The sequence below is a fragment of the Ctenopharyngodon idella genome, chromosome 15 (genome assembly GCF_019924925.1).
Source record: "Ctenopharyngodon idella isolate HZGC_01 chromosome 15, HZGC01, whole genome shotgun sequence".
NCBI lineage: Eukaryota > Metazoa > Chordata > Actinopteri > Cypriniformes > Xenocyprididae > Ctenopharyngodon > Ctenopharyngodon idella.
The window spans coordinates 2,344,560-2,632,917 of NC_067234.1; the positions used below are offsets into that span (position 1 = coordinate 2,344,560).

At 37.4% G+C, this 288,358-nt stretch overlaps 2 protein-coding genes across 6 annotated transcripts; one reads left to right on the forward strand and one right to left on the reverse strand.

The window, feature by feature from the left end:
• The first annotated feature begins 14,438 nt into the window (after window positions 1–14,438).
• si:dkey-262k9.2 (uncharacterized) lies at window positions 14,439–54,782 on the forward strand. 3 transcript variants are annotated; one of them, XM_051862626.1, is made up of 9 exons: window positions 14,439–14,629; window positions 20,635–20,693; window positions 42,236–42,287; window positions 43,242–43,283; window positions 43,613–43,648; window positions 44,435–44,524; window positions 44,630–44,695; window positions 45,837–45,879; window positions 52,033–54,782. In XM_051862626.1, exons 1-9 carry the CDS (start codon window positions 14,575–14,577, stop codon window positions 52,076–52,078), a joined length of 489 nt encoding a protein of 162 aa, XP_051718586.1. In that variant the 5' UTR covers window positions 14,439–14,574; the 3' UTR covers window positions 52,079–54,782. The 3 variants fall into 3 exon arrangements, 1 of the variants encoding a protein (XP_051718586.1); XR_007925161.1 differs by lacking the exons at window positions 14,439–14,629; window positions 20,635–20,693 and adding an exon at window positions 26,398–26,544; XR_007925162.1 differs by lacking the exons at window positions 14,439–14,629; window positions 20,635–20,693 and adding an exon at window positions 31,161–31,254.
• A 1,373-nt stretch (window positions 54,783–56,155) lies between these two features.
• Window positions 56,156–204,326, reverse strand: nphs1 (NPHS1 adhesion molecule, nephrin). Of its 3 annotated transcripts, none has more exons than XM_051862610.1 (41): window positions 204,115–204,326; window positions 199,807–200,078; window positions 198,157–198,250; window positions 187,382–187,576; window positions 182,710–182,832; window positions 157,124–157,246; window positions 156,787–156,868; window positions 154,728–154,831; window positions 151,810–151,931; window positions 148,607–148,778; window positions 146,245–146,402; window positions 144,623–144,764; window positions 142,527–142,651; window positions 142,253–142,421; window positions 141,414–141,543; window positions 140,359–140,531; window positions 134,181–134,321; window positions 133,601–133,738; window positions 126,076–126,197; window positions 125,334–125,496; window positions 124,441–124,597; window positions 120,427–120,578; window positions 117,752–117,863; window positions 116,245–116,426; window positions 110,961–111,017; window positions 108,630–108,749; window positions 107,923–107,968; window positions 100,975–101,098; window positions 100,714–100,777; window positions 98,660–98,799; window positions 93,625–98,417; window positions 88,620–88,687; window positions 78,654–78,890; window positions 72,646–72,691; window positions 71,275–71,367; window positions 70,789–70,908; window positions 70,069–70,161; window positions 69,435–69,464; window positions 64,242–64,316; window positions 64,086–64,131; window positions 56,156–56,731 (listed from the first exon to the last, which is right to left on the reverse strand). In XM_051862610.1, exons 3-31 carry the CDS (start codon window positions 198,218–198,220, stop codon window positions 98,301–98,303), a joined length of 3,717 nt encoding a protein of 1,238 aa, XP_051718570.1. In that variant the 5' UTR covers window positions 198,221–198,250; window positions 199,807–200,078; window positions 204,115–204,326; the 3' UTR covers window positions 56,156–56,731; window positions 64,086–64,131; window positions 64,242–64,316; window positions 69,435–69,464; window positions 70,069–70,161; window positions 70,789–70,908; window positions 71,275–71,367; window positions 72,646–72,691; window positions 78,654–78,890; window positions 88,620–88,687; window positions 93,625–98,300. The 3 variants fall into 3 exon arrangements, with proteins under 3 accessions (XP_051718570.1, XP_051718569.1, XP_051718568.1); XM_051862609.1 differs by having other exon boundaries at window positions 100,714–100,780; window positions 199,892–200,078; window positions 204,115–204,324; XM_051862608.1 differs by having other exon boundaries at window positions 100,714–100,780; window positions 204,115–204,324.
• Between the last annotated feature and the right edge of the window lie 84,032 nt (window positions 204,327–288,358).

Genomic DNA, 288,358 nt, shown 5'->3' on the forward strand with positions numbered 1-288,358 from the left:
TTCCAACTCTGGCCAAACACTGTCGCATTGGGAGCCTGGGTGCTCGAAGGCATTATGAAATCATCATTGGGATCACCATTAAAGTTGCCACAGAGGCCACAGACTTTGTTCATGAAGGCAGTGGGCATGGAGACCATGAGATAGTGGTTATAGCCATACTGCACATTCAGCCCAAAAGAAAAAAGGATGGTGACGAAGCTGCCAGACTGGAACATGGATACTCCAACATCATCAAGAATGACAGGAAGGCTCCACACACTCTGGTCAATCTGTACAAATAAAAACATATTATTGCATATTAAATTGCAAAAAAAAAAAAAAAAAAAAAAATCTTAGTCAATAATTTTGCCTTGTTTTACAGTAAAAAAAAGCTCTAGATTTTAAACTTTCTCTCAAAATATGTTTTGGGTTTTTATTTTTATTTAAAGTCATCATGAAATCAAACTGTAAGTATTTTTATGGAATACTGCAGTGTTTAAGCGACAGTTTTATTTAGTGTGTTTAAAGCCACGTTTCCACCGCAGGAACTTTCCCCAGGAACTAGGGACTTTGGGGTAGTACTCAGTGTTTCTCGACCGCAGGGACCAGGGTCTAAATGAAGTTCCAGGCAAAAATTTCCTCCTCAGAAAGTCCTTGCTCATGGGGTAGTACTTTCTTAAAGTTCAGGAACTTTCGGGGGCTAAACATGGGAGCTGAATATGCTGATTGGTTGAGTTCACACAGCATTTTGATTGGTTGACTCCACACAGCATTTTATTTAAACCACCATTTTTAAAAGCCTGTTGTGGTGCATGCAGCTGTTTGAATCAACAATGGAGTTTAAAAAGTACCGATGGACCAACGACAAGGTGCAACGGATCATTACGCTTTGACACCAAGTCAGATTTTCTTTCATTGTATTTAGCTTCAACAAATGAATAAGCAAAATAAATAACACATTTTCAAACCAATTCATTATGATAATTATCTTCAATTATTTATCTGATTGAAAATCACAAAAGAAGATGGCGAAAAAAGGGAGTGGTCTGAAAAAGGAGACAAAAAGAACAGGTAGAGATGAGGAAGTGGAGACAAGTCACGGAAGTGAGAGCCTGGTGGAAATGGTGGAAATGAGTTGCTGAGCGTTTGCATGGAATATTTGTGGTCGTCTTTGGAGTTTAACCGTTATTGCTTGAGTTTCAATCCTCGGGGGATACACCAAGAAGATTGCATTGGAATCTTTGTGTAAGACTGATGCTGGACTGTCTAGACCAAGAGAGGGCTACTCTTTGAAAAAACGAAGGAAATTAACATTTGAACTCTCTTTTGCAAAATTAGCATCCCCATCCGAGACGCAATCACACCGAGTCAATCACACCTCAGCATTGCCTTAATCTACATTTCCCTTCCTTCACCCCCTCTTCCCCCATCTCTTCTCTCTACATGCAGAGATGACCTGAAATTCACCCAAAATCTATATGGTTTAATGTGAACAGTTATCATACAACATTATACATGTTTGGTATCATTTGAAATGTCTCAGTGTGACTGGTACAAAGGTCTCATTCCCACAGAAGTAAACCAGAAGGTAATAAAGGTTTTAAGATTTTAGAGATATTTTGCACTCTGTAATGGGTGTGTCCACCTTCACAGGGTCTTTCATGCAAATGGCCTTCTGTCCCCAAAAGGTGTAAACTACTCAGTCTAGGACCCTGATTAATGCAAATTCCCATTGTGAACTCATGTTTCCATTTGAAAGAAGTTTCTGTCTTGGTCTGAATATTTAAAGAGATGTTGCAGGAGGCTCAGGGCGCGATCCTGTAATCAGATCAGCCCACATTGCTGAATGTCCAGGACATTCATTTTTCTAAAGTCAGGTTTGCATCTTTTACTCTGTTTTTGAGCATCTGATGTTTTGTATTGATCACGTCAATGTCTTTGAATTGATTACGTAATTGGCATGATAAATTTACCTGACTAATAAATTGTTATATTTGACTTTATTGTGACTTACTCAGAAATTATTGACTCTAGTAGATCATAAATCCATAATCTCACAAATCTACGCTCGGGTTAGCATGGACTAAAGTACAGTTTAGGTGAAGCAGTGGGGCACACCAACTGATATTTTAGAGCTCCGACTAACACATTGGCATTAGTTATGTATACTTAGACTGTGTAGGCTAATAATGGTTCAGAACCATTCCGTTCAGAACAACATAGGGTTGTCGGACCAATCTGAATAGGGTGAGCCTCAACCTCTGATTATTGTAATATTATTCTAACTAAGTGTACGGGGGAAACCACGGCATGATTATATAAAGTTACCATTAGAAATGTTAGATTGGTCAGCTTGGTTCTATGGTAATGGTCATGACCGCTGGTTAGATATAGTCTTGCTTTAATTCAGTGCGTTCAGATCTATTGGGACTAAATAACATACTTTTAGAAATAAACAAGCATGGTGCGGCGTCTAAAAGTATTAGTCATCGCCTCTGTCTAATGACCAAGATTGACGAGTTTGTGTATCTGAGATTGTATACCCGGCCGGTGCGAGACTCAAAGCGTTATAGGAATCCGAATGAATGAGTACAATAAGAGTAAAGAGTTAAATAGAATAATCAAATGTGTAGCTAAACTATTATACAAATGACCAATAATCAGTTGACATTCTAAACTAAATTCGAGGTCATAATAAAATGGAGTCAGATAAAAGTTTACTTGGAATTAAACTACTTTGCCACACTGAAAAGACCGAACGCGCAAGAAAACCTTCCCTGTCCTGTGGGAAACCACCGTTACATTAGGATGTATCATACTCTGCACAAGGAAGAGTTGAGGCAATCGAAATGGAATATACCGGAGTTCAATGGCACGCCAAAAGGGTTTGGGGATTTTATTTCTATTCTCCTGTAACTTGACTGTTAGCCTAATTATTCTTGAACAAAATCCCTCTTTGAATCTCAAAAATCTGAGATCAAATGGCACTATTTCCACTCTCTTAAAGCTTCCTTTGATCTTTCATCCCTTCACAAAGATTATAGGCCCTAGCCCCTATACAAAAGAAACAAACAATTTTTTTTCCCTGCCCAACTACATAAATCTGTAAAGCCACAACTGCGGGAACTTCTGCAATTAAACCCTGAGGTATGTACCCACACAACTGGCAGAACAAATGTACTACAACATCAAATATACTCCACAGTCAATGTCCCCATAAAACAAAAACCCTATCGCATGTCTCCAACAAAACAGGCCATAATTAAGGATCGGCTTGAGGAGATGTTATCCTCAGGTATTATTGTACCATCACATTCTGGCTGGCCTTCTCCTGTTGTGTTGGCCAAAAAAGATGGCAGACATAGATTTTGTGTGGACTACAGAAAACTTATTCACTGAAAATTATGCTTACCCTCTTCCTTCAGTTGCAGAGATTTTAGAGTCCCTCGCTGGCTCAGTCATTTTTACAACCATTGACTTAAACAGTGGGTATTGGCAAGCAGCAATGGTCCCAGAGAGCAAGTTTTAGACTGCCTTCATAACCTCATCAGGCCTCTGTCACTTTAATGTGATGCCCTTTGGGCTAAAAAATGCTCCAGCTACTTTCCAGAGGCCAATGGAGTTGGTCTTGGGAGATTTAAGGGGTCAGTGTTGTCTTGTCTACTTGGATAATACAAATTCTGCTTGGAGGAAAGCAAGTTTCTGGGACACATTGTGAGTACCAAAGGTTTCATTGCAGATCTGGAAAAGTGCAGAGCATTCAGTCTTATCCAGTCCCCAAAAACATCAAAGTGGTACAAAGGTTTCTTGGTTTGTCTGAATGATAGCATATGCTAGAAGAACATTAATTAAAGCAGAAACAAACTCTTCTGCTACAGAAAAAGAGTGCCTCACTGTTGTGTGGGCCCTAGAAAAGTGGCAACACTATCTGGAACAAAAATTATTCACTGTGATCACAGATCATTCCACCTTGCAGTGGGTCCTGACTTTCCAGAAAACCACAAATCATCTGTTAAGATGGGCCCTGAGGTTACAGAAATTTGTTTTCTTAATGGAGTACCGAAAGGGTAAGCTCAATGTTATTCCTGACACTCTCTCCCAGATTCCTACCACCACTGGGTGTGTGTCCTGTTCGAAGAAAGAGAAGGATGACCTTCCTTTCACTGCCGACCTCATTTAGGAAGAACAACACAAGGATCCTGAGATTGAGAAATTGTTTAAGGCAGTAGCAGAGGGAGACAAAGAAACGGAGGAGAAATATACGGTCTTGGAGGATAAGTTGTACAGAAAGACACAGGTGACTGATCAACAATTTCACTACCACATAAACATTCCATCCTCACTTACCTTCCAGATGTTCGACGCTTACCACACAAATCCTCTCAGTGGTACAGATATTTATGAGGTCTAAGCTATCTAAGCTATCATTTGGTTTAAATGCTGAGTGGGGTCATTTATTTATTTATTTATTTATTTTTTGCGACAGTTATTTAAACTGTCTGGCGTCCGAGCTAAAACTTTAAATTATGTGGCCACGCTACAAAGGTTTGGGCTTTATTAAGCTTAAATGCGGAGGACGAAATCCAGCGGGAACTGGAAAGTAAAGCGCAGTCCTACGTCACCAAACTAATTTGCTTAATCTTCACGGTACTTTAGACCAAGATGGAAACACACACAACAACAGGTCTGGGGGGAAAAAGTTCCTGGGACAAACTGTCTCAGGTAATTTTGGTGGAAATGCGTCTTAAGTGTGCAAACGACAATGATACAACAATCCAATAAGTCCCACCCTAATTTTTATCTTGTTTGATAAGCCATCTTACTTGGATATATGGCAGTGGGTAAAAGAAAAAACTTAAGATATTCTGAAAACAACTCAATTTTGCTTCTTGAGTTGTTTAGATGTTTACATATTTTTACTATAAAATAAGACAAAATTACTTAATATTTCTTACAACTAATGTTTAAATATTTATGAGTTCTAAGCTATTATTCTCATGTAAGACAATACTGTCAATATTGTTGAGATTTCTAAAAATTTTAGCACTAAAACTATGCAATTACTATTACTTTTTTTCCAGAAAAAAAAAATTACCCTGACTTTTCCGGGATCAGAACCTTCAACTCTGATGGTGATACCACCAATATTCACAATTACAAGTGCCACATAGGAGACTCTCGTGTCACCACGGTTTTCATTTTTAGCCAGGACTTCGAAAGCTGGAAGACTGTCATTTTTCTGACAGTTCCTGGTGACAACATAAGTGCAAGTGCCCATGAAGTTAAAATAACGCTGGTCAAATGTGCTGTAGTGAGGGTCGCCCATAGCCCAACACATTCCAAATGGTTTCTTCACACAGGTGGGTAAGGAACCCATCATCTGGCAGTCCTCATCCGGACTACAGTCGATGCTGAAGCAAGAGCGAGGCACAACTACAACAAATGGAGAAAACAGAAAATATACATGATGCTTAAAGGATTAGTTCACTTCAGAATTCAAATTTCCTGATAATTTACTCACCCACATGCCATCCAAAGTGTTTATGTCTTTCTTTCTTCAGTCGAAAAGAAATTAAGGTTTTTGAGGAAAACATTCCAGGATTTTTCTCCATATAGCGTACCTGTGACTTCAATGGCTACCAATGGGTTGAAAGTCCGAATTGCAGTTTCAGTGCAGCTTCAAAGGGCTCTACACGATCCCAGCCAAGAATAAGGTTCTTATCTAGCAAAATGATCGGTCATTTTCTAAAAAAAAAAAAATATATATATATATATATATACACACACACACTTTACCACAAATACTCGTCTTGCACCAGCTCTGCAATGTGCCACGCATTACATAATCATGTTGGAAAGGTCACACTTGACCATAGGCGTAATTTGCGGGTGGGACGATGCTGTCCCAACCACTTTTTGAAAAATCTCGCGGCACGGCTGTATCTAATACAAAAGAAACATCTCTAGTTGATTAGCAATTCATTCGTTTGTGTTAAATAATAGGCAGTCTGGGGCTGGGATGTGTTGTTTTTGAAATCATGTTGAGTGCTCATTGCCGCTGTTATCAGTGGTGCAACAGTGGTCTCTTGGCACTCGTGCACACTGCGCAGTCTTTACACGGACGAGCAATCTATCGCTTAACGCTGTTGCGGAGACTCTTTATTCGTTCCAGTGAAAACACAACACAAAATACACATAAATGTGTTTCTGCTCTTGATATACAATCACTGATGACCATTTTTGGTTTTAATAAGAAAAAAATAAAATACATTATACAAGGGCGGATTAGAACCCAGAACAAAAATCCTACCACCAGACCATCAGAAAAATCTGACATTAAATGCAGATCCATGTATACTTTCTAAATACTCTCGAGACAATATATTGTATTATAGTAGATGTAAGGATGAAACTATCATATTAAATATGAGGCCTATGTCAATAAAATTTGTGCATTTATTATTGTGATAATTCTATTACAATACACCACCCCACCAAACCATTCCTGTCCCACCCACTTTTTAAAACAAAGTTACGCCACTGCACGTGACATAGGTGGAAGTACCGAGCAAGTGTTTACAAAGCGAACGTGCAAAGACTAGTCAAATGGCCTTTATAAAAAAATTAAAAAAAAGGTAAAACAATGATGTCGGATGATTTTAAAGTTGAGATGGCGTTTTTTGCCCGACTGCGGTACTTCCGCCTACGTCACACGTGACCTTTCCCACGTGATTACGTAATGCGTGGTGCATCGCAGAGCAGTGCAAGATGAGCGTTTGTGGTTAAAAAGTATATACATTTTTATTTTATTTTTTAGAAAATGGCTGATTGTTTCGCTAGATAAGACCCTTATTCCTCATCTGGGATCATGTAGAGCCCTTTGAAGCTGCACTGAAACTGCAGTTTGGAACTTCAAACTGTTGGTAGCCGTCAAAGTCCACTACATGGAGAAAAATCATGGAATATTTTCCTCAAAAAACATAATTTCTTTTCGATTGAAGAAAGGAAGACAAACATCTTGGATGACATAGGGGTGAGTAAATTATCAGGAAATTTTAATTCTTAAGTGAACTAATCTTTAAGTAGCAAAGTGAGTTAATTAAGAGATTACTACTGTTTTAACAAAGTAATTAAGACCGCTGTGTTAGCTATTAAAAATGCATTATTGGACTATACAAGTGAAATTATTTGCTTAAAGGGATAGTTCACTCAAAAATGTTCACCCTCAAGTTGTTCCAAACCTGAGTTTTTCTTCTGTTGAACACAAAAGAAGATATTTTGAGGAATGTTGGTAACCAGACAGTTAATGGTAGCCATAGACTTCCATAGTATTTTTTTTTTTTTCGTACAATGGCTACCGTGAACCGTTTGATTACCAACATTTATCTTCTTGTGTTCAACAGAAGAAAAACTCATACAGGTTTGGAACAACTTTAAGGTGAGTAAATGATGACAGAATTTTCATTTTTTGGTGAACTATCCCTTTAAGACTGGCTATACTGCATTAACAACACACGTAAATGCTTTTTTAAATAAAAGGAGGAAAGTGTTTAATTGTGACATACCTGGATCAATGCATGGGGCTGGGGCTCCGTACCCATTCACTTGGTCTATTCCCACACTATAGACCCCAAAAGAAGCACTTGCATGGGTTACTTTGTGCCCACCTGCCCCAGGTTGGTAAACCAGCTCAGTCCAGGAGTACTCACTGTTTTTGATGACCCTCCACTGAATTTTTCCAGGTAAAGACAAGCTATCAAAAAGAATCCCTGCTTGTTCATTGGTCGGAACAATCAAGAGGGCTCGGTTGTCAAAGCCAGCTATCCCATCAAGTGTGTACGAAGAACAGAAATTGTTGTTGGGCAGAAGATTTACAAGAAACGGGTCGTATAGCACATTATTGGAAGTTCGCACACCATTAAACAGAAAAAACACCTGGATTCCACTGTCAGCAATGATGTTAAGACCATCTGGAAACTGGATTTTGTACTCTATGATCATACCACGCTGAAGTACATCATTTAATGTAGTACGGCCAAACTGAACTGTTACATTCGTTGACTGTGATGCCTGGATATAGACGCTGTCAAACTGGCTCTGGATGCTAAACGGAGCCACCAGGAAGTGAGTTCCCCATCTTTGCACCGGCAGGAGTTGCTCATAAACGTGATTGCACTTAGAGAAGCGCGACGTGCACATGTGGCCCGAGTACACGGCGATGGGAAGTTGCGAGGAAACGCGGGTTCCTGTCAAGTCTCCTTGGCTTTGAATTTGTACATTTTCGAAAGGACCCATCACCACAGCTAGTTTACTGCCAACACCATACAAGCGGCCTTCAAATCGGACCGCCGCTCGAAGGAACACTTCCACCGTGTTCTGCTCTTTACCGTTGACAAGCACAAACTCCTTCAGCATGGATGGAGGGGAGTTAGTGGGGGTGAACACAAAATATTCAGTGCCCCATTCGCTCATAGGGTAGACCAGGGACGTATCCGACGTGTATTGTTTCGAGTTTAGAGAGGAAACCGTTATGTCATTGGATGCTTGAATGAGGGCAGTATTGCGGGACCTCTTGGTACCAGACAGCTCGACTTCTTTGGGAAGGGTCACAGTGATGCTCTGACCTGCAGTCATTTGCACCTCCTGGGTGAAACGAAGACCAGGCACGTTGACCTGTACCAAGCAATCAGAATTCACAGAGGTGATATAAAGCTGAAAGAGCGGCAAATCAAAAGGGGATACATAGTTTTGCATAAATGCAGTGGCAAATTCTTGTCCCGCAGATCGAGCCTGGCAGCCATCTTTAAGAGGTCAAGAGAGAAAGATTGAGAGAATTAATTTCACACTTATAAGATATTTGTAACCAGACATTGTTTAGAAGACAGTGGTATTAAATAAGTTCATTTTTATAATAATATGTAATCAAAAACCTTTCGTGAATCATTTAAATTGAAGTAATTTTACTTCATTTATATATCACGAAATGTGTATTCATAACAGATGTTTTCATATTAAAAAATGTAATATTTCATAAAAAAAAAAAAAAAAATCCAAAAGATAAGAGCCTTACCCCAAAACAGAAATATCACAAAAACCAGTAAAAGTTTTGCTCCCATGATTAGCTGTAAATAAACATGTCAAATTGATAAAGAAGTAGTAAATTTCAAAATGCAAAATATTAAATATGGATGAATGAAAATAATTCTTTAATGCTACTTACCTTCATGGGAATCAAGAAATATTCAGTCTATCTTACGCAGCCTTTTAAATACCTATTATCCCCATCTCAAAACCAATCAGAGTTTAGATCCTGGAACTGGAGACATGACCCATTTAAAAGGATCCATTTTCTCCCCCAGGACATGAATAATAATAATATAACTTCCACATACAACAAGCATACAACCTTTACAAACATTTAAAACCATCTATGTTTGACTTCTAACACACAACAAATTATGTAAATAGTCATACAAACAATTTTAAATGAAATACTCATATTGCAGTGATTGTAATTTTGCAAATAAACAAGTCTGCAAAAAAATGTGAGAACACTTTTCAGACTACGCAAACAAAGCGCTATTTAATCCTGAAACATTGTATGAGCTTGTGATGGTAAATGATGAAAATGATGGTATTCATTACGTGGGTTTGAGGTTTCATCAGCATAACAAACTAGTTCTGATTTGCCAGCTCAGTAAAACACCTTCTACAGCAATCTGTCTCAAGTCTATGATATTCCTGAAGGATCTGTACAGCATTAACATGAATCCTTTCTAACAATTGTTGATCAAAGCATGCAAACAAGTCTGGTTGAGCCAATAAAACATTGGTTAATGACAGAAATGAACAAGCATAAAGTTTTAGCCTTTACTCATAAAACAGTAAAGAAAGTTAAAGGGGAATTTGCGATCTAATATCTTTTTCAAAAAGAGACTAAAAAGTTAGTCTAGCCATATGCGACACGTAGGGCTGGGCGATATGGCAAAAAAATAAAATCTCGATTTTTTCAGAACGATTGACCGATTCACAATTTCGATTATTATTTTTTTTTTTTACTGTTTAACTAGTCAACTTAAAAACTTAACTACAATATGATTTAAATAACATTCTCTTTATTAACAATCTGGTTAAAAAAAAGTTCCATTCCAAGTGCACCACACATGAAGTGATCAACATGGTGTAAATGTAAAACAATTTGTTAAATATCTTTGTAGAAATATGCCTGAAATATGAAGACAAATGTTGTACAAACTTATCTTAAACACATCCTATATACTCAGAAATAATATAAAATAAGAAAATGCTAAATATTTCTTAGCCAAAAAGTAATAGCAATAAATAACACAAGTAATAGGCTATTATTAACAGCAAATGCTTTGTAAAAACAGAAAACAACAGCAGCTTTCAGCTTGCCACCATCATGCAAACATGAAATATCAGACAGGTTTACAGTTTTTTGCATTCCATTGCGCTATTTGTCCAATTGTTTTTATGTTTGGCGGACATGTTTAGGTGTTGCACTTGTGTCTCGCGTCTTTTTTTGTAGCGTCTCGCCCATGAAACGGCATTCTAAAAACACGGCGGTCAAGTTAAAAAAAAAAAAAAAAAAAAAAGCTCAACTCGCATTTAATAACTCTGCTTTTTTTCTCATTCCACTGCTTGCGTCTCATTTAATAAAGCATTTCTGAATGAACAGTCGCTTAAGAATAGTGATGTGTTCTACGTTCATAGAGCGTCACATGAGAGCGGTTAATCATGAGGTCGGGATCATTTTCTTCTCCTAATACGGTTATCATTGCTGTATTGTCAACATTTCCAATTGTAACACTTGCTAACATTTTTATTCAAAATCGCGATTTCTCGATTTAAAAAATAATAAAACATTAAATTCGAATTAATCGAAAAAAATCGGAAAAATCGCCCAGCCCTAGCCACAGTTTATTACAGACTGTCATAAAGTATGGGAAAAGGCAATCCACATGGGTTTTAAGCATCAGAAAAGCCTGCAAACTTCACAAATACTATTATCAGAGCACACAAGAGAGGACGTCAAGATTGTAACCATGAAACTTCCTGCCTGGTTAGATTTTGTGTGAAAAGATATTCCCAGAGCTTCTGCAGAAGAGATGTATGGCAAAAGAGAGAGATTAACAAAACACACCCCGCAACGAAGACAGACAGAAGGAGAGGAAATAAACAGTTAACACTTTAGTTCACAGGTTTCTGTTGATTTACAATGGATTCCCTTGGGTCTAGACATAATGGAATAATGGAATGAACATCACTGTACATCTTACCCTCATTTACAGAAAAAGCATGGTGAAATACATAGTGAATAATGCATTATGCCACTGAGCACGAGGACAGCAGCACCCACCACTAAAACCAATTCAAAATGTACAGATTTAATGATAAAGCATCCTCTGAAGCATCCACTTGCTCTTTTTGCAGTTTTTTTCCCTAACTCACTCACTGCTTTTATTCTGCAGAGGTCAAAGGAGATTCCTATCCATTCACAAAGCAGGTGGCCATTCACTCATGTGCCGCTCTCTGGCTGCTACGCCTTCCTTCAAAGTGATCTGATGAAGAAAAAGTCAGTGGTGTTCTCCTGTAACACTATTCATTAGTTTCAGATCCCATTATATAACAACAAAGAGTGATTATATCTGATGTAGAAAGAAAATACTACAACAATAAACACATTTTGGAGACCTGTGCTGTAGTTGTGATCACTCTTCTGAGCAGGAATGTTCTTGATCATTTTTATTGCCACGGTATTCTTAATTATGCATAGAAACTATTGTTCAAATTTTTTAAAACGTTTTTGAAAGAAGTCTCTTATGCTCACCCATGCTGCTTTTTCCCAATCAAAACTTCAGTAAAAATATTGTAAAATATTTCTACAGTTTAAAACAACTTTTCTATTTTTAATATATTTAAAATGTAATTCATTCCTGTGATGGTATAGCTGAATTTTCAGCATCATTATTCCAGCCTTTAGTGTCACATGATCCTTCAGAAATCATTCTAATATGCTGAATTGTTGCTCAATAAACATTAAATAAACAAAGGTTCTGCTGCTAGATACTTTTGTGAAAATGAAAATTATACATTTTTTTCTGGAATTCTTGGATGAATAGCAAGTCCAAAAGAACAGCATTTATTTGAAATAGAAATCTTTTTAGCATTATAAATGTTATTAGCTGTCACTTTTGATCGATTAATCAAAAGTATTCATTAGTATAGGAACATTAGTTTATAAGCTGGTTCACCTCAGTCTTACGTCCATATTTGATGGACCTGTGATCCTCTGGCAGAACACAGCAAAGCTTCCCTTACGAAAAAGTAGAGCTATACTTTAAGTTTATTTTATGAGGTATACTTAAGTAATGTTCAAGTATATTTTAAGTATACTTTATGTAGTAGGCATACTAATATCAAAGTACTAGTAGTAAACTTGTGTACAACACTGCTTGGGACTAAAATAGTCCAATTTAGAATATAAAAAGTATAAGTTTAAGTGTACTATAAGTGTACAGTAGTAAACTTTAAGTGCACAACTAGTTCATGGTTGTTTCTCATTTGTACTGCATCTGTACTACAAGTGAACATAAGTATACTAGTAGTACATTTTTTTATATTATGAAAGTACACTGAAGTATACTTTCAGTAAACTACTAGTTTAGTAGTTTTATACTGCAAGTATACTTGTAAGTTTTCTTTAAGTGAACATAACATCATATATATATATATTATTTTTGCACTTTGAGTATACTACTATGTTCCTGTTTAGGTAATTTATTTTTTTTAATACTTGAAATATACGTTTAACTGTACTTTACCTATTTAAAAACATTTTATTCTAGCTTCATACTTCCTTTTTATCAACACTTGAATGTGGGTAAGTTTCATTTTTTTTTTTTTTTTTTAAAAGCAACATTTTAAACAAAAAGCTGAGAAAATTGCATTTTTGTCAAAGACTTTGTCACAATGGGATTCAGAACGTTGATCAAACACAGACGGAGTAGATCGAGGTCATCAACACCCCCAAAGCTTCACAGTCCTAAAGCTCGTCCTGGGACGACATTTTATTCATTAACGTTAGGCAGTTTTGATTTACATGCTGTTTAATGTTTGATGATCAAGTTATTTGACAATTTCGTGAGCAATCTTCTATCACTTGTTTCAGCTTCTTCTTGTCCTGTGTTTTTGATCCAGAGATTCTTTACTCTTTTAGAAGATGTGTAATAGTGCCCCCTACCGTAAAACAGTGAAAACACTGATAGCCTGAAAATTCAGTCAATGGAGGGGAAAGAGTAAAGTAGATTTGAAGTGAATTCCTATGTGCACTACCAGTCGACACAAAAATGCAGATACTCAGAATTAGGAACATATCTGTTTTCTTTACAAATCAATATTTTATAACAATGTGAGTATATAAGTCAGTATGTAAAACTATGTGGAAAAAAAGTATTTAAAGGGATAGTTCACCCAAAAATGAAAATTTGATGTTTATCTGCTTACCCCCAGGGCATCCAAGATGTAGGTGACTTTGTTTCTTCAGTAGAACACAAATGATGATTTTTAACTCCATTCAGACCTCACATACCGGATACTCAAGGCAGTTGGACATAGTGGTGTATTAGAGGTAAAAAATGATATAAATACTGCTCGGTTGCTCGCACAAACCGATCGTTTCGTGTCTTAGGACATCAATGTGTCGAGCAGGGTTTAATTTGGATTTGTCTGTGCATGTTTTTTTTGACTCTTATAGATGGTGTTCCCATTGACATGCATTATACAACTGACAGACCGCAACGGTTAGAGTTAAAAATCATCATTTGTGTTCTACTGAAGAAACAAAGTCACCTACATCTTGGATGCCCTGGGGGTTAGCAGATAAACATCACATTTTCATTTTTGGTTGAACTATCCCTTTAATAGGCTACTCAATCAAAAGATTAAACACAACTACAAGCCAAGTATTCTTAAAATACTTAATTATACTTATAGTATAGGCCAAATATACTTAGACTTTTTTGTCAGTAGAAGTCAAGTATAGGCCTACTTAAGTGCAATTTTAAGCATATTTCCGAGAAGTATATAAAAAGTAGACTGAAAGTATACTATATTATTTTTAGTTTAAAAGAAGTATACTAATATAGCACACCTGATTAAACTTCTTTTTCGTAAAGGTTTGCATAAAAAGGAGCATACTACCGGTACTTAAAATGAAGTTAACGCAACACACACAAAACTACATTATTACTTTAGAGTAAAGAATACAGACTTATTAGAGAAAATCCAAAATTGTGTTCTTTTTAGTTTTCTTTAATTAGTATTTGTTATGTTATTTCCTGTAGCTTAAAAAATAAAAGAAAATGTGTTTTAACAGTGCAGAAAGCTGCCATTTCCTTGTGCAAAACCATAAGCAACCTTACCACTTCCTGTAGATGTCCTCTGGGGCTTGACATTTTCACACACACACTGCTATCGGTCTACAGGAAAACCTTCTTTCTCTGACCTTCCTATACACACACACACACACACACACATACACATACACATACATACACAAACAAATTGCATGCAATGGCCAAACAACGGTTCTGGGTTTTCCACAGTATGTCATCGAAAGCATCAGTGGGTGAGTGAGGAAAGCACATTCTTACTAATTAACAATGTTTGTGTTCTTGATGCTACGGTCAATCAGGTTTAAAAGTTCTGATTGCAAGTTGCAACCTTATTGGTCTGAGCGAGGAAATGCTGTTGTATTTCCAGTGAGGATCTGGATAAAGAGAGAGAGAGAAAAAACAATCAAATTTGGATCAACACAAAAGGCAACTTAAAAGAGACAAAGCACAGCAGGGTAAAGTAAACACACCGTTAGGCTATTAAAATGTGTATTTAAAGGCTGTTCAATAAAATCCAACAAATGTAAATGCGGTGCAAATGGATATACATATACATACAGTCAACACTAAATACTTGTAAAGAGTCTAATCCTCCACACAGCTCTAAATACATGGTGTAATACTGCCATCTAGTGGTGATATATATATATATATATATATATATATATATATATATATATATACAACTCCATTTAGACCCTATTGGCTGGTCTGTGCTTAACAAATAGATGCTAAAATAAAATTGCTAATCTAAATACTTGTCGTCAATAATGGCTGTGCATTAAGAATGCATTGCACAAAGCTGCCAAGGCTCACATCTGAATATGAATAGCCCAAACTCACAGCTTACCAGCATTTACTCTGCACTAGTGTCATCAATATCATCTTATAGACTGAGGCTTCCTTTGACGTGGTTTCATATGGCAACAGGCCATGTATAAGTAGTTCAATATTCAGCAATTAATGCATCAAACTTGCAGCAGGTTGCATGAATATGAATGTGAACAGAAAAAAAAAAAAGTCTTGTCACTCAATGAAGAGGGGAATGATCTGCTGCATAGGCCAAAATAAGACCTATTGACTTTTTATCTGCATGGAACTATTAATACATTCACCAGCATTAGTCCAAAACCCAGGACCGCCCGTATAAACATCACTATATGATAAATAGCAGTTCTCAAGTGGATGGTCGTGACCTGAAACTGAGCTGTGTTTAGCTCCAATAAAACATTGCAAAAAAATTTTTAAACGGAAACGGTGGTGCGTTGAACAACCTGTTCTGATGACGCAAGAGTTGCAACAATGGCAGCTGAGAAGGCCATTCTTGGTGTTCTTTTTGAAGAATTGATATGCTATATTTTTACTATAAAACTCTTACGACAAACAAGTCTTCTAATATCTTAAATTGTTGCGTATACCGAGCTGCAGCGGACACATTTGTAAACGACTTTACTTGGACCCATTGTGCGAGCTGTCTCTTTAATACCGCGTGGTTTATATACATGTTGCTGCTGATTGATTTGAGATTTTTGACACACTTTTACCAAACAAGAGAAAACGTGCCTCAAACCCCGTTGCACACCGTTTCCAGGAAACATGTCGTTCAACCAGGAAACCGTAGCAAAACGTTGCGCAGTGGTTTGAGCTTGAACTTGATTTAAATAAGCGTGAAAGGAAGGGAGGGAGGGGGGAATCAATGCTAAATGCAACTAACAAAACATAACCATTTAATAATGCATAGATAGTAAATAAGAAGGCTTATAAAAGAGAAAGCATTAATGTCTTTCACCAAAACACTGTAGTTTTACTGGATGCAAAATCATCTGCCACTTCAGCTTATGTTATTATGGATACAATGAGTGAAAAAAAAAACAAAAAAAACCATGAAGAAATAAAATACAGGTTCACCTGCAACAAGGGAGTTTTGTGCAGATTTATGTGCAAAATCAAGGCACTTTAACCCCTTAAGTCACCCCCATTTTTGATAACAGACATGAAAATGCACTATACAAACTTAAATGATTATTCAAGAATGCTTTGGAGTACAGACCTAAGGTTGGTCTTGTTTTAAAGAAGACACTCAGCAGATTATTGCTGAAAATATTAAAGTAAATATTAAAAATATTAAAGTATGAAATTTAAATTTACTGTAAATCAAATGTACTGTACTAAACATTTTATATAAAATTCATATTTTATCAAATATATTTTACTCTAAAATTACTATCAAATGAAAGCCATATGTCTATCCAAGTTGTGTTCCAAATTTGAAGTTCATATCACAAAAATTGAAGTTACTATGAAATTTTGTTTAGGTGCTGTACCAAAAATAGCCACCGGGCGACACCGACGTCTATTAAATTTGTTTTATGCATTCTCCTGTTACAAACTTATAAATTTCTGTCCAAATATCACTTTTATCATGAAACAGACACCAGATATGGAACCGTGAGACTCAGACCTTTCCGACAATATGTGTTTTGTCAAAATTAGAAAAAGTTTTGACTATAAAGTAGCGAAAATAAATATTGTAATATGAAACCTGACCCAACCCACTAGGGAAGGAGCTTGCTAAAAGAAATTAAAGTACCATTTCCATGGTAACACAACATCCGATTTCAAAACAGTTTTCACAGGCTGAATCTTGAGTTTGTAAGCTTTCGAATGACACCTAACTTATGATGATTACTAAAATATGTAATGGAAAAAAAAGGCAATAAATAAAAAGAACCTGTGGGACAGTGACAGTTAAGGTTAATAAACCAAAAACAAATTATAAAGACAATCCTGCAGTTTTAATAAACGCATCAAAATAAGATATTATGAAGAATGTTGGTGTCCAAACAACATTGGACGTGTGTGTGTGTGTGTGTGTGTGTGTGTGTGTGTGTTCCACAGAAGGAAGTCATCCAGGTTTGGTACATATATAAAAAAGTTAATTTTTAGGTGAAATATCCCTTTAAACTCTACATTAACACTGTAGTGACTAATATGCACATTTTAATACACTGATTTCAAAAGTGAAAATCACAAACAGCTGTTCAGCAATGACTGAAAATGCTCAGGTGTTTCAAGAAGTACTAGTTCAGCCCTTCAGATTCTCTTACATCACAGTTGCAGTTCCCACAGAGGCCACAGGTTGCAGCAAAGTATTTGCTAAAGAGGGCAAGACTGCCGCTTCATCTCAGTCTAAGAAAGCGGAGCTTTTGAGTCACTTTTTGTTGAAATAAAAAGCAGCAAATCTTACATTAAAAAGGCAGTGTTATTTATGTTCAAAATATTAATAGTCTCATACATGTTCAGAATCTGTAAAGAACAAAGACTTTGTATCTCCAGCCTGAAAGTCTACATATAGGGCAAGCTGAATTTTAAAGGTTCAGGCTAGAGATGATTAGAATCGCAAACACACCCTCTAACTCTGATTGATACAATCCTCTTCTGGCCGTTCACCTAGTTAGATCAGGTGTGAGGTCGTGCCATATTTCACTCTATATCGTAACCTCAAATTTACCTGACACAAACACCTGCCTGTTGATTTTCAAATACGAAGTCTACAAATTAGCAAATATTCAGTCCATTTTTTTGTCAAATGTGCTTTCTGCTTCTCAGAGCTCCATTGAAATGCCTCAGGCTGTTTTTCATACTTTTGTCTCTAACCGTGAACTAATTGTTTAATGAAGCGCTTTAATATCTGAATGTCAATGCATCTACCTGTGCAGATCACCTAGGGCTCAGTCAAGGCATCATGGAAAAATGTGACCTGTTTTTCAACTCGGCTTGCAAACTCATTGACCCTGCAAACCTTTGTGTACTTGAACATACAACATGTACTAAAGCACATTTGCGCAGGAACCTGCTAGTTATGATGCAACCCTTGCAACTGGAAACAAGCTGCCCCCATTCTTGACTCACCGTTCCCTCCCCACACCTCCACAGCACACAAACACACAATAGAGCTCGTTTCTGTTTGTAGCTACAGCGGGGACATATCCAGACAACACTCCTCTCTGCCCTCTTGAATGGCTCTGTGGTCTTTGGGCAAAAGAGTGTGAAAAGTTTTCACTGAGGAGACTGTTTCTAGATCCTGATCACTCTCAAAACATCTGTTGTACTCCACTATCAGTGCATCAAAGCTAAAAAAAGTGTGAGCTGCTCGAACTAGCACGTTTATCACAAGCCATCTTCATATTTGTGCATGCAAGTTTTAAGGGTCATGATAGTGTACTTCTAAAAGTAGATAAAATTCACTTTTAACCAAAACAAGCATTTGAAAACTTGTTTCTCTTTCAGGGAGAACAGGGGCCTGTTTCAATAAGGAGGTTCAACCAACTCTGAGTTAAAACTTGAACTGTTGACTTACTCTGAGATGGGAAACTCGTTTTCGGTTTCAGAACAGCTAAATTGAGTTAGTTCAATCAACTCTGAATAGGTTGACTCAGGGTTAAGACGACTATGAAAAGCCATGATCAATGGAGCTCCGATATTACGATTCACCATGGCAACAGCACCCAACAAAAAGACGTCTGCATACTTCAGAGTCAATACAAGTTTAATTCTTATCACTGTGATAATATTAGAGGTGAAAACTGGCAGAAGGGTACGTTATTGAACTAATATTCATTTTCATTGTATCCCAGATGGGGGAAAAAAGCCTAAATAATAATAATAATTTAAGTGCATTTTTCTTATTTTGCAAATGATCTGCCAATGGAGTAAGAAATAACGTACTTTCTTAGTGATAGATGCTATTTACAGGAAGTGAAAATAGCTGTAGACGCTATTTACACTTAGTGAAAATAGTGATATATTCTATTTACCATGTAAAAGTAGCAGTTCTTTTGTAAATAGAAATTAAATGCTATTTAAACTTTATATTGGCAGATACATACTATTTGCACCTCAGTATTGTTGTAAATTAACAGAATGCAATAATAACAGTGTATATGATTTATTAAAATTATAAATAGGTCTACTTTTATCATTATTAAACACTCGTTAGGCACTTTACTTCCACTTTTAGAACATTTTCTTCATTTCTATAGAAAACACATGCCTTTCTGATGTGATATGTGATGGGAAAAGGGAGAAGAGCGAGCTCGGCAAAAGGCAGACTCGAACCCGGATCAGTCGCGTCACAAATTATTTCTACAAGCCTTATGCGCTACTGCCTACACCACTGAAGCCAGTGAATCAAGCATGACATTTTTGATCATTTTTATTTGGACATTGGCTGATAATATTACTTAAGTAAAATGCAATTAATTTAGATTCCTGCCAAGAAACAATACTAAATATCTTATATAATTGTCTTCCATAGAAAATGCATCTTGATTTAAAAATGTTTAGATATTTGTACTTGAAAAAATACAAAAAATACTCACTAAGAAAAGCATTTTTGCAGTGTAAATTAATTAAAGAGTTAGTTCACCCAAAAATGAAAATTCTGTCATTTATTACTCACCCTCATGTCGTTCCACCTGTAAGACTTTCGTTCATCTTCAGAACACAAATGAAGATATTTTTGATGAAACAAACAGTTAATGTGACTACAGTGGTTCAACCTTAATGTTATGAAGTGACGAGAATACTTTTTGTGCGCCTTTATTCAACAATATCTAGTGATGGGCGATTTCAAAACACTGCTTCATGAAGCTTCGAAGCTTTACAAATCATTTGTTTCGAATCAGTAGTTCGGAGCGTGTATCAAACTGCCAAAGTCACGTGATTTCAGTAAACAAGGCTTCGTGTTTCGAAATCTCAATGGTTCACCACTGGGGGGCGTGACTTTGGCAGTTTGACAGACTTTGTGTTGAAGATGAACAAAGGTCTTACAGGTGTAGAATGACATGAGGGTGAGTAATTAATGACAGAATTTAATTAATGACATAATAACTGACTCTGAGTATAAATTACCTCCCTTTCAGAAACGGGCTTGACTTACCCTGCTTTCTCGTGTTTGACATACCTCGCACTCTAAAACGGAAAACCCAGAGATTCCTTCATTGTAGGGTTTACATACTCAGAGTTTCCACTTAACCTCCTTTCTGAAACAGGCCCCAGAGCATAAAGATTCATGACTCATCCTGAATCAAATCAAACATATGACTCATCCTGAATTAATCAAACATATGAGATTGTCCCACCACTTTTACCTACCTGTCTCATACTAGCAATACCAGGAAGCAAATAACTGCTCATGGCTTTAACACAAACTAAAGTCTACTTCCTGTTTCAATAGGAAATATGCAAACACGGGAAAGAAAACTATCCCCAACACAAGACAACTCGTCTTCAAGGGTAAGCATCTCTACAACAGCGTTTAGGGATATATGCTAAAATAAAAAAAAATAAATAAAAAAAGTTGAGAATAAAATTGGTAACATTATGAAGATAATTATGAACATAATTTAATAATAGGCCTTTTAGGAGAATATTGTCACAGTTTCAAATCATGAAAACTCATCAACAATTATTTTTAAATTACATTATGAGATTAATTTTGCAGCATTTTATACTTTTCTGTGTATGTAGGTGTGATTTTAACTAGATTAAATTTATAATAAATTATAATTTAAATAATTCAATTTAAATTATGTTTCAAAGTTTTGAGTCAGTGAGATTTTTTTTCAGCAAGGATGCATTATTGATCAAAAATGACAGTAAAAACATTTACAATGTTACAAAAGATTTATATTACAGATCAATGTTCTTTTAAATGTTCTATTCATCAAATAATCCTGGAAAACTGTATCACCATTTCCACAAAATTATTAATCAGCACAACTTTTTTCAACATTGATAATAAAAAAATATTTCTTGAGCATCAAAACAGCATGTTAGAATGATTTCTGAAGGATCATGTGACACTTAAGACTGGAGTAAGGATGTTGAAAATTCAGGAACAAATTATTACACTTGCATATTAAAATAGAAAATAGTTATTTTAAATTGTAATAATATTTCACAATATTGCAGTTATTACTGTTTTTTGATCAAATAAATGCAGCCTTGGTGAGATGAAGAGACTTAAAAAAAAAAAAAAAAAAAAAACATATCAAAACTTATCAAACTTTTGGAGGTAGTGTATATTTATTTATTTTAACAGCACTAAAACACCATCTGAACTGTTAACAAAATCCGACAAAAGAGACTTTTCTTTAACATTGTCAAATCTGGCAAACTCATGACAAGCAGGAAGTCCAGGAACTAATTCTATAGAAAAAAATCCAGTGTGATTGATTAATTATTTTGAGAATACAGCAGAATACAAGATCTCATATACTGTAGTTCTCATAGTTATTGACTTTATATGCCTCCTTTCTTTGGAAGAGATCAACAGTGCCGTGTAACTTTTCAAACTAACTGTTTATCAGATCACCAGTGACTCAGAGGCTTAAGTCACGTATCCAAGAGTGACAAATAACAATGCATTTCGTAAAGCCAACTTTCAAAACAAGTGTGGGCCTAACATAACTGGTTCTTTAGCTTCTCAACAGCTGTATGAATGCCAGCAGAACCAGTCGTACCTTTGCTGATATCAGCTGAAAAATCCGTTAGAAAGGGCACGGGTGGAGCCCTGCGGGTAAGTGTTATTTTGGCACTGTAAAGTAGCTGAGGAACAACACCTTTGCCTACAGGTCTTCAGCAATCTTTCCTCAGTCAACTAGAAGAAAGAGACATGAGTGAGTCAGATGCATAACCGATACTCAAAACAACATCATATCATGGCGTCAAGGAGTCAAATCAGCCATCTTCAAGGATCACATATTCTCAAAGCATACCATGTAGAAATGGAGATTAAAAAAAAACAAACAAAAAACAAACATTGTTTTAAGGAATAGTTATTTGATATGGAAGCTTGTTTCTACTACAGAATTAAAAAAAGGTTATTGTCTTTTTATCCCACAATTCCAACCTGATCTCACGGCAATTCGTACATATTTTACGAGGTGGCTAATTTGTACGAATTCGTATGAATGACCTACCCCTAACCCCACCCCTAAACCTACCCGTCACTGGGGTTTAGACAAATTGTATGAATTCGTACGAGTGAGGCTGTATGAATTCAAACGAATTAACCACCTCGTAAAATACGTACAAATTGGTCGTGAGATACAACCCGATCTCACAGCAATTCATACGTATTTTACGAGGTGGCTAACGATTTACGATTTGGCAAAAAATGTACTAATTTGTTTGAGTGAGCTTGTACGAATTTGTACGTTTTTTGCTAAATCGTACGTATTTTACGGGTTGCCAAATTCGTATGAATTCGTACAAATGACCTACTCCTAACCCCACCCCTAAACCTACCCGTCACTGGGGTTTAGACAAATCATATGAATTTGTACGAGTGAGGTCGTACAAATTCGTACGAATTAGCCACCTCGTAAAATACGTACGAATTGGTCGTGAGATACAACCCAATCTCACGGCAATTCGTAAGTGCTTTATGAGGTGGCTAACGATTTATGATTTAGCAAAAAATGTACTAATTTGTTCGAGTGAGGCTGTACGAATTTGTAAGTTTTTTGCTAAATCATACGTATTTTACGAGTTGCCAAATTCATATGAATTCGTACGAATGACCTACCCCTAACCCCGCCCCTAAACCTACCCGTCACTGGGATTTAGACAAATCGTATGAATTCGTACGAGTGACTTTTTTCTCCAAATTCTGACTTTTTTTTCCTCATAATTGCGAGATAACTCGCAATTGCAAGTTATAAATTTAGAATTGTGAGATATAAACTCGCAATATTTATGCTTATGAGTTTATATCTCTGACTGTTTCTCAGAACTGCGACTTTATATTTCACAATTCTGACATTTTTTCCGAATTGTGAGATATAAAAGTGCAATTGCGAGTTATAAAGTCCAAAATTTAGAGATATAAACTCACAATTGCGAGGAAGAAAAAGTCAGAACTGTGAGACAAAATCATCCCAATTACCTTTTTTTCCGTGCCGGAAACAAGCTTCCATACTTTCGTCATTTACTCATCCTCATGTGTTTCAATCAAAACGTGTAAGAATTTCTTTCTTCCAAGCAACACAAAAGAAGAGGTTTACAGCACATGTCCAAGCTACTAAAACACCAGAAGCGAGGTTTAGCAGAAGTGTCTGAGCTGTGCTCTTTCATACATTGAAATTGAATTGTTTGTGACCACTGCTGCGTTTCTCAAAAGCATTGTAGAATTAATCGTAAAATTAATTAATTAATTGTTCTACGATGTACTTAGGCTTACAATGCTTTTGGGAAACGCAGCTCACAGCTTTCATGCAAGATTTTTAGTGAATAATGACTTTGTCTGTACGTTCTGTGATAATGAAATGGTCTGTTCCTCACACAAAGCTATTGTATGGCTTTGGAAGCCTTGAGATATACTGTAGTGCACAAGTCATATTATGGACTGCTTTTATGATGCTTTGACAACCTGTGGTCATCATCCACTTTCATTGGATGAAAGAGCACAGCTCAGACATTCTGCTTAACCTCTCCTTTGGTGTTCTACTGAAATAAGAAAATCATCCTTTTGGGTTGAAAAAACTCTTTAATACAGAAGCCTGTCTTCCACTGACAACTTCTGAAGATCTGATTCAGCACAATCATTTACTTAGACATTGTCCGTGATATAATGGGAGTTGGCTGAGCAAGTCAAGGCTTGACTGCAAATTTGAAGGACATGAGTATTGTTCCTTTAGTTTAGATGGATTATATATGATTAATCCAACCCTTAACCTGTTTGTTGATAGCCAAAAGTCATGAAATTAATCAAACACCTGACATTAAAATAAAGCTTTCACAAAATTACTTTCAGTTGTGATCAGTATTTATGCCTGTAAAGCCTGGCATAAAGCCTGGCATTTTTTTTAATGGAACAGTTTTTTGAAACTTCAGACAAAAAAACTGCATAAGGATTCTGTTTCATTTAGATTTTTATGGCTCTTTTATGAGAATATGGAGCTTACACTCAAGAAGGAAGATTTTCAAGAAACCATTTTATTCAGAGGCCCAAATTGAGTAAAAATGTGCAGTTTGGTCCAGTTGCTGTGGTTTATAAGGCCCAAAAGTTTAAGAGATATAAAATGCATATATCACTTTATATCTCCCAATAATATGTCTTAGTAGATTATATTTAAATGCTTAGTTTTATATGGAAGCTTGTTTCTGCCACTAAAAAAAAAAAAAAAAAAAAAAGGTAATTGAACTTTTTATCTCACAATTCTGACTTTTAAAAAATAAAGTCAGAATTACTTGTTATAATGTCAGAATTGTGCAACGCTATCTCACGACCAATTCGTACATATTTTACGAGGTGGCTAATTCGTACAACCTCACTCGTACGAATTCATACGATTTGTCTAAACCCCAGTGACGGGTAGGTTTAGGGGCAGGGTTAGGGGTAGGTCATTCGTACGAATTCAGACAAATTTGACAACTCGTATAATAAGTACGATTTAGCGAAAAATGTAAAATACGTACGAATTGCTGTGAGATCAGGTTGGAATTGTGAGATATAAACAAAAATTTAAGAGGAATAAAGTCAGAACTGCAAGTTATAAACTCAAAATTGTGAGAAATAAAGTCAGAATTGCAAGATATAAACTCGCAATTCTGACTTTTTTCCTCGCAATTACGAGTTTATATCTCTCAATTCTGACTTCTTTTCTCAGAATTGTGAGCTATAAACTCGCAATTGCGAGTTATAAAGTCCAATTCTGAGGAAAAAATACTGACTTTTTTCTCAGAATTATGAGTTTATATCTCACAATTCTGACTTTATAACTCGCAGTTGTGTGTTATAAACTATTTTATAAATTGCGAGATATAAACACAAAATTCTGAGAAAAAAAAAGTCAAAATTGCAAGATTGTGTACTGTTAAATGCTAAACAAATAGGATACATGTACTGCCATTACAGGTAAACATGTTAAGTAAAACCATGAATTAATGCGGACTTGAGTTTGCGTGACAACATCAAAGTCACCATGAAATCAAAATTGACAATTCATTTTTTTTATATACATGGAATATTGCAGTATTTATTATAGATGATTTATCTGTGCACATCATTTTTTTTTTTTTTTTTTAATTCATGTGCTCTCATAATCTTTAATCAAAATAACTTCCCTTCCCTCTTGCAGCTACATCTCTTTTTGCTTGTCTGAGGTTTTCAGCGTGACGGCGGGACAAACTGTCACTCACATGAGATCCACCAATAGCAAATCACAACGATCCAACCATCCAATCATTTCCCCATGGACAAAATCAAGTCTCGCCCTACACTTTATCTTGTTCGAGAAGCATTTTCCCTCAGATATACATCAGAATAGGGAAGAAAAATACTATTGCAACGTCCATTTTATGCCGACTTTAATATTTTAAAAAGCTAAATAAGAATATTATTAAACACACACAATCAATGATCAAAACAGTGAATGGAGAAATATGAGAACGGTGACACTTTCACCAGAGCAGATTTGCTTATTATTATGCAAACTAATGCAATAAAATCAGCAAGATCTGACCTTGCTGGATCTTGTACAGAAGAAAATGTAGAACAATGTGGTAAGGATAGGCTAGCGTACAGGCTGGTTCCCCTGAAATTATGTTGAGCAGATGAAAGATCTATAGAAGTAACTCATTGTGATATTCATCATGATATTCAGCACCTGAGGGGGCCAGGCAAGCCCACTTCTTGTCAAAAATGTAACTCATACAAAAGTACAACACTCCCGAAACATCAATTCATATTCATTTGAGATTCATGGAATCTTTCCCCCCAGCATTTACAACTATCCTATATAAATCATTCATGTGAAAATGCTGACTGCATAAGGGAGAACCAGAATTTGAACTGATATATGATACAGAAAAGGCCCCTCCATAAATGTCAATAATACGCTCTGTACGAATCCGCTCTTTACAGTCAGTATGGTGTAGGTGAAACTTGTGCAGGTGTCAGGTTTCATGAGGAACGTCAGCCAATGAGACATTCACATCACAGCCCTGTCAAACGTGCACAGGGGTTAAGACAGTCAGGAAGTTCCCATTCTGCCAGGAAGGTTGACAAAGGAGCTCATGTAAGAATAGAGGCAGTCATAAGCGCATGTGAACGATACCTTCAGCAGTGGACTAAAATTTGGTGAGTGTGACTTTTTTTTTCACTGCTTCTAAAAGTACTGCAGGAGTGGATGACTCCAAAGTAAGGAGAGGTTTTCATTTCTCTTTAATAAAACATTTAGTTTAGCTACCTCAGGAATACAAAAAAGCAGTATCTCTGAAATGAAAATGATTCTTTTCAAATGCACACTTCTATGATATGCAATACGGAGTAAATAAAATAGCAGCAAGATACAAGAAAAACAATTGTTTGACAGCATGTTTATTCATACTTTGCAGAAACCTGCAGGTGCTTAGAGCACCGCAGAACTCATCACACACCAGGATATATATTAAAGGGTAATCAGGTGGCATGACGGTTCAAATAAAGATGTCTTTGTTTAACTCTCAGTTAAAATTAGTCAGACGTCACATTGCTGACAGTCATCAATTAAGGCAGTGGCCTCTGTGACTGTAAACAGAACATGTTGCCACTTGCATTTCGTGTCCAAACAATTGCATCAAACATGCAGGTCAGTATCAGCTAACTAGTAGTTTTTAACTTGTGTTTCGCATATTGCATGGATTTATGGGTGTCAAAGACTAATAAACAACAACAAGGGGAACTTATGTCATCTACAAAACAGAAACAGTTGCATCCTCTTTTTTTTAAAAAACAAAACAAAACAAAAAATGTATTCCTTGTAGCCTATTTAGGCTATTAGTTTCTACTGGACAGTAATTCTCCAAAACTTCAGTGCGTGTGTGTGGTTGAGATGTAAATTGCGGACTGATCGACTTCACAGCAGAAGCCTTGAGAATCTCTTGTTTAAAGAGGTCAGATCAATGAAACTGTCAACTGTAAGCACACTTTCAGGATTTCAGCGTCTGCGATCTTTTAAAGAAGGTTGCAAGACACTGTCAGCTAGGCGCGAGACGCTTCACACACTTATCAACAAGCCCATCAGTGTTTGCCACAACCATATGCATGTATACTCAGCAATGTCTGATACAGGCATTAATAATAGTGTTCATTATTAAGATCATTTTATATTATGCATGCATCCTTTTGACAGGAGGAGTAATTTCAGGTCAAACTGGGAACAGAATCGGCTCGTGATACTGTGGTCTGCGCTCGGTTTCCAAACTTTTGATGCATAAAACTCTTATGTTGACTTGTTTTCACGTGTCAGTGCATCATCAAAGATGATTTATTTTTGATACAGCGGAACATTTTAAACTTTTATGTTGTCATTTAGCCTAGTTGCTGAACTTTACTCCCCCACATAAGATTCACTTTTATCTTCTGCTGTTGCAGGTAAAGCAAAACTCTGTGCACGTGAGTGAGTGCAGATCTGAAACTAGTGCTTTTCACTTCATGTTGAATTACCGCCTGAAACTAGTGCTTTTTACCCCATGTCGAATTACCGCAATTTCGAGATGACTTCAAGATCACTCACGGTACTTGATGTACATCATCATCGACCAGTCTGCGCAGCGCCGCTTCAAGATGAACACACCTAGGTTCAGACTACACAATTTTAGCCTGATTTTTGGCATGATCTGCTTGACGTAGGGTGTCGTGAGGATTTGTAAATGACAATGGGCGTCAGGACACAATATTCGATCGCTTTGTCTTGTGTAGTGTGTCATTGTAAACGACAACCAATGCCACGCCTGCGACGCTTCACAATGTCATGATGCTGAAATGATCGAATCTTGCGTCCCAACGTCCATTGTCTTTTACGAATCCCAACGAAACCCTAAATCAAGCAGACTGTGGCAAAATCAGGCTAAAATCGTATAGTCTGAACCGGGCATTGTTTTGTTTTTTTCGGTCGTTCACAACGAGTTTCGTCACATCTGTGACACTGGCCAATAGGAGCACAGAAGTGCCTTCGCAAATGCTTTCAAGCATGCCGAAACGAAAGAAAGACAATGGTATCGGTCCTGCTAGGTGGAATTTTACAATGGAGGAGATGTTCGTGGCACTATGGCAACAATACTCCTGTCTTTATGATGTGTTCTCAAGGGACTACCGTGACAGTGAAAAAAGATAAAATAAAAACAATATTTTACCTCAGTTCTCTTTGCAATTCAGATATGTGTCTATTGTCAGGTTTTCTTTCAGTTTTGGGCTTTTCTGACGACAAGAGAGCAAAACATTCAGTAAACAAACAATCGGTAGCCCACATATCCCACAATATATGTCTCACTTCACACCTCAGTGAGTTCCAGTCAATCAGACGTCACGTTCACATGTTGTCACCACAACACAATTAGAGCATATCATGTTTTTGTGTCAATTATGGCAAAAACAGAATAAAAATAACATAAAATTGCTTTGAAAACATCTGATGAAAAGCAAAAACTAAGGTATCATTACATAAACTTAATGTCAAATGTTGACGTTTGTTTTTACGTTTATGCTCATTGGAGGCATGACTTGCCGACATCCTGGAAGTGACGTCAAAAAAAAAAAAAAAAAAAAAAGAAAAAAAAGTCAGGGTTGATCGATGTACCCTGAGTTCACATGGCGCCTAATGTCCAATTTTCCAAGAAGGAGGTGAGGAAAAATCCAAATTGAAGGTGTCTGGAGTGGTCGGGTGGCTCTCAGAAAATCATGAGTTTACACATTGTAATTACAAGTTCTACAAGCACGTGACAGTTCAGAAGTGTTAAGGTAATTATAACATGGCGTGAAAGCACCTCAACGCGTAACGTTCAACACAGGCTGAATCCCAAATGGCACACTTCTATGCACTTTCGGTCTTGTGGACTTACAATGGCTGCCGCGTGCGCATGTCCGTTAAGTCCACGAGATCGTAAGGTGTCCTATTCATCATTTTAGGTTTCAGAAGGGTGCTTGCGAGCGCCCCCTTTGCGGCCGCTATGCACCCTCGATGCGCACTTCAGCTGAGCCCGCAAATCTGCAAACTACGCAGAGGAATTTACCCAGCTGTCAAAGCGACATTACGTCACGAAAGTGCGGACTCAGAGGAAGACCGTGAGGGTTTAGGGTGCCATTTGGGATTCAGTCACTAGCTGCGTTCCATTCGACAGGGTCCCTACGCAGTGTTCACTGCTCCCTACTCCCTGAGCACGGTATATCAGTTGAAGTGAACTTTGCTGAGAATAATCGCTCATTTAGAACGCACTGCAAACATCATCAAAGAAAGTCAACGATGGTGTCGCGCAGATTATGATATAACATAAATAAATAAATAGATATTATAATTTACTTTCGAATTTAAAATGTACTCTTATAGATTTGAAGCTAATTGTCATGCAATAGGAAAATAAATTCACATGGTTAACTGTATAAATGTATTCTTAATCCATGGTCTGGATCTCATCTCGTGCTCTTTCTTTTCCACGCGCAGCCTCATAGTAAACACTCCTGAGGTAAATAAAGTAAAATAAAAAATGACAGAGCCTCAGCTGCTTTTCAACACTTTTACTTTGTCATGCCTATTCATACAATAAAATATGCAAATGAAACACTCATCGCCATAACCATTCATACAAAATTTATGAATACTCAAAACGTAAATTCCTCCATCGCAGAGCCGTTTAAAAACTCTTTCGACGGCTCTGCTCCATCGATCGTAGTTCTGACTGGTGACGCGGTGCGCAATGACAGTTGGGTGATTTTACCTCTCTACTTCCTGTGAAGTGATGTATCAATGTCCCCTTATTCCCTATGGCGTTCGCAGTGCCCTTCGAACTGAACATGTTGGCTCCCTTCGGATTGGAATCTCACTTAAGATGGCGAAATACCCTGTGAAGTCCACTTCGCAGTCCACTTACGGTCGAATGGAACGCACCTACTATCAACTATTCTACAGCGGTCAGGTGGTACAAATAGCTCTCAGAATATTCCCAGCTTACAAATTGTAGACTATTACAAGCTCTATGATGATGTGAACGCTTTTTAAAAGTTAAAATCTCATAATTACAATATATTTCAACATTCGGTGAAGCTCTGTTGCGCTCTAATAGCAAAGCTGGCCGCTTGTTTGGCTCATGGTTATTGAAACTAGGCTAATTAAATTGGTTGATATTTAAAAATTTAAACATGTTTGAAATTTCAAATTGTTATTAATAATATCATTATTGTCAACAATACTTTGTAGAGAAATGCAATGGCAGGCTAAAATAAGTGCTTAGCTATATGCGATGCAGATTATAATGGAAGTGTTTTGGCTTTTTTTGGCGTTTTCTTCAAAACGTACCAAATAAGTTTACAAACGCCTTTTTTATTATTGCGTAGTCGACATACAGTCTTTACCTATCTGTCCAAGTGTATATGGCACAATGCATAATCAAATATCTACGTGATCAAATCCACGTAAAGCATCTAAGGATGACGCGCAAAATGACAAGGGCACTTGTAGCCCGATTAAGGTTCTCCCATATACTGTGTAGTTCTTAAAACCTCTGGAATCACAAAATGAATGACGGATAATTACTTGACATTTCTGGTTTATTCTAATAAAATGTTGAAACCAAACAGGTTTATTATCATTACAGCATAAGTACCAGAGGACATATATGGTGAGCTTCTGAAATGGCTTTGAAAATGGGGGCATTGCAGTCAAAATGGTTGTGAACCACTTGTGTTGACAGTTTGTCTTGCACGTGTAAGATGACACGCATAGCGTACTTTTTAGATTTTGTTCTCTGAAGCAGAGCTCAGCTTCAGTCAGCTTAGCTTCCTGTCCTATTCAGTGTGGCAGGGGCCAAGGAAGTGGTGAGTCTGTAATTAAATTTTGTTTCATTATCAATATTTTATGTGTGAACAGAAGCTTTTATAAGCTTTGTAGTAGTTGCAGTGTTTCATTGGCTGTTGGATGTTTCACTAGTGATGTTTGTTTTAATTTGTATAGTGAAAGCCATATGGTCAGTGCAGATACTGAAAATGACTAAACTAAAAGTCCTGTAGGTGTTTCCTCCTATGTAAAGACAGTTTTTTGGTTTTTTGGCTACTTTTTCCAGGTTATTGGAGATATATGAAAAAAAGCTCATTAATATTATTATTTTTACCACCTACCATACCTTTGCAGATTTCATGAGTACCCATAACCCTTAAAAAGTGTGAACTGCATGGCAACTATAATGCTTAAAGGAGATTTCTGTCTCAAAAGCTCTTCATAGGGTATTTCTGAAACATTAACAGATTCATTCTCAAAATGTGGTAGTTTATTTTTATAAAGGCAACAGTGTGTGTCTGTAAAATAGGCTACCTGTGGTCTAGCGGAGTACGGTGCAGAAGAAAATCTGGTATGCAGGCTTGATTCTTTAGACTTTTTCTCTAAAGTGACCAAATGTTTGACTGTTTGCACAGTCATGTTAGCTTTCTGATACTGAAGGAAGATTGTGCAACATGTCTTGATTGCACTAAAGAACACGTTAACATGTCTTGTTTGTGAACATTGTCAGTTGAGTTTTAAGGGTTTTGAGTTCCCTTTCAACAGGCGACCTAAATGACGTAACACTTAAAGAGAATGTCAAACCAATACTCGCTAGACCGGAGGTTTCGTTTCACGTACTGAATTTTTCAGCAAATTTCCCTTCCACAGTCTCCCCAGTTCCTCAGCCGTCTCATACTCAGACACTTTTGGGGGGTTTTTGTATGCTTGCGTGTCTTGTCACTCTTTTTTACCCAGACCTCTGTCAGCAAATACTGTGTAACACAAACCTTATGTAATCATGACCATATATTAACGATATGAGCGTCTTGTGGTCGGTTGATGTGGTTAAGTTTGCGTATGAGGCTGTGTTTTTATGTGCTGCTTTTTTCTGTAACCCTTTGATGAATGTTTGATGTCCCTATTATTGTACTGTAGGTCCTGTCTATCATCATTGTTGCTTTTTGTCAACCCTGTCAAGGCACACAAAAAAAAAAAAAAAGAAAGAAAAGAAAAGAAAAGACAAAAAGAGTGTATATTCAAAGGAATAGTATGCCCTAATATAAGTATTCTGCTACCATTTACTCACTCTCATGCCATTCCAACTTTCGTTCCTCTGTGAAATGCAAAAGAAAATCGCTTTGAATAATGTGCTGGTTACGCTTTTCCATGCAATTGCTATGAATGAGGACTATGATGATTTTAGAAATCTTATAGCAGAACAATCATATGGATTACTTTTATGATATTTTAATGATGCCTTTGAGTTTTTCCAGTCTTTATTAAAATAACATGGAAAACCAGCACAGTCTTCAGAATTTCTGTTTGTGTCCAGTGTCTATTTACATTAAGTGCAAATAGCGTCCCTTGTTGGCAAACACTATTTACACTAGCTCCACCCACCAATGTCTTGGGCCACTCAAGTATTAAGAAAGACATCTAGGATAAAACGTCTTCAGTGGTGCAGCAGTAGTGAGTAAGGCTCGCAGACTTGGCTTTTAACGCGATCGACGTGGGTTCGAATCCGCCTTTTGCCGAGCTCGCATTTATTTTCAATAAAAATAAAAATAATGTTCTAAAAGTGAAAAAAAAAAAAAAAAAAGCTGCGAACGAGTGTTTAATAATATTAAAAGTGTTTATTGGGTAGGGTTAGGGCAGTGCTTCTCAAACTCAAAATTTATTTTCAATAAAAATAAAAATAATGTTCTAAAAGTGAAAAATAAAAAAAAGCTGCGAACGAGTGTTTAATAATATTAAAAGTGTTTATTGGGTAGGGTTAGGGCAGTGCTTCTCAAACTCAAAATTTATTTTCAATAAAAATAAAAATAATGTTCTAAAAGTGAAAAAAAAAAAAAAAAAAAAAAAAGCTGCGAACGAGTGTTTAATAATATTAAAAGTGTTTATTGGGTAGGGTTAGGGCAGTGCTTCCCCACTTTGGAGGTAGGGAAGGGTTCCGAGCCCCACCTGTCCCCAATCGCCCCAACAAAATGTTAATAAACTAGGCTTTAAGTTTAACTGTTAAAATGTATTAAAATTTATTTTATTAACATCACATTTTAAAAATATAACATCAAATAACAGCATTAAAATCTTTCAAATAGAGAAAATAAAAGTGCAATTATATTATCACTTTGCATTATAATGTATTATATATATCAATTATAAATTAAATATTTTTTTTTTTACGCGACCATTATTATCGTTTCCCCTGTTTGTTTCCATGGCGACGCGTCATGCTCACGTCACGTCACACACCGCAGCCACAATAACACTGTATGACAGATGTAACGCTTTTATTTCGTTTCTCCTTATTTTATTCAAATATTCACAAACTTGCTTACCATGTCATCAACTGATCTGATATTCAGATTCTCAAATATGTGTAAGTGAGTGTGTTTTGTCGTTTAAAAATGTTAATAAATTATCTTGATCTATAACGCGAGATGCATGGGCGCCGCCATGTTTGTTTGCGCAGCTGTTCAGAGAGTCCTGTCAGTCGGATTTACAGCACGTGAATTCATCAATGTCTTCCGAAATCCATGTAAGTAAGTGGCCGGTGATCTGGGAGAAAAATAGAGTAAACCTTACAGTTACTTACACTATGTATCTGATATGAATAAAACACGTCATTAAATTATATTTGAATTGATTGTTATTGCTGCTTCCATAGACATCAGTGTGTACTTTTCAAACTCTAAATGTATTGTTTTACTAGTACTTATGTATATTTAAATGTCTGAAACCTAAAATAAACATGTTTTATGAGATATGACAAACGCTGCTGAGCGCTCAGCGCCAAAGCCAAAGCGCGAAAGCACAGTTTGAATCTGGCAGTTAAGTGGAGACATATCCAGCTGCAGACCCGCAGCACCAGCAGCTTTAGAACCGCAGCCACAGAACGGAAGTAAGGGGCGGGGCTTAATGGGCGCTACCCAGTGTTTTAGGATGATTATTAAGCTGTTTGCTTGTTTTTATTTTATTATGAGCAGTTTAAATATGTTTTTAAACCTGTTATTTTAGAAATGTTTTTTAAATATCCTATTTGTTTTCATACAGAGAAACACACATTTTACTTGTTCAAGGCTTTTTTTAAATGGTTATTTTTTATTTGACATTAAATAGCCTATGTTACATAATCTAAGTATTATTTGTAACAATTTGAACATGAAGGAAATAATACGATCAAATATACAGTCAAATGGGAAACACGTTACATGTTACACATTTATTAATATATGTTTGAATTAATACAAAAAAACTTGTATAGTTGTAGTATCATTGAAGTAAACAATTAACTAAAGTGTTTGTATCCATTAACATTAAATCTTCTCAAACTCTGTGTCGTTAAGTATTATTTGGAACGTGGAGGAAATAATACTATCACATATAGTCAAATGGGAAACACTTTACAACACACATTAATTTTATGCAAATATGACTGTTAAGCCCCGCCCCTCACTTCCGTTCTGTGGCTGCGGTTCTGAAACTGCTGGTGCTGCGGGTCTGCGGATACTATTGGTTAAGTGACGTCACTGAACCTTCTAAATCCCATATGTGGGACCGTACTGCTCAAAAGGTTAATAGAGATGGGCACAAAAATTACCAAATCTGCTCTCGTTGTCATGTCCCACTTGTCATGTCTCTATTCCCCACTAGTGGGGCGCGCCCCACACTTTGAGAAACGCTGGGTTAGGGAAAGGTGTAGGGAGGTTTTTATTTTCTCAATAAGGCAGCATCCATTTAATAATTTTAATAAATATAATAATTTACACTCTATGATATTACTGAATCCTGTTAATGTACAAAAATACTGAGGTGCAAATAGTATCTGCTAATATAACGTATAGCATCTAATTACTATTTACTCTTATTGCAAAGAAGGAACTGATACTTTTACATGGTGTAAATAGAATCTATCGCTATTTTCAACTGGTGTAAATAGCATATAGCTAAGAAAATGCTGCTATTGTCACTCAGTGTAAATAGAATATATTGCTATTTGCACTTAGTGTTGAATAGGGGGTTGAATAAATGAGAGAATTTTTATTTGGGGGTGAATTATTCCTTTAAAATTCATTCTAAATCTAAAACTATCAGACTTCCCATTTATACCTTATTTTAAATTCTGTTGTATGTTGCTATTTTGATCTGTGCTTTCATTGAATGTCTTTCCCATGGACTATTAGTACCAAAGTACCAAAGCAGGAGGATTTCAGCCTTCTGTCTTTCAGCTTCTGCAATCACACCTGTGAAACATTTGTTTGTGTGTCTTATATAAACTATGTTTTTACTATCCCACAAGTCTTTCACTTTCAGTTCAGGTCTAATTTAAACATTTGCCAAAACCATGTCTATTAAGTTTAGATCTGTGTGGCATTATTGAGTTTTTTGGTTTACACAAGGTGATGGCAGTGAAGAACTGTACATCAGAAGACAGTTGTCTATGTTTAGAATCTTTGTTGCAATATATAACAGGTCACATGTGCCACTTAGCCAGATGTGGGAGTGTGAAATATAGAAAAAAGCTGGCAGAACAAGTATTCACACTTTGCGAGCTGGCATAATGGGGAATAAAGCAACAATATGTTCAGCTAAAAATAATTAGATTTTGGCAGCCAATGACTGAAAAAACAAAACAAAAAAATCCGCCTCTTACACAGCCTAATCATTATGCTTTAGAGTTTTGAGTTTATTTCAAAGAAAACTTTTTAAAGCTTTTTAGTGTTCACCTAAACATGTAATAAGAGTTTTTGTCCTACTCGCCCATATCAGCCATAAACTTTTATTGTCAAGTCTGGTTAGGACACTGTGCTAATACTCTTGAACTTGTGCCAAATGTTACGTATAATGCTGACATTATAAATGTACTTACTGATTCAACTGGGAGTTGTTAGTGAGTCTGGCCTAGATATGTTGGAGACATAGACAACTGTTTGTGACTCAGACTAAGTAAACAATCAGACAAGATTAATTTCCATAAGAACAGAGCAAGGTGGTTTCTTAGTCACCAGCTTATTTGTTCCTGTTCTTAATTTTCAGGAAGAAATTATTTTTGGTGCTGCACGGAATAATTTTCATATCTTATTTTTATTCAACAGTTCCCTCATCTGTCTAAAGTCTATATGAAATCAGCTGACCCTGTTAACTTTCTTAATACATGCTCCTTCTCCTTTTGTGAATGGTTCATCTGTACATGTTAAAAAAAAGTTTAGCTTCATAAAAAAGCAAAAAAGTTTAGCTTCACAGTCTTGAATCAGAAATGTGAACTGAAACTTCCTCTACTTCTGTATTGATTTGTAGACTGATTTTCCATTGCTTTAAACACTGACACACCACCATCAGCTCAAGCTGTTTGTGTGAACAATGGTAGATGCAGAACTCACACACTGTAGGACAAGGCAAAAAAGAAAAAGAAAATAATCCTGTTATACTTTGCTGTTGTTGATTTATGATTTTATGAAGTATGAAAGAGGTTTTTTATCGGTGGCTTTGCTGCAGGCTCATGTTGGGCCTCTTTCGCAGGGCTACGTGTATTAATGATAGAGCACAAATTAGGTGGAGGCAAAACAAGTGCAAAAACTGGAGAATAGACTAAATTCAATTTGAATTCAAATACACACAAATATATTAGCCAATTGTTCAGCAACACAAGCTTCAGGAGGACTGTCAACTCGCAGGCGTTGGACTGCACTGATAAATATTTTCAAATTGGTTCAGCTTATTATTTCTCCGAGGCAGCCGGGCGCACCAAATTGGAATTTAGGGAGGGGGTTGGAGGGGGTTTCAGACGGCTGTAGGTTACTGTTGATGGGAGATTTGCTGTCACATTTTTACAAGCTTGGATTGTGCTTGCTCCGACAACCAGTCCCACATCTTCTGATTAACAGCTTAATTGAGAGAATCTCTCTTGCCGTGACGACCTGAATTGAGCGTGGAAATTCCAAATTACGAGACGAGTTAAGCCACCGCAATCTCTCTCTCTTTACGGAGCCAGCCTGTTTTCCTTTTTTCTGGCTGCTGCACAAATACTGCAGTCCCTTAAGGACGAGATTGCCAAGACAGCCTATCATTAAGACAGACATACTGGTATCACTACCATGATGCTTCTTTCATCTTCACTTATTAACAGATTTGGTCACATTTAAGACATGTAAGCCACAGTCGAAGACATGACAATGTAATTAGAACAAAGTGTTCCAGGCTGGTTTCTGCTGCTGTTACTATAATATGATAATTTGCTAATTAGACTAACAAATATAGCCTTCTTAGGGTCAAAGCAACCTCTCCGCTCAGCACAGTTCTAAGTATTCACAGGTTGTTGTGCAAACAAAGGTTATTTGACAGAATCAAAAAAAAATTCTCATTATCTTGCTTTTATTGACATGTTCACACGTCAGCTTCACAGGCCACCACTTATCTCTGTTGGGCAGTAAAGGCCCTGATGTATTTTAAGTGAAGTTGAAGAATTCAAAAGTTCAAAACAGCTTGCCAAAGCAAACTTTCTGTCATTTTGAAAGGAAAGTCTGCAGCACATATTTACTGTATATATTCATGGGTCATTGACAAATAAAAGTGTAAAAAAAAGGAGAAATAATTAATTTTGAAGTTTTATTAAGTGTTTACAAGGAGATTGTGGTTTTTATAATCAATTAACACTGCTTTTGTCATTTTTTACAAGATGGACAAAATTTGTCACCAAAAAAAGTCATTCGGTTTAACCAAAATTTCGGTTTTACTGAATGACACTTTTGGTTATACCGAATGACGATATTTTCAAACAATGCTAACAGGCTGATATCTAGCTAGTTAGCGAAATGACAATCAAACATTTTATATTTAGTACAAGTTTTTTAAAATATTACAACATTTTCCATGTTTTATAGCGGTTGTACCGAATGACCTGATGTTTCAGGACATGCGTATGTGCAAGTGAAAACATGAATTTTGCAAATAGTTAAGAGAGAGTTAGTTACTTTGCTTTACGACCATGTGGTCCTTTGCAGGTGTCTGAATGATGTCACATCCTGTCACATGATATTGACCACATGACTTGATCCAAAATGGTCCCTTTATATTGGTTACTCCGAATGACATCAATGAAATTCATTTTTCCAGACATTCTTTCTCATAACAAAGCAACGACTTCTACACATAATTTTAATACCATTTTGCACTATATTAATATATATGATGTTATAAAATCATGCCAGAATAAAAAATATATACATTTATTACATTTTAAGATATTTTAATCACAAATGAAGTGGCTGTATCGGCCTTTGGACAGTTAAACTGAATGACCTTTTGACACTTCAGAATCTTTAAAATACCTTTATATGTTGCAAAATATAATTAAAACCTTTTGGATTCAATAAAAGAGATCTAGTTGTACTACTTTACATACTTTGGATGCCATATCTTTGTTTTTTATTATTACTAAAGCCTTTGGACAAAAAAATGACCCGTCATGTCATTGACCCTCATATAAACGCCACTCAATATGGCTAGTTTTGGCCATGATTGGGCTAGTTTTGTTGTGCAGACCTGTCAACCCTGATTTCTGCCCCTCCATTGACAGCTACACAACTACCACTTTGTCGCTTCAAAAAGTTCATAAAGAGATTGAAAAATGAATCCATATGAATCGAGCAGTTTAGTCCAAATTGAAGAGACTCGATCACTTTATATGATGAACAGATTTAATTTAGGTTTTCATCAACGGCCACATCAGATATGGTAAACGGAAGCTCAAGTACATGCAAGAACCAATCAGGTTCATTCTTGTGTGTTACGCAGCACGTTTGAGCTTCTGCAAGAAACAGTGGTGTGCTTGAAATGAAATTGCCCTCTCTCCCTCTCATATTTAGTGTCTGAAAATCCGAAGTTCATTTCTGTGAATCAGTTCATCCTAAATGGTTCTTTCTCTCATAGCATTATTTAGCCCAAGTCATTGTAGTGAATTGATTCGTCCTATTTCTACGGAGCCCCGCACATGACATGCAAGAAAAAAAAAAATTAATCGTGTGCACGATTTTCTAATTCATTCCCTCGATTTACTAAATTGTGTGCACGATTCACTATTTCGTTCCCTCGATTTGTAAATCGTACGCATGATTTAGCCTACTATTGTTTCCTGCATGTCATGTCCAGGGCACCGTATTTATCTGATTCATTCAAGTGAACTGATTCAGTTCATTCAGTCCATTTTTATTGTCTTTGTCTAAATTTATCAGTTCTATTTGAGACTGTTCATTCATTCAAAAACACTTACCGTTTTTGTGTCAGCAAAACATACGACTTTAATTATAAATCATAAGCCTATTGTTTATAAAAATACGTAGTTACAGTCTTTACACAGGAAAACTGTCCATAGTGGACATCCAGTTGGGGTAATAAAATGCCAATGGAGAATGCAGGTGTATAAAGTCCTGGTGTCATTTCCCTGCATGGTGGTCCCAGTTATTGTCATAACAGCAATTAGCAGCAGGAAGTGGAAGCCCAACACAATGGGCACCAATAACAATATCTGGAGGAAGAGTAGATGTTTGTGAGATTGATATGCAGGCCACAGATGGGGAATTTGGACCTTGGGCACTATAGCACTTATTTGAATGTATGGCAAAAGCCTTTACTATATTTAACCATTTTTGCTAGGACTCAGGAAAACATCATTCCCGAGCTAGTTCCCATTTCCCAGGCCAGAAGTGGAAACAAAAATAAATAGGTGTAATTGTTAAGGGAACAGCCAGCGGAAGCTGCACTCGGCCAGCTGTGTGTGTCAAACATCAGCGTTAATAGTCTCATGACATGGATTATGATCATCAGGCCACTCTGGGAAAGGTAGCATGCGGAAGTAAAGTCTTGAAAACATAATTGGTTATGTTCCTCCTTCTGTGCATGTGTATTTGTGTTTTAGTTTTATCGATTAAAATCATTTGGCAGCTTGTCAGGTAGTTTCACAATGAAGGCCGTTAAATAAAAAAGGTGTGAGACAGGTTCATAAATCACATGTAAGTCTGAAATGAATCACGTCTTACTGTTACAGGAAATGAGGGAGCAAATTTATTTACATTTTTATTAAAATAACTCAAAGCAGGAAGAGCTTAATAATTTAACACTCAATGAATGATCTGACAAATGCAGTTTTCTTGCATGTGAGGAACTTGAGGAAGTTGACAGGATATATATAGTATAGATATCACAGCTTGGCAGCACGACTAGATAGCTACTTGCAACATTCTAGAGAGCATTTTATTGCAGAAAAACTTGCATACACAAAGACATTTTAAACGCATTTATTTTGTCCACAAGCTTATTTCAAAGGGGACCTATTATGCCTTTTTGCAAAGTCTTGATTTTATTTTTGGTGTCTACTAGGTTTTCTTCCTTGAATATTCAGAAAACACCTTATTTTTCACATATTTTACATTGTTGCAGCACCACTCTTCCAAGGCTGTGTTCCACTCCAGTTTTAGACAAGCACTTGCGAAGCACTGCCCCTTTGGGGAATCCCTGGCGCCATTTTGAAGTGCGTTCCACTTCGTGAAGTGGACAAGAAAAGTTGATATGGACAGACTAAAAATGAAATAATAAATCAACTCCATAGTGGATTCCAAGTGATCAAGGGCTTAGGACGTTTCAATTCAGCCCATTGCAAAGGCTCCGCTAGTAGTGGGCACTTGTGCAACGTAAGCAATGACGTACATCCGAGTCAACGAGACTGAGTGAAGTTAGCGAGGGAAGGGCATAAAAAAACGAAGTGGAACGCAGCCCAAGTCTGTCTGTTACGCTCGGTTTAGTTCCTGTCTCTATGAAGCCCCTCCTTCCGAAAAGCACACTATGCTGATTGGTTGGCTGGATCAGTGTGTTGTGATTGGTCAGCAGCTTTGAACATGTTTCGGAAATGCCATGTCCCTTACCATAACAACGAGTTTCAACTATTAATACTAGGCCTTACCTTTTTCCCCCGCCGTATCCCTTGGGGGAATTATTTAAATGAGGAATATTGTAACACGTACATTCCCAGAAGAAAACTTTAAGACTACAATCAAAGCGTTTCAGGGAGTTCAGTAACAGTGCTATAGCGAATAACTCCCTTTGGAGTGACTTTGTGCTTTGTAACTTTGCAGACTTTTTTCATGCTCAAACAGCGACATTACACAGTTGAGAAAAATCATAATAGGGTCCTTTTTAACTTTTAGATGGACACTAGCATATAGATGGCCTTGAAGCTAATATATGTGAACTAAAAGCCACAAAACTTTTATGATTTCAAGGGAGCAAAAATGATGAATACCCACATTGTGCTGGAATTTACTGTTATGGGAAAATAAACTAAAAGCTAAACTAAAACTGCTTAGCATGACTGGCCTGCATGAGCCTCAAAGGAGCTCATGGCACTCAGCGTCAGTTTCCTGTTAACTATGCTTCGGTAAACAAAAAAAAAGTTGCATTCACAAGTGCACACCAGACCACAAAGTTGACAAACCACGAACCATGAGTCATCCCTCAGTAAATTCATGATAAGATAAAGCCAACAGACTAAATTCTCATGAACATGTACTATTTAGTCTGGGTATTTAGTCAGTTTCATAAAGGTCTGATTATATTCCTAGTTGTTTATTAACACTGACATATTTTCAACTATGCCATGTTATGGTGTAATAGATTACTGTGATCCGTTTGAGATTAGAGACATTTTTTCCATGTGAATTTATCTAGGTTACACATAGGCCGGGTCCACAGGGTTGACTGTCTATCAAAGCTTTTGAGAAATCTAAATGTAGTGTTCTAATGTGTACTGTCCTTTCTCTCTTTTCCTAGAATAAGAAGATGCTGCGTTTACTCATTCTGTTTTTGATTCTTCAAGGTTCAGGTAAGTTCATTCCATCTACGCTTACATTATTCTCTTGTTCTTTGATCAGAAGTTATCTGTCCTATTCAGATGTTTATTTTTGTACTCAATCCATCTTTTTCTTCTCATGTCTGTCTAAAGTATTTGTATCAGTGACAGGCTTGTGAACCAATCCTCCTGTTACTCGCCATTTAGCAGATTCTTTTCATCCAAAACGCTTTAGATTTTAGATTCCATCAAATGATGTCAGTTCTCTATCAGGCACTTAGATGTGTGACAAATAAAATGCTATATATATATATATAAAGTTAAAATAGTCATTTCACAATGGGGCTGTTTCACCTTCACTATCTGGCAGTAGAATAACCTCAGAAGATACTCAGTTGTAACCTTTATAATCAGAGCTTGACAAAGATTTCCAAAGTTACTAGCCACTCATCATTTTCATTGGCCACAATTTTGACATCGATACCATGGGGAAAAACTGCAATATAGATATTTTTATTATTATCTCATAATTTGGCAGCAGGTATATAATTAGGCTGTTTTCTTTCTCAACTGTTTACGTTCACTTAAAGCATAACTGACTGTGTTTGCGTGAATACTCGCCGAGACCGACATTTTGACATTATTTTAGGTGTGGTTGACTGTTTAAGTGCAATAAGCAGCAAAAAAGAATTCAGTTTAGTACTGAGAGGCAGCTTCATGTGCTTTGGCCGTGAGCACAAAATTTGCGAGAATGAGTACAATTATGCTCAATTCGCGCAGTCCCACATCGAAATACAAGCCCTGTAACACCAACAATATTCATCCAGGACAAATTAAATTGGCTAGCAGGAGTGACTGCGTTACATGCCAGTGCTGAAATCCACCCGCATTTGGTGGGTGTTAATGTCAAGCCCTATTTATAATAATAGGTTAGGTTCATGTGAGCTCTAACCTCGTATTTATTTATTCATTCATTCGAATCAACAGCTGCAACATCAGAAGACACAGAAGGATATCCTTCAGGTTTCGGTATGATATCTCTCTTATTTTCTGACAATTAAATACACTTTCTTCCCCAGAAATGTCATTCTTATTTATGTTATGTGATATGATATGACTATGGAAAATAATGGGAAAAAAAATCAGATAGTTGTAACAATGAGTTGTGTGAATGTGCTTGATTGTCATGAAAAGCTAAAAAACAGGTTTCTTCAATGCAAAACAATATTTCCCCCCTTATTTTGGGGGGTAAAATATGACTTGGACATGTTTCATGACGTCCATATAAGTTGGTAAATAACCATTAGAGTATTATTTTTTTAATGTATTTTTCTATCTTCATATTCTCATTTACCCAGGTGACGATGAGGATGGTGATGGCGATAGCAAAAATGGTGGGTATTCCTCTCCAGTCTCACACGTAACATGTAGACAGGCTGTTACTGTAAGACGTGACCAGCTCATCCGCCACATTAATTCCTGAAAGCAATCAATTAGCGTCTCCCAGCAGAGCGCCGCTGATAGCCCCGGCTCCATCCACACTACTGTCCGTCCCCTTAATGGACGTTGGCAGTCTCATTCAGCTCTCCTGTGCGAGGAGCTGTCCATCTTCATCAGCAGAATGATTGCTCTCTGATAGAATTACTGAGCTGTTAAAGCAAGCCCTGCTCACCAGCTCTGGCCAGAGGCAGATGGGAAGGGTGGGAGGTGATGTGGAGGAAAGTAAAACTCTCCAATATGAGCACAATCAGAACGGTGATTCATTCCCAGCTAATTTCCTAGAAAAGGCACAAGAAATGTCAGTGATTAATAAGAAGAATTGGCTTGGAGAATTGGCCTAGATACATCGAGCTATACTGCTCATATGAGTGCAAATCTGGCATGCGTTGTGTCCCACCACCATTAAAACTGTTTAAAATGTTCCTACTATGTGGTAGATATCACTTTGAAAAGGCAAAAACTCTGTAAACAGAAAAAAAGAACTTGGTTGACCAATGACAGATGATGGAGTGTTTGGGAAACCTGCTTAAAAACAATCATTATATTTAGCACTTCCATTTGGTGCCACAAGAGGCGCTGAAAACATTCACACTAGCTTCAATAAAATGGCTAAAAGCCTATCAAAATCATTTCAAAAAGCTGTAATGGGTCCCTGTTTGAACCTTTTTTTTTTTTTTTAGTGAGAACGATTGCACTTAATACTATTGAATCAGAAGGTCCTGAAGCAAGTCCTGGATCAGATAAATCCACAGGAGATGATGACGCTGCAGGTTGGAAAAAAACTTTTTTCTATTTATGGATAAATTAATATTTCAGACTAGCCTTAATGAATATGTGCACAAATTTAATGTATTGTTTTTATTGTGAATTTGTAGGTGGAACCTTGATAATCATCATAGCTGCCGTTAGTGTCGCAGTTCTGGTCATTGGGAGTATTGCAGGTAGGTTTGATCCATTGGAACAGGCATTTACTAGACCACTAATGTGCTGCTAAAGTCATGTAATTAACTTTCAAAAAAAAGTGTGTGTAAAAATCTTCAAACAATTTTAAGATGTAGTTCAAGATGAATTTTGCATGAACTATCCGAGGTGTTTGTTTCTTGTTGATGTATGAGCTGTGCTTCCATTCCAGCAAATGGCAGCTTGATCTCTTTAGTATTCGAAGGTATTTGTATAAAATGTATATGTACATTTTTGGATGTACAGCGAAATGTACAATATGGACATAATGACAGCTTGTATTCAGTAAAGGGTCATAAAATATTAATGTTTTATTTACTTTAAAAATATAAATTGCATAGTACTATTATGTATGTGTATATATATATATATATATATATATATTTTTTTTTTTATAAACCCTGAACCTATTCTGTAAACCTACTTATTAACAATATAAAACACAATGATATATATATTTTTAGTGATAAATTCCACTGAAACATTGGGCAAAACAGAATTAAACTGTTATTCAAATTAGGTAAATGATCATATTTAATGAACATATTTAATTAATTTCATTAAATTAATGCATTGAATTCAATAATATATAATCTCAAAAGGATTCCTAAACATTTGTACATCTCTAAAGTTGTTCGCAAAGAGTAAAAATGCAGTTTTAGATGCTGTCAATTCCATAGTAAAGTACATTTCCGTGCCTATGCAAATGTATGAAAACGTGTGTGCTAGAAACTCACTTTACATACAATACCTACAACTACTAATGAGATCACGTTGCAAATGCAAGCCCAAGAATATATCCTTTTAGTTATAAATCCTATGGGATACATTCTGTAAATGAATAACTAAAAGTTTTGTCTCATTGTAAAAAGTCGTTTAATATGGGTGCGTACTTTACAAGAACTTAACACACACACAGGAGCTAAATCTGTAGGCCAAATTCTTGTCAAGCCAAACAACAAATACAGTGATGTGTGCTGGATGTCCTGACCAAAAAAAGCAACACAATTTTCATACAGTAGGCGTTATGTGGGGTAATTTGGTTTTGAGACTTGTGATGTGACAACTACATCACTTGTAATGCAAAAACTAAAATATTATTATTTTTTTTTATCTTTACAGCTTTTGTCCTCTTCAGACGCTACTTGCAAAGCCGAGAACAGGGGTAAGACTGATTTAGCTTTGCTTGCAAGCAATTTTCAAATGACCTGTGCATCAGACAAACATATATTCAAGAAATGTTATTAAAGACTCATGCCGGGTTGAATATAGCAAAATCCATTTGTCAGAAATGTGTGTGTACACTCCACAATCTATTACCCGCATATCCAGTGTGGATTTGTGCATGCTTTTGTGTGTAGAGGTTTGGAAAGATCTGATCCACTTCACGTGCACTAATAATTTGGAAAATATTGAAGCTGAAGCTATTTGCACTGCTATTGCTTGTTTATTAGTTGCTCCACATGCGCCCTTAATACTGGATCTAAGAAGGATTTGGCAGCACTTACTGGAAAATGGGTGGAAAAAAGTGACTTTTCTCAGCTTTAGCTTACTTGACACTTTATCTTGAGTGACACATCGGTGCTTATATTTACAAGGTGGCTTTTGTGCTCCACCCTGTCAACTTTTGGGGTGGTCCAACCAGTTCGATGGGTAACAGATCTCTGAATCCCTGGTAACCCACTAAACACAAGACGACAGCAGTATGCGAGACAATAGAGGGCCGCATGCAGGAGGGATAGGCCACCATTAGCAGCGGGTTGGTACATGTGCATTGATGACTCCACTTTCCAGCCATCTGTCAAACGCCCCTCAAGCCCTGAGCTGTTAGAAACAAGTCCCTGAAACAAAAAGAAAAAAAGGACAGAAAACAAGCCAGGCGTTGACTAACATGAACAAGATATGACCTGCTAAACTCTGTGTGAGTTTACAGTGTGGGAATATGTCATGGCCACATTTGAAAATGAAAAGTTGCATTTAAAAAAGTAAGAAAACTGACTTTTTCCATGTCTGTTTGTCATGATGTTATCAGACAAAAACAGTCAGGGACAAAACTGCCCAAACCAGTATAATAACGACAGAGAGAGAAGGAACAAGGAAGAAAAAGGTGTTGCATTTTGAATTATTATTGTTCTGTGTGCAAACACAGCCACACTTCCATACCACATGTCCTCACCTGAATCAGTACAGTAAACAATATAACAAATTACATGTCATTGATCTGTACATTGCATTAATAGTGACACCTCAGAATGATTCATTATTTGGTTAAGGGTCAGGCCATTTTAAAGTCTCTAATTTTTAAACACTGCATCTCTAAGTAAGCATGTGCATTTAAAGAAACAACCAATCAAAAAAATAAAAATGATCATTTTCTCACCCTTATGTTTACAAAAATGAAGATTAGCTTTCCTTGGTGCTTTCATCCAATTCATAAATGAAAGTTCAGTTCGCAATATCGGTCTGAGTGATTCTTTCACAAATTGGACTAATCTGATTCTTGAGTCTGAATCACTGACTCAGTGATTCGGTCACAGAGTTTAAAGGGTTAGTTCACCCAAAAATGAAATTTCTGTCATTAATTACTCACCTTTATGTCGTAACCCGTAAGATGTTTGTTAATCTTCGGAACAAAAAATTAAGATATTTTTGATGAAATCTGAGGGTTTCTGAACCACACATAGGCAGCAATGCCATTGCACCTTTTGAGGTCCAGAAAGGTAGTAAAACAATATTAAAAATAGTCCATGTGACTACAGTGGTTCAACCTTAATGTTATGAAGTGACGAGAATACTTTTTGTGCGCAAAAACAAAACAAAAATAACAACATTATATAACTATTTGAGCTGTTGTTATATGCAGTTGACGCAGTTCAGCGCTTCCATGTTCTACGTCAGAACACCGGCTCATTATTGGCCGGCTCCTGCGTCAGCATCACATGCATGCGTCATGCTGCTCACGTGACCAACATCGGCCAATACTGACCCAGTGTTCAGAAGAGAGGATATTGTTGAATAACATTGTTATTTTTTAAAAAAGTATTCTCGTCACTTCATAACATTAAGGTTGAACCACTGTAGTCACGTTTTAACGTGACTATTTTAACTATGTCTTTAGTAGCTTTCTGGACCTTTAAAGTGGTGGTTAAATTGCTGTCTACGGATCTATAAACACTACAGTATGTGAAAACAGTACACCAAAAGAAAAGATTCTGTCAGGCGCTTTATTTATAGAACGTTTTAATTATGGATTCAGTTTTAATTCATTAATTTTGAATTCAATCCAAATGAGGTTCCTACTTGATTATTTTGGACGCAGCTTATGAATCACATGGACTACTTTTATGATGATATTTTAGTGCCTTTGCATCCATTTTGAAGCTTAAAAGCTCTAAATGCAATAAAAAGTCAAACAGGTTTGGAACAGCATCAAGGTGAGTGAATGATGACAGAAAGGCCTTTAAGGAGACAAAATCAATGTGATTAAAATATAAAACTGTTTTCTCTCTCTCTCTCTCTCTCTCTCTCTCTCTCTCTCTGATTGTTTTGCAAAGCAGAGAAAAGGAAAGAACTGCACTTTTCTCTCTTTCTCTCTCACGTCCTGTCCTCTACTTGTGGCCTATCGCTGTCATCCTGATAGGTTGTGTAACTGAATTTGGCTAGTTTTGCAAAGTAATCAGTTTCAGTGAGTTGCTGAGTATGGTGATATGTGAGAGAAGGCTGGGAGGGAGCGGAGTTTGTATGACACCTGCCTCCCAACAGCAAGCTTAAAGATCTTCTGTTTTCTCTCTTTCTCTCTCACTCTCTCTTTCTTTATTGAGGTTAAATTCTTCTGCAGGATTACAGGTTACCTCAGGGGAATGCAGTTAGCTGAGCCACGGCTTTTTTTTTTCGGTGTTGAGTGATAGGGTGGCTGAAAGGGGCTTAATCACACAGCAACCACAGGCTCTGTGGATCAACACTGAACCTTTCTGAGCATGTTCACAGAAAGCACACTCAATAAAAAACGATAAAAGCCCCCCGAAATGCCTTGCGGGGCAAAAATCCTGCCATAGAGTTCATAAAGCCAGGCAAACTGTGAACGAATTCATCACTGAGGTAAATTAAACAGCATTTACCTGAGGAGAGCAAGCATATGTACATGTGTTTGAACAGCATGAATATGTCACAAAGAGCTCCATTCATCCTTTTTCTGAAGTATAAGCTGAATGTCTCTCTATTCAAAACGAAAGTCAGGGTTAAGCTCCTCTCACATATATGTATATATATTGCCTTAAGTAAAATGTGACCCATAGCTGACCCTATTCTTTACAGATGTCAACCTGGCTGTGTAAATTTATACGACCATTGTTGGTGCTACTGCAATGCTTTCTTTCTTAAGACAATGAATAGGTCTTGGAGATGTTTATATTGGTGTGTCTGAACCATGTTTATATGAGTCACTTCAACAGGAATCATTTTTTTTTTTTTTATCTTTTGAGATAACATTTAATTAAACTTCATCCCCAGTTCACAAAGACCATATTTTGATGTTTGAAAATGGATTCAGAATGTCAGAAACACAACATTAGACACTGAAATATGATTGCTTTTGCCACACAAAACCAACATATAAATGGAGAACAAATAAGTCTGTAAATATAGTACATTTCCCCTGGTTTCATAGACAAGGCATAAGCTGGTCCCAGACTAAAATGCATGTTTGAGCTGTTTTAACTGAAAGTAACTTGCATATATCTTAAAATATGTCAGTGCCATTGTCTTGTCTGAAGATGCACACCAGTAATGTTTTTTTTTTTTTTCTTCTATTGAGCGTTTATAAAAGCTACTTAAATGCCCTAATTGAGCTAAGGCCTAATCCTGTCTTAGGCTAAGCCCTGTCTGTGAAACCAGGCCATTATATAATAATCGTATATTATAAGATTAAAAATAAAAATGATTACACTGCACTCTGGATTCACGATTCTGATTGGTCAATCTCATACATTCATTTAAAAAAAAAAAGTCTTTGTTTAAGTATTAGAAGCCACAAACCAAACCAACCAGACTGACCTATGAGGTCAATTACAACATTACAAACTTTGATTTGAAGCAAAAAGACTGGTACTGAACGGCTGTAATGAGGAAAAGAACTACAATTCCATGAAGCTTTGCAAATGATACAATCAATGTAAAATTACAGATTAATTTTACAGATTTTTCTGTAATTTAATAAATTACAGAATAAAAGCTATTGATCTAAAAATGGTAATTATATAAAGAAACAATATATTTTATAGCAAAATATGCATATTTATGCATACAAATATGGCAATCTCTGTAGTCCCATTTAGCCACTTGTTAGCAACTGCAATTTTCAAGACAAATAAAAGCTTTAAAAAAAAACACAAGAGGGTATTACTGATGTATTTCTATTTTTTAAAACGTGAAAATATCTTGTGTTTACCACAAACCTTATTTCAGGCATTTAACCAGAAACCCATTCAAAAACTCATTGACTTCGAAACGATAGAACCAGAAGTGCTAAAATGCTAACTCGCTTCCGGGTTTTGTCCAACAAAAATATAGCATCCCTGCAGTATTCTAAGTATACTTGGCTTGTAGTTGTGTTTACTCTTTTGATTGAGTAGCCTATTAAATCCATAGTTTTTACTGTCTTATAAACTAAAATTGATTGAAAATATTAATTTAGGCCTATAAATAAAATATATGTTCCTAATTCTGAGTATGTGAATTTTTGTGTAGTCCACTGGTAGTGTACATAGGAATTTACTTAAAAATTAATACCTAAATAGAAACGGTAGTATACTTAAAGTGCAAAAATAATATAGTAAACTATTCCCCGGTTTCACAGACAAGGCTTAAGCTAGTTCTAAAATGCATGTTTGAGCTGTTTTAACTGAACGTAACTTGCACTGACATATCTTAAAATGTGTCAGTGTTTTGTCTCAAGATGCACACCAGTAATGTTTTTTTTCTAGTGAACGTTTATAAAAGTACTTAAATGCCCTGTCTGTGAAATCAGGCCTATAAGTATGATGTTAAGTTCACTTAAGCCCTGGGTATACTTTTTTTTTTTTTTTTAGTGTATGTGTAGTGTAACGCACAGCCTTGCAAAGTATACTTCACTTGACTCATAACGTGTACAGACGTTCGATTCATGCACAGTTTTGAGCAATCTCTCGCCACGAGTTACAACCCATGTAAATAGATTTGTATTCTTTCGTGCTAAAGTCATACAAATGAGGGTACTTTCTAACCTCTTCTAACAATGTGTCATCTATATAGGCCTCCGTTGTCGCTGTAGCTTGCATGCGTTCTGGTCTGTTCTGTTTATGCAGGTTTTCTTTGACTACCTTGTAAATTGACGTCCCCAGGGCATGGTTGCCACCTTGTGGACAAACTAATTACTGCCAAAAAAATTAAATGTGAAAAATTAAATACGCAGTACAAAACTGTTACAAAAATCCTCTGTTGTGCGTACAGTACAGAAAAAAGTGAAGTATACTTTGGGCTTTAAAGAACTTACAAGTATACTTGCAGTATAAAACTACTAAACATATAATTTACTGTGAGTATACTTCAAAGTGTACTTTCATAAACTATAAAATGTGCTACAAGTATTTAACTAGTAAACCTATAAGTCAGTATACCTATAAGTTCACTTGTACTGTATTTGCAGTACAAAAAAAAAAGTAGTTGTAAAATAGTTGTGTGCTCAAAGTGTACTACTGTTACACGTAAAGTTTACTTGAAAGTATACTTCTATACTTTTTATTCCCAAGTAGTATTGAAATAGTACACTTACAAGTATGTTACTAGTACATTGATATTAGTATACTTACTACATAAAGTATACTTAAAAATATACTTGAACTTTATGTATACTTAATAAAATGAACTTATACTTATTTTTTTGGAAGGGATAGTTCCCCCAGAAATTTGTCATTTACACATAAAACTTCGCTCCAAACCCATTAGACTTTGGTTAATCTTTTGAAACACAAATTAAGGCCAGATAACCAAAACTTAACCTTTCATTTTGTATTTAAAGTCAGCAAAAAAAATTCTAATTTACCTACAAAAAGTGGGTAACTAATCTCATGACCCGCTCCATTTAAAAATAAAACCTATTTTATTACACTTTTATTTAGTGTGTCATATTAAAAATTTTTGTCATTATTTTCATTATGTGTTTTAATATAGAAAAAAGAAAAAAAAAACTGTTAAGGCAAAGTTAGAAAAAATGAGCTCAAGCAAGTCTTAATCAAAGTTACCATAGTGAACTGACTGTTCTCATCTCTCTATGTTTCTCTAGGGTCTACTCTGTGCCAGCAGAGCAAGGACAGAAAGCTGCTGTCTAACCATCAGGGCCTTTTCATTTCTTCTCTCCGCTGGATCCTTTCAGGGACGTGCTGCAAGCATGTGATTTCTCATCCAAATGTATCTATATCTATAGCGGATTCTATAACGTCAGTAGACGAGAATGTGTTGCTATCCTGAATTTTCTATGAATCGTTTTTAAATGCACAACGTATAGCGTTCATGCACACATGCCAAATGTTGCACTCACAGAGAAAGTCCTTGGACTGTGTAGCACAGCTCACTGGACCTTTTTCCCTCTCCACTTACAATATTTTCTTATTTAAATCAAGCTCAGAACTGTTATTAAAGTGTGTAATATTTTTCAATCTTTAAATACTTTCTCCAAAAAAGGAAGCCATTCATAGTTTTTTCCACACAGAAAAAAAAAGTATAAACAAACACTGTGGCTCTGTTTATTTGAACACCCTGACACAACAACAAAGGCTCAACCAATGGCGTGAGTTTGAGGCGGGACATTCTGTTAGACTAGCCAATGGTAGACAATCATTCTCCTCGTTTTCCCTTCCAATACTCCGATGTTAGCCGTCCCCAGTGTGCTAAAGTGACAAAATCAGGGCGGTTAAAGGGCTCTGTCTCTCTGGTTATTTGACAAACTAGAGAAAGAAGCAGAGAAAGAAAAGCCAGTGGAAAAGTGGCTCTGAACACCCACTTGTCAAGCGGCGAATTAATCAACTGCTTTAAATTATGTTGTTTTCTTTTTCCTTTATTTCATGGCGGACAACTCCTCTGAAGCACTGTAGATTGTAAATAGCTCTGGGATGCTGGGTAGCAGATTAATGGTTCATCCTGCTGGCTTTAATGGGGATGGAGACAATCCAATGGGTGGACGGAGTAAGGATACAGAAAAACACACGACAATCGTATAATGGGGTCCAAAAGTCTACTAGTGAAATGTAGCATTTTCCTTGTCATTACAATTATATTATCAGCATAAAAATATGAGTGAAAAGTTTCATTATAAATGAATTTAATTAGTGAACTAAAAAAGTGAAAGCTGAAATATATGTTCAGGTTTAAATTAGATTTTTGAATCTTCAGCATGGACTCTTTGGACCCCGCATCTACAGCATCATCGATTGAAACTAAGACACTATAGCGAGATATACTTTTATCTTCCTCGTTCTCTCTCTCACCATTCCTTTTTCTTCCATTTTTTAGATTAAAATGGAAATCAATCAAAGCCCTTTTAGTCTGAGTCTGAAGACTCAGAGTGTCTCGGCTCTTTATTCTGAATTTACACAAAGACGGCAAGCTAGCAAACACTTTAAGATGAGAAAGTTTTCTTGCGCTTTCTTACTCTCTTGTTAAATGATTAGTTCACCTAAAAATGTATGTATGACTTTCTTTCTTTCTTCTGCCGAACATAAAAGAAGATATTTGGAAGAACATTTGGCGTCCAAATAACATTGAACTCCATTGACTTTTATTTTATAGGCAAAAATACATTCTTTTTTTGTGTGTGTTCTACATAAGAAAGAAAGTGAGACAAGTTTGGAATTACATGAGGGTAGTAAATAATGACAAAACTTAAAAAATAATTGTCTGCCCACCCGGCTTGTATATAACAGCGGAGGGCTGCTAACCCAGATCTTGATTTAAAAATGTTTCTGTTTCTTTTCTAGCTGGATTTCATGTTTCTTGATTACCTGCTTTTTTTTGTGCTTGCTGGTTTTCTATTTAAATCTAAATCCAAATCCAATCTTGCGCGCATTAGATAGCTTGAGCTTGTTACTTTGACACATGTGGGTGTGTATAAAGGCATTAGTCTGTAATATTAATCAAGATTTGCAATATAGCTATTCTGGTAAATCATTCGCTAAAAGTGTCCTTAGACAATAGCATTTTAGAGAGCCGGAATTGGAAAAACAGACTAAATAAAATAAATTTAAAAAAAAAGGGCAAGAAAAAAACAACATTTCAGCTCCTTTGAGTTATATATATATACATATGTTTCACACACACATATATATATATATATATATATATATATTTTTTTTTTTTTTTTTTTAGAGATTTTTATATTAAAACCGTTGGGATTCATTAACTCCAACAACTTTCTTTTGGGCTCTTTGGGCAGGTTGCTTTGTTCCATGTGAAGGGACTTTATACTTATGTAAAAAAAAAAAAAAAAAAAAAAAAAAAAAAAAGATGTGTTCAATATTTACCCATTCAAGAAATTCCACAAATGAATCAGCAATGCAAGATAACCTTTAGCTCACACAGATTCACATTTCAATTCTGTTAGCAGTTTCTCTTAGTTGATGTAGCCTAAGAATGGAGTGGAAAATGCAGATGTAGATTTTCCTTCTGAAGGTGACTCTCAACAGCCTTTAAAGGGAAAATCATTAGAGATTGTATTGTATTTCCTTTCAACGGAGGCTGTTTACATCAGCGCTTATTTTCTTTTATGTTATGTAAGGTATTCTGTCAGCAAAAAGGTATACGTATGTCTTTCGAAGTACATTTGACCAGTTTTTATTTTTATTTTTATTTTATCATGTAGTAGTATACAACACTCCCAGTGCTTGACCTCTGGTAAACATTACTGTTATTCATGGACATTTGTGTGATTTCTACTGAAGTTTAAACGTTAATGCCTATTGCTGTATATATTTGATAAGACAACCTGTCATCTATTTGTTGTATAAGACTTTTATTTTAAATAAATATTATTGTTCTCAACTGTGCTGGTATGTATTTGATTTAGGTGGAAATGGCATAAATTTCCACCAGGTCTACTATTTGAAAGCTTATTCTAAAATGAAAATTTGATTATTTTATTTCAGCTTTATTTCAATTAACAGATTTTTTAATAGTTTTAGTACACAATAACTGCTTGTCATTCATTCATTATTTTGTTCATAAAAGTACATCTTGGACATTTCTTATAGATCTGCTTGCAATAGGGTGAAAACGCCCACTTGGGGTAAAACGCCCCCTACTGTTTTTCCCAAAATAACCACTAGATTGAGCCAAGATACTTTTTTTGTTGTTGTTATGAACTACGTTGACAAGAGTGATGTATAAATATTAACTGTGAAGCTTTCACTGGCGACGAGAGAAAACGGATTTCACCGTAATTCATCTAATTTTCAGCAGAACGAAAATAAGTGTTTTAAAGCCTGATGTTTTGCAAAACATCACAGTTATATATAATATGAGAATAGTAAGTCCTGTAGTTATGAAGTACATTTAATTTAAGGAAAACATATTAATGTTTTTAGAATGACAATTTATTTTTCAAACTGTCTGTGGGGTAAAACGCCCCAGCGTAAAACACCTCTTCTCACTATCATAATTATTGTAGTTACTCTGTCCTCAACATCAAATCCTTTGTTGTTCCATCAAATGTAATCTAACTAGGTGGTTGAATAAAAATATTTGGACTTTATATCTAAAAATTACCTCAAGTTAGCATCAGCTAGCTAGTTAGCTAGCATCAGCTAACAATTTTCAAATAATCTATTATACTTTTTTGTAATTCATAATTATTGGTTATGGTGAAGATTTCATTGCTGATTTAGTTTATTTTAGTTGTGGTGGTAATAGTAGTACTGCTTGTACTCTGATTTTGCTGGAAATGTATAAAGCAAAAATGCCCCCTTGATACAAATTTATTTCTTGCTAAAAATCTAATAACATGAAAACTCTGGATATTTTTCATACTTGGTTTATAATTTATGTAATTGTCACTAAAACTATGATAACTATTCTGTACATTTAACTTTTGTTTCATAGAAAAAAATTACAAAGTCCTTAAGGGGGGCGTTTTCCCCCACTCTACCCTATCTTTCTAATGACAGAATTTGCATGTTCAGCTATTGAACATTTACATAAACACCTTGCTCTGTTTTTTAGCGCTGATATACTAATGGTAAATGTCACAGAGAGATGGTTTTGATATTTTCATTTCCCCCTGATACCATCATATACACATTTTCCACTGTTGACAGCCCAACTGAGCTCATGCGAGATAAGTAATACGAAACTTATCACTTATTTGGCTGTATTTTTTCACAAGGACAAGATGTAGGTGATAAATTCAGACACATGAATCAGAGTCGAATGGTTTTTATTCTTTCCTCTTGGGAGAATTCATGATAAATGTGTCTGAAGGCCTCTTGAGGGCGCTTGTGAGCTACACAACGCTTCCCTCCAATTCCAAATGATTGACACACCTGAGGATGCACAAATTGAAATAATAATAATAAAACAGAAGTAAAGGCCTGTGTTGTACAAAGTTTGACGCTTAAACAGAGCCGTTTGGTGCAGGAGAGCAGAGGGATGAAGGGATTTTGTGTCTGAGACGCGTGATTACGTTGGGATCTGCCGAAGTCTCAGCCGTTGTGTTACCGCTGGCGTTTAGTGCCGCACGATAGCACACATCTTATTCCCCGGCGCTTCGGTGTGACAAACCCGGAGATCAGTTTGAAATAATGAACACGCTCACACACACAACCTCTCCATCTTGTCCTTATGATGTTGTTCTCACAAGGGGGAAATGTAAGTCTGTAACTGCTGTCGGAACAGGTCTGACTGGCTCCTTTGTGTTCTCCTGCTGTTCTTCTGTTTATTGCCGAGTCGCTGATCAATGCCGAGAAGAGTGTTAACTTCTGGTCACCTGGTATGAACTAGACACCCAGAGAGAGAGAGAGAAAAGAAAAAAGGTTAGAAAGAGGTCAGAAAGAAGGGGGGGGGGACAGAATGGCTATTTGTGTGCTTTATCAATTTTCTCAAGAAAAAAAAAAGTCATTTTGATAATTCATCAAGGCACCTTTTTTTCTATGTTGGAAACAGTAATAAAACAGATAAAAAACCAGTTTGTCAACATTAACATTATGCAAATGAGCAGCAGTACAAAATTAGAAAAATGATTCTTAGTCGATGTAGAATGATGTATTTTTTAATAAATTGTGATCAGATTTTCACCAGTGGGAATGCTATTAACAAATGAAAGATGCTTAATAAAGAAAATAAAGTGAACTAACCCTTAATAAAGTAAAGGGTGAACTAACCCTTTAATCAAGATGCTTTTATTAAAGGGTTAGTTCACCCAAAAATGAAAATTCTCATTAATTACTCACCCTCATGTCGTTCCACACCCGTAAGACCTTCGTTCATCTTTGGATCACAAATTAAGATATTTTTGATAAAATCTGATGGCTCAACCTTAATGTTATGAAGCGACGAGAATACTTTTGGTGCGCCAAAAAAAAACCCAAAATAACTTTATTCAACAATATCTAGTGATGGGCGATTTCAAAACACTGCTTCATGAAGCTTCGAAGCTTTACGAATCTTTTGTTTCAATTCAGTGGTTCGGAGAATGTATCAAACTGCCAAAGTCATGTGATTTCAGTAAATGAGGCTTCATTACATCATAAGTGTTTTGAAATTTCAATGGCTCAGCATTGGGGGACGTGACTTTGGCAGTTTGATACATGCTCTGAACCACTGATTCGAAACAAAAGATTCATAAAGCTTTTAAAGCTTCATGAAGCAGTGTTTTGAAATCACCCATCACTAGATATTGTTGAATAAAGTCGTTATTTTGTTTTTTTGGTGCACAAAAAGTATTCTCGTCACTTCATAACATTAAGGTTGAACCACTGTAGTCACATGAACTGTTTTTAATATATCTTTAGTTGCTGGGCATCTGAAAGTGTTAATTATCTTGCTGGCAATGGAGGCATCACTGAGCCATCGGATTTTATCAAAAATATTTTAATTTGTGTTCTGAAGATGAACAAAGGTCTTACAGGTGTGGAACGACATGAGGGTGAGTAATTAATGACAGAATTTTCTGTGATGTATATGTGAGTGAAACAGCTTCTCGGAAAAGAAAAAATGTAGGGCGGGACTTGATTTTGTCCATTGACTGGATAGAATTGGAATTGACTGGATAGTTGGATCGTTGTGGTTTGCTATTGGTCGATGTCATGAGTGACAGGTTATCCCACCCTTGCGCCATTAAACATATCATTAGAGAAGAGATGTTGATGCAAAAGGGAGGGGAAGCTGTTTTGATTAAAGATTACGAGGGCAGATTGATTAAAAAAAATAATTATGTGTACAGATATATAATTTATAGTAAACTGCAATATTTAAAAAAAAAAAAAAAAGAATGGTCAATTCTGATTTCATGGTGACTTTAAAATTGTGTGCAAAATGACTGCTTGCTTACAAAATTTAACCTTCCCTCCAAAGTCATATAATGTAACTTTATAGCCCATAGGGAATTAAATATTCCACTAAATATAACATAAATCAGCTGTTAAAGCCTTTAGCGGGTTTTCACATCAGCTCTGTGAGAGGTAAAGCCATGTCAACAACTGTTTTTTTTCCAGGTAAAGTGTTAACGTTTGTAACTATTTTGCAAAGAAAGAAAATTGCGCCTTTTTGCCTTAATAGCTAAAACCCTTTGAAGGCTCTTTTCAGAGAGAAGCATGTCATTATTCTTCTCTTATATTACTAAAATTATATACTGTTTTGTTGTCTCTCTTGCACAAGTCAATTCAGTTGACATTCTGCCCATGCAATTGCTGTGTATTTTCATTTTTAAATTTCCATTTTAAAATGGCACAGAGGGTGTATAATAAGCACATTAAAGTTAAACACTTTGCATTCATCATATGTGGCAAGATTGAAGTCATGTGCTTTGGAACAATCTGTATAAAAGCCCTAATGGCGTCTAAACACAATGAAGTCTGTAATGATTATAAAGACACATCATAAAGTTACAAAAGAGGTCAAACGTTATTAGGCACCCAATCATTGAATGCATTCAAGTAGCAAACAATGGCTATGTATGGAATAGCATACTAGCATACTACTTTTATTGTTGATACCGTATATAGCATGTATTCTATGCCCAGTATGCAAATGTTCTATATGCATAGGTAAATTGAACATTTGCCAAAATAATCAGTTTACAGGAGAGCATGGACTACTGTATCACATAATACACCCCATCTATTTCCAGTGTGCCAAAAGTGAAAACATCTTTACACAAAATCTAAATAGCAGAGCAAAATAACCACTCTTATTTAAGAGATGATGCCACTCGCCAAAATAATTATATATATATATATATATATATATATATATAAAAAAAATAATTAAAAGATAACACTTTAGAACAAGGTTTCTTTTCATTAGTTAAAGGTATGTATGTATATGTATATATATATATATATATATTAAAATTAAAACGTGTTTTTGTCTTACTCTAATTCACTATGGTAAGCCTATTATAAGTATTTATATTTTAAACCTGCCGGAATGGATTTCACAGGAAATTGCGTACTTATGAGCAGTAGGATAATTATGTGACCTCACCCATGCTGGCAAAATGAGTTGCAATGAACAAATTATCAAAAATGAGTTATTGTTATTCTCACATTCTCTATTTAAAAACCTTCAAAATGATGTATGATTTTTTTTGTAATCTGACAAAAAATGACTCAGCTACACCAGTTTGAAGTCAATAGAGTCAGCAAAGTCAATTTTGAGAAAAATAGAGTTAAAGTTTTCTGAAGGTTCCAAAACAAAATCACCTAGCAACCATACCTTAAAATCCTTGGTAATACCACCAAATTTGGCACAAACCAAGTCAAAACCCATATCGAAAGGAAAAATATATATATATTCAACTTTTTTTCCTTGATTCCACAATTGTTTGATTAACATTAAAGGCACAGTATGTTTTTTTCACCGCTAGGGGTCGCTAAACTCTTCAAAACAATAACAAAGGCGTAAATTAATGACGCAGTGAATGAGCTTGGAATCATGGAACTTGATGTTAAAGTTGGGGTACTCGAACTCGGAGCCCATGAACACACTTTGGATAATATTTTTTGTAAATAAAGTGGTAAATTAAGTTTTTTGCACAAACAAAGCACTAACGTCGCTTCATAAAATTGAGTTTCAACCACTGGAGTCACATGGATTACTTTAATGTTGACTTTACTACCTTTCTGGGGATTGAAAGTGGTAGTTGCATTGGATCTTAGATTTCATTTCAGTTCAGAAGATGATGAAGGTCTTACGGGTTTGGAACGACATGAGGGTGAGTAATTAATGACAGAAATTTCTTTTCTGGGTGAATTAACCCTTTAAGACATGTTTTGCCTTCTTGAGAATTACCTTGCAGATTCTGCAAGGTGTACAGTAGGTAAACTTATGACTGCAACTGTACATTGCAATCGTTTTGGTTAAAATATTAATTTAAGAGCTCAGTGTTGAGTTTACAATTGACCTTTCACCGGAGTTTGATTGACAGGCGAACTGACCAATCATAATGCAGATATCCTCCATTTTGTCTGACAAACAAACCAAACCAGTTAGTAGATTAACGTCAGTGGACTTGAACTTGAAATATGGTGTGCATTGACATCTTTTTGCAGTTCTGATGTTCATTCATGTTAAATTCGTACTGTAACTAGAAGAGATGATCAGTTCACATGGTGCTTGAACTGAGGTGCTACACATTAAACTGCCACAAAACAGTATTTATTGTTTGAATTTCTTAAAAATGACAAAATTTAAAAGCTAAGACTATTAAGGACTGTTAAGGACTCGGACTAGGGCTGGACGATTAATCGAAAAGTAATCGAAACCGAAATTCAGGACCTCTAACCGACGTAATTTTCCCATGTCGGTTATTTCGTTTTTTAAATCCTGTCAATACTTCCCCCTTAAAAACATACTACGATGTGTGTAGCCACGTGACTCCGCCCCGTCCAGTCAGTGGCATAAAAGCAGTGTTGCCAGACATGCGATAATTATCATATTTCTACGATAATTTTGACCTCTGTACGATGTCAAAAAGTTGTCGGTCTAGATAAATGACTGTATTCAAGTCACCTTTATGTATAGAGCGCTTTTTACAATGCAGATTGTACTTTACGGAGATAGAAGGAATGTAATTTTGCCTGTACAGCAGCTAAAATAGTGTGATTGTCTAGCTTAAGTAAGTTCAGTATTGATTCATTCCGTTGTATAAAATCATTAGTTAATAATTTAGTTAATTTACCTATACTAAAAACTCGTGTACGATAATTTTCTTCCAGATACGATAATTTTGAGCTTCTGTTACGATACTTGGACATGTCCAATCTGGCAACACTGCATAAAAGCAACACGGAGGTGAACGCCGGTTCAACACATAGTAATGGCGTGCGAGCGGTGAGCCTTGCGTCTTCACTAAACTTTGTCAGTTGTATTTGTTTTAAGGTTTACCAATTTGGACATTAAAGCGATTTTAGACGATTGGATGTATATTATTCCGAGCTACCGTGCTTGCGCAGCTGCATCGTGACACGAGCACTCATACAAACAGTAGCTGGGCAAAACGTGAAGATCGCGCGCACAGAGAGGAACGCAGAAACTCGTTGTCAGCGCTGTCCTGTGAAGTAGCTCAGAAACTCAAAACTTATAGCATGTATTTTTCTACTTTTGAAGGAACTATTTACAACCCACAGCTTCACAATTAATAAAGAGACGGTATGGCTAATTTACACACGCAATCGCTCTCATTACTGGTACTGTGCTAATTTATCTGATTTACAACGAGCAGAAATGTTACGAAACATAGATAAAATAACTGCTGAAAGTGAGCTGTTATGTCAGATCACTCTTTCAAAAGAAAAAATATCCCACCTTTAATAGTCAATCATATTTACAGTACATTAACCTTGAACTATGAGGGCCAAAAAAACAAAACAGAAACAAAATTATCGTTCATTAATCGTAATCGAGGCAAAATGTTCAATTAATCTAGGTTTTGATTTTAGGCCATAATCGTCCAGCCCTAACTCGGACTCAAGTCCGACTCGGCACCTTTTGGACTCGGACTTGGACTCGACTCGGACTCAACAAAGGTAGACTCGGACCCAACACTACTTGTCTTCATACTGACGGATCTAATAATGTTTATGGCAAAATAATGTTTATGGATGAGTGAATGCATGTTTTTTTTTTTTAACATGACTGTGGTATGAAGCAGGGCGTGGCCGAGAATCGCAGGCGCGATTGCTAATGAGAGACAGATGTCAGTGTTGCAGGCGAATCCTGGGGGATATAAAGGAATGAGGACATTTCATTCTACCGAACTACTCGCAAGTGCTGAAATACTACTCATACAGGTCAGTTTATTTGATGAATTCAAATTGTCAGGTAACGCAACGCTGTTTCACTTGGTCTAACATTTCACTGTCATACTAAACTGCATGTGTGTTGAAAGTTGCAATGTTATTCTATGTATTAGTTTGTTGGCTGTATGAGACTAACAGTAAGCTAGATCAACATTATAATATCATACTGATGATATTCTAACATTTCATCGTGTTGAGCTATTTGTCTACTAACATGCAAGAGCGGCGTCTCTGTCAAGTCAAAGTTTGTCGCAAAGCTCTCACTATCTCAGAAACGCTACGCTGATATTGATCCTTGTTTTATTTCTCCTTTTGTCCCAAAGTTTGCTGGCCATGGTCCATAATGTTTTAATGAAACAACAACAGCGTGCCGCTAGACGTTACGCAGCTGTCCGCGTCTGTTGCCATGGTTACTATGCAGTACAAGGGGAAACCAGGGATAACGCATATATTACGTCATTGACAGGCGACAAGTGATGAGGGACAGGCACTATTTAAAACTGTGAATTTCTCTGAATTTACAAATTCTTGGAAACATTTAGGATAATGTAAGTACACAGCTGAACGAAATATATAACACTGTGCAAGTGGTTTTTGGATATTTTAATATGAAAATCTTACATATTGTGCCTTTAATGAAACAGACAACCTAAGACCTACTGTACCACACGGATCTAATTCTAATATAATGTTACACATCAGATGTTTTTTCCCAGCAGTTAACCAAACGTTCACTTAAAACTTAACAGATAATGTTTGTATGAGTACTCGCCAAGATACTGTAATATATGTGTATATTGGGATCGCACGCTGTCTGAGGTGTCTTTGTGTGAGCACTTTGGATCTGTCAGTCAGCGTGAGTAAGATAATTTTGTTTACATCAGCATGAGTTTGAAAATCACATTTCATTGGTTCAGCCATCGAGAATTCACTATGAATATTCATAACATGGGAATGCTGCGTTTTACAAAGAGAGCAGACTGGAAGCGCCAGTCGTCGAGAAGCGAGCAGAGAAAAACGCCATTTTTCATGGACAAAGGAAAGGTACTCCTCTCAGAAAACATACAAATAAAGATACTTTTAGATGTTTAATTGCTATTTGGAGCATTGGGATCGCTAGATGAGGGCTTAATTAACTAATTTTTGTGAAAACCTCAAATTAGACCAAAATTGACATTTTTTTTTTTACTTGTTTTGCTTGTAGTGCATTCCAACTAATTTTGCCAGCACAGGTCACATATTCATCTGCACAGTCACACAGAGCTAAAGCACAACCAAAAAAAGTACTTCCGCAAAATGATTGCAGTTTTGTTTTTTAACTGCTAGAGGGCCAAAAGTTACATAGTGTAAATAAAAAAGTAATATAAAAATATTTATTAGTGTTTTACTAGTTATTATATATAAATACTGGTTTAAAATGTTATATACAATTATTAATTACTGAATATATCAAATTATGTTCAGTATATACTGTATGCCACCTACTATTTTAGCCTAATATTCAGAATGGCATACTGTTTATATAAAAATATATTTAAGCAGTCCAAAAGAATGAAAATATTACCCTTTGGGCAGTCCAATAATAATAAAAAAAATGAATCAAGAAAGGTATTAAAAATGGCTGCTTATACTATTTCCAGTTTATTCATCATGCATTGTGTGTATACATTATTCTCCACACTGTGCTCTGTTGTATACATAGTGAACATTTTGTCAAATAAGCATACTGCACAGTCTATACTATACTGAAGAAATAATATGTTTGGTAGTATGCCACTGACTTTAAAAATTACACAAACACACACACTCACACTAGAGAGATTTTGCTTACCTTGCTTTGCCAATTCGACACCGTGGGATTCGTTTAACTTTGCCACCTTTCAGACGGAGGACGAATAAAAAAAAAAAGGGAGGAAAGAGGTTTGAGGATTTTAAACGTGACTGTTCGAAGCAATCATGACTGAAACTTGAAGTTGGGTTAACTTACAACCAAGCACCAAAATTCCCATCACGAAAAGAACAGCAGCAATGGTCAACCCTACTTGACGCAGAGATCTGTAATCTGAAAAAATAAAAAAAATCATGTTATGCATAAATAAAAATGCAATGCGCACACACACACACACACACACACACAAAACAATCTGGTCTAACAGTCTAAAAACATATGTAAGTCACATAAATTTTAATTTCATGTTTGGGTGAGGATGTCACATACGACCTTAAATGTCTCTCTCTCAGCAGAAGAAGCAGCAAAAGTACGTTTTATAAAAAAATCTTAAACTTTATCACATTCAACAATGTAACATACATGAATTAACCCCCGTAGCAGATCTACACAGGTGGAGCTGGGGAAGGAGGAGGGTTCTGAAAGCGTGCTGCAGACTGCTAACAGCAAACAATGCCAAATATTTGAATGTTTGAGCAGCAAGCTCATTGGCCGCTGATGCAACAGCAACCAGTCAGCTGTGCTGTGAGATAATGATGCTACCAAAAGAGTTAAAGACCCATCATCCTGCACCGTCAGAGTTTCATGCCAGAACTAGGTGATAATAGTAATAATAATATAACTTTATAATAAAACGTTTTATGAGCTCTCTAAATTTTACTGTGAATCTCGCAAACATGATCACATCACACCAAGATCAAAGATTTTTTTTAAATTGTATTGCGGTAAAATTGCTTTTTTTTTTTTTTTAATTGCATTTTTATTAAGTAATTATTATAGTATGCCCTTTTCCTAAGGGACTGTTGTCTGGTAGCTGATTCCTGGTTTTACTATCCATGTGGGATCATTTAGTATACACAAAGCAGGCAACCCCCCCAGAAGTAACAGTGAACATCAACCAGCATAAAACACCCTTAACTGATGACTCTGGAACATATTCAGGCACTTATAAACTCAGTTCCCAGGGAATGAATGCAGAACAGAGGCATCTACGGGTCACGGCTAATGAGGCTATTTCTTGAACATCAGATGCCCTGTAGCTGCCCTAACAATAGGAAGTGATTGAAACAGCGACTGTCGCCAGGTCACAAGCTTTAAACTACAGCACTTGAGTTAGTAATAGTTCTCCCATGCTCGGCACCTCTGTGCTTCTTATAAACACAATACTTTCCACTGACAGGGAGATTGAGTTCCTCCGGTCTTTGTGTGCGGACGCACTGTCAGCGGCTTGTATGCCGCTGTACCAGAAAAAACTCCATGCAATTAACATCTGAACAGCACAGTTGTGACGTTAAAAATGAAACTGTCACATTTCTTGATTAGTCATTGTAATATGCCTACTTCCATACTATATAGCAGGCGAAAAACATTATGTGAGCTGAGTAGTATGTAGTGATGGGCTATTTTGAAACACTGCTTCATGAAGCTTCGAAACTTTTATGAAACTTTTGTTTCGAATCAGTGGTTCGCCGTGTGTTTCAAAACTGCCAAAGTCACGTGATTTCAGTAAACGAGGCTTTGTTGCATCATAACTGTTTCGAAATTTCAATGTTTCACCGCTGAGGAGTGATGATCTCTGAGAACCTATAAATCATGCGGATTCGCTGAGATCACTGCCCAGCGGCAAACCATTGAACAAGTGTCAATGGTTTTTACCTGATCTTTGATAAGTTTTATACATTTGTAGATGTTTTAATTAGACATTAGTATAATTAAAAGGCATAATAGTAGTTAATACTCTCTTATTGGTCTGTTTAGCTGAGCCATCCATGGAACAAAGAAAACTGAAAATTGATAAAAGAATACATATTATACAGACACTTGATATTTAATCTTATTAGATGATTAGTTAATTGCATTTGATAGATTTTACTTTCAATAAAACATTTGCAATGGGTTTGTAAAAGGCGTTTCCCTTTCGAATGGGAACTCTCATTGCGCCTGAAGACACTATGGGGAACGCCTCCAGCGAGACAGTGAAACCAAGTGTGTTGGCCCTCTGCGGGCTGCTGTGATGTGTTGTATTTTAGGATGAGTGTAGTTGGCCAACTCATATTCTAGAGAGTTGTTTTGTTTAGGCCTCCTCTCTCCTGAGCTCCAGCTAGACAGTGACATCAAATGTGTCAGACCTCTGTCGGCCGCTGTGGTGAGCTGTCTTTTAGCCTTGAGTGTGGTTTGGCCTCCTCTCAGTCTGAGAATTGTTCGGTTGATACCCCTGCTCTCTTGGGTCCTATCTAGACAGTGTCATTAAGTGTGTCGGCCCTCTGTGCGACGCTGTGGTGAGATGCCTTTAAGATTGAGTGTAGTTTGGCCTCATCTTGATCTTGATCTGATCCACCTTGAAAGACTGTCTTTTAGGTTGAGTGTGTTTGGCCTCCTCTCATTATAGAGAGTCGTTTTACTGAGGCCTCCACTCACTTGAGCTCCAGCTAGACAGTGACATCAAGTGTTTGGCCCCCTGTGAGGCTGTCTTGATAAACTGTTTCTAAGGTTGAGTAGGGCTGGCCTCTTCTCGCTTTTTGAGAGTTTGTTCTGCTGAGGCCGCACCTCACTTGAGCTCCAGCTAGACAGTGACATCAAGTTTTCGGCCCCCTATGAGGCCACCTTGGTAAACTCTCACTAGGGTTGAGAAGGGCTGGCCTCCACTCATTTTTTGGGAGTCATTATGCTGAGGCTGCCACTCACTTGAGCTCCAGTTAGACAGTGACATCAGGTGTTCGGCCCCCAGTGTGGCTGCCTTGGTAAACTGTCTTTTGAAGTTGAGCATGGTTGGGCTCCTGTCCAATAAGACAGTGAAATCAGGTGTTCGGGCCTCGGTTTGGCCCCCTTGATAAAAACAGTTTATGTTGGTTGGGTGGTTGGTTTTAGCTGGTTTGCCTCTTTTCACTATAGTCATTCTTCCGAGGTCACAGCTCACCTGGGCTCAAGTTAGACAGTAACATCAAGTATTCTGCCCTATGTAGGCCGCCATGATAATCTATCTTTGGATCTGAGTATGACTGGCCTCCTCTCGCTATAGAGAGTCTTTCTGCTGAGGCCTCTGCTCACCTGAGCTCCAGTTAGACAGTGCATCAGGTTTTGGCCCTCTGTGAGGCCGCCTTGGTAAACTGTCTCTAAAGTTGAGTAGGGCTGGCCACCTCTCGCTTTTGAGAGTCATTCTGCTGAGGCTTCCGCTCACCTGAGCTCTAGTTAGGCAGTGACATTAAGTGTTCGGCCCTCCGGGAGGCTGCCTTGATAAACTGTCCTAACACTGAAGCTCCGGATGGAAGGTGACATCAAGTGTTGGCCCTCTGTGAGGCCGCCTTGGTAAACTGTCTTTGATTGGACCTGTCCCTGGCCCTATTTTTATTTGGCTCAGAGATGCTGACTTCGAGTCAGGCAGGATTGAGCATGTCTTTTCAGCTCCCCTGGGGTCCTCAGGGGTTGAACCTGATCCCCCTAGTATAGTGACAAGGTGAGGGAACTCACTTTTCTCTTTTCCTGTATTCCCTTAAAGGTAATGCCTGTCAGGGACTGGCATTACCAGAACTTGAGCTCTGCCCTGGGGCAGGCACTCTTTGTCCGGCCCGGTAAGGGTTTTTCCTTGCATAGGGCATGGGCCTAGGTTGTGGCCTTAGGGAATAGTGTCACTGACAGCCCTGTGTTTGACCTGAGTGAGAGATTGGTCTCCAGCATCTAAGTCCATTGAGCCTTCTTTTTGCTTTAGGCAGTTATTCCCTAAGCATAGCGGAGTAGGTACTTCCCCATAGTGCCATAGTGTCTTCGGATGCAGTGTGAGTTCTTATTGGAAAGGGCACGTCTCAGTTTACGCATGTAATCATGGTTCCCTGAGAAGTGGAACGAGACACTGCATCTCGCTGCCATGCTTCGGGTATACCTGCTAATGTCTCCTTCAGACAAAGAAGTTGTTGACATGTGCTACAAGTGCCCTCTTGTACTCACAGTCGCACATGTAGTCACGTCTCGGGCTGTCGCCGGCCAATGACATTGTCGCATTTGAATTATGTGCTTTAGACACAGTCATGCTGGAGGCGTTCCCCATAGTGTCTTCGGACGCAGTGTCTCGTTCCCCTTCTCAGGGAACCATGGTTACATGTGTAACCTGAGACATTTTATTCATGTTTGGCCTGAGTTTTTGTTGCACTTACACTGTTCTGACAAGCAGGCATCACCAGCAAGTGGCGTCTCAAACGTTTTGAAACAGTGAATCATTTTGCAAAGCAATTTGTTCAATTTATTTGTTCAGTTTCTCCCATCACTAGTAGTATGTCCAATTTCATAGTATTCATAAAACAGGAGAAAAGTACCTGGATGACCTCCTTCTTTAAATGAGAGTCTGAAGTGCGCAATCGATGGACTTTTAATATCCTATGAGGCCACAGGAGAGGAGTTGTGAAGTTAAGTGAAGTGAAGTGACACATGGCGTAGGTCACGTGACAGTGACAACATGGCGGATATTGTATGTCCGAATTTAATTCATACAAAATATAGAACATACTGTACATTTTTAACAGTTGCTAAGTAAGTTTCAAACCAAATGTAGTACCTATGCAGTATGCCATTTCGGACACTGCAAAACTATTAAAAACATTTCTTTTAATCAAAATAAAGCTGAAATAAAATAAAATGTAATTATTAGTTGAAAAACTAAATGGAAATTCAAAATGATGCCTTGGCAATAAACTGAAATTTAAGTTTATTATTATTATTATTATTATTATTATTATTTATTATTAACAGGAAATACATAAAAAGTAAGACTAACTAAAGCTGAAATAAAATGAAATTAAACCTAAATAACAATATAAAAAGTAATTAAAATGACAAAAGCACATAATGAATAGAAATTAAACTAGAATTAACACAAAATTAAAACAAATAAAATTAAATCGAAATTGAAATATTTAAAAAAAGAAGAAAAACACATAATCATATTGCTAAAACTATAATAGTATATAAATAATACTAAAATAACCCTGTGATTAGATTACTGTGATGTTTTACCATCCATTAAGTGAGAATCATAAGTGCAATCATTTAGAAACATTCTAGCACAACTCTTCCCCAAAAAACACATGATTTAAAGTATCATCCATGTCTGTAGCACAAACGGTGTGGGACGATTTATAGGCCGACGTTTAATACTTTGGGTTAGGGGTTTGTTCCAGTGGTAATTGTGATGTCTGCATTAGCAAGCAGCATTAATTACTGAATGATTAAATAGATACTTACTGTAATTAAACGGCTCATCCCATCTCTTTTCTGTTGAGGAAAATGTACAGTTTAGAGAGGTTTTGACATATAAACAAGACCTGAAAACAGTCTGTGCCTATAAAATGTAATGGACTTAATAATTTTCTTAATATGCAAAATAAGCTACTATTATATATGTGGGTGTGTGCTGGCATATTTGTGTTCATTGTGATGGATACATGAGCCTGCTGCTTCTAATGGCTCTAATGGGATGACACAATCAGATGACTTTTCCTTTCACCTGTCCACCTTAAATGATCTCCAACATGAATTTTCTATGATCCAATCAGGGTTGAGCCAATGAGATGCTCTTTATGCAAATGACTTAATGACTTGATAGGTAAAAAGTAGTGGAGACTGATATGGGTTTTTCATATTTCATATACGCATTTGGAATTTAAAGGGATATCTTACCCAAAAATGATGCAATGAAAAGTACAATTTTTTTTCTTTTGCATTTCAGTACAATTGACTTTTTAGGTTGACCATTTTTAAATGTACATATTTATATTTTGAATATATTTTTAGACAGTATTTATACACAAGTCACAAAAACTTTGAGTTCTATCATGAGTGAAAATAAGCACCAGATGAGGAAAAAGAGAGAGTTTACCCCACGCTACAGTTGTGGAGGTTTCGGAAGTTCTGGTGCTGGTTTTGGAGGTTCTGGTGCTGTTGGTGGTGGTGGTGCTGGTGACAGCAGTTGCTATGAGAAAATGAGAGGGAGGGGAGGTCAGGGAGAAAGACAAGGAGAGAAACCTAATCTAGCATGTACATTCTTTCCTCAAATTCACAGAATTATGAATAGGAGTGAGCTTTTGAATCCCGTTTTTGTACATAAATTTAGGTTGACAGCAAAGACTTTCGGTGTGAAAAGCAGACGCTTCCCCTTATCTCAATCCTATGGATTTGTCCGTAATTGCTTCTAATTAAATTCCAGCAGCACTCATTCTCTGTCTGGCCCTGTCTTTCAAATTCAATTCTTGCATATTTCAATGGCACGCTCTCCCAGGATATATGGTTGGTTGATTCTTCATAAAGCATATCAGCTCACCACGACAGTGCTCCGCAATCCCGCGGAAATGCAGCATTATCTTTAAGCCTCTCAGCATGGAAAGAGCGTTGAACATTTTCTAATTACCTGCTAATTAGTTTCTAAGTTATGTGTGCCCTTGATATGAATTGCATGAGTAAAGAGGAAGCCTCTCAGCTATTCATGCAATCCCCGGCTCTGTTACCCTCCCCCAATCCCCCAATCCCACACTGAAAGTCCTTCTGTTTGAGTCGGAGGTTTTACCAAAGTTATACTTCAGTCATAGCCATCAAAGCTTACGCTGTATGTCAGATGTCTTGTTGGGGGTCAAAGCGGAGGTCATAGAGGAGTCTGTAGAGATGTTTGTGATCGCCGCAGGTACGGTGGGGGTCATTGTCTCCCCTGTTGCATTCAGGTTAACTGGAAGAACAAGGAGAACACTTTTGTGATTGAATTGTATTTGAGATATGAGATGGTGATACAAGCCAAAACAAATAGCGCTGGTTTATTATGCCACCAGAAATCAATTCCTTCCAAGTCAGATTAAACTTTACAGAGTATGTTATCAAGGTAAGGGAGACCAGGGAATGTTGTTACACATTTTGTACTGGATCTGTAACTCAGTTTAGCTCTATTGGAAACACTTAGATTCAAAACAGCAAACAGAGAAAAGAATAAACAGATAAAACATGAACTAACAATTCTGTAAGCCATAATAGGCAATCTCCGAATGGTTATGCAGGGAAATAAAAATGCTAAAAAAAAAAAAAAAAAAAAAAATCCTACCATGACCCATGGCTCTTGTAGTGTTGGATGGAGGTGTAGAGCTTTCCGGTGGTGTCGTGGTCTCTGTTTTTGTCACATTCTCAGCTGTGTAACCTTTACAGACAGAAAAAGACACACATTTTGGCTTTGGTTTAAAATACATCATCTGCTTCTTTAAAGACAGAAAAAGTTTGAATGAAGAAATCTTGTGTTTCTCTTTTAATATAGAGTAAGCAACTATCTATACGTGATCATGTGGATGCTGATCACACTCTCATATATTTTAGAGTTGCCGTAAAGTAAGTTTTCTGGGATACTGTTCAAGATCTTGGGGTATTGATTTCCCAGGGGAATTTTCAACAATGTGCCTTGGCAAGTTTTCAAATATTATTTTGAAGGCTGATGGGTATCTTATATTATTTATAGTGTATAAAAAAACCAGAAAATGGCATTAGCACCCACCTGCTTAAAATGGACAATATCTATTGCATGGATGAACTGACTTATAATTTAAGGCTTAAAAATATAAATATAAAATATAAAAATATAATATAAAAAATATTTATTTCAAAGTAACAGCGAGAAATGAAGTTTGTATAAATATGAAGACACCATATAAAAAAGATAAAGATAATAAAGAAGAGATTTATTATTATTATTATTAAAACTACAGAAGGAGTGAGTTAGATTGTGATTGGCTGTGTTCAGTGGCACTGTCCAATCACTGATACTCTCATTAAGGCTGTGAAGACAAATATCTGAGATTGTTACAAGACGATCTGAGGAATTTTTATAGAGCATAACCAACATTCTCCTCCTGACACCATTATGACTTAAGAGTGTTTGAAGAACACATTCAGCACAATGATCGTGGCTGGCTTCAGAGTTCAAGATTACACATGCAGCAGATGAATGCAAATGTATTCTGAGTCTGGCATAATAACAGTGTGGCGATGTAGAGTGCAGTGGTTTGTAATGAAGGCAGGCCTCTCATAGACCCTGCCACAGAACAAGGACTAATTGTGGTCTAGCAGAGATGAGTCGCAGCATTTTTGTATGCATTTTCCGGCTACACACAGTTTTTCCAATGAATCTCTTCACAAGATGAATGGCCACATGAGACTGAGCAATTCTACTGGCAAACACTGTGATTATTGCAAAAAGACTATAATCAATCTTTTATTGGAAATATTCATGTGAAAAATCCCACATATTAGACCTGCTGGTCATTTGTGGTTTTTGGTAATGTAGGATTTTATTAAAAATAGGCTTTATTAGATTATGCTGACAAATGTTTATAGTGTATAGCCTATGTGTAACGTAATAAAAGATGGAGTGAGTGTGAGTGTGTGTGTATGAAAGAGAGAAAGGAGCAGAATAGTGATAACTCACATCTGAAGACTAGTAACAGAAAAAAGGACACCTCTCGCAACATGATCTGAAAAAGAGAAAACATCAACAATCACAAATACACAAACAGGTTATACTTAGAAAGAATGTCTCCATGTACAAAATTACTTTGAGATTTTCCCACAAGGTTCTGCTGTTACTTCTGCTGTTATCTTCGGAACACAAATTAAGATATTTTTCATAAAATCCGATGGCTCAGTAAGACCTGCATTGCCAGCAAGACAGTTAACACTTTAAAATGCCCAGAAAGCTACTAAAGACATATTTAAAACCGTTCATGTGACTACAGTGGTTCAACCTTAATGTTATGAAGAAGAATACTTTTTGTGTGCCAAAAAAAAATAAATAAATAAAATAACGACTTTATTCAACAATATCTAGTGATGGATTGTGCGAGTGGTTCGGAGCGTGTATCAGACTGCCAAAGTCACGCCCCCCAGTGGTGAACCATTGAAATTTCGAAACACTTATGACAGAATGAAGCCTCGTTTACTGAAATCATGTGACTTTGGCAGTTTGATACACGTTCTGAACCACTGATTTGTAAAGCTTCGAGGCTTCATGAAGCAGTGTTTTGAAATCACCCATCATTAGATATTGTTGAAAGTAGTCATTTTGTTTTTTTGGCACACAAAAAGTATTCTCGTCGCTTCATAACATTAAGGTTGAACCACTGTAGTCACATGAACTGTTTTAAATATGTCTTTAGTAGCTTTCTGGGCATTTGAAAGTGTTAATTAACTTGCTGTCAATCGAGGCCTCACTGAGCCATCGGATTTTATCAAAAATATCTTAATTTGTGTTATGAAGATGAACGAAGGTCTTACGGGGTGGAACGGCATGAAGGTGAGATGACAGAATTTTCATTTTTGGGTGAACTGACCCTTTAATATTGGAGAAACAAGTTTGGTCACACTTTAGTTTGGGGAACAAATTCACTATTAACTACAAGTTTTGCCTCAGTAAACTCCTAATTGTATTGCTTATTAATAGTTAGTAAGGTAGTTAGTAAGTTGTAGTTGTTAAGTTTAGGTATTGGGTAGGACTGAGGGATGTAGAATAGTCATGCATAATAAGACATTAATATGTGATTTATAAATACTTCTAAACAGCCAATATGCTAGTAATATGCGTTAATAACTAGTTAATAGTGAAAATTAGTCCCTAAAATGTTACCAAATGTTTTATGCTTATTCATTGGTGATTAATTGGATAGTTGGATAGTAGAAAAGTGTGTGTTACGAATTGTGTGTGTAGAAAAGTGTGTTACCAGAATGAGTTTGCCAAGACAATGCCTAAATGCACTACCAGTCAAAAGTTAGATTTTTTTTTTTTATATCACTATATTTCTGTTTTTACTGTATTTTTGATCAAATAAATACAGTCTTCGTGAGCATAAGGATTTTTTAAAAAAAACTTACTTTTGATAGGTAGTAAGTAGGATCATTTTAGAATTAATTTTGAATATTTAGCAACCGTGTATGTGTCATGGTGCTTTACGCTTCTCTCATATTGCTGTAAACATTCTGCCCGTGTAATGAGAGTGTTTGAGATGAAAGGTCTTGACATTTCCCAACGTTACTATTAGCCAATCAATTCTGAGATGGTTGTTTTAGAAATTTGTGCCTTTTGATCCATTAAAGCCAAACAATAGAAGGCTGCCAGTGTTTCTGATGGGAGGGGTTACTTAGCAACAGTGACATGAGCAAGCGCATAATACAAACACTGGATTATGACACATCAGATGACAGGCCGGCATTACAGTCACCAAGCTCTCCATTAGTATAATCAAACAACAGCAGGACCAAAATACTGCAATCCTGTAGGTGTGGAGAACAGACTGCTGCAGCCAAAACCCACGGATTTAAATATGAACCAATGATAGCAGAGTAATAGGGTGTCAGGGAAAGTGGGGTAAGATGTGTCACTGGGTAAACTGTGTCGCCCCTGTGCACATATATTTAGAAAAGATACATTACAAAGATGCACATGAGAATGACGTGACATTTTCCATGTCAGATTTTCTGTATCATGCAAGTTGTTAAAATAAGCAATGAATTAATAAAATTAGCATTTTTTTCCCCCAAAATGATACACTACTGCTCAAAATTTTGGGGTTGGTAAAGTTTTTGTAAGAAGTCTCTTATGCTCACCAAGGCTGCATTATTTGATCAAAAATGCAGTAAAACTGTGAAATATTATTACAATGTAAACATTTTTTTTCTATCTTGATATATATTTAAAATGTAATTTATTCCTGTAAAGCAAAGCTGAATTTTCAGCATCATTACTCCAGTCTTCAGTGTCACATGATCCTTCAGAAATAATTCAAATATGATGATTTGGTGATCAAGAAACATTTCTTATTATTATCAATGTTGAAGACAGTTGTGCTGCTTAATATTTTTATGATACTTTTTTAAGGATTCTTAGATGAATAGAAAGTTCAAAATAACAGCATTAAGCCTCGTGCACACTGGGACGATTATCGTGTGCGCTTATTGCCAGCGTTTTTCGAGATGTTTTTCGACGCGTCTTTGTATTCATACTCAAGCGATTTTCACTGGTGAAGTGCCGAGTGAACTTACAAATTCACTCCCTGACAGTATATGGCGCTCGTGCTTAGTGCAAGTGAACGGTAGTGCAAATAAACATATTTATGATTTAGACATTCAAATTAATATTTCTTGAATGCAAATAAAACAAAAATACAGATATAAAATGGCATATACATGACATGAGGAGATGGTAGTCAGAAACGGTAGTATAAATAACTCAATGACAGTAGTGCAAGTGAACGGTAGTGCAAATAAACATTTATAAAAAAAAATTCTCAACTATATTTCTTGAATGTAAAAAAACCCCAATAAAAATACAGAAATAAAATGGCATATAATACACATCTATAGAGTACCTCAGGGATGACGTGTTTTTGTAGGTCAACCCAGAAGTTAGCGGCGCACGGGTTCCCTCATTTAAAAGCCTATGCATTTTTCCCATAGACTTTAGGAAAATCGCAAAAGATAAGCTCTGTGTTTAACAGAGGGTTATGACACTTACACGTTTTGTCTATCAAGATAATCTTTACAAGTTAATACAACATTTATACATTTAAAAGCTATAAAAGCTAACAGCAGGCTATAAACGGACTACAGCACACCATGGTCGTGGATCACCATCACCAAGCTTCCTCAAACTTTATCTAAAAAACAACTTTATTTAAAAACATGCTCGCTGATTATGATCTGCGCTGTGTATGAATACTTAACCACTTTTTCATGAGAAATGCTGTCCATTCGTTTTGTTCAAAAATATTAGAAAATAATGTCGTTTATGCGTGCCTCTCTGAGATATTTTAATCTTTTGTTAATAATGTTTTATTTATTTGATTATTATTTTGTTAGTTTATATAAACCTTAATATTATTTTCTTTGTGTTTAAAAATTCTTATGTTTGATCATTGTGCCCCAAATAAACTTTAAAGATTATCCTTCACTGTATTATGTTTGATTGTATACTGACTGTATAATGTACTGACTATATAATGTATATACTGTATAATGTATATTAACTGACAGGTAAAACTTCTAAGAACGTGAGACTGAAACTAGGGCTAGTGAGTGTGATTTCCTGTTTGTCATGATGACATCTAAATTCCCTGCCAAAGGAAGTAGTCCCTTTTAGTAACTTGTTAGCAACCGCCGTTTTTAAGACACAATAAAGGTTTTTAAAAAATCACAAGTGGGTTATAACTGGTGTGTTTTATGTCATAGATCAAAACGTGAAAATATTAAAAGGCTTTGTTAACCACAGACCTTATTTCAGGCGATTTAGCAAAAACCCATTCAAAAAACCCATTGACTTTATGGCGATGGAACCAGAAGTCCTAAAATGCTAACTCGCTTCAAGGTTTTGCATACAAAAACACGTCTCTGAGGTACTCTATTGGCGTGGCCAAGAACTGGCAGAGCACCCATAGTTTGTAGGGGTCTTCTTCTTAGGTATCAGTGTGTGCTCGGCAAGACCGTTTTGTGCTTGAGCGCCACCAAGTCGTGTTTTACTGTAACTTCAGCAGCTCCAGGCACGTGAACAAAAGCACCAATCTCATTGGTTGGCCAGTTAACACGGCGCGTCAAACAAAAAAACAAACCCGAGGCGTTTTTTTTTTTTTTTTTTTTTAATGATGCTGTTACACCTGCCGTTTGGCACATTGGTGTGCACACTCACATCGGCGCCCTTTGTTTAGTCACGAGGCGTTAAACGTCGGCGATAAGCGTGCGCGATAATCGCCCCGGTGTGCACAAGCCTTTATGCGAAATAGAAATTTTTTTAACAATGCAAAAGTCTTTACTTTTTAATGCATTCTTTCTAGTAGTATCAATTATCAAGTATAAATTAAAAAAAAAAAAAAAGAAAGAAAAGTACACTTTTGCTTGGTAGTTTAACTGTGATCTAAACTACGCCAGATGGTTCGGGGTAAGTTGTGCCGAGTCAAAACTTATAGTAATACTGAGATTTGTATTCAAATGCAGGAAATACTGGTACATTAATCTTGTTGACAAGTAGGGGTCAATCTTTCTAATAATCTGAGGGAGAAAAAGTGTAAAAACGCTGAGTAAATGTAACATTACTAAATGCACAATGAACTCACCATAATAATATCACAAATAACAGGCAGTTAGCAACAAACAGCACTCATTTGTTTTATTTTTTGAAGGGTTGAAATGCTGTTTGAATAGTTTCATGCTGTCTGGTCTGATTTGGTAACAATATTGCAACACATTGTGCAATGATCTACATGAGAGGAAAAGCTTCCTGTAAGCCGGCAGAAATGTGACCCTATGCTGAAATTGGCACATGGTGAACACAACGCAGCATGAAGCCTTTGTATCCTTATAGTTAAATTGTATCAGATTCAATTAAGTTATAAATTTTAAATAACACAAGTATGACTGTTGACATGTCAAAGATGATTACTGCATCATATCAAAGCTTTAGGCTAAACATTTTCTGAATAAATGAACAAATTGTGATATAATTATCTCCACTTCCCCTACAACAACAAATAAGAAGGGATGTAGTGCCATTTTGTTTTAATTTTACTATGCACTACTTCCTGTAAAGTACTGCTGCCACGTGTGACGTGTTTCATTCAATTTAAGTTAGAGTTGAAAGTTTAGATCAAGCCAATAATTCCCATCGTGTATAACACCATTTAATGCAGAGATGACTCGAGTCATAAAGAAATAGAGTGAATGTCTCAACGGATCTATCCATTAATGTGCAACAACTTTCAAAGTAACATTCCTAACATGGCATTAACTATTAAAATAATGCAAACTCAAACAACTTTATAAGCTGATACTGTATAAAGTGTTTGTGACATTATTTTCATGATAAATCTAACAATGTCATATAGTACAAAATTGTATTATTTTTATATGCACTAAAATATGCCTCGTTTTCTTCATGCAAAATATAATTGTATTTTTTTTTCTTCTGATTTTGGGGTGAAATATGACCTATAACATTTCTACATGAAATACAGCTTTCCCTGACCTTTGTCTTTTCAAACCATTCCAAACATTCATAATAACAATAAATAAATATACTACACATTGATTTGTCCCCTTTCCATAAATTCTAATCTTTTATTTTGTGGCCTCCAAGACCTTTTTCATTAGAAGTAGCCACTTTGATATATGTGAGGGCAAGCCTGTATTGAACTGTGGCTGTGTAACTGCAGGTGAGTGAGTGTGTTTACCTGTTTCTAAAGACAGATCGTCCTCTGGGTCTTACATGATCGATGGATCAGATAAACGAGAAGGCTGGTCCACAGTGACTTCACATGCTTGGAGCACGTGTGCCTTCCCTCTATATCTCTACTTTTCTCTCATTCTCTAATGCTTACCTGGTATGTAATACTCAACAAGCTCAAAATCTCTTAAAATAAGTCTACGTTCAAATATTAACTGTTTTATTTCACTTACCTTGATGCTCATTTTGATCCTGCGTATCACATCCAATCACAGTTGAACAGAGTGCAGCATCTGTCAGTTCTTTGTAACAGAGAGGAAATGTAAGTTGGGCAGATGATTGACCACGCCCTTGTCGAACTTCCTTGTCCTCAGACTTCCTCTGCAGTCTGTCGTTCTCACTGGTGCTGAGGCCCCTCACTCCATCCACATCTGCCAGTCCTCTTTTATGCCCGTCTCATCAGCTATTGTCTACAGTTCAAACTGTGTTAATGCCAGCCTCTCACATTGTGTGTGTATCAGCACTGTAGCTCATTGCCTAAGCAGCTCTTTGTGTCTGTTCATTCAAAATCTACCCTGAGATCAAAATAAAGTCTGTATATATGCAATACACAAATGCGAATTATTGTATTATATTTGTATTGTTATACCAATGTAGAAAAAACAACAACATATTTGCTAATCAAGCAAATTTAATTTGTCGGTCAATAAAATGTGGATAAAATGTGTAAAAACCACAGAATTGCATTTAACTCTCTGGTGCTCTTCGCGTGGCAGTCAAAAATGACAGATTTTTTATTATTATTATTATTATTATTATTATTATTAAGTTGATGTACTATATTTTAGTTTGATAATGATTTTATTTTTTTTATTTTGGGGGGGGGGGGGGGGGTATAGTACTAACATATTTATACAGTAGTTACAATCCATTTATTCACTTTTTGCGCATAGAGCTGAAAATAAAATTTCCAATTTAAACTGAAAATTTTTGAAAATTAGCTTTCATGTAGCGTGTAACATAGCTTTGAGTGAATGAAAACATACAGCAAAGTTTTAAATCTAAAAGTGCACCGTTTATAAAGTTATTTTCTCTCAAAAGTAAGAGTCGACTCTGAGTCAATTAAACGAGTCGTTTGTAAAACGAATCCCAAGCCATTTCGTTGTGACGTCCCAACGAAACATTAGCATATTGCCCGCCCATTTATTGCGCATGCAGACGCCAGGGAAAATTTATTTTTTCAACAATACCACAGCAGTACAATCTTTTGTTGTGTTCCCGTCATTTTACTGACGACTGCTTCTCAAGCCTCGGGGAGTTTAACGCAGGATTCACAAAACGCTTGGTCTTAAAATATGGATCAATGCCCAGATTATTTAGACCAGCTTGCTCCTCTGAATCTCAGCCTCTAAGTATTATTAATAATTGATGTTTATATTTACTAGCGATCGTTCATAATTCGTAGTTTTGTATGTTATGTTGTGTAACGTACACCCTAGTCTGTATGTCTCCTGCTAACCGGCTAACTCACGTTTCTGTAGTTCTGCTATTCAGATGTGGGTCCAATATTGTCTAAAAATGTGTCCATTAATGCAGCTTGTCTGTCTTATTACTTGGAGTATTGATCAAGGATAGAGCACGACTTTTGTTTACAAAGTCTAACGCATTATCAGCTATTCACGTTTGTGCTCGGCTAACTTGGGAGTTTACAACATACAAAACAAACTGTTTTTTTCCTCTGCATTTTTATTATTACAGTAGAGTGGAGCTCTTTCTGTATTGTAATTGGATGTTAAGATGCTAGTCCGCACTAACTAGTTGAAGTATTCTCTCTGTAAACAGTGAACACCCATTGTAATGTCAAACAATGATATAGCCATTTTTCTTTGTTAATAGTTATGGCAAAAAAGTCTGTACACATTTGGCCTAAATGTTTCTCTTATGTTAGAGGTTTTCAGCTTCGCTTGGCATTCTGATACAGTTCCTACAGGCGCACCTACATAAAGTATAACAGTGACGCTGCTATCACGTCTTATAAATAACTAAGGTGACAGTTACCATATAGAAACGTCATACTCCAGTCGTGATTGCGAATCAGTTTCTGGTTGATCGACTACTTCAGACGTTTCATCGTCGGACTCGAATTGATACGGTAAAATTGATGCTATCTTTTCTGTCCATACATTGTATGCAATGTCTTGCGAATTGATAGCTGTCATTCAGTTATAGCAATGGGCACGCAGTAGCCCAATCACAAAGGATTGGGCCATCCGACCAATCAGAGCAGTGTAGGCTCACGGAAAGGAGGGGTTTAGAGAGACTGATTCTCTGAACTGCTTCAAACGAATTGTTTACAAAATATTGAAGACTCAGGTGAAATTAAATGTATATTATGAGAAAACGAAAGTGTTTTTTGACCTTGCATGCATGTAAACCTGTTGTAGGAGACTCCCAAAACAATATTAGGAACCTTCAAAAATGCATAATAGGGACACTTTAAGTTTGGTCTCTTTTTAAAGACGACACTTGACACATTATAGCTGAAAAAAAAAAAAAAAAAAAAAAAAAAAAAAGTGAACTTAACCCTCTACAGCACAGCATTGCACAACGGAAAGTTTTCTTAAGCCTTATGTTTAGTAAATTTTTCTTTAAATGATTACAACCAATTAGAAAGGTTGGGAAAGCCAAAAGAACAGTCCAGTAAGGTGTGGGAGTCACTATCAAGCACCATTTAAAGGCGGGACATCCTGTTATGACACATGGTCACAGGAGCACATGGTGTGAGAAGAAGGCAAGATTATTTGCTTTAGTAATCTTATTTAAAATGACATGAACTGTACATAAAAAATATGTGTGTGTGTGTATGAATGTGTAGAGAAGCCTTTTGTCAGGTTTTATGAAGTTTTTTTTATTTTATTTTGCATGTTCAGAAATTCAGTTTTTCTTTTCGTTGCCTCAGGGCAACGTTGTGCGATTTAAGGGGTACTTTTCGAGGAAGTTTTGGACAATACCTCACATTCGCCATAATGTGTTATAAAAAGGGAAGATGCAGGGTTCCTGGGTGTGCAGGAACACCCAAAGTGATGTGCAAAAATTGTAACATACACCTCTATTCATAGCAGAGAAGAACTGCTTTTTTAAGTTTCGTAGGAAGTGAAATCTTATCACATGAAGTACATTATATGACATGACACACTACATGATACAGACCTATGCATGTATCAAATTCAGTATATCAATATCTTTCAAGTGTTTTTCCCTTTTTACTTAATGATTTCTTGACATTTAAAAAAAAAAAAAAAAAAAAAGGTAGTGATTTTGATGATGCATTTCTCTATGATTCTATATACCATTGTTGAACAATGTTGCCCTGAGGCAACGAAAAAAATTGTATCAATAAAATGTTCCCAAATTAACTGATTTTAAATTATGTGGAATATATTTTTTTTTTTCACGTGCCATCAACATGTGTGCAGTAGAGGGTTAAAGTTATAGAATTTTGTTTATTCTTATGAAAAATGCACAGAAATACTATTTTCAATTTTATATGAAGTATATATTTTACAAAAACCGTTTTACTCTAAAACTGTAAGAAAATCAAAGCCATAAATCTAAACAAGTTGTGTTCCAAATTTGAGCTTGATATCTCAAAAAATTAGCAATGATTTAGTTGTTTAATTGATTGTTTAATTTATATATTGTCCTAACCATCCCCTAGCCCTAAACCTACCCGTTGGTAATGTTATTGATTAAATTTAATTGATATATTGTCCTAACCAGCCCCTAGCCCTAAACCTACCCATTGGTAACCCTGTTTAATTATTTAAACTAGATGGCGCTGTCACAAAAACTAGGGTCCTAGAAATGCAGTCCTGAAACTGCTGTGGTCCTAAAAGTGCAGCCTCCAGTATTGCAAGCAGATAATATTGGCCCCGTTCACACCGCCAGTGACACGCAGCGACAAAGCGACATGATCCCATCCATTTCAATGGAGTGCTTCCAACTTCCGGCGACACGAGCGTCAGTGACCATTGGCGACAGTATGTGGGCGTGTCAAGCGATGGGAGACGCAACAAAAGCTTATGCAAATGAGAAGCGAATTTCGCGAGCAACAACCAATAGGATTGAAGACTCTCTGAAGCTCACAACACCGTTTCAAGTGCAGGCAAGACAGGATTCCAGAGCGATTTCACTGTTTTATATGATCTGACTGTAACTACATACATGGATATAATAAAATGATGCGTGGAAAAGAAACTGTCGGCACTCTTGTGAGTTTGATTCATACATTGATAGTTTGTGTTGTTAATTATATGATGCTGTGAGCAGTTTAGCACTGCTGCAGTTCATATTACAGTTTCCCCTGCATTGTGTTGATTATTAGGGACAAGAAAATTGATTATTTGTCAAATTCGAATGATGTTTTAGTATTTTATGACAGTATGAGTGAGTTTAATTTGTTGATAGATCAACCGTTAATCTAGTTAATGATTTAATGCACTGAGCTCTAACACTATACAACAGCAGAATGTCATTTGTGATTGCATTTTCTATAGATATGATCAGACGTGCAGTCTACCAATGACAAAGAAGTGACAAGTGACTTCACAGTACAGAGACTAGTGACATGTAGCCACAAAGTTGCTGGCGGTGTGAACGGGGCTTCAGTAGCAACCAACCACAACACCCTAGCAACCACCTAACAATGCCTTAGCAACTGCATAGCAAGCATCACTCATATTTATTTTAAGAAATATAAAAATTTACTTCTCAGTTGTTTCTCATCTAATTTCTAATATAAATAATAAACTACATGTAAGATAACACATGAGATAACTGCTGATATAGTAAGAATATAAAGGTCTTAAAATTTAATGTTGAAAACACACCATTCAGATAATTTGGTATTGAAGGAGAATTTGAAAAATGATTTTTCATTCACTGTAAAAATGTAAAGTTGCAAATAAAACATATTATTGTGGTATGTTTTACAAGAAAAAAATTATTTCAGTCTTTCTACTTCAGAATTCCATGTATAATTCAATGTGTTATATGCTGATTCTTTATAATTATTTGTAAAATTTAATAGCAATTTCTGAGTGAATATTATTTGAAAATTTCTTGCATTGAAATCTGACTTGATCACAAACTTTAGTATCTTCATAATTTGAAGAGTTTGTGAAGCAGCAGACTTAAACAAAAGTCTCATTTACTCTGCATTCAGTCACATTGCTGTATAGGTTATATTTGTGAATTTTCTCTCTTAGTTTGCATTCGTCTCATTTAAATGTTGGGATTACCTGAGAGTGACATACAGCAGTACACAAGCTTCTCTGAAATGGAGAGGAAGGAAATATGTAACCACAATCAAATGTGGTAACAGAATAGAACAATATGTTCCAGAGGTTGTCATGACAGCAAGGCCTCCTATGTCTACAATTTGGTCAGATTACAATGACAAAACTATTGAAACTTTTTGTTTCTTTTTAGATGTTTTTAGCCTCCTCAAAAGAGCTGTAATGAACATCACACAATCTCTGGAAAGCCTCCTCCTACACGCTTCAACATTTTTTGAGAAAGAAATTGCACAGTTCTCAAATGATCAACATCCTCATTTGTCCCTCTGATTCAATAGTACGCATATAAGCACGGTTGACTGAACCCACCTGGTATAAATAGACCACTGCGGTTGTATGTCCTCCATACTTAAACACCTACACGTTATATAAATCACACTGTAAACTGTCTGTTCTGCAACAATAAACAATAGAAGATTTCCATAATTCAGACCGCCTCGTCCCCATGTCACGTTCTCAACACTGACCCCCGCAATCCCAGGATTCCTTCCCCTTCCACAGAATGCTGCATATTGTCACAATATTTTCTGTCCCTTTGTCTTGTCAATTTGAAAATACGACTTATTTAAGAAAAAAATGTTTTTTGATTCTCTGCTTGCGTCGTGGTTATGATGCTAGGATGTTATGGGTGGCTTCCAGGGTGTTGCTATGTAGTTGCTAGGGTTCCTTGGGTGGTTTCTAGGGGATTACTTACTGGTCATTATAATATCTGTTTTCTAGATGTGGAACAGGTTAAAGGGATAGTTCACCCAAAAATGAAAATTCTGTCATCATTTACTCACCTTGAAGTTGTTCCAAACCTGTAGAATTCCAAACCATTGACTTCCATAGTATGAAAAAAAAAGAATACTATGGAAGTCAATGAAGTCCATCAACTGTTTGGTTACCGACATTCTTCAAAATATCTTCTTTTGTGTTCAACAGAAGAAAGAAATTCATACAGGTTTAGAACAACTTGTAGGTGAATGAATGAGGAATTTTCATTTTTGAGTGAACTATTCCTTTATGGCACATTCACACCAAAGACAATGACTACACCCCGAATTCCATAAAAGTTAGGAAGTTTAAGTTTTTCTTAAATTTTAATAAAATGAAAACTAAAAAACTTTCAAATCACATGAACCAATATTTTATTCATAATAGAACATAGATAACATAAATGTTTAAACTGAGAAATTTTACAATTTTATGCGCAAAATGAGCTCATTTCAAACTTGATGCCTGCTACAGGTACCTGCTACATGGTGTAGCATCTCCTCTTCTTTTCAAAACAGTTTGAAGACGTCTGGGCATCGAGGTTACGAGTTTCTGGAGTTTTGGTGTTGGAATTTGGTCCCATTCTTACCTGATATAGGTTTCCAGCTGCTGAAGAGTTTGTGGTCGTCTTTAACATATTTTTCATTTAATGATGCACCAAATGTTCTCTAAGGGTGAAAGATCTGGACTGCAGGCAGGCCAATTCAGCATCCAGACTCTTCTACGAGGAAGCCATGCTGTTGTAATAGCTGCAGTATGTGGTTTTGAATTGTCCTGCTAAAATACACAAGGCCTTCCTTGAAATAGACGTCATCTGGAGGGGAGCATATGTTGCTCTAAAACCTTTATATACCTTTCAGCATTCATAGTGCCTTCCAAAACATGCAAGCTGCCTATACCGTATGCACTTATGCACCTCCATACCATCAGAGATGCTGGCTTTTGAACTGAATGCTGATAACACGATGAAAGGTCTCCCTCCTCTTTAGCCCGGAGGACACGGCATCCGTGATTTCCAACAAAAATGTCAAATTTGGACTCGTCTGACCATAAAACACTTTTCCACTTTGAAACAGTCCATTTTAAATGAGCCATGGCCCACAGGACACGACGGCGCTTCTGGACCATGTTCACATATGGCTTCCTTTTTGCATGATAGAGCTTTAGTTGGCATCTGCAGATGGCACAGCGGATTGTGTTTACCGACTGTGGTTTCTGGAAGTATTCCTAGGCCCATTTAGTAATGTCACTGACACAATCATGCTGATGAGTGATATGGTGTCGTCTGAGGGCCCGAAGACCACGGGCATCCAATAAAGGTCTTCGGCCTTGTCCCTTACGCACAGAGATTTCTCCAGTTTCTCTGAATCTTTGATAATGTCATGCACTGTAGATGATGAGATTTGCAAAGCCTTTGCAATTTGACGTTGAGGAACATTGTTTTTAAAGTATTCCATAATCTTTTTATGCACTCTTTCACAGATTCGAGAGCCTCTGCCCATCTTTACTTTTGAGAGACTCTGCCTCTCTAAGACACCATTTTTATAGCTAATCATGTTACAGACCTGATATAAATTAACTTAATTAGTTGTTAGATGTTCTCCCAGCTGAATCTCTTAAAAATTTCTTGCTTTTTCAGCCATTTGTTGCCCCCGTGCCAACTTTTTTGAGACCTGTAGCAGGCATCAAATTTGAAATGAGCTCATTTAGTGGATAAAATTGTAAAATTTCTCCGTTTAAACATTTGTTATGTTATCTATGTTCTATTGTGAATAAAATATTGGCTTATGTGATTTGAAAGTCTTTTAGTTTTCATTTTATTCAAATTTAAAAAACGTCCCAACTTTTCCAGAATTTGTGTTATGTAACGGTAACTATAAAGTTTTAATAATCCCTCTAAAAACTAAAAGAATAGTAGCGACAGATGCCATAACTGCAGCACGCTTAAACAATGTTATCATTCATTGGTGTGGACTCTAAGATAGTTATTGTTATTATCTTTATAGTTAATGTTCTTGGCATGAACAGACCTTTACTCTATGATATTTTTTCAACCGTTTTATCATGCACTATGGAAAATTTGTAAGTATGAAAAGCGCATTAAAAAAAATTTAAAACTATGAAACAAAGTTAAAAAAAAAAAAAAGAAAAAAAGAAAGAAACTAAAAATATAGAAGTTTAGGGTCACCATGAAATAAATTTTTCCCCCCATTTTTTTTAATGGAATAATGCAGTATTTATTATAAATGAATTATCAGTGCACATCATTATTTTTTTTAATTCATGTGTAATTAATTCTTGCAGTGACATCTCTTCTCTGATGACGAGGGCGGGACAACCTGTCACTCACGACATCACAGCTATAGCAAACGACAACACTCCTATCAATTCACTATGGACAGAATCAAGTCGCCCTACATTTTTTCTTGTTCGAGAAGCTGTTTCACTTGGATATACGTCATTAAAGTGAAGAAAAGTCTATCGTAACTTCCGTTTCATGACGAATTTATTTATTAATTAGGGTGCGAATTTTAAAAAGGTTTTTACAAGGACTCAATGGTCTCGTCATGTCAGCCCATTAAAAGTAATTCAGACAGCCTAAAAAAAGAAAAAGTGTTATTTCCCCAAAAGCTTTTTATTAACTGAAGTGGGACAGATCAAGTTAATTTTTTCCCACTCTAGCACTACCTAGCATAATGAAGAGAACAGAGTTTTAACAAGGCTGTTTGAGCACCACTTAGCTTTGAGTGCATGTCCTTGCAGTTGACAGAAAAAGTGGCAGTTAGGGACCAATGTAGCCATAATTTGTCACTGGTCATCAGAGGATGGGACAGACCCATCATTATGAAATGATAAAAAATAACTAGCTATAAAACAACAGAAACCACAAACAAAATGATCTGTTGAGCATGCACATTAGTGTTCGGTCCAGTAAATCTATTCAAGTGCATTAACATTTGGACTGATTCAGGTCCAGATTTTGTGAACTCTTTTTAAACTTCCTTTTTCTCTTTAAAGGAATAGTTCATAATTCTATCAAATGATTCATTCACAAGTCTAACCTCAAAAGAACGTTTTAAAGGGGTCATGAAATGGATTTTTTTTTTTTATTTTTTTATTTTATAATGTTTCCTGAGGTGCACTTATGATTTTTACATCAAATAATTGTCATAATTTAGAAATAAATGGCTATTTTCTACTCTGATTTTAGCCCTCTGATTTGAACGCTCTGTTTGAAGGGGCGTGTCTGCTGTGAGACTTCAGTGTTTTTTAATTTTGTTATCGCAATGTTATCGTAAACAACTAGGCCTTTTTTAGATCCACTCGCTCATTATTGGCTGAACATCAGTGGGCGGGGACAACGATGCGATGATGTAAAAGTAGCCGTTGTTGTCTTGCTCCAAAGGCAGCCATATGCAAATGATTGTGCCCCTGTGACGTCACATGCCACCTCTGTTCCAAACAAAGTTTTTTTTTTTTTTTTTTTTACAGTTTGATTGCATAAATGCTTTTTTATTGATGACGAGGACGTTTTAAGTTATGGAACTTGCAGGATGTAAGAATGATACAAAGGCCTCTTATATGCCAAAAGACCAAGGGAATGTCATGTCATGACCCCTTTAAATAAATAATGACTTAAATTTCAGTCTGTTCCTCAAACAAAGTTATAGTATGACTTCGGAAAACTTCTGGAAAATAGTCCACAAGTCATATGGACCATTTTTATGATGATGCTTTTTGGAAAAAATGTGAGATGTACATAATTCACATCATTCCTTTTGGTGAAATAAATGACAAAATTTCCATTGTTTTCCATTTTTTTTTCCCCTTTGCGGCTACCTGAAAGCTTTGACAGAAGTAACATCTGTGAATCAATATAATCAATAACTCATATATGAGACTTTTTCTTATAAATATAATAAATATAATTAGAGAAAAACATTACAAATGTGTAGAATGCACAAATAAAACTGCTTTTGATGGGAGAAGTGGAAAAGAAAACACCTCTCCAGATGAGTCTTTGATTACACCAATTTGGCTGAAACGCATGCCTGGGTTATTATTGCATGTTTTAGAGGTAATTACCTGATTGAAATCTTTTGAGGTGTTCAGTAAGCGCCTGTGCAGAAACGTCTTTCTGGTTGTCAAGTGTTCTAAAAAAGATATGAAAAAAGAGAGAGAGGAAAAAAAGATGATGGACGTTAAATGGAAAATAAAACTGTCAGAGAGTTTAGTCTGCCATAGTCTGTCAGTTTCAATCACTCTCACTTTCTTTAATGGTACTATTTTAATTACTGGCTCTCGCATTTGTTTTTCCATAAAAATGAATTATACCTTAAATTGTTCAGCTTGTTAAGGAGAGGTGTGCTAGTACTTTTCAAAGTGATATGGTTTTTACCTGGTAGACAACAACTAGAACAACAAAAAAGTAATTTGCATTTTGTTTTGTATATCATGTATATCATATATTATATATCAGTCTGGCATTATGTAATGAACATAGGGCAGCTGTCTAAGAAAACAAGGCTGAAATGCTGCATTTGGAAATGTCACAGTAAACCTGCGCAAAGCCTCCTGGGTAATGTCTGAGAATAACCATATTTGCAGAACTTTATCATCTGTGATTACGGAATAAATTGTGTTTGCTCACTGTTTTGGCCAACTCCACAATGCTCTGATTGCTAATGTACTGCGTTTTGTGTCATTTTCAAACGGTAAATGAGCAGAAACCAGGAACCAAAACATACTGCGGCCACAGAGTAATGGGAGATAGACTGCAAGCCAAATTCAATCAAAATTCTTATTACCTTAGTTCGTGTTTGCTTTATTATTCATGTAATTTTAAAATCTACACTGTGAAAAGGCAATTTTGATAGAAAAGTTCAGCATGCAAATTCCATTATAAAATGCTGCTAGTTTGCGCTGAAGTGCTTATGAGCCGACGGCGAACAGTAAAAGGTTGTTTTCCAGCAACATGCTGCCAGAACAAGAGAGTTACAGCTTGGATTTGAGTTGTGACCAGCAGAAACAAGCTGGACATGTGACTAAAATGAAACATTTGACACTCAAAACAAATCTTTAAGGCAAGAATAAAGCAACATACATTGTAGCCCATAGACAGAACAGTTTATATCAACCCAAAAGTGATAAAGAAACACCATAAATTAGCCGGATTCCCCTGCTTCCCTGTCCCCTGATGAATAACCTGGGATTGTGATTAACGACTAGTCATCTTTTATATACACATATAAAAAATAGATTAATCTGTCCTCTGCAGAGAAAAGTAATTTTTCACTTTTCAAAGTTAGTAAAAAAAAGTGCACAGTCAACCGTTCTGTGGGCCTTTAACAGCGGTGACATAATCTATGTGTGCACAGCTGCAGCTACAGTAAACCTACCGGATGTAGTTTATTACAGCGCTCTACCCAAATTACCTGCGACAGATTTGTGCATGAAAGCTGGTTAGCTGTCGCTGACCATGCAGACAGAGTTAAATTTACTCAGTGCATCGAAATAAACTGCTTTATTGTGTTACGCCAATGCTGATTTGAGGTAATGCTTCAATGGAAATGAGAAAATGACAACATGCCCATATAACACAAGACTAATTGCGGGAAATATTCATTAATTCTCTGTGCCTTTTATATGGAAATTTATCAAAATCTAATTTCCTCAGGTCTCTCAAGACAATAGTCTACTCTTGTTAATTTTTTATACTGTATGATGACCACAAATTAGTATCAATAGGATTTACTTTGGATTAAAAAGACTGCAATTCACAATTAATCTTTTATTCATAAATAATAAAGTAAATAAATAATAAATAATTAACTGAGCTAACTGAAAAATAGTTAAACTTACATTTTCTTAAAGGTCCAGTGTGTAATATTTAGGAGGATCTATTGACAGAAATGCAATATAATATACATACAGTCAAACCAAAAATTATTCAGACACTAGATATAATTTTTTATATTTTTTTTTTTACTAGTGGGTGCAGGACACTATAGTTCATTTATGTAAGTGAGGATAGCAAAATAAAGTAAACTGACATATCATACCCAAAAATTCTTCATACAGTGGACTACCAGTAAAATTGATAAAAATTTGGAACCAAAAATTATTCAGACACTTTGACCTGACCAAGTGTTATATGACATAATTAAGATTGTTTTCTTCTGACACAGTTTAACTCTGAGATCTTGTCATATTTTATTACCATTTTTTTTTTTTTTAAACTATAGTGAATAAACTGTAATAATGAATGAAATGTTCAAGGTGTCTGAATAAATTTTGGTTTGACTGTAACTATGTTTTCAGTGGTGTATAAAGACCTTACATAATGAATTATGTTTTTATATGAGTTTTTATATGAGTCATTTCTATCAACATACACCGCGGGTCCCCTACATTGAAGTCGCCATTTTGCGCCGCCATGTTTCTACAGTAGCCCTAAACGGACAAACTGCTCATTGCTTGACTGGATACTCTCTTCTGTCTCAGACGACGACATCTTTGTCCTGTGCCGGCCACCATAGCTTCATATGTGCTTCGAAAGGGAGGGGTGAGCGGTGGACTGAGCCATTGGTATCGGACTGTTATGAATCTTTTGTGTCGAATCATGATTCGGATCACACGTCAAACCGCCAATCTGCTGAAATCACGTGACTTTGGCGCTCCGAACCGCTGATTCGACACAAAAGATTCGTATGGTCCCAAGCTTCATGAAGCAGTATTTTGAAATCGGCCATCACTATATAAGTCGTTATTTTGTTTTTTTGGCACACAAAAAATATTCTCGTCGCTTTGAACCACTGTACTCACATGAACTGATTTAAATATGTTTTTAGTACATTAATGGATCTTGAGACAGGAAATGTCATTGCTGGCTATGCAGGCCTCACTGAGCCATCTTAATTTGCTTTCCGAAGATTAATGAAGGTGTGGAACGGCATGAAGGTTAGTAATAAATTACATTATTTTCATTTTTGGGTGAACTAACCCTTTAAAGCCATTAAAGTCGGCAAGAAACGGAAGTTGTGATCATCTCTTCTTCCCTATTGTGATGTATATCTGTGTGAAACTGCTTCTCAAACAAGAAAATATGTAGGGCGGGACTTGATTTTGTCCTTCGGAAAGTGATTGGATGGTTGTGGTTTGCTATAGCTGTGATGTCATGTGAGTGACAGGTTGTCCCGCCCTTGCACCACTAAACACATCATCAGAAAAGAGAAGAGATGTCACTGCAAGTTATTTTGATTAAAGATTACAAGGCAAAAAAAAAAGTTGTGCACAGATGAATCATTTATGATAAAAACTGCAATATTCCATAAAAAATAAGAAATGTCAATTTTTATTTCACTGTGACTTTAAGACTATAAATTATTTTACCCACGAGGTAAAAATCCTATCTCTTAAAAAGTAATTTAAAGTTCAATAGCACTAACAAACGAATTAAACTTTACATTTCCCATTTGTTAAGATATAATGAACTGTGACTGCACTGTAAATCTAAAATAACTTCTAAAAGAGTTTTGGCACTTTCACCATCATTAGATGGATAGACAATAGAGATCTGAGATGATCTACCCTACGGCAAAACAGCATTTCACCGCGCTGGGCAGATGATGATCCAAATGAAGGGAGAGGCGGTTCAGATTGTGTTCTTTTCAACTGCCATGAGAACACACACATTGATTGAGTTTGTTTGTGTGCGTGAGCATGTGGGTGTGTTTGTGTACTAGGACTCATTATCATGTGACAGATTACAACATACAGTACAAGCTCAAGTGAGGGCTCTGTTTGGTGTTTTTGTGTGTGCGTGTGTAGAATTTGTGACTTTTCTATGCTCTCACGTATTCAGCTCAAAGGGGGAAATGTGAGCATAACAGGGGAAGTATGGGATTTGTTCTTTTATCGTACAGAACACGGACTGTTATCATATCTCATCTGCCGCAGCCTCCTTATCCGTTATGCTATTGTTTACTTGTAAAGGATCATTTCTCATAAATAAGTAATCTTTCTCAGAATTTCTATCCGATAGTTCATACAAACATTTTTTTTAAAGGGTTAGTTCACCCAAAAATGAAAATTCTCTCATTAATTACTCACCCTCATGCCGTTTTACACCCGTAAAGACCTTTGTTGATCTTCGGAACACAAATTAAGATATTTTTGTTTAAATCCGATGGCTCCGTGAGGCCTACATAGGGAGCAATGACATTTCCTCTCTCAAGATCCATAAAGGTACTAAAAACATATTTAAATCAGTTCATGTGAGTACAGTGGTTCAATATTAATATTATAAAGCGACGAGAATATTTTTGGTGCGCCAAAAAAAACAAAATAACGACTTATTTAGTGATGGCCGATTTCAAAACACTGCTTCAGGAAGCTTCGGAGCGTAATGAATCAGCGTGTCGAATCATGATTCGGATCGCGTGTCAAACCGCCAAACTGCTGAAATCACGTGACTTTGGTGCTCTGAACTGCGGATTCGATACGCTGATTCATAATGCTCCGAAGCTTTCTGAAGCAGTGTTTTGAAATCGGCCATCACTAAATAATTCGTTATTTAGTTTTTTTTGGCGCACCAAAAATATTCTCGTCGCTTTATAATATTAATATTGAACCACTGTACTCACATGAACTGATTTAAATATGTTTTTAGTACCTTTATGGATCTTGAGAGAGGAAATGTCATTGCTCCCTATGTAGGCCTCACGGAGCCATCGGATTTAAACAAAAATATCTCAATTTGCGTTCCGAAGATTAACAAAGGTCTTACGGGTGTGGAACGGCATGAGCGTGAGTAATAAATGACAGAATTTTCATTTTTGGGTGAACTAACCCTTTAACTTGTAGTAATTCTTCAAGGATTACAAAAGAAGAACATAGTGTATAATATAAGAAATATGAGCAAGAGATGGTGTTTCATGTACTATAATATGTTTAGCTAATGCTCTGTTAACCAAACTTACCAGTTAACTCTTTCCCTGTTTTTTTTTTTTTTTTTTTGTATGAATAAATTAAGTATGAATATCTGAACATACAATATATTAAAAGAAAGAACTGCCGGGTGTTCACAGACCTGCGCCGTCTCCGTGGGAGCCCCGCTCTGATGTCGAGCCGCACCACCAGCAGAGTCAGCACGAGAGGATCCTGCAGCTCCGCCTCCGGCCTCGGAACTCTTTGCTCCATCTCGGCCTGTCGACCTGTCTGTTCCGTCTTGGCTCCTCCCACCTTTGGCTCCACCAGAGACCCTCGGACTTGAGGCTCTTCCGGGTCCCCTCGTCCCACCGGCTCCCCCTTGGTCAGTCGTCACACCACTTCCTCCACAGACTTGCGAGCCGTCCACTGCATTCCGGCCCTCCACCCCTACAGCTGCAGCGGGTTCCTCCTTCCCATCTGCATCACCTCTGTCCTCGAGCACACCGGCTCCACCTCAGCCCTCGTGTACTCTGGCTCCACCTTCGATGGTTGTCGCAGCGGCATCGCCTGGGTCTCCAGTACCGCAATGTCGCTCGTTACCATCGGCTCTCCATCTGCGCCTACGGCTCCATCGGCCACGTCTCCGTCAGTCGTCCCTCGGCTGTCGTCAGCCACGTCAACACCTGGACTCCTCCTCCCTTCGCCATGGGCTGTCGGCACTGGGGAGCTCTGGGTCTGTGTCATCTATGTGTTTCCATCATTGCTGCAGGAGCCTCGTCATTCCACCATCACCAGCCACTCACCTCATCCTGCCATCATCCCTCCTCGTCTGCCTCTCACCAACCCTTCTCCTTCACTTCATCCTCCAAAGTCCAAATGGGGTGATATGTCACATTTAGTTTGTTTGTATGGACTTTAAGTTTGTTATTACTGATCATGTTCCTATGTTCTATGTTCCCGCCGCAATCTGTCATCGTGGACACTAATCATCATCATCAGCTGTTCGTCATTTGAGTTAATCTTCTGTTACTACTTAAGTTGTTCCCTGTCCCGTACTCTTCGTCCGGTTACCATATGGTTTAGTGTTAGCACTGCCTGCCTGCCTGTCTTGGATATATATTAAATGTTTTTGAACCTGTACCTCCTCCCTTCGTCTGCCTGCCTGCAAGCACGTTACCATCACATTGAAAACTGAGAGCTAATATTCTGTTTAATATGAAATTAAATTTGGTTACACCGCATATGTCTTTTATCCTATTAATCAAGCATAATCAAGGTAGTTGCATTGTAACTGTTGCCTCTTACACACTTTACCTACGAACAGCTACGGTACATACAAACAGTACCTGTGATTAATTTACACCTGAATTTATGAACCTTTGGATATACAGGCTTACACTGTATGTCGATATACAGTTGTATACATGGAGAAACCGTGTGATGAATACTAAGCGGAAAATTGTACAATAAATATATACAGCGTAATAACATTTCTTTTAATATCCTGCTGTACTACTCGACATAATCAACACCTCATCCTTCATTTGCATAGCCTACCTTTGCTGAAACAGTTGTAAGACTGTGGTTTATTGATCTGAGTTTTATAGAGGAGAATGAGAAGAAAAGGCATAAACTTTTTTTTTTTTTTTTTTTCAGGTGAAATCACATCCGCTAAAGATAATCACTGATGGCTTCATTCCAATCTAAGCAATAATCTTTAAGAAAAACCACTAGATGCCCAAATGCTCTGAAATATCATGGAATACTAAAAATGCAGGTATTTCCTCCACCATAAAGCACCTGCAAGATAGACAACATTAAACGTGGTGGAAAGGGGCAGTAACTATGGCAACAATAACTTTCCATCTCCAGACGTTGTGGCTGCTTGAGGCGTTTGACATGGCTGGTGAACCGGTCAACAGGGCAAGTGGATTGTGGGTACACAGAAGAGAGGAGATGAGATCGGCCCACCTCAAGCCAGGTGTCTGAACAGTTGTTTTCATATTAGCAGCGTTGGAAGTCTGCTCTCTGTCACGGTGGCGGCAGGGCGAAGGGTCACGGCCGGGGCTCGATGGACATGAAGGCGAATATCAGCATTAAAGGAGCATCGGATGAAAAGGGAGGGAGATTGCAGTGTTAGTTCTTGTGCCAAATGACACCAATAAAATCTCAGAAATTAGAGCTGCAGAAGACAATGGGTTATAGACTACCTTTGATTTACAATTAAACAAGCTGTTATGCCAATATGCGGAAGCACTGGCATCCTTCCCAACCTGTAATTTACCATCCACTCTTGATAAGCCAGCTTAGTTGAAAGCATCCAGCAGAGCAGACAGAAGAAACAAGCTGAATTTTAAAGGAACAGTTCACCCAGAAATACCCACACCGGTATGACTTTCTTTCTTAAGTGGAACACAAAGAAGATTTTTAATCTAAAAGCTGCTCTTTTCCATTAAACAAAGGTAGATAGAGACAATGGACTGTCAAGATCCAGAAAAGAACAAAAAAGCACCACAAATGTAGGCCATGTGATTCGAAAGCTTAAACTATGATGTACTTGGTCCACAATGGTAACCCCCCAAAACAGCAACATAACAGAACATTAAACATTAACAGATCTCCTTCTATATTAATTTTGTGAAAAAGTCTGTATCAAAGCACTCTGGGAAAATCAAATTTTCCTCTCTTTGAGCATGATAGTTAATTGTTTCCTACTAACTACATTAATTAATTTGTTGTTAAAGATATTGATAATTGTAGTCCTTGAAACTGGTCGGTATCATTTCTCCATTCTCAAATATTTTGATTCAAATTTAATACAAATATTAAGTGTATCTTAAAAATGTAATCTGTTGGTCAAATACTTTTTTTTTTTTTTTTTTTTTTTTTTTTTTTTCCTACAAAAACTTAAATATGTCAAATTAACTGTTGGAATTTTTAGTCATTTATTTTAGTATGTCCAACTCAATCATTTAAGTGATATTAAAATATTTAATTAAGGTTGTTATTTATTATTTTTTAGGGTATGTTTACATGACAACGATGTACTAAAAATGAAAAAGTTTTTCCTTTGAGTTTTTTGCGTACAGACAACAACGTCGCCAAAACGATCCCTGTCCACACTGATCCAGTGCTGTATTATGCTGCCAGGCAAATAGTTGGCGATGTTACTTTGTAAAGAAACACTATGATGTCACGGTTTTCACAAATTCATGTTTTTGTAGTTTACACGGAGACAATAACAGCATCATTTTCAAAAACTTGCACTTTGAAACCCATTTTCAAAAGATTGCTTTTTCAGGCCCGCAAAATGCCGTTGTCGTGAATGGCCAAAACACATAAAAAAAGTTTCCAGTTTTTAGTTGAAAATGGTGTCATGTGAACGGACTCTTAGAGTATATGCTGAATTTTAAGTCTTTGGAGCTTGACAGCCCTTTATTCCCTGTTATATGAAAAAGTGCAGCATGAACGTTCTGCAAAACATCTAGTGTTTCACAGAAAAAAAAGAATATTATGCTTTTGGAATGACATGAGGGTAAATCATTGATATCAGGAGTTTCTTTTTTTTTTTTTTTTTTTTCTCATATTTCTTCAAGGCAACCTTTTCCAAGCCAATGATTTCTTCTCAAGCTAATAAAAAATTTACCCTTTGCCTAGTTTCCCTGTTTAACTCATTGTGATGACATACATAACAACACAAATGTGTGTCGAAGAAGGCTGCTGTTGTTGATGTTATTGTTGTCAGCTTCCGCAGACTCAAGGATTCAAGACTTTTATCCTCGTTCTCACATTCAAAGACTTCCTCTTGGGACAAAGCTCCACGCTTTCCAAGAATCCCAAGAGGAACGCATGCCATCAGGAAAAACGATTAAGCTCAGAATAAATAATAGGATGTTTGATAGTACCTCATCGCTTAAAAAGCTGCATTACATAACACGTGCTCTTACCAGAGGTTTTTTTTTTTTTTTTTTTTTTTACTGAAGGTAGATGATGAGAACACTTAGTAAATGCTATAGGCCTCAGAAAGCTGCATATTAAACTACAGACAAGGGTCACACTTTGTAACAAATCCATAATCAGTTTCTTAGTAATACAAATTAATGAGCTAATATGCAATTACTAGAGTAGCTTGTAACTGCACATTGTTATTGCTGTTGTAATTTATTTGAACATATATAAATGGACAAATTTTTAAAGGTCGTGTTAAAATATTTTCCTCTACACCCAGGCCTAAAAGCAGAGACATATTTTTTGAAAACAGAAATAAAAAAAAAAAAATTAAAAGTTTAATATTTTTTTTAAAAAAATCAGCTTTGCATCACAGGAATAAATTACATTTAAAAGTATATTCAGACAGAAAAAAAAAAAAAAGATTTTAGATTGTAATAATATTTCACAATATTACAGTTTTTTTCTGTATTTTTGATTAAATATATGTAGAACCAAGACAACCAACTTTTGAACAGTAAGACATTCGTTGGATGATTTCCGAGAACCCAATGGTGTAAGTTTGGGGACGGGGCTATCTGTTTGTCCAAACAATGACAGATATGAGGAGTGTTTGGAAATCCTGTTTGATGTTTTAAAAGGGGGACATACAGTATGGAAGTAGCAGATCTCAAAAACAAAACAAAAAAACAACTGATTTCGACCAAATTTAAAACAAATTAATTATTTATTGAACAAATTAAACATTTAGGGCCTAAAATGTAATGAGAATGTATTTTAGACAAATAATAGGAAAAAGTAAAAGGAAACATGTTTTATCAACTCATGAACCCAAGCCAGTCTCAGAATAGAGCTGGTAGACTGACGCCTTCTCCAGCCCCACTCTTATTAAACAAGCTCCCCTCTGAGCTCAAACGGCAAGTCTGTGTCTCTCCTGCGTCTGTACACCATAGAATCATAAACTCCGGCTGCTACGTCCACATCAGCTTTACCGTATACTCTTCCCTGTGGAAAAAAGTGGAAAAAACGACAGCTATAAACAAAAGAAAAACAGCAAACTGACAGAATCTATTATATATAAAACTATTGCACCACTACTGTGCAATACCATAATTCAGAGCTTCTGTTTATCATGTATCTTTTGAATTAAAACTGGGAATTTAGATATGAAATGCACAATTGTAAATTAGCGATCACACATTTGGCATTAAGTGCATCTTTCCAGCTGGTTGTTGGTTCACACCCACCTCATGATATGTGGAGAGTGCTCGTGGATCAGAGTGGGCAGCAGGGGGCAGCAGTGAGTAGCCCTGCAGATCCTGGTACGTCCCCCAGCCTGTCACCTCCTCATAGTCATGAGCGAGAGGGCTTGTGCCGTGTCTGCCATCTGGAGGGAAGGAAACTCAGCACATCAATACTTCAGCCGTGTACCTAGTTGCAAAAACGTTTTAATTGTTAACTAATCCAAAAACAACTGTCACTAGGGGGGTTTGCTCAAATATTGAATACTCACTTTGCATAAAAACAAAATAGCTTTTAAAAGCAGAAAAAGGGATTTAAAATGCCTCCCCTCACACATTCAGAGAGCAAGAATATATTTCTTTGTTACGTCTGCTAAGGCAAGAATCACTATTACTATACTAGTACTTAGGTTTGATCAAATCCCTAACTGACTATTAAACAGGTTAAATGCTGTTTGTGGAATAGTCATGAATGATACCATGTGGCTTGTTGAGGAGAGATAAACTATTAGTTTTCTAAGTGATTTTGAATGGCATAAATATGATAAAATAGGTGAACAAATCCCACAAACTTGCATTGAAAGAGCAACCCTGGTCATACAGTATCTAGAGAGACACAAACACTGCATAGCAATGGGCTACAAACACTCAACACCACAGCAACTGCATAGCGATGGGCTACAAACACTCAACACCCTAGCAACTGCATAGCGATGGGCTACAAACACTCAACACCATAGCAACTGCATAGCTATGGGCTACAAACACTCAACACCCTGGCAACTGCATAGCGATGGGCTACAGACACTCGGAACACCCTAACAACTACATAGTGAGTGGCTACAAACACTCAGAACACCCTAGCAACTGCATAGTGATGTGCTACAGACACTCAGAACACCCTAGCAACTGCATAACGATAACACCCTAGCAACTGCATAGTGATGGGCTACAAACACCCAGAACACCCTAGTAACTGCATAGTGATGGGCTACAGACACTCAGAACAGCCTAGCAACAGCATAGCGATGGGCTACAGACACTCAGAACACCTTAGTAACTGCATAGTGATGGGCTACAGACACTCAGAGCAGCCTAGAAACTGAATAGCGATGGGCAACAAACACTCGGAACACCCTAGCAACTGCATAGCGATGAGCAATAAACACTTAGAACACTCTAGCTCTTGCATAGCAATGACTACAAACACTCGGAACACCCTAGCAACTGCATAGCGATGACCAATAAACATTCAGAACACCCTAGCAACTGCATAGCGATGAGCAATAAACACTTAGAACACTCTAGCTCTTGCATAGCAATGGACTACAAACACTCGGAACACCCTAGCAACTGCATAGCGATGAGCAATAAACATTCAGAACACCCTAGCAACTGCATAGCGATGAGCAATAAACACTCAGAACACTAGCACCCACATAGAAATGGGCTACAAACACTCAGAACACCCTAGCAGCTGCATAGCGATGGGCTACAAATACTCAGAACACCCTAGCAACTACATAGTGATGCGCTACAGACACTCAGAACACCTTAGCAACTGCATAGCAATGGGCTACAAGCACCCAGATACCCTGGCAACTGCATAGCGATGGGCTACAGACACTTAGAACACCCTAGCAACTGCATAGTGATGGGCTACAGATACTCAGAACACCCTAGCAACTGCATAGCGATGGACAACAAACACTCAGAACACCCTAGCAACTGCATAGTGATGGGCAACAAACACTCAAAACACCCTAGCAACTGCATAGAGATGAGTTACACTCAGAACACCCTAGCAACTGCATAGCAATGTACTAAAAACATTATAACATTTGCAGTCGCATAGCAATGCCCCACCTACAACACCCTAATATTGTGACAGTGACTGTAGAAGTAAATATCTGTTGTTTATTCAGGGGATTTTTGTTAAATAGGCAAGAAGTTGTTTGGGAAAGGGATCAGGACAAAGGCAAGATTTAAACCTAAAAAATGTCAAAAGTTAAGCTTTAAAATCCCTATTAAGTGTATAACCACATTAAACGAAGTCTCACCAAGATCTTCGGGGCCTTCAAAGTGAGTATACAGCGCAGGACTGTAGTAATAATGAGAATTCTCCTGCTATTGAGATGTTGGGAAAGGAAAAAGAAAGGACAACTTCAGTAGCAATAAATATTGTTTGTGAATTCAGGTGGGATCTTTTTCATTACAAGGCAGCAAACAGTCCTTTCATGTATTTTTATCTGAACGTTTTTCTAGAACAGCCCTTTTTATTGGAAAGCCTGAACAGACTGCGTGAGTGTCCAGTGATATACCCGTCCGTAGCTCTCATAGACGCTGCTGTCAGGCTCGGAGCTGCTGTCGATGAGAAGCGTTCGTTGTGCCGAGGCGTTGATAAGCTCTCTGCTCGCGTAGCGTGTTGAGCTGCTCGACGTGGACCTGTAGAAACAGAGAAACTTCACATTCACAAATCACAACAAATCACAACTGCAAGTTAGAAAACCAGACAAGAATGAAAAACTTCTGCAACCAGGGAGAATTTTCCAAAAAGCAGTTCATAGATGTCTGGAAAATTAAATATTTAAGGCAAATTATTAGAAGGTTTAAATTACAACATTTACTTTCTTAATGCATGTTGTACATATACACAGAAATATCTATTTGTGTATGTATGTATGTATATATATATATATATATATATATTAGGGGTGTAATGGTACATGATGTATTCGTCCCAAACCATACGGTGCGAACATCATGGTTCGGTGCATGCAATCAGACGATGAATACAGTCAGTCATGGACAATCCACACTCCAATCCAGGAGGGGGCGTGCGCAGTAATACAATGCTATTTGCTAACCGCCACAACAGGAAGACAGAAGAATGCCGCATATGCGAATGACTTGAGCACTTGAAACCAAAGTCCACTAGTTAGTGAGCACAAGTCGAATGTGTAGGTTCGCGCGCTCAACTGTGCATGAAACGGAGTGGAATGCGGAAAATTAAGTATAGGAGGGTTGGGCTTAATCTTTGAATGTTTAAATATAGTTTAAGTGGAGCAAATTGTAACTAAGTTTTATTTTTCATTATTCTATTTATTTTGTACTTTTATAACATAAGATGCTTTTCAGTTTTGTAGCTGATTGTGACCAAATACCTTTTGTTTTTTATCAGCCATGCAAAAAATATGACCTATACAAGAGTGCATTCTGTTTACTGCTTAGTGCTTAATACACTATAGGAGGCTAGGGGACTAAATGCCGCTAGGTGGAACAAACTATGATTTGCACTACTGTCTGTTCAAAATAAAATTAAAGAAACCCAGCATTTTGGATTTGTTCCTTTGTCCGGTAACAAAGGGACACTGGTAGGGTCCAATTCTCACTATTAACTAGTTGCTTATTAGCATACATATTAATAAGATATTGGCTGTTTACTTAACAACTACCTTACTAACTATTAATAAGCAGTAATTAGTTGTTTATTGAGGCACAAGTCATAGTTAATAGTTAGTTAATATAGAGCATTGGACCCTAAACTAAAGTGATACCATTTATTGTACCGATTTATTGTGTTCTATTGTACCGAAATCATACCGAACCGTGATGCCAAAACCGGGTTACGTACCAACTTCTGTGAACCGTTACGCCCCTAATATATGTATTTTATGTATTACACAACTGTGTGTATATACATACACACAGATGTGGTCAGAATTACCCTTGGTAAATATGATCAAAGATGACTGTAAAAATAAATCTGCATTGTTTATCCTTTTGATCTTCAATTCATAAAATTAGCAAAAATCTAACCTTTCATTGAAGGAAAAGAATTGAAAGTGGGGGGAAATCACATTATGAAATAAATGTTTTTCTCCAAAACACGTTGGCCACAATTATTGGCACCCTTTTATTCAATACTTTTTACAACCTCCTTTTGCCACGATAACAGCTCTGAGTCTTCACCTATAATGCCTGATGAGTTTGGAGAACACCTGACAAGAGATCAGAGACCATTCCTTCATGCAGAATCTCTACAGATCCTTCAGATTCCCAGCTCCATGTTGGTGCTTCTTCTCTTCAGTTCATCTCACTCATTTTCTTTAGGGTTCAGGTCAGGGGACTGGGACGACCATGGCAGAAGCTTCATTTTGTGCTCAGTGACACATTTTTGTGTTGGTTTTGATGTTTGTTTTGGATCATTGTCCTGATGGAAGATCCAACCACGGCCCATTATTGGATTTCTAGCAGAAGCGGTCAGGTTTTGATTTTTTATCTGTTGGTATTTGATAGAATCCATGATACCATGTATCTGAACAAGATGCCCAGGGCCTCCAGCAGAAAAATAGGCCCACAGCATTAAAGATCCAGCAGTATATTTAACCGTGGGAATGGGGTACTTTTTATCCATCTGGTGGGTTTGCTGCCAAAAAGCTCTTTTTTTAGTTTCATCTGGCCATAGAAGCCAGTACCGTTTGAAGTTTCAGTCGTGTCTGACAACTGAATATGCTGGAGATTGTTTCTGGATGAGAGCAGAGGATTTTTCTTGAAACCCTCCAAAACAACTTGTGGGTATGTAGATGCTGTTTGATCATTTTTTTAGGCTTTCTGAGACTCAAGACTCAACTAATCTCTGCAATTCTCCAGCTGTGATCCTTGGAGAGTCTTTGGCCACTCAAACTTTCCTCCTCACCGTGCATTAGGACGATATAGACACATGTCCTCTTCCAGGCAGATTTGCAACATCTTTAGTTGATTGGAACTTCTTAATTATTGCCGTGATAGTGGAAATGGGGATTTTCAATGCTTTAGCTATTTTCTTACAGCCATTTTCTATTTTGTGAAGCTCAACAATCTTGATGCACATCAGAACTATATTCTTTGGTTTTACTCATTGTGATGAATGATTACGGGAATTTGGCCTTGTTTCCTCATGTTTATACTCCTGTGGAGCAGGAAGTCATGGCTGGACAGTTTCATGTTCATGATCACCCTGGTGTGCTACAAAAAATGTAAATATGAATGGGAATATACTTCAGAGATATTTTACTCAAAAAAAATTCTAGGGGTGCCAATAATTGTGGTCAACGTGTTTTGGAGAAAAACATTTATTTCATAATGTGATTTTCCCCCCACTTTCAATTCTTTTCCTTCAATGTAATTTTCTGTTCAATTTAAAGGTACCTTATGTAACTTTTGGCCCTCTAGTAGTTAAAAAAACAAAACTGCAAACATTTTGCGGAAGAACATTGTTTTGTTTGTGCTTCAGCTCTGCGTGACTGTGCGGATGAATATGGTTAACCTACTGCTCATAAAACATTCACTACTAGGCTTAAGAGATAAAACCAGTTCAGATGAAAAGGATTTCAAGCTGACTGAAGACGTTACTATAGCTTTACCCATTAATAGACACGGTTCTTCCTTGAAAATAAATTCCAGCACAGCGCTGCAACAACCATAATGAAATGACCCTTCACAATAAGGAATGCTTTACAATGAACTCTGTTTAAGAGCTACATATGGCAATTTATCTGTTCAATAAAATACCTAACTCACCTGTTGAGTAATAAAAACACCTTCTCTGCATAGCTAATACAACATTTCAAATCCCTCACTATCTCTGCAAAGCCAAGCCAATGTTGATTCTTGTTTTATTATGAGCTGTCAAGTTCTCTTTTTGCCAGCAGACTCTCCTTTGTTCTGTGTTTATTTAAAATGGTTGATTTCCTGGAAATTGGAGATTTAGCTGCTCCATGACAACCTTTCTCACTCGTTGTGACAACTAACCTATGCTACTTCCACACACTTCAAAGTAGCCAGAGCAACTTTTCTTTATATATGGATATGATGAGACACACACGGACGAGTGACATAAGTACGCAATTTCGCGTGAAAACCATCCGGTCAGGTCTTACATAGTGAATCAGGGTAAGACAAAAACATGTTTTGGAAGAAGGATTGATGGTGTATAATTGGTGTTCATTTTGAACAAAAACAAAAACAAAACAAAAAAGTCACATTGTGCACCGTTAAAGGGATAGTTCACCAAAAAATGAAAATTTGATATTTATCTGCTTACCCCCAGGGCATCCAAGATGTAGGTGACTTAGTTTCTTCAGTAGAACACAAATGATGATTTTTAACTTTTAACTTTTAACTGCCTTGCTCGTCCGGTTGGTGAGGTCTGAACGCGCTCTGACAACGGAAGTGATGTCTCGCACTCATCGAAGTATAAGTGCGAAACATCACTTCCGTCATCAGAACGCGTTTTTAGACCTCACCAACCGGATGCGCAAGGCAGTTGGACATAGTGGTGTTTTAGAGGTGAAAAATGATAAAAATACTGTTCGGTTTCTCACACAAACTGATCGTTTCGTGTCTTAGGACATCAATGTGTCGTCACGAGCCGCAGGGTTTGATTTGGATTTGTCTGTGCATGTTTTTTTGACTCTTATAGATGGAGTTACCATTGACAAGCATTATACGACTGACAGACCGCAACGGTTAGAGTTAAAAATCATCATTTGTGTTCTACTGAAGAAACAAAGTCACCTACATCTTGGATGCCCTGGGGGTTAGCAGATAAACATCAAATTTTCATTTTTGGGTGGACTATCCCTTTAAAGTTACATGTACTTAAGTTACACACTTAAGGCTTAAGTTTCTTTTTTTTAATATTCAACTAAAACTCAAAAATTTTAGTCTATTCTGCCTTTTTTTTTTTTTTTTTGTAGCTCATAACTCTGTCACCTGTAGGCTGGTGAAATGAACACTCTGTACTTCTCTGGAGTCTATTTATGGAGATGCAAGCTAAGCAGCGTTTCTATACACTGTCTGGAGGGCTTCTATAGCCACTGGAAGCTGAAAGGATCTAGACAGGCAGAAGTTGTTCTGAATGCCTTCAAGCCATCACAGCATGCTGGTCTTGCTTGTTAGTGCAGCTTTCTAAGGCACACATCACCATTACTATCGCTCATATTATGGCGTAGGGCAGTGGTCGGGAACCTATGGCTCGCGAGCCACACCTGGCTCTTTGACAAAAATCATGTGGTCAGGTCTCTCACCCTTTCCCAACAAATGATCGATAACAAATTCGACATCACTAGATATCAGCAATTCCTGTGTTGTAGAGCCTACCGAAGTTTATTAAAAGTTTATAATAATAATATATGTAAAGTTGTACCGGCCAAAGTGCGTGTTCAGTGATGTTAGCGACATCGCGAGTGTCACGACAGCAATTAACAAACCACTTAGGTTTCTATGATAACCTAGAGCTCCTGCTCTCAGATTCATTTTATTAACATTAACATTTTTGAACAGCAGCAAAAATCAAAAATTATGTAAAATAGTGACTGGACTGAAAAATATCATTTTATTGAAACTGGTGCTCTGCTGTGCCAAGAGACATTTCGAAACATTTCACCGGTTACTTTCGCTTTTGCCGCATAGACCTTTATGCCCTATAAATGTGTCGTATTTATATCTATGATAATCCGCGCAGCTTTCAGTGGGCGTGACTGTTGGCGTTATTAATAAAGAAACATGAATGAACGAGAAAGTAAAGAGCGGGATGTGCTTGGTATTAAAAAGGAAACGCAAAGCTGCGAAAGAGAACTGAATCCGCTACTGACAGGATGTTTCTGTGGACAAGCATAGTAGCCTTGGTCTTCGGTTGCGCGTCTAAACAGTCAAATACACACACAGGGTGTGTCTCAATCAGCTCCCGAGCTCGTGAATCAGTATATCGTGTACATGAATTCGGGCACTGGTAAGGACAGTTAAGGACGCTGGTTCACTACACATTGGGACATATATGACTCTATTTCCGGCGACTTGATAACATCCTCATTGTACAACATCAATACTGGTATTTATGAACAACAGCAGAGCTGATATCTTTCTGACATTACTTGTAATGTTATTTAGAGTACGTTATGATAAATTCTTTGCTTGTTATATAAACGTGCTGTGCAGCATTTCAGCCATAAATAAATTATAAATGTTAGCTAAATTATGTTCATTACCTGTCTAGTGATGTATGTTTATGCTGAAATATAATAAAATAATGGTTTGTATTTTTTAAAAACATCTATCACGCATCGTTATGTGTAGTGAGTTGGCTCACATGATTTAAGTTTCGCACTTCAGAACTTCCGTTTAGGGAGCATAGTGAGCATCAATGCTCACTGGTTTTCATGGTGCACTGTGGGATTTTTTAGGGAGCAAACATTTCAGTGCCCTGGAAGGATTCTGCGATTGAGACAGCCCTTAAAATGGCTGACTCCCTGACCAGTGCCCTGACTACTGAACTAGGGAGCTGATTGAGACACACCCACTGTCAAAATGCCTGCATTGGTGAGTATTCACATAAATGCAGTCGATGTAATCACTGTGCGTGGGTGTTGTTCTTCACTTGTTTCTCCTCTCTCTCTCTCTCTCTCTCTCTCTCTCTGTGTGTGTGAGAGAGAGAGAGAGTGAGAGAACTCTGAAGGGAATTTATGCTCCTCAGGTGGTAAATCAACCTCATATGAAAGCCCAGCACAATTAATTGTATATTGCAACTTATTTATTGTTTCTTGCATTTTTTTTTTTTTCTTATTTTTTCAAATAATATTACACTACATTATTTTCCTACAGGTTCCTGACCCTGGCATAGGGGTTTGTTCACACTCCTAATCCCAAGTATTACACTTTGGCAGTAAATAACAACCTAGTCTAACATAGCCAGACCTTTAGACTGAGAACAGAATGTCTGGACTCTATGGCAGTTTTTATTGGCCTGCGAGCCACAAACTTCACATACTTTTGAAAATCCAGTGTTAAGTTGATCCTGGTAAGCTTTCATTGTCGTTGTAAACACGACAGCGTTCTTTTTCCATGAGGGGGTTTGGCATCACGGCATTTGTTTCCAGGCGGACCGTTAAAGAATGTGATACAACACGTCTCCCGAACATGCTGCAGAACTCAACCAACCAGATGACGACTTTGAAATTCCTGAAGTGTTTCCAGTTAAGTGAACCATATGCATCAGACGTTCAGCCAACGGTCCGTGGGCGTGACGTCTGAGGCTGAGACTAATAACAACCTATCAACCAAGTAACAAAGTCCTGGCAACCCTAGCATCAAATTAACAAGTTTTGCGGTCACATGTTTATCAGAAACTAGTTTGTCTCTTATTTTTTCAGTGTGAAGACACCTCAGTGTCAGGACTGAGTGGGCATACTTGCAATAGAGCTTTGATTCAGAGCGCTAACATGACTGACCTCTGCTCCTCGCTTTTCGTCTCCTGTGAAATGCTTCTGGTGTCTTCTAAAGGCAAAAAAAAGGAGAGAGGGGTGTTAGAGGGCAAAGGTCACAGGAAGGAGAGCATGACAGAAATGAAAGGAAAGCCAGAACACCAGAAAGACGGAACACGAGATTGTTTGCGTACGGAACATTCATCATACGCCATTTCAATTATTGGTTCCTCCTTACAAATTGTGTTGTGACAGTAGCTTTAATAAACTGATAAAAAGGACCGTTCAAATTGAAAGCGAGAAGAGAGGACGACAGGTTCATGAATAGAGAGGAAAAGGAAAAAATCGGGAGCGAGAGATGAGAGGGGAGAGACAAGACACCTGACAGTTTGAAGGAAAGGGCGAGGCGAAAAAAAGACAGATGGGGTGAGTGAGAGAGAGAATGACAGAGGACGAAAGGAAAAGGGGCGAGATAAGGGAAGAGACGAAGGGAGGAAGTGACAGCTGCCGTGGAAAGGAGAGATGGCGGGATGATGCAGATGGCTGAGGAGGCAGCGAGCGAGATAAGAGAAAGAGAGAGAGATGGATTTAAAAGTGAGAAGTCATATTAGGATTCAGACAGTTCATCCCTTTTGCGCTGCGTGCTGTCGCTGAGAGTCGACCAGTCTAGGACACGCTGTCTAACAGTGCAAAGTAGAAACGGTGACACGCTGAGGAGTTTCGCTGTCGGTTACCTTTCAGGCTCCACCCTCTTTTTTTCCATCTGGCCAATAGAAAGCAGCTCAATGGATTTAGGAATAAAAGGAGGCCACCCACAACCAGGATCACCACGGCATAGACAGGAAGACCACGACCTGTTGAGGAGCAAGTGTTATTAAAAGAAATAAAAAAATATAAAATATACACTAGTTGCGTCCCAAATGACGCACTATACACTATGCACTTATATACTATGTACTTATGCACTATGTACTCATCCATGTAGTGTATGAATTTTATAAGTTTATTTGTCATTAAACATCGGAGTCTGATCTGCCCTCCCCCTCCGCAACGTAATAAAAGCTGCGACTGCTGAGTGCATAAAGTGTCCAACATTCCACACTTCATTTTTCCGTTAATTTAGTGCATCATCCGGGTATCTAAAGTGCACTTTTTCTTTTTGGAATTTTTTATGTGAACACACTACTCACACTATTTGTACTTAAAAACGTCATAGAATAGTGCATAAGTATGCAAATTGGGAGGCACCTACTGTTTTATTTATTTATTTTTTTCTTTTTGTTTTGTTTTTTTAAAGGGATAGACAAGTGACTTTTCAAGCTAAACACAAAAGAAGTTTTGTATTATTTTATTTTATTGCTAACTTCTGACAAATTAAAACCTGTCTGGACAGGAATGTCTGTAAGTGGTTGTATTAAAGGGTTAGTTCACCCAAAATGAAAATAATGTCATTTATTACTCACCCTCATGCCGTTCCACATCTGTAAGACCTTCGTTAATCTTCGGAACGCAAATTAAGATATTTTTGTTGAAATCCGATGGCTCAGTGAGGCCTGCATAGCCAGCAATGACATTTCCTCCCTCAAGATCCATTAATGTACTAAAAACATATTTAAATCAGTTCATGTGAGTACAGTGGTTCAATATTAATATTATAAAGCGACGAGAATATTTTTGGTGTGCCAAAAAAACTAAATAACAAGTTATATAGTGATGGCCGATTTCAAAACACTGCTTCATTAAGCTTCGGAGCATTATGAATCTTTTGTGTCGAATCAGCGGTTCGGAGTGCCAAAGTCACGTAATTTCAGCAGTTTGGTGGTTTGAAGCGCGATCCGAATCATGATTCGACACGCTGATTCATAACGCTCTGAAGCTTTATGAAGCAGTGTTTTGAAATCGGCCATCACTAAATAAGTCGTTATTTTGTTTTTTTTTGGCGCACCAAAAATATTCTCGTCACTTTATAATATTAATATAGAACCACTGTAGTCACATGAACTGATTTAAATATGTTTTTAGTACATTAATGGATCTTGAGAGAGGAAATGTCATTGCTGGCTAGGCAGGCCTCACTGACCAATCGGATTTCAACAAAAATATCTTAATTTGCGTTCTGAAGATTAACGAAGGTCCTACAGTTGTGGAATGGCATGAGGGTGAGTAGTAAATGACATTATTTTCATTTTTGGGTGAACTAACCCTTTAATACAACCAATAAAAATCACCCTGACACCAGTTGCTTAAAGGTAGTTGCAAAAACAGCTGAGAAATGTGTTAGTCTGACTCAGTTAGAGAATCATTTGTTTGCTACTTTGGTAGATATTTTGTGAAGCAATGCAATGACATTTTAAAGCATGACTTAAAAATTCAAATACTTTTGGGCAGAAGATACGTATATTAATGGCAGCTGTTCCATATATATGTTCATGAAGTTGAAAGATGTCATGGTTTGAATTTCCACAACTGCATCACTGTCTTGTTGGATTTGCTATTCTATATATCACTGTTTTCTAGAAGAGAACGTGTGACTACGGATTTGACACGCTCGAGTCATGCCTCGCCGCGTGAAAATACCTCCAATGCCACATGAACTAGTTTATTCACATAGACGAGAGACATTGATAAATCTCTCTCTGAAAAAAATCCCTCACACAGTATATCATTCCCAGATCAAACTGATGACATAGGAACTATCTAAGGAAATTGAAAACCCTAATGAATCTTTTCTACACAAACCCAATCAAAATGCAAAGCAGTATCAGGCGGACCTCGAATTTGCCGCAAGCTAATGTCAGTTTATTCCGTATCCCGAATCAAGGGTCAATAACTGCCACTGTATCCCATTAAACAGCACCAAAGCGTTCAGCCTGAGCAAAACTGCACCAAACCGCAGAAGAGAAAACATTGAGCCCCAAGGCTTTATAAAAGCACATGAAACAGGTCGGTAAAGGCCATGGAAACTGAAGTGCGAGCTGAGAAATTGATCTGAATTCTGGGGTGTCAGGCCTTTTCTACATTTGATAAATAGCAGCTGCAGTGAGCCGGAGGAGGAAATGCAGCACCTGCAAGTGCTGGGTCCTTGTCTGCTGGGGAGACCCCGTCGTCAGCTTCCTCCGCATCTGAGAGCGAGACAGAGACAAGGTAAATCACTTAATGCAGAGGTTACAGAGTGCGGTCACTTTGTTCTGCTCTGACCATGAGTCTAAGTTCAGAAAATCAAAACCAAATATTGATTCAAGCATTTTTCTTGTTTGCAATGTATGTAAAAACATGTTGTAGCACCTAAAACACCAGTCGGCATTAGAGTGGACGGCAAGTATATAAAGTGGAAAATAATGAATTCCACTAAAGGCACAGAGGTACCAATGTGTAAAATCAAAGATTATAGACTTAGTCTAGCTTGAAAAGTGCCATTGTAATATGTAAAGACTCGTGTCAGAGTAAATGGCATATTTAATTTGACAAATGAAATGAGGTACTTGAATGGACTGTACTCTCACACCCTTGTTTTCATTTGCATTAAATTACATACGGCTTAAAGTGAGAGCAGTACATATACCTACAAAACGGCCAAATGCTTTTTTTCATAGTCTAGTTATTGCTGAATGTTTTTCAAGCAAAAGCATATGCCATGGATTTGTTTTATTGGGGTTTTAGAGAAAAATGTACAAACTAACATGTTCTACTAGTTGTTATTTATCCTTAAAGGGTTAGTTTACCCAAAAATGAAAATTCTGTCATTTATTACTCACCCTCGTCGTTCCACATCCGTAAGACCTTCATTCATCTTCGGAACACAAATTATCTTTCTGATGAAGTCTGAGAGCTTTCTGTCCCTCCATAGAGATCCAACACAACTACCACTTTCAAGGTCCAGAAAGGTAGGAATGACATCATTAAATGTAACCCAAGTGGTTTAGCCTCAATTTTATGAAGCGACGCGAGTGCTTTGCGCAAAAAAATATAATTTACCACTTTACTTGCAAAAATATTGATCTGCAACGCACGTTCACGAGAGCTTCACGACACATGCATGTTGTGTTCAGACTCAACGCACATGCATCAACTCGCACATGTGCAAGTGTTCAAGAGAGCATCACGACGCATACGTGTTGTGTTCAGACTTGCGCATCAACTCAATGCACATGCGCGAGTGTTCACGAGAGCATCACGACGCGTGCGTGTTGTGTTCACTCGTGTGTCAACTCAACGCACATGCGCGAGTGTTCACGAGAGCATCACGATGCATGCGTGTTGTGTTCACTCGCGTGTCAACTCAACGGACATGTGCGAGTGTTCACGAGAGCATCACGACGCATGCGTGTTGTGTTCAGACTCGCGCGTCAACTCAACGCACATGCGCGAGTGTTCACGAGAGCATTGCGAAACATACGTGTTGTTTTCAGTCACGCGTCAACTCAATGCATATGCGCGAGTGTTCACGAAAGCATCACGACGCATGCGTGTTGTGTTTAGACGCGTCAACTCAACGCACATGCGCGAGTGTTCACAAGAGCATTACGACGCATACGAGTTGTTTTCAGTCACGCGTCAACTCAACGCATATGCGCGAGTGTTCACGAGAGCATCACGACGCATGCGTGTTGTGTTCAGACTCACGCGTCAACTCAAAGCACATATGCAAGTGTTCACGAGAGCATCACGACGCATGCGTGTTGTGTTCAGACGCGCGTCAACTCAACGCACATATGCGAATGTTCACGAGAGCATCACGACGCATGCGTGTTGTGTTCAGACGCGCGTCAACTCAACGCACATATGCGAATGTTCACGAGAGCATCACGACGCATGCGTGTTGTGTTCAAACGCGCGTCAACTCAACGCACATATGCGAATGTTCACGAGAGCATCACGACGCATGCGTGTTGTGTTCAGACGCGCGTCAACTCAACGCACATATGCGAATGTTCACGAGAGCATCACGACGCATGCGTGTTGTGTTCAGACTTACGCGTCAACTCAATGCACATGCGCGAGTGTTCACGATAGCATCACGACACATGCGTTTTGTGTTCAGACGCGCGTCAACTCAACGCAAATGCGCGAGTGTTCATGAGAGCATTATGAAACATACGTGTTGTTTTCAGACATGCACGTCAACTCAACGCACTCAACACTCAACGCACGTTTTGTGTTCACAAGAGAGCTGACATTGTTGCATGAACATGCCTTGTATAATATTATTTTGTAAATAAAGTGGTAAATTTTTTTTTTTTTGCGCAAACAAAGCACTCATGTAGCTTCATAAAATTAAGGAGGTTAAACCACTGGAGTCACATGGAGTACTTTAATGATGTCATTCCTACCTTTCTTGACCTTGGAGTGGTAGTTGTGCTGGATCTCTATGGATGGACAGAAAGCTCTCAGACTTCATCAAAAATATCTTCATTTGTGTTCCAAAAATGAACAAAGGTCTTACGGATGTGGAACGGCACAAGGGCATTTTTGGGTGAACTAACCCTTTAAAGTGACAGTTCAGGCAAAAATGCTTTTGAAATTTCCATGCAATTACAGTGAATGGGGACTGAAGCTTTCACTCTTCAAATAAGATACAAAATTTACATTTAATGCATAGTCAATTTTAAAGAAACACTTTACTAATGTTCAAAAGTTTGGGGTTGTAAGGCCCGCCCAATCGGCCCAACAGCGGTTTTCCCACAGGACGGGGAAGGTTTCTTGCACGTTCGGTCTTTTCAGTGTGGCAAAGTAGTTTAATTCCAAGTAAACTTTTACCTGACTCCATTTTATTATGACCTCGAATTTAGTTTAGAATGTAGAACTGATTATTGGTCATTTCTATAATAGTTTAGCTACACATATGATTATTCTATTTAACTCTTTACTCTTACTGTACTCGTTAATTCGGATTCTTATAACGCTTTGAGTCTCGCACTGGCTGGGTATATGATCTCATATACACAAACTCGTCAGTCTTGGTCATTAGACAGAGGCGATGACTATTACTTTTAGACGCCGCACCATGCTTGCTTATTTCTAAAAGTATGTTATTTAGTCCCAATAGATCTGAACACACTGAATTAAAGCAAGACTATATCTAACCAGAGGTCATGACCATTACCATAGAACCAAGCTGACCAATCTAACTTTTCTAATGGTAACTTTATTTAATCATGCTGTGGTTTCCCCTGTAAACTTAGTTAGAATAATATTACAATAATCAGAGGTTGAGGCTCACCCTATTCAGATTGGTCCGACAGCCCTATGTTGTTCTGAACGGAATGGTTCTGAACCATTATTAGCCTACACAGTCTAAGTATACATAACTAATGCCAATGTGTTAGTCGGAGCTCTAAAATATCAGTTGGTGTGCCCCACTGCTCCACCTAAACTGTACTTTAGTCCGTTACTAACCTGAGCGTAGATTTGTGGGATTATGGATTTATAATCTACTAGAGTCAATAATTTCAGAGTAAGTCAGAATAAAGTCAAATATAACAATTTATTAGTCAGGTAAATGTATCATGCCAATTACATAATCAATTCCATACAAAACATCAGATGCTCAGAAACAGAATAAAAGATGCATACCTGACATTAGAAAATGCACATTGCTGAATGTCCTGGACATTCAGCAATGTGGGCTGATCTGATTACAGAATTGCGCCCTGAGCCTCCTGCAACATCTCTTTAAATATTCAGACCAAGACAGAAACTTCTTTCTAATGGAAACATGAGTTCACAATGGGAATTTGCATTAATCAGGGTAGTTTACACCTTTTAGACTGAGTAGACTGAGTAATTTACACCTTTTGGGGACAGAAGGCCATTTGCATGAAAGACCCTGTGAAGGTGGACACACCCATTACAGAGAGCAAAATATCTCTAAAATCTTTAAACCTTTATTACCTTCTGGTTTACTTCTGTGGGAATGAGACCTTTGTACCAGTCGCACTGAGACATTTCAAATGATATCAAACATGTATAATGTTGTATGATAACTGTTCACATTAAACCATATAGATTTTGGGTGAATCCAGGTCATCTCCGCTTGTAGAGAGAAGAGATGGGGGAAGAGGGGGTGAAGGAAGGGAAATGTAGATTAAGGCAATGCTGAGGTGTGATTGACTCGGTGTGATTGCGTCTCGGATGGGGATGCTAATTTTGGAAGAGAGAGTTCAAATGTTAATTTCCTTTGTTTTCTCAAAGAGTAGCCCTCTCTTGGTCCAGACAGTCCGGCATCAGTCTTACAGGGTAAATAAGGAATTAATACTTTTCTTCAGCAAGAAGAAGTGCATTAAATTAATCAAAAGTGCATCAAAAGTAAAGACATTTATAATGTTACAAAACATTTCTATTTTAAAATGCCTTTGAACATTCTATTCATCAAAGAATCTTGGAAAAAAGCACTATAAAAATTATACATCGATAATAATAATAAAAGTTTCTTGAGCAATAAATCAGCTTATTAGAATGATTTCTGAAGGATCATGTGACACCGAAGACTGGAGTATTGATGCTGAAAATGCATATAAATAAGTAAAATTACATTATCAAGTATATTTAAATAGAAAACAGATATTTTAAATTCTAATAATATTTCACAATATTACTGTTTTTAATGTTTTTTGATCAAATTAATGCAGCCTTTATGAGCAGAAGAGAGAAGAATTTTGGTCTGTTTTTCACAGAAAGCAACTATGTTTTTTTTTTTTTAAGATTACCTTGGACATTCTTAAAATATCTCAGTTTGTGCTCCGAAGAAGAAAAAAATATGGGTTGGTTATGACATGAGAGTGAGTAAAATTTCCCTTTAAATAACTCATAACTATTAAATAACTAAGGTTTGTCATTTCTACTGTCAGTGAACTCTGTGGCAGAGCCATGTTGTGTTTTCTGTACTTCCGTCAGCTGCCTGTGCTCATGACTAATTTGTTTTGCAAATCAAATGCTATGACATTACAATTGCAGAATTCATTATGTTTGCCGAGGGAATGTAGCTTATCATCATTTATCATACATCACACGGCTTTGTTTTCTGTCTCTCTCCCTCTATCGCTCGATTTTTCTCCCTCTCCTTCACACACCGGGAAAAATACAGACTGAAATATGCATTCAGAAAACACACTGGTGCACTGATTGGTGTAGACATTCAGCCATTCGGCTTATTTGCATGAGACTCAGCCGTGATCTTTGCCTTACAAATGAGATGTGATTGGTCAGATTGATGAATGGCTCATCAAATCAGTGCAAAGTAAAGCCTTCATCTAAACCTACAAGAAAACCCACCGTGGTCGAAACCCAAATGACGAATAATTTTGTTTATGTGTCAGGAAAGCTTTATTAGACAGACTGAGCTGAATTTACCGGCAGTGGTGACCGTCAGTATTTTGTTGTTGTCTGCATAGCTGCTCTCTCCCATTGTATTGAGAGCGTTGACCGAAAAGTTGTATGCAGTTGAAGGGTTGAGGCCCGTGACTGTATACACAGTAGCTGTCGGAGGAAACACGTCCACATACATGAAACTCACCGATCCCGCCCACTGGTACCTGTCAATAAAACAAATGCTAATGTTTATATACTTGCATATGTTTCTTTTTTTTATTATTTACTTTCATACAATTCTAAACTAAACTTGTGTTTTTCTTTAATTCTTTATTCATCTTGGGTCCAAAAGTCTGAGACCACTATTAGATATGCTTTTGTTTTTCTAATTTTACTCTGTTTTTTTTTTAATTACCAAGTTTATTATCACATAAACATCTAAGTAAAATGTTATATATATATAAAAAGTAAAACATAAAAAATGTATATGCTTAAATTTATTTGTTATATACGTAACGAACGCGGCAACAGTTCTGTTTTTTCTGTAAGCAGAATAGGGAAGGCGTAGGACATACAGCGTAAGCTTTTTGAAGAATACGGAAAGCGGAAGCACGTGCAAGGCGATCATTTGTGTTTATAAAGCATATACAGTTGTATTTTTTTAGAAAATGACCGATCGTTTCGCTAGATATCGCTTGATATCGTGGTATCGTTTAAAGCCCTTTGAAGCTGCACTGAAACTGTAATTTTGACCTTCTACGTTTGGAGAGACCATTGAAGTCCACTATAAGGAGAATAATCCTGGAATGTTTTCATCAAAAACCTTAATTTCTTTTCGAAAGACATGAACATCTTGGATAACATAGGGGGGTGAGTAAATTATCAGAAAAATTTTATTTGAAAGTGGACTAATCCTTTAAACTACGCCAGCGCGCGTACACACCTCACGCACCGGATGCCGTGCGCGTGCTCAAGGCAGTTGGACATAGTGGTGTATTAGAGGTAAAAAATTATATAAATACTGTTCGGTTTCTCGCACAAACCGATCGTTTCGTGTCTTAGGACATCAATGTGTCGTCACGAGCCGCAGGGTTTAATTTGTATTTGTCTGTGCATGTTTTTTTATACTCTTATAGATGGAGTTACCATTGCATTATACGACTGACAGACCGCAACGGTTGGAGTTAAAAATCATCATTTGTGTTCCACTGAAGAAAGAAAGTTACCTACATCTTGGATGCCCTGGGGGTAAGCAGATAAACATCAAATTTTCATGTTTGGGTGAACTATCCCTTTAAATCAGATTTTGAATACCACACTTTCAACATGGCCTCAAACTTTTGGACCAGAAAAAAAAAACAAAAAAAAAACTGCCTTTTCTATCAGGGAATCATAAAGAAATTACGGTGCCATAGACTTAGATAAACATTTATATCAGCCAACTGAAATGTGTGCAGTGTTATGACACACTAGAGACGGAGAGATAAAACATATCCACAACAAACACCATGTTTTAGACACCTCACAGCTGCATTTATGACAACTTCACCTGACACGGAAGTTCTGTGTCAAACCACCGTCAAACCCAGGCATCCATTCTAGAGTCACAGAGTTATGGTTGACACGGAGCAGCTTCAGGTCTGATGGGGGATCGGGGTGGTCTGAGAAAGACATAGAGAGAAATAGAGAGAAAACAAGCTCATTAAAATAAGACAGAAAAAAAACACTACTGCCTACTTATAGCACTGCCTGGAGAATGTTTATTTAAGAGGGGTAGGGAAACCGAGAGAGACAACGAGAAAGAAATTAACAGGCTATGTACAGACAGAAAGAGATATGTGTGTCAATACACTTCACTATGAAACTGCTTAATTATCTTGTTGGCCCTCTTGGGAGGGGGTGAAGAGGTCAATCCGAAATAGCAAAACAGAGAGCAAAAATCTGCACCATTCCGTTCCCCGGTCGACTGATGATAAGAAGCACATAAAATGTATTACCGCTGTGTCAGATTAATTATGAATATTCACGGCAGTAAAAACAGAGAAGGAGGTGTGGACAAAAAGAGGCGGATATTGGATTGTATTTCATGGTTTTTATGATAAACATTAAACGTGCCTGCCCGAGTCGATTCCACAGACCTCAGAGAGAGAGAGAGAGAGAGAGAGAGAGAGAGGGAGCATTGAAAGAGAGCACAACAATGAACTGGCAATCGTAAATAAATAATTATATAAACTATATTTCTAACAGTATTGGGACACTCCTCCAAATCATTGAATTCAGGTGTTTCAATCACTTCCATGGCCACAGGTGTATAAAATCAAGCACCTAGGCATGCAGACTGCTTCTACAAACATTTTGAAAGAACGGGTCGCTCTCAGGAGCTCAGTGAATTCAAGCGTGGTACCGTGATAGGTTGCCACCTGTGCAATAAGTCCATTCATGAAATTTCCCTACTACTAAATATTCCACGCTCAACTGTTAGTGGTATCATAACAAACTGGAAGCAATTGGGAACAACAGCAACTCAACCACAAAGTGGTAGGCCACGTAAAGTAGAATACGGAAGGCGGTCTGGCAGAAGCTAGATATTTTACTTCATAACTTGTTAAATATGGATTTTTTTTTTTTTTACACAAACGCATTACTTCGCTTCAGAAGGCCTTTATTAACCTCCCAGAGCCGTGTGGAATTTGTTTATGATGGATGGTTGTGGATGGAGACACTTTCTTTAGCTCATACTCGTTTGGTAATGCTTACTGCCATTATTTGAAAGTGAACTAATCCTTTAAAGTTCATGTGCATGTAAAGACAGACGCCCCAAAACTTTTGACAATAAAGTATATATATATATATATATATATATATATATATATATATACACACACACAAACAGCATATACAGTCAAACCAAAATTTATTCAGACACCTTGAAAATTTCATTCATTAATACAGTTTATTCACTATAAAAAATTGGTAATAAAATATGACAAGATCTCACAGTTAAACTGTGTCAGAAAAAATTAATCTTAATTATGTCTGATAACACTTAAGCAAAACATGGTCAGGTCAAAGTGTCTGAATAATTTTTGGTTCCAAATTTTTATCAATTTTACTGGTAGTCCACTGTATGAAGAATTTTTGGGTATAATGTGTGACAGTTTACTTTATTTTGCTATCCTCACTTACATAAATGAACTATAGTGTCTATATATATAATTATGTAATTATATATATATATATATATAAATATATATATATATATATATATATATATATATAATTACCCATAGATCTATACAGGTGGAGCTGGGGAAGGTGGAGGGTTTTGAATGAACTCTGAAAGCATGCTACAAACTGCTATAATGAATGTTAACCAGCCATTTAAATGTTGTGAGCATCATTGGCTGCAGATGCAACATGAATCAATCAGCTTGTGTCTAGTAGTTAACGCTATGAACCAGTTTGTGTTAAGGACCCATCAGCCTGTGCCATCTAGAGTTTTATGACAGAACTAGGCTTTTTTTTTTTTTTTTACAATTTTTACAATTAAAATAACTTTTTGTTTCATTTCAGTCTATGATAAATGTTCAGAACTTTCATCTTTTTTATTTTTTTGTATAACAACCTTGGTGCAAATCTCCATTATAAGTGTCTTAACAATGTTTGTGTAGTTTTTAAGCCACGAGTTTCCAAACAGTAATTGAGAGCACATTTTTTAAAAGAGATTCTCTGATGATAATGCTCTGAGGAACTCTCAATACTGGAGAAATGGAGAGGTGGTTTGCAGCATAAAAAAGTAGCATCATTAGTATTACAATGAGAGAGGGTGGCAGTCATTGTGAGAGAGAGGTAGACATATCGATCCACCCAGTTGTTCTGTAAATAAAGGGACAGACTGAAAAAGAGTGGATGTTGATTACCACAACTGAATAATTAATATCACAATTGGTGCTCAGGTCGAGAAAAACAAAATCTCATTGCAGAGCAGAAATCTCTTTCATGGCTCTGCTCATCATCTTTGTATGTGTTTATGAGTTGGAGATAAGAAATGCGACACCCAGACACCGGTGGCTGTTTGTTTTCATTTATTATGCTTTTATTTATTCATAAATTTATGCTAATTCCTGTTCACCTTCACCTTTCAAGAGAAGATGACCTGACCATGCAGCTAAAACTGACCATTCCAACTTTGCATTAAACCGCTCACTTCCTGTTTGTACGTACTGGTGCTGAGGAGCTGGATGTCTAGAGAGTCTTCTCCCATGCTATTGTGGGCAGTGCAGGTGAAGATGGCGTAGTCCAGCGCTGCACTCACGTTTATGACAGTCAGAACGCTGGTGTGGACGGTACCTGTCACCACAGTCTTCTCCTCGTACCTGTATAAGGTCACATAAACACTTATATGAGACATTCAATATTACAGTTTTTTCTCAGTCGCTTTGGCACATTTCTCAGATCAGAACTGAAATTCTCAAAACTACTTGTTCAACCACCACATCATCTAGTCACTGGTGCACATCATAAAAGCAGTTTCTCATTCTTTTGAACAAATTGCAAATGCTTTAGTACATTCAGGCAATTGATTATGTACAACTGTCTGCTATTTCCTACATTATCAATTGCTAATATCATGTTGCTCAAAATGTATTATATGGTTCTCTGTTGAATAGTCTTACCCCTCAAAACATCTAGTCATTAGTTCATCGCACAGGTCATTAAATGCAAAATGGTTGACCTAGTTATCACAATGTGTATATACAAGTATATTATCTATACATTTCTATTAGACTTTTGTAAATGTGTCCTGAATTGATGTATTTTGCAGGTGAATCCTGAATTTCACTAATGTATTCAGGGGAATGTAAAGCATTAGATCAACCAATGACCCAAACAGTTCTCTAAAACAGCTCAAAGATGCATGTCATGAATTTTCAACTGGAAAGCATATATAGACAGAGTACAACACAAGAGTTACAATTTCTGATAATGGAAGAACATCATGGAAACAAACAGGGTCAACAGCTGGAAAGAAGAAGAGTAAGGATGTGTGGTAGAAGGGTAGGGAGGCAAAACAGAGGAAGAGGTAGATAAAGCAAAGGGGGTGTAGGCACGTTTCTGGTGAAATAAGGACCACTAGTAAACAATGTTCTCAATCATGACCTTACAATGGCTTATGCGGGTCTAAAGGTGCAGCTGAATGTTTGGAGAAAAACCTTTTCCTCAATCATTCATACACATGAATACATATATACAGTGTATGTATAAAGTCTTGTATTTTTCATTTATCACAAGGACATTTTACACTAATTTGTTGACAGACCAACAGTAAATACAAAACTGTGAATCCTGTCCAGTCTTTTGCAATCAATCTCCCATATACAGTAATGTGTCCATTTGTACTGTTAAAATTGATATATGCCATACACAGTGTTGGGTGTAACGCGTTACTGTAATTAATTACTTATCCACTGAAAAAGTAAAGTAAGGGATTACTGTTTATTTTTAGCTAATTTAATTACAGTTACTTATAATGTACTTGCGTTACATACTGTAAATTAGTTCAACAGTTCTGTTTAAATCAACACTGAATTTAAAATCTAAATTTGTCGTCTAAAGGTAAAAGTGAACGCTGCCTCTTTAAAATTGTTAGCTGCAGTGCAGTTGCGCCTGAGTTCGCACCAGTTGGCTGCGTAGTCGCTGTCTAAAGATGTCGGCAGAAGCGAGTGGCTGTTTTGCAGAATGGAAAATTCCAATTACTTCACTTTTTTGACACAGGTAGGCAAGAACATTAAGGTAAAATGTAAGCTATGTCCTGGGGAGAAAAAACTGTGCGCGCTCTCTGAGAGACGGTCTTCAGTCAGTGCGCTCTCAACCAAAGCGCACACACATAGCCGCCTCTCGTGAGTGTCAGATTTTCACGGTTTATTACACATAAATGTTCAGTTATGTCAAAATGCCCGTCTTGGTGTATATTCGCGTTGGTTATGTGAATGTGAACAGCATGTGTAACAGCATATTGTCTCCGTCCATTAGGTCTTAGTGACAGCAGCCTTTAAAACATGTTATTGTCTACTATTGACTGTCTGTATAAATGATAAACAAACAACAAAAGAAAAGCTTTAATAAGGATTCATCTATATTTAATTTATACAGTTATGACTATGCAGAGTTATTTTATATTTGATTTCTATGGTATTTTTACTTACTACTATTAGACCTAGCTGGAAAAAAAAAAAAAAATAGCATTGTTTTATTTGTATTTTTATACATTTTTACCGTGGTATCGAGTATTGTGCACTTTTGGTGGTATCGGTACCGACTACTAGATTTTCGGTATAGTGACTGACATCCCTATTTGTTACTAAAAAAAAAAAAAAAGTATTATAAAGTAAATAAAAGTATTATAGTATAAGTTTTAATAAAGTTAAAATGTTTTAAAAAGCTATAAAAGGCTAAACTATTCAATGTTTGACTAAATTATTAAAAGAGTTTCCTTTCAAGGTTTATAAGGATTTTAATTAGTAAGTTACTTATTGAGTAATTAAATTACTTTTCAGACAGAGTAATTAGAAAAGTATTTTAAATACAACATTGATGATGTAATTAGTAATTAGTAATTAATTACTTTTTTGAAGTAACTTACCCAACGCTGGCCATACAGACAAAGTGCAGTCTTGTGCAGTTTCAATCACTGTCATGAAAACTGTAGCCATAGTTTACATCTGAAATATTCATCACTGTTATATTGAGAACATGGCTAAGCATTTTGACTATCTTGTTCGAGAACAATGACACAAGGACTTGTCATTCTGATGGCACTGATATGTTCATTGACATAAATACTTGCTTTTGAGAGATGAACTAAGGATTTTGGTTACAGGTTACAGGCTTTTGCAGGCAATCTGATATGTTGTGCTGTTTGTACAAATTGTTTCGAGAAATGAACATGCTGTTCTGCAAATTTTAAAGATGATTCGAGAAATGTGCCAAAGCAACTGAGAAAAACTGTAAAGCACAATCAAAACTGTTTTGCATTTCCTGAAGGAAATTAAAGTTCTGCAAAGCAGCCAAAGAAACAAATCCTATATAGATAGTTAGAAAGAAAAGGCCAATCACATATGGGTATGCAAATGAATGCAGTACACGCACACACCCATTATAATATGCTCAAGAAACATTTCTCATTTCAATTAACATTTCGATGGATGGATGGATGGATGGATGGATGGATAGATAGATAGATAGATAGATAGATAGATAGATAGATAGATAGATAGAAAGAAAGAAAACAAAACAGAGAAGAATTAAAAACAATGTTTGAGGATAATTTTGAGGACTATTATTGAGGATATCAATAATAGAAGTGCAGCTTTGACAGCTCTAACAAACACCACCATTACAAGCTCTAAAACACAGAAAACAAACATGAAACAAACACATGCACATATAATTAAAATTTAAACACTGTCATTACACATTCCACACGCATACAAGTATGTGATCATGGCTCTATGCTCAGCAGAACTCAGCAAACACACTCCACACACACACACACACACACACACACACACACACACAGAGAGAGAGAGAGAGAGAGAGTGCTATTTAAATAAGAACCCACCACTGACTTCTACTGATCATACATTAGGCAAATTATAATTCTACATGCTAACTAACCCAAACCCTAACTTTATTGTTATCTTTTTAGAAGACTTTATTTTGTGTATTTTTAAACTTTATGAAAGGACGTATTATAGGGGTGGTCGCCTTCAGTGGTTCAAGCTGCAGGGTTGCCGAATGACTAAAGAAACTTTATCAGCAAGATGGTATAAAAATGTACATTTCTTGTCTATTACCACCTACTGCTACTTATACCAACAACAGAAATAAGCGCAGTTATAATAGCAAAATATGTGGGAGAGCGTTACTATAGTGTGATGATATTTTATTGCAATAAGTAACACTTTTAAAGTTAATATTGGATCAAAACTAGTTAGCACATCATTTGTAATTGAAAGGGTTTAATGAGAAAGAGAGAGAGAGAGAGATAGACTTTAGAAAAGAGAAGAGAGAAAGATCAGAAAAAAGAAGAGCCAGAGCAAAGAAACCTAGCCTAAGCCCCAGAGCCTAACCCTAACCCCCGATGTACACACATTTTTGCCTATAAGCCAACCCAAGACAACAGGTCTTGACAACCAATGCTGGATGAAGCTATACTAATGTCAACAGCGGACCAACCTGGGGTTGCCCAAGTCCAAAGGGAATCCATTTTTTGCCCAGGTGAAGTGCACACGAGGAACACCTTGTGCCTGACACACCACATTTGCATCGTTGCTGCCGTCCCCACGGCTGGCCACCTTCTTCCACTGCGGCCCCTTCTGAAGCTCTGGAGTAACTGCAGGAACATGGAACTTTCATGAAGTAAACTTTCGCTAAAAGCCTTCCTTCCGCCAGAAAAAAGTAGTCCCTGACCGTGAACAGCACATAATACAGTAAGCTTCAATGAACAATATCAATTGAGAACATACAGTGTACGTTGCTAAGAGTGGTTGCTAAGGGTGTTGCGTAGTGATACACAGAACCGTTGGGTGAAGAGGTCATAGCCGTGTTTTAATGTGAATAAAACACAGCTTTTGACCAATCAGAATTAAAGACAGGAACTAACCATTTTATAAAAGCATACAAGTTATATGCAGTGTTAATTTTAGACAGTTTTTTAAAATCATAAATCCTTTAAATTTAGTCAATATTTAATCATTACATATACACTATGTTTAATCCATTTTACTCAAACTAAAATGACATAAATTTAGTCAATGTAAATAAGTTTAATTTTAGTTGATGATAAATTGCAAAAAGTATTCTAACACTTTCTATATTAATTTAAACATATTTAATCATTTCGCAAAACCAAATCAAAACCAATTTTCATTGACGAGATTACCACTGGTCATATGGACTACTTCTATTATACTTTTTATTCTTTTTGTTAATTTTTAGAGCTTGACAGTTCCAGTCCCCATTCACTTTCAAGGTACACGAAAGAAAAGTCTAGACATTCTGTTTAATAACTTTTTTTTTTTTTTTCATCTTAAACAAGCATACTTCTTGATGTGACTGATAGGACTCACAGCGTACGATGAGCTGTCCTTCAACACTGCCTGGAGGTGCTATGCCGTTGTCTGCTGTACACTGGTAAAAACCTGCCCGGTCACGGGTCACTTCATATATAGTTAACAAACCAGTGCCTTCATCTTCACTCTGCTCTCCTAGATCATCTACTTCCTCTTCACCCTATATGTAAAACACACACACACACCTGTAGAACAGGTAAAAAAGCCACAAACTTACAACTAACTAAAAAAAGTTATAAAGAGCCTAAGGTAGACAACAACTTCATACCAACATCAATTTTCCCCAAATGCACACATAAAACAAACAGAAAGAGAGGGCGGCTTGAGGTATCACATATACTGACTAAGAATATGGGGCACTATAGACGCACAAATGGTCGGAAACGGCCACAATTGCGGCTAACACTGAGAAATGTGGCCTTTGGAAAGGAGGCTTTAATGAAAGCTATTTTTCTCCATTTAGACCAGAAGTATTAAGCATAAAGGTGAGACATTGTCGTAGTTAGAAGGGTGAAATATAGCACCTCTGTTACAGAGTAGCTGTGACACATGGCGAGAAAAGAGAAGTCAGAGAGTTAAATACAAAGAGGAGAGATGTGAGAGATAAATAGAGGTGATAAAAAGAGAGATAGAGGGTGGGCTCAGCTAACAAAGGACAATATAGTGGGAAAGGGTGAGAATAAGCAAAAGAGAAAGGGGGGAGAAAGAAAAAAATAGAAGTGACAAAGACATCACTCACCATCCACTTCCACGAAAACATACTGGAGGTGATGGGGTTGGCATCAGCGACACACAGTAAGTCAGCGGTGTCTCCCAAGTTCACAGACACAGGATCAGACTTCATAAGAACAGTCGGGGAATCTGGAAACCAAACCAAAAGATCAATAAACAGAAGAATTTACTTTATTTGACTTTATAATATAAAAACGTGACAATGAACATAACAACATAACATAACATAACATAACATAACATAAATGTTTTGGTTTTATTTTCAGTCATTGCAATGCTCCATTTTGCTGGAGTTCCCATTCATTGTTAGTTTCCCTGGTTGTTAATTAGTTCCTTCACCTGTTCGTCCTTAATTTTGATTACTATCCCTGCTTAAATCCTTAGTTTTGTCTGTTCATTGTCCGCTATCATTTATGTTGGATGTGGTCGATTTATTCTGTTCTCCTGCATGTTTCCTTTTGGAATTATTTTTAAAAGACTGTTTGTTTTTACTCCTTTGTCATCGTGTGCTCATTATAGCCAACAATAATATAATATAATATAATATAATATAATATTATTATATATAGTACTTTTATATGACACTTTTATATATATATATATATATATATATATATATATATATACATTGTTTTAGTAATTTTTAGTGTTTTTTGTCAATTTTATTAGTCTTAGTTTTTTTTTTTATTAAATATTTCTATTTAGCTTCAGTTTATTTTTTGTTTCTATATAATATTTATATTTTATTTCAGCTTTATTTCAATCAACAATTTTTTTTTTTTTTTTTTTTATAGTTTCAATTTTAGTTAACAATAGCAAGACGGGGTTCTGGGTGGTTGGCAGAGCATTGCTAGGGTATTCTGACATATTTTATTTAGTAATACAAATATTAATAGAATTACTCCAACTAAAATATTCACCTAATATTTGTCTGTGCTTTGTATATTTTGTGCTTATTAGAGTTGTTTGAGTCATTAGCTAACAGAGCCAACTGTGAACGTTAGTCAAGTCTCTTGTGTTCCATATAAGGTGTGCTACATATCAACATTAACCACTTCTCATGGAAAAAAAAAATCATTTTGGTTAAGATACTTCCTTAAAATCTATCTCACTAGGTATTCAGCCTATAGCAGCGTGCGCTAATTGCAGTATGTTCATGTTGCGTTCCTTTTGTCAGGGCCATGACAGTTCAATTTCCACTTCAGCCAATTTCAACAACAGCACAAAAGATTTTGTAGGAAAGTTAACTTACGGTGTTTGATTTTCTAAATTTGGATGTGTTGATGCTAGAGTTGCCTTTGTTTAAGTCTCGATACAGTGTGTCTCTGCACCTCCTGTTTGAATTATTCACAGGGTGTGAAAAAAAGCCTTTACAATCAAGGTCTATTGTGATGTCGTCCCCATTATGTGCAGTACAGAAACACTTGTTTTAAATCCTTCGGTATTCCTACATGGCTGGTGGCAAACGGTCTTCAAGTCACTGTCACTACAGCACAGGCCACATATGTTGGAACAAAGGTAATGCTTACTGAGGCAAATTAACAACACTCTCAAAAGGCTACAGAATTAACGCCCCCTCAAAAAGTATCTGTCACACTCTGTCAGGATAACTGTATTATTAAAAGGGATCAGAGAACATAAATGAAGAAGTGTGTCTGCAGAAGCAAAGTAGATATATAAAAAAATAAAGATGCTGATTTCATTCAACTATAACTATTTTTATAGCTGGCATTTCTAGATGCTTGCACTGACCAGGTAAGGCCTTCATACTGTAGATCTGTAGTGACACAATATAAGAATTGCTGAATTAATTTGTCAAAATTAATTACATTTAGCTATAAAGGTTCTCTCTCCCAGAGCTCCAAAAAAAAAAAAAAAAACCCATCAAATATAGAAACAGAAATATATGCATCCTTGACAAGGCAACATATATTAAATAACTAAGTGAACACTTCGTGAGAAGGTTTCACACCTAACTGTATAAACTCAGTTTGAATGGGAATAGTAATAAAGGCTGTAGTTTTAAATCATCATTTTACATCTCAACAATGGGGTTTGTACAGTAAGTGTGGACAAACTGTATGGCTAATTATTTGATGGCATGCAATAAAACCTGTATATTAGGTCTAATTTTACACAATATCTGTAAGTCAGTGATTCTCATAAGTTTTCATTAAAACCCATTCTGTGCTTTCCATAACTTCATTTACATGATGTAAATCACCCAAATGTCCCCACCACCATCTTTTTATTTGTTCCTTTTTTCATGTGTAAATATCCCCAGATGGAGCTGAACCACCAACAGCTATTTGTCTTTTGTTGTTTCTATTAATTAAATCCCTAATTCTTTATTTTATTTCCTCCCACACTTTATTTATCACAGCTTACATTTACCTGAAGAATACAATATTATGATAAAATATTCATAACAGATCTATCTATCTATCATAAAAAAACAAATAAAAACAAAAACAAATACAATCAAACATCTTTTGACTATGAATAAATATATTTATATTAATAACATATAAACAAAAAATAAAACGTCTCGGTTACGTATGTAAGAGACCTATCTACTTAAAGTGTAACTAAAATGAGCCAATGCACATTGGCATGCGATAACTGCATCCAGCTGCTCTGTCCTGCAGCGCGGGTATAAATAAGCAGCAGGTGCGTCCCATATTTGCTTTTCCATATTTGCTTGAGGAGCTGAGCTAGTGACTCGGCCGTACAGCGGAGGTACAGCGACTGTGGCAACAAGATGTACGTCTCCATTCCCTCCTTCAGGGAACGAGGGTTACATACGTAACCGTGACATTCCCTTTCAGTCAGTCACGGTCGACGTATGTCTGAACTGATCGATGAATTTTGGATATCTACCAACACGTCACTGTCCCTGGCCCTTTCCAGCGCTCTGAGCCTCCTGGACCGCCCCCAACTTTTGGAGTGGAAAGTCAGGTCTGTAAACAGAGAAGGTCAGTCACTGCTGTTCCGCAAGACCCACTCAGTGTGACTATTGGATAACGCTGGGAAAGCATGCCCTTGAGGAAAGGGAACGCTGCGGAAGCCACATCCTGCCAGTAGGGAGGTGAAATGTGGCGGTTACACATATGGACTAGCCAATTAGGGTAGTACAACATTTGGATGTCTCTGGGGTGGTTCCAGCCTAGTTCTAGGGGAGAAAGAACACCAGCAGAGATGACAGAGCGTACTGTGAAAGAATACACATATGGGACTGCCACAGGGGTGCTACATATGGACACCCAGCCTACCACAAGTTTCACAATGCATACAAGTGTATGCCTGGCATCAGACGCTCAGCCACGACAGACTGCCAGGGGTGACGGAGGAACTAAACAGGGTTAGCCATTTCTGGGGAACATTACTGGAGCAAATAGACGCACAGTGGTGTGCAAGCCGACACTTAGAAAAGGTCCTTCGTGCTTCTGGCCACTGGGGGTGAGTATATGGGAAGATACTGGCTCTACACAAAAGCTATAGAATCTAGCGAACATGTTAGGTGTCGCCCAGCCCGCAGCTCTACATATATCTGTCAGAGAAGCGCCTTGAGCCAGCACCCAGGAGGAAGCAACACTTCTAGTTGAGTGTTCTTGCAACCTGAATGGGCAAGGCACGTCTTGGGATTGGTACGCCAAGACAATAGCATCCACTATCCAGTGGGCTAACCTCTGCTTGGAGACAGACTTTCCCTTCTGCTGGCCTCTGTAACAGACAAAGAGCTGGTCTGAGGTCCTAAAGCTTTGCGTTCTGTCCACGTATAGCCGCAGAGCGCGGACAGAATAGAGAAAAGCGAAGGCTGGGTCTGCCTCCTCCGAGGGCAGCACTTACAGATTAACTACATGGTCCCTGAAGGGAGTGATAGGAACTTTGTGCACGTATCCAGGCTGGGGTCTCAGGACAGCATGAGTGTTGGCTGGCCCAAATTCTAGGCATGATTTGTCAACTGAAAATGCTTGCAGGTCCCCTACCCTCTTGAAGTAAGCCAATGCAGTCAGGAGAACTGTCCTCAATGACAGAATTTCCAGCTCAGCTGACTGCAAATGTTCAAAGGGAGGTCTCTGCAGTGTCGTGAGCACCAGAGACAGGTCCCAAGAGGGTACCGAGGTAGCACAAGGAGGTTTCAACCTCCTCGTACCTCTGAGGAACCTGACGATCAGGTCTTGCTTACCAAGAGACTTGCCATCAACTGCATCGTGATGTGCGGCTATTATGAAAACATACACTTTCAGGGTAGAGGGAGACAGTCTTTGCTCCAAACGCTCTTGCAGGAAGGAAAGCACGACTCTGACCGGGCATCTTTGGGGGTCTTCCTGGTGGGAAGTGCACCATTCAACGAACAGGTTCCACTTCAGTGCATAGAGGCGCCTTGTAGAGGGTGCTCTAGTGGAAGTGATGGTGTCTACCACTGATTGGGATAGGTCACCTAGAACCTCCGCATCCTGTCCAGGTACCAGACATGGAGTTTCCAGAGGTCTGGATGCGGGTGCCAAAGGGTGCCAGGAATGGGCCAGGGAGGGTCTGTAGCGAGGAGCGTGAGTTCTGGGAACCAGGTCCGGTTGGGCCAGTACAGCGCAACTAATAAGACCTGCTCCTCGTCCTCCCTGACTTTGCACAGTGTCTGTGCAAGAAGGCTTACTGGGGGAAATGCATACTTGCGTGGGCCCCGGGGCCAGCTGTGTGCCAGTGCATCCATGCCGAGGGTCCCCTCGGTCAGGGAGTAAAACAACTGTCAATGGGTCGAGTCCGGAGAGGCAAACAGGTCTACCTGTGGGGTTCCAAAGAGGTCCCAAATCAGCTGGACTGCCTGGGGATGGAGTCGCCACTCTCCCGGAAGCACAGGCTGTCGTGAGAGCTTGTGGGCTGCACGATTGAGCAAGCCAGGGATGTAAATGGCACGGAGCGACCTCAGATGCTTCTGACTCCAGAAGAGGAGATGGCAGGCGAGTTGCAACATGCGGCGGGAGTGTAGACCACCTTGGCGATTGATGTACGCAACTCGAGGCAGTTGATGTGAGGCGCCGTCCACAGACCTGACACTGCATGCCCATTGTACGTGGCACCCTAGATAGTGGCAGAGGCATCCATGAATACCACAGCATGCCTGGACACTTGTTCTAGGGGAACTCCAGCCCGAAGTACTGGGTGACACCTTCAGGTCAATCGCTGCAAACCAATCTTGGGGACTGATGTATTCGAAAATGCATTTCTATGTTAACATCTTGAACGAGAGCTTGTGCAGGGCCCAGTTCAAGGTTCGCAGGTCCAAGACTGGCTGTAACCCACCACCTTTCTTGTGTACAATGAAGTAGGGGTTGTAGAACCCCCGTTTTCATATCGGCTGGAGGGACCAGCACAACCGTGTCCTTCACCAGTAGGACGTCGATCTCTGTCCATAAGACAGGACAGGACAGGACAGAAGTGGATGCCCCTGAACTTGGGGGGACGCCGGGTGAACTGAATTGCATAGCCGAGTCTGATGGTATGGATGAGATGGGCTGGGGCAGACACTGTGCAAGCGGAACCAACAGGACCACAGACATACCCCGGGTGGGGCAGCGAAGTGGAACACTGGGACTCGAAGGGAACAAAAAAATATAATAGATATTAATAATAATAATAATAATAATAATAATTCCTTACATTTATATAGCGCTTTTCTGGGTACTCAAAGTGCTTTACATATGGAAGGGGGAATCTCCTCAACCACCACCAATGTGCAGCATCCACCTGGATGATGCGACGGCAGCCATATTGTGCCAGAACGCCCACCACACACCAACTTATTGGTGGAGAGGAGACAGAGTGATGAAGCCAATCAGTATATGTGGATGATTAGGAGGCCATGATGGACAGAGTCCAATGGGCAAATTTGGTCAGTATCCTGGGGTTACACCCCTACTCTTTTTGGAGGACATCCTGGGATTTTTAACGACCACAGAGAGTCAGGACCTCGGTTTAACATCTCATCCGAAGGACGGTGCTTTTTTGACAGTATAGTGTCCCTGTCACTATACTGGGACATTAGGACCCATACAGACCACAGGGTGAGCAGCCCCTGCTGGCCTCACTAACGCCTCTTCCAGCAGCAACCTAGTTTTCCCAGGAGGTCTCCCATCCAGGTACTAACCAGGCTCAGCCTTGCTTAGCTCCAGTGGGCAACCAGTCTTGGGCTACAGGGTGGAATGGCTGTTATTTTATATATATATATATATTAAATAGCACTGCTTTGACCATAAATATTATAGCCATAATTTAAAAAAATAAAAAATAAAAGTATAATTAAAAAAATAAATATCACTTCTTCGACTTTGGGAAGCAAGTTGTGCTGAAGATACTAGAAAAGTGAACCTAAAATGGCTGCCTCTGGCAAGTACGGCAAACCCCAGGGCAAACCCCACCAATGCTGTTCTTCTGCCTCATCTCCATCCCTGCCCCCAGGAGGATCATATCCTCAACCAAGTGGGCCATTACCACCAGCGTAATCTCTGGCGTGTTGGCGTGTACAATCCTCCTCTGCATTGTTCCTAACGGGCAGAAAGAGGGGGGCCTACATGGAAAACAGCACCATTGGTAAAAGCTATTCAAATGGCCCATACATAATGAATATCTACCACTGTCAGATGCTATTGTATGAGGACGTGGAGATCCATTAGTGCAGAAGGATTTGCAGGAACATGCAGGCCTAGATTTGAAGAAGTGCTATTATTAAATCATTAAGGAAGTGGGAGTGCTCTTTCTTTTTTTCTTTCTTTCTTTCTTTCTTTCTTTCTCCCTCTCTCTATCTCTGCGTCCCTCTCTTTCTCTCCGTTTCCCTTTCAAGTGCGTGTACATCTGCGTGGGTTTGAATTGGCAAATAAATATGAGGTACAAATATTGAGAACAGCATAGATTGGCTTTGCAGTGCAACTTCTATGGTAATTTATACTGAGGGGAAAAAAATCATACTATTCTGACTGACAGCATTTCAACCTTAAAATTAGATTGTCACAGAACTGTGACAATGCATTCTGATTAGATTAATAAACATTTATACATATTTAATATTTGTGTTAAATGCTAACATCTTCAATTCAAGTGGCATTAGAGTTTTTCAGCTAAGACTCAGTGTCACCTTTCATGCTAATATGAGTTTGTTTTCCAATCAGCTGTGACTGTCAACAGCGTCAAGACATTTTGGTGTGTATCACACTAGTTAGTCTCGACCACAGTGCAATTTCACAAGTTCCAAGTCCTACTTTACTAATAAAGAACTCCAAAGGATACAACAGGTGCCTATGCACCTTTAGTGCTTGGCCCCTAATAATGGTTTCCTTGTTTCTTGATTTTTCAAAATCCTTATTTCCAGTTAAAATCACATATTTTAAATGTGGTCTCAGACTTTTGAAACTTCCCTGTATATTCTGATTGGTTGCTGTTGCTCGGCATTTTGGTTCAAGGGAGGATAAACTTCATAACTTGTTGAATCTCGCCTAGTTAGGATGAGGTGTCAGGGTTAGTTTTGAGTTCCTCACACTGTACATCCAGTTTGAGTTTTGTGCGGTTCTTCCCCTCAGCGTTGGAACACTCTATTATGTAATCGCCCCCGTCTCGCCGAGAAACGTTCACGATTTCCAGGGTCCAGTCGTCGAAGTGATAACGAGGATCTCTTTCTGTCACAAACATACAGAGACACGACACAACCCACACAAAACAGGTGAATCACAAAGCTGCGACAATACAAAAAACAAATAAAACACATCAACTATTCAAATCCTGTACATATACACATTGAAACAGCTGGCTTATCCACTAAAACTCTTCTCCCAGGGAAACCTCTTTGGAGGAATACCACAGGGACCTTGACACAGGACTGCTGAGAAGCTTTCAACACGGAGATGAAGACCGGAAAAGCTGAGACGCATTCAGAGTGACAGCAACGCTCATTTAGGCTGCATACATTAGCACGAGATCACATCTGCCAAGGTGCAGTGCCAGAATTCATCGATGTTTTATTCAGAATGCATATGGCAATGTGTGTTTATGTCTGTTTGAGTGTTTATAGCGGCTGTGAGGATGACACGGCTTGTAGTGTCATGTAGTGTTGTCTACTACCTTTCACAAGCTTCTCGCCCTGAAAAATCCACTCGCAGGTGATTTCATCCGGATTGGCCAAGACTTTGACAGGAAGCGTGGCGGTTTCATCCTCAATGACCTGGACCTCATCGGGTTGGTCATCTGTAAACTCTGGAGGAACTGAATTATACACAATGACACACAGATGCATCACATGCATTTGAAGGTGCTAACGTGTAAGCAACTAACAATAAACATGATGACGAACACATGTGACAATCTCACCATATGGTACATAAAAAATAACCACAATATACATTAGCAACTCTAACTCCAGACTAACACCTCCTCTGAGCTGACACGAACACACCATTATTTACACTTATTTAAACACTTAAATTATAAATATTAAAATTTTACATGTATATAATTTAATATTTAATCATTTTAAATGGCACACTTCCTATTATATTTAAATTTGCATTCAAATTTAAAAAAATATACAGTCAAACCAAAATTTATTCAGACATTTTGAACATTTCATTCATTATTACAGTTTATTCACTATAGTTTAAAAAACGGTAATAAAATATGACAAGATCTCAGAGTTAAACTGTGTCGGAAAAAAAATCTTAATTATGTCTGATAACACTTAAGCAAAACATGGTCAGGTCAAAGTGTCTGAATAATTTTTGGTTCCAAATTTTTAGCAATTTTACAGGTAGTCCACTGTATGAAGAATTTTTGGGTATGTCACAGTTTACTTTATTATAATCATATTAATTTTAAAATTAATAAGCTCTAAATAAAGCTCTCTCTCTCTCTCTCTATATATTTATATATATATATATATATACAGGCTTGGGAGGGTTACTTTAAAAATGTAATCCGTTACAGTTACAAATTACTTCATAAAAAAAGTATTCAGTAACGTAATCCAAGTACCACAATATGAAAGTAATGTAATCTTTTGGATTACTTCAAGGTCACATGTATAAAAAAAAAAAAAAGAAAGAAATGGGGGGGGGGGGGGGGCAACTTTACTGTAAATAAATTGCATTTTTAAATTTAATTTTAATTATTTCTTCTCAATTTCTGCAAGTTTTTAAATTTTACACATTCCATATTTTTGAATGGGTCTCAACAATAAAAATCTTTTAAAAATCGGATAAATTATCTATTGCAATATTATTATCGTTGTTGTTGTTTAGAGCTTAAAAATATAAAAGTCACATCAGATCATAACCAAACTGAACAAGCTCAGATAACACATTTCTGTTCATGTTTGTTCTGCTTTAATTTTAATGTTTAGCATCTTGGTACTTTTAAAAACTATTAAAAAAAAGCAATCATGTCGCATTTCCACAACTTGGGAATACACAGCCCTAAATATGTGTGTGTGTGTGTGCGTGCATGCGTGCGTGCGTGTGTGTGTGTAAAGGGCTATTCAGACATCTAGTGGCTACAGTATGGTATTACAGATTATTGTTTTAGTCCTTTGATAAAGATAGTGTTTTCGTAGCTGGAAGGCAGAGCACTGTACAAACATGTCGTTTGCATTTTCTTCTTTGAAAACAAAATAGCAGCGAAATTTCCATGAATTGAAAGCGTTTTTCCCCGCGGGCAGCATCGTTTTTCAACTAGCAGCAGTGATTCAATCTGCGTCTGAGGAGATTGTAGACGGGTGTTATTTGCGCATGCACCAGCGGGTGGCTCACGCGAGTCATCACTGACAACAGAACCAGGAAATACTGTATAATCAAGCAGCGCTTAATATGTGTTATTATGGCAAAATAATGATTTATTTAGTTTTAAGTGAAACGATTGTAATCCTGATTGTAATCCCCCCTTTTTTCAAAATGTAACTGTAATCTGATTACTACGTTTTTTGACGTAACTGTAACGAATTACAGTTACTGGATTTTTGTATCCTGATTACGTAACGCTGTTACATATATATACAGGGTTGGGGAGTAACGGAATACATGTAACAGCGTTACGTAATCAGGATACAAAAATCCAGTAACTGTAATTATATATATATAACTTATTGTGGGGGGTGTAGCATCTTTATTTGACTACTGAACAGAAACAAAAAATATATAATATTGAAATGATAATATTGGAATATGGAAAAAATTCAAATCTTAGGGTCCAGATTAACAAGCATCAAATGCAAGTTATGCAAAAAAAAAAAAAAAACTTGCGCTGGAGAGTAAATCATAACTGGACAGCTGTCTTGTAATGTTTTTAGCAATTTTAAAATACCGCATGGTTGAACCTGCAATACAAGAACAGTATTCTATTGTTCTGATGTGAAACAAATCCAGGAGATACAGATGGTGTAATGAAGAAAGGTTCAAAAGACTTATAGTTATGACTAGTAACATTTTCTCAATTCACACGTGGCAAAAAGTTAATTTTGCACCATGCTTGAGAAAGCAGCATATTTCGAGCCGTTTTCCTCTCTAACGTCTGCCGCTGGATCGGTCTGTTATGCAGAGTGTGAATAAAGCTGATGATTTATTGTGCTGTTGATCTCTCTGGGGGGCTTCTGTGTCTTTGTCTCATTAATGTACACTGTGTCATTTCAGAGAGAATGAGGATTCAAATGCAGATTTTAACAGAAACGATTTGCTTACATCTACAAGCAGACACACACACACTCAAACATACTCAAACACACATTAAAAAAGTGAAAGATGAAATATAATCTTAATGTAAGACAATAGAACAGACAAAGTGATAATTATTGGTCTGTTCTTACACAGACAGATATACAAATCACAAGCTGTGGAGGTTCTGAAATAGTCAAGAAGTCACTCACACCCACACACACACATATATACACAGTGACATTCCGTCATGCTCACAAAGCGTGTCAGGCTTTGAAGAGGTGGCTGGCTGGATCAGACAAAACAACATCAAAGTCAAACCATAATCATTGCAGACACAAAGACACACACACACACACACACACACACACACACACACACACTACCATATACTCGCCATACGCATTAGCAGGAATAGACTCATTCAAACGTACATCAGAATGCTTGCCAGAGCAAAATAACAGTATATCTTCAATCTTCATACCAGAAAGCTACAGCAACTAAAATCATGGTAAAACTAAGGCTATCAATACTGTAAAAAAAATAACTAGTGGAGAAAAAAAAGATAAATTAATAAGTAATTCATGGGATAATAAATAAATAATCCACTTTTTATTCATTTATAAATAAATAAATAAATAAATAAATAATGGGACAATTTATTTATTTAACCCTCTACAGCATTCTTTCACTGCTTAAATTAAAGCATTGCATTGGAATTCTCACTCATTACAACAGTAAGGCCCGTTTTTGTTGATTTGATCGTGCTTCTCAATCATTCTGACAGTGACGAGCACTGTTAGACCGCTGCGCTGAGGCAGACCAGTCTAAAAATGTAACATTTAAAACTTTTTGTCATCTTAACAACAAACAGTGCGGTGTGTAATGGAGTGCAGCAGAGCTAGCATCACAATTTGGCCATTTCCAAATATTGGGGGAACTTGTCCCCCTCAATGTCTATGGTGGTTACAGCCCTGCAGTACTTCAGTCTGGACCTATAGGAACGGACTCAGACATCAATCTTAAATGCCCTGATCTGAATGGTCTTGCTCATTTGTGTGGACACACCAACTCAGCAAGACAGACCGGTACAAGATTATATATTGGTTCAAAAACCCCAAAAAAAAAGTTAAAATTTTGAAATCTACTCTAGATTTTATGGACAACCACTGGAAAGATATAAAGATGGGGGTGATGTGCTGAAATTTACACAAGCCAGTCAGAATCCTGGTCATTATCCCATAATAAATAAATAAATATTGTGCAGAAGCTGACAAAATGGCTTATAAAATGGCTTATGTTCAATAATATGGAAATAAAACAATGTACAGTATTGACTTCTAAAGCCACTTTTTGTAATGTCTATTCAATGCTTTACTCAGCTCCAGCAAATTAGTAATCGATATCTACTGATATGTACAATTAGTCATGATCAATTTAATTGATTATTTTTTGCATATCATGCAGTTAATTTGATTAAATACTACTGATTACTACTAATTACTAATAAATACTACTAATTAGCGGATAGTCCGAGTAAAAACACATTTAAAGGTGCGGTGTGTAAATTTTAGCGGCATCTAGTGGTGAGGTTGCGAATTGCAACCAACGGCTCAGTCCACTGCACACCCATCCCTTTTGAAGCACATAGAGAATATACAGTGGCCAACACAGGACAAAGATGCCATGGTCTAAGACAGCAGAGAGTAGCCAGTCAAGCAAACACGCTCTGTAGAGCAGTTGGTCCGTTTAGGGCTACTGTAGAAACATGGTGGCGCAAAATGGAGATTTTAATGTAAGGGGACCTGCATGTATGTAGATAGAAATGGCTTATTCTAAGGTAATAATGGTTCATTATGTACGGTCTTTATACACTACTGAAAACATAGTTATGTATATTATATTCAGGGTAGATGTGCCGATATTCGGTAATGCGATATATCACGATAATGAATATGCACGATATTGTTATCGTGGGCACTTCAAAATACCATAAATAATAATTTATTACCAATTATTACAATTTTTATAATGCATTTAAGAATATTTTCCCCATCAACCGTATAAAATGCACAACACCGCTGTATGCTGCGTCAAAGGGACACGCGCTCAGATGTAAACAAGCCCAACGTGCCATGTGAGAAGCACATGGCGAACAAGTGAAGGAGATGCATTGAATGAAAGTGCACGTTCACTCTCTGACAGCAGAGGGCGCTGATGGAACAGCAGAATGCAGCGGTTACCCCAGACACCCTGCAGACAAAGCAACTGCGCTAGTGAAGATTTTAAAATGCTTCAAACTGCCATTCAGTTTTTTGTAATCTCAATGTTGTTCATCACAGCACCAAATACTTAATACTTAAAGACTTAATAGGCTATTTATTTTCAAACTTAAACATTTTTATATTTTAATCTGGACTACAACATGCCCTAATGCTTAAAAATGTTCTGATTATTTGTTATTGTTCAGTAAAACTTTGAGACATACAGCTTCATTAGTTAACATGCTAATTCATTATTACCAAATTGACAATGAAAAATACTTGTAAAGCATTAATTATTCTTAGTTAATTTTAATTTCTTAGTTTCTGTTTAATAACATTACTAAAATCAAAAGAGCTTATTTAATGGACCTGAGATAAAACTAACAATGATCAGTTGTATTTCTTAACTAACATTAACCAAAAATAATACTTTCTGTAACAAATGTAGCTATTGCTCAATCTTAGTTAATGCATTAAATAATGACACCTTATTGTAAAGTGTTACCCGTTGTTCTTTATAGCCTAATTCTTTTGCACTTTAATCCGTTTGAAAATTCTACTTGATAAATTTTTTGTGTATTGTATTATTGTATTTAAACATTCAGAGTTATTTTTGTTATTACAAAAAGAGTTCTTAAACCTGTTATACTATGACAACACTTTTTTTTGCAACTTATTTCAATATCATGATAATACCGTGTACCGTGATAAAAGCTTCAGCAATTAATCGCAACATGGAAATTTTATACCGTCACATGCCTAATTCAGGGTTTCTACGGGGTCTTAAAAAGTCTAAAATTTCAAAATCAAAATTTTAGGCCTTAAAAAGTCTTAAATTCTCTTAAGTATTGAGTTCTAGGACTTAAATAATTTTAAACAGGTCTTAATTTTCCCACATCCATGTAATGCTACCTCTCATTGAAATGCTCTTTAGAATGTTTTTTTTTTTTTTCTTTTTTATTATTATTATTCCATGGTGTTGTAGTTCTTTCTCTGCTGTTCCAAATACAATTTGCTGTATTACGACTACAAATGAGACCAACATGCAACTTATATTGCAGCTAACCAGCTTTTGTGTTATTGCCGTGAGTCTCTTTTGGGTTGTACCACAGACACATTGTGGTGGTAATGGTTTTGTGGTTTTATTTTATTTTATTTATTTATTTATTTATTTTTTGATGTGATATACAGTAGGTCTTAAATTTCATTCATAATGGTCTTAAAAAGTCTTAAATTTGACTTGGTGAAACCTGCAGAAATCTTGTATATAGCATTTTCATCAATAGATCCTCCTAAATATTACACACTGGACCTTTAATCATACTCAAAAAAACTCACAGAGCACATTCAGACTGTAGAAGTTGTTGACACCCTCGGACAGCACATTACTGAAGGCCTGGCAGGTGATCCTTTTCTTCCAGTGATGAGAATCAAGAGTGAGGGACAGCTTACTGGTTCGGGACATCCCACCAAATTCAGCCTTTTTAGGAGCCTGGTCAACTCCTTTCAGCCTGAGAGAGAGAAACTCAAGCTTACAACATTATTTCTCATGGACATTTACAAAGAAGAATTTCAAAAAGCATCCCCTTGGAGTAACATTGCAAAAATAGACTATGAATATTCGATAAAGCCTTCCACAGTAACAGCGTTCACCTGCTGTGAAATCTTTTTGTTTGCCCGACATGCGTTAGGGTCCTGTGGGGATCATTCGACAAAACTAAAACCCTATAAAACTCGAAACGGACCACTCCTCTGCTCACAAACACTGTAGTTTTATAGCTGAATTTCTTTAGAGATAAAAGCTGAGCGTTTGGCTTGGCTGATAAAAAACTAAAGCTGATCTGCTCACAGTTGATGTAAAGTTGTTTTTTTTTTTTCCAACTGCCTACATACTGACAGTGCCAGAGACAGACTCTAACAAGGTAATGACTTAATGATCACCAGCTGCCAGTCGAAATCTAATACAGAAGTTAAAAAAAGGTCTTGGGATGGATTGCCAAACTGCCCATCAGCCTTTGCAAACATTGCACATTTTCTTGCTTCTACAAAGAGCTTAGAGCCCTCCTGCACAAATTCTGCTCTTTTTATACAGATACACATCACAAGTCATCTATTACTGCACACTTCTCAGCATTAAAAAACTACATGGGTCATTTTGGAGCCAAATTCATCTGAAATGCATTCCGGTGAGACTGAATATGATGTATTTGCCTGCGTTTTGTGCACCGAGGGTCAATGCTCTGCAGTCTATTGATGTGAATAAATCAGATGGGTGGCGAAATGCCCTTGGGAGTGTTAAACTAAATAATACAGAATTAGCTGTGAGTGTGCATTTGTGCATGTGTGTAATGATGTGGTGTTGCTTGTGTATGTATAAGTAAGTGTTTTAGTACATCATGGGGCCCAAACTCCAGCTGATATTTGCAGTGGGATTGCTGCTGCCAGCCAGGCAGTCCAGATCCAGTGTCTGACCCTTGCGCAGCTCCTTCTGCTTGGCCACGATCTTCACGCTCACTGCTGGAACTGATCGAGGGACAATACAAAGAACAATAAATTAGAATGTTAGCAGAGATAGTGAAATATATATGTTTATACTACGGGGCTGTTGAATGCTCAAATCTGATTGGTTGTTGAATGATCTAAGGTGTGCAATTATTTTCAGGGAAACGCACGGCTAAAGTAGTTCTAGGCAGGTCTTGACTACATTACAGTTCCATATCACTTCGCCAAATGATTTCAGTTATTTTAAAAGGTCCTACAGCCTACAACCACAAAAGAAACAAAACCCACAACGGCACTGACCAAGCAAATAAATATAGTAAACAATAGGATGTTTTGAGGTGTGGTAACCATAGTATAAGCGGAATAATTGACGACGGGCCGTTGAATTATTAGAAAATAATGCACACCAGTGGTGTAACGTTACATTACCAACTCAGGTGTGCATTATTTTCTAATGATTCAACAGGCCCGTCATCAATTATTCCTTGGATAAACCCTAGGATTTTATCAAAAATATCTTAATTTGTGTTCTGAAGATGAACGAAGGACTTACGGGTTTGGGACGACATGAAGGTGAGTAATTAATGACAGAAATTTCATTTCTGAGTGATCTAACCCTTTAATTAGTGACTGGCAAAACCCTCATGCATTTAAGAGATAAGAAGTACATACTGATATGGTTTTGCATGTACACATTAGAGTATCATGTGAGTGGGTTTTAGAAACATACACAGAACCCTGAGTTTGGTTTGGGCAGAGATAACTTTCTTGGCTTTGTTTGAGGAGTCACAGCGGTAGGTGGCTAGATTGTCGCTGGGCTGGAGGGTGAGAAGGAGATCTCGTGACACACCACGCTCTGAAGACACCAGCTTTGATGCGGTCGGCACGACTTTATTGTTCTGTAGTTCACACACACAGACATGTAGGATTATTTAATGGCAGTAATAACAAAACATACTTGTTACTAAAAGGCAGTAAACAAAAACTTTCATATCACTACACACCTTGAACCACACCAGCTGACCTGTGGGATTTCCACCACTGGAGAAACAGACTAAACGAAGAGTTGAACCAGCGTGTAAGAAGACGTTTGGTGGAGGAGCATCTAACCACACCTTCTGAGGAGGATCTAAGTAAAAAAAGAATGGAATAAGATGAACAGACTTTAACAGAACTAATATTCCAGTCAGCACAACTGCATTGAAGAGATGTTTGAAAAAGAGTGCCTGATTATGTTTGCATTTATTTATTTCAGATAAACTTTTACTCAAATTACAACCCGAATTACGGAAATGTTAGGACGTTTTTTAAATTTGAATAAAATGAAAACTAAAAGACTTTCAAATCACATGAGCCTATATTTTATTCACAATAGAACATAGATAACATAAATGTTTAAACAGAGAAATTTTAGACTTTTATCCACTAAATGAGCTCATTTCAAGTTGATGCCTGCTACAGGTCTCAAAACAAATGGCTGAAAAAGCAACTAAGTAAGGTAATTTATATCAGGTCTGTAACATGATTAGCTATAAAAGGGATGTCTCAGTCTCTCAGAAGTAAAGATGGGCAATCTGTGAAAGACTGTATAAAAAGATTGTGGAATACTTTAAAAACAATGTTCCTCAACGTCAAATTGCAAAACTTTGCAAATCTCATCACCTACAGTGCATAACATCAAAAGATTCAGAGAAACTGGAAAAAACTCTGTGCGTAAGGGGCAAGGCTGAAGACCTTTATTGGATACCCGTGGTCTTCTGGCCCTCAGATGACACCACAACACTCATCGGCATGATTGTGTCAATGACATTGCTAAATGGGCCCAGGAAAACTTCCAGAAACCACTGTCAGTAAAAACAATCCACCGTGCCATCTGCAGATGCCAACTAAAGCTCTATCATGCAAAAAGAAAGCCATATGTGAACATGGTCCAGAAGAGCCGTCGTGTCCTGTGGGCCAAGGCCCATTTAAAATGGACTGTTTCAAAGTGGAAAAGTGTTCTATGGTCAGACGAGTCCAAATTTGACATTTTTGTTGGAAATCATGGACGCCGTGTCCTCCGGGCTAAAGAGGAGGGAGACCTTCCTGCGTGTTATCAGCGTTCAGTTCAAAAGTCAGCATCTCTGATGGTATGGAGGTGCATAAGTGCATACGGTATGGGCAGCTTGTATGTTTTGGAAGGCACTATGAATGCTGAAAGGTATACAAAGGTTTTAGAGCAACATATGCTCCTCTCCAGACGACGTCTATTTCAGGGAAGGTGTATTTCAGCAGGACAATGCAAATGCACATACTGCAGCTATTACAACAGCATGGCTTTGTCATAGAAACGGAAGAGTCCAGTGCTGAATTGGCCTGCCTGCAGTCCAGATCTTTCACCCTTAGAGAACATTTGGCACATCATTAAATGAAAAATACGTCAAAGATGACCACAAACTCTTCAGCAGCCGGAAACCTTTATCAGGCAAGAATGGGACCAAATTCCAACACCAAAACTCCAGAAACTCATAATCTCGATGCCTAGACATCTTCAAACTGTTTTGAAAAGAAGATGAGATGCTACACCATGATAAACATGCCCCTGTCCCAACTATTTTGAGACCTGTAGCAGGCATCAAATTTGAAATGAGCTCATTTTGTGCATAAAATTGTAAAATTTCTCAGTTTAACCATTTGTTATGTTATCTATGTTCTATTGTGAATAAAATATCGGCTCATGTGATTTGAAAGTCTTTCAGTTTTCATTTTATTCAAATGTAAAAAAAAAACAAAAAAAAAACAAAAAAAAAACCTCACAACATTTCTGGAATTCAGGTGGTACAATGGAGTCAAGACATACATTTCAGAAATCATTTAAATATGCTGATTTGCTGCTCAAGAAACATTTCGTATTATTATCAATGTTGAAAACAGTTGTGCTGCTGGAAACCATGATACAATCTTTAATTCTTTAGAACAAACAAACAAACAAGCAAGCAAACAAACAAACAAATGGTAGTGTATGTGTTCCCTGGGAATCAAGCTAAGCTACTAAATTAAATTAATTAATCAGGGATCATTCTACCCAAATGTTAGATAAAAATTGTTAGTGGTCGCTCACAGTAAACGATGAGCTCTTCAGATCGAACACTAGAGAAGCGGGTGCCTTTATTGAATGCCTCACAAGTCAGAGGAAGACCGTTGTCCTCACGTGACACTTTATGCGTCAAGTTAGACAATGTCATCATCCCACCATTATCCCCCTGAAACACAAATATTTCATATGAGACCTTCCATTTTTACTGAGCACAATATATGGTCCTCGTAAAGAGCTTTTATAAGAATACTCTTTGCACACAAGAGTGGAAACATTAAATTATACCACCGTGATACACTCTCTTTGATGGTACACATTCTCGAAACTGACCATGTGCATCAAATGTTTGATCAGAGATACTGTAGTTCATGTGATTTGACATATGTTCAATAAACACAAAGAAAAAACAAAAGTGTTGGAATACATTGTGGCTTTAGTAAATGTGTAAACACATGAAAGTGTGGCAAACATAGCAAAGCCACTGCTCTGAAATGGTTTTAAAAGTTGAATTAGTAGACTATTTATTAGTGACACATTTGATATTTACAATTAGGGATTGGCGAGGCTCTGAATGGAAGTAAAATAATCGTAATGACACTAAAAAATTGAGGATGTTTTGGACAAAATGTCGGTTGCGAAAAGCCTTGAATTGGGGGGCGGGGCGGGGCGGGGCGGGGGTGGGGGGATGCAAATCGGCATAAAATCTTCAAGTATGTGGCCAGCATAAGGGTGTCCCACAGATGGCGCCACGAGCACTGTCAGAAGAAATCTAATTCTACACATAAAACAAATGTAATCAGACCACCACCCCCACCCACACAATTTTTTTCTCAGATTCACGTGGATTCATGTGGGTGATACTTTTCAGGTCACAAAATCCATATAAATATGGAAAAATCACATCCCTGAAGCTGTTTCATAATGATATGTCATAATAGGGACATAATAGCAACTTCTGTTTCATGCCGACTATAATTGGCAGAGTTTTTAATTCTGCTCATTTGCTAAGCTCTAATTTACACCTGCTCAGAGAGTTGACCCTGGCTTCACGGTTAATTACGGCCAGACTATTAGAAAATATCATAAAGAGTAGCTCGGAGTGAAAAAAAAAGGAAAATAATAAATTAACACCGGCATGTAAATGAAAGATCAGATGTAAAACACCTCCAAATGAACAAGGAGTGTCCTGTGAAGCGCCGAGCAGCCTCGGGTCGGCTTTTATTCACTTATGTTTCATTCAAATCAACCTCTAGAGAGGAAGAGCTGGAGATTAAAAAAAGAGAGACTCTAAAAGCCCCTGATCTCACAGAATATTATGTAGTAACTAATAGAATCTAAAGTAAAAGCACAGTCTTGATGGAGACTTTGAATCACTCTCGGTTCAAGGCTCGCCGGCTTTATTTCACACAATAATTGAAAAAAATATTCCTTTAATCAAGCGCTACACCTCACGAAGCCTTTCACTGTTGGTGAAATGGCTCGTATGAGTGTTTAGATGGTAGTCTGTATTGCTGATGAACCTATTGAAAGCAAGGTATAAAAACAATTTCAGAGTGCCAAAAAAAAAAAAGTGTTGATTTCAGCAACAGTATATGATCATTTTTATGAGATCCTCTATCTTGACTGTTAAGTGTTAAGTTGAATACCTCAGAGATGGTAACATTCGTTCTGTTGAGCTCCTTGAACCCGAGCCACCAGCGGATGTGGACCGGCGGATTACTAGAGGAAGTGTAACAGCTCAGATTGATCTCCTGTCCCTCTATGGCTTCGAAGGAGCCAAGTAACGTTACCTCAGCTGGCTCAACTGTGAGCAAAAGTGATTACCACAACAGAAAGAGAAGCAAGATAAATGGACAGTCAGCATATCTTCTCAGCAAATTGTTTAAACACGCTAGTCTTGCCACAAAGGATTTGAGGCCATTAAGATATGTTCTCTTGATCCTCTTACAGTTCTCAAATAATGATCTAGCTGATCAATGAAATGGTGAGAGAAGTGTCTAGAGAGATCTTCTAATAAATTCCCAAATGGTATCAGTATTTGTGTGCACTAAGATGTATTCTCAATAACCCTATACAGTGGGTACGGAAAGTATTCAGACCCCCTTAAATTTGTCACTCTTTGTTATATTGCAGCCATTTGCTAAAATCATTTAAGTTCCTTTTTTTTCCTCATTAATGTACACACAGCACCCCATATTGACAGAAAAACACAGAATTGTTGACATTTTTGCAGATTTATTAAAAAAGAAAAACTGAAATATCACATGGTCCTAAGTATTCAGACCCTTTGCTGTGACACTCATATATTTAACTCAGGTGCTGTCCATTTCTTCTGATCATCCTTGAGATGGTTCTGCACCTTCATTTGAGTCCAGCTGTGTTTGATTATACTGATTGGACTTGATTAGGAAAGCCACACACCTGTCTATATAAGACCTTACGGCTCACAGTGCATGTCAGAGCAAATGAGAATCATGAGGTCAAAGGAACTGCCTGAAGAGCTCAGAGACAAAATTGTGGCAAGGCACAGATCTGGCCAAGGTTACAAAAAAATTTCTGCTGCACTTAAGGTTCCTAAGAGCACAGTGGCCTCCATAATCCTTAAATGGAAGACATTTGGGACGACCAGAACCCTTCCTAGAGCTGGCCATCCGGCCAAACTGAGCTATCGGGGGAGAAGAGCCTTGGTGAGAGAGGTAAAGAAGAACCCAAAGATCACTGTGGCTGAGCTCCAGAGATGCAGTCGGGAGATGGAAGAAAGTTGTAGAAAGTTAACCATCACTGCAGCCCTCCACCAGTCGGGGCTTTATGGCAGAGTGGCCCGACGGAAGCCTCTCCTCAGTGCAAGACACATGAAAGCCCGCATGAAAGGACTCCAAGATGGTGAGAAATAAGATTCTCTGGTCTGATGAGACCAAGATAGAACTTTTTGGCCTTAATTCTAAGCGGTATGTGTGGAGAAAACCAGGCACTGCTCATCACCTGTCCAATACAGTCCCAACAGTGAAGCATGGTGGTGGCAGCATCATGCTGTGGGGGTGTTTTTCAGCTGCAGGGACAGGACGACTGGTTGCAATCGAGGGAAAGATGAATGTGGCCAAGTACAGGGATATCCTGGACGAAAACCTTCTCCAGAGTGCTCAGGACCTCAGACTGGGCCGAAGGTTTACCTTCCAACAAGACAATGACCCTAAGCACACAGCTAAAATAACGAAGGATTGGCTTCACAACAACTCCGTGACTGTTCTTGAATGGCCCAGCCAGAGCCCTGACTTAAACCCAATTGAGCATCTCTGGACAGACCTAAAAATGGCTGTCCACCAACATTTACGATCCAACCTGACAGAACTGGAGAGGATCTACAAGGAGGAATGGCAGAGGATCCCCAAATTCAGGTGTGAAAAACTTGTTGCATCTTTCCCAAAAAGACTCATGGCTGTATTAGATCAAAAGGGTGCTTCTACTAAATACTGAGCAAAGGGTCTGAATACTTAGGACCATGTGATATTTCAGTTTTTGTTTTTTAATAAATCTGCAAAAATGTTAACAATTCTGTGTTTTTCTGTCAATATGGGGTGCTGTGTGTACATTAATGAGGAAAAAAAATGAACTTAAATGATTTTAGCAAATGGCTGCAATATAACAAAGAGTGAAAAATTTAAGGGGGTCTGAATACTTTCCGTACCCACTGTATGTGCCAATGAATGTAACTTTCTGATAAGAGATGGTTATTTGACATTTAGAATTTGCTGTGACAAGACCACCGTTACAAACCATCCTCTGTTAATGAATGATTACAGAAACGGCAAGTAGCAACAAGTATTGACCTGATTTACTTGTCAGCCATGATACAGCCATACAGTGAATATGGTAAGAGACAGTGTGTCATGAAAGATCAAGCTTTTGTTTTAAGGCTATGCTGAAAACTACAAGGCTTTTGGCCTTCTTAGAAGTTTGATGGGTTTTTGAGCAGAAGTATTTTAAGATTAAATTTTACTGACTACTCACACATGACGGTGAGAGTGCGAGTGAGGGACATCGGTGAACGAGATACTTGATTGACGCTCTCGCACTGCAGCACAGCATGATTGTCCTCTGGCTTCACCTCCATTTTCAACACGCTACTGGACCTACGTGACACAATGTCCACCTCCCAGCTGGTGGACAGGACTTTTCCATTCTAAGAAAAAATGGCACAGACAGACTAAAAGACTGACCGACAGACAGACAGATAGATAGAAGCCAACTTTACTTGTAGAAAAAGACATTTGTGTCTGAAATCAGTCATCCAGTCAACGCACTTGCAGACACTAACATTTGCATTAGCTGAAAATTATTAGAGATGTCAGGACTGACACATTTTATCAAAGTAAACTGAGAGTCTCCACTGTGAGTCTGTCTGCGGGACACTACATGAATTGAAAAGTAGATGGCTGCCTAGACTTCACTTGCAAATGATTTAAAGCTTGACGTCTTCTCTCTGTCTCTAAACACAGACGTTTAATAAAGTTCTTGGCTGCGGCTCTCAGCTTTCCCCTAGGCTTGCTGAATTTAGTCGTTCACTCACAAGCGTACACACACACACTAACTAAATAAATGGTTGAATTAAAAAAAATGCATTTACCATAGTTTCTTAATGTCCTATTTAAGAGAAGAATTTACACAAGGGCAGTCCACTTAACATTACCCGAGAGCCACACTCAGAGTGTATTTAAGAAATGTTGAATGGCCTTTATAAAAAAGCAGTGCTTTTGTTCATTCTGTGCTCTCAGCGCTGTCTCTTTGTGAACATATGCAGACTGTTATCTTGAGTTAGTCCTCTAACACAGTCTCAGCAGAATTTTCAGTGGCACTGAAGCTTTGCATAACATTTAAGTTGTTTGAGATGCCAATGCGTTGGGAAAATTTAAAGAATATAAAACCACCTGCCAGATCCTAGCTAGCTTCAAATTACTTTAGTAAACCTGCGTTCCACTGTGACCTTACTCTGGCATTACATTCATGGTAATTGGCCTGCAAAGTATTTTGGTAAACAGCTCTCGCATGGTTGAATGATGCAGGCCATAATTTTTCATCTAACAGCTACCTGCTTAACGTAACATTCGGACCAATTTATCTAAGTGGCACTTTCCATGAATGCAGTACACTTTGGTGTCTCATGACTTTTTATACTTTTTTGGATTGTGAACTATTACATATGTTAGATAAACTATAAAATTAACATAATAGCTACTTTCAAACTAATCCTCCACACAAAAATAATGATTTTGGCCTCTGATTTTTAACCTTCTTTGACTATACTGCAACAAAAATAAAATCATACAAGCATTTCATCATTTTATATTTGAAAATCTGCTGAATATTCAATGTTTTATACAAACTTAATATGTTTAATTTTCTACTTTTTTAAATTATTAACTATTCAATATACACCGGTTAGGCATAACATTATAACCACTGACAGGTGAAGTGTATAACACTGATTATCTCTGTTAGTGGGTGGGATATATTAGGCAGCAAGTGAACATTTTGTCCTCAAAGTTCATGTCCATGGAGGCCCTACCTCGCAACTTACAGGACTTAAAGGATCTGCTGCTAACATCTTAGTGCCAGATACCACAGCACACCTTCAGGGGTCTAGTGGAGTCCATTCCTCGACAGGTCAGGGCTGTTTTGGCAGCAAAAGGGGGACCAACACAATATTAGGAAGATGGTCATAATGTTATGCCTGATCGGTGTATGGTTTCCCTAATTACATACACACACAGAGACAATATTACTATATTACACAATATTATTATAATACAATATTTCTTAAAATTGTGACACACAGGAAGTGACATCATTTGGACCCTTTCTGCAGCATGGCAAACAAACGTTGTGTTCAATGCATTTGTGAACTCTGTTAAAAAAAAAAATAAAAAAAAAGATCAAACGGTAACACTTTACAATAAGGTTCCATTTCTTAACATTAATTAACATGAACCAACAATGAAAAACACTTCTAAAGCCTTTATTAATCTTAGATCATTTTAATTTCAACATTTACAATTACATTATTAAAATAAAAAGTTGTATCTGTTAATATTATTTAATAGACCAGAGCTAACATGACACTGACTCATTAACACTAACATTAATGAATAAATACTGTAGCAAATGTATGGCTCATTGTTAGTTACTGTAATGATAACTAACAGTGTTGAGGAAAGTTACTTTTAAAAGTAATGCGTTACAATATTCCATTACTCCCTAAAAAAGTTACTAATTGCGTTACTTACTTTATCTCATCTGGGTTGGGCTTGCTTGTTTGTTTGTTTTAATAACAAAACAAAAACAAACAAAACACTAAAGTTAAATTAATAAGCCTCAGGCTGAAGAAAATGGATCGCGGAAGAAAAGGACGCAGGAGAAGAAAGTTCAACAGTCTTACTTAATCAAAAAATAAATAAATAAATACATAAATACATAAATACATAAATAAATAAATAAATAAATAAATAAATAAATGTGATGTTTATCTAAAGTCATTTTTACTTATTAGTATGGTTGAATTGGATCATTGAAGGTCAGCAGCAATGGTTTAATAAAGTGAGATTAAATACATAAAGTATATTATTATAGTATAGTATTATTGCAGGTTTTATTAATATTCTGAGTTTGCCTGTTTTTATTGATTTTGGTGAATACTGAATCTGTTTTGTGCAAGTGAGTAAATGTATGCTCACATTTATTCTAGAACTACACAGCACACACAATGCTTCTGCATTTACTCCCAATTTCTCTCAACATGGGGACAGGAGAGCTGTCAGTCAATACATGGGAAAACAAAGTAACTTGCATTACATATTCAGAAAAAAAAAAAAAAAAAAAAAAAAATCAGATATATTCTTATAAATTTAAAAGTAATGTTTTTCTTAACTAGTTACTTGAAAAAAGTAATCTGATTACTTGTAATGCGTTACCCTAACACTGATAACTAATGCATTACCTATTAGTATTAGTATTAGTATTATTATTATTACATTGTAAAGTATTACCAGTCAAACAAAAATGTTTCTTTAATTTATGGGAAATACACGTTTAATCAATAACTACAAGTCAAACACAAGGTCTTGTTCTGTATCCTATTCAAGTAAAGGTAAAGGCCAAGTAATTATTTCTGAAAAGGAAAAGGGCAACTGAGGAAGAATTTCTTATATTTCTCTCACCTTAATCCAATGCAGAGTGGCTAAAGGGTTGCCTCCATACGACATGCACACCACCCTCAGCAAGGAACCAGCTCTGACCTCTTCATTTTCTAATCCTATGATCACCGGAGCCTGCGGGGGAACTGAACGAAGGAATTCACAAGAAAATGAACACCAATAGACAGAAGTTTGAATCATTTGTATGTATTCGCAGGCATCGCAGCACGGCTACTCTTAAGAAGAAATGAAATGAGTACAGTTTATGCGCGAGAAGGAGGGAAATATTATTAAAACAAAAGATCTTGCCTTTGTTCTGTGAAGATGGGCATCTTTTCATGTTAGAGCCAGTCATGAGAGATGAAATGGAAGAAGAAGAAAGAGCAAGAGCAAGAAAAACGACCACAAGTTTCAGCATCAAAGGGTCAGGAAGAGCATGACTCTATTTTAGTCCTGTACAACATTGTTAAATCGAGAACATTTCACGCCAGTGCAGCGGGAAGACATCGGATGTCCCTTTGATGAAACCATTAAGAATAAAGAGCGACCCACACACTGGCACCAGTCCATAAACCAAAATAACAGATGTTTAAACCGTAATAAGGCAATGTGGAACATGAATAAATTACAGTGGAGCTGAATAATACATTTGCCATAAAATAAATTATGGGGCTGGGCCGCTCTTTGTTATTGCCCCAATCAGTTTAGAAGCGGGCGCGATGGACGGATGAGAGTCTGCCATGACAAAGTGCCGTCTTGCTCACAATCTGCCGCAGATGAAAATGGCCAGTGGAAAGTTGTATTTGATGGGCCAGGCGTGCTGAGTAAGACAGCGTTGCTGGCCATCGGTTCTGCTACATTAGCACTTATTGCACTGGCTGGGCGGTAATGGAACCATGAGCTGGGGTGAGTGAAAGGGGGGCAATGTTTTAAAACATAAATTTAGTGAGCAGAAAAAAATGTGATTGGCATTTCGGTGGAAGCTTATGTCTGTGAAATGCATCATATCACATGGAATATGTGCATTAGGCTGCATCGGTTTTCAAAGCTCACCTAGTAATATAACAGATAAATGTATAAAATTAACATGGAAAAATGTGTTTTAAAACATGATGCCATAAACTGATTTGAAAGGACTTTGGTGTTTCAATTTAAAGTCAATCTGAAATAGAAATCAACCCTACTTGGTACAAAATGGCAACCTGCAATTGTTACCTTAAAGGGATTGTTTAATCAAAAAGTTTGCACAAGAAAAGATATTGTGAAAAATGTCTCTGTGTTTCTTGTCCATACTACGAAAGTCATTGGGGTCCAATGTTGTTTTGAACCACATTTACAGAACTTTCATTGTACAGTTCTTCAAAAAAAATCTTCTTTTGTATTCTGCAGAAAGAAATATCATACAGGTTTTAAAAGTCATGAGGGTATGAAACCCTTTAAAGGGTTAGTTCACCCAAAAATGAAAATTCTGTCATTAATTACTCACCCTCATGTCGTTACACACCCGTAAGACCTTTGTTCATCTTAAGAACACAAATTAAGATATTTTTTATAAAATCCTATGGCTCAGTGAGGCCTGCATTGACAGCAAGATAATTAACACTTTCAATGCCCAGAAAGCTACTAAACACATATTTAAAACAGCTCATGTGACTACAGTGGTTCAATCTTAATGTTATGAAGCGTCGAGAATACTTTTTGTGCGCCAAAAAAACAAAATAATAACTATAATCAACAATATCTAGTGATGGGTGAATTCAAAACACCGCTTCATGAAGCTTCAAAGCTTTACGAATCTTTTGTTTCGAATCAGTGGTTTGGAGCGTGTATCAAACTGCCAAAGATTTCAGTAAACGAGGCTTCATTACGTCATAAGTGTTTCAAAATTTCAATGGTTCACCACTGGGGGGTGTGACTTTGGCAGTTTGATACACGCTCCGAACCACTGATTCGAAACAAAAGATTCGTAAAGCTTCGAAGCTTCATGAAGCAGTGTTTTGAAATCAAAAGTATGCAAAAGTATTGAGAGAACTTTGCGTTCACTCACAGAACAATTGCATTCTCCCAAGAATCTATTGTGTTCTCTAGCAAAACAATGCGTTCTCCCGGTAATCTATGCGTTCTCTCGAAAACCATTATCATTCTATGGCAAACGTTTTGCGTTCACCCAAGAAACTTTGTGTTTGCCCATGAAAGCAATGAAATATAGTTTGCCTCCTACCTCATATTATTTCCATCACAAAAGCTTTGTGAGTGAACGCTCTCTCTTTACAAGAGAACGTGAAAGCACTGAAATATAATTTTTCCTCCAATGACTCTTTAGGGGCTCCATATGAGGATGAGTAAATGATGATGAATTTTCATTTTGGGTTGAACATTTACTTTACCATTTTTTAGGGTGAACATTTACTTTACCATTTTTTTTTTTAGTGTAACCTAATATATTTAGATGTTAAATTGCATTTTTTGAATAACAGTCATGTAAAGACCACTTTTCGCAATCCAACCAGCTCTAAAAGAAAGAAATCAACAGTTTTTCCTCACTGAATTTCACATTGTGGAAATGAAAAGCATTTCATGTTGACTTTAATGGTATTCTTGGTACTTGTTATCATCTCAGATTGAAGGGGAAATTTCTTCCCAAAGTGAAAGGACAAGGAGTACTACTTGACAGGAAAAAGGCCCAACTGACTGAGTCACAAAGCTGTGGTCATGAACTTGGCACTATGTGAGCAAAATCTATGACTTAAACTCAAAGTCTTGGTGATTTTCATTATTCACAGTATGTGCTCCATTTGATTCAACTCTGCTTGAACTGAGATTTCAAATTCCAAATCCACTGGCTCTTCACATCATGAACATGAATAAAAAATGCATATATCATTAAGAGTGCTCAATTGTAAACACATCCAGTGTGAATTTACACAATGAAGGGTTCTTACAGTATACCCTCATGGTCATGCCAGTCTCAAGAGCTCGAGGGCTAGCTGGGTTCTTCGCTCGACACGTCAGCCGCCGTGTGTCATCTGAGCTTCGTGCCCTGATGCTGTAAGAGAGAGTGGGGTTGACTTGCGTTAATGCATTTCACACTGTGGCACTTTCTCATCCCGAATGTTGCCACAATTACCCAGAACCCAACTGATCTCATAACTTTACTCCATTTGCCAGCCTGGAGCACTGCCAGTGTACACTTAACTGTACCTGGCTTCCAAGATTTGATTGTTCAGCACTACCTTTCTCAAGAGTGCAGCATTCATGGAATGAAGTAGATACACGTTTCAGATATTTTGACATAACTCCACATGGATTTCAGGATATGCCCATTGACTAAACATTTATGAGGTTGCAGGTAAAAAAGTCCTTGGTCAATCTAGGTAAGTATGCTGCATGGAAAGCTGAAAATAGGTTTCAATAAAGAAAACAGGCTTTTATATCACTACTTAAATGAGGAAATTCATCCAGAAATGAAAATTCCATTGTCATTTTGCACGTCATTCCAACTGCTATGATTTTCTATCTTTTGTGGAACACAAACGAGACGTTAGGCAGAATGTCCAGGCTGCTCATTTGCATACAATGAAAGTGAATGAATACTGAGGCTGTCAAGTTCTAAAAATGAAAAAATCACCATAAAGTGGCACTTTGGTGCTATATTTCAAGTCTTCTGAAGCCACATGACAGTTTTGCATGAGGAAAATACAGAAATTTAGGTCATAATCTTTCCTCTCTGCTGTAGCTCTCAAATCTCATTCGCAACTGTGCACAAACTCAAACTCGCCAGTATAAAACACAAGCATCATTCGCTATGATGTGTCATGACTGAACTTTACATGGCACATTTGAATATTTATTTATTTATTTACAAAGTTTGGGGTCAGTAAGATGCATATCTTCATACTATCTTATATATATATATATATATATATATACAGTGCATTTGGAAAGTATTCACAGCGCTTCATTTTTTCCACATTTTGTTATGTTACAGCCTTATTCCAAAATAAGCACGAGCGTGAAGCTCAACATCTATAAAATGTATTGAAAATGCTAACTCTGCTCCGTGCCAGACACGCGAACCACCGCAGCGCACACACAGTCTGCTCCGGTCAAAAGACACGATAGCACAGAGCGGATAATATGCACGAGTCGGCGCATACCAGAAGATATATCGGACCCATTTGAATTCTGAACAGAATGCTGTATTTTAAAGCGATATTGAGGAGATTAGGAGGCGAAACGGTTAGAGATTAGAAGGAAACTGAGGCTTTACGGAGTTCAACGGCTCTGGCCATGCGTGATATAAACAAAATGCTATTGGCTATTTAAAAAGGGGAGGACATGCTCTATATGTCCCACCCTGCCTTCCTGTTTCAGTGGAAACTGAATAATGCGCGTTTCAAGGCACTTCAGTGGGCCTTTAAAAAAAGTAAAATATTTATTGAAGAACTTTTTTGTATGAAAATGTTCCCTAATGACATTAAAAGCAGGTAAACATGCTTAAAAGTCAATGGAGTCCAACAGAAAAGGCATGCTGGTGGTTCCTCATCTTTTAATAAAAAATATTTTTTTAATTAAACATAATCATGAATGAGATTTGGGAGAGATGGTGGAAAAGAGAAGCCTGGACCTTCTGCTAAACATCTCCTGCTGTGTTTCATGGGAGAAATGAAAACATACAGTTTTTGAATGACATGACGGTGGATAAAAGAAAGAATTTTAATTAGTGAGAGACAGTTCCTTTAAAATTGCTTGAATACCAAACTCAAGAATTCTCTTTTGTGAGAAAAACTTGAACTTGTTGGTTAAATAAAAAGTCTTTCTTAACAAACTCCTCCGACCACTGCTTCTTTTTCTCTATATACAGTATAAAATCATCATCTTAGGTAATGTATAATTCTAAACAGACAAATTCTCAAGGTCATACAACAAAGTGAAAGTGGTGAAGTGGATTCAACTGAACAAAAAATCTTTTTTAACTTCATTGTTCACACACAAACTTACAGGACTTCGGCATGCGTGTTTAAAAGCTTATCCTGTGAGCCTGACATTGTAAAAGAATCAGTTTCCGTCAGCTCCTCTCCATCTGAGAAAGAAAGAAAAAAAAAATGTTTTAGAGTCAGTAAGCTGCCTCAGGGTACTTCTTGCCAAGAGATGGTGTGACACAAACTTAGTAAATGAATCATGAAGACTCTTGGTTTGAGTTTACAGCCACTGCTTTGAAAGCTCCCGAAGAGAGGTTTCATCTTTTATCACCGTTGTGTATCTACAGTGTAATTGTCTCATAAGAGCCCCGCTTAATGGACGTAAGAAAGAGTGGGGCTCTTAAGCGATGGCGTACCTCTGAACATGGTGATTTCTGCTGGAGGTTTTGCATCAGGAGCGATGCAGGTCACTGTGTATTTGTCTCCTTCCACCCACGGCTCATCAGACTCCAGCTGGATGTACGGCTGTGAGGGTGGGACTTAGACAAGAGAGAGAATAAGGAGAAGGTGAGGAGAGATTAACCTGCAGGGGATTGTCACAATATATTATTTTATTGCAAGCTGTGAACTCATTTGGTGTCTGGTTGAAGAGATATTTCAGAGCTTTAAACACACACACACACACAAATACTAGAGTTTCTGAGTGAACTACTTTGGAAACAAAATTGGTTAAATGTCTTCACATGTAAGCTAAATTTGAAGGGTTTTGGCTACATAATGGAAAACTGGTTCATACAGAAAGTAAAAAAAAATGTTTTGTGTGAGGTGGGGGGTGGTATGTTTAACATTTATTTGTATGATTAATTATAAAAAGTAATGTGGTATGTGTGTGTATATATCTTTTATCAATCTTTAATTTTTTAACAGGTCTTCCGAACACTTCCGAGGAAAAAAAAAAAAAAACACGTTCAAACTCCCTTTCAGGAAAAATGAAAGTAGTGATGCCTAGTAAAGTTGACTCTGCACATTAAACCAGGATAGGAGAAAGTACTTATTCAGTGAAAACATCACATTCTTCATCTGTAAGGGTAGTATTAGCGTTTGCTTTACACCGTGTCCTGACCAAAGCAATAAAAGCTATTTCTTTCATGTTAAGGGCATTCACACTGACAGCACTTTAAAGAAACAAAGCGACCACAAGTCATTCATTTTCAATGAGAGCTGGTGATCTGAGGCAACATTAGTAAGAGACAAAGTTCATCTTCATGCAAATGCACACTGACAATGCAGCAAATGCCAGTGGGAGCACAAATAAGTTCTGAGTGGTTTTTAGCATGTGGCTACAGTATATGACTGTGAAGTTATTCTGGCCAAGTCTACCTTCAAGTCTTTATTCTCTCTAGATATGGCTTTAGTCCATCCTTCAGTGTAAATCTTACAGATTTATACCCGCTTTATCGTCTGCCAGGAAATAAAATTGTAAATCTGATTGCTTTGAAAAGTAATAGCATGCCGCTTCTTCAAGCCACACATTATTATCATTCATATCAGTATGTCCAGCTTATAGTCAACTAATGTAAAGTAAATGAGTCTCATGCAGTTTGCTCTATGCAAATTAATCAATTATTTGTTAGATTGAGTGCATGCATAAATAAATCATACAGGTAGTGTAGTCACTTATGCTTATCCACTTGTCCAACATAAAAAAAGCCATTGCGATAATTCATGGTTTATTTGTTTTGGCTATTTCAGTATTTTTTTACTGACTTGAATACTTAATTGCACAACTCAGATGGATAAGCTTCCCAGGTTCACTTAAAACAGACAATAAAAACAGAGCTATTGTTATTGACGAATGGATCCAATTTATCTTTATTCTTTAAAGAGGCCATATTATGCTCTTTTTGTCTTGATTTTGTTTATAGGTTCTGCTAGAATAGGCTTCTGTGCTTGAATGTTCAAAAAACACCTTATTTTTCACATATTTTACATTGCTGTAGCAACTCTCTTCCTAGTCTGTCTGTTAAACTCTGTTTAGTTCCTGTCTCTATGAAGCCCCTCCTTCTGAAAAGCTCAATGTGCTCTGATTGGTCAGCTGGAGCAATGTGTTGTGATTGGTCAGCCGCTTCAAATGGGTTTCAGAAATGTCATACCCCTTACACACGTTCCGACACGCTACTAAGGTAACTCAACCTTATAATTTTTTTTTTTTATGTGTATAAATGACGAATATTGTGGCGTGTACATTCCCAGAAGAAATCTCAAGACGTTTCAGGGAGTTTAGAAACAGTGCTTACTGATATAGAGATTAACTCCATTTGGAGTGACTTTATGCTTCGTAACTTTGCAGACCTATTTCATGCTCAAACAGCAACATTATACACACTAACAAACGTTGAAAAGCACAGGCACTCACAGAAAAAAAGAAAATGCTATTCACCGATCAGGCATAACATTATGACCACCTTCCTAATATTGTGTTAGTTTTGCTACCAAAACAGTCCTGACCCATCGAGGCATGGACTCCACTAGACCTCTGAAGGTGTGCTGTGGTATATGGCACCAAGACGTTAGCAGCAGAAGTCCTGTAAGTTGCGAGGTGGGGCCTCCATGGATCGGACTTCATCCCACAGATGCTCGATTGGATTGAGATCTGGGGAATTTGGAAGCCAAGTCAACACCTCAAACTCATTGTTGTGCTCCTCAAACCATTCCTGAACCATTTTTGCTTTGTGGCAGGGCGCATTATCCTTCTGAAAGAGACCACAGTCACCGGGATACCTTTTCTATGAAAGGATGTACATGGTCTGCAACAATGCTTAGGTAGGTGGTACGTGTCAAAGTAACATCCACATGGATGGCAGGACCCAAGGTTTATCAGTAGAACATTGACCAAAGCATCACACTGCCTCCGCCGGCTTGCCTTCTTCCCATAGTGCATCCTGGTGCCATGCGCTCCCCAGGTAAGCAACGCACACACACCCGGCTATCCACGTGATGTAAAAGAAAATGTGATTCATCAGACCAGGCCACCTTCTTCTATTGCTCCGTGGTCCAGTTCTGATGCTCATGTGCCCACTGCTGGTGCTTTCGACGGTGGACAGGGGTCAGCATGGGCACCCTGACTGGACTACGCAACAAACTGCGATGCACTGTGTATTTTGACACCTTTCTATCAGAACCAGCATTAACTTCTTGAGCAATTTGAGCTACCATAGCTCGTCTGTTGGATCGGACCACACGGGCCAGCCTTCGCTCCCCACGTGCATCAATGAGCCTTGGCCGCCCATGACCCTGTCGCCGGTTCACCACTGTTCCTTCCTTGGACCACTTTTTCCGAAAAACTAACACTAAGTCAAATGAACTATTCAGTCCCTTATGGAAAGAAAATGTATTTCCCTATATATGAATGATCAATATATTACATGATTTAACAGTATATTTAAAAATATACAGGAAAATATATTGCATAAATATATTACAATATATTGAATAATACATAAGGAATTGCAGCTTTTCATATATTGAAAAATATGTGATATTATATTTACTAATATATCATAATGCATGTAATTTTATATTTAGTAATATACTTCACAATATATAGATTTATATGTGATACTGCATGCATAATATATTGCATATATAAACATATATGGTAAAATATATTATGTAACACATTTCTTATATTTTATAATTATTTACATTTTAAATGTTTCAAGTTAGTTAACAAAAGCACACCTGCATGTACTAAAGTTTCTACCAAAGAGACTATCACTGTGCTATAATGTGCACTGCCGTTACTTTTTAAATAAAGTTATTATAGTCTTAATGGTGTTCAGCCAATCATAAAAATGACCACAGGCTTTACTCTTCAGCACAATGGTGACCCCAAAAATTCACACATACCAGAAAACCTTTTAAATTCCAAAATAATACAACATTAAACACTAATAGATAGGTGCATTTGTCATCGCGGGGGGTGGGGTATGGAGTTTGGACACCTACTGGCACAAACATAAATTGGCGTTTATGCATAATAGTTCCTCTTTAATGCTTTGGAACAAAGAGTGAAACAAATCTTACTTAGGGCCTCACAAACCCCTGCACATGATTATTTAAGATCTCAACGAAGGGCCTCGCAGTGTTTCGTGGTTGTTTTCTATCAGAGCACTTTCACTTTCAGTGGCCTCAGCACGACACTGCAGAAGCACACCATCTCATTATCAATTGAAACGCCTGTGTGAATCACAGACGGATGATGAAGCACGGCCCCTGCGCTGTCGACAAGCCTGTGGAAGTGCACTAAATGCTAATCTAGCATAGCGCTCTGCTTATAGAAAAAAAGAGCAGCAGCAACAGTGCTGCAAATCACCTCCAGCAGAAGAGACGCGCACGCCGCCGATCAAAGCGCTCCCTCTTACCTCTCTGCTGTGCAACTTTCCCCGCATCGCTCGGGGCTACAGAGTGCTTCTCGCCGCTTTTGACGAGAGGGAGTGAAAATCAGTTTTTGTGCTCTGTTCAAACGAATCGAACTCAAATGTGGCACTGTCCAAGTTTACCCGAGTTGCACAGTTTATCCCACTGTGAGCTTGATATTGGATGTAAAAGTGTGAAACAGGATCATTTTTGGTTGTACAATGTGTAAGGAATATCTTAAAATACAGCTTATGAACTTAAGGCTGTTCACACAGAAAGTGCTTCACGATTAAAAAAAACCTAGACAGTGCAAAACTGCAGGTCTTGTGTTTTTAAAGGCTGACTTTTTAAAAAAATGCACAACGTATTCTGACACAACAGTTAAAAAACACCACAGACCAAAAGCAAGAACACGTTCCGTGTGAATGGCCCCTGAAACTCTTAAAGGGATAGTTCACCCAAAAATGAAAATTATCCCATGATTTACTCACCCTCAAACCATCCTACGTGTATATGACTGTCTTCTTTCAGACGGACACAATCGGAGATGTATATCCTTGCTCCTCAAAGCTTTATTCGGTTGTTAAGTCTGACGTCACGCTGCAGCGCTTCCGGGTCCAAACGCTCTATCTCATACCACAAGAAAACAACAAATGGTGCTAATATACACACACGATGTGGTGTAATACTTCCAAAAAATTATAATCATAACCTTTATCTCCATACCAAAATCCCAGATGGCCAGACAGTGATTCATCTTTTATAAATCGTTAAAATATTAATGTCTGTGACGCTGTGAGCACGGAGACTGTTGTGTAGACTGTATTTTTAAATGTTTAACTTTAAAATGTTAAATGTTTAATATGAATAAATAGCGCTCATAAATGGCCGTGGTAGTGAACAGGGGGCATGTTTTGAAGCCACCCCCCCCCCCCCCCCCAAAAATGCATCCATCCATCATACATACAATCCATACGGCTCCAGGGGGTTAATAAAGGCCTTTTGATGCAAAGCAATGGGTTTTTGTAAGAAAAATATCCATATTTAAAACTTTATAAACTATAATAACTAGTTTCCGACAGATGACCGTACGCATACTGCGCAAGTTGACTTCTGCGTCAAATGAGTAACCCACTGACGCAATGTGTGATGCAGGATGTAGGAGTAGCGTAAGCTTAGACGCCTCTAGTGGTTTAAAAAAATAGGGCTGGGCGACAAACTGAAACTCCTCTTCTCTTATATCAAAATCGTTCGATATTTCTCTTTAAAATTTCTCATTTTAGACTTCTAATTCATGACCGGTGTTTTGTTTTGCTCTATCCTCTGAGCTTCTGCATTCGTCATTACGTCGGGTCAGGGGTTACTCTTCAGATGCAAATCAATGTGTACGGCCATCTGCCGGAAGCTAGATGTTATAGTTATGTAAGTTTTATATATGGATGTTTTTCTCACAAAAACTCATTGCTTCACTTCAGAAGGCCTTTATTAACCCCTTGGAGCCGAATGGATTATATTTATGACGGATGGATGCATTTTTTGGGGGGCCTTCAAAACATGCCCCCATTCACTACCATTATAAAGCTTCGGAGAGCCAGGACATTTTTTAATATATCGCTGTGTTTGTCTGAAAGAAGATAGCCATATAGACCTTATAGCCATATAGAGCTTGAGGGTGAGTAAATTTCTTTTTTTGGGTGAACTATCCCTTTAACTGACAACATTCTACATAAAAGCCTGAACAGTAACAGCTTTTATATATATATATATATATATATATATATATATTCTTATTTTATTTATTTTTTTATTTTTTTAAAGTTATATTTATGGGCTTTTTGTGCCTTTATTCAGATAGGACAGTAGAGAGCAGACAGGAAAGCATTGGGCAGAGAGAGGGGTAGGGATCGGAAAAGGACCTCGAGAAAGGAATCAAACTCAGGTCGCCGTGAACGCATTTGCGCCATGTGTCGGCGCACTAACCACTAGGCTATCGGCGCCAACATATTCTTATTTTTAAAATAAACAAACAGACAAATATATAATATGGTATGATATAATAATAATTAAAATGAAAAATATTAGTTATTATTAAGATATTTAATAAATAACTTCCAAAATATCATTAATTCAAATAAATACATAAATAACACAAATAAATTTGACTTCTAAGTCACCGACAACAAGATAATATGTGATATTTACTATGTGAACTACGTTCATTTTCTGGCTTCCTTTAAAGCACAAGATGCTCTGTGGAATATTCTCAAATTATGCTGGATGACATGATATGATCATCAGTTGTTGTTTTTTTTCTTCCCTCAGAGCAAGCTCACATACCCAAAACAATATAAAATCCTTAATTTCACTCTGGAAAAAAAAAACAAAAAAAAAAACAAAACAAAAAAACAAGCAAATAAACCAAAGAAATACCTAGTGAGTACTGGCACATAGTAATTAGAACCTCTGTGTTGTTCTTCATGCAGCCAGTTGCTCCCCTGGAGTTTCTAGGCACTAGGGGGCGTTATTGCTGTGTGCAGCTCAGCAGTGAAGAGTGAGGGGCTTCACACCGAGACATATGGGGCAAGGCTTGGGCTTCAAACTGATTTAAAGGAAGCAATTGGAGCTGTGTGGACACTGATGGGTGAGGAGAGCACTGCAGAGGAGCCCGCTTAGATAATGAGATGCATTTGTTTTCCCTTCTCTTCTGCTCTCCCTCTCTTTTTAACTGCTCACAATTTCCTATCACTGTCTCGCTTTCTCACCCTCACGCCATCGCCCCCTCGCTCTATCTTTCTCATTCTCTGCAGATGAAGCCAGGCTCATCACTTGTTGTGCTAGAGAAGACATTGTTCAGGCACATAGATTTCCCAGTAAAGACTGATGGTGTGCTCACAGACCAGGCAAGCAGGTAGAGTGTTTTTCTCACTCCGCCTCGATGCATGTCTTTCACTTCATCCCTCATTCTCGCTCGCTGAACTTTTGGCTCAGTGCTCGAAAGCAAAGCTAAAAAAAAAACAAAAGGTGCTTCAAAACAACAACAGCAATGCCAAGGTAGCATGTAAAAACAATGGTGTTTCATCACAGTGATGTCAAGTCATATACTACTTTTCTTGAACTAACCTACTGGTACTAAACTATTTTACCCTTCTCAGTCACATAACACAACTATAGAGAATATTAATATAGCACAAGGTCATTCCAAACAGGTTAAATACATTCCAATACTATTTCAAGTATTGCCAGGTATTAGTGTTATGATATCAACATATTTATACTATATTGTTTCTTTTTTAATGATATTAAATATTGTTCATGTATTAATCACTTTTTTATTGTGAACAGCTTGTAACGAAACTTAAAAAGAAAGAGAGACCTTTCCCGACTTCCTAGGTTGTCAATGAAAGTCTGTAGACTGGTTTTTATGTGAAAGACTCGGGACGTTTACGTGGGCTCCTGAGAGCCTCTCTTCCGTTCTATGACACATGAAATGAATGCTTATACGATGTTCAGGATAGCGCTGAAAGAGCCCTTCTATACTGTAATGTCAATGTGTCATGCAAAAAAAAGGGGATTTATTCAAACTATAGTCTCACATAGTCAGTCTCAAATATACTTTATAATCAAACTATCATAACAGTGTAATTTTAATACAACCATACTAATAAGTAAAAATGACTTTACATTAGATTTACAAATAAGAGTGTTGAACTTTTTTCTCCTGTATCCTATTCTTCTTTAACTCCTTGGGGTCATCATTCAAAACTGTAAAATGTCTTCTTTTATTTGTCTACACTCACGGTAAAAACAAAATGCTGCGCTTTTTGCTAAATAAAGAAAACTAACATGATGCGCGATCTGCTATCTCTCTCTGAATGAAGTCCATTCTGATACTCCTCAGAAAATGAACTAACTTAGAGAATACTAATCACACAAACATGAGAAATATGTCCAAAGAAACAATGAAATGTCAGGATTTAAATAATGTAAGTCAAATAAAATAAAACAAATACTCTCTGTTTATGTAATCTGTTTGAAAAGAGAGAGATGTCAGTCGTTCGCGAGTCACCTCAATATCCGCTAATGCGGCCATGCCCACAGAGAGCATGCAGCATTCAAACGCAAATCCTGAGGTGATCCATGCGATAGAGTCAACGCCCACATCAACTCAAAAAAACAAAAAAAGCATTAATATGTTTAAAAGTAACTGAAAAAAGCACAAATGTCAGGACATGTCAAAACTTCTCCAGGGCCACAAAATACCCTCATACCCCAGAGGCTTAAATCATTAAAGGTCAGCAGCAAAGACATGGGTTAATAAAATGAGATTAAATACATAATGTATATTTGTATAATTTAATATAGTTAATTATTACAGGTTTGCGTAAAAACTGTTTTTTATTCATTTTGAGGAATACTGACTCTGTTTTCGTGCAAGTGAGATGAGTAAATGCATGTTCACATTTAGTCTAGAACTACAATAACCATCATGTTCACGAATTCGCCTGCCCATTCTGTCTTAATGGTTAATGGTAAACAAACTTAGCTTGCTGTCCTCGAAGGAGGCTCGAACCCAAGGCTTAGCTCGAGCTCTGAGCTAAACCCCCCTATAATAGTACTGCGCAGAGGAAGAATAAGAGAAATAGAGGAGGAGATGGGGAGGAGGAGGGATGCTGGAAGAATTGTCGCTGGGATGACGCAGTGACTGCTGCTTATATACACTCGTAATGATGATTGACAGGACTGAATGTTTAGGCTCCTCCCGAACCTACGTTTGGAACTACATTTCACACAACACCTCTGTGCTTTATTTCTCTCAACATCAGGACAGGTCAGTCAATAAACGTGAAAAAGTAACTTTTGTTACTTATTTGAAAAAGTAATTGGATATTTTGTTGTAAATTGAAAAATGTGTTACTTTAGTTACTTGAAAAAGTAATCTGATTACGTAACTCAAGTTGTAATGCGTTACACCCAACGCTGGTTACGTGCGCACAAGTGCGCGCACAAGCAACAAGTTGCTGGCTGCAGTTCAATTAACGTCCAACGATGTCGCTAATAACGGGTTTCTGAATTCTACATATAGCCTATCAAAAAATCAAGTTGTAGTTATTACTGTCAGTTCTAATATATTCATTCATCTGTTGTAAAACTTAACTGACGTCCTGTTGTAAAACTTAAATGACTAGGCCTCTCAGCCTGTGTTTAGAAACAACAAGGGGTGCTATGATTGGAACGAGGGGTCTCTAGCCCCTGGTCATTTGAACTCCCTCCGGTTACCTCATTCTTTCTCCTTTTACTTTCTGCTGCAGTCGAGCTGCGGTAGAAAGCAGGTGTGTGTGTTCAGCAGTCTGTTCTTTGAGACCGGAGAGAAGGGATGATGAGAGAGGGTGTGTGCGTGTGTGTGTGTGTATGGGGAATGTGTAGAGGTGTGTCTGTAAGTATGTGTGGGGAGTTTTATGTCTGTGTTACTGGCAGCAATGGGAGCCAGAGCATGACAGACAATGGTTAGTCAGGCAAAGATTATGACCTCAGAGAAGCCCACCTGAGTCGCCCACCATACTTTCTGCGACCTCTCCTCCCTAGACAAATGCACGCTCACATGCGCAGAACAAATACAAACCCAGACATGCACGCACACACACACATTTGTATGCAGAAGTACATAAAAATGAACACACTCACACAATACGAGTGCTCAGGCATAGAAACATTGAGCAGTGAAATTTGATTCATTAGACAAATGTAGACGGATGGACCGAAATGGAAGATAAGAGGCTCATTAGCACAGACAGATGAACATACCCCTTTGGTTTTTCTCTCACATACTCATCAATAAACATAAACATGCAAATGTTTTTCTCAAAACCGATTCACACATGCAAAAGCCAAATGAATGAAAAGATAGTCAAAAGGCAACAATTTTATCACAGATGCTCGTTTTCAAGCTCTCTTGTGCACAAATAGACACATTTCCTGGTGAAATAAACCAAAACGGCTCCCTCTCACATGGACTTCCAGTTCAGTCACACATTATATGTGTAAATGAATGTTGATGCGGTTTTGTTATCGAGATGAAGCCGCGACAGTGATGTTTACTTTAAGGTGCACTCAGTAATTGTTCCCTCATTAAAAAGTTTCACACCATAAAGAAATGAAAAAAGGGAATAAATTATGCACAGTGACATGAGATGACGACTCCAGAAATATAAAAGCGGTTTTACACACAGACATGTCGAGATCACATGACCAGCCAAACCCTTGAATTTGTACTGAATTGAGGAATTGACTAATTTTTAACCCAAACTTTTAGGAAACAAACTTGTTGAGACACATTTTTAGTTTTGTCTATCTAATGGACAGACGGACGGACAGAAATGCATTTGACTGGATTGCTTTCATAGTGGAAATGCTCATGTGGTTGAATGTGTTCGAACAGCCACTAAAGACCTCATACTGACCTAACATTATGGGAAGAGCGCTACCCAGACGGATTTAAACTTTGAAGACCCAAGTTTGGTTAGAAGTCAAAAAATGGACCAAGCACAATGTTCTCTCACCATTCCTGATTTCTAACATGTTCACCGTGTTCTTGCGGCTGTCAGAGCGGAAACGAAAGCTGCTGCTCTCCGTGTTTTTCCATCATCTCGGGGCGCATTCTTATATAAATTGCGCAAGCTTATTTTGTCCATAAGATTGAAAGAAGCCCATACATTTACCCGCCCATAGACCCTTCCCTCGAAGAAATCAGGACAGAAGTAGTTGAAAGTCGACAAAAGAGACAGATTAAAATACCAGGAGTAAATGGGTATGTGTCTCACTCATCTACTTGTGATAAGATCGACCAAAACGCATCTTAATCCCAGGTGGAAACTCTCCAATCCAGAAGGGGGCGCGCACGGTAATGTATTTGTAGCCTAACCACTTTTAACCAGCATCAAGCTCTGTGTTTTGTTACTTTCAATAAGAAACAAAGTGTCATCTTTTAAATTCTGTCCATTTTATTATGAAATTCAAACGATACATGCCGTTTTGATGCTTTTTCATGTGGCGTAACAGATCAGTTCGCCTCAGTTTCAAGCTCCAGTGTGGAGCGCGATATCCTTCCTCTTCACTACTAGTTACAGAATGAACATGAATGAGCATCTGAAGGTATGTTGAAATATACAGTACAACTGAAGGTATGTTGAAATATACAGTACAACTTACTGAAACATACCATATCTAGTGTAATCGCTCAATCAGTGTTTCAACCGCAGGAAGACATCAATAAAACAACTTGTAAACAATGTCACGTAGTATAACATTTACCTCAGAAATGCCATTCAGTGTCCACAGCTTGTTAGTTCGCTAGTGAAATGAACTATTTCACTACATATATGCACTATCCTATTATTAGCCTATATATTAATTATATTTACTTAACCTGTTAGCGATGTCTTAATTATTTAATGTATGTTTAAATAAATGTATTATGACAGTCACTGTGCAAATTATATTTCAACAACGAATTGGAGAAACATCATTTTACAATTAGATATACAAGTTATTGCAAAAACTGCCTTATGTCCTTTTTTTATAATTATTATTTGAGTGTTGACTATTATCTCTAAAAATAAATAGCTAAATTTAATAGTTTGGGCTCTGTTTTTAATTGTAACCTTTAATATTACAGAAATGTGCAAGTAAGGGCTCCCTATATAGTTTACAGCATTAGCAGAGATAATTTTTTTTTATCCTTAACAAAATTTTAATTATAATTGAACAAATTTAAAGACAGAGACACAATTTGTTCAGTAAACCACTGTTTAATAATAATAAAAAACGAACCCATACCGAACCGTGTCTTCAAAACCGAGGTATGTACCAAACCGTCATTTTTGTGTACCGTTACACCCCTAATAGATAGATAGATAGATAGATAGATAGAGCGATAGATTGATAGATTGATAGATAGATTGATTGACTGATTGATTGATTGATTGATTGATTGATTGCCAGATTTTTCCATGGAATGACATGGACTGATGGTTCACAATAAGACCAGGAACATGTATTAAGAAAGTAAACAGTGTCAACGATGATGTCAGGTTCACCTAGTCAGAGAAACAGTATTTGTCTGTATCTGAATAGAGATGAACTCCTACATAGGCAGGTAAGTTGAGGCAGATGGAGGGTCATTCATCAAAACCCAACACTGCCTTAAATTGAAGATCGTCTATTCTAATAGTCATGTGTATACACACACACACACACACACACACACACACACACACACACACACACACACACATCAGAGCCTTGTTAGACCACATGAGCAAACACAGTCTGTTAACAAGCTTTGACCAGACATGCCTCAAAAGGCTTGAATACACTCATCCACAAACACACACATACACACGGTTACACTGGGCTCAGGTGTGAGCTTTGAAGCTAAGAGCCATTGAAGCAGTCCCATTTCTCCTCCTCTGCTCTCTCTCTTTCATTCCCTCTCTCATTTCATCTCATCTTCTCGTCTTCATACCACTGATCTTTCCACCTCTTCCTTCGCTCTGCACTTCTCTCTCATCTCCTCCCATCTCGTTCCTGTCTGAAGAGTGCAGCAGGTGCATCTGAGGCAACAGAGATAACAGCAATTTCTCCCGCTCTCTGTCTTTCCTGCTCTTACATTCTTCATTTTTAGCCCGCCGCATATGACAATAAACACTTTCAACACTCAACCGAACAAGTCTTGATTTGTGTAAATCAAACCGACATATGATAAACAAAATAGTGTCCGAACCAGTTACCAACCTTAATCTAGAGACTCAAATCCACTTCCCTACATGACACACAGTCCCAATAGACGCTAGTGCTCTCACACTATCTATATACAGCATTTTCCAGAGGAAATTGGCAGAATTCTTGCTGTTTAAATTCAGTGCTAGGTGAGGGTACTCCTAAACACAACTCTGAATGATTTCAATGATATTTTATCTCAAGACACAATAGTAACGATGATATTCAATGTCACTGATGTCAAACAGCATCTTGATTTGTGATTGAACATCACATTCATTCATTTATTTATCATTTAAAATCAATTTTATTATATTATTTAAACATCTAAATAAAATACATGTAATAATAGTATTAAATAAATTATTATATTATATTATATTATATTATATTAAGGTCTATTCACAACTAAAATATTTAATGGCTAACTTCAACTGTTAAGCCATGTTTGTTTGTTCTCTTTAAATAGTTAACTGTCTACATTTATTAATAATATATTATAAAATGGTTAGTTCCTGTCCTTGATTCTGATTGGTCAATAGCTGTGTTTTATTCACAATAAAACACGGCTATGACCGTTTCACCCAACGGTTCTGTGTATCACTACACAGCACCCTTAGCAACCACTCTTAGCAACGTAAACTGTATGTTCTCAATTGATATTGTTCATTGAAGATTACTGTATTATGTAGAAGAGTATTGTGAGAAAGAGATCGAGTGAGCGAGTTTATTACCTGCATTTAGATTTAGCATTTTCCTTCAGGTCAGTCCTATGTTGATAATAAAAAATCTGTTTAAATGTCCGATGTATTATCTTGTCCTTTTAACAGTTAAGGGGTTTTCCCGTGACTGACAGCGCTAGTCAAAGCATTTGTCAGTGGCATCTTGTTCCGTGTTCACAACAATTCAGTCTTTTCAATGTAAAAGTCTTCGCTACTGACTGACACGCTCATAAAGACAGTCTTTGCCGCCATCTAATGGCGTAATAATGTAACTTCTGTTGCTGTTCACGGTCAGGGACTATTTTTTCCGGTGGAAGGAGGGCTTTTAGTGAAAGTTTACTTCATGAAAGTTGCATTGATACATATTTTTGGCTTTAATATTTGTATTGTGTGGTAACCGTTTTATGAAAGCAATAAGGTACTCGAGGCTAGTGCTGTATCGTGAATAACTCCGCTTTGCGTTGTGCCTAACAACGCCCTTCAACAGCGACTTATTCACAATACAGCACAGCCTCAAGTACCTTATTGCTTACATATAATATAATATAATATAATATTCACAAGTAAAATATTAGCTTTCAAGTTCTGTTTCCAGAGTTGCTACTCTCAAAGTATATAGCAGCAGGAAAGATCTAACCACTAGCATTCATCTCAATAGCAGTTTGGCATACTACCATCTTTCCTCATAGGCACTAAGATTTAGAAACTTTATTATTTTTTTTTTAGCCAATCATCTGATCTGAGAATTCCACATGACTAATCACTATGGAGCTGCAAAGAAAAAAAAACATAATCAGCCAACCATAGAGCCTCTTTAAAGTTTCATCATTTTTGGAGGTAGCTGTGCTGAACATAGTTTTGCATTTTATTTAGTCTGAGGCTATGCAGAGAAGCAAAAACACCTCCGGGCTGGAGCACTAGGACTTGCAGTTAACTTAATGTGAGTGACAATCACGTATATGTGGCACAATTCATGACTCAGATACTGAATGTGGGAGGCAAAGAGATGCCTGAAGAAAACCAAGATCATGGCGACTAAGCAGTGACTCTCATCACGAATGAGATTCCAGCTGCCTGAGAGAGCGGTGTGTCACGATATTGCTGGACATTCCATGTCATATCCGAAAGATCAGAAATAAAGCCAAATTACTTAAAGTTCTTGCATCTTTCCTCAGAATCCATCCATCCATCCATCCACTTATCTAATCAGAGAAACTTGGATTATGAATATATGGAGAGTTTCTGATTTGCAAACACAACGTACCCTTTTAGTCAACAGCATTCTCAAAATAGCTACAGAAAGAGGTAAACCAATTCTTCTATAAAAATATAACCAGTGTTGAGGAAAGTTCATTTTAAAAGTAATGCATTACAATATTGCATTACTCCCTAAAAAAGTAACTAATCGTGTTACTTAGTAACTTTTTATGGAAAGTATACATTACATTACTTTTGCAACATTACTTTTTAGGGCCTAAATATAACACTCGCCAAGTGCCAAATGTGAGTAGAAATCGGCGTTGACAAGTATATCTGAGTTGCTTGTCAGCTGGCTGGTAACATTTTTATGAATTCCAATAATGCATGAATGTGTACGACACTCAGGACAGTTGACAGGCCAGCGCTGCATCATCATGAAAGTTTAAGTCTTGACAGTTTAACCCTTAAATGCATACCTCAGGTCTTTATTGACCCCGGGACGTCATTCACTACCCACCTCCTCATTCATTTTTCAAAGTTAGACATCAACTTTCTTAGTATTCCTCAATCAATTCATTATAAAGAATAGCTATAACAAGGAAAAAAAATCATAAAATTATAAAAGAATGCATATTTTCCCATTCATTTTTTGTAAAAATTGTATAGGGTCGCTAACGACCCGAGGTGTGTATCAGCGTACGTATTTTTTTCTGCACAACAATAATAGAATGTTTGATGATGGAATAAGCGCAATTCACCTTTATTCCACAAGGTGGCAATGTCTGATACACATTGATGAAGTGACGTTTCATTCAGGCAGAAAATTAAAGAATAGGCAAAACATGAAATGGCTCAGCGATTTCCTGCAGAGCAAGTACTGAACGCAATCAAATATGAGTGTCACTGTCACTTGATGCTATAAGCGAACAAAATACTGATTTTAAAATGATAGTTTTGAGAATATGTTTGAGATCGCGAATGGGCTCATATTCACGATAAAACATCTGCTCAAAATGAACCCTTCCAAGCTCCAAAAGGTAACAAAATATGCTTTATTTTATTCTTCTGTAATGGTTATTCTAATATTAGATGAGTTTTATATTATCACGACAGCTGGAGATCCATTCAAGTTAGATATCCGGGTCGCTAAAGACCCGGATATGTAAGAATGGTTGGCAAAACATTCATGCATTTAAGGGTTAAATATTCAAGCGCAAGAAGACACGAAAAGGAGCTCATTTCGTTACTGTGTGGAACGTTTTGTGTACGAATGCCACGTCAGACAGCGCGCGAATACTAAACTTAGCTCTCTTTCACGTCTTCTTGCACTTGAGCGGACAAATTCACACAAAATTATGTCAAAAAATAGCAAGTATCCTAGTAAACATAGTCGGCTATGTCTTAAGTGAACGTAAACATTTGAGAAAGTAAACGCATGTCTAGCAGCATAATATTTCTGTTGCTGTCTGTGTTTTTAATGTTAATTAAAAAGAAAAAATCACTCACTGCTCTTTACTGAATAACTCTGAATAACTTTCATAGCTTTCATAAGGATTACTTAGTGTGAAGTGTGAAGACAATGCATTTGCTTACTTCATTAAATTTCTGTACTCGCGTTGCTTGTAATGCGTCACCTCCAACACTGGATATAACTGATTATTTAATAAGTTGCCCACTTTACAGAATACATTTTGAACAAAAATGTCCAACTTTTATTAAAATGTTACTGTATATCTGACTTATATAATGTTCATAATGTTAAATACAATCACACAAAACAAGTGCACCAATAAATGTCACATTTTTGAAAGGTTTAACTACATAAACCTGTTTTCATCTAAACAAATAAAAGATAACTGCATGTGAAATACTGTTTAAACAATAAATAGTCACATTGTGAAATATAAGGTTACAATTAAAAGAAACAAAGTTGCAACTATGAGAATTAAAGTCACTATTGTGATATAAAGTGGTATTTTTAACTCTGAAATGCTGACAATGGTTTGCTAGAGTGGCTAGGCAGGATCAAAGGAGAAAAAGGACATGACCACGTTATTGTTCAGGATTATAAGGTGCTACTTGAAGTGACAGCCATGGTTATCTTCTTTCTATGTGCGACAAAGAAGAAAACAAACACAAGTCTTGAGAAAGCTTCACAGCAGTGCCTGTGGAGATAGCTATTGACGCGGCTGTGGCCACGCGCTTAGCTTCTAGCAAGCCAAGGGTGATTCATCTTGAATTAGTCCATTATAAAACATATCACATGGACATAGGGAATCCAATTAAGACCCTGCCTCATCTTTTAGTCTCTCGCTCTGTCTTTCTCTCTTTTTTCCTCCACCTCACCACTCCTCTCTGTAAAGACATTATGCCATTTGGATTGGATTTACTGAGGTAGATTAGAAGCAGACACAGCAAAAATCCAGCCCGAATGGGTGCAATGGTGAGGTAATGGATGGGAAAATACTGCTGCCTTCAGCACTCGCATTTGCAAACGTCCATTTCAAAACATCATATAAACAAAAATTAGCCTATAATATTTCAGTTATATATGGAAACACTAAACAAAAAGTAAAACGGAGTGATGTATGTTTCACATAAGCAGAAAAGCTGGCTCAAATAAATCGTGTAATTAAATAAATTAAATGAAATGCCAATTAATAATCCCTAATGTGAATACAGTTAAAGTTAGTAAAATAAAACATTAGCCTACATTATTGTGGCAGATAAGTAAAACAACAAAATAGACATTACAAAAAGTGCATTTCAATAGTCAACTGAAGAGTCAACGTATTGTTTGTTTTACAACCCGAATTCCGGGAATGTTGGGATGTTTTTTAAATTTGAATAAAATGAAAACTAAAAGACTTTCAAATCACATGAGCCAATATTTTATTCACAATAGAACATAGATAACATAACAAATGTTTAAACTGAGAAATGCAATTTTATGCACAAAATGAGCTGATTTCAAACTTGATGCCTGCTACAGGTCTTAAAATAGTTGGGATAGGGGCATGTTTACCATGGTGTAGCATCTCCTCTTCTTTTCAAAACAGTTTGAAGACGTCTGGACATCGAGGTTATGAGTTTCTGGAGTTCTGCTGAAGAAATCTTTGATGTATTTTTCGTTTAATGATGTGCCAAATGTTCTCTATAGGTGAAAGATCTGGACTGCAGGCAGGCACCCGGACTCTTCTACAACGAAGCCATGCTGTTGTGATAGCTGCAGTATGTGGTTTTGCTTTGTCCTGCTGAAGTACACAAGGCCTTCCCTGAAATAGACGTCGTCTGGAGGGGCAGATGTGGCTCTAAAACCTTTATATACCTTTCAGCATTCATAGCACCTTCCAAAACATGCAAGCCGCTGGCTTTTGAACTGAACGCTGATAACACAGTGGAAAGTCTCTCTCCTCTTTAGCCCGGAGGATACGGTGTCCGTGATTTCCAACAGGAATGTCAAATTTGGGCTCATCTGACCATAGAACACTTTTCCACTTTGAAACAGTCCATTTTAAATGAGCCTTGGCCCACAGGACACAACGCCGCTTCTGGACCATGTTCACATATGGCTTCCTTTTTGCATGATAGAGCTTTAGTTGGCATCTGCAGATGGCACGGCGGATTGTGTTTACCGATGGTGGTTTCTGGAAGTATTCCTGGGCCCATTCAGTAATGTCACTGACACAATCATGCCGATGAGTGATGCAGTGTCATCTGAGGGCCCGAAGACCACGGGCATCCAATAAAGGTCTTCGGCCTTGTCCCTTACGCACAGAGATTTTTCCAGTTTCTCTGAATCTTTTGATGATGTTATGCACTGTAGATGATGAGATTTGCAAAGCCTTTGCAATTTGACATTGAGGAACATTGTTTTTAAGTATTCCACAATCTTTTTATGCACTCTTTCACAGATTGGAGAGCCTCTGCCTATCTTTACTTATGAGAGATTCTGCATCTCTAAGACATCCCTTTTATAGCTGATCATGTTACAGACCTGATATCAATTAACTTAATTGGTTGCTAGATGTTCTCCCAGCTGAATTTTTTCAAAATTTCTTGCTTTTTCAGCCATTTGTTGCCCCCGTGCCAACTTTTTTGAGACCTGTAGGAGGCATCAAATTTGAAATGAGCTCATTTAGTGGATAAAATTGTAAAATTTCTCTGTTTAAACATTTGTTATGTTATCTATGTTCTATTGTGAATAAAATATTGGCTCATGTGATTGGAAAGTCTTTTATTTTTCATTTTATTCAAATTTAAAAACATCCCAACATTTCCGGAATTCGGGTTGTATTTCTAAATAAAAAAATTACCCTTAGCATTCCTGTAAAATTTGCCTAAAACGCCTAAAAAAGGCATACCCAAAGTAAATTGCATGCTGTTCTTGAACCACTTGGAGTATTTGCATGGTTTTGGTCTCTTTTGAAAGGTATGTGTACCACGGGCAGTACAGTGGAACGCTAACAGGTTAAATTATCATCAAACATATTGACTCTTTCCAGCATACTTGCAAAAAACAGACCTGACTCACAGAATTTTTTATACTGCATTTTAAAACATTGTATATAATATATAATTTGCAATTTTATAATATATGACTGATTAGATATATTATACAAATAATTAAATATAATTATGAAATTATATAAATTGAATTATATATAAAAAAAAAGAATTATAAGGTTTTAATAATTAATGATTTTATAATCATATTTGGAAATCGTATATGGGAAATTAAGTACAAAAGGCATGACTGAGTATTTTTTTTATATATTTTTAGATTTTTTTTATATATTTAAAAATATTATTATTAATATTAAGAATTATATCATCTTATACATTTATACATATAATTATTTTAAAAAATGCAATAAAAATACTAATTATTTTATTCAAATTTTCAATTATTTTTTAAATAAATATAATTTATTTTTATTTTATTGTATAATTATAAAAGTATTATAATAATAAAATTATATCAAATATATTTTGATTATTTATTTTTGTTATTTTTTTTAAATAATTAAAACGCACTAAATTAACATTAAATTTACAGTCCTATTAAAAGTGTAAACACAATCTGTTGATTGTGACAAATGAGTGACTCAGGCCTACTGCTGTTGATGCAACAGTGTGTGTGTGTGTGTGTGTGTGTGTGTGTGTGTGTGTGTGTGTGTGTGTGTGTGTGTGTGTGTGTTTGTGTAAGTGTGTGAAACTGAGATTCTGTTACAGCCATAACTATCTTCACTGTCTTGTCCTTTCTCTTTTTCATTGCTGTCAATAAAACCTGCTGCCTTCCCAGGCAAAAGAAAAGCAGTCACCACAGCAACCGCCCTCTATTACAAACACACACGCGCACACACACATCTCTGGGACAGAAGAGGTTGTGAATGCTTGATGACTGGTGAAGAAAAGGGGCTTTCAAGACCCCCTGCCTTAGACATATGGGCTGGCTCCCACCACAGGAGGCAGAAGAGATGGAAGGAAAGCAAAAGACAGAGACTCTGAAAGGGATTGAGCGATAGATGGATAGATAGATTGGGGAGAAAAAGAGAGAAAGTGTGAAACAGGGAGGATTACGTATACATTAGAGAGTGTGACTGTGAGAGAAGCCTAGAAAGTGAAGGAATGATACAGTGATGTGACGTGGACCAGTGAGCATGCTCAGTAACATCCATCTGCCACACAACGCCGCAGATTCATCTTGAAAGGTATACTACACAAGCAATAAACTACAAACAAATGCATAAATATATGCTTAAAAAAGAAAAATGATTAAATAGCAAACCTTGAAGGTATTTGTCATTACTGTATTTTTCACCCTCATGTTTTTCTAAGTAAAACAAAAGACTATTTTTTTGAAAAGCCTTCATGCAGCTTTATTTTTTCATACAGCAACAGTTCATAACAACTGAACACCATCATAAAAGCAGTACAATATAACTTTTGAAGCTGTACACTAGCTTTGTGTGAGAAACAGATGGAAATTTTGGTTGTTAATCACATTAATAATCTTGATTTTGCCAAAGCTTTGAAATCTCATTTCCCTTTCAAAGTGGAACTTCAACACTGCGTCAATCCAGGGTAACAGCCGTAACCTGAGATGTTTTATTTGTGTTAGATTCCAAAATGTCATTAAAGTTTGTGTCATAAGAAAAGTTTGTTTTCTCATAAGAAATAACTACAGATATGTAGAGAGAGAGAGAGAGAGAGAGAGAGAGAGAGAGAATTCATGAATGAATCATTCTGTTGAGTCAGTCCTTGTTTAATGAACTCAGATCAGATTGAACAATTCATTTGTGAATCGGCCTGTTGGGTCAAAGTAATAGATTCAACAACTCTCTCTATCAATGATCCAATGAGAGCTTTTCTCAAGCTAGCACCTGACTGAATCTGTCTTCCAGCCATGTCCGAATCAAAACGAGTCAAGAACGGATGAGTAATAACATCCTCAGAGCTTGAGTGCTTAAGGAATTGACATGTTGAAAGATCCTCAAATTGAACTCAGATTGGAAAGAACACCTGCACAGAATTGAACCAATAACTACCAGCATCTTTCACCGAAATCAATTTGACACAAAGTCAAACTTCTTCCCTGTGGTGTCTATGAATTTCCTTCAGGTATTCTCAAGGGTGATTCGGCCTCAAAGGTTCACACAATACAAAGGGAATCACAGCCAAGTCACACACTGATATATTGCACTGACCCCGAAACTCAAAACTATGGTAAGAAATACTCCACTTGGTCAAAAAGTGCAACTTTTCAAATCTTTGATTCGCCACGTGTCACTGTTGCAGCACTTAACTTCATACCATCTTATAAAGTTAAATTATAAAGTTTCTACAGCAAAGGACAAAGTGAAACCGGTCTGGACAAGTTACATAAGTACATACATTTTTAAAAATGCAATAACAAATTACAAATAATTTAATTTTCATTAATTTTTTTAATAATTAGAATTGATTTTATTTTATTTTAATTTATCTTATAATTATATCTTATTATTATAATACAATAAAATTATTAGTGCTGTCAAAATTAGAGCTTTAACGCATGCAATTAATTGCGCGGTGAAAAATCTTTAACGGAATTAAGGCAGCATCCGTTTTTCTGCCATAATTTGGCTAGTGTTACATTATATGATTACGCTCTTATTCACGCAAATGCTTTTAACTCCCTGGGGTCGGTGGTCGCGCCGGCGATACCACCTCGGTTTTTTCTTACCAGTGTGAAAGAGACTCAAAATACTCCTTCGATTTTAGACATACAGATAAGAGTTATACAGTGGGTACGGAAAGTATTCAGACCCCCTTAAATTTTTCACTCTTTGTTATATTGCAGCCATTTGCTAAAATCATTTAAGTTCATTTTTTTTCCTCATTAATGTACACACAGCACCCCATATTGACAGAAAAACACAGAATTGTTGACATTTTTGCAGATTTATTAAAAAAGAAAAACTGAAATATCACATGGTCCTAAGTATTCAGACCCTTTGCTCAGTATTTGGTAGAAGCACCTTTTGATCTAATACAGTCATGAGTCTTTTTGGGAAAGATGCAACAAGTTTTTCACACCTGGATTTGGGGATCCTCTGCCATTCCTCCTTGCAGATCCTCTCCAGTTCTGTCAGGTTGGATGGTAAACGTTGGTGGACAGCCATTTTTAGGTCTCTCCAGAGATGCTCAATTGGGTTTAAGTCAGGGCTCTGGCTGGGCCATTCAAGAACAGTCACGGAGTTGTTGTGAAGCCACTCCTTCGTTATTTTAGCTGTGTGCTTAGGGTCATTGTCTTGTTGGAAGGTAAACCTTCGGCCCAGTCTGAGGTCCTGAGCACTCTGGAGACGGTTTTCGTCCAGGATATCCCTGTACTTGGCCGCATTCATCTTTCCCTCGATTGCAACCAGTCGTCCTGTCCCTGCAGCTGAAAAACACCCCCACAGCATGATGCTGTCACCACCATGCTTCACTGTTGGGACTGTATTGGACAGGTGATGAGCAGTGCCTGGTTTTCTCCACACATACCGCTTAGAATTAAGGCCAAAAAGTTCTATCTTGGTCTCATCAGACCAGAAAATCTTATTTCTCACCATCTTAGCAAACTCCATGCGGGCTTTCATGTGTCTTGCACTGAGGAGAGGCTTCCATCGGGCCACTCTGCCATAAAGCCCCGACTGGTGGAGGGCTGCAGTGATGGTTGACTTTCTACAACTTTCTCCCATCTCCCGACTGCATCTCTGGAGCTCAGCCACAGTGATCTTTGGGTTCTTCTTTACCTCTCTCACCAAGGCTCTTCTCCCCCGATAGCTCAGTTTGGCCGGATGGCCAGCTCTAGGAAGGGTTCTGGTCGTCCCAAACGTCTTCCATTTAAGGATTATGGAGGCCACTGTGCTCTTAGGAACCTTAAGTGCAGCAGAAACCTTGGCCTTTTTGTAACCTTGGCCAGATCTGTGCCTTGCCACAATTTTGTCTCTGAGCTCTTCAGGCAGTTCCTTTGACCTCATGATTCTCATTTGCTCTGACATGCACTGTGAGCTGTAAGGTCTTATATAGACAGGTGTGTGGCTTTCCTAATCAAGTCCAATCAGTATAATCAAACACAGCTGGACTCAAATGAAGGTGTAGAACCATCTCAAGGATGATCAGAAGAAATGGACAGCACCTGAGTTAAATATATGAGTGTCACAGCAAAGGGTCTGAATACTTAGGACCATGTGATATTTCAGTTTTTCTTTTTTAATAAATCTCCAAAAATGTCAACAATTCCGTGTTTTTCTGTCAATATGGGGTGCTGTGTGTACATTAATGAGGGAAAAAAATGTACTTAAATGATTTTAGCAAATGGCTGCAATATAACAAAGAGTGAAAAATTTAAGGGGGTCTGAATACTTTCCGTACCCACTGTACATCATTCAAAACTGTAAAATGTCTTCTTTTATTTGTGTACACTCACAGTAAAAACAAAATGCTGTGCTTTTTGCTAAATAAAGAAAACTAACATGATGCGTGATCTGTCATCTCTCTCTGAATGAAGTCCATTCTGATACTCCTCAGAAAATGAACTGTAACTTAGAGAATACTAATCACACAAACATGAGAAATATGTCCAAAGAAACGTTGAAATGTCAGGATTTAAATAATGTAAGTCGAAAACAAATAGTCTATGTAATCTGTTTGAAATCGTTCCCTAATCACCTCATTATCCGCTAATGCAGCCACGCCCATGGAGAGCACGCAGCATTCAAACTTCTGAGGTGATCCAGGCAACAGAGTCAATGCCCGCATCAACGCATCAAGCTTAGTCAGATTCATGTACTTTTCATCGTTTTGAGATGCAGTGAGGAATAATGCTGGAAGAATTTACCTCAGAGGACGAGTGTGACTGGTTTCAGTTTCATTTCGAGGATTAAGCTGAGGATTAGAATGGTAAGTTTTGTTCTTTTTGTTTTTTCAATAACCACATGTAAACGTTATTCTCTCAAAAATACAACAATATACATACATGTTACTCAGATATTATGGTAGCCAAGTTCGTGCTGAATACAGTGTAATGAGACTTTAGACATTAATATGTTTAAAACCAACTGAAAAAAAAAGCACAAATGTTAGGACATGTCAAAACTTCTCCAAGGCCACAAAATACCCTCAGACCCCAAAGGTTAACCCATTCAAGCGCCACAAGACAAAGGAGAATGTGCTGTCTGTGAATGTCGTGTGACACACATGACTCATGTGCACAGAAAGACGCTCGCTAGTATCGAGTACTCTTTCGCGCTTGAACAAACAATAACACAGAATTATGCCAAAATGCCTGTTCTGTCAAATATGCTCATAAGAGCAGTGTTAAATGAGTTAAATGACATCTTAAATGAACTTAAAAGAGTTCTCTTAGTGAGAAAATTTGCGTCATGTTTGGCAGCGGCAGGTCTTAAAGTCACAGCAGCTTAATAAACCAGTTGCTGTGATGTTAATCAAAGAACAAAGGTAACAGAAAAAAATTGTAGCTTTAATAAGGATTAATAAGGATTTAATTTATAATTTATGCAGTGAAGATTGTAAAGTGTTTGATAACTTTATTCAATTACTGTATTTTTCCTACTTAAATATGTAAATATGACATTTATTATAATGGGTTTATGTGAAGATTGTTTTAAGTTCACTTAAATTAAAGGTTATTTTTTAAAGCTTAATAAATTTTGAACTTGATAGCTTTTAGATATACCATACTGTTGAATGTCTATAATTAATGTTTAAATAAAAATCGATCGACTTTCTGGTACTTTCCAAAGTTAAAAAAAAAAAAAGTGGTACTCTTTCCAAATCTTCATTTCTCTCTCTAAAACCTTGGCAACTCTTAACTTGACTACTTTCACAAAAGTGTCTACAGCAAAGGACAAAGCGAAACCCATCTGGACATGTTATATTTCACTGTGGAGTTTAAAAAAGAAACTAAATTAAAAGAAAAAAGTTATCGCCCACGAACAGGAGAACCTCTCTTCCGCTCAAGTTGTTCGTGCAGGTAAGTCTCAGATGTTGCCTGCTATAAGTGCCCTATCCACTGTGGCCAAGTGCGCTAACTAATTGGCCACATCACTAATGTGTGCTATCACCGCTGTCATACACCTGTGACCAATGGGACTTTATCTGAAGTGCAGCACAAGGGATTCTCCACCACACTGCAGAGAAACTCCATGGCTCATTAGTACCCTGAATGTGGCTATGGTGACAGGCTTAGGTTTGCCACCGCGTGTCACCTTTTCAGTGCGTGCGCAGCCATTAGCGGCCCTGGTTGAGCGATCTGTCATGGCTAAAGTTGTCCCGCGTGCTTCTTTTCCCCATTTGCACGCCCTCCTTGCGCGGTGGTAAAAGATGAGTTTGCTTACTCTGCACATTGAGCCAGGCTGTACGGGACACAATGGCACGGCTGCTCACGGACTGGCCCACTTGGCACTCGTAGGGGCCGTCGTCTTCCAAACTCACGTTGAGAATCTGAAGATGGTACTGGCCTGTAAGAGAAAGTAGACAAAGCATGAGGCGGAAAGAAAGGAATATGAGATAAATGTAATGTTCCAATGACTTATTGTTCACACGGACAATGGATTGGAATAGAGACTTGACAGTATAGAATGAGTTACAACAACTTAAGCTCTACTGATATCATTTGTAATGCTGTTGAGTACTATAGAAAATCATTTCAACCTGTCATTCAGTTTGGAGAATAGGCTGAATGTACAGCACTGGTTTCAAAAGCACAGACATAATACTTGGAAGTCAACTTTAAATTAAAATTGATCTCATCTACCTCATGGCCAAGCTCATGATATTTAATAAAATGTGGAAAGAACCATTAAAGTCTCTTGGGATTAGTGAAGATCCCAGCATGTACCCTTAAAGGGTTAGTTCCATTTAATACCAAATGCATGCGTGGGACTATTAAGCACGGCAGGGAAACATAATGGTACTGGGGACGCATGCCTGCAGCAGGTTTTGGAAGGATCTACAAAGTTGCTGGCACTTTGAAAATGGACCAATATTCGGGAATCCTGCTGAACACAATGTAGCCAAGCAATGAGGATCTGTTTGGAGATTAAATATGTATTTTCCAATATAATAACAATCCCAAACACACTGTGAAAACGCAATGCTCAGCATTTTGAAGTCTTCCAGTGGCCTCCTCAGTCTCCTGAACTTAAAGCCATTGAAAACCTTTTGAAATTATAAACCTGAATTGTGATAAGTCATGTAGGTCTTCCAATGAAGCTCAACTTTGGGAAGAATTTAGGGACAGCTGGAAAGAGGTTATGCGCATGACAAGTTTAGTGAGTCAATGCCCAAGAAAATGGCTTCTGTTATTAAAAAACAAGGGAGAACCAACAAAATATGCTTTATTTCCTGTTTTTCTATGCATTTTAGCAAAATACAATAAAACCCATTTTAATTACATACTGGAGTTTTCCTTTCTTGCCAAATAATTTTGTCATTTTAATGCCTTAACCAAGTTTAGTTTATTCTTATTTCCAATATAACACTCCTAACATATATATACGTAGTAACAATGTAATTGAAAAAAATTATTTACTGTCACTTTTAATCAATTCAATTAATTCTTGCTAAATAAAAGTATTAATTTCTTTCAAAAAAAACAATATGCAATTTTGCTTGTTTTTACAAACTGACAGTTTTATTTAACACTGAATATTACTTAACCATATGTATTGATTGATGTCTTGGGTTTTTAAAAGATTATTTCAAGAGTTCCCACAATTAACAAGAATTTGCAGATTTGGCATGTTCAAATGCTTCTTGAAATCCACTTTTAATTAGCTAGAAACAAATCAGAGTAAAGAAATTACAATTGTAAAATGGCAGTACTAAATTTGTAAGCAATCTCAAATTAACGGCCCCAATTAGCTATGAACACTGTGGAGAGAAGAACGTGATTCATTCTATTTGATGCAGCCCTTCAACATCATTCCTTTGTGTGCAAGATGCTTGTTATTTACTAGCAGAATATTGTGCCACCAAGGGGTTGTTTGTTCAACTACCATTCTGCCAGGATTAATGGCTGCTCCGGCAAAGTTTATGCAAGCTGTTCGAGCTTTGAACATTTTTCTTTTGCTCTTTTTTCCATTTCTCCACCCCTCCTAAGAAAACTAACATGCAGAAAATAGTATCCTGATATGACAACTTCCATGGCTGAAAAAAGGAGGTGTCAGCCAGGATGGCAGGATAATTAACACCAACCAGCAGCAATTTTCAGATCTATGTGATCATAGAAGGAAAGGAAACCACTTTCAAATCATTAATGATTTTCCACTCTCTTGAAATTGCACTCGGTACACGCTGTCGCGGTGTACCAGTTCAGGGTGTTTGCGAGCGTGTGTTTGAAGAAGTCCAATAATTATGCCTCTGACAACCAATATGAAACGCAGACAGGGACTCTGGCCCGTTCTCTCACTCATTTCCTTTTGCAATGTATCCAAGGGTGTGTGCGCACCTACAGTTTGTCATGCCGTTTGCGAGAACTCATGTGGATACGAGGCTGCGTATCAGTAGATTAAGGTTGGCAGGGTTAACATTAAAGATGCTTTCAGCGTGTCTTTTTATGATATCATTTGTCCCTTACATGGCACTCTTTATCCGTCATGCTATCAATGCCCAGAGGCACAAGCGGTAGCATTGAAGAGCGTAAGCATTTTTTAAGCATTTGCACTTGCATTTGGCACAAACTGCCTCTCTTTCGCTATGCCGAAGAGCAGCTTTTGTCCTCCATAAAGAGGAGCAGATGCTCGGAACTTGTTTCGTTTTGTCTTTTAATTGGCTTTTTTATATACACAATGCACACTGGCCAAGCATCATAGGTTATTCAGTGCCTCAGCCCACTGCACAATAATCTCAATTTACTCTCAATATACAGTACAAATAGGAGTAATTCAGGACTGATTTTATCTTTATTTATATATTTATTTATTTGGAAGGGAATTGGGGGGTGTATTGCAGTCCTCTCTCACTTGAAAAGAAAAAAAAGCTAATTTCTTAAATCTGTCTCCGGTGCTTAAATTAGAACCCCTTTGATAGCATCTCACTAAGCTGTTTTTAAGAGAGCTGAGCGCATTTTGATGAGGAAGGCTGCATCTAAACTAGAAATTGAGACTGAGGCATCTATAGCCATCTGCAGATTATGAGCAAAACATTTTATAATGATTCACGCTATTAATCTTTCACGTTAAAATAAAAAAGCAATTTTTTTCCCCCCCTGATTTATCATTTCCCAAACACTAGTGCATTTACCCAATACAACAATATATTAAAGGTAATCTCACAAAATCTGTCAAGAGCATTATGGGTCATATTTCACTCCATATATTATTGCAATTATTGCATTAACAAAAGAAATACTAATTATATATAATGTTATCAAAGCGTTCACAGCATGCTGATATACAGCCATATTGCACGGCTATGAGTGTGATATTGCGTTTATACAACAGTTCAATGGCGTGTGTAAATAAATAAGAAACAACAACGGATTTTCTTTAAAAACCCTCTTTTGTGAGGAACTACTTCCTTCCGCCTTGGATTCAATTCTCAAGTTGACAGTTTAACAGTTAAGCCCAAGCCTCCATTACTAATTCTAAAATGCCACTTTAGAACTAGTAATGAAGGAACATTGAGTTGCTTCATTGAAACTCATTATAATATGTAGAGTAGAGTATTAAGAGAAAGATCGACTAAGCGAGTTTATTACCTGCATCTAGCTGATATTCTTCAGGTCAATCATAATCACAAAATTAGTTTGAATGTCCACTGAGGAAAGCGATATCTTTGTCCTTTTAACATTTAGGACATTCCCATGACAGCGCTAGTCAATGCATTTGTCAGTTGCGTCTCATAAGATGTTGTTTAAAGTAAAAACTACATCCTTGTTTCCTTGTTTCAGTCCATTTCAATATAAAAGTCCTTGTGACTTGACTCACTCACTCATAAAGACAGTCTTTGCCGCCATCTAATGGAGTATTAATGTAACTTTCACTGAAGTTGAAATCACTAACAGCCTCTCTCAATAGCAAAAAATATGGCATGTTATATATATTATATTTATAAAATATTATTTATTGAACAATAATATTTAAATTAATAACAACAATAGCCATTATAACATTATAAAAAGTAAAATAGGAAATAAACACAAGCAAACAGTTCAGTCAAATGTACAAAAGCAGCGCTCTAGTTAGTGCACGATTTAATTTCAATGTAAATAAAGTTATGAAACTTAATATAGCCATTAAATCAAATCTATTAGCTCTGGAACAAGTAATAGATTTGATATTTGATATTGATTAGCCCGTTTGATATACCCAAAATGAATTATACCTTATGTTTAAGCACTATCTACATAAAAGCCAGCAGCAAATTCCCAAAGGACTGGCCAAAATGAAGCTGTTCTCTGTGGGTACATGAGCACTGAACGGCCACTGATGGCCTGGAGCTCACATCTCTGAAAGCGTCTAAACAAATTTTCAAATAGGCGCTATGTTTACATATAAATTGCATATCCATACAAATTGCATATTTGTACACTCGCTATGAGAATGCTGACAGCGGAGTGATTCAAACGGTGAAACAGTTCCCGTGGCGATACTGGTAGAATATCACATGGATGGAAAGACCACTCATCCAATCAGATTCAGGGACCAGAACGAACTGTTGTATAAATATTATATATAGAGAGAGTATATATATATATATATATATATATATGTTTTATGTTGAAATGTGACTTGGGCAGGTTTTGTGAGATCCACTAAGTAAGCAAGCAAGTAAATAATTACAATTAAATAACTAAATACTTTCTTTGATTTAACCAAGTTTATAAATTGTATTGTAACATTTTCTACTTGAGCTGTTTTGAGAACAGTTTCACATTCTTGTACTCTTTGGGGACAGTTGCTCGCTCATGCACATCTAACAACATGTCAGCAAACATCTCAGCAACTCGTAGACGTTTGTTTTTAATCACCACATGTCATTCTTTCCATCCCTCAGAGTTCTCACCTTTCTGCTGGTCTCCTGTCATGCTGTAGCGTGGGTAGCCAGGCAGCGATCTCTGAGGTCCCAGGAGCAGCCCATCTTTAACCCACTGCACGGCCCCTGAGGCCCTCAGCACTTCACACTTCAGCAGAGTTGTGGCCCCTGCCTTGACGGTCACATTACGTGGCTCTGTCTTGAATGCCTGCTGCCCACATACACCTACAAAAAAAAAAAAAGAAAAAAAAGAAAAGACAACAGAAGAAAATGGGAGGGTTGATGCGAGTCAAGGTTAGGATAGAGAAATCTTTCATTTCCAACAAGCTTCTATTGCTGAAGGCTGAAAACATATTTGCAGGGACTAACTAACTAAAAGTAGTGGTCCTACTAACTTTACAGTTCTCTATTCATTAGACTGACAGTAGTTCAGGGGTTTGTCGGACAGTGTTGTTCTAATGACTTGGTCCTTTCTCTCAAATGTACACTGGAAAGTCTGATTCACGTTAGTGAATTAGTTCGATCCCATATGTAGCACTGAAAGTACCGTATTCATTCTAGTACTGATTCATTGTAGTTCATTCAGACTGAAGGAATAAAAAAGATTCACTAAAAGTCCATGCATGTTTTTTGTAGTGAAATATTTAGTTAAGTACTTAATTATATATAACTCAATAATATATATTTTTTCAGTAAATGTACCTGTTTGATGATGTCACACATACATAGAAACAGATCAATTCAAATTTCAAGATTTCAGTTAAAAGCTCACTATAAAAATGGGATCCAAATAGAGATCAGTCATTTCTCTTCTTTAATTATTCTCTGTATCAGAGGTCAACAACTGTGGTAAGAGATTTCTTTTTTCAGAAGGTTTGAATGGCAAAGATAATTTAATACCCTTTCCATCTCTTAAAAATTCTAGAGTAGTGGTGCTCATGTAGGCCATGTTCAAATCTGACACACACTATTTCCTGACTGGCTTAACTAACAGCGATAGTGAGCGTTGCCTCCAAATGCACAAAAAATGCTCTTGCTATTAAGTTAGTGCACTCACATTAGGAGCAGTGAGTATTGAACACACACACACACACACACACCCGAAGCAGTGGGCAAACATTTTTGCTGTGGTGCCCAGGGAATGATTGGAGTTTAGGTGCCTTGTTCAAAGGCACCTCAGTCATTTCCTGCCAGTATAGAGTCTCCTGAATCAAACACGCAACCTTCGGGTTACTAGTCTGACTCTCTAACCATTAGGCCACAACTGCCCCAAGGACAGGAATTCCCCCATCGGGGAATCGAACCCCGGTCTTCTGCATGACAGGCGGAGATACTATACTAACAAGTTTTTTGAAATACAATATGAACACAATAAGTAGTAGATGAGGACACCTAATGTAAAGTGTGACCAAAGTTTCTTTAGAATATTAAAATGTTTTTCACTCTATGAAAAGAATACTTCTTTCAAGAACTGTTCACTGAAAGGTTCTTTGGGGAACCCAAAATGGTTCATCCTACTATTGATTTACCATATCACAAATTTACTGAATATTCCACTATTTTCTGACTGTTTTATGGAAATGTTAATATTGTGCACTTCAGAATGCTACTGTAAAATGCTTCAGAATATTATGTTCATATTTTTATTTGAGATATACATCATTCATGTATTCCACCAATATTAAAATATTAAAAACATATTTCTATGGCTGTAAAAGTTTTTGTTGAATTCCAGTTGATAACTAAATCCTGAAATAAAATTAGGCATATTAGTTCTCCTTACTCCTCATCTAGATAACAATTTAAACTATTTTTCCTTTTATAACCAGTGTCCAAAATTTATATTTACCAAGAGTCAACTGTGCATAAAGAATAACTTTAGCAAATACATAAAATCATTTGCAGGCAGCATGGTTTGCAACTGTTTAGTGAATTTTCTCAATAGCTCTGCATAAGATTATGCAGTAATCGCAGCATAATTCTGACCTCTGAGTAACATAAATGATGTTATGCTTTATGTAAGATTGTCACATCTGGAAAGGCTGCCATGACACTCTCACCATAGAGGGAAAATCTGCCTCCCACTATGATGTTGTACTTAAGCATTGCTGTGCTGTTCCTCATCTCTGTGTATGTTTTATTGACGACAGATTGGAGCCAATTCAGCTCTGCAAATGAGTCAATAAAGTAATTACAGAGAATTAAATCTCTCCTCAGTGAGAAGGAGAGCAGGGAAAATGAAGGTATGAAGAGATCTCAAATCCCCTTGCTGTTTTCTCAGCTGTCAATACACCTACGGCTAATATCCACCCAGAAGAATAATGGCTGGGGTACAAAAAGACGCCTATTTCCTCACCACTTGGGCTGTGGCATTATGATTTGTGTGACACCCATCTGCTGATCATTCTTTCGAATGGAGTCGGCTTGTACCTGTCATAAACATGATTTAACGGCACATAACACTGACGATGACTCTCCGACGACCCCGTTGTGTAACATAAGGAATGGAATTGTGGAAACTCAGTGTGGGAGATCGTACCTAATTAAAAGAATGTGATATTCAATAGTGGTTTGAGATTTAAAGGAGCAGTGCACCTAAAAATGAAAATTCTGGGTTTTTTTTTTTTTTCACCATTGTCAATGAATAACAACTTCAAGTTTTTAACTTTAAGGAAATTCTGTCATCATTTACTCACAAACCTGTATGACGCTTTATATGATGAACAGATTGAATTTAGGCTTACATTCACATATAAACATTCATCAACTCACACATCAGCACGATTATGACAAAAATCATAATTGTCGATTATTCCCTTGAAATTGTAATTGCGATTATTAACTACGATTATCACAATTTACATTGAACGATGTATTGAATAACGTTATACCATTTTTTGAAGCAACTGCATGCCATGTTTTTGTATAAAAATAAAAAACAAGCTGAAAAAACTCTTCCTGATTTTTTTAAAATTATTTTTCTATTGCATTAAACCTCAAATGTCAACTATACATTGGTTTGGTTTCTTCTTTAAATAATAATAAAAAAAAGTCAACATATGCGTGTTATAATAATAGGGGCTTTTGCATCGGGTTGTTCTTCCCCGAGAACTAATGTTCCCCTAGGGCCTGAAGTAACTTAAACTGCGCTTGTTGTTGTGACTTTTATTTTGACGGCGTCGCAGACTTTTATTTTGATGGCGCTGAGAACAGTTCAGACAGATCCTGAGCACACAGTGCTCGCATTTTCCGTCTTCATTAGTTTACGATCTGTTTAACAGTCCTGTCTATGTTATTAGATAGAACTGTTATACAAAGAAAGTAGACAGTATATGCTAAAAGTATTAGCTTTTGCCGAGTGGTTGATACTCAATGTCACTAGCATAGCAGAAATACATAATCATGTTTTGCTTGGTCTGCTCAAAGTCGCGCTGCATTTTCGCCTTAGCATAAGGTTGAGAGGTCCTATCAATGTTTTTCATGTTTGTAGAGTTTGTGGAGTAAATATATAGGCTGTGTACACAGCTTTTTAAAAATGGCAGATGCTGGATTCTCGCGTGCGTTTGACATTTCAGCGTACACCTACGTCACTGGTAGCTCCTTTTGTGCTAGGTTAGACCTTTTTCTGAAGTAGTCATAATTTCGCCTCTTGCAATGTAACATGCTCTAAACACACCTCTTAAACATGCAGAATAATGTAAGTGGATATTTTTCCTTGTAATCATGCCTTTAAACGATTACGAAATCGTGGCATCCGTAACCTAATCGCGATTAGAAATTCGATTAATCGTGCAGCCCTACATGCGAGAACCAATGAGGTTCTTTCTCGTGTGTTACGCAGCACGTTTGAGCTTCCGCAAGAACCAATGAGGTTCATTCTCATGTGTTACGCAGCACATTTGAGCTTCCACAAGAACCAATGAGGTTCATTCTCATGTGTTAAGCAGCACATTTGAGCTTCAGCAAGAACCAATGAGGTTCATTCTCATGTGTTACGCAGCACGTTTGAGCTTCCACAAGAACCAATGAGGTTCATTCTCATGTGTTACACAGCATGTTTGAGTTTTCCCAAGAACCAGTGAGGTTCATTCTCATGTGTTAAGCAGCACATTTGAGCTTCAGCAAGAACCAATGAGGTTCATTCTCATTTGTTACACAGCACATTTAAGCTTCCGCAAGAGGTTTGTTCTCACGCATGAAGCAGGTTCAGTTGAGCTTGTGTTTATGTTCGCTGATCAATGTTTATATGTGAATAAAAGCCTAAATTAAATCTGTTCATCACATAAAGCAATGGAGTCTCTTCAGAAAATTTGGACGAAAGTGTAAACAAAAGTTTTACAGGTTTGGAATGAAATGAGGGTGAGTAATTAATTACAGAACTTCAATTTTTGGGTAAATGATCAGAATGTACATTGTTTTTGTTGCTCTTTTTGGAACTTGACAACTAACTATGAATAGCTGTATGGCAAACGAGACCTTCATTTTTGGGCATTCATGTTTCGTGGGGCCTAGGCGTACTTGTTATGAAGGTGGCGTCAGACTTTTATCAGCCTCCTCTGATCTGATCATGGCTTTAGTCAGCCTTCAAAGACCTCTTAGAGACTATGATTTCTTGGACACTCTTTAGTGTGTAAAAGCAAATGTAGCGCACACAAAAGGGTCAGGATGCATTTTCTTGAAAGGCCACTCCCGAGAGCACGGGCGAGACTTTTCAAACCCCGGCACCTCTTTTGAGCCAATGACAAATATCCAGTGCATCTGGGCGCACTCGACTGCTCTCAGAAGCCCGAACGACAGAAGCTGCAACTTCACATCAAGGCTGCATCAGTCACCTCACGTCAAACTTGAAGGGCACGATTTGGACACAAGCGACAAGCCGAAAAACACATTAGCATAATGTTTACATAAATGAATACGTAAACACAGTGGCAAGATAATCAGCATGGCGCATTTAAATGTCGCAGCCAGTCGTACTCATGCGTTCCCTTCCCTTCAGCTGCCTGAGAAGCAGCGATAGGACAGGAAAGACATGTCAAACATGCACCCGGTCTGATTCCGACTCCTGATGCAGCACGCTGACGTCTTATTTGAACAAGATAATGACATGGGATTAGGCTGCAGCATAGAATCTGACTTTTAGTCTATATAGCGGGCGAAGCTAAACTACAGCTCCGGAACAGAAAGTATCAACGCTAATGCGATGTACAACAATGCATTATTCTGCTCTTTTTGTAGTCTAAATAAACACCACTTTGAGATTTTAATCACACCCCATGTGCTTTCCATTCAAGGACTCAAAGGAGATGTTACAGAATGGAATTTCAAAGTCTGGATCAGAGAAAAAACACATTTTTGCTTATATCTCCATCTGATTCAACAGTGAATGACCACTTTAAGTTATGCATAGATGAAAACACAGGTGGTTCAACACAACAATTTGAACGCTTTTTGGCCTTGAGTGGTCACAAAAGTGCGCTGGAGACTTGCATCTATTGCCAGACATTATATTCAAACATAATTAAGGCATAAGCAGTGTCTCATATTTCACATACTGCAATCTCATGCAATCTCCTTCCCTATAAAGCTTGTTACACATTACATAAAGTATAAAAAGGTTGCAATTACAAGCAAATAATTGGATTTTTAATTATATTTACAAAGCAAACACAAACACTGACAGCTTTTTATAAACAGTACCTCTGTGGATTTTAATATTTTCAGCGACAAGCAATTTGTCGTCTATGCATAGTACATGTGTAACTGCTGCGCGATACAACATATCACAGCCAATGAGATTCACAGTGGGCAGGCTACACAGCCCACAGAAATAGAAACCAAAATATCTTTATAATGATTGAAATTATATTCACATATAATCTAATCTGATATTTTATTTATTTATTTATTTTTGCTATTATTGTATTTTACTGTATTCTATTTTATTTGTATTTTTTAAATTGTACATCACTTTGGTTCACTATTTCATGAGTTTTTTAGGTGAGAATATAGTTGTTTAGACCTGAAATATGTTACTCATATTTAATTATAGCACCTATTTTACAATTTGTTTTGACGTTTTTGGAGATGTGAGCTCCAGGCCGTCAGCGGCCGTTCAGTGCTCGTGTACCCGCCGAGAACAGCTTCATCTCGGCCAGTGTTTCAGTGATTTGCCGCTGGCTCTTATATTGGTTAAACATGAGATATAATTAATTTTAGGTACATAAAATGGGCAATCTTTGGTATTAATCTATTACTTATTCCTTTGGTTCACTAAAAAACTTTAATTATTTTTTTTTCTACTACATGAAGCCTTTATTCCTCATGAAACTGCTATTAATGATGTGTTATTAATACCTATCTTATAATACACAAGAAGCAGCTAAACACACAGGCACCATTCTACAAAAATGCAGACATACAGACTACCACAATGGCTCCTCTATAAAGGCAACAAGAAAGTTGCACACACAGCAGATTATTTCCTTGGTGCCATGCAACAACATATGCTACCATCCAGTCAAAATTGAGCCTTGCCATTCAATAACCAATTTTAACTCCACTAAACTTGATTGTTGGAGCCTGATAATATACAGGCAGCAAAGTTATTAGGAGCTAACAGCTCACAGCAAGATGGTGAATAGAAGAGGGACGAAGGCCTGGTATTCCATGTCAAAAGCTTCTCAGACCGAGGAGGATGAAGGCAAGTTGGCACTCCACGCTGTGTCACGTGGTGTTAGACTCACAAATTGTGTATATGGAGGCAGAAGGGGAAAATGCAACAAGCAATCATTACAGTAAATTGCCTTGGCCATTCTTTTTATTCAGATGCAGTTTTGTCAAGCAGCGCAGAACCGGTGAGGGAGCATTTACCGCACATAGCTTTGAAAGTAGAAGATTTGAACATTTGCTCGTGGCCAAATTGACTAGATACACATTTAGTGTGACATGCAGGAACTTTTTGAGGACATTTTATATAAGCATTCCACCTCTTGTTTGACACAAAATACTATATATATATACATATATATATATATATATATATATATATACACACACATACACATACACATACATACATACATACATACATACATACACACACATACATACAACAGTTCTTTCTGGTTCTTCAAACTGATTGGCTGAGTGGTCTTTCCAGCCATGCGATATTCTACCAGTATTGCCACGGGAACCATTTCACCGTTTGAATCAGTCCACTTTCAGCATTCTCCCAGCGAGTGACATGGCGGACGACCATATTTTTATATACTACTGTTATTTTGCAACGGAATGTAGTTTTAAGAGTTTTTTAGATGAGAATATAGTTGCTTAGACCTGAAATATGTGACTCATATTTAATCATAGCTCCTATTTTACAATTTGTTTAGACGTTTTTGGAGATGCGAGCTCCAGGCCGTCAGCGGCCATTCAGTGCTTGTGTACCCGCCGAGAACAGCTTCATCTCGGCCAGTGCTTTGGGGATTTGCCACTGACTCTTATAGTGGTTAAACATGAGATATAATTCACTTTGGGTACATAAAATGGGCAATCTTTGGTATTATCTATTACTTATTCCTGAGCAAATCGAATTGGGCTATGTTAAATTTAATAATTTATAGGCTATATTTAACTTGCCTTCTGCAGAGCACTGATTTTGTACATTTGACTGAATTGTACAATTGTGTTTATTTCCTACTGTCATTTATAATGGGCTATTGTTGTTCATTTAAATATTGTTGTTCAATAAATATTATTTTTTCTAAAGAATATGTTGTATTTAGTATTGAGAAAGGGTCCATTAGTGCATAATATGGATTGAGTGAAAGTTACATTATTACACCATTAGATAGCAGCAAATTTTTTAAATTGAAGACTTTCAAGACTTTTAAAGACTTTTAAATTGAAAGGGAGTTTTATTAACAAAGTGTCACGCTGGGTTGCAGGAAGGCAGACACAGATGAAGAGAATAAATCCAAAATACTGATTTAATAAACAATCCAACAGGCAGGCAGGCAGGCAGTCAGGTGCAACACAACATATACGGACGGTGATCGGACAAAGACTGAGTGAACGGGAGGAACTTAAGTAGCAAACATAACAAGGGTAATTAATGGGACACAGCTGACATAAATGAACTAATGATGACGGTAACCAAGGATACAGATGAGTGGCGGGAAACTGAACAAAGGAACATGTGACAATAGAAAACAAACTGAAAGTCCTTGAAAACTGAAAGTAATAGACTGACATTACGCTCCCCCGTGAAGGCGTGGCCTCATGCCGTGGAGGAAAGATGGTGGTGGCTTGGGAGGAGGACGAGGATGTGGCAAGGGGCAGGTACCAGAGGCAGGCAGACAGATGGAGGACGGCGACCAGTGCGGGACCGAAGGAGGTAGCAACCATGGAGGAGACAAGATGGATTGTGGCCAGATGGATGCGACCCAGAGCTCAGCCATGCCAAAAGTCCAAGGCGGAGTTGACGGTGGTAGGAGCCATGATGGTGATGGACTCGGGGGGATGACAGACGGCGGCAGAGACCTGGGAAGTGGAGCCCACCGCGCAGACGGAAGTCCGAGGTGGTGAAGGAATGCCGATGACCTGGGCAGCCGCGACAGAGCTGCAGTGACGACTCTCCGAGGCGGAGGTGGAAATCCGGAGAGCAGAGGATGAGCTGGTGCGACCGAGGGCGGAGGTGGAGCCTGAGGGAGGGCGGAGCTTGCCGAAGCCGAAGGGGTGGAGGGCCGGAGAGCAGCGGACGGCCCACAAGTCCGCAGCGGAGGCTTGCCGAAGTCCGACCCAGGGGCAGCCGACGGTCCGAGGGAGCCCGGCGAGTCCGAATGCTCGATGGTCGATGCTGGAGTCGAGGGGAGGAGGAGTGTAGGGGCAGGAGCCAGGTCGACGGGTTGAGGCGGGACAGAGCACGACGAGGCTGGAGGCGGAGCCACGGGCTCATAACGCCCAGGAGGAGTAGGCTCCCAGCAGGACCACGATGTAACCTCGCCACTGAGAGGAGGATGTGGTGACTCGACGGGACTGATGGGAGACGATGATGACTGGGTGACAGGCTTGGCGGAGGTCTGGAAGTGAAGAGTGGCACAGAAACCCCCAAAAAATAAAGTGTCCTTGATAGCAGTTAGTAGAGGTGGTGGGAGAGGGAGGCTGGGTGGGGATAACAGAACTGATGAAGAAGATTCAGATTCAGAAGAATTCCAGGGACATATCTCACCACACTCACTAAAACTGCCCAGTAAGTTCATCCGGTGCTCGCTCTCAGTGGCGGGGGGAGTGGGCGAGTCTCGCATCCATCCCCTCGAACTCCACGAGGACTCCCACGGCGATGGACGGTGATGTCAGCTCACACCCCTGGTCAGACTCACTGAGGTGCTTCTGCTCCGGGGCGATGCAGAGTTCCACCATTCCATCCTCGGGCGTTGGGTCAGTGGATACCAGTGGATTGCATCACTTGTGGTCCAGGGACATTGACTGTGGCACAATGTTTATATTGTGCTTAAATCTCTGTCCAGCTTCTCTCAAGGAAAGACCATAATTTATGGCATGGTCAAATCGGTTGGCTCTGATTTAATTTGAAACCAGTCTGTACCTTATCCTTCTACCTCTTCTCCCTCCTCTTACACCTTTCTTTCCCCTTTCCCTCTGTCCATGTCTTCTTATATTTTCTTCTCTTACTCTTTAATACCATTGCCCTCCACTATACCACCTCTTCTCAGTCTACTCCTCCATCTTCTCCTCTTCCTATATCCTCAGCTCTTTTTGCTCCATCTCCTCTTCCTATACCATCTATTCCTTTCCCCTGATCTCTTTCTACCTCTTCCATTGTTCCTCTATCCTCTCCAGAAACCTCTCACTCTTACACCTCTTCCTTTTCCCATTATTCTTTTTTGTCATTTTTCTTTCCCCTTTTAATTGAGATAGCTGTGTAAACAATTAGGATTTTTGCACTTCCTGTGTTGTGTGTATTACTAACTCAGCAGATATATGTATTTGGGGCAAATTGAGAACATTCCAAGTGCAACTGAGAATTTAACAAATAACAGAGTTTTGTTTGTTGTGTTTGGAAAAATGGTGCACAAATGGTTGTGATTTTTGTAAAATCAATAAAAAGAGCTGCAATTGTTTTTGTCTGATATATTAAAGTTTTGGTTAGCTGTACGAACTACTGTGAAAACATTTGAGAATTGTATGCAGTGTTCTTGAGGAAATGATGCATGTGATTTATAATTTGCATGAAATGAAGGAAAAATTTTCTTAATTTTTTTTTTTTTTTTCATGTTTCCATGTCTTGTCAAGTTGTGGTACAGCAACAGTGGTGTCAAATTTACCTGAAAAGACAAGTAAAAAAAAAAAAATGGCTTTAATTTAAATTTTTCAGGTGTGACTATGAAAAGAACTGAGAAATAAAGCTGTTTAGGACAATTACATAGTGTTCAGATTACCGTGTTAACTGTTTTAAGAACAGTGACCTGAGTTTGGAGAAATGTGTCAAATCGATTGAGAAAAACTCAATCGATACATTTTCTATCTTTACACTGATTTTTAAAATTGGATTAAAAAGTTTTTTAATAATTGATGAAAAGTGAAACCGCAGCAACACTTCCTGATAAATTAAAAAAAAAAAAAAGGAAAAAATAATAATACCCCCATTTTTTTTGTATTTGTACCCTTGCACAAACACACAATAAAAGAAATCATACAGTTTAGAATAAATACCTTAGTATGATCATGTAAATGCATTCATATAATGAACTCAAAATAGCTGTATTTGGCCTTTCTGTTTCACACTGTACCTTTGAAATCCACAAGAAGAAAAACCCAGGCACTCGAGAGTACGAGCGAAAATAAGAAATCCATCTCCTCCAACCACACACCAACAAAACAAATCTGTAACAATAAGACAGAAAGGTACATATGTAAAGACACACACTCATACACACAGTTACCACACTTAAGAAGGTCTAGGACATTACAATGGCCCCTCTTGATTTTTTTTTTTCTCTCTCTCTCTCTCTCTCTTTTTACCTTCACAGTCCATTGAAGCACCCCCTTTGAATAACTTCAAGTTTTCAGAGAGAACCTTAGGAACACTTCAAAGTGAAGCCCAGGGAGTGTTTCTATACTGCATGGAAAGAGCTCTCTCGGGTTCACGGCCATTACGCCACGCTTTAGCCTCCTCCAGTACTCCCTATCTCTCTCTCAAAGCCAATAGCGCTTGCATTTCAAGTCAGGTTGCAATCTCTTTAAATTACCAACCACACTGGAACAAATAATAGTGATTTACTTAATTAAAAACTAAACATTTCCCCATCTAAATAAACAAAAGAAATTGAAAGCGCTGGCTCCTTGAGGCATCTCCCTCGGTCCATTAGTTGCAGTCCAATGGGCTTTGATAGGAATTAACTCACACTCAATTATCCTCTGTGCCCGCAAACAGTCCCAGACGCCAAAATGTGAATGCGCCGACTGCAATCTCCCTCCTCGCAACCATGAACGGATGGAGGGCTTTCAGTTGGAGCATACGCACGCTGTATTTAGACATTCTTTAAACATATCCCCTCTGTCTTCTTTCGTCACATGCACCTATAGGGACATTTTTAGCCTTTCATCAGTACTGGGGCACAGGCTCCCATGCAGCGACCCTGTAAAAAGACTACTCTTATTTTGCATGGGGCACTTTATATTCAATACTTTGAGACTTTGGGAGAAGCATTTTTTGCATATTCTTGAATACCATGAATGGGTAAGTACATATTTTTTGTAGGATTGCATTGTGTCATCTCAAGCTATTTCAGTTTATGTTGGAATACATTTATGCCTTCAGAAGTAACTGTTACTTTTGTAGTTTAATGCAATGCTCAAGGTTGTAGAACTACAAGGTGCTTCAATGCAGAAATGTTAAGGAATATACAAATGCACTATACAAAATCATGAAAACAGCTTGATATTTCAAAGCATTTCCTTCCAACAAACAAAACAGTGAAAAAAAGAGCAGACTTTAACTTGTTCTTAAAGATTTCACTTCTTGAAAGAATGATTATGATATAATGGAAGCTTTATGGAATATTTCATTACTTTAACTCACATTTTAAAATACTTTTATACAAATGGTGCACTGTTAAAATACACTATCGCTCAAAGGTTTTTTTTTTTTTTTTTTTTTTTTTGAAAGAAAGAAACTAATACTTTTATTATAGAGAGAAACCCTTACACTTTTTTATTTTATAGAGAGAAAGAATGAAGACAAAACATGTACAAGAACATGTACAAGAACATATATGTAAGTCTATATGATGGTAAAAATACTCTGTAAAAAGAGTCGTAACGCACATGGATGCGCTCTGATTTTTTGCTAACATTTTTTCTTATCTTTTTCATCTTATATAACATCTTATTCTAATGTTCCCCAAGTGTGTCGTGGACTAATCAAAAGAGAAACTCACAGTTTTGTGTTCCGACTTCACTGCTGTGCTAGTCACTGCTCGTTTGGAAAATTAACTTCTCTCTTCTTTTGTTTTTGACACAAACCTTATTTTTGTGCGTCTGAGGAAGGTGCCGGAGCTCAGTCAGGGAGATGTGATAAAGGTTCGGAGTTATAACTGGAGTCTGGAGCTCTTCTGAATGACTCAGTGGTTCCTGTCCAGGTCTTTAATGAGATGTTCTTCAGGCCTGTCTAACCTCCCTTCTCCTCCCGTCTCCAAAGAAAAACAAGTGCCTTAATTGCAGGGAAACATCAACATGGCACAAGAAAAGGAAAATAATTAATTAGTTTTCTTAATTTGTTTTTTATGTTTCCACATCTTGTCAAGTTATGGTACAGCAACAGTGGTGTCAAATTTACCTGAACAGACAAGGAAAGGTAAAAAAATGGGTTTTATTTAAAATGAATCAAGATAATTTTCAGGTGTGACTATGAAAAGAATTGAGAAATAAAATGGACTAAAATTAACATCAAATTAGAAACGGTTTTGCAAATCATTTGTAATTTGCTGTTTTTGTATGTGTATAATATATACATGCATATATATTATATATATATACACACACACACACACGCACACGCCAATCAGGCATAACATTATGACCACCTTCCTAATATTGGGTTTGTTCAGCACATCCCACAGATGCTGGATTGGATTGAGATTTGGGGAATTTGGAGGCCAAGTCAACACCTCAAACTCATTGTTGTGCTCTTCAAACCATTCCTGAACTTTTTTTTTTTTTTGCTTTGTGGCAGGGCGAATTATCCTGCTGAAAAGGCTATAGCCACCAGGGAATACCGTTTCCATGAAGGTGGTACGTGCCAAGGTAGGTAGGTGGTACCCAAGGTTTCCCACCAGAACATTGCCCAAAGCATCACACTGCCTCCGCTGGCTTGCCTTCTTCCCATAGCGCACCCTAATGCCATGTGTTTCCCCGGTAAGTGACACACACGCACCCAGCCATACACGTGATGTAAAAGAAAACATGATTCATCAGACCAGGCCACCTTCTTCCATTGCTCCGTGTTCCAATTTGAGCTACAGTAGCTCGTCCGTTGGATCGGACCACACGGGCCAACCTTCGCTCCCCACGTGCATCAATGAGCCTTGGCCACCCTTGACCCTGTTGCCAGTTCACCACTGTTCCTTCCTTGGACCGCTTTCGATAGATACTGACCACTGCAGACCGGGAACACCCCACAAGAGCTGCAGTTTTGGAGATGCTCTGACCCAGTCGTCTAGCCATCACAATTTGGCCTTTATGTAAAGATCTGTTATGTGAAATAGCTTATTCAGGACAGCACTAAATAAAAAATAACATGCAGTTTTCATGAACCTTCTTGTGTAATATTGACAGTAATGTCTCTCAAAATAAGAATTATCTTTTCCCTTGGTAGATTGAACAGCACAGTAATCTGTACACATACAGGCTGTTACATTGGCATGTCAATACGATTCCTGCACGCTGTCATGGATGTCATTGTGCTCAGTGACAAGTGATGCTTGTGTTGCAATTTGTTTACATCTCATATATGTCCTTGTCAGTCTCCTTGTGTCTTCAGAAGAGTGAAAGTTGAAAGATATGAAATTCGATTCCCTCTAGATACAAAACCCGGTAGGGTATCTGGCTGGGCCGGAGAGGCATCACAGACAGTGACCCTTTCAGGTACATTTTAATGTTTTTTTTTTTTTTTTTTTTTTCTCTCTCTCTCTCCTTATTACATCATCAAACAAACCTACACTCAAACCTGAACCTATTTGATGCAAAAACAGCATGAAATTTCCCAATGTGCAGAAAATGAGATCGGCTCTCTGCTCTCCAACTGGGACATGCAGATGTTTTCGCAAATTTAAAAACCAGTTTCATAACCAGCATCTCCTAAGTTGGTAGAGCTCAGTTATACCTGTAGATGTATACATACACACTACCGTTCAAAAGTTTGGGGTCAGTAGAATTTTTTGAAGAATGTTTTTGAAAGAAGTTTCTTATACTCACAAAGAATGTATGTATTTGATCAATAATACAGCAAAAACTAAGGGGTCATTTCAAGTTCCGCTGTAGTAAATAATTTTAACCCTTAAAACTCATTTTTAATCACAAAAATTACATATTAACTCTACACTCCTGCCTCATTTAGTATACGCGGATCTATGAATATGCTAATTAGCCCCACCTCCACTCGCTCATGCCAACTCAGAGATCCACTTAGTCAACTTACCGAGGTAAACACAGCACAATGGTATCGCTCTTTACAACATCGGACATACAACAGTAATTAATATGATTAGCCTTTTACTTGATTATGTTATCAAACAGTTAATAATGTGTTGCTAATGTTACACAAACCATGTTCCCATTTGTCATGTCAGAGTCAGACAACTGCCTTCTAACAATCAGTATCCTTACAAACGCATTGAACAACTCAGAACATCAATGGACAAAGGCATATAGTTAATATACATAACATCGTAATATACATCATACACCCGCTATATTGCTAAATCTACACGATTTTTCATGTCAACAGAAAAATATTTTCCCGGGATAATCTGGCTTCTCTTGAGACTCCCCTGCTAGTTCACTGTCAACGTCTTTAGAATTCTTAATTATTAAAAGTATTAATTTCTTTAAAAAATGTAAAATGATACTGACCCCAAACTTTTGAAATTTAGTCTATGTATACAGTATAATCAAGCAGTATATATATTAAAAAATGTTTATTTTTTATTATACTTTTTTATATTGTACAATTAAAAACGCATGTTTTTGTGGAACCTTCAAAATGTAATTTGGGTTTATATTTTATTTAATGCTTTGATATTCATACAGGGCTCCAGAATGCTCCTAAAACAGTCGCATTTGCTACTAAAAATATTAATTTGCGAGTGATATTTTTGCTGAGGTCGCCATTGGCGACCATACAAATTCACACATTATGACTGTAAAATTTGCATGTTATTTGCGTGTTCCGTGATCAGCAGCCTATCACATCATTTGCTGTGTTGACATAATTAAATGAGATGCTGCATGTGAATGTTTCACTGAGTTAGAGCGCCGAAATATGAACAGGTAGGGAAAATTTTCACACACCAAACAGACGCCAAAGAACTAGAGCTGATGAAAGCCGACTGTGTTGCATTTGAACAGCTGCTCCTGTGTAAAGGAGACAACTGCCTATTTCTTCATATAAATTCGTCTATATTCGTCATTCAAAAGTCTTATATTTTGTGGATGGAAAAACAAATTGCGATACTCCCTAATGTGATAATACTAAAATAAAAATCTATACATACTAAAAAGACTTGTTGTTAAAAACAACTAAAACTAAAAACAAAAACAAATTAAAACTTAACAAAAAATGAAAGCAGAAAATATAAAAATCTAATCGGATTCAAAATATTAACAAAAACTATAATAGTATTAAGTGAACATAGTGACATTCATTTTCCAGAAAAGTCACAAGATGAAAAAGCTGAAAATGTAAAGGGGAGATATATAAACACAACAGGATGACTAAAAGTAAGTGATTTTAAAATTTTAAGTTCATTGTGTGGCTTTAAAAAAAATTATTTGGCGCCTGTATTTTCCCCCTATAGGAGCCAATGGCTCCTTAATGAATTTTTTTTGTCTGGAACCCTGTCATACTTGTTTTTCATTCTTCAAATGTCCAAATTCAAATGCACAAATCGTGTACAAACATCTGATAAAAAAAACAAACAAACAAACAAAAAAAAACAGCATATTCACATAATCTAAATCCTAAACATTATGAAAACATCTGTTACATTTCTACATCTGCTGAAAATAGCATCTTGAAATCTTGGTTACAAATATGAACAATGCAAAGAACACAATAATACTCAGACAGGAAGTCATCAACAGATTCCAGGATTACGCTGGTAAAAGGGAAGAATTTTAAGGCCACTAATGGATTTCACCCACTTTTAGCTTCCTGAGGCAGCAGCGCTGTTAAAATGCTCTTTGTTTTGACTCTTTGTCATACCGTTTCAACTTAGTATCGCAGCTTCCACACAGAAATACTTCTCTGTCTCTCCCTCATGCATCCCCTTGACACAGAAGTCAACTTAAAACTGACAAGGGAGAGAGAGAGTGAGACAACGGCCTTCTTTCAAGCCTCTATCTCCTCACTCTTACTTGTCTTCTTAAAGCCAAAGGAGAGATGGGGAAAAGAGGAAACGTATAAAAAATAAGAGTGAAGGTGTCTTTGAGCGTGATAAAACACTTGCATGTGAGAGAACGCAGCTTACCTGTTGAGCTTCACCGCTCGCCTTTGTCTCGCCTCATCTGGAGGTTCTTCTCTGAAGACGTTCACCAACTCTGGTGAAGAAATGCCAGTGGGGCTCCCCTACACACATTCCCCTCGTTCTGACGGTTTCTTAACAACCTGACAGCACTGGAGGAGTGATACGAGGGAGGATGAGTGAACAGAAATGAGATGAGATGACGAGCAAACTGCTGACTGTAAAAAAGCAGAGGAACACTTGCAACGTGGCACTGCATCTCACGGCCAACCTCTGTCCTTTCACCTCGTCATATTCAGCCATTGGCGAGCATTTAATGAGCTTTAATGGAGCTACAGAAGGGTGCTTCCACAGGACACGGCCTTTCTAATGGACTACATCTAGAACAACACTGCCATTTTTTCTTTTCTAATTCATGTCTTGTTCTTTCGGTCTGTTTGTATGTTGAGGGACCCTGGTACCCTTGTCGACACTGAAGTGAACGCAGCAGTCTCCACAGCGACTAGTTTTGTAACATTTATGCTCATGCATAATAAATACTGCACAGTCTATTCACTTTATTTTATATACTGAACACTCCTTAGGGGCCTCCTTGGTTCTCTCACCACGCACAGCAACAGATTTTACACAGAATTCATTTTCCACAACTGAATATTTGATTGTCTGCTGAAAATCTTTTTTTTTTCCCCCTCCACAGTTTTTCTCTCTTTTTTTTATTATTATTATATGCCACATAATGGAAACCCGAGACATGGTTTGACTTTCTGGTGACACCACCGAGAAAAAGCAGTTGGAATTTTGAGTGATTCTAGACGATGGATAATCTTTATGCTTTTATAAAATCTATACTTATAAATGCAGGACAAGGGTCTATAGCCTTGGCGTGTCTCATCTTCCTCTGCAGAATTTAGTCTTTGTGGGCATTCTGGGATGCTGTTTTTCTACACAATAGGTTTTTAAAGCTTGCATACATATGCATTATTGTGGTTATACAGTGGTGGCCAAAATTATTAGAACACCTGACAGATCTGAAAATATTGACATTTTTTTGCCTCCAAAACATGATTTCATTTCATAATGTTCATGCAGCATGCAGATGGTTGCTCTGAGCACAACAAATATCAGATGAAGTGAGTCGTACTGTTTTTATCCACTTTTAATTTTAATATTTGGTATGTCCATCTTTTGCAGCAATTACAGCAGCACATCTCTCTGGCATAGTATCAATATATTTCCTGAGAACTTCAACACTAATGTTATCCCATGCTTTCTGCAACTCAAGCCAAAGGCTTTCCTTTGAATCTACAATAGATCTGTCCAGTTTATTTTCCAACTTGCTCCAAATTTTCTCGATGGGGTTGAGGTCCGGACTTTGAGGGAGCCAGTCCATCATTTTCAATATTCCAGCAGATTCCTTCCATCGTAGGTAGTTCCAGCAATAGTTTGAAGAATGTTTAGGGTCACTGTCCTCTTGGAAAATAAATCCAGGCCCAATAAGACGACTCCCAGATGGTACTCCATGCCTCACCACAATGTTGTGCTATACTTTCTTATCCATGATGCCATCAATTTTCACTAAGTCACCTGTTCCTGAGGCTGAAATGGTACCCCACACTATAATACTACCCACTCCGTGTTTAACTGTTGACAAGAGATACTCATTTTTTTTATATCTCTCCCCCTCCCTCCGTCAAACATACATTCTTCACTTGTTGCCAAACTGTTCAAACTCATCAGTCCACAACACTTTATACCAATCTTCCTTTGTCCATTTCTTGTGTTCTTTTGCAAACTTCAGGAGCTTCACTCTATTTTTCTCTTTCAGTAATAGTTTCTGTGCTGCTATTCTGCCAACAAGTCCTACTTCTTGCACAGTTCTTGAAGACACTGTTGCACCATTAGTCATTGTGTCGTTGATCTCGTCACACAGTTCTCGTGAGGTCTTTCTTTGGTCCTTAAGACTGAGAATTTTGAGATGCTTCACTTGTCTGTCTGAAATTTTCTTTTTTCTACCTCTCCCCTTTCGGTTCTGGTGTGAATTGGAGGCATCATGGCAGTCTAAAGTGTACTTTACAGTGCTTGGACTGCATCTCCGTCCTTGACTATGCAGCGGTAACTCCAGCCAGCATTAAAAAGGGCCTTTATTCGAACCCGTTGCTCACTTCTTAGCTCCTTCTTCACCTTAGCCATGTTCAAAGAGCAACATGTGCTTCAAGACTACTTAGGCTTTGAATTTATACCAATAGAACACTTTTCCACTTTCGAAACAGTCCATTTTGAATGAGTCTTTGCCCACAGGACACAACGGCGCTTCTGGACCATGTTCACATATGGCTTCCTTTTTGCATGATAGAGCTTTATTTGGCATCTGCAGATGGCACGGCGGATTGTGTTTACCGACAGTGGTTTCTGGAAGTATTCCTGGGCCCATTTAGTAATGTCATTGACACAATCATGCCAATGAGTCATGCGGTGTCATCTGAGGGCCCGAAGACCACGGGCATCCAATAAAGGTCTTCGGCCTTGTCCCTTACGCACAGAGATTTCTCCAGTTTCTCTGAATCTTTTGATGATGTTATGCACTGTAGATGATGAGATTTGCAAAGCCTTTGCAATTTGGCGTTGAGGAACATTGTTTTCCACAATCTTTTTCCACACTCTTTCACAGATTGGAGTGCCATCTTTACTTCTGAGAGACTCTGCCTCTCTAAGATATCCCTTTTATAGCTAATCATGTTACAGACCTGATATCAATTAACTTAATTAGTTGCTAGATGTTCTCCCAGCTGAATCTTTTCAAAATTTCTTGCTTTTTTTTAGCCATGTGTTGCCCCCGTGCCAACTTTTTTGAGACCTGTAGCAGGCATCAAATTTGAAATGAGCTCATTTAGTGGATAAAAGTGTAAAATTTCTCCATTTAAACATTTGTTTACATTTATCTATAATGTATATTTATCTATTTATCTCCATTTGAACATTTATCTATGTTCTATTGTGAATAAAATATTGGCTCATGTGATTTGAAAGTCTTTTAGTTTTCATTTTATTCAAATTTAAAAAACCATCCCAACTTTTCTGGAATTCGGGTTTTAACACTCTGGCGCGCCGGCGCGTTTTGCAGGATTTTTTTCACATTGCAGCAAAACAGACTTAAAATATTCCGTCATAGAGACATAAGTAATATATCAATTGAAACTATAGAATGTCTTCTTTTATTTGTGTACACTCAGAGTAAAAACAAAATGTTGTGCTTTTTGCAAAATAAAGAAAACTAACATGATGCGTGATCTCTCGTCTCCCTCTTAACGAAGTCCAATCTGATACTCATTAGAAAATCAATTGTAACTTAGTGAATACTAATGACACAAAAATTAGACTTATGTCTAAAGAAACGTTGAAATGTCAGGTTTTAAATCCTGTAAGTCAAATTGAAAACAAAAATTCTCTATTTATGTAATCTGTATGAAAAGAGAGACATGTCAGACGTCCGTGAGTCAGTTCATTATCCACTAATTCGGCCACACCCACGGAGCGAACACTATTCAGACGCAAATTCTGAGGCAGTACATGTATACATTGTCGCAATCGTGTATTTATTATCTTCAAACGTGTTTATCTGCATGTTATAGCCATGATTATAGCGATCTCTGGAAGCCTCTGTTAGTTCCTGGAATGTCACATGGTATGCCTGTTCTTCTAACGAGACATTTGTGGACTAAATGTGTACAGAGCGCCCTCCGGCTGCAAGTATGAATTGAAAACACAGTATCCAGCTCTCATAGTGATGACAATAAATATTGAATAAATATTACTCCTCTGTATAGAAAATTGACATAAACATATGAGAATCCATCAATATTTCTCCAAATGTGCATGCCTTTAAGCTAAAAGCCTATATGAAATGCCATAGAGGTAACATGAATGTTCAGACGCTTTGCATCACAGAAATACATTATATTTTAAAGTATATTAAAATAGAAAACCATTATTTTAAATTGTAATAATATTTCACAGTATTGCTGTTTTTTCTGTATGTTTGATATACAGCATGATGAACATGAGACTTCTTTTAAAGACATTATAATAGTAATGCATCCAATCTTTTGATTGGTGCTGTAATTTAAACTATAATAGGCCTTTACAAATTTTTCTTCACATGATGTGCAATAATATGTGCATGCTTGAGATCACAAAAATCATGTTTTTTTTTGCCAAGAGTGGACATTATATTAACTTTAATACAATAGCTGATGTGATCCTTTTATCAGAGGGTTTTTTCACATAGCCTACCTGACTGAAAGGGCTCATTATACAGGTCATTATGCAGGTCATTATGTGGGTCTTTGTCTTCTCAGGTGTGAATCACAGCATTATTCATGAAGATTCACGCCTCCATGCATACTGTGTTTCTTGACAAAAAGTGTCTTACAAAATTTAAATCTCTATATTGTTTTATATGAACGAGTAGGCAGGATAATTTTTACATCATTTTGAAGCAAAAATTCTAGTCTACAATCTTTAATACCCAGAAGTCTTGTGAACACATATATAATATTTGTTTTTTGGCCTTATTTCAGTGACTTAAGTTTTTTGTTTTTGCATAAACGTTATTCCTTCAAAAATACAAAAATGTACATGCATGTTCCTCACATATTATGGTAACCTAGTTCGTGCTGAATACAGTGTAATGACACCTTTTCCATTCATATGTTTATGAGCAACTGAAAAAAGCACAAATGTCAGGGCATGTCAAAACTTCTCCAGGGCCCCAAATCAGCCTCAGACCCCAGAGGGTTCTAATGATTTTGGCAAACACTATAATTATATATACATTACAAAAATTGACAATTTTTTTTTTTTTTTTCTCCAGTGAACTGAATGTACTATATTTTAGTTTGATAATATTTTTTTACTTACTATTTTGTATCTGTAGGGTACTAAATTTTATGTATGCAGTAGTATTTATTATGCATATTATGTATTTATTAGTATTTATTTATTATGCAGTATCCATTTATTACCTTTTAACCACTTTTGGAGCATAGAGCTGAAAATGAAATTTCCAACTTAAACTGTCATAAATCTTGAATATGTTGGAGCACTTTAGTCTTTTTTACATGAAATATATATTTTCCAAAACATGTTTTACTACAAAAAAAAGAAATAAATAAAAATAAATAAATAAAAATAAAGAGAGAGAGAGAGAGAGAGAGAGAGAGAGAGGGGTGCTTTTTTGTTGGTGTGTTTTTGTTTTGTTTTGGATCAGTAAAGTCAAGTTTTATTTACAAGAGAAGGCCATTAAGGCCATCCATTTTGTTTGATGTTCAAATCCTCACAATCCTCTACAACAACTACATAGAGAAATGTCATTTATTCTTTAGATATACTCCCTCAATTAATGGGGAGTAACTAAACCACTATCTTTCGTAACAAAAAAACTTTATTCCTACAAGGTCTTACATAAAAGCATTTTCACTGTATCTGGGAGATTTGAGAAGTGCATTGAATCTGAATGTGTAAAGAGTAAGAAGTGAAGCTCAGTCACAACAGGAGACAGATCATAGATTTAAGCTGAATTCTAAAAGCCTGGTTAGAGTGTACTTATAACTGTATGTGCTTCTGTCAAGGCCGCGGCCTTCAACATACACACACAGATCTACATGCATGTGTACAACAGACACACACAGTGAGACGTGCTTTATAAGTGGAAGGAGGCATGGGGTAGGTGCTTCATAGAGAGCTGGAGAGACAGATGTGAACAGCTGGGGCTTGTTGCTCAGTCATTATGTAGAGTGGCCCCCAGGCACAGGTTAATGTGTACCCACACGCACACGTATATACACACACACACGCAAATGCAGGGAAGCATATGCATTGCACAATAGCATAAACAAAGCCTTACTAATCATGGAAACATGCACACAGTCTCAGCGAAAAAATACAAGTAAAATAATTAAAAAAAAAAAAATGTGTTCCCCATATTTTGGCTGTACTTCACCGATGGCAAAATGGGCATTCAATAAAACGTGGCTGCCTATGCAGTAGAAAGGCTGAGAAAAAGTGAAATCTGTGCTACCTGACTAGAGAAAACAGAGAAAAAGGGCTGTTGTCTTCCATTTTGCCAAACAGATAGGAAGACTTCAACACCCATAATGCACTGGGCATGTTGCCAAGGTCACCCCCAGCAGTCTGCTATGGATACATCTGACAAGAGTCAAATATTATCTTGCTTTAGTTGGAAATACTTCTTAGCAAACTTTTAGTCATAATGGTGTCGACTATTGTTTCCGGGTGCAACAATACAAAGAATAAGTGTTTAGCTGGAGTGAGTCAGTTTTGGTTTCCAGTGAAGGATGCAACGCATTGTAGGCAGTGGCTAAAGGCTGCAAACAAAAAATACAGAGAGAACACCGCAACAGAAAATGTGAAAAACCTCTGTTTTGTCGACATTTCAAACTGGATGACCACGAACATAATAGGCTCGTTTTGCTTATCAAGATGAGCAAAATCTGTGTAGAACCGACCACCGCTGATCACTGCGAGATGCATGCCGGTTAGAAATGTGTGCGAGTGTGGTCCAATTTGCTCTGATGTCATGCTGACGTATCTCAAAAACTCTTGCGACAGCGAGGCGACGAGGTGGCCGGTGACTTGCTGATGTCACAGCTTAATGCTCACTGGTTTAAACAACTGTGATGTATTGTACTCATTTAAAATGTCTGATTTTAAAAATCTGATATCATGTTTTTGTGGGTATAAACTGTGTGAATATTCCCAAACTCTCTGACATTGTGATCTCTCTATGGGTTATGTGATTGTTGTCATATTTCTAAAAAAAATAAAAAAATAAAAACATGTCTGTATTAAAGTAAAAATGATTGATAAACACGTCTTTCAAAAGGGAATGAAATCACAAGTACTTTGGGTGACCTGTTCTTCATATTTATTTTCATATAAAAGCAACAGAACGTTTAGGCTACTATTGTAACCCCTGTTCCCTGAAGGAGGGAATGGAGAGGTTACGTCAATACTGAAGTGATGGGGTCTCGCCTGGGAGCCCAATCACCTCCAAGTGGTACAAAACAAGCCAATGGACATTGGCCAGTGAGATTTGCATTCCGAGTCACACCTACTGCGGAGCTGAGACAAGGACCCCCGCCATTCAGTTTAGGTCTATGGCAGGGGGATGTAACATCTCTGTTCCCTCCTTCAGGGAACAGGGGTTAAAATAGTAACCTAGACATTCCAATTCAGTCAGTCATGTTCAACCTTATGTCGATACTGATGTAATGGAGTCCCTATGGAAAGCGCCATAGCGACTGAACTGTGTTACGAGTGTTGGAGATGCAGATGCTGGCAACTGACAGTGTGCCCTTTTGGCAACTGCTCTCTCACAAATGTCGTAACCTACCCAGCACCCCATGTAAGCCCGAGAAACAGTCCTCCATACCGAGGGGGATGGAAGGGACAGGGTTATTCTGGGGATGGTTAAAGCTGCTGTTCCTACCCCAGGGAAGAGTGCTTCGGAACTCAATTCCCAAAGTTTTTCAGCCATGGCCATAACGCTGGGGAAGCATACCCAATCCCAAAGGAGGGGAACGCTACGTAGACCACACCCTGCCCAAAGGGAGGTAATGTGTGGAGGCACACATATGGACTGACCCGTGGGGCAGTACTACATATGGAAGATCTCTGGTGTAGGTCCTACCTAACCAGGGAGGAACTGCTATGGCACAGAGGCAGGGCAGAGCAGAGCCGCCAAGGGAAATACACAGGTTTACCAACAGGGAAAGCGTATCATGGACAATACACATATGGAATTACCCACAGGTAATCACATCAATTGGGCATTTAGCCCGGTACAAGGGCTGACTGGCCAGGCATATACACGAGTACTGGGTCTGGCGTCACGACGCCTCCGCCGCGTCTGACTGCCGCAGGATGCTGGAGGATGCAACAGGGTTCACCATCTGGGGAACTGAACTGAGGAGTAGAATAAACGCTCACATCGCTGCAAGCATAAACCCGTGGTTATCCACTTATCGACAGTCCAAGGGAGGACACCAGTTCCACTCTGAGATTATAAAATCTTGCGAATGTGTTAGGGATCGCCCAATCCTCTAGGGTCTCACCCCTAGGAGACATGGCTCGCCTACATTTTTTGTTATTCTGATTGAAACTCTCATCACATATTGATAACAATCAATAATAGAAGTGGTTTAAATATAAAAAAAATGTACATATGTTGTCTGTGGAAGTCTCCAGACCAAAAATTGTTCGTCCAATCACTGCATTCAGTCCGAATGCAATGATACGACGTCCTACCTGCCTGTCAGTGTATGTATTTCCATACCTCCACTCACACAGACATCACACGTCAACCTGTTCCATGAGGATATGCAGAGTTGTAGACATTCACCGAGCACCAAAAACAAACAGCAGCCGGCTTTTACAGTTCCTCCTGAATCTAAACAACAAGCTTATGCTGCATTCGCGCCATGCCATAATCGTAATTACATGATGGCAACCCATGATGTTATACCTGGAGCTGTTCACGTGCTCAGATTTGAATTTATGCTTTTTTATGTCAACACTATCAACGCCGAAATGAATCTGCAGCAGTCAGGTGGTAAGTAAGAGCTCTGCAAGTTCTTTATGTTCATTATTATTGTAATGTTATGTGCTTTTAGATGCTGAATATGTTCTGGCTGTGCGTGACCGGCGCGTTCATGTGGTTTGAAGGAGTCGTGGCTTTGGAGACGCTCTGAAGTGAGGGTAGGATCTAATGCTTTCAAAGCTAGCTTGCTATTGCTACCTACCTTTAAATGTCTTGCGAGCATAGTAAATACTTTTGCATTTTTGAAATTCAATTAAATAGCATAATGAATAAAATAAAATAAAAAGCTATGCACTGTTATCTTTTCCACCTAATTTATAGCAGGACAACATCGAACACCCAAGAAAGCGTTAAGAATATTGATAAAGATGCTTCAACAGTAACAGTGTATTTATTTTCTTTGAGTAGGCTTTTCTTTTTTTTTTTTTTCTCAAAACGCAGTGTTTTATATTTAGCTACATGATTGTGACTCACACTCTGTGTTTTAGTGTTGCAGTTCATATGTATGTGTCTGATTTGCATTAGTGTAGCTAACTGTGTAAAATTTGTACAGTATGTGCAATAAGCTGTGATGTGTAAGTGGACGGCACATGAAACAAACCTTAAAGGAATTTCTCTCTGCAAGTAATAGTGAAAATATCTATAATGTTTTATGTATGATTGAGTTTTTGTAATTATTAAATGCATGTTAATATAGATTATGTTTTACACAGTTGTACTAACTTAAATTTTAAAAATCCTTTAGAACAAGACCTTGCATAAAACAAAGTAACATATTGTTGTAGATAAACACTATGGGATGCAGACAAATTTGAAAATGTAAGGGAATGTGTGAGCTAAGTTAAAAGAGTGCAGTCAATATGTCTGTGGATGGGATACTCACTTCAAGAAAGGGGAACCTGTGTCCCGATGCTGAAGGATTCATTGATTTTACTAAAAAAATATAATGACAAATTTATTCCCACTAAAAGTGAGGTTAGAGGGGAAAAAAAACAACAACAGAGAAAGCACACACAAATTCAGAAAATGGTGGGATGGCATCCAAGCGGAGGTGAAAAGTGAACGAGAGATGGATGGGGCAAGGCTAACCGGAGAAAGTACCAGGAGATACAGCTGCTGCAGAGTTAGTTTACAGAAAGTGAAGAACATGCACATTTCTGCACACACACACACACACACACACACACACACACACACACACACACACACACACGAACACACAACCAAACACTGTCAGAAGAGATTCTGTGAAGAAAAAAAATGGTCAAGGAAAGCAATATCCTCAGCAATAAAAGTGCAAGAGGGGCTCTATAAGTAAAAATGTATGTGAGAGTGTTGTAGACTGTCTTATACAGTATAATACAATATATATATATATATATATATATATATATATATATATATATATACACACACACACACACACACACACACACACAATGAAGCTTATTATAAAGTGTTACCAAGTATTTTCATGGGCCAGTGTTTTTTTTTTTTTTTTTTTTTTTTTTTTTGTGATGACCCTGGATGCTGGACACTCTTTCCTTTATTCTTTACTGACAATGTACAGCAAGCAGCTAATGTTACTTCCACAGTTATATTTGGAACAGTTTATTCTCTGTGTAGACATCACTTTGAAAGTGTTCTCTTAGCACAGATACACTCCTCAAAACACCTCACCACACAGCATCTATTCCCTTTTAAAACCACAGTGAGTAGGAGACAGGAAGTTTAATTACACAATACAAACAGTAGCTACAGGTTAGAGAGATAAAAGATGAGGGAAAAGGGTTTTATAAACACTAATATCCAAATTCATCAGAGAGAAATTAACACTCCCAGCAGCTCACTTTAAACAGAGCTGTATTTAATGAAAAAGGACCCCGCTGACCCACACGGACCTCCGAGGGCCCTAGCTCAAGATTGGATCCCATTTGTGTGCTCTGAGCCTAGGAATTACAACCTAACCCTGTGGCCTTCATGATCTGGATCTTATAGCCCCGCTGTCAGCTTGAGGCTGTTAACGGCAGAGCGCCGGGCTAATACTGTACAATAGCACTGTGGTTTTCCTCATGATTAGTGCCAGATTCAACTGGCATGACTTCTACAATGCATTACTTCTGAATACAACTGTGCCAAGGTGGCATAATGCAGTTGGTTTTTTTTTCGTTTTTGTTTTTTGATTTAACAAAACTTGACAAAAGTTTCACTGCAAATCTGTACTAAAAACTAGTTAGCTGCCTCATCACATAGGCAGCTACCTTCTAATGCCGAGTTCACACTGCACGATTTTAGCCCCGATTTTCACTCGCGGACAGGTTTTGTAAAATTGCTGACAAATGCCTGAAATCTCGTTCATGCAAGTGACAATCACGCAGTGTGAATTATCAAAGAAAGAGAATCGCCGACACTAGTGAGATATTTGGAATGCAAAATATCTGGACCTGTCTGCAATTCAAAATCCTGCTGCCGTGTGAAATGTGTTCTGACTGAAAATTGCATCGGCGATAACCTACAGCCAATGAGAGAGCAAGATACAAGACAACGGGAAGCTCAGAGAGGAGTTATAGACCAGAATATCAGTATTTTAATAGATACATTTACAATTATATCAAACAGAAACAAAGCACAAACATTTGCTTAACCAACCGCAACAGCAGCACATTGCAAAATTATTTATTTACCTCAAACTCTCTTTGCAGAACACACAATTCTTGCTCCCTGTGTCTCCCTAATCATTTCCTCCTCAATAATCTTTTTTTCTTTTTCTCCTGTTTAGCTCACAGACAATTTGGATAGCAAGCCATTTGTGGGCTATCATTTTTAATAACAATTACAGTTTGGCGTGAGAACTCTGGCCTCATGCACGCGTGATCTTGCGTTTCATCCTTATTACTTCTCGCGTGTGTTTGGTTGTGAAATGTAGTTTGTGGACCAGACAGCAGTGTCGGTGATCCTTCTTATTGTAAAGTCATGCAATGTGAAACCCCCTGTTGCCGATCCATCATGCAGTGTGCACACAGCAGCAACTGAATGCTACCCCAGATAGTTGTGCAGTGTGAAAAGAACAGTGATATGACAAGTTTGAAAATTGTGCAGAAGAAGATATTTTGAAGAATATGGGTAACCAAACTGTTGATGGTTCCCATTTTGAAAAATACTATGGAAGTCAATGGGGCCCATCAACTTTATGGTTACCCATATTCTTCAAAATATCTTCTTTTGTGTTCAGCAGAAGAAAGAAATTCAAAAAGGTTTGGAACAACTTGAGGGTGAGTAAGTGACTACAGAATTGTCCTTTAAACTTTTCCTTTAATTTAATATGTAATCAACACTTTTCTCAATGTAGTGCATTCTTGGATTATCTTATAAGTGGTCAAAAGAAGGTATCTTGAGAAGAAAAAGTATTTCGGTCAAAAGAAGGTATCTTACAAGATAGCATGGTTTTGTTGCCTATAAAGTCCGTCTGAAACACACCTATGATGCTGGAAAATGAACAGAGATCTTCTGTATGGATTCACTCCTATGTTCCTAAAAATGGCACGTACTTGGTACTTGCAGAAAGAATTAGCCGACTTAAGAATTACCCGTCTGATTACATTTGATTCAGTGACCTCTTTTAGATTATGTGATTTGCAAGAAAAACGGGCAGGTTTTTGTTAAAACATTATCTCTCCTTCCCTCAAGGGAGAGTTTAGCCCACTTCTGTGGTGGAGATTTACATTGACTTGAATTTAGGTTAGTTCATTATATATTTTTTTATTTAATCTTTTAGGATTTTTTGTGTGCGTGTGTCTGTGTATTTCTTTTAGTTCTGATGCAAGGGAACAAACAAAACATATAGGAAATACAGCAAATGAATGTGCATCACAGCTCTAAACTCGATTTCCAAACAAAAGCATAAACTCATTTTGATCACACCTTAGAACAATCGATCTAATGTCCAGAAGTCATTGAGCTGTTTAATATCCAAATTGACCCTATTTACTTTCATGATACACATTCCTGGTTTTATTGCAAATGATTCACAAGCACACATTTTTCTGAAGAAAAAAGTTTGTCTTTGTCTATGATATTTAATCAAAATGCAATAATCTGCTTGCCTTATGAAATGATTTTCCTTGTTCGGCTGACGTTCCCAAATCAGTCTTATTTGATGATGCCTCTCCTGCAAAAAAAAAAAGTGTCATATCGAAACCACTTTTCACGTTCTCTTTCTGCATTTGTCTCTTTTAATATCAAGTTTCACTCGCAAATACACCACCATTCGAAAGTTTGGGAGAGGCTTTTTTTTATGTTTTTGAGAAAAAAAAGAAAAAAAAAACATCTTATGCTTATGCTTACAAGGTTTATTTGATCAAAATACAGTAAAAACAGCAATACTGTGAAATATTATTACAATTTAAAATAACTGTTCTGTATTTTAATACATTTTATAATGTAATTTATTCCTGTGATGTCAAAGCTGAATTTTCAGCATCATTACTCCAGTCTTCAGTGTCACATGATCCTTCAGAAATCATTCTAATATGCTGATTTGCTGCTCAAGAAACATTTCTTATTATCAACTCTTGAAAACAGTTTTGTGCTTTTTATTCCTTTAAAAAAAAAAGTTACTGACCCCAAACTTTTAAACAGTAGTATACATCACATTAGGAAAGTAAACCAACCTTAAACTTTAATTTCACTGACATATGCAGAGCATCCCAATAGTTAGATAATGTTAGTTAATGCATTAACATTAACTAATGGGTTCTTACTGTAAAGTGTCACGAATGAACAAATACTGATAAAGCAGGAGCGTTTCCTCTGAGGAGGCAAGGGAGGCAGTGCCTCCTCAAAAAAAGTGGATGAGAAAATAATCCATGTTACAAAATGTGACATTAAAAAGTGTATAAATCGCTTTTCTAAAGCAACACTGTGCAACAGTGAAACCAGCAGGTAAAGTTACAGCGGGAGAGACCATGTCTCTCTTGCCTCCCCTGAGCCCAATGAGATTTAACAGACCCCCTAAAGCGTGCGGCGTGGATTTGGTGGAGGGTAATTGAAAATGAATGGGGGAAAGTCACGTGAGAGGAGGCAATAGGCTTGTTCGACTTGATGCAGCGCCGTACAGACCGAACGGCGGCTGACTTGAAGCAGTGCATGCCGGTAAGAAATTTTGTCCGACTTGAGACAGCGCCGATGCGTCCCGATCATGTGACTGTGATGTATGGCTTCAAAGTACCTCGAGAGAGATTCGAGATCAGCCGCCTGAGTCGGCCAGTGCAGTCCTCAAGAGGAGCTGCACGAGCTCTGATGACGACACAGCTGTTTCACGATTGGCCAGATTCACTGCATGACAACGATCACGTGGGTTTCGTGTTTATTGTCATGCCTTCAGTTCCACTAATGCTCACAAATCTGTATTTTTATAACAGTTAAAGCTCTTTTTATGTAGTCGCAATGTTACATTGTGTCATGTTTATCAAAATAAAACTGATAAAAAAGCGTAGACCTCACTACATTGGTATTTAAATAATATATGCTTATGTTGAACTTTCTTCTTGTAAAAACAGACTCTGTAAGCAGTACATAAACTATTGAATGAAAATGTCTCCGAAACATTAGTTTATTAGTCAAATATTGCATTTATTTCACTTCAGCTGTGATAAAGTATGCAAACGCAGCACGAGCGTCACTACGAGAAGCAGAAAGTGTCCGACTTCACTTCTCCGTTTTCAGCTCCTCCCTGCCTGCACGCGGCTACTCTCGATGTCGAACACACCTAATGCCTCCATCACGCTATGATTGGATTTGATTGGTAATGTTTGGAAATTATTGGTTTGTGTGATAAATCCTGCCTCTTGTTTTCATGCGTGTTCACAAATTGGTCTGAATGAACAAAATGGTGGCGTTAAAGATGGGGTATGTATTTTTTCAAGAACGCTGTTGGACATTGTTGATATTTGAAATCAACCCAAACAAACCCACCCCTCTCTTCATTGCTCTGCCTCCAAAACTCACCCCCAATCCTAACCACTAAAAATGACGCTAAACATTGAATTTTCTATTGGTCATCAGTGCGCAGTGGTTTACCTTCACAACCCTCTCTATCTGGCCACACACGCAATGCGAGAGTGGATGTCTGTTTATCACAGCTGACGCGCAACAAAATGCTTCACGAAAAATAAAGCGCAGATGCTGAACGAACGACAAGGAAGCACAAAAAATGAACGTACAGTACAGAAGAGTAAATACAAACAAGAGTTCGTTGTTAGTTGCCAACAGCACAGCAGCTCCAGACAATCAATGACACTCAAACCCAGTGTTACTCACGTGTGGCGCGGAATCAAAGCAGCCTCTGCGTTTTCAGGTTTTCCCGCTTAGCTCTCTCCAGTACTGGAAAGCTTTTCTAATATTAACGTGGGTCCTAAAGTGCTTGCCCAGTCATATAACTTCATTCCAGGGATATTCTTTTGAGCTCTTTTGTATTGTGTTTCATCATCTTTCTTCCTGCGTTTTATTTTTTATTTTTTCAGATCTCCCTCTTGCTCATTCTGTCTCCTCAACCGCCATACGCCCCCTAATGCTGATTGGTTAGACGTTTGCTTTTGGCGTCGGCCTGACTAACTTCCAAACAGTGTTGTTGAAAAAATACATACCCCACCTTTAATAGGAAGACTAATTAAAAAATAAGCAACTCACCCACTTAGGCTGTGTCCAAAATCGCCCCCTAAAATCAGGCACTATTTGAGGGGACAGCCATTTGTAGTTGCCCATAATGCACTGTAAGAGTTACACGTCAAATTAATTTCCATGTTTCACCAGAAGATGGCACCCGCAGCTGAATCATCCATCCATATATTTTCTAAACCACTAGTCCAATGTGGGTACAGTATAATATCATACAGGTATACATTTTTTTTAATTGATTATCAAATTGTTTAATTAAGGTTTATACATAGTTTCCATGACAGGGTTAAAAGATAAATATTTTCATTACTATGGAGTTGCCAGTTTGCTAAGTTTTAAAAAATGACTCAACAGCAAGCACAAACTATGCAAAAGTGGCAGCCCTTCCGTGTCCGAATTCGCTCACTCATTTTCATTCACTCCTTCAAATGGACTATAGGTATAGGGGGCAATTTCGGACACAGCCATAGGATATCAGACTGATGATCAGAAAATAAGTTGAATAAAAAGGAACAGCTGAACATCAGTTCACAAATAAAATATATGTTTAAATTGTTACTGCCTTTAGTTATTATTTTGGAATAAAAAGAAAAATGCTTAAAAACTCTAACTTTATGAGATTTATACTTGTTTTTAATAAACAGAACATTAATTACATTGTTAATGTAAAAATACCTAAAAAAAATGGGTGAGGAATTTGTCTCCTCATTTCAGAACAACACTTCATGCCACTGTGATACAGTATTTGTCAAGTTAGTACGACAGTATTGCACTTGATGAGCGTTCTGAAGTGTAGCCCACTCTGCGATAAGTACAGCCTTGACCCGAAGAAGATTCTCGCTCCGGTCCGTCTGTGGCTAAGTGCTCGGCTAATGCACTGCTGGAGAGCAAGAACCCGGCAGTCCTCATGAGCTCTCCAGCATAATCAACCCAACCAAAAGGGCTCTGCGACTCTGACTTTATAAGGGATATGTCACAGAGGGTCAGCGTAAAAGAGGAAATGACTCAGTTGTTGTGCATTAACTTGAAAGAACTGAGTATGCCACTAATGCTGACACATCTTGCTCTTACTAGGCCAAATCTGCTTTAAAAGACTGCGTGCACACACACTACATTACACACACACACACACACACACACACAAACGCACGGCAGCACTCAAAACACTGTCACAACATCAAAACACACCAATCTGCCTATCTCTGATTACAGAAATCGCCTTCATCAACAAGCAACCGTCTGGCCGTGGCATTCTGGCTAGGGCATGAGTCTGCCGTAATCTCACAAGTCTCGGACAGATTTCTGGGATCTTCGTAGAAAGGAATGTCACATCAACGTTAGAGGTCGTACAGGGGGACAGGCAGGTTTTCTAATCCCTTAGTTGTTGGTGACCCACAAGGCGCTGTTTTAAACAGGTGGAAAAAATGATTAATTCCGGTTAAAAGGGATTTGGAGCCTGGATCTGGTTGGTTTTCACCACTGTACACTCGCAAACAAACACACTCTGGCAATGATACGTGGGGTCAGACACAGTGTTGAGTGGAAACCAGCTGTGGTAGCCAGATTGAAGAGACGCTAATCCTCAAATCAGCTCGGTTTAACCCAAAACCGCAAACGAGCTTCTGAATATGAGCTATTTAATAGAGTGATATTCTGACAGCTGATGAAGGGTCAGTTAAAGGGATAGTTCACCCAAAATTGAAAATTCTGCTCACACTCAAGTTGTTCTAAACCTGTATGAGTTTCTTTGTTCTGTTGAAAACAAAAGAAGATATTTTGAAGAATGTTGGTAACCAAACATTTGCTGGTCCCCATTGACTTCCATAGTGCGAAAATAAATAAATAAATAAATAAAATAAATAAATAAATAAACCATATAAAAAAAAAATATATATATATATATATATATATATATATATATGGTCAATGACGTGACGGGTAATTTTGTTAGTCCAAAGGCCTTAATAATAATAAAAACATAATAAAAACATATGACATCCAAAGTATGTAAGGTAGTACAACTAGATCTCTTTTATTGAATCCAAAAGGTTTTAATTATATTTTACTACATATAAAGGTATTTTAAAGATTTTGAAGTGTCAAAAGGTCATTCGGTTTAACTGTCCAAAGGCCAATACAGCCACTTCATTTGTGATTAAAATATCTTAAAATGTAATAAATGTATATATTTTTTATTCTGGCATGATTTTATAACATCATATGTCAACATAGTGCAAAATGGTATTAAAATTATGTGTAGAAGTCGTTGCTTTATTATGAGAAAGAATGTCCGGAAAAATGAATTTCATTGATGTCATTCGGAGTAACCAATATAAAGGGACCATTTGGATCAAGTCATGTGGTCAATATCATGTGACAGGATGTGACATCATTTAGACACCTGCAAAAGACCACATGGTCATGAAGCAAAGTAACTAACTCTCTCTTAACTATTTGAAAAATTCATGTTTTCACTTGATCATACACATGTCCCGAAACAACAGGTCATTCGGTACAACCGCTATAAAACATGGAAAATGTTGAAATATTTTAAAAACTTGTACTAAATATAAAATGTTTGATTGTCCTTTTTCTAGCTAGCTAGCTAGATATCAGCCTGTTAGCACTGTTTGAAAACATCGTCATTTGGTAAAACTGAAATTTTGGTTAAACCGAATTACTTTTTTGGTGGCAAATTTTATCCATTTTGTAAAAAATGACAAAAGCAGTGTTAATTGATTATAAAAACCACATAATCTCATTGTTAACACTTAATAAAACTTTAAAATTAATTATATCTCCATTATGTTTTTTTACACTTTTAAAAACCTTATTCGTCAATGACCCACATCAATGGAGACCAGAAAAACAATCTCATAAAATTATCCCCTAAAAGGGGATCCCTAAGTTTCTATATATGAAGTGCCTGACAGAACCCTTTAAGGTTCTATATAACCTTTTCTTACTTTTTCTCACCATCCGTTGGTTTACGCTGTTCTTCCAAAACTGCAGTGTTATGCTTGGCTTGCAGGTGTTTCCACATCACGCTGCTAGACATGCACTACGTAGGCCTATGTCATGGAAAAGGGAGAGGTTTGTGATTAAATTTGTCAGTAAATCAATCAATTAAATAAAAATGTAATGCACACATCAGATAATCAAATATTACAACATAAAATCAAAAATGCTTTTATTTGTGACTTCCAAAAAGTAATCTGATCACATAACACACTTATCTTGTAATGTTACCCAAACACTGGTAATGCAATCCAGAATAAAGGCTTCAATGTTTAAAATAGATTTTAATTAAAATTTAATGAGTCTTAAAGATTAAGGCTCATTTACCAAAGGAAACATTTGCAAGTGTGAGATGCATTTAAATAAGTCTGCTTACTGGAAATACCGCATACCTAGGTGGAAACTAGGTGATTTTTTTTTTTTTTTTTTTCAATTTTAATGTATATATCTGATTCCAAGAAATCCATCTATGGCAATGGCACAGAAGACATGCCGTCAATATCAATTACTACATATTTCATGTCAAATGGCAACATAAATGAGGCCTATTATTCATTAGCTGTGCAATTTCTGTGTTTATAAAATAGATTTAAAATGAAAGTACATTTATATCTAGATATAAATAATAAATAAAAAAATATATACATATGGCCTGCCTATTCAGAATAAAAATAAGCAGGTAAAGTAATTGTTGAATATGATAGAGATCACATATAAAATGAAATTTATATCTATACACAAATATCAAAAACTTACATATTGTCTGGCTATACAATTATTCATGATAATAACCATTAACTGTAATTTATGTGACTATATGGTAAAAACTGAATATAAAAGTTTATTTATATCTAGATCAGTGTTGGGTAAGTTACTTCAAAAAATTACTAATTACATCATCAATGTTGTATTTAAAACACTTTTCTAATTACTCTGTAAGTAACTTACTAATTACTTCCCTATAAACCTTGACCAGATAGAGAATAGAAAGGAAACTCTTTTAATAATTTAGTTAAACATGGAATAGTTTTTTAACTAGCTTTTTAAAACATTTTAACTTTATTAAAACATATACTATAATACTTTTTACTCTATAATACTTATTATTATTATTTTTTTTAGTAACAAATAGGGATGTCACTATACCAAAAATCTAGTAGTCGGTACTGATACCACCAAAAGTGCACAATACTCGATACCACGGTAAAAATATATAAAAATACAAATAAAACAATGCTATTTTTTTTTTTTTCCAGATAGGTCTAATAGTAGTAAGTAAAAATACCACAGAAATTGAATAATCAAATATAAAATGATTCTGCATAGTTATAACTGTATAAATTAAATATAGATTAATCCTTATTAAAGCTTTTCTTTTGTTGTTTGATTATCATACAGACAGTCAATAGTAGACAGTAGCATGTTTTAAAGGCTGCTGTACTAAGACCTAATGGACGGAGACAATATGCTGTTACACATGCTGTTCACATTCACATAACCAACGCGAATATACGCCAAGACGGGCATTTTGACATAACTGTGTGTGTATTTGAACGTTTATGTGTAACAAACCGCGAAAATTTGACACTCACGAGAGGCGGCTATGTGTGTGCGCTTTGGTTGAGAGCGCACTGACTGAAGACCGTCTCTCAGAGAGCGCGCGCAGTTTTTTCTCCCCAGGACATAGCTTACATTTTACCTTAATGTTCTTGCCTACCTGTGTCAAAAAAAGTGAAGTAATTGGAATATTTCCATTCTGCAAAACAGCCACTCGCTTCTATGGGCATCTTCAGACAGCGACTCAGCCAACTGGTGCGCTCAACTGCACTACAGCTAACGATTTTAAAGAGGCAGTGTTCACTTTTACCTTTAGACGACAAATTTAGATTTTAAATTCAATATTGATTTAAACAGAACTTTTGAACTAATTTACAGTATGTAACGCAAGTACATTATAAGTAACTGTAATTAAATTACCTAAAAATGAACAGTAATCCCTTACTTTACTTTTTCAGTGGATAAGTAATTTAATTACAGTAACGCGTTACACCCAGCACTGATCTAGATATAAAAATACATAAAAAATTGGAAGTATTTCTAATCACTAACTATATACTAATGTGACTATGGTAGAGATTTTTAAAAAATGACATATGGTGTGTGTATTTAATGGCTGACAATAATAATCAGTAATTATGCAGTTTATGCAAATATATGTTAGAGATTAAATAATATAATAGTTCATTTCTACCAAGATGTAAACAAATACAAATTGACATGTGGTCTGCTAAGGTAATTATTCAGAATAATAATCAGTAATTATGTAGAATAATGATGCCACCGGCATGGTACAGATGCATGAGTGGAAGAGCGCTGTGTCTGTGTGTGTGTGTGTGTGTGTGTGTGTGTGTGTGTGTGTGTATGTGTATGTGTGTATGTGTATGTGTGTGTGTGTGTGTGTGTGTGTGTGTGTGGTCCTGGTAAAGCCTAAGTCAAATGACCCCACAAATATAGTAATACCAGTAATTTTTGACCTTGTGGGGACATTTTTTGGTTCCAATGAGGAAAACAGCTTATAAATCATATTAAATTATGTTTTAGAAAATGTAAAAAAGCAAGAAAGTTTTCTGTAATGGGTAGCTTTAGGGTTAAGGGATAGAATATACAGTTTGTATAGTATAAAAATTATAATGTCTATGGAAAGTCCCCATAAAACATGGTGTGTGTGTGCGTGTGTGCGTGTGTGCGTGCGTGTGTGCGTGTGTGCGTGCGTGTGTGTGTGTGTGTGACAACAAGCAAGAGAGAGGAAGTTGTCAGAAAGATAGAGGGAGGGAGACAGAGAGAATGTGTGAGTGGTAAAATATTATCAGGTCAGTGTGAAGAGGGAGAGGGGTCAGATAATAAGACTCAATCGCGCTGAGTGAAACGTACTGGGAAAGAAAATGCTGACGTGTTCCCTCCACTCCATCCAATTCTGGAAGCACCGGGCCTCTCGTTCACTCTCTCTCTCTCTCTTTTTTATGCAGTGGTGTGGGTTCCACGGCCCACAAACTTTAGCACTTTACTGTCCATTCACGTGCCCATCTATCACAATGAAGGGTTGATGAAGAGACAGCAGGGTGAATGAGTGGAGAAGAGCAAGGGAGGGGAGGAATAAAACAAGGAATGGGGCCCATATTGAAACGGGAGGTCAGAGAAGATGAGCATCGTGGCCAACCTTGTGTGTCCCGTTCTCTTATTTACCGCTCCACCACCGTAAGCCTATTACTGATGCTATCTCTCTCACACACACAAGACAAACTCAAACAAACAGCACACATGTGACCTTTTGGGAACACAGCTAGAAAATACTCATTTGAATAATACCAAACTCCACCAAACAACCCCATGCACACAGTGCTGCTAAACCTGCTACATTAGTGTAAAAAATTTGCATGCGCATGTCCTTGTACAGACAAACACACACAGACCTTTAAAGGGATAGTTCACCCAAAAATGAAAATTATCCCATGATTTACCCATATTTAAACTTAGACACCTCTCGCGGTTCAAACAAATAGGGCTGGGCAACAAACTGAAGCTCCTCTTCTCTTATACCAAAATCCTCTGACATTTCTCTTTAAAATGTAACGTTTTAGACTTCTAATTCGTTACCGGTGTTTTGTTTTGCTCTCTCCTGTGCGCCCCCACGTTTGTCATTGCGTTTGGGTCAAAGGTCGTTCTTCTGCCCAAATCGACTTGCGCATTATGCATATGGTTGTCCGCTGGAAGCTAGTTATTTGAATTTATAGCTTTAAATATGGATATTTTTCTTACAAAAATGCATCGCTTCGCTTCAAAAGGCCTTTATTAACCTACTGGAGCCGTACGGATTACTTTGATTATGGATAGATGCATTTTTTTTTTTTTTTTTTTTCCAAAATGCAGGCCCCCATTCACAACCATTATAAACCTTGGAGGACAAAGGATATTTTTAAATATGCTGTACACAAAGGAAGACATTTGGAAGAATGTTTATAACCAAGCAGATCTCGCCACCATTGACTACCATAGTAGGAAAAAAAAAAATACTATGGTAGGCTATAGTGCTGGGCGGTTTGACCAAAAATCTGTATCATGTTTTTTTTAAAGATTCTGGCAGTTTCATGGTATGTCACGTAATTTTTTTTATTATTATTATTTTTTTTTACTAGACCTTTATTTTGGAACATTTTACTGTCAGGAGTACAGGGAATATATTATATAAATATTGTAAGGACAAATAAAAATTTATCAAAAATGTAGTCAAATCAGTTCATAAAGCTAACAATTTAGTTTAAATTGTATTTAAAAAATGTATTTAATAAAATGAATAATATTAATAAGTAGGCTACATTTTTACTGTGCAATTTCTGTAATTTCAATGAAGACCTTTGAGTTTGTGTTTTAATAAACAGTGTTATTATTATTATTATGATTATTATTATCCCTATTAATCGAAGTACACTCGATTATACAGTAGTACATTTCTGTTATTTCAAGTTATACCGAACTTTTATTTTGACAGGGTCGTGAAGATGTTTGACTTCTTGTGTATATGATATGACAAATGTCGATAGTTTTATCAAATTAAACGGTGAAATGTTCATAAAGTGATTCTAAGAGCAGCTCTGCAGATGTATAGTGAGTGAGACAGCAGACACTGAAATCATCGCGAGCGTCACGCGTGCTTCAGTATGTGTAGTAGTAGAGGGAAATGCGGCCCTCATTCATACAGACTTCAGATTTAAATACTAGTCTTTTTTAACTTTAATATTCACAGACACTAGTCCGTATCGATATCTGATTCATTGTCCAGCCCTACTTTTGATTTATTCATCCAAAAATGGCCAAATTCTGTTACGCTCCGCTTTATACAGTAAGTTCTATTTGTGACTGGATTTCATCCGTGTTTTCTGCATCGCGGAAATCATATGGCTCTAGATGGTATGTGCAGTATTAAAGAGAGTTAGTTTTGTGAGTTATATATTGTTGTGTAATATTGTTGTGTAATAAAGTTGTTTCCATCAGTGTAAGAAGGGTATGCAGTTAATATAAGTTCGCTCTCTATACACTCTACATTGCGCTTCAGGGCCATTGAATAGATACAGCAGCTGTTTCAGCTACACACCGGTATGGCGGTTTTTGAAAAATACATATCGGTCTCGAAATTAAAACCGGTATACCATATGTAAAGCAATAGAAATATGGTATACCGGTATACCATATTTATATTGCCCTACAATCCTTCACGCTCTTTAAGATCACAAAACTCTGGACTTCTGATTGTACCTAGGATATCTAAGTCCACTAAAGGAGGGAGAGGGTTTTCACTTTTGGCTCCTAAACTCTGGAATAGCCTTCCTGATAATGTTCAGGGCTCAGACTCACTCACCCAGTTTAAATCTAGATTAAAGACGCAACTCTTTAGCCAAGCATTCACATAATGCATCTCATATCAGATAAATTGCACATGACTATCTTTGCTTAATGTTATGAACAGCAGCTACTCTAATTATTCTCCATTTGCTTTTATGTTGGGCGTCCCGAGGTGACTAGAGAGTACATCAGCTTCAGTTTGGATCCAGCCTCTTAAGAAGACCTCAGATGACCAACACCTTTGAAGAGACGGCGCCAACTCCTGCGAGGACTTCAGATGACGCAATATCTGGATCAACATGAACACTCCCAATTTTCTATATATCCTAATTATTGCTAATATGTAATTCATTATTTCCAGGAGCTCATTGCTTCGACCTTCAACTAAACTGCTAACAGTGATTGTAAATTAAATTGCCTAAATTATTACATTATTAGCTAACTGCATTCTCTAAATTGTAATGTTGACATGCATTCTCTGTAAAGCTGCTTTGAAACGATATGTATCATGAAAAGCGCTATACAAATAAATGTGAATTGAATTGAACCGGTATACCGCCCAGCACTACTATGGTAGTTAATGGGGGGCAAGATCTGCTTGGTTACAAACATTCTTTCAAATATCTTCTTGTGTTCAGCAGAACAAAGAAATGTATACAGGTTTGGAACAACTTGAGGGTGAGTAAATGATGACAAAATTTTCATTTTTGGGTGAACTATCCCTTTAATACCAGGTCTAAACAGGGCCTCAGTAATGCTTTGTTTAGTTCATGTTTCGATGAAGCCCCTCCTTCTGAAAAGCACATATTTAAATGAGTAATACTGTGACATGTACGTTCCCAGAAGAAAACTTTAAGACAAGGCATTTCATTGAGTTCAGAAACAGCTTAATGATATAATAACTGTCTTCGGAGTGAATTTGTGCATGCTTTATAACTTTGCAGACCTTTTTCATGCGCAAACAGCAACACTGCACACTAAAGAAACCTTTTGTACTTTTGAGCAGTAGCAATTCATAATATATTTCATATAAAATACAATCTTGAGCCTCATGGTTCTTTATACAAAACAAAAGCTGACACACACTAACCCTCTCTTCATTTAGTGCAAAACAACCGCTCTAACACAGAGCTACAGACTAAAGGTCTCCAAGGACCCACAAACTCAAGTTGTGCCAAAGCACATCCGTTGTTTAAGCAGAGACACAATCATATCTGACAGTGATGGACATGGCAATGAAGTAGAGCCGTCTCATTGAAGGAGAACACACACACACACACGCACACATTAGTGGGCGCAGTACAATGAGCGCTGCAAACAGGTCTGAGTATCGCTAACAAAAAGAGTCAGATTAGAGGGGTAAACTCGGTTAAATCCTCCAAAAGAGGGAAACGGCAGCAGCAGAAATAACCCAGAACAGATCGGCATGGAGCCTCTAACAAAAAAAACGATTAAGCTGTAAAACAGTCCTTTAATAGCTTAAGCCATGTGCTCCATTATCTCCCTTCCTCCACCCACATGCACTGTCTCATAGCTGCTCCTGCCCACGCGTAAATACACACACGCACATGCTCGTACAGTCACGTAACCCAACAGATGGGGTTTGGGGTGTGTTTTAGGTGAAGGCCACTCTATCAGTTCTTGTGAAAGGCATTTTAATACACATTTGAGGTGAAAAACTAGGCTACTGCTATGATAAAGCACCTTAGTTTAAAGTGGCATAGTTAACATTAGTTTTTAATTGATGTGTCGCATCACATCGCTCCCGTATCTGACCGTTGAATTAAGCAGTGAACAAACTCACTCCACTTCAAGCTTTCAGGATTCGCAGAACTGATTCAAGTGTGAAATTCTCAATAGTTTTCAAGTGTTAATCTCGGCAAGTCGACACATTTCTCATTTTAACCGAAGCATATTTAAAATATCTGAGGTTTCTTTGATTTGAGGCGACTGCACAATGAGATCTTACTCTGCTATGCTTTTCAGCTACCTTTTCATCTCCATGTGCAAGTTTTTTTTAAGAGTGGAACTTTGTCTGATTAAAATAATTTTTCACTTCCTCAAACCCCTAACTTCTCAACTTGTGATGCAGGGAAATGTGATTATATGAAACTTGCATAAATAGCTGAAGGCATGATGGTGCATGAGATAAATAATAATGTTTAGTCGAAGGCTAATTGCTGAGTGCGTGCATCTGCATGTAATTTCTATCACAACTTAATGTGTTGACAAGTGTACAAGACCTTGATTATCAATAGATGAAAAAATTACTTTTGATATATAAGGTGAGGCATAAATTAGTGCTTTGTTGCTGTTATTATTACAGCCTACTACATGATGTTCCATTACGACATATTTGCCTTCATCTATTAAATAATGTCAAACAAATTAACATGTCAAGCACAACATGAAAATCTAACTTCCTGTTTACTTTTTTTAAAGGGATAGTTTAGGTGAAGGTCCCTTCAACCCTTGTATTATGTTCGAAATGTTTCTTGTCTTTTAATTCAAGAAAAATCACACACAATATCATACATATATGTGAACCACTTGCAGAATCTGTGAAAATGTGAATAATTTTAACAAAATAAGAGAGATCATACAAAATCATGTTATTTTTTATTTAGTACTGTCCTGCATGAGATATTTTACATAAAAGATGTTTACATATAGTCCACAAGACAAAAAATAGCTGAATTTATTAAAATAACCCCGTTCAAAAGTTTGTGAACCATTGGTTCTTAATACTGTGTGTGGTTACCTGGATGATCTACAACTGTTTTTTTGTTTTGTGATGGTTGTTCATGAGTCCCTTGTTTGTTCTGAGCAGTTAAACTGAGCTCTGTTCTTCAGAAAAAATCTCCAGGTCCTGCAGATTCTTCAGGTTTTAAGCATTTTTTGCATATTTGAACCCTTTCCAGCAGTGACTGTATGATTTTGAGATCCATCTTTTCACAATGAGGACAACTGAGGGACTCAAACACAACTATTATAAAAGGTTCAAACATTCACTGATGCTCCAGAAGGAAACACGATGCATTATGAGACGGGGGGTGAAAACTTTTGAACAGGATGAAGATGTCCAAATTTTTCTTATTTTGTTTAAATATCATTGTTTTTCAATTAGTACTGCCCTTTGGAAGCAACAGAAGATACTTGCATGTTTCCCAGAAGACAAATTAAGTACAATTTACCTTGATCTTCAAATTCAAAAAGTTTTCATCCCCCGGGTCTTAATGCAATGTGTTTCCTTCTGAAGCATCAGTGAATGTTTGAACCTTTTTTAATAGTTGTGTTTGAGTCCCTCAATTATCCCTCAATTGTGAAAAGAGGATTTTTTTTTTTTTTTTTTTTTTTGAAGAATTTTGGGCAGTTTAACTGCTCAGGACAAACAAGAGACTCATGAACAACCATCACAAAAAAAAAAAAAAAAAAAAAAAAAAAGTCGTACATCATCCAGGTAACCACACACAGTATTAAGAATCAAGGGTTCACAAACTTTTGAATGGAGTCATTTTAATAAATCCAGCTATTTTTTTTGTCTTGTGGACTATATATAAACAACTTTTTATGTAAAATATCTTACTCAGGACAGTACTAAATAAAAAATAACATGCATTTTGCATGATCTCTCTTATTTTGTTAAAATTATTCACATTTTCACAGATTCTGCAAGTGGTTCACATACTTTTTCTTGCAAATGTATATATATACACAAATGATAAATTAATCATTAATAAAGTATGAAAATACAATTATTAAACACATTATAGATATGCTTATAAATCAATGCCTATTAATGCTTTATAAATGATGAATTATAAAGTGTTACCTAATTTTATTTTTTATTTTTTTCATTTTGGGTCTGTGCAGCTGCCGTTAATAAAATTGCAAGTCAAATTGACCCACATCAAAATTGTCAAAAATTTTGGACACACATTCCACAACACTTCAGAGTGCCAAAAAATTGCAGGCATGTTCATGAACTTAAATGAAAAATTGTTGCAAAAAAAAAAAAAAAAAAAAAAAAAAAAAAAAATCCTAGTTTAACCTATATTTCTGACAATTTAATTTTTTGTTTCAGGTCAAATTGACCCATAACATAATACAAGAAAGTAAAAAGGAAGCTTAAGATGAAAATTCTGTCATCATTTTCTCACCATCATGTCGTTCCAAACCTGTATGACTTTATCTGTGAAAGACAAAAGATGGAATATCTTATTGTGAGTGATTCATGAGTGCATGGTAATTTCTTTTTCAATCTTTCATTAAAATCAAATGACTTGCTCTGTCTCTGAAATTACTGTACTTTTTGGGTGACATCAACCTCTTCCTTCCAAAGAACGTGTAAAATACCTGGAGAGAGATATCTGTTAGCATTCCCATATGTGCCAGAGCTAACCAGCCCGACCTTTGAGCTTCCAACCATCTGTCACATTCAGACAACTTTTCATGATCCAATCAATTCTCTTGAGACATGAGAAAAAATATGTTCCACAACTTGCTATTAGTTTTTAAAGTAAACACAAGTCCACTTTTAAATTAATCCAAGATGATTGTAAAAAAATAATGAAGAAAAAATTCTAAATTAAATTAAACCACCTGTCCTCAGACATGCATGACTTAATACTTAACAGATTAAAATATACACTACCATTTAAAAGTTTGGGGTCGGTAAGATTTTTTTAATAGTTTTAAAAAGCAGTTTTTTTGTGCTTACTTAAGGCTGCATTTATTTGATCAAAAATACAGTAAAACAGTAATGATGTGAATTATTATTATAGTTTAAAATAACTGTTTTCTATTTGAATATATTTTAAAATGTAATGTATTCCTGTGATGGCAAAGTTGAATTTTCAGCATCATTACTCCAGTCTTCAGTGTCACATGATCCTTCAGAAATCATTATAATATGCTGATTTTGGTGCTCTTATTATCTAAACATCTCTTATTATTATAAATGTTAAAATCAGTTGTGCTGCTTAACAGTTTTGCAGAAATCATGATACATTTTTTTTTCATGATTCTTTAATGACGGAAGGAAGGTAAATTTTAAAAATATATCTGTTTGTGAGTATTCACAGCTGTTACTACTTTTACTTCTGGTGACTTGTATTGTTCCTTTTTTAAAGTTTTCTTTTATTTTTATGAGGCAAGAGAAAAATTGTGCATACATTTCCTCTGTCGTCACCATGATATGTCAACTCCATCACACAAATTGCAAAGAAACAGTTTGGCATTTTTAGACAAATAAAGCTGACCCTATTTGTATATAACAATAGCAGAAAAACAACACGGCTACTGTATGTGTGATATGTAAAATATGGATATTTTAGTCACTGTCAGCTGTCAGATGGTAAGATTTCCTGTCTGACTGTGGGGACAATTCAATAGATGCAACTGAAAATCAGTGTGAAACCATCTTGTAGTCTCAGTTCATTGATTCGTCAAGGTGAATGCCAAGATTTGTCAATATTTCTAATAAATATTTGACACATTATTTTTGTATCTGACAGTGTTGACCCATATTGAGTGAAAGGCAAGGAAAAACACTTTCTGAAAGGAAAGAAAAGAAAAAAGAAAAGTTTCCATCAGGCTGTATTTTAAAGAATCAGTGGCTGATTTTAGCTAAAATATTCCTAAAGACTCTTTTATTAATGATTGCAGAGTTCCTGATGGCTGCAGGTGTTCTCTCCTCAGTCTAGGTAGGTGAGATCCATTAGTTTAGCTCTAAATTTCACCTCTCCCTCTTTGAAAATACTTAAAAAGCAGCTGAGCAGTCTCTCGGCGCACGTGCAGCTGCCTCGCCAAAGCTCCAGAGCGCCGTTAAGGGGCTTTCCCCCGAAGGCTCTCTCAAATCTCTTTTCAACCAGCCTCTCTCACTTCCTTTAAGTCACCCTTACGCCGTTCTCTAGCTTCCTCTCTCTCGGTGAAAGTGTCCGTGGAGACCGCGGCTGGATGACTGGCCCACCCTCCACCTGCACCGTCTCGAGTCACAGAGTCATGGGCTCACGGCCCCCCTAAGGACAGCCTTGGGAAAGAAAGTCTCACTAACAGATGGAATCTATTGTCTAGAGGGAGAGAGGAATAAAAGGAGAGAGTGGTGGAACTCAAGGGTGCAAATGTGGAAAGGGAAGGGGGTGGCGGCAGTGTTAACACTTCAGGGTGGCGCGGGTGGGCTTCAGTTAACTTGGATGGTTGCCTTGCTTGGTTTTTAATGAACATTTGAGCCAATGAACTTAATGAGGCGTAGTCTCTTAGCCAAAAACCCATCCACACACACAAACACACACTCAAACCTGACATCAACACCACACTTGCTACTGCTAGAGAGGAATTATGGTACGGTCGGACTATGTCGCTATTCTGTCCGCCTTTAATAGTGCTAGAAGAGGCATTCATTGACATATTATTATTATTATTATTATAATCATATATATATATATATATATATATATATATATATATATATATATCAGTGGTGTGCGGTGGTGTTTTAAAATGAGGAGGCAACGTCCTCATTTATGTCACCGTTACACAATTTTCCTGGTTAACATTACATAAAAAGGGAGACCAAATACAATTCTATTTTGTATTTTTTTACACTATGTAATGTTCTATTTATTAAAACCAAGTATAAATTGTCAAGTTAGTGTTTTGACGCATTTTTACATTTATTCCAAAATAATAACTAAAGTCAGTAACAATTTAAACAATATATATTATTTATAAACTAATATTCAGCTTTTCTTTTTAAAAGTCAATTTATTTTCAGAAGTCATCAAGCTTGTACACACTGGTCACTCACTCACAGACACAAAGATGTACCTTTAATTTCACCACGCTGATTGTTCACTAAAACCCCCCGCAGTCATCATGTTTTCAGGCCATTTCGAGTTTGATTTTGACATGAAATAAAGTTGTGATATCTAAGTGACAGTTGTTTACTTACTTTTTAAAATAATCTTTCCATTAACGGCATCACTGTCTTCATTCAGGCCGATTCGATGAGAACGCGCACGAAAACAAGAAGCGGGATTTATCACACAAACCAATCATGTCCAATCGCAACCGATCATATCCAATCATAGCGCGATGGAGGCACTGCCTCCTCTTACGTGACTTTCCCCCATTCATTCTCAATTACTCCCCACTAAACCCACCGCACACTTAGGGGGCTCTGCTGTAACTTCACCTGCAGGTGTCACTGTTTGACAGTGTTTCTTTAGAAAAACGAGTGACTTTTACACTTTTTAATGTCAAATTTTGTAACATTTGCATTGTTTTATTTTTGTAATATCGATTATTTTCTCATCCAGTTTTATTGAGGAGGCACTGCCTCCCTTGCCTCCTCAGAGGAAATGCCCCTGATATATATATATATATATATATATATATATATAGCAATCAGGCATAACATTATGACCACTGACAGGTGAAGGGAATAACACTGATCAGGGTCATGGGTGGCCAAGGCTCGTTGATGCAAGTGTGGAGCGAAGGCTGGCCTGTGTGGTCCGATCCAACAGACAAGCTACTGTAGCTCAAATTGCTCAAGGAGTTAATGCTGGTTCTGATAGAAAGCTATCAGAATACCGCAGACCAGTCAGGGTGCCCATGCTGACCCCTGTCCACCGCCAAAAGCTCCAACAGTGGGCACGTGAGCATCAGAACCACGGAGCAATGGAAGAAGGTGGCCTGGTCTGATGAATCATATTTTCTTTTACATCACGTGGATGGCCGGGTGCGTGTGCGTCACTTAACTGGGGAACACATGGCACCAGGATGCACTATGGGAAGAAGGCAAGCTGGTGGAGGCAGTGTGATGCCTTGAGCAATTTTCTGCTGGGAAACCTTGGGTCCTGCCATCCATGTGGATGTTACTTTTACCTTTACCACCTACCTAAGCATTGTTGCAGACCATGTACACCCTTTCATGGAAACGGTATTCCCTGGTGGCTGTGGTCTCTTTCAGCAGGATAATGCGTCCTGCCACAAAGCAAAAATGGTTCAGGAATGGTTTGAGGAGCACAACAACGAGTTTGAGGTGTTGACTTGGCCTCCAAATGTGCTGAACAAACAAGTCCAATCCATGGAGGCTCCACCTCACAACTTACAGGACTTAAAGGATCTGCTGCTAACATCTTGGTGCCAGATACCACAGCACACCTTCAGGGGTCTAGTGGAGTCCATGCCTCTACGGGTTATATAACAGTTTTAGTATACTTTAGACACTGTCACCTTTGGCTTGCATAGTTGGGGTTTAAAAGACACTTAATGTTCAATCATTCTACATTATCAATTTGATTGCACTGACACTATTGGATGAGAAGAAAAACTTGAAATGAATTGAGCTGGATGATGACATCTGTAGAGCTGCTTTTATAGCTGAATCGACTTTCCTTCTTACTTGACAAATTTTGCAACATCAGCACTGTTATTCAGTCCTTCCAGGATTTCTTTTTTCTGATTTTTGCGGCCTAAAATGACTGAATTTGCGGCGACTTTTCTCAAAATTTGCGGTAATATTTACAGCATGTTTTCAGTTTGATACATGCTCCAATCCACTGATTCGAAACAAAAGATTCGTAAGGCTGCGAAGCTTCATGAAGCAGTGTTTTGAAATCGCCTATCACTAAAAATTGTTGAATAACAATAATTATTTCGTTTTTTTAGTGCACAAAAAGTATTCTCATCACTTCGTAACATTAAGTTTGAACCACTGTAGTCACATGAACTGTTTTAAATACGTCTTTAGTACCTTTCTGGGCATCTGAAAGTGTTAATTGTCTTGCTGTCAATGCAGGCCTCACTGAGCCATCAGATTTTATCAAAAATATCTTAATTTGTGTTCCGAAGATGAACGAAGGTCTTACGGGTGTGGAACGACATGAGGGTGAGTAATTAATGACAGTAATTAATGACATTTTTGGGTCAACTAACACTTTAAGTTCTAAGGTGGCACCAGCCCCTGATTTGGCAGCGCTGTGAGGGCTGACAGAAAAGCACTGAGCTTGAGTTGAGATGCAGATAATATTAACTTTTATTTTATTATTAATAAATATTAAAAATATAGGGTGTGGAAATTGCTAATAAGCCAATAAGTGCTCCTCTGCAGCATCTACTACAGTGGTAATTTATTGTCTTTTTTATTTCTAAATAAGTGTTTGCTTTGCTACATCGTGAAACCTTTAGTTTTAGAAATGGGGACAAACTATGAAGGATGAACAAATAAGGTTTTGGACATCACATTAAAAATAACATTCAAACTGGGCAATATTTAAAGCTTTGAAGTGCTGGGAAAAGTTGTGTGAAGCACTTAAGAGCACTCAAAAACATTAGACCATTTCTGCTGCATGTTTTTTCTGTTAGTGTTAGTGGTACAATGTTTATCATGGTTTCTTGATTACACAGCGCTTGAATTCACCGCAGAATTAATAACATCGCTGTGAAATCTTGTGAGAAGCAATTATGTTATATTCGTCGCAGAATTCTCTTTTAAACCACAGATATCAGATCAAACAGTTTCCACGTTGGCACTGTTTGATCTGATATCTGTGGTTTAACAGAGAATTCAGTGAAGAATGTGAATGCTTCTCACAAGATTTCAGTGATGTTATTAATTCTGTGGTGAATTTAAGCTCTTTCTTCACAGTGCTGTGTAGAAATATTGTTGTGTCATCGAGATCGGCCCGCTGCTCTGAACTCATGTTGCGTTTTCTATTATTGGTCCGAGCTGCGCAGCTCAAACAAGTTGACTAAATGCATGTTGCGATGACGTGTCTAAGCCCAAAATCTGCTGAAAATATAATTATTGAAAAATGCAAGTTCCTCCGAATATCGCGGAGTTTGCTTGATTTTGCGATAAATTCTGCGATCACAGAATCGCAAAATCCTGAAGGTACTGGTTATTGAACTGAATCAACACTAAACTGACTTGAGCTGAATAACGACACTATTGTCTTTGTAGAGCTGGTTATAGCTGAACTAAACTTGTTTCACAATTGATGAACTTTATACAATTACTGTATCAATGCTGAACTGACTTGAGCTGAATAATGAAACTGTCTTTGCAGAGATATTTTAGGGCAGAAATTTGAATTTCCTCATATGTGACCTTGGACCACAAAACCAGTCATATGGGTCAATTTTTGAATAAATAAACTTTCCATTGATGTATGGTTTTTAGGATAGGACAATATTTGGCAGAGATACAACTATTTGAAAATCTTGAATCTGAGGGTGGACTGAGAAAATCGCCTTTAAAGTTGTCCAAAAGAAGTCCTTAGCAATGCATATCTACTCACAAAAATAATACTTTGATACATTTATGGTAGGAAATTTACAAAATACCTTAATGTCGATAATTTTGACCCATACAATGTATTGTTGGCTATTGCTACAAATATACCTGTGTGTTTTGTGGTCCAGGGTCACATATTTGTTTTCATCAATTTTCCTGTTTATTGCTGTGAATAAAGTGCTATATAATCAGTTTTAGAAGTTATTTTAGTACATCAATTTTAGTAACAAAAAAAGATTTTTTTTATTTTTTTTTATGTTTTTAGTTTTAGTTAACTATAATAACCAATCAACACACAAACACAAACCTGACATCAACACCACACTCGCTAATCAGCTAGAGAGGAATTACAGAGGTCAAGGTTGGACCATGTCACTATTCTGTTTGTCTTTATTAGCACAAGAAGAGGTGCTTGAGAGCTCCGGCTTTCATCATTTCTTCGTCTGCCTCTTCGTATGACTGTTGTGTGACACAAAAAGAAGATCGCCACCTAGACCTGGTGCCTTTCAGTCCCTTGATGCATTCTTAGCACACATACTCAAGTACACACGCACATTCAGAACACTGATTGCAGTTTTACTGTCCCTGGTGCAAGCGAGGACCTCATTATATACCAACACAAACCAGGACAGACAAAGAAAAAGAGGTGCGAGTGTGTATGTGTGGTGCTCTATTAAACTGACAAAGCTTCTAATTAACCAGACCTTTTGTGTATCGTCTGTTGAAGCCGTATAAACCAGCACGCCTCAATATGGAGAGGAATGCGAGAGTGGAATGCACGCATCTGAATGGGCCATGACAAGAATGTCCCACTTCAAAGAAACTCCTTTCTAACAGCTCCTATTTGAGTGGATACATCCTCACAATACTTGGAGAAAACAAGGAGCAAATTAAATGCCATTCCAACTATATAAACACACACACAGGCAGATGAACTCATTGATATGATGCTTGCACAAAAACAAATAATCTGCAATCTGCACTGAGTGTTAAGCAGAAAATGGGAATTTGTGTTGATAGACAGACAGACAGACAGCATGGGTGATTGGCCTTTTTTAATTAGAAAGGATGAAGGAAAAACATGGAGTCATGATCCCATTAGAGGGAGAAATAAATAGGGGGAGGATGTGTACATTTTTTACAAGTAAAGAGTTTGAACTCTCCTGCCTGAGCGAGCTATTCATTATGACTCGTTTTACAGTAAACACACAGTTTATTATAAAATAACACGCTCAAGCTCAGCACACCAAGACGAGCTATGCATACATACACAAAAGAGAACATACAAACATGCTGTATCTCATAACTCAATGATGCCAACAAGTGCCTACCGCAATTTTCTTTTCAATTAAGCTTAAACAACCATACCTAACCGTCTGTACTTTATTTTAGACATATTTGTGTCAGCATATGTCCACACCTTTGATATGACAACAACAAATGTCAATACAGACACACAAATGCAACCTTTCCATATTCTTGTATTTATCCTTATATTTAATACAGACATGAGTGTAATTTTGAATTGAATGGGCCACACCTCAAAGGAAGTTAAACTGGAATGTCAGGAAGAGGAATGTATTTAATTTAAAAGTAATTCAACAGATAATTCTGGGAAATTAAGTATTCCTACACCATGGTCACCAAAAAGATGAAAATTCGGTTATCATTTACTCACTCTTATGTTATTTCAAAACTGTAAACAAATATCTGTTGGTGGAATTTCAAACTTTTCCAATTTGAAAATTACAGTTGAATTTCTCAATTCATTCCTAAATGGTGCACAACCCTACTGCTAACACTACAAAACTGGCATTTAAAATATAAAATAGATTTTTCATACAGTTGTTATGTGATTGCTAGGTTATTCTAGGTTGTTACTTACTGGCTCAACCACAAGTCTGTATGATACTCTGGTTTCTAGCTATGGCTCGGGTCTAATGGAAGTAAATTAGATTGTGTCCATTTTATTTCCCACCAAGTAACAATGGAACATTAAATCGATTAGAAATACCACTACTTTTCATGGTTTGAGGTGTTATTCCAGTAGCATAAATGAGGCATCATGATGCTAAGAATGAGCAATAATAATAATGTTTGCTTTAGCCCAATTAATTAAATAGATAATTCAGTCTTTTTTCTCATCAGAATTGGACTTTATAACTCACAATTGACCGTTCACAAAGACCCGCCCCCTTTAGTTACTGTTGCTATGTCACGCCACACGTTCACACGTTCAAAGAGGACGCTGACAACGCATTGATATGTAACAAAGTCTCAAATGTCATATTGTAATTTTTAAAGAAATGTAAAAATTTAATGTGTCCTGACAGATCTCTGTAGCTCCTCAGATTAGCGGCTCGTAAACCGATCATCTCTTCTTACTAGTTAATTTATAGCATCAAATAAACATAAATGAACATCAGAAGGAATGTTGTTTCAACCGCGGAAAGATGTCAGTACACACCATTTTCAAGCTCAAGTCCACGTTAATCCAAAGTCCCTTTAAGACAAGTCATTTCACTCGGCGGCCATCTTTGAAACACCTCTCGGGCATTCAAGTGCAGCTCCTATCTCTTTAAATGGGGAAACATCAAATTCTCCAAAGCTGTTTGCCAAGCTTTCGATTAAATTTCATATGTGAAATCACCAATGAAATCTAACAACAACTGTCTCATAAAGTTTGTTTCTAAACGCTCAAATCATGACAAAAAAAAACACAAAAAAAAAAAAACAGTATTTTTTAGGCTGGATCAAGCTCATATGCATGCGCAGTCCTAAATCTGCGTCTCATGTCTCATAGGAGGCACGCGTCTGAACCGGAGCTTCTAACGGCTGCTGCAGTGACGTGATGAATTTACCAATCGGCGATTATTTAGAAGGCAGGACTTATTCCACCATATTGCGCGTTGCACTTTCTCCCGTTCAAAACAATACGAGTGACGCCTCTCGTGTTATTCTATAGTCTTTGGTTAATCTTACTCCCCTGACTGCTTTGTCGGCCATAACGGCAGATTCGGCGTTATGATTGGTTAGGTCGACTGTCTATCAAACTCCCGGAGAAGGGTCAATTGTGAGTTTATTTCTCACAATTTGGAGAAAAGAAGTTAGAATTGTGAGTTTATATCTCGCAATTTTTTTTCCTCGCAATTCTGACTTTTTTCAGCAATTACGAGTTTATATATCGCAATTCTGACTTTTTTTCCCTCACAATTATGACTTTTTTCTTTTTTCTTGCTAGTTTATATCTTACTATTTTGACTTCTTTTATCATAATTCTGACTTTTTTTTCGTAACTCTGCTTTTATCGCTATAGACCCTTTTCACAGACTGTGATGACGCGTTTTAACGGTCATCAATATCGTAAATCCTGCAAAGTTTTTTATATTTTCATTTTTAAAAAAAACACGTATGTACATGTATAACACTATACTTAGTATTATATTACCTTTGCATAAAATTAAAAAAACTAGTTAACGCTGCTGTGAGGGTGTTTCTAATACAGCGGCTATGGGAGTGATGGTAAAAATGACATCTTGATCTCTTCTGACTGCCGTTATCAATCGCTCTCTATTTTTTTCCTCTTTTTAAAAGTTGTGAAAACACTATTGTGGAGTTTTTCTTTTGCTATTTGAGGAAATGGAAACACAAAAAATATATTTAATGTATTCTCTCATTCACTGCTATAGAATTGTACCCAACTATGACGGAAACCAGAAAAAGGGTCTATTCTGACATCTTTATCGCAATTGCGAGTTTACAGTATAGCCTGTCTCGCAAAAGTCAGAATTGTGAGATTAAAAGTTGCAATTATCTTTTACATTTTTTTTTTATTCAGTGAAGGAAACAAGCTTCCATATTTTTTTATGTATGTTATATATACTGTAATTCTTCTGAACATAAGAAGCAGATGGACTGAATAAAAATGTGAATTTACTCTTGGTTACCATGTTTACCACTGTACAGAAAGCAGTGCTGCACTTTTAAACACTACATTGTTAGTGGCTTATTTCAATGTCAAAATGATGAATTTCACTAAAAGGTGACGAGTTTGCAGGTATGTACTCACAACGCCGGGATATAAATATCATTGGAGCTCATTGCACGGACTGAAAGAAAACACATGAGGTAAATGATGACAGAATGCACATTTTTTAGTGAACTATCCCTTTAAGGCATTAATTATTCTTTAAGAATTCTCTACATGCTGAGAGATCTCCACAAGGAGATTCTGTCAGGTTCCCCTGGGGACACTTTTAGGAATTTTGTCCCCACAAGGATTACAAAACCTGCCCACATAAGCACATATGTACTTAGCACTGGTAAGACACAAACCACAAACCTCATGTAATGATTTCTGGTTAGCCAGTCTCTCTTTTTCTATGTATTTCTGAATGCACTCTCAGCAAAGCTGTACCTGCTTCCACATGCTCTTATTTAAATGCCCTTGATTGCTTTATTTCATTGGTAATAGTTGAGGCTGATAAGCCACTGTCTGTGTCTGTGTGTGTGTGCATGTGTGTGTGTAAGGAGCAGTGTGGCTGTGTGAGATAGATGGAATGCTGAGAGCTCAGAGTTGCCTGGTCGACATTCCTCCACAACCCTAAGACTAATTGATTGGGGTGTCAGAGTGTGTGTGTGTGTGAGTAAGAGTTCATGTGTGTAAGGGTGAATGTCTGCCAGATGGCTGAGGGATTGCAGTTCGATTAGTGTGAATGGGCATGAGCCTAGCAATTTTGTGCTTGAGAGTGTGTGCATGCACTGCAGTGATTTTAAAACCTTAAAATCGCTCTAAAAGACAGGACTTTGTGCTATTATTGCTTATTGCACAAAAGATTTGTTAAAAAAAAAAAAATGGGTGCATGACTGCTAACTGAACAAACTGTTCCCCTTCTCTCATCTCACCACAATAAACAACTGCATTTGCAATTGCTGCTTGTCGTGATAGCATCACGACCAAAGATTTGTTTGAGTAAGAATCTCACTGAATGTAACCATGGAGATCATGAGGAAATGACGCTCGTTTTGTTCCCACCTATGGCTAACAAAAGAAGTTAACTATACCATATGTGCACCTCCAAATCTCAAGGGTTAAATTGAGAAGTCATTTAAAACCACTCTCCTGCCATCGATGAAAAGATGATATGGATGGTTCATGTAATTATTTTAATTGTTCACAATTAGCCTTAACAATACTCTTCAGATGTTACCTCTCCCTAAAATGTGGTTTTAAATGTTTTTTTAAAAAAAAACAAAAAAAAAAAACAATCTCACCTGGGATTTTCTAAATGCAGCATCTGACTGATGCCTGTATGTTGGTTTGTATCAAATTTCCAAGATAGTTTTATGAGCGCCAGTGAATGTTGTTCCCGATTAGTGAATTTCTTATTGCACTTTGACCTAATGTTTGATTAAATACCATTCCTTCAGTGTGTAATCCAGCAAAATCAGCTATCCATGCCGTACCTCTCAGCACGGATCTCTTTGTTAAAGCACATTTTACCTGTCTCTCTGTCCCTGTCAGTGTCATTAAGTATCATTAGAGGTTAGCCATCTGTGGTGCTACTATGAGCCATGAAGACCTGCAGGACTCGGTGTGTATGTTCGGGGCAGGTGGAAGGGTTCCACATGCTCCATTGTCTCCGAGCGCTCAAAAGCATGAGCCTTCCCTACAGCCTTAATGGAACAGACTGGATAATATTTAACTAATGATTCTCTTGCCTTCTCTCCCAGTTCCTTTCACCCTCCCTCCCTCCCTTTCTGCTCTGTTCCCACTAACCATAGCCATTTCCAAAGTTAATAACACAAAAATGGAGACAGAAAGAGCAGCTGATAGGGAGGAGAGAAGCTGAATGAGGAAAGAAAAAAGAGAATGATTGAGGGAGCAGGAAAAAAGAAAATATGAGAATTGAGAATCAGGTGTATTGAGAGAAACTTGACAGACGAAGCAGCGAACAGAATTTTAACATGCCAATAAGCCAGTTTTCACTTGTCGTTTGTTTATTTACCACTTGTTGATTTTAAAATTATATATATGGGTCATTGACAAATAAGGTTTTTAAAAGTGTAAAAAAACACAATGGAGATATAATTAACTTTAAGGTTTTATTAAGTGTTAGCAATGAGATTATGTGGTTTTTATAATCAATTAATACAACTTTTATCATTTTTTTACAAGATGGACAAAAATTTTTTTTAACCAAAATTTAGTTTTTACCGAATGACACTTATACTGAATGACGATATTTTCAAACAATGCTAACAGGCTTATATCTAGCTAGCTAGCTAGCAAAAGGACAATCAAACATTTAATATTCAGTACAAGTTTTTAAAAATATTACAACATTGTCCATGTTTTATAGCGGTTGTACTGAATGACCTGATGTTTTGGGACATGTATATGATCAAGTGAAAACATGAATTTTTCAAATAGTTAAGAGAGAGTTAGTTACTTTGCTTCGTGACCATGTGGTCCTTTGCAGGTGTCTGAATGATATCACATCCTGTCACATGATATTGACTGCATGACTTGATCCAAAACAGTCTATTTATATTGGTTACTCCGAATGACATCTATGAAATTCATTTTTTCTCATTACAAAGCAACGACTTCTACACATAATTTTAATACCATTTTGCACTATGTTGATATATGATGTTATAAAATCATGCCAGAATAAAAAAATAAATACATTTATTATATTTTAAGATATTTTAATCACAAATGAAATGGCTGTATCGGCCTTTAGACAGTTAAACCGAATGACCTTTTGACATTTCGAAATCTTTAAAATACCTTTATATGTAGCAAAATATAATTAAAACCTTTTGGATTCAATAAAAAAGATATATATTTGTTTTTATTATTATTATTATGACATGCAGGAAAAAAAAAAAAAAAATAGTAGGCTAAATCGTGCGCACGATTTACTAATTTGTTCCCTGCATCGTGCAAATCCACATTTAGATAAGTGACTTTTTATCATTACTTTGCTTAGAATTTACCTTCTTATCATTATCAAGTCATTATCGTGGACAGAAATTTAGATAAAGACACTTAAACTATGATGCTTTCCAGATCACATGCTCTTTCACAGATAAGCGGTGTCACCATTGTTGGGCCAAGTGTTATCAAAATGGCCACAATAAACTCTTACACAGCACTTTAAAGAAGCAAGGGACGAGGGAGGGGTGGGAGGATAGAGTCCGAATGTAAGAACGAGAGCGAGAAGGGACTGACGCAGCAGAGTGATAAAACTATGGCAGTTCAAATATGTATCTTGGTCATGCCAATAAAGCTAATTGAATCTGAAATTGAATTTAGCTAGAGGGATAGACGAAGAAAAAGGGGGAGAGACTGACAGAGAAGGAGGGATTCACAAATGGGGAGTCGAGTACTGGTAGTTGTGCCCCTGCCATGGATTAAAGTCACAAGCGCTCTGAGGCAAATGTAGTATTAGTCACTTTAATAATTAATCATCCTCTGAGCATGTTTTTTTTGAGCCATGCAGTGACCCATTTTTAATTCCCCTCCACTAACAAAAATAAAGCAACGAATTTGGTTTCTAGCTTAAAAACTGGCTAAAATTAACGAGAGCGGAGAGTTTGCTATTCAGGGTCTGCTGGGTCAAACAAACTCATCTATTATCTAAATTCCCAGGGTAAATAATAGGGAATTCCTGTCTTTTCACACCTATTTGGCTTTTAGAGGAGCCAAATAGGGGAATAAAAGAGAATAGAAGAAGCTACGATGGGCTCCCAAAGGTCTGCAGGATGCCGTCCTGGAGAAATATGAGGCCCATATGCAATGTGTCCGCAGTGAAAGGAGATCTCCCGCCGTGCTCCTCCTGGCTTTGATGCTCACCACCACAAAAGCAGATGGTTCTAGCCCTCAACTCTCTCTGCTCCCGTCCCCCACCCTTCCCGCACCATGAAGACAATCCTATCCACCGCTATTAGCCCCCTGCCTGCTCTGGCTCTCTATTCGGCTGCAGCTTCAGGCTCCTTTCAGGCCACTGCCCAGAACCCAGGGGGCTGCCGGGGCAAAGCAACCTAGTCAAGCATTCACCATCACTGGCTGGCTTTGAATGGAAGTCAACTGAGTGAAAAAGACATGTTTTTAGAGGACAGAGCGGAAAAGTGAGGAAAAAAGCAGGTGAGGAGAGATCGATGAAGGTTTTTTTCCCCTCCAATACCTCATTCATTGCTCGCAGGTTACAAAGCAGCAGTGACTGCAGGCAGTGTGGAATTTTCCGGACGCTTGTTCTGATCGCCAAAGGCCGGCAGTCGGGGAACCTTCATGCAAAACGAGATCAAAGATGGAGACACCCCAGTGAATCAACGCAATAAAGAAACCTGCAAATGACCTCCGAAACCTCATCTTTGTTAATACCTCAGCTTGAACTCCCGGTCTCTCATTGGCACAAGCCAATTAACTGCTGCTCTCGGAGGCCAGGATCAAGTTCTTAATTGATTACATGGCGATAGCTTATTCAATTATCAATTGAAGAAAGAAAGAAACCAAGAGTTAAAATGAGGGTAAAGGAAGTTTCCCAAATGAGATCCTCAGAGGTTTTGCCTGGGCTATGCTCAAATGGTTGTTTGGGAAGAGTATAACAACAAATACATCGAATGCAACTGAAAGGGCTGACAGGTCTGCTTAGCTGCACTGCTCCAGACTTCACCCCTCGAGTTCAAAACCTGCATTACGGGCAGGGGCGAATTTAGAAAGTCCGGTGAATAACCATCAACAGGAGACTTTCCTGCTAGGCCAAGTCAGATCTTCACATCCTCCACATAGAAGTGTGCTTTCAGATCACGAGGGGATTTGTTAGATTCGCTTCTTCTGCTATCTGCCTCTGGCATGGAGGTGAACGGCTACCCTTGGCTCTATCCTCCAACTATCTTTTGTCTTGTCCGGTTTGTTTACCGAGTCACAGTGGGATACCACTCTCCAACTTTAGCAGTCAGCTTAAAAATAAATAAACCATCGTGTCTGGTATGCTACCAGGCTAATTTCCCTGGATGGCATGCTAGCTTAGCCTCACTCTGCAGCTAGCACAAACTAATGAGAACATGTTTTAGGGACACACCAATTTCAGGAATGTCTGTGACAAGTTGTCAACTCCGTCGCAAGGTATTCCGCAGATTATCTGCAGATTAATATAACTAATGGTTACTAATACTGCACGGTTAGCCTGACTGAGATAGCCAAACAAAAGCAACACACAGATCATTAGTCTGACAGTCTTCTTGGCAGCATCATGTATTTTAGAGGGCAGCATCGCCTGGAGACAATCAAAACAGATGTCACCCCATACGTCTGACATCTGGAGGCTACTGTCCAGTGTATAGCTAATATTGTCAACCTATCAAAAAACCCAAATGTCCTAATTACTCTTCATTTGGTCATTGGCTTCATTTGCAGTGAAATAATCAGAAGTAAGTAAATCGGTGTAAGATGGTTTGCTGGGTGGTCAGTTGGTCTCCCAGCCTGGCCAAGCTGTTGTTTAAGCGCTTTGAGTGCCCAGAAAAGCACTATATAAATGTAAGGAATTATTATTATTATTATTATTTAGCTGGTTTACCCTGTTGAAAAAAAAACAGCATATGCTGGTTAGGTATGTTTTGAAGCACGGAAGCTGGCTTGAGCTGGTTGATGCTGGTCCTTAGCTGGTCATGAGCTGGTTTAAGCTGGTCAAGTGCTGGTCCTAAGCTAGTCCTAAGCAACTAGCTCCAGCTCAGGACCTAAGACCGTTTGTTAGATTTTTAGTAGGTTTAAGATGGTCTTCCAGCCTGGCCAAGTTGGTGTTTAGCTGGTTTAGACCATTTAACCAGATGCTAAAGACTTTTTTAAGCAAAGAACACAAATTACTCTTCATTTGTTATTGGCACTTAAACAAACAGATGTGTTTTATTTTTAACCAGCCTAAAATGACTAGCTAAAACCATTAAAGCTAAATATGTTTTAGCAAAAGATTTTTTAAAGAAGTTTAGAAAAAGTCAATGATATTTAGTTCTCATCCACACTCAACCCGGATTTAACGCCCAAAGGATGCCGATAGCCATCAAAGGATTAGTGTAAATTTAACCATTGTACTTGTTAACTATTTTGTACAATCCCGGATGAGTGATGTCCATCCGGCTCCTCCCTCCCGTAGATGAATGGAATAATCCGTGCAGTGGGAGAGCTTTGTGGGGAAGACGACTGTGAACGCTCGGCTGGATAGTGAGAGCTTCACCGAAGGAGAGAGAGGATGGACAAAAGTGTGTTGTGAAAAGAGCTCCGTCTTTCTGACAGGCCCAGCATGGCGTGTAGGCCTCGCTCCAGATGGTGATGTCCCGGCTGCCGGCTGGGGGGCTCTGGACTCTTTCTATATGGCTGTCAGCTGGGCTTTTCCTCCCCCTGCCTGGGCCCGGTGATTTCATCCTACAGCGTTTCAGTAATAAGATAATTCACACAGTACTTCACATGCTGCTCTCACATCAGCATCACCATCCAACACAGACGTGAAGCCAAACTGTCTTCCCATTGGAAGCATGTGAGACTCTCACAACATTGTCCAATCCAGACTTGGACTTTTTGAGCTCACCTCAAAGAAAGGGTCAGGGTGACCTCAAACCTCTTAAGTCTGTCTAAAGCATGCCACCACTGAAGAGGTTAAGTAGGGTTTAAAATCTTCCTGCTTTTCATGCAGTTTCTGGTAGTAGATCTCCAAAGAGACCTCTAAAAAAAAAAAAAAAAAAAAGCACAACAAGATAAAAGGAACTAATTCAACATTTATTATTTAGTTCAGCAACAACTAAATGTATACAACTGAATAAGGTTTAATATAGTGTAAGAATAGCTCAAAATAAGTTACAAATGCTATTAATTTATATTTGTTATTAATTGATATTCATTTTAAAACAACTGATTTCTATTTTATTATATTTTAAAATGTAATTTATTTCTGTGATGTCAACCCTGTTGAAAAAAAACAGCATATGCTGATTAGGTATATTTTGAAGCATGGCAGATGGTTTGAGCTGGTTTATGCTGGTTCTTAGTTGGTCATGAGCTGGTTTAAGCTGGTCCTGAGTTGGAGCTAGTTGTTTGGTACCAGCTAAGGACCAGCACTTGGCCAGCTTAAACCAGCTCATGTCAGCTAAGGACCAGCTTAAACCAGCTCAAACCATCTGCCATGCTTTAAAACATACCTAACCAGTACATGCTGGCTTTTTCAACAGGAAAAACTGAATTTTCAGCATCATTACTCCAGTCTTCAGTGTCACATGATCCTTCAGAAATCATTCTAATATGCTGATTTGATGCTCAAGAAACATTTCTTATTATTATCAATGTTGAAAACAGTTGTGCTGCTTCATATTTTTGTGGAAACTGCAATTTTTTCAAGATTCTTTTATGAACAGAAAGTTCTAAAGAACAGCATTGTCTCACTTTTGATTGAATCCTTGTCGAAAAAATATTAAAAAAATAAAATAATAAAAAAAACTTCCGTACCCCTAAACCTTTAAACAGTAAGGTATACAAAAGTACAGTTTTACATCTACTAAAGAAAATGTGAGTGGTGTTTGTTTTTGCAAAGGTGGTTGGGCTGGGCCATTGCTATGCAATTGCTAAGGTGTCTAGAGTGGTTGTTAGGGTGTTGCTTTGCTGGTTAAAGGATGTTCCAAATGATTGTTAGTGCATTACGTTGGTGTTCTAGGTGGCTACTAGGTGGTTACAAATGGCGCTTTTCCACTGCGTGGTACTACTCGTCTTGACTCGGCTCGCTTTACTTTTGGCAAAGACTAGATATGGAAAGACAGTTCACTCCTTTTATTTATGAATGGGAGAAACTGCAACTCGCAATATGGCGGAATATGTCCCGCCTTCTAAGTAAAAGAGCCAATCGCTGATTGATAAAGTCATTGCATCACTGTAGCTGCTGTTAGAGGCTCCGGTTCCCATAGAAACCTGAGACTCGCGCTTAGGACTGCACATTGGCTCGTCTAGCCTAGCCTAATGCTATTGAGATTTCAGGATTCCCCCATTCAAATAGATAGGACTTGGTCTTGGATGCCCGAAATAGCTGCCTGGAGGCATTGCAAATATGGCCACCGAGTAAACAGACTTTCCTTGAAAGGGACTTTGCTTTCGGTTTGCTTTTCCACTGTAGTTTAGTACCGCTTCAAAGTGGGGGGGATTATAGAAGGATCGTTATAGTTGCGCCGCCTCTACTGCCGTGGATCCGTTCCTTGTCTAGCAATTAGTCTGCACCTCATCTACTGACCACGATAGAGCCATTTCTTTTATCAAGTTGCATGCGACGGTCGTTTAAAACAAGTCGTTTCGCAAACAAATGATACTGCGGTGGCTGTTACTGACTATTTAAATCTAGCGGGTTTGGTGTCTCGTGTTTCAAATCCAATGACGGTGGTAGTGACGATTCTTTCTGACCAATCAGTGATCTGCAGTGTTTACACGTCACATTTAGTATCGGTACGACATGCTTGGAACCTCAGCCGAGGTGGTACTATTTAAGTGAGCCATACCGAGCCGTCCCATGCAGTGGAAAAGCGCCAAAAAGTGAGCTGTACCGAACCGTACGATGCAGTGGAAAAGAATCCATGTCAAAAGAATCCACCTCCAACATTGAAGACACCTGATGATAACAAGCAGAATCACTGAAGGAACGAGAAACACAAGAATTAACAGAGGTTTAGATGTTGATGTTGATTTTATTGGAAATGTTTTGTCACCATTATGGTGATCAGTGTTTCATTTAGTTGGGCAGTTTGACTCTTTGCTTTTTATGTCAGTTTGTGGTTTTTGTAATGTTGTTTGCTAATTTTACACATTTTAAATGGTTGACTTTTAAGGAATTAATTTGATTATTTCTAACTCAATTCTTATATGTTGAATTCAATTAATAATATTGCGTGTAATCTGGTGCCACAATTTTATTAAGTAGATAGAGCGTATTACTTTTTACAGTGTATTTTCCACCCATTTAATCTTCCACTAGGCAAAAATTGTAAGACGGATCACTTTGAAAAGTAAAAAACCTCAACAGGTATCATCTACTGAACACCTGACACTAAGTATGAGCAAAACTAATAAAGATGCTTCTTACTAACCATATATATTTAAGTTTCTGTGGGCTAAATTTTCAATATGAAATCAGGAAAAAATATGATTCAGTACAAGTTATGATCTTTTAGACCTTTATATCATGTCTATACACTGACCTGACTCACACCTGGTGTTTTCTATCTCTCGGTTCAAAGTTACAGTGGTGTGTGGGTGTTTTTTTTTTGGGTTTTTTTTCATGTCCTGACCTACTTTGCTAGGACATAGGTGGAAGGGCACATGAAAGACAAGGATCTCCCCATAGACCTAAGGTTATGTGGAAGCTCAACTGGCACAGGCCGTTATTGCCTGGTCAAGGCACTGAAGCAGAAAGGAACACACACACACACAGAGAGAGAGAGAGAGAGAGAGAGAGAGATGATAAAAGGAACAGGTCACTCAAAAATGAAAATTCTGTTATCATTTACACATCCTCAAGTCATTCCAAACCTGAACAACTTACTTTCTTCTGTAGAACATGTACAAATAGAAAATTGGAAGATTGTTTTCCAAGTTTTTCCCATTTGCGATTATATTCAAAATCTTCTGAAGACATACGATAGCTTTGTTTGAGAAACAGACCAAAATTAAAAGAAAAAAAACTTGACATCTGCTCTAGCTGTCGATTCATGAATGAACCCTTCTTTGAGACAGATCTTTTAAATTAATCAGCTGATCCAGTTCACAAAACCAATCTGAATGATTCGTTCATGAATTAGAATAACCGAAGAAAGAAAGTAATATCGGTTTAGAAGTGAGTAAAATAATTTTTTGGGGGGGTTAACTATCCTTTTAAGAACACAAATATGGACCATGCCTCTCTCCACACACACACACACACACACACACACACACACACACACACACACACACACAAATGAACTTTCAAAAAAATAATTAAAATAAATGACTGTATTTCTTCCCACAGTGAAAACCCAGGATTGAACTACACGCCTGATAAAGCTTGCGCACACACATACACACACACACATGCACAAATTAACAAAAATTGAAGTCTTAGTGGATTCAAGGGTGGCCAAACACGCACAGAACGGACAGCTCAGAAATCCTCAGGATATGAAAGATATTGTTTTTGTGACCTCTGGGTTGTGTAGTTGAGGAGACACCAAATAAAAACCATACAAGTCTCACAAAGACAGAGGGAAAAAAATAACCTCTCATATCCTGTGCAACATGCCTGTAAAACACTGTACGACATCACAGCAGTTAATACAGAGAAAGGTTTTAATATATAGAGTGAAAGAGACATGTGGCGGATAGGCTGTATATTATACTGAAAGGGAGAGAGAGTGGAACTATTGTTAGGAGTGACTTAAAGGAAATTACTATGTTGAAGACCGAGAGAAAGAGAGATTGAGAGAGAGAGAGAGAAGTTGAAATTGAGAAATAAAGAGCCGAGGCAGCTGGAATGAATGACACAGATAAGGAGAGTGAAATAAGATATACTGTTGAGCTGTCAGAGGAAACATTAAATACATGTGCAAGAAGAGCGAATGCACCACAAGAAAGAAAGAGACTAGAATATTGTGTTTGAAGGAAAATTACACCAGTTGTGTGAAAAGAATAAAGACAGTGAAATGCAGACCTTTTGACAGCGTTAACTATAGTCTTTCACTTAAAAACACATGGTTCTTCAAGACCCGAGCCGCTGCCATACTGAGCAAAGCGCCTCACATCTTATTGTCACTCTTAGGTCTGACATACAGTGGAGACCGGGGCGATTTTAACACACTACGTTTCTTAAATCACAAAATATCTTCAAATCAGTGTGATGATATTCAGTCAGCACATGATCAGTAGAGTTACCTCGCTGCCTGAGGAAGAAGTATAAATGTTTCACTTTGAGACAAATCTTTCCCAAAAAAAAAAAAGAAACAGTTTTTGAGGTATAAAAGTGATTTTTTGGACATTGGATATCTATTTTAGCTCTAGGTTGCTGGTTAAAAATAAACATGAACGACAGATGCTAACACTGTCACTGGTAGCTAGCGTACAAGATATTTTTCTTGGTTTTAAGGTTGAAAACAATTGAAGCATTAGTCATGAAATACAAATTGTATGAATTTTGGACAATATGTCAACTATTGAGCAACAGTCTGAAGAGAAAGTTAAAGTGTGAGCCTACACTGTAGCTAGCTACTTGGGTAACAACATACATCTAGTTTAATGGCACATGTATTTGTAAGGCATGGTAACACTATCGCCTCTCTTGAGTAGGCTACTGAGGTTTGTTACCATCAGGGGTCAAGATTTGGCTGGTTAGCGTTAGAAATTAGCCCTTGTTGATAGATGTCGAAACTACGCTATAATATGGGCAACAAAAATCTTTGTCCATTGATAGTCATTCAGAAGTAGCTGTAGTAGCTTTTAAAAAGAGTCTTCTGACAAAATATTTTTCTTGCATGCAACATATAAAGTAAACAAGCATTTCAATGTATTGCAGTAGATGTTTAACCAGTAATTTATTTATTTTGAAGGACTCTTAACAGCATGAAATAAACATTTTTCACCTGGATTGTACTGTAGACGTTATTATTTATTATGTATGCGTTATATGTTATTATGTCATATGGAAGCTTGTTTCCGCCACTGAATAAATAATAAATAAGGCAATAGCAACTTTTTATCTCATAATTCGGACTTTTTTTCCTCGCAATTACTAGTTTACATCTCGCATTTCTGACTTTTTTTCTCAGAATTGTGCGATGTAAAGTCAGAATTGAGTGATATAAAGTCACAATTGTATGGTTTATTGTGGTGCTGTCAGCTAATCAGTGTTTAAAATAAAAAAATAAAAAAATAAAATTTAAGAAACTAAAATAAAATAAAATAAAATAAATAAAAATAAAACAAAACAAAATAAAATAAAACAAAAATTGAAAATAAGTGTACCGTATGTGTTATTGTGGTGCCGTCAGCAATACCACAATAACACAGAAAATTTAAATAAAAAATAAAATAAATATAAAATAAAAAAATAACCATACTGTATGCGTTATTGTCAGAAATAACAATAAAATAAAATGTCAGCCAATCAGTGTTTAAAAAAAAATAAAAATAAAATAAAATGAAATAATAAGTGAACCATGTGTGTTATTGTGGTATAAAAAAAAAAACAAAAAAAAAAAAAAAAACATACTGTATGTGTTATTGTAGTGCTGTCAGCCAAACAGTGTTTAATAAAATAAAATAATAAAAATAAAATAAAATAAAATAAAAATAAATAAAAATAAAAATAAATACAATAAAACAAAATAAAATAAATATAAAATAAAAAAAATAACCATACTGTATGTGTTATTGTGGTGCTGTCAGCCAATCAGTGTAAAATAAAATAAAATAAAATAATAAAAAATAATATATAAAATAAAATAATATATCAAATAAAAAATAAGTGCACTGTATGGTTTATTGTGGTGCTGTCAGACAATTAGAGTTTAAAATAAAATAAAATAAAATAATAAAATAAAAATAAGCACACTGCATGGTTTATTGTAGTGCTGTCAGCCAATCAGTGTTTAAAATAAAATAAAATAAAATAAAATAAAATAAAATAAAATAAAATAAAATAAAATAAAATAAAATAAAAAATAAGTGTACCATATGTGTTATTGTGGTGTAGTCAGCCAATTAGTATTTAAATAAAACAAAATAAATAAAACAAAATAAAATAAAATAAAATAAAATAAAATAAAATAAAATAAAAATAAGCACACTGTATGGTTTATTGTGGTGCTGTCAGCCAAATAGTGTTTAAAATAAAATAAAATAAAATAAAATAAAATAAAATAAAATAAAATAAAATAAAATAAAATAAAAATAAGTGAACCGTTTGTGTTATTGTGGTGCCATCAGCCAATTAGTATTTAAATGAAATTTAAATAAAACATAAAATAAAATAAAATAAAATAAAATAAACATAAAATAAACATAAAATAATAAATAACCATACTGTCTGTGTTATTGTGGTGATGTCAGCCAATCAGTGTTAAAAATAAAAATAACATAAATAAAATAAAATAAATAGTAAATGTACTGCATGTATTATTGTGATGCTGTCAGCCAATCTGTGTTTAAAATAGAGTTAAACAATAACATAAAATAAACATAAAATTAAAATAATTGTTCTGTATGTGTTATTGTGCTGCTGTCAGACAACCAGTGTCAAGTGAGCTGTTGCCATTGAGATGAATGGGAACGCTAACAGAAAACAGATAACACTCTCCAGTAACACTCTTCTTAGTTACCAACCCAACAAATGTAAGATGGCACGTTAAGCATGTTCAACAGGATCACTTGCCTATAGTATATTGCTGACCTTATTAATTCACTCGCTCATTTATACTTTCCTCGCTCTTTCTTGCTTCCTCTTACAGTCGTTCCTCTCTCCCCGAGGAGCTCTGCTAAACGCTGTCACCACAGCGACCTGATGGAACATCGCCATAAAGCCAGACTACACACCCACCCTCTTCTCAAACTCTCACTCTCATGAAAAATACCACACAAACAACAGTTTTCAAGAGCTAGGAGCTCAGCTGCACGGACGCAGTAAGAGGTGGCACATAGGGAGAGAAAGACTGCGAGAAAGAGAAAGACAGGGCACTTTGGAGGAAGAAATGCAGTCCCAGCAGCCATTATAGAGAGAGCACCTGCAGTCTCAAAGTACCATCCAACAAAATGGCCCCATGTGGTCTGATGACACATAAGGCTTGCTCTGCACAGAGAATATGGAGCTCACACAGTAGGGAGAGGGAAAAAAATAATATATAAGACATTTCTCATGTCCATAGTGCATCATAAGAGCTGAATTTAAGAGACAGATTGCATTCAAAGTTTAGTTTTAGATCATTTAGCCTTAAGTGTCCTACACACTGTATATTTTAAGAAATTGAGCACTGAAGTAGAAATTTGGATTTTTTGATATTAAAACACTTTCTGAGTTTACTTGGAAAAAGTAAGCTTGAGGCACGTTCAAGCTCAAACCGGTGCGCAACGTTTTGCTACGGTTTCCGGGTTGAACGACATGTTTCCTAAACAGTGTGCAACAGGTTTGAGATACGTTTTCTCTAGTTTGGTGGGTGTGTCAAAAATGTTAGCCCAATCAGCAACAACATGCATATAAACCATGCAGTATTAAAGAGACAGCTCGCACAATGGGTCCATGTGACTACTGTAACACAAAAATACTATACATATTTATATATTTTGCTATTGTATTTTGGAGTGACACTTTCATAAACTTTTCTATTCTCTTTCGGATTATATAATGGTAAATATTACAATATCAGGAGGTAAGAAGTGGATTATCCTTCAATGTTTGTCTTTTCATCCTGAAATGCGAGGCAAATGTTGGATCACAATAATTAGGAACCACAGTTTCCACAAATCCCTTCAATCGACTGGGATGTTCTCTTTTATTCTAGACAGCAAGGGCAGTGACTGTAACATCGAGCGTATTTTGCAGTATTAAACACGTATTTATACCGATTTCATCAGGCTCCGAAAATTCTTCAAAAAGAACAAAAAGAATGGCCTTCTCAGCTGCCATAGTTGCAACTCTTGCGTTATCAGAACAGGGTGTTCAACACACCACCGTTTACGCTTAAAAAACTTTTTGCAACGTTTTGTCAGGGCTGAACGCAGCCATGGTGTGTTAATGGGTGTGGCCTGAAAGTGGTCAACCAATGGCATGAGTTTGGGGCAGGACTATCTGTTTAGCCAGCCAATGGCAGATTGGTGGAGAGTTTAGGAAAATATTTTTAATTATAATTATAATAGTGGCTAATTATATAAGTGGCTCAGAAATTAGATACTAGAGTAAAAATCTACAGATACAAAGCATTCAAAATCTAACTGAAAGGGAGATGTCAGTGTATATTTGCATGAATTGTTTTCAGCCTTTATTTAAATCTATTTATCTATCTGTATCACAAAATACTACCAATCTATCAATTCTTTCGATCATGATGCTCTCGCACTACATGACCACATATCCTTGGTAACTTATATATATGTGACCCTGGACCACAAAACCAGTCATAAGTCGCATGGGTATATTTGTAGGAATAGTCAACAATACATTGTATGGGTCAAAATTAGCGATTTTTCTTTTATGCCAAAATCATTAGGATATTAAGTAAAGATCATGTTCCATGAAGATATTTTGTAAATTTCCCACTGTAAATATATCAAAAATGTATTTTTGTGAGTGGATATGCATTGCTAAGGACATCTTTTGGACAACTTTAAAGGAGATTTTCTCCATATTTTGATTTTTTTTTGTACCCTCAGATTCCAGATTTTCAAATAGTTGTATAAATCTCATAAAAATCTAATAAAATTGGCCCTTGTGACTGGTTTTGTGGTCCAGGGTCACACACATATACACCAGTGGCATGCAGTGGTGTTCTGAAATGAACTTAATGTTCTGTTTATTAAAACCAAGTATAAATCTCATCAAGTTAGTGTTTTTACATTTAGATTTCATTACATTTTACAAGCATTTTTACATTTATTCCAAAATAATAACTAAAGGCAGAAACAATTTAAAAAATATATTTTATTTGTGAACCCAGCTGTTCTTTTTAAGTCAACTTATTTTCGGATCATCAGTCATCAAGCTCTGTAAACACTGGTCACAGATGCGAAGATGTACCTTTAATTTCACCAGGGTTGTTTTCAGGCCATTTCAAGTTTGATTTTGACGTGACATAAAGCAGCGATATCTAAGTGGCTGAGCTGTTTACTTACTTTTTTAATTAGCCTTCCCATTAGCGCGCCAGCATTCAAATTGGTTTGCGAACATGGACGAAAACAAGAGGTGAGAATTATTGCATTGCCTCCTCTGAAGTGACTTTCCCCCATTCATTCTCACTTAGCTCCCACGAAACCCACCACACGCTTTAGGGGAGTCTGTTAAAAGTCAATGGGCTCAGGGGAGGCAAGAGAGATGAGGCGTCCCGCTGCGGGTGTCGCTGTTGGAAACTGTTCCTTTTAGAAAAACAAGTGATTTATACACCTTTTAATGTCGCATTTTTTAATATTTGCATTGTTTTATTTCTGTAATATTGATTATTTTCTCATCCTTTTTTTTTTTTTTGAGGGGGCACTGCCTCCCTTGCCTCCTCGGAGGAAATGCCTTTGGTATATACATATAGTGGTAGTTTTTCCGATGATGAAACATTTTCACCAACCTAATTTAGCAATTATTCTGAGAATTCTACTTAAAATAAAAGTGTTTTTAGTCTAAGCCTTGCATTACACATGCAAGTTGTTTTAACAAACACATAAAAAACCAGCCCTATTGACTATTAAATCACTGGTAACACTTTACAATAATGTCCTATTAGTTAACATTAGTTAAAGCATTAATTAACAATGTGCAAAACATTTGTTATAGTATTTATTAATCTTCATTAAAGTTAGTTAATACAAACGCAACTGTTCTTTATATGTTTTGGCTGTTCATTTACATGAAAACAACATTTCTGGGCCTGAAAACGCAAACTTTTGAAAACGGGTTTAAAAGTGCAAGCTTTTGAAAATGATACCGTTATCGTCTCCCTTGCGTATTGGTGAAAACGGTGACATCATGCGCATGCATATTATGTGCTCAGTCTATAGGCACGTAATGTTTTATTTTATTTTTATTTTTTTTTATAAAGCGACATCGCCAACTACTGGCCTGGCATGCAAAATATAGCGTTTTTAGTCCTTTTTGAAGATCCATGTGAACAGCGATCATTTTGTCGTCTGTATGCAAAAAACGCAAAGGAAAAACTTTTACATTTTTAGTACATCATTGTTGCGTACCCTCAGATTAATAAATGCTTTACAAGTTTTTTTTTTTCATTGTTAGTTTATGTTAACTAATAGGACCATAGAAAGTGTTACTTATTCACCAATTCACTTATCTGTCAGTCTAGCTGGTCTAGCAAAGTCTATATAAGTCTACAACATTTTTCCTGGCAAAGTTTTTTTTTTTTTTTTTTCCCTCATTGCTCTCCTTTCTATCCAGTCCTTTCAGAAAGCCTGGGAGCTCACCCACATGTTTCAGGTCTCAGAAGGGTCTCTCGGGGAGGGTTGATGGGCATGTCTGAGTGTGTGCGCACGGAAAGGAGGGGGGGGTCAGCGGCATAAAAGACCTTTTCTTCTCCTCCTCCTCGCCTTTTTCTTTCGGATGAGAGACAAGGGGTTGCCAAGGCGATGAGGTTGGTGGTTCTCCCACTGCGTGGTCTGGGAAGAGCAGCAGCTTGTTCTGACATTTACTGAGGGCGTTCACGCCAGACAACCTTCAGCAAGAGAGAAAAAGAGAGCGAGAAGAAAAGAAGGGGGTCTGCACCTGTAACATCAGGAGAGCGCTGCTTCCTTCTGTTGGGAGACAGCTGTGAGCTTTCCCTTCATCTGGCTCTTTTCCGACGTCTGCACGATCCTTTCCCCTGTCCCCGGTTTGTCTGCGAAGCGCTTTCATTCACTCATTCTGTCGGTTAGCAGAAAGTCAGCCAAGTCAAAACACTGCCTTGTTCTCGCTTTAGCTCTTTCACGGTTTCTCATCTTCGCTCTCTTTCAGGCCCCTTCACGTTCTGTCAGTCTCACAACCATCAGTAGATCTTCACATTATCTAAACCCCGGGGAGCAGATTCAGTGCAGTGTCAACAGCTCACTGGCCGTCATTTAGACAATTCTATATAAAGGCGCACACTCGCTTGAGCTACATGAATGGCACTGTTTTTATACACTTCAACAAGTGAGTTTGTAATCTGAAGGCACTCGGTAAGGGAGGTCATTTCATGATTGAGAATAACTGTCTGCTTTTATCTCCCTCATGCTGGCAGTGGAGGAAAAAAGTATTTTTTATTTCTGTTTTTCCTGTTTCTAGAGATGCTATCACAGTTGAACTAGCAGTGAATCTTGTGAAAAAACAATTCACCTGAAAATTACACATATATTTTGCAAAAAAAAGAAAAAATGAATCCTATTTTAGTGCCATTAAAAATGAAACACGCAGTCTGTACAGAAGTAACATTACACAGTCAGCCCTCCTCATCCATACTTGATCATTAAAATGTATTTCAAGTAGTGCGTGAGTAATAGCTGCAGAAATACAAAGAAATAAACTGTTAAAACAACTGTTTTCAACTTTGATAAGAAATGTTTCTTGAGCACCAAATCAGCATATTAGAAAGAGTTATAAAGGAAAAACATGTAAAACAAATCTCACCAACCCCAAATCTTTGAACTTATACTGCATATACAATAATAATGTTGTTTTTTTTTGCAATTGTTTTCATAATATGTAGGGGGATGATATATGGGTCAATGACGTGACGGGTCATTTTTTTTGTCCAAAGGCCTTAATAATAAAAATAAAAAACATATGACATCCAAAGTATGTAAGGTAGTACAACTAAATCTCTTTTATTGAATCCAAAAGGTTTTAATTATATTTTGCTACATATAAAGGTATTTTAAAGATTTTGAAGTGTCAAAAGGTCATTTGGTTTAACCGTCCAAAGGCCGATACAGCCATTTCATTTGTGATTAAAATATCTTAAAATGTAATAAATATATATATTTTTTTATTCTGGCATGATTTTATAACATCATATATCAACATTGTGCAAAATGGTATTAAAATTATGTGTAGAAGTCGTTGATTTATTATGAGAAAGAATGTCGGAAAAATGAATTTCATTGATGTCATTCGGAGTAACCAATATAAAGGGACCATTTGGGGTCAAGTCATGCAGTATCATGTGACAGGATGTGACATCATTCAGACACATGCAAAGGACCACATGGTTGTGAAGCAAAGTAACTAACTCTCTCTTAACTATTTTGAAAAATTCATGTTTTCACTTGATCATACACATGTCCTGAAACATCAGGTCATTCAGTACAACCACTATAAAACATGGAAAATGTAATATTTTAAAAACTTGTACTAAATATAAAATGTTTGATTGTCATTTGACTAGCTAGCTAGCTCAAGAAAATATCATTCAAATGTCATTTGGTAAAACCGAAATTTGTTAAACCGAATGACTTTTTTGGTGACAAATTTTGTCCATCTTGTAAAAAATGACAAAAGCAGTGTTAATTGATTATAAAAACCACATAATCTCATTGTTAACTCTTAATAAAACTTTAAAATTAATTATATCTCCATTATGTTTTCTTTACACTTTTAAAAACCTTATTCGTCAATGACCCACATATAATCTGGACATGTTCTTTACAGGAAAAAAGGGTAAATCTGACTTTGTTCTGACATGAAAGATTCAGATTGCCATGTATAAAACACTAAAACTTTTATGGCAACCCTGAAGCTCTTTATGAATAACAATCACACTTGTGAACCATCCATGTTAGATGTGCTCGACAGATTTGAAAATGCTTTTGAAATATAGAAAAACATACTTTTCTTTCCTGTAATGGGCTGCAACTGTTGATATCCTGTTCGTTATATCATCATTCATTATATTATCAGCACAATTTGGTACAGTTTGACTACGAGACCTGCAATGCTACACACTGAAAAAGAAATACGTACGACATTGAAATGCATTAGTCTAGCGTGTTTTTCTTTTTCCCATTTTCGCGAGTGTTGAGACAGAAAGAGGCTACACAAGCCTCCCCCTAAGCAGCATCTTGCCACTCGCATCACAAAAGTGCCATCAAAAAGAGGCCCGTGACGAGGAAAGCTGATGGAAGTCACAACGCAATACGACGGTGCTATCACACTGTATTCAAGTGGAATCTGTGTTCACAGTTAAAAAGAGCCAGACGCATCTCTCAGACCTTCATATCAGCCAATGCAAACCGCAGAGGAAGAAAAGCTACAGAATGTGTTGCAATGTTGTCCATTCTGCACAATCGATTCAGAAGCACCAAAAATATCTTTATTCAACCTTTCATTCATCTTCTCAAATAATAAAATGCTTTGTGTGTGCTTTGAGGATGTGATGTCTGGAGACCATACAACACAAAGTGTCACACACATACTTTTGGGCTGATATCAGAGATAGAGAGTGCCGCTCATTAAATGGGCAGCATTCTGCACGCCAAGTCCATATGTGGATCTTTATGAACTTGAGACGAATAATATGCTAATAGGGGAATTTTATGAGGAGCGTGTGAGAGAGGAAGCGATTGAGAGAGTGATTAAGAGAGAGGATGAGGGGAGAGTTTTAAGTACACAACTTCACCAGCATTTGCAAATGAGCCTTGTGTTTTTTGTTTTTTTCCTTCTCCCTCTCGCCACAACCATCAGCTCCAATCTCTGTTAGCAGTCTGTGATTACCAAGGGAGCAGAATGAAGATGAGGATGTTTAAAGGGGACATCGGATGCAAAATTCACTTTTACATGGTGTTTGGACATAAATGTGTGTTGGTAGTGTGTCTACACAACCACCCTATAATGATAAAAATCCACCCAGTGCTTTCTTTTTAATCCCCACAAATCATAAGCACTTTGTCAGATCAAGCCGTTCACAGATTCTTGGCAAAGTGACGTAAATTTGCACAGGCCCCTCCCACGACTCTTGACGGACACTGCCGTTTTAGCATAGACCCACCCTGAGGGAGCTTTAAACGGTCCGCCATGTTTCGACGCCGCGCAGGTGTAGACAAGAATGTCTCCTAAGCAACTGAGGCGTTTTGTTATTGGATATAGGAATGAACATATCAGTCGTCCTTTACTCTCGACATCTGAGCCGCTGAAGACGCAGTGGATTAATTTTGTTTTTGAAGGGAATGCGCCCACTGATCTACCTATATGTGTTTATGTCTGCGCTAAAAAGTTTATGTTTTGCTAAAAAGTTCCTGAAGGATGGATCAGTACCTCCAGAAGACGTAACGTTATAGATTTTTTTATGAATCTCTGCAAATCGACCTTTTCTAATAATGTGCTAGTTAGCAAGTTCCACAATGAATGAGGCTAAAGTTAAAGGCCAGTTCACACCGCATAGATAAACGCCAACAAACATGTCTGCTGGAGTTTGTTGGATCAGGACGCAGCCTCCGAAATGAGACGCAGCTAGTGTGATACCCCTGTCGGCGTCTGTTGCCATTGGTTGGAGTTTGTTTTCACCCGACTGAACATGTTTAATCGGCGTTTGTTGGGTCGGGGAATGTCTGAGCAATGTGGTATGATTTTCCAACAAACGACAACAAACTCGAACGAACCATTGCCATGACGATGAGGCAAGTCCCTTGCAAAGACTGCTGTTTGATTGCGCCGGCGCTTCACACACACACACAACAAAGCACTACAAACGTGCCATCGCAGCTTGTTCATTATCAAAATAATACAGTCGAACAAACATATATGTCGTCATTTCTATTCAGAACCTTCTCACTGTAATTCATAACTGCACGTTTATAATGAACAATGCATTAAGGTGATTGTCTTATTATAAACTGTGTACATTTTATGTAAAGATAACATGGTAACACTATTTATAAAGGTGTTAGTTAATGACTAACAAGTAATTTTCAAATGTATTTTAATCATTTTTGAGCATTTATAACTGCATAAATAAGAATGGTGAGTTCAATGCAATACCTGCCAAATAGTGTTTACAGCCCACCCGTGGAAGATAGGGGTGGGGTGAGCAGTAGCTCATTATCATTTAAAGGGACATGCACCGAAACGGCTCGCTGTGAACAGAGCTGTTTTTGACAAGGTAAAAAGGGTGATTTTTTACACAACCGTTCAGAAATTTTAATCAAAGTATGTTATAAACTTTTCATGAAGACCCTAAAGAATCATACTAACTTGTGGAAAATTGGCATCCGATGTCCCCTTTAAAGGAATGCAAATGCTCTCTGTGAAGGCCTCCCTCCATTTCAGCCATTCTACAAAATTTAACCATACAACTGCATCTGTATTCCTGTAGAAGATCTATGCTGAAAACAAAAAAACATGAGCTGGTTTGCAGTCTCAGTCTAGTTTAAGGTGGTCTCCCAGACTAGTTAAGCTGGTCTTCGGGGTGGAAGTGTCCAAAACCTGCTAACACCAGCAACACAACTAAGACCAACAAACCAGCCTAGAGATAGTTCATCCCAAAATAAATTCTGTCATGATTTACTCACCCTCATGTTGTTTCAAACCTGTGTGCATTTCTTTCTTTTGTAGAACATAAGATACAGTATTTTGAAGAATGTTTGTAACCAAACACTGTTGGTTCCCATTGACTTCCATTGTATGGAAAAACAATGGAAGTCAATGGAAACCAAAGCATTTCCAAAATATCTTTGTTCATGTTCCACAGAAGAAAGAAAGTCATGTTCATAGTTTTCAGTCACATGACTGCCACAGAGACCTGTAGGGCAAAACATGCACAGAACTGCATTACAGACTTGTCAATTTTCCATCTCAAAAGAAGAAAATTACATGTGAACAATATGCAAGTTTTTGGGCGCATGTGATCTATATACAGCACCTGCTGCAGTAATTCAAATACTAAAAGCAGCAGAATGTTCTAAAACGTTTAACATGAAAAACACTTAGGGCCCTATCATACACCCGCCACAATGCGGCGCCAGGTGCAACGCAAGTGTTTTTCGCTAGTTTCAGCCTGACGGAATTATCATTTTCACGTCCTGCGCCATGTTGTTTAAATAGGAAATGCATATGCACCCATTTGTGCACCCATGGGCGTGCTGGTCTGAAAACGAGGTGTGTTCGGGCGCATTGTTGGCGTGTTACTATTTTGAGGCAACTGAAATAGACTGCGCCAGTGACCAACTGAAACCTAGTCTAAAGTCAATGGCAAACATGGCAAATATTAAAAATAAAAGGATTACAATGTAAAAGATTATTATTGTGTGCATAAAGATAAAAATGCTTTGGTGGAATCCGGCTTGTCCCGTAGATGGTCTGCTCGTGCGCTTTAACCTCGTGTCTGTTTTCTCGCTAAAGAAGCATTCAGTTTTTCTGCTTGCAAATTACACCATGTTAATAGCGAATCCACCATGGCGTGAGCGCAACTGGCTTTTAAAGGGAATGGGAGATGAGACTCTGATTGATTTATTGCACATTACGTCCAAAACACACCCATTACTCATTAAGAGAATAGGGACAACCCTTTTAGACCATACACCGGGCGCACCGACCATTTTTCCTGTCGTTAAACTAGCAATAGTGGATTTGGACACGCCCTAAGTGCACTTGCGCCGTGCGCTTTAGACCATGTGCTTAGATTGTTAAAATAGGGCCCATAATGTCCCTTAATATACTAAAACAGTGTTATTAAAAGATCAAATTCAGTATAAACCTTATTGAAGATAAGACAAGCACATGTGTCTGCTTGCTAAATACAGGTAAACAGATGAGCCCGGAATATGAATGCAACATGCTAAATGGTTACCTTTACAATGGTTTTCTTTGGAAAAATGCTTAACGAGAAACAGTGTGTTCCGTTTACATTCTGGGTTCATCTTCATGCGTGTACATAGTATGCATCATCAATAAGGTGTATACTGAATTTGGTCTTTTAATATCACCGTCTTACTACATTAGCACTTAGCACAAACCTGGTAAAAATGACTAGCTGGCAATGGATGAAAGCCTTCATGGTGGGTGTGTAAGTGTGTGGTGTCACGTAAAAACTATGAATAGGTTTGGAATGACATGAAGGTTGACTATCCCTTTAAAGGGGTCATTGCATCTGTGTTGTTTTATTGTTTTACAATGTTTCCTGCGGTGCACTTATAATGTTAGTATGCTTTTTACATCAAAAATTGTCATAATTTAGAAATAAAAGGCATTTTTCCTACCCTGATTTTAGCCCTCCATGCTTTTAAAAAGCAGTAACATCTGTAGCATAAGATAACCTGCTATCCTGATTTGCTGGTATTCCTGTTTTAAACTGGTCTAGATGGTCAGGTGCGAGACTGACAAGTTCCCAAACCAGCAAACTAGATCACACTAGGAGACCAGTTAATACCAACAAACTGGTTTAATCTGTTTTTTTTTTTTTTTTTTTTTTTTTTTTTTGTTATTTTTTTAGCAGGGTGGGATTACTGGCTAGATGGAAAATTATGTAAAAGCGAACCATAACATGATGAAAAATCAAGCATTTGATAAAATGTTTTCGCAGCTTAATGTTGTCGCTCTGTCAAGTTTTGTTTGCTTCTCGAACAGCGATACGTCATGCCCTTGAGGGCCACCATAGAAACAGTCACTATGACACACTTGCCAACTCAATGTCAGCATGTCTGAACGGTAGTTAGCGAAATATATTTCGCCGCAAACTTTTTCTTGCTCCTTCTGTACAGTCGACAAAGCAATGAACTAATCCCTACATTGCATCTTGTTGGTAATTCACCTTAGAGGGAATAACAGGGCTTAGGTTCTGCAATCATTCTCTTTCTAGGAGGGTCAGGGTTTAAACTAAGTGACAGACCAGAAAGAAACAAGCCCTTAGGGAGACCTCGCACTCTTAGACTGGTGATTACTTTCAGAGCTCTAAGTTATGTTAATGTATTCATCTCCAAAAGCACAGTGATTATTTAGAGTAAAGCAACTGTTTTAGATTTCTTTAACTTGCCATTTTATGCAAAGAGGATTCTTTTTTCTTTCCATTTTTTTTTTTTTTTAACTATATCACCCCTTTTTTGAAGCAAGCAAAGTGCGGTCATTGTAGATAAGGGGTTCAGAGTGAAAGTCATAAAGAGAGTAAGAAATTTAAAATCTTTTAATATTTTGCCAGTTATGTTAATGTGACCTTGATGTACGAATGAATGCAAATGAAAATGTATAGAAGAAAAGAAAAAAGGGAACCAAATATGATGGAAATCTAATGTTGCATTTTCACTAAATTACAGGAGAGGTGAAATCAGCACGCATAAATTCCCTAATACTTTCTTTTCACCCATATTCTCTCTCTTTCTATTTAAATCACTGTGGTATCAAAATGAGATATTCATTTTGAGAAGACTTTTCAAATTAGAATGGGCTCACATTTGTCTTTCCTAGTAAAAGAATCCCAGAATAAATCCTCTTTTTAATGTATAATTTCCTTATTTAGTCGGACTCCTGTACACTGTAAAAAAAAAAAACATTTTCATGATTTGTTATCACAACATTTTTTCTTGTGTCAAATCAACTTAGATGATTAATGTGGTTCAGATAACATAATATTTTGAGTTTCTGTTGATTAAACCAATCGCCTTCATTGTATTAACTCAAATTTTTTCAATTTTTCAATGAACTCAAAATTTTAAGGCAACCAGGTGACTTTTTTAAGTTAAACCAACAATTCTTTTTTACAGTGTAGCTGGGTATTGATCCAGTAACATGCAGTACAGCTTAACCAGATCTAAGGTGTGTATTATTGGACAAACATTGATCTAGTTGTCTGGTGATAATGAGGCAAGTACAATTTGGTGAGATGAAAAGATAAACTTGGCCAAAGGAGTCCTGAACTTTTGACGCATGATGTGTTTGGCAGGTATGGACCAGTGGACAAGGAAATCTCAATCTAACTCCGTGTGAGGTCACGCTTTACACTAGTGTCCATTATACAGCGTAATTAACCCTCAGTTGACCTTGGCTACTGTTGCTAGAGCAGCCAAAGTGAACTAAAAAACTCCACAATTGATAACCACAGCCAAAATGAATACAACTATTCATACCGAGACTTCTAAAACATTAAAGTAGTTGGGGGCTCATTTTAAAGGGTTTACACATTAATTATATATTTTATAAATAATTTATATAATAATAGTAATATATTTCTATGATAGCATAAGAAATAAACTGTGCTTCTTTTGAACTTTCTAGACATCATACTGGTGGTCAAAAGTCTGGAATAATATGATTTTTTTTTTATGATTTTGGAATGAGTATCTTATGCTCACCAATGCTGCATTTATTTGATGAAAAATACAGTAAACATTAAATTGTGAAATATTATAGCAATTTAAAGTAATGTTCTTCTGTTCGAATATATTTAAAATGTAATTTTTACCTGTGATGGCAAAGCTGAATTTTCAGCATCATTACTCCAGTCTTCAGTGTCACATGATCCTTCAGAAATCATTCAAATATTTTGATTTGCTGCTCAAGAAACATTTATTATTATTATCAATGTTGAAAACAGCTGTGCTGCTTAATATTTTTGTGGAAACCTTGATACAGTACAATTTATTAATGTTTGGGGTAAGTAAGATCTTTAATATTTTTATTCAACAAAGATGTATTAAATTGATTCAAGTAAAGACTTTTATAATGTTACAAATTATTTCAATTTCAAACAAATGCTGTTCTTTTGAACCTTCTATTCATCACAGGATCCTGAAATAAGTCATCACAGTTTCCACAAAAATATTAAGCAGCAAAAACATTGATAATAAGAACCATTATAAATAATCAGCATATTAGGATGATTTCTGAAGTATCATGTGACACTGAAGACTGAGGTAGCCTGATGGTTGCTGAAATAAATTACATTTTAAAATGTACTGTATTTTTGATCAAATAAATTCAGCCTTGGTGAGTATTAGAGATGACTAAAAAAAAAATATATCACATTTAAAAGCAATTTTTAGTACTGCGCATATTGATAGGCCTAGCAGCTCCCTGATGCCTACAAATTAAATGCAATACACCCCCCCCCCAACCCGGTGTTATCAGTAATATGGGTGTTGTCAATAGTTTATTTACTGGTGTGAAAAATTCCTCACCATGACATCCCTAACATACACATGTATATCTGTGGTTGACCAGCTGAACACATTCTCTGGTTTATCCAGACGTACAGAGGCCCGGCAGATCTCTGACCTCAACCCATGTGGCCAGAAGACACAAACATTCAAGTTCCAGCACACACACGACGCGCTGCTGGTTTGAGGCTTGGATGCGAGCGCAGCGACTTTTACAAGAGACGGCGTGGAAAATCTGCCTGGGAGCAGATGGAACGGGCTGGAGCACGTACGCAGTAATCCCAAACACGGTGTAATCGGAGGAGACTGCTGCTGCTCTTAACGGCTTTGACAGCCTGGAGCCCAGAGACGTTCACCAGGGGGAAGACAAGAAGGAGGGGGCGAGAGTCACGGACGGACACACAGACAGCCGGATAGATGAATGGAGTGAAGACGAGAGATGAGGATGGAGAGAAAAGAAAAGTGGACTAGGAGGAGAGAAAACAGATTGATTGAGCAAACGATTGAATTGGAAGAGTACTCGGCACAAAGACAAACGGCCGTCAAAGGCAAACAGAGACTATGGACGGAGAGAACAGAAGGAAATTAAATAAGAAAAATGAAAAGGGGAAAGAAAGGAGAAGAGGAAAATGTGGAGGGAGATTTAGGCGGATTTAGGCTGTGGGGATTTGTAGTGAATTTGGCGAACGATTACGGAAACTTCTCATGCATGGTTATGACAGCGAGCTGTAATATTAATTATAGTAAAAACGTGAAGGTACACTGACTCCTTATATCCCTTTACATATAGATTATACACACTGAACCCATCCCTAAATGCCATTTATTTCAACTTCATCTTTTTAGCGGTCAGAAAACTATAGGAAGGTTTCCGGGAACCAGTTTCCACGTAATTGAACAGAAAGGAAGATAATGAAAGCAAACACATCCTCACACAGTCATTATTACCATGTGTCCAGCTAAATAAATGATACTGGAGATAGAGGGACCAATTACAGCACACTAGAACTGTGAAGCTAGTCATGTGTGCATGATCAAATCAACTAGCTCTTTGTCACTTATGAAGTCGCTGATCTCATACCGCTCAAACAGATTTCTTTCAGAACAGCTTTACGTCCAGCTGACGGACCACCGAGGACAGTTTCCTCTGATATCACTCTGATGATGCAACTCGACTCACTATTGGCCTACTTCAAAAGACTGATTCAAAACCCATTGAAACTAATTTAGGTCTGGGGATTGGGTTCTGGACCACAATATAATGAAACATGATTAAATAATAATATCCATCTGACCACATAGTTTTGCACAGTTAGACTATCAAACAAACTGGCTAATCAATATTTTAAAAGAGAAACACTTCCAATATCTTTCTGTTGATGAGGATGTCAAATTAAACTCTGTGGTATTTTGATGCAAAAAAACTACACAATACTACTGAAGGTCATAAAACAATACAACCCAGTCTACATTAAAAATGGGTTCCTTTGCAACAGTGATAAATATAGTTTACACCGATGAGCCAAAACATTATGACCACCAGCCTAATATGTTGTTGGTTCTCTGCGTGCTGCCAAAACACTCTGCAACCATGTTTATGAAGGTGGCACGTGTGAATAGACCCAGGGTTTCCCAGCGGAACACTGTCCAGAGCATCACACTCCCGCCACCGGCTTGTCATCATCCCACAGTGAATTCTGGTGCATCACTTTCCCCGGTAAATGGCGCACACGTACACGGCCATCCATGTGATGTAAAAGAAAATGTGATGAGACGACCTTCTTCCACTGCTCCAGGAATCCCATTGAAGGCGTTTTAAATGGTGGAAGGGGTCATCATAGGCCCTCTGATTGGTCTGTAGCTATGCAGCCCCATTTGCAGCAGAGTGCGATGCACTGTGTATTGTGAAACATTCCGCCCATAACCATCATTAAAACTTTGTGTGACTTGTGCCAAAGTAGATCTTCTATTGGCTCAGACCAGACCTTTTCAAAGTCGCTCACATCTTTATTCCTGCCCATTTCTCCTGCATCCAACACATTGATTACAAGAACTGATTGTTTGCTTATCATCTAATCTACCAAGACCTTAAAGGGTAAGTTCACCCAAAAATGAATTTCTGTCATCAATTACTCACCTTCATGTCGTTGCACACCCGTAAGACCTTTGTTCATCTTCAGAACACAAATTAAGATATTTTTGATAAAATCCAATGGCTCAGTGAGGCGTGCATCGCCAGCATGACAAGTAACACTTGCATTGCCAGAAAGCTACTAAAGACGTATTTAAAACAGTTCATGTGACTACAGTGGTTCAACCTTAATGTTATGAAATGATGAGAATACTTTTTGTGCTCCAAAAAAACAAAACAAAATAATGACTTTATTCAACAATATCTAGTGATGGGCGATTTCAAAACACTGCTTCATGAAGCTTTACGAATCTTTTGTTTCGAATCAGTGGTTCGGAGCGTGAATCAAACTGCCAAGTCAACCACTGAAATTTCAAAACACTTATGACGTAACAAAGCCTCGTTTACTGAAATCACGTGACTTTCACGCTCTGAACCACTGATTCGAAACAAAAGATTTGTGAAGCTTCGAAGCTTCATGAAGCAGTGTTTTGAAATCGCCCATCACTAGATATTGTTGAATAAAGTCGTAATTTTCATTTTTTGGCGCGCAAAAAGTATTCTCGTCGCTTCATAATATTAAGGTTGAACCACTGTAGTCACATTAACTGATTTAAATATGTCTTTAGTAGCTTTCTGGGCATTACAAGTGTTAATTGTCTTGCTGGCGATGCAGGCCTCACTGAGCCATCGGATTTTATCAAAAATATCTTAATTTGTGTTCCGAAGATGAAGGTCTAAAGCCCGGGATACACTGCGCAATTTTAGCAATTCTATACGATCATTACAAATCATACATGTGCGACATGGATCTATTAAACTTGGGTACGACATGCATGTAGACTGTACGATGATGACACCTGTTGACTCATAGGATATGATGCAAGTTTCTATACAAGAATAAAATGTCATCAGCATGCGCTAGTGGTAAACAAAACACCATGTTGAATCACACTTTGGCAGTTGTAGTTTTTATGTGTGCTGAAAATAAAAAGGAAGCGGCAAAAGAAGAAGGGAAAAGAGCTTGAGGTAAGTAGTTTTAAGTTTTAGCGCCATGTCGCGTTGATTTCATGTGGCATTTTTATTGGCTGGTCAGTAGACGTAGGTCGTAGCAGCAAACACACTGTGCGTTGATCATGCTGAATTTCTGACACTGTCAGAAAATGATCATAGGCAATCTTTGGTCGCAAGACCGGGAAAACGGCTGTCTTTGAACCTCTCTCACTGTACGACATAGGACCACCGATTAAGAGCCACGATTGTTTCACGATGGCAATCTTTCTTCTGGGACAGCCAAAAATTGTGCAGTCTATCCCGGGCTTTACAGGTGTGGAACGATACGAGGGTGAGTAATTAATGACAGAATTTTCATTTTTGGATGAACTAACCCTTTAATATGTGGCCTTGTTAGGAGATGATCAACGATATTTGCTTCACCTGTGACTGGTTATAATGTTTTGGCTCATCAGTGTATGTCAACTACAATGTGTTTTGTGCAGCTAAGTATTGGCTGCTGAGAGCTTGAAAACATCAACAATCAAGAGAGTAAGTTGCCAGTTTTCCTATTCAGCCTGTCATGTTAATAATCCAGTTCAGTTTAATTGTATAGCGCTTTTCACAATACATATTGTTCCAAAGCAGCTACACAAAGAACCGTGCCTTACAAAACCCTCAGGGAGCAAGCCAACAGTGATACTGGCATGGAAATAAACTCTCTAAACTGCTAAAGAAATCTTAGAAGGAAGCGAGACTGAGCTGAGGAAAGCCTCCTCCTCAGACTGCCACATATGTAATCAAATATATATAAAGTACAATACCATTCAAAACTTTGGGATCAGTAAGAAGTTTTAATAAAATTAATAGGCCTATGTTTATTCAGAAAGGATGCATTAAAAGGCCCCGTTTACACTAGTGCGTTTTCGTTTTAAAACGCATAAGTTTTGCTACGTTTACATCTGTCGTTTACACTACGCCAGCGATTTCGAACCTCAAGACGGACACTTTCAAAAAAAAATGCTGCAGAGCCAGTTTTAGTTTGAAAACAACAGGGTTGCGTTTCAGTATAAACAGTCCAAAATGGAGACTTTTGAAAACGATGGCGTGGCTGCCCACATTCGCTCTGCGTATCCTTGACGACCGTGTAAACAATAACATGGAGACTGAACTAAATACTGCAGCTGCCTACATGCGCAAGAGGCAACTGTTTACACTTGTACGCGCATGCCCAGTGTGCATGAACAGTCATGTGACATGGGTTTTCGGCCATGTAGTGTAGACGGAGATCGTTTCTGAAACGCTGTGGAAACACCAGTGTAGATGAGGATCGTTTTAAAAAGAAAAACGCACTAGTGTAAACTGGGCCAAAGTGACAGTAATGACATTCACAATATTCCAGAAGATTTCCATTTTAAATAAATGATATTCTTTTGAATTTTGATAATAATAAGAAATGTTTCTTCAGCAGTAAATCAGCCTATTAGAATGATTTCTGAAGGATCATGTGACACTAAAGACTGGGGTAATGATGCTGAAAATGTAGCTTTTCCATCACAGAAATAAATTAAAATTTTTATATATAACCATTTGTATTATAAATTAAAATATTTTAAATGGTAATAATATTTCAGAATATTAGTGTTGTATTTTGATCAAATAAATGCAGCCCAGGTAAGTATTCTTTCAAAAATATTAACAAATCTTACTGACCTCAAACTTTTGAACGGTGCATACATAAATGTCATTCATACAGCTCTAATCCAACCACACTGCATCAATTATAATTTAGATTTATTTAATGGAATTGAAATATTCTATTAAATTATATATTGAATATAAAGTAATCACTGGATTTTCCAAAGTATACTACTGACGTCAAATCTTTGAAAGCTATCCAGCTTTATTTACAGCAATAAGAAGCAAGTTAACTAGATATCCAGCAGTAATCACTCTTCCTGTCTAAGTTTGCGATTCTCGGTCAGAATAAGCTGCAATATGGACCAGACCTTAAAGGATTAGTTCCCCCAAAAATGAAAATTATGTCATTTATTACTCACCCTCATGTCGTTTTACACCCGTAAGACCTTTGTTCATCTTCAGAACACAAATTAAGATGGCTCAGTGAGGCCTCTATTGCCAGCAAGATCATTTCCTTTTTCAATGCCCAGAAAGCTACTATTTAAAACAGTTCATGTGAGTTCAGTGGTTCTACCTTAATATTATAAAGCGATGAGAATACTTTTAGATTCGTAAAGCTTTGTTTTGAAATCGGCCATCACCAGATATTGTTGAAAAGTCGTTTTTTTTTTTTTTTTTGGGGGGGGGGGTGTTTGGCGCACAAAAAGTATTCTCATCGCTTTATAATATTAAGGTTGAACCACTGTAGCCACATGAACTGTTTTAAATATGTCTTTAGTACCTTTCTGGGCATTGAAAAAGGAAAAGATCTTGCTGGAAATAGAGGCCTCACTGAGCCATTGGATTTCATTAAAAATATCTTAATGAGATACTAAATGTTAACGTTTTCAGTATTTTGTCACAGCTTCTCTCTAATGCTACAAATAGAGGCCGCAGTTCTCTTGATATTCACAGGAAAGATTAAAAAAGTGATTAAAAATGCTAATTGGACACTTACAATTCAACTTTTCAGCACATAGACCAAATCTAACACCAAATTTGCTGTGAATTCATCAAATCACACCAAAAGAGCTCTGCAGGGAATGACTATTCCCATGAAGCACTGCGTAATAGTTACTGAACCAACGCCACTGAAAAAGTGGGAAGGCACTAACGCACTCTATAAGCAAGAATAAAGCAGTGATATTTGGATGATAATTGTATGTTCCTATACTGGATGTCTCTCTGTAAGCACCATTATACAACTGAAACCCACTCTGACAACAAAGCGACATTCAAACTAAGCCAGGGTGGTCAGGACTCGGGAGAAATGGTATTCTCCCATTCTTACAATGTTTCACCAGCACCAAACTCCTGACCTCCCAGTGGGAGCTTCCGCTTTAATTCTCCCACTGATGTTGGGATCCAAAAAAGCTTTAGTGAATAAATAAGATTAGGCTCATGGACATGCCACTAAATCTTATCATTTTGGAGCAGAGAGTGTGAGAACGACAGAGCTAGGGAGAGAAGAAAGGGTCAGTGTGGGCCGAAGCACAAGCCACTGCCTCCTTCATCTGAAACAATCCCGTTACCCTCCCCAATTGGAAATTATACAAAAAAAAATCATCTCCGTCTGTCCTCCCTCTTGCCGTTCTTTCTCTCGCCCCTTCTTTCTCCCGTGCTGGGGAGATAGCGGAGACAGCTTGTCCTCCTCACCACCCAGTGAGACTGAGGGATAAGCACTTCTTGGAGCTTGGCAACAAAATTGTCAACTTTGCTGTTTTAAATATGCTTGTCCTCAGAGTGAAGAGGATTTTGAGGACTGAGGAAGAAGAGGATGGGCTCTTTTTGTCTGCAGTGTGGGGTAGTGTGGCACACTACACTGGGTTACTGAGCTATAATGGGTGTTCACTGCAGGGCAGATGATTATGGCGCATTGTAATATATCATGGAAATGCAATGACACTCGCTGGCCAGACTCTGACAGTTTATATCAGGTGACGCTGTTTAGCAAGTAAGAGCTCAGAAATTGCGTTAGCCACCTAGCTAAATAAGATTTGGAATAGATGAATAAGCCAGTGAGGCGGAATAATCACACAAGGTTATTAACTGTGCATATTGCTAGCATTTCATGTTGGGGAATCATTGACAGAGTAACAGTTACTACAGTTGAGAACAGTAAAATTGTTTGGTTAGAAAGTGCCTTTAAAGCACGTCACTTGGCAATCGTCTTGGTAATGCTCTTGTGAAGCTATATAACAACTGCTATCTACTTAAAGGGATAGTTCACTCAAATATGAAATTATCCCATGATTTACTCACCCTCAAGCCATCCTAGGTGTATATGGCTCACGAGTTTGAAGCCCAAAAAAGTGCATTCATCCATCAGAAAAATAATTCATACGGCTCCAGGGGGTTAAAAAAGGCTTTCTGAAGCAAAGCGATGTGTTTTTGTAAGAAAAATATCCATTTTTAAAACTTTATTAACTATAATAACTAGCTTCCGGCAGTCAGCTGTACGCATCGATTTAAGCCAAAAGAGTAACCCCTGATGTGACGTAAAATGTAGGAGTATCGTAAGCTTAGACGTCGGTTCAAACAAATAGGGTTGTGCAACAAACTCAAGCTCCTCTTCTCTTATTGAAATCCTCCGACATTTCTCTTTAAAATTTCTTGTTTTAGACTTCATGACCGGTGTTTTGTTTTGCTCGCTCCTCTGCGCGTCCGTGTTCGACATGCGTCAGGTCAGGGGTTACTCTTTCACTGTAAATCAAAGCAAACAGCCGTATGCAAGTTATTATAGTTTTAATTATGTATATTTTTCTTACAAAAACCCATCGCTTCCCTTCAGAAGGCCTTCCTTAACCCCCTGGAGCCTTATGGATTACTTTTTTAATGATGGATGAATGCATTTTTTAGGGTTTCAAAATTGTGAGCACCATTTACTACCATTATAAGGCTTGGAAGAGCCAGGATATTTTTTAAATATAACTCCGATTGTGTTCGTCTGAAAGAAGATAGTCATATACACCTAGGATGGCTTGAGGGTGAGTAAAACATGGGATCATTTTCATTTTTGGGTGAACTATCCCTTTAACTGGGGTTCTACAAAAAAGATTGTTTCAATAATGTTTCAAATCAGACAATAAAATCTGACAATGGGATTGTAAATTTTGCTCCTTAAGCTAAAAAACATATTTCTCAAGCTGGTCCAGCTAATGCTAACTGAATCACATTTTTCAGTAGCAAGACAGCAGTCCAGGTTTTTTTTTTTAGAATAGTAGAATAGCTTTTACATTAACAAGCTACTTTTTCACTACCAAGTTTGCCACACTGTATTACATGTAGCACTACAGCCAAGCAAAACAATAATCAAATCTTCTTTTCTCTAATATGTATCACCAATGTTACAGAAGTTCAAATAACGGTAACACTTTACAATACAGGTGCACTAATATGCATTAATTCATGCTTAACTAATGCACAGATAATCTGGTTTTAATGTTTCTATATGATTAATAGATTAAGTAATATATGAATTGTTATTAATTAAATGTGCCATAATGTATTAATTCCTTAATAACATATTTTATTAACTAAAACTGTAAGTTAATGTGTTAATTACCACAATGGTTTGAAGCCATGTACTTCAACTTCCAGTTGTCTGCTTTAATTAATCATTAACTAATGATTTGAAAATGTATCATTATGTTATGACTTTACTTGTTGAGGCACATGACTATTAACTAATTGTACTATTAAAAGTAATATGTAATTAGTGGGTTTTGACAGTTGCACATGCAGTGAGTGTAATGTCAGAGAATGTGTTTGAAGGATGGGTAAGTTGGGCTGCACACAAATATCAGCACACCAGAATCTGAACTACAGATTGACGTTGCACTGTGTTAAAACTGGATGCGACCATTATCGAGTCATGCCGCAAAAGCTGTCTACACTGGACATGACAAACCATTGCAAATCCATTTGTCCTTCATAGCAGAAGTGACGTTTTGATGTGTTGTGTTTCGTCATGCCACATCCAATGTAAAATCACTATTACTGATTATAATGGGTTCTATTCTCTCTGTCCGTTCTTGACACAGTGTTACAAAATAGCAGTGCCTGGCCACATGTTCTCAGTGTTCCACCTTTGAAACCTAGACCTCAAGCTTAACCTGACACATTCCTGTGCCATGAACAACAAGGTTCTGGATGTGGCAGTTTATCTGGTACAGTGGAATCACGGTTGTAGATAGTTGGAAATTGAAATCCATGGCTTAGTGTTGATGTCAAAACCATAATGATATATTACTTAACAATTAGTTAATAGGCATGTGCCTCAACAAGTAAAGTCATAACATAATGATACATATTCAAATCATTAGTTAATGATGAATCAAAGCAGACAACTGGAAGTTGAAGTACATGGCTTCAAACCATTGTGGTAATTAACACATTAACTTACACTATTAGTTAATAAAATATGTTATTGAGGAATTAATACATTATGACACATTTAATTAATAGCAATTCGTATATTACTTAATCTATTAATCATATAGACTCTTTATTAGTTGCTGATGCAGTAATCATTAATTAATGGTTTAGTTCTTCATGAGTCATACATTAAAACATGATTATCTGTGCATTAGTTAAGCATGAATTAATGCATATTAGTGCAACCGTATTGTAAAGTGTTACCCAAATAACTTTAGTGAACTGGCTTGTTGGAACAATTCATGTAAATGAACTGGTTCAACTGAACAGCTATGTATCACCATTTCATACTTATTTCATTTTTTTTTTTTTTTTTTTTTTCATTGTAATAATTTTAAATTTAGTGGTTCAATTTAATTGACACATTCATAAATCCCGTAGCAGATCTAAGCAGGTGGAGCTGGAGGTTTTCAGAGGAACTGCAGGATCAGCCTACAGAAAACACTGAACCAGACTATTTAAATGTTGAGCAAGCAATCTCACTGGCTGCAGGATCAGCAGAGGCCAATCAGTTGCATGTAAAGGTTCTATCAGCCTATGCCCTCTAAAGTTTCATGACTGAACTGGTTAATAATATAATATAATATAATATAATATAATATAATATAATAGGGAAGTTACTGTTTCAAAGCAGCATTCCTAACACTGGAACAGGAACACACTAACCAGGTTCACAAAAACTATGTATTATTCTACTTTCTGGGACGACAACACAGCCTCCACAAAGCATTATAAGCTGAGGGCTTCAGGGCGACAATTACACTAAACATTTGTCATTGTAAATATACATTTAATGAGCAAAGCTTAGTGAAAATGTAGCTGAGTATCATGCTTGAGAGCGAATTCCACACTAATTGCACTTTGGAGTGTAAAAAGATATGTGAGTTTGTGTGTGTGTGCGCGTGTTGAAAGCCAATAACCAGAATTTAGGGTTCACATATGGGATGAATATGACACTGATGGGTGGGAAAGTTACGAATAAGGAACAGACTTGAGACCGGCAGGTTTAATGCAACTTGAATACAGTAAGAGCAGGGGAAAGCGAACAATCAGGCTTATGTTTGAGTGGAAAAAGAACTATACAAAAAAATTTTTAAATTAGGCAAAGAAGGAAGTGCAATTACTTCAAAGGAGTTTGTGATGAATGCCAGACAAACACAGGAATAGGTTAAAGCTTAGTATTAACCAGCAGTTATGAGGTCAATCCCTGATTGTGAGACCAAGTGATTAAGGATTGCCAATTTAGAGGTTTGAAATTTATTATCGTATTATCAGATGATATTAAATAAACCATTATCATCTAAATGGTTTTAATTAGGGGGGAGAAATGGATCCAAATGCTTCCGCATCAAACAATATGATGGGCATCATTATTGCAAGGCTAAAATATGTAAAACACTGAACAATTTATATGGAGAATCTAGCCTAGTGACACAGAAACATGCTGCATTATGTAAAGACGACATCAAAACAAAGATAGACGGATGATGAAAAGAACAAGAATAACAATTGGGATCTCTCCTATGATATAAACAGACCAAAAAAAAAAAAAAAAAAAAGGGATAGAAATGCTAAGCTATTTTTTCCTGTTTCTCTGTGTGTGACAGACGCTGATCTTCACAAATCCCAGTGTATCTCACGATAAATCCGCGTAATGTGGATTAAAAGCTGTTGAGATATATATAGTTATATCGGAGGAACAGATTGGACCAGACCTTGCCACCAAACAAATCCTCTGCACCATGCCCAGAAAGACAGGGAAATTACTCCAAATTAAGGTCGAGACTAACTGCCACCCACCTACCATCTATACTCTCCCTTTCTGTCTGTTTTTCTATCTATTTAACTCACACATACACACATACATACTCTAGTTTGTAATCCAGGCTTGCTCTGGCCTCCATCAGCTCTTGTCCATTAGGATGTTTTTCTTTTTTTTCCCCCAGCATGCCCCCAAATCCCCTCCACTTTGCCTTCATCAGTGCATAAAGAGCCACAGCTGCTTGTCTCTGTACAACATTAACACACATTCAGACTCACAGCGCAACGCAGTTACAAGTCTGATGGCTGAGGAACCTTCAGTGCAAAACATCAAATTGTGAAGAGTTCCTTCGGTTCCTTTACCAGACCTCTGCAACTGCAAAAAGCTACAAAGAGTAAAGTTATTAGTCTAACTACATTCAGCAGAAGTAAGCTAGTAGCATAGCTATTTCTCTACATCAAGTAAATTTCAGTATCAAAACTTTTTTCTTCCCTAACAATCAAATTTTCCCTCAGATGTGACCTGATGTGTCCACAAATCACTCGTTTAAATCAGTTCTTTCCACCCAAATTGGTCAAGCAAGTTAACAGAACAGTCTGAACTGGTTTGCTACTCAGTCTGAATCATTCAGCTAGTGTTTTACAGAGCGTGTTTGTTTTCTTACTCCAGAAAAAAGTGGATATTTATCTATAAAACAATAGAGAACCAATGAAATATTAATAACTGATCATGCTGTAGTCAATGTACACTTTTTTCCTGTGAGCTTTTTGTTTTTCTATGTATTTTCTTTAGTATGTATTTTCTTTCATAATAAAATAAAACGTGTAGCTGTAATTTGCCTCATCTTTAAAATATTTAAAAATATAAAATATTTTCCTCATATTTTGATTGATATGTTTAATCGAACTTTATAGAGATGTGTACATGTGTAGCTTTGTATCTGAAGGGTATTTCATCTTAGCAAATTATTCCTACGAGTTGGTACACTGTAAGTAATAATTTTTCAGATTATTAGAGTACATTTTACAATAAAATATTATTTCGTTTTTTCTACTTCAAAATTTCATATTTAATTCAGTGTATTACTTGCCATATCTTTGTAATTGTGAAATTTATCAGCAATTTGTGAGTGAACATTGTTTCTACAACAATTTTTTGTTCAGTATTTTGTCCAACACTGCGTATGTTTGCACGTTAAAGAAATGTAAATATAAGTAGATAGTAAATATTGAGAGAACCTCAGCAGTCTTGGTTAAACTAGACACCAGATGCACCACAGCTGAACAACATAATAATAGAAATGAGAAGATTATACTGCATGATATATAAGATTTGTAACATTATACCACATGATCAATGTCAATGTGTGAACAGTCAGTGATATATAGTCGTTCTATAACCCCCAGCATCTACATTCACGGAGGCAGGAGAAATGACGGCACGTCAGCTCATTCAGAGAGATGGATGGCTGCGGATCAGCTCAGCAACTGACATTTATCTCAGACTGAATGTGAAACTTATATATTAGAAAACTACTTCACTGATTTATCTTACATTTATTGAGGGAACAGGCCCCAAAGCACAAGTTATTAAATGCTGCTATCAAAGACAATTACAACTGAGCAAACTATCTAGGTTGCTCAACCTTAAACCTCATAACTTCAAGCCCAAATCCCAATCAATCAATTAATCCTTGGTTTTTCCAAAACACTGAGCTGTCTCAGTCTCAGTTCAATAGTCGGTGCACTGGCCATTTCTAGAGTGTTTTCATTGTCATTTAGTGCACTGAAACATTCCCTACTACATCCCTACTACAATGCACCATAAAAATTAGTGCTCACTATATATACTTATTGAAAATGTTACATTTATTCATTTGCATCACTCTTAAAGGGTTAGTTGACCCAAAAATGAAAATTCTGTCATTAATTACTCACCCTCATGTCGTTCCACACCCGTAAGACCTTTGTTCATCTTCGGAACACAAATTAAGATATTTTTGATAAAATCTGATGGCTCAGTGAGGCCTGCAATGCCAGCAAGACAATTAACACTTTCAATGCCTAGAAAGCTACTAAAGACATATTTAAAACAGTTCATGTGACTACAGTGGTTCAACAGTAATGTTGTGAGCCAAAAAAAAAACAATAAAACGACTTTATTCAACAATATCTAGTGATGGGCGATTTCAAAATACTGCTTCATGAAGCTGCACAAATCTTTTGGTTCGAATGAGTGGTTCGGAGCGTGTATCAAACTGCCAAAGTCACGTGACTTTCGCTCTGAACCACTGATTCAAAACAAAAGATTCGTAAAGCTTCAAAGCTTCATGAAATATGTGAAGTATGCCATAAATAATACATTTGGGGTCACTGTAATTTGGACACATCTGCAATCTCATTATTAGCAAACCGAGTTTTTGACGATAAGGCCAACTACACCATTATACCACATGAAGCCGCATTTTATCTTATTACAGGAGCGGTGCCTTGAAGCCAGCGGTTTAATGACACTCTCACAGACAAGCAACTGTTGAATTAAAGGGGGGGTATCACACACAGTTTCTGCCAATCTCATGTCAATCTTGAGTACCTATAGAGTAATAGTGCATCCTTCATATCTACAAAAAGTCTTTAGTTTAATCATATTTATAAAAAATACATACGCTGTACCGAGTATTTCCGAAAACAGCCGAGCGCCTGGAGGCGTGTCCTGTGAGCGGAGCTAGAGTCACGAGTACGCGCAGCTTTTGTGTAGAGATCGTCTACAAGCTATCAATGGTCAGCTAAACAAATGTATTTAAACACACACAATACACCATCGCATTATCCATTGATAACTTTTGAATCACTATAATAGCTTATAGTGAATGATGAATAATGAATATGAATTCACTACGTTCGTGTTGTTAACATTACATGCATTTAGGCGCCTATTGCCAACAAAACAGACATTTGAAGCAGTTTTACTCACCACCTGCGGTTCTTACTCATGACCGGGATCATTACCGCTGTGACCGCGCCATCTTTCAGTTTCAAACGATCTGTAAATCCAGCGCTGAACTGTTTATAAAACTATCATAAGCGCAGATCCTGAGGTCTCGAACAGCCACGGAAAAACACGAGATATTCTCCATTCATTTTAACCAATAAAAAAGTGATTGCAACTATCAGTTTCTATGGTTATATTTAATAACAAATATCGAGAGCGCATCAATGTAATGCTTGAGCACAAATCTCTCAGCTCCACCGAACACTGGGTTCTTTGGGAAGCAAGGTTATCTTTCCCTCACAAACAAAAACACACTTCTTTGGTGACATTGTTGATTTCGTGCAGTCCTGCTGATGACTTCCGTAAACCCGAACGCGTGTTGATGGGCGTGCTCTTGCGCTCTCGCTCAGGTCCACGTGTGCGCGCGCGCCATTCCGGGAGAAGTGCCCGTACAAGGAATTCCGCCCCCCTTGACATCACTCAGGCTGATACTCGAAAAAAAAAAAAAGTCCGAATCCTGTGAGGATTTTGAAGAGAATTTTTGGAACAGAAATACTCCGTCATTCGTCCAACTCATGTTTTGAAACTTTGGCCATGTTTAGTATGAGAATCCAACTCTTTTACAGTGTAAATAAGTCGGAATACATGAAATAGTACAGATTCTGTAAAGCTCAGATGACATGTCTCGTAATGTATATCTCTGTCAACACAAAGCCTGTAAAACACGATGGTCTTGATTAAAAATGCTGCTTCTATTGTTACTGTCTTGTTGCCAGTAAATAGTCTGTGATACAGGAAAAACTGTCTGCTTTACTTACTCACCCTCACAAAAAAAAAGAAAAAAAGAAAAGCATAATAAATAAATAAGAGCATCATGAATAAAATTTCTCCAACCAAAGATTTTTTTTTCTTTTTTTTTTTCGAAGAGCCCATATGTTCATCTACCACCCAAAACAGGTGTAGCAAAATAACAGATTAACACTCATTCCCAAGAGCCGCGGGCCGCTTGTTTTCACTTTACTTAAACGCCATAGCAGCTGTGGAAAAGAGACCATCAGCGGCGTTTGAAAAATCCCAGCTAACACCGAATGCACAAGATCAAGAGACCAAACCACACCTGGGGATACAGGCCTACTTGTCTATTCTATTTTATTTATTTATTTTAAACACAAGGCCTACATTAAGTTTTTTGAGCACACTCGCACGGTCTCTGGGGGTCTAAAATGGAGGTGGCCAAAACCAGAGAAATCTAGTTCGTTCCCAAGGTTGGAACCATCTGCATGCAAACTCACCTCCACACAGTAGAAATACATATTAAAAACTCCGAAGCCACGTGTGATGAACACCTGCTCAGTCTGGGGAATATCTGTGTACCAATCTGCGGTGATTTCTATCTCCATCTAAATAAACAGTAGGTTGGAAGGGGTGAGTTTTTCTGTTTTTTTCCCTTCCGTCTGTCTGAACATCAGCCCAGCGCCGTCAAGGCCCAGCAGCTGGTGGGAGTCTGGTAACATAAGGGCCGGGCACTAGAAGAATAATGAATGTAACAGATTTGTGAGCTCCAAAAACCCATTAGGATAACACTATTAACGATACTGAAGAGGGGGTCTGTGACGCACGCGCCGCGTTTCCCTCTGGAAACCAATATTTGACACCTTTTGAACCTTAAATGATGATTGAGAGATGCACTTCTTCTGCAGTGTTACCTTTCCAGCTTATATTTTATGAATGAAATGGTGAGATGCACATGCTAATGCTTGTGGCTTGCGGACGGAATAGCGAACGATTCTGGGCTTTCAGATTCTGGGCTTTCAGATTCTGGGCGTGACGCACACAAGGCTATGTGAGACTAAAATAAACATGAGATCCGCTAAACTCAACACCTCAGAGCGTCCACTAAAACCTCCACTCACCTTCACCTCATACTCATAAATACATCCTCCTCCATCCTTCTGCATTCAGAATCTTAACGGTGCGGAAGAGCAGAAAATTATGTTCTTGGAATTCGTTTTAGAGCAACGGTTTCTTGTTATTTAAATTCCTTGGACTAATTTAATTCAGCACGCTCAAGCATTTGCACGGATGTAAATTACAGCAAGACTATAATGGACTCGTTATCAGGGTGGGAAGCTCAATATCGTGGTTTACGTTTGGAAAACTCTCAAGACCACAGAAATGTCTTGTTGATGGAGTTTTGGTCTGCGTGGCCCCAGGCTGGTTGGAGCGCTGGAGTATATCCTTAGCGAAAATCCTTGTAGTGGAAAAACACAGCATTTTCAGACATTTTACTTCATTGCACATTAGAGCTGTAAAACTAGACCTTTTATGAATTAGTTCTACTATTGGTTTCCTATTTAACTCAGCGATGGCTTCAAAATGAATTAATCTAGCCGCACTGCAGCATATTATAAAGGCAACACTGACCCAGAACAAAAGTGTAGATAAGCATAATTCATAAGTCTTGAGGGGTCGGGTCAGAACCTGGACCTAGACAACATCGGTTAGAGGCTCGATAACAAGTTCAGCGTGCAACCGCAAAACACTGAACCTAATATAACGCACTTTTGCACCATATCTAACCTTTCTGCTAAGAGTGGGATGTGAGTAAGCACAATAAGCTGGATGTAGTGGTCAGATTGAATGAGGCTCTTTGTCTGCACTTGAGAGGGCTGTGTTTATAAAAGCATCTTCTCAACATCGAGACGCATAGATGAAATATGAGGACTCTTATTGAGTAGATGGCTAAAGACTCTGAGGTAATATAGCAGCACTAGACTGATGAAAAATTCATGCTGATAAGTTGGGCAGGTGAAAGCGTCGCTCTTCAGGTTTTCATTTTCTCTGTTTGATTTCCTTATTGGCTGCCTGACTTCTCACTGCATTTTATTCCGCTCCTGAAAGTAAAGGGCTCTTATTTGTCTGTATACCCATAATGAATGTTTGTATGTTTGGGTGTTTGCTGGTGGCCATGCGTCATCTGTCATGTATACGGTACACTTTGATGTTCCCTTACTTTTTAAAAGCACACATCCCACGTTGTTGTGAGATCTATTAGAAAATAGTTTGTCAAATTTATCTAACATTAAATTAATCTAGCATGAAACGTAGCTTGAAAATATGGCAAATGCCTGTATCCACCTGAGCAGTGATTTTGGCCTGTCTCACCTCAGAAATGACTAAAAAAATAAATAAATTAAATTAAATTAAACAATAAAATAAAATAAAATTAAATTAAATTATATTAAATAATAAACAACTAATACAATGTTAGATATATCCCAAAGTGATTTTGTCTTGTGTCATCTCAGAAGTGACTAAAATAATAAATTAAATTAAATTAAATAATAAATAAATAAATAAATGAAAGAATGAATGAATGAATGAACCAAACAAAAATAAATAAATAAATAAATAAAATAAACTACTAATACAGTGTTAACAATGTCCCATAGTGATTTTGGCCTGTCTTACCTCAGAAGTGACTAAAATAAAAATAAAATAAAATAAAATAAAATAAAATAATAAACAACTAAGACAATGTTAGAAATAAAAAATAATAAACAACTAATACAATGTTAAATATGTCCTACATTTTGTACACAACCCTTTTACCGCATGATTTCTCCATTACAAAATATTGTAATATCAATCCATTTTCAATCCAAATTTATACACAAATTGTTGTGTTGCCATTAATCAAGCTCAACCAATCCACCCTGCAAGTAACAAAAAAGGAAAATATATTTAGATTTTTTTTTTATTAATTTATAGGAAAATATATTAATCAGTACAAATCCAACTAGCCCCTACTGAATGACAGATTATTGATCAGATTATTGATCAGATTATTGATCAGTCATTCAGTAGAGGTTAGTTGGATTTGTACTTGGCAAATGTTTAGCCGATTCTAGTGTTTTAAAATGATTAATATTTAAGTTATTAATTATCAATTACATTTTTAAAATGCATCAGTTTTCTTTATTTATTCTTTATATATGTTATTTTAATGTTTATTGTTTGAAAATTACACTGACTAAATAATATATATATATTTATTAAAAAACACAAAATGGGATAGGGTTCTGAAGCATCAGCACCTTCTTTCACTGACACCCGTTACACTTACAATTACTAAATACAAGTAATAATTTCTATTTTGTACCCTATTTCTGAAAAGAGTGACACACTTGAGTGAACACATTTCTTTATTAGTTTGACAGTGATTAGCTGAGCATGTGTACCAGTTCTCATCATCCCCCGCATCAATGCACGCAAGCGGCAAAACCCTATCAAGGCAAAAGCAAGAGTTAAATGTGTGTTTGTAACGTGTGTGTGCGTTTGTGCATGTGTGTCCGCGCAAAGCCGAGGAATCGGATGCCTGCAGAATCCCGAATAGCGGGTCTGTCAGTCAGACAAGTGTTGGAGAGCTTGTTGGGCTCTGATAAGTGCATTTATGGAAAAAGCCAGCCTGCCTTTATCTCCTCATTGCAGGTTAGATCACCAATAAAAAAAAGGGGCTAGGTGAAGAGAGAGGGAGGAGGGTGTCAGATAAGTGCACTCCGTCGCTCTACCTGCCTGTAGTGAACCAAACATCTGAACCCTTCGCTATACAGATGAATTGGAAATGCCCATAAGCCGCACTCATCAACAGCTGCCAGCCATGCGGGTCTCTCTCGCTGCGCGTCTGGCTTCAATCCGAGCGCCATATCATCCCCAGACTGCATTTTTCCTGTAAACAAAGGTCTAGCAGTCAGGTTAGGTTACATCCTCACCCAAAAAACCCTCTTTTTGTCTCTCCATTCCAATTTTCTAACCCTCTAACCCTCGTTCTCATGTTTATTTCACTTTTTTCTACCTTTACGACCTCTTCTACTTTTCTTCCCCCATATCTGCGGCGAGCTGGAACCTGGAGCTTAGGGATGATGGAGTATGTTTAGCTCGCCTTGGGCTCTGCTCCTTTCAAAGCCGCATGCAGAAAGGCACTATTGGTTGCTAGCTAACGCCTCACTGTGCAGGACAGGGTACCGTGAGGAATCACTGTTTGCCTAGCCAAAGCCGAGCACCGATAGGTTCGCCCGATTCTCACTTTTAAAGTATAAGATAGTGAAGAGGGAGAAAGGAAAAGCTGCCACGAGCTAAAAGCATGCTGGCACACATCCTTACATAGCACCACATTTATTTGTGTTTCATGTTTTCCATCTGCAGAATTTAATTTATGGGCATGACAGTGAGTGTGTGTGCGAGAGGCAGTCTTACCACCACCACCACGCACAAACACATTCACGAACAACAAACATGTTATATAGTCAACTACTGACTCAAATCCACAAGACAAGCCCAGAGAAATCAAAAACTTGAGCAAATATGCACCATCGTGCAAGCAAGCGTCACAAATTTGCTGTTAAGTTTACCTGGCAAGCATCTCAAGCGATTAACCATCA

Excerpts from the sequence above, each read along its gene's own strand:
- si:dkey-262k9.2 (XM_051862626.1), top strand. The coding sequence starts at position 14,575 with ATGGCCAAACAACGGTTCTGGGTTTTCCACAGTATGTCATCGAAAGCA. Across the intron at positions 44,696-45,836 it reads GGTCATTGGGAGTATTGCAG|CTTTTGTCCTCTTCAGACGC; the intron begins GTAGGTTTGATC and ends TTATCTTTACAG. Across the intron at positions 45,880-52,032 it reads TTGCAAAGCCGAGAACAGGG|GGTCTACTCTGTGCCAGCAG; the intron begins GTAAGACTGATT and ends ATGTTTCTCTAG.
- nphs1 (XM_051862609.1), bottom strand. The coding sequence starts at position 198,220 with ATGGATTTCTTATTTTCGCTCGTACTCTCGAGTGCCTGGGTTTTTCTT. Across the intron at positions 120,579-124,440 it reads TTGGACTTGGGCAACCCCAG|GTACGAGGAGAAGACTGTGG; the intron begins GTTGGTCCGCTG and ends GACCTTATACAG. Across the intron at positions 116,427-117,751 it reads ACACAGAACTTCCGTGTCAG|GTACCAGTGGGCGGGATCGG; the intron begins GTGAAGTTGTCA and ends TTTTATTGACAG.